At 43.0% G+C, this 288358-nt stretch overlaps 4 protein-coding genes across 6 annotated transcripts; 2 read left to right on the top strand and 2 right to left on the bottom strand.

Annotated features, from left to right (window-relative positions):
* The first annotated feature begins 60408 nt into the window (after nt 1-60408).
* SYN3 (synapsin III) lies at nt 60409-239686 on the top strand. 2 transcript variants are annotated; one of them, XM_086468580.1, is made up of 14 exons: nt 60409-60725; nt 73969-74026; nt 85981-86072; nt 91112-91114; nt 99059-99215; nt 105603-105692; nt 206546-206608; nt 215779-215921; nt 221415-221489; nt 224872-224974; nt 230611-230745; nt 236157-236241; nt 237717-238014; nt 239532-239686. In XM_086468580.1, exons 1-14 carry the CDS (start codon nt 60409-60411, stop codon nt 239662-239664), a joined length of 1752 nt encoding a protein of 583 aa, XP_086324706.1. In that variant the 3' UTR covers nt 239665-239686. The 2 variants fall into 2 exon arrangements, with proteins under 2 accessions (XP_086324706.1, XP_086324699.1); XM_086468573.1 differs by lacking the exon at nt 91112-91114.
* On the bottom strand, nt 111435-148186 carry TIMP3 (TIMP metallopeptidase inhibitor 3). Its single transcript, XM_086479608.1, has 5 exons — nt 147924-148186; nt 121082-121164; nt 114708-114819; nt 113899-114020; nt 111435-113259 (listed from the first exon to the last, which is right to left on the bottom strand). Exons 1-5 carry the CDS (start codon nt 148045-148047, stop codon nt 113062-113064), a joined length of 639 nt encoding a protein of 212 aa, XP_086335734.1. The 5' UTR covers nt 148048-148186; the 3' UTR covers nt 111435-113061.
* A 5236-nt stretch (nt 239687-244922) lies between the features above and the next one.
* On the bottom strand, nt 244923-258023 carry FBXO7 (F-box protein 7). Of its 2 annotated transcripts, none has more exons than XM_086468564.1 (9): nt 257902-258023; nt 255867-256161; nt 253168-253395; nt 251657-251798; nt 250360-250448; nt 249170-249260; nt 248029-248205; nt 247344-247381; nt 244923-246967 (listed from the first exon to the last, which is right to left on the bottom strand). In XM_086468564.1, the coding sequence occupies exons 1-9, from the start codon at nt 258021-258023 to the stop codon at nt 246563-246565; spliced, it is 1587 nt and encodes a 528-aa protein (XP_086324690.1). In that variant the 3' UTR covers nt 244923-246562. The 2 variants fall into 2 exon arrangements, with proteins under 2 accessions (XP_086324690.1, XP_086324685.1); XM_086468559.1 differs by having other exon boundaries at nt 249170-249262; nt 250365-250448.
* An 8537-nt stretch (nt 258024-266560) lies between these two features.
* LOC104343803 (BPI fold-containing family C protein) lies at nt 266561-285751 on the top strand. Its single transcript, XM_086468549.1, has 15 exons — nt 266561-266663; nt 268909-269020; nt 271161-271289; nt 274204-274359; nt 275067-275130; nt 275218-275278; nt 276767-276858; nt 278459-278632; nt 279593-279646; nt 280591-280761; nt 281379-281446; nt 282857-282899; nt 283953-284019; nt 285051-285127; nt 285674-285751. The coding sequence occupies exons 1-15, from the start codon at nt 266561-266563 to the stop codon at nt 285749-285751; spliced, it is 1449 nt and encodes a 482-aa protein (XP_086324675.1).
* Nucleotides 285752-288358: the final 2607 nt, after the last annotated feature.

The raw sequence follows: 288358 nt of genomic DNA, 5'->3' as shown, positions 1-288358 counted from the left end.
AGTTGGAAATGTTCCCAAGAAAGGGCTGACAACAGTCTCAGCACTAAAAGCTGGTAATTAACAATATTTCACATCCTTCACTCAAACTAATCCTGGAAAAGAGAAACTAGTATAATAAAGAAATGCCGAGAGAAAGCACAATTGCAAATACATTAAGGATTTTATGTAAGGAGAAGAAGAAACTTTTATTAACAAGTACAGAAAGTTCATTAAAATGAGACAGCAGGAAATAACAGGCCAATATTTCAGGCCTCTCTAACTCTGTCATTCCCCAATCAACTAAAACCTGTAGTAGTCCATAAAAGAAGTTCTTTTTTTCTTTCAAATGATTATGCATTTCTGTATTTTTCTATTCTATGATACTTCATGAGCACCTGCATTAAGTTCCACACTTATTTTAGCTTTGTCCAGTAGTTAAAGAAATTGAAGTTACCTACATGGTCACACTCGGTAATTCGCTAGATGTATGTGGCTGGTAGGAAAATATTGGTAGTTAACAGAAGGTTTTGGTTTAGCATCTCTAGAAACTTAAGTCATTTAGAGAAATTACACAATTTTTGCTAGGCAGGCTAATAGCAAGATGAAAAGATAGCTCAAGGCTTTGCCTCTTGACTGTTATCTCTTAAGTGTACCTGGAGCTGACTAACTCATCTTTTGTCAGTCTTGAATGACAGATTAAATCCACCCCTGATTTGTTTCACAGTGTAGACCCATACTTAGCCATACAGAAGCAAAGTCAAAGAGGGTGGCTTAGTGCCCTGTCACGAGGTGTAGCAGGAGGTACGTGCTTGCACTGCAATTCAAGTGTTCTTGGTCGTGGTAACAAAATCCAATTTAACGTTGGAGCTGGGCAAAAGTTTTCATCTCTGAATGGCGCCATGACCCTGTGCCTCAGACTGCATTAAATAACTCCTAGCAGTGGACCTGGCCGAGCTGGCTTGGACATACAGCAAAGACTGCAATGTGCCCAAGTCTACCTGGCCACCACAGCTCCCCCTCTGCTTTCTCGTGCAGTGGTCTGTGAGGCTTGGTGTCGTTTTACTCTCACTAGCTTAGTAAAATGTCACTAATGTGGGGTGTGCACAGGAGCCACCTTTGCCAACACACACCTTCTGAGTCTCCCTATTGAGAATTTAAAGACCAGGGCTGAAAATGTGCCCTAAAATACTGTGTATGTTTCTTGACTTCCAAAAAAGTCCATGATCAACACTCAGATGTAAGAGTCTGAGGAGCACTTTGCTAGGGTCATGGTACCCAAAACTGGCTGCCTAAAGTCAAGCTTCTCAAAGTGTGCTTAGGCATCTAAAAAAGGGTATTAAAAAAAAAAAAAAAGTAGAATATCTAACTTGATGTTTTCACAAACCAGGCATCAGAATGAAAAATAAGTGTTGAAATGACACGATGGATGTAAAGCTCTCTTACAGGCTGAGGTGAAAAAATAAATTGAGGTTAACAAGAGAAGTCAGGAAAGTGGAGAGGCAGGAAATTAAACCTTACTGTTCTCAGCACTTATTCAGAGAAAAAAATTAATTGCATTTTGTTTTGTAGCAAACATTTTTCATAATGGTTCCTAGCAAATACCAGCCACAGATGTATTGCTTTAACAGAAAGCTGGCAAGTGATAACAGAAAGAACACAGATGGGAATGCAGAGATGGAAAAAATAAGCAAAAAGTATTCTGGTTTGTATCTTAAGTGTGTATAAGGTACTACTCTGGTATCTAATTATAGGCTGTGCAGGAACTTACAGCTGTAGTTAAGGTTTCTTGATATTCTTATCTGCATGTCTTCTGTTGTTTTCAACGTCAACAGATTGTTTAAGCTGCTGTTTTCCATGAAAATACTGCAGACAGAATCAGCCCAACTATTTCAATTGTTTTGCAGGAAAAGAGGTGGGGAGGCAATCCTGGAAGTGTGCTTTACCCATCCTAAAGAAACATTTGCAGCTCTTTTTTTGTTTGGTTTTTTTTTGTTTTTTTTTCAATCTGTGTTTAAAGATATACCCCTGTAAAGCTTTATATTATTCTTGACACTCACCATTACTGAAACGGTCCTGCTTCTGCCCATAGTTTAATACTAAAAGAGAGCTCCCACATAACCATGGTCCAGCCACATGATCCCTGTTAGCACCAAGGTAAGACCCATATTAGGGCCTGCCAAGAAGCCAAGGACAGAGCCATAGGCTCCCACCCCATACTCTAGTTTCCTTCTGTCTGCAGTTTGGACCCAGTCACTGGGCTCAGCTCTCACATTGACACCACCTGGGATCCTTCCGCTCTTACTGCCCTGTGATCCTGCACTTGCTGGCCAAAATGGCTTTCCCTGCAATACTCCATACAGGCTTTAGTATGAGGGCCAGTCTGACCCGAAACATGCCGAAGTGTGGCTGTAGTACTAGTCTGATAGTTCATTGATTTTGGAAGGTTTCTTGGCAAAAACCTGATTAACCTGACAGAGTGCTTCTAGTGCAGTATCTGCAGAGGACACTGAAAAGAAAAGTTATATTCATAGTTACAGGTGAGGAAATTCCAATTATTTTTTTATTCCTTAAATAAATGTGTCTACAGGATGAAAACTGTCTTTGGAGAGACAGTATAAACAGTAAGGGGGCTGCTCTCTTTTTTGTATGGAGAGTAAGGGCCAGAGTAACTGTGCTGGTAGCTAACTATACAAAATATCAGTAGCACAAAAAGGGTAAAACATTGGTAAGTGAAAAGTGACAGAACACTCAGAGACATATGCAAAACCAGCTCAGCCATGTGCTGGGAGGCAGAATGAGGCAAACACCTACAAGAATGCTCTTAACCCTTTTTCAGGCTCAACCATTACTGAAATAAGCTGGACATTATTGTCCATGGATGATATGAAAACACCTCAAGTAAACAAATAGTGTGGAAACTTTATTGGTTCTAGTATAGTGCAGGACTACAAAATTATAGAGCAATAGGTTTTCTTCTGCTTAATAAGGTTTATATGTAAAATACATACAGCTGTAAAGGCAAATGCAATGGGAACTAACCAGACTGTTGTGTGGAGTGCTCTGGCTGGCAGAAAAAAAACTTAGTGAAGAAAGAGAGGGGATTAACTGCAATTTTTAAAGCGCTTTTTTTTTTTTCCTGGTAAAATTTAGGATGAGGTCCACTTTATCTTGGATGGACGACAGCCTGATGTTCTTGGGTTTTGGCTTGTAATAACCAGAGCCTCCCCCAAAGTGACTGAGCCACATCTCGGCTCCCGACAACTCGCAGCCTCCCTCTCTCCACAGGGCTCTCAGATGGCATTGAAAAAACCCATCAACAGGCACCTCTCAGTATCCCCCTGGGTTTAGATCAGCTTACCCTTTGGAAATGACCTGAGGAGATGCCAAGAGATACTTAGCCCATGATCTTTGTCTAACTGAGTGCAAAGGGATCACTCCTGAGCAGCTATTCAGTCCTCACAAAAAACTGGATTTGGTGACATGGTAATGAGCAACTTCTGACCAAAGCACCTTAGACTTCAGCCAGCACCACCTGATACCCAGCAAGTCCTGCAAGGTGAGAGGGTGGCATCATCCTGGCTTGTCCATGGGGAAGCATGGCACAGGCAATTTCTGATGAAAAAATCTGTTTGTTTGAGTGCTGCGTTTTCATCTCTGAAGATGCAATGTTTGTTTAGGGTAGGGTTTTTTTCTGACTACGGAACTTAAGGCTGCATTGCGGAGGTTCAAAGCACAGATATCACTGTCTGGCACATGTAGAAAAAAGGTGAACTGTTTTTGCCCAGTTTTGCCACAAATGCAGATTTTTGACAGGATAAAATTTCACATAGGCTCCCCTGTAATCCAGAAGGACTTCGTAATCCCTCATTAGCTTTGATTCTTCTTTTTGCAGAGGGCCCATTCTTCCTGGACAGGGATGAATTATCTTTATATATATAGTTTTGCAAGCAATTTTTGATTACCCATCCCCCAGTACTGGGCACAGAGACAGGCTTCCACCTGTCGTGGTTCATCTGGGGGTACCCAGAATTAAGTCAGCTGTAGCCATCGATTTGCAGGGCTGGTGCTCCTGTCTTTCTAGTTTTACAGCGATGGCTAACAACACAAGTTTGCTTCAGATTTCCAGCATGAGGAGGGAGCCACAGCCAGGTTTGAGAGCCCCAACCCACCTAATAGTGGTGTGACACAGGGTGAGTTTTCTGGCTTTCTCCTGCTGTCCCAGAAGGCAGGAACAAGTCCCTTTAGTAACCTCTCTGCAGATGCCATGGCTTGTTCCCACTGCTCTTCCACTCTGCAGGACCTCCACAGCCACAAAGGTGGCTGAGTGGCTTTTTTCTCATCAGTGCTTCTTATCAAGCTGACTACCACAATCCCACTTTTCCCAGGACCCACCAACTTTCTCTATCCAACAAACTAGTTTGCCAGCTCTCTATTGGCTGATTACGTCCAAACATATTGTCCCAAAAGATCTTTGTTTCTCTCCACTGCTTGCCCTGCCTCCTAAGGATGATAACACGGTTTAGCTGATAAAGGCTACAATAAAAGGCTTGCTGGAATTCCTGTATTTGTGTTCGAGGCCAAATACAGCCCTGGCAAACTTGTATTGAAATTAATGTGATTGTACATTTGTTCTGTTTCCTTCATTGGTCTGCCAGCAACCGTTGTATGATTAGCTTTGGTACGTGGAACATGAAACAAAAAGGTATCAAGGAAAAACAAAGTGATTTCATCATCTGAGGAACAGGCTATTGTTTGGCAATGTAAAGACCTGTGTACATCCAAACATTTTATTTCAATGCATGGTCCTCTTTGACATGTGAGCTTTCTTCATTTTTCAGGAGAAGAAAAAAAAAAAAGAAAACAAACAGAAGTAAATACAAGAAAAACAGTTGAAACCTTGTTCCATCACTTTGCACTAAGGTCCTTCGTGTTGTTTGCCTTTTAGTAGTTCTAAGACATACGTAATCTGTGTTATAACCAGACCATGGAGAAAGCACCAGTTAATAATGCTACTACTACTGCTATCATAGCTCTTCTATAGCCTTTTTCATTTATAGATCTTATGAATCAGTGAAAGTCCATAAGAGATAAGAGTGAAGTTAAAAAAACTTCATGCTCCTTTGGCTGACATGTTGGCAGCTGCAGCCCAGCAGCAGGTCTGTTTTCAGTTAGGGTTTGATAATGCACCTTGAAATACTCTATTTCTAAAAGCTGAGGGTTTCCTACTCCTTTAAAAAGCCTAGTGAGTCCATGGGCAAGTGTTACCTCCTATGTCATGAGTTCTCACTTGGTTAGTCACCTTGCATAGAGTGGGTAAGAAATAATTTGGACTGCAAAGTGCTTGAAGGATATAAAACTGAGACCTGCAGTAGTTTTTATGCAATAGGGTGAGTGATTACAGGCCTGTGACAAAGGAATTAACCTCATCCATGTCTAAATTCTGGAGTACTGATTCCTTTGCTCTTGAAATATCCTTCAAAAGAACCAGCCCTCAATGTTGTTCCCGCAATGGGATTTTCTCCACTTAAAAACCGATTGCTGCCCAGCATCACTGATGAGTATTGAGCCCAGCCTTGCCTGTGTTGTATCACCTGGGCGATCCACCAGCTGACTCATGCTGGTGGGTATGGTGGATGCCTCTAAAAGTCCAAGAGGGATCTCCTGCTCCTGTTTGGTTAGAGGTTATATCGGTTTAGCAAAAGCATTGGAGGAATTCGTGGTGTTGTGAGAAGTTACGAGGCTCTTAGGGGAGGGCTGACTTGATGCTTGGAGAGATGGATGTGTGGCAAAAACTGAACAAATGCTTACTGAAGGGCTTTGACCTAAAGGAAGTTTCCAGGGAAGCTGCCTTCCTGGGTGTCCTCTTGGAGATGAGCAAGCCAAAATGACCATAAAAGATGGATATGCTGATATGCTTCTGGGAGCTAAGAAAGGTTGAAAATTTACATTATGCCATATAATTGTAATAAATGCTGTGCATGGACTGCTAGTCCAAAGCTTGTGAAGGTAGCTCATTACTTTTTTCCTGAACATCAAAAAATCTTATGTTTATCATGGGACAAGAATTTATGGAATAACTGAAGCTCCTGAAGTTCACAGCATACTTATCTCCAAATAATTTGTCTGAGTACGGGTAAGTAAAAACAGACCGCAAATGCCAAGTCCTAGGCAAGATCTGTTTCTTAGTTTGTATCAATGTCTGCTTATATTTGCTTTCCTGAAGAATGATAGAGAGAAGAATACAAGTAGCTGTCAAAGAGGAAAGCTGACGGAAGGGTAGGCTTTAAAAAAAGTGTACAAGTTCTCTTGTCCTTCTACTGAATTTTGCATTAGGTGGGCACATTGTCAAAAAGGAGTTACTCCTTTGACAAAGGTACCTAGTTTTCAGGGTCAGACTTCTGTATAAAGACTCCATATTTTTTTTTCCAGGCCCTTGTGATTAGGGAGATCTTGGGTCTAGGAGCCTAAATGTCTCAGGGCAAGGTCCAGGGGTAACACTGCTGCAGTCTGCTCCCCACAATGGGTGTTGTGCACTAACATCCAGTTCAGTCTTTTTGCGCAACTTAATTTAGTCAGGAGCCTGTCCGGGACTCCGGTGACCAGTTGCTTGTCATACTTGTCTCTGCAGGGCTGTCCTGCCTTCCCTGTGTTGGGTGTCCTTCCCTGTCTGGAAGGGGTTAGGGACTGCACGCTTGGACTGTAGCACAAACCGTTTCTGCCAGTCTCAGGGGCTGTACCTAAAAGAAAAGAGCGGCTTTTCCAGGCACCGCTAGATGGTGCCTCCTGATCGCTGCTGCTGCTGCTGGGAAAGCAGCGCCGCTCACCCAGGCAAACGAAGGGCAGGGAAGGCGCGGGGGGCTGGATGGAGCAGCCGGGTGCGGGAGCGGAACGGCTCAGCCCCGCCGGGAGGTGCGGGGCAGGGCAGAGCTGCCTCTCGGAAAGGCGAGTGGAAGTTGGTTTGTTTTCTTCTTTAAAAGGCACTGAACTATGGAAGCAATACCCTCTGTGTTATGTGAGCTCCTCCAATAAGAAAAGACGCGTTAGAGGGAAGAGATAACTTTTGATTCTGCATAAACTGTGGCTTCCTTCCTTTCAGCGCAGGAGGAAATTCAGTAGCTTATACTTGCAAGAAGTCCATGCAATTAGATGAATCACAGATGCAGAAGTGGGCCCTGGATCCTGCAGCCTGTTAGTGACCTAAAGGACTTACGTTATTCACTTAATAGGCCAAGTGTGCAGGAAAAATATCCGAAGGGGCTGGAGTTTGGATATGTTTGAAATAGCAGTATTCGCTACAACAAAGCAAGCAAAAAATTAAATTAGCAGTATCCCCTCCATCACAAAAAAAAAAACATTCATTTACTTCTGATCATCTTATACATCATATATATTTTTAAATTTTAAAATAATATCTTTAATTCCTGCACCAGTACTCTTAATTCTTGTCACATTTCCAATTTTTTCTTAAAAAAAAAATCAAGACCTAGAATCTTCCTTTGTTAAATAATAAATAATAAAAATCAGGTTAGAGGAGCCCAGAATTGTGGCTTAGATACCCATTACAAGTCTGGCCTTCTGGCTGCATTTGGGTACACAGAATGGATATTACTGAAGGCAACAACATCAAATGATACAGACTCAAGAGACTGACTCGCATGTAGATTTACCAGAAGGGCCATGATGGGTTCGCTTTTCTACTATCACCATCCCCTGGTCCTCTGTTGCAGCGTTGCCAGCTCACGTTTTCTTTAGTACTGGAAGAACCAGGGGGTGGATGGGGGGACAGGAGGAGAAGAGCTGCATTGCCCTCTGCTTTGTCATCCACATCAGGTCTGTGTCTGCCTGAGCACTTGTGCTTTGTCAGAAATCCCTCTCTGAGAGGGTTCTTCTGAAATGCTCAGGGCCAGTTTACGGCTTGTGTAAGTCTGGGGTTACCTACATCAATGAGTTTATTCAAGGACCATGAATAAAGTCAGACTGATGTCTGTCACTTGTCTGAATGACCAGTACATCTGCAAAACAGATAAATATTTCACCATGTTCTCACTGCACCAGGGTTTAGATCTATTCCTGATCTTAATTTTCCTTCCCCTTCTCCTTTTATTTCAGTGCTTACTTTTCTGCTATTGTAATCATACTGCTAAAATAAGCGTGCTTTCTGCTAGGGGATGAAAGCCTCCGTTCCAAGACCTGTCATTCTCTGCCACTGTGTTTCAGTACTGTGCTTTGTGCCAAGGCTTGGGGGCGGAGGGGAGAAGCCAGGTCTAGAAGCTCTCAAGAGTGTGCGCTTCACTGCAATACACATGTAAAGACATGATGTTTCTATGTTTAGCTTGGGTTCCTTTCAGAAATAAAAAATTTTCCATAAAATATCTTCCATAAACCCCTGGTGGATCTTTGAAATCCCATCCAGAATACTATGATTTCAACAAAAAGCATAGTGAAGAATCAAGATACTGTGTAGCATGTTGGGAACATACAATATGAACATATGCAAAGCTCTGAAAATCAGTTGGTTTTGGTAGCAAGAGGCAACCCTGCAATTAACAAGTCAGTGAAATCATAACCTGTAAAATAATAATGTTGTCACTCCTTATTAAGTCACTTAGTACTTCTATTTTATCAGTTTATGGTGCTTACATTTCAAAAAGTATAATTGGTGGTGGGAGAGGTCTGGAAAGGTTTAGAAAATGTTTATGAGACTAGTTGAGGAAAACGCATGTAGCAAAATTCGTGCTTCATTCACTTATGTGAAAGATGTTTAGTGTGCTATAGGAGTTTACAAAGGATTGAGTCTACTGCTAGATGGCTCTCTAACCTAAGAGAAAATTCTGATAAACAGTGGTTGGCACCTGAAGTGAGACAAAGTCTGACTAAAAACTGCGTTCCAGCTCCCAACAGTGAGGATAATTGGTTAATGGGATGACTAATTGCAGGGAGGGTGTGAGGACTCTGTGACTTGAATCTTGATTAAAAATCTGGCTCTCATTCCCGAAATGCTTCGTATCCCAAAGAAGGGTTCTGGGCTTGATGCAGAAATTTCAATAGAAGTTTTAGATCTGCTCTGCAGAGAGCAAACTTCAGTCTCTGAAATAAAGCAATTACAGAAGAACAACTTCTGAGTTGGTAGGAAGCATAGTTGTGTCGAACACTTAGTAGGAATAAGGGGTTTTATCATGTAACACAGTGAGGCTGAGATCAGATAAATGAGCTTTGCACAGTGACACCAGTCACTAGAAAGCATGTGCACGTGGAGGTGAGTAACGCAGAGGAGGCAGTGCAAGACTTCTGCTGTGCCTCGTGGGTTTTACGCTAGTATACACTTGCTGTGCAGGGTCAGCCGAAGATCCCTGAAGTGGGTTACAGGGCTGTGCTATCTCTGGCTCTGGTCCTTCATGAATCAAGTAATATTAAAAGGAGCTGCTGTGATCTGTGGTCCTAACGTGCAACTTGGTATTTTTCTCTCTCTGTTGTAGTGGCAAATATTCTCTTGTGAGCTCACTTTGAGGGACATCTTCTGAGGTTCCCTGAAAAAATGACTTCTCAGCTGTGCTGATAGCACTTCAGAACATCTCTGCCTGCAGAACAGGGCTCAGTCTGGCTTGCTCAAAGAGACTTACTGTGTTTCTCCAGCCCATTCTCTGTTACACTCTCTGTGGCTAAAATAGGCAACTTTTGTAGGGAAATTTGGGGTCTATGAGTGCATCTATGTAGGATGTTACTCTGAAGAACACCAGGTTCAGAAAAGAATGGAAGGGGTAACTTTGAAAGGTGCAGGTCCTACTTTCAGTTAACTTGTGATTGCATGGTGCTTCCATCGATTAGGGCCTTGTAATTCTTGCAGGAGTGTTTCTCTCTGTGGTCATAAGCAAGAGGCATGATGCCAAAGCATACTTGCAGACTTTAAAATTCGTACTCATAAAATAGTCTCTGAGATATTCCATTTGCAGGTATACTACCTAGATTGCCCTCCGTGTGATTTTTAGAGACCTGAGCAGCTCCTCCAGCTGTTGATGGCCAGAGGAGCACAGCTGCTGGTTTTCCTTGAGACACATAGCAAAAAGATGCAGCTGTCTGCTGAAGTTTTTCTGAAGACTAGCTGTGGTCTTTGGAGAAACTGAGATTCCCTGGCCCTTCAGTTGAGCAGAAGTGAGCACAAAAGGCCTGTTGTGATGCTGTAACCACTATGTTAAATGGATTTTCTTGGTACTGCTGTGTCCTGGAGGATAACAGATACAATGGCCGAGCACCTGAGATGGAAATTTCACTGCTTCCTCCTGCTGATAGTTGAAATTCACCTTAGTGATATTTCTAAGCCTCTGTAGCTTCCAGATGATGTAAGCATTATCCATTGGCTTACAGGAACACTCAATGGATTTTCATATTTAAATCACACACATCCTTTTCATTAAGTTTATGAACAAGCCCAGCTTCTGAACCATTTGTAGGCTTCATCCATCCGCAAAAACATCTCATTTCGGAGACTCTGCTCACTCCATGGTATGAATAATGCAGAAGGATTGCTCTGTTGAAGCTGGCTTCATTGTCAGTTTAAGCTGAACATGAATAATTGAACGTATTTTCTTTTCAGGGACAAGAACAGCTGCCATCTAAGCTATTTAACCCCATTTGCCTTCTCACGTTTCTCCTTAAACTTGCTAAAGCCCCTGTGCTTAGCCATGCCATGTAGGAATGCACCAAATTCATTTGGGGTTTTTCGCTTGCTTGAGGTTGTGTCACAAATAATCTACTATGCTTATTAAGCAGGTTTAAACAAGGGCTAGTTACAATTATTGTGTGTACACCATTGTCTCCAGCTTTAACTCTTTGGTTGCTGGCTCCCTGCAGGACCCTGCTGGGACTTCAACAACAGGGTTCTGGGCAGCTAGTAAGTGCCTTCACAAAGCTAAACCTTCAGCACTGGGCAATATCATTAAGATGTGTCAAGAGATTAAGTATTTAAGCAGTTGGTGTGGAAACTATGGAATTAATAGCCTGTCAGTTAAGCCTTCAAAGCTACAACTGACTTCCCCATGGAGCTTGGGCACTGCTAGTCCCGTTAGGTGAGGGAAGGAAACTTATGATGTCTATTTCCTGTGTATTTTTTTAAAATGGAACATGTTGCTTTGAAATCGTGGGAGCTGGCCTGCCAAACTGAACTTGTCTGTTCATTGAGAAATTCAGTGTTTATAATTATCTATTCTTAAACAGAATTTTTTATGCAGGGAGAGCCTGTGTAGCAGATATTCTAATTAGATGTGAGGTCCGTGATGGGGAAACCTGAAGGGATGAGGGATTTTTTTTTTTTTTTTTTTTTCTGAAGACTGATACTAGAATTTTGGGAAACCTTGAAAAGGACCTGTAAAATGTTCATTCTAAGAACAGTGCAAGAGCATTTAGAGTAATTGTATCATAAAACTTTACTCCTTCAAAATACTTCTACTTGTAATTGCCTGATTGCATTTGTTTTGACATGGTCATTTCATCTACATGCTTGCAAACGTTTATTACAAGTGTCTGTAACCTTGGGAGTGTACTATGCGTTATAATTAGCATATCTTAAGATATCTTAGTATTTCCTATCTTTTTCCTTACAAATCTTGTTCCTTCTTGGTTAGTAAGTCCCTCTTTACATTCTGTTTCTGAAGCATGTGAGTTCAAATTTCACCTTTTTTAACAAGCCAGCACTGATGTTTTGTACTTCTAACACATTTCCCTCCATGGTAGAGGCTTTGTCCAGCAAGAAATGCACTACGTTCTTAGTGAGTGGGTAAGTAAATGCATAAAACAAATATGATTTGAGTAATAAACGTTGTACTTAGTGATGGAGCTGTTCTGAGTGTTATATGTGTTAACTGAATTATGCTCTATTTTTCACATACTTAAAGCAATGGAGTTTAAGCAAGTAACTATTAAAAATATTTAAGCTGTCTCTGAAAATAGGTTTCTTGAAGGGAGCAAGGGAAGCTGGATATGGAAGGGTCTTCATCCTTCCAGAAATATACTTCTAGAAAGAAAATGTTTCGTATTTTAGATACCATAACGAAATTGTATGGATTCTGTGGAACTGCTGGCTTATATCATGGCAGGGTTCTGTGGTGTTATGGGAAGCTGAAAAACAGAGTTCTGTGGAGGAAAGCTGTAATGACTCACAACCTGCATGATCCTTGTTTCTTATGGTACACTTCAGAATCACAGAGTCTTTTGCCAAAACTGCTTTTCCCTGCAGCTCTAAAGTTGGCTTTCGCCTTCTAACTTCCAGATCAGATATGCTTTAGTGGTGTCATGGCTTTGACCCTGTGCAATTAGTAGTACAGCATGAGATTTCCACTTGAAAAAAATCTGAACTGGTGAACAAATGTGCTTTAGGATAAGAACTAGGAGACAGGAACAGGGGACCTGGGATGATCTGAGATGCATTCACTGTTACTGCACCAAAATAGGTGGGGATTGAACCTTGTGCATTTGCTGGTGGCCTGGCCATGATGCAGGGGGGTACTGCTGATATACTTGGTCTTTACTGAGGTTGGCTACAACCATGCAGGGAAGGCCCTGAGTGTTATGTTCACTTTGTGTTCTGGTGAGGGCTCTGGTAAAAAGGGACAAGCTCACAGCTTCCTTCCCAGGATGTTCCAAAGCTCTGTGGCTCCTACCAGTAACATTTTTGAGAGGAATCTGGAAAACGCTCGCCGTCCAAGCCCTCTTGCCACAGAAAGATTTTGTTTTCCAATGAGGAAGCATTGCAAAAACCTTGAAGTCGAATTGAGCCATTAATTAAACATACTGGTTTAAATATTTTAAGACACCTGCCCAAAGTCTTTTCTGTGCAGATCACAGAATCACAGAATGGTAGGAGTTGGAAGGGACCTCTGGAGAGCATCTAGTCCAACTCCCCCGACAAAGCAGATTAGCCTAGAACAGGTCACACAGGAATGCGTCCAGACGAGTTTTGACTATCTCCAGGGAAGGAGATACCACAATCTCTCTGGGCAGCCTGTTCCAGTGCTCTGCCACCCTCAGAGTAAAGAAATTTTTCCCCATGTTCAGCTGGAATTTTCTGTGTTCCAGCTTGTGCCCATTGGCCCTTGTCCTGTCACTGGGCACCACTGAGAAGAGCCTGACCCCATCCTCTTGACACCTGCCCTTTAGATATTTCTAAGTGTTGATAGATGCCCTAGCCTCATCCTGAATCAGAAATTTCAGCTAGTTTAAAGCAGCCCATTTACCTAAAGCAGTAAACTAGCTGAGCAAAAGGCACTTAAGAAGTTAGTGAGAGAAACAAAACTTAAACAGAAGCATTTCAGTCCTAACCTCTGAAGAGTAAACAACCCCAAAGAGACCAGGGCAATCTGCCTCTTCAGCAGCTGTGCCCATGAGGCAGAGAGATAAGTGTAATTCAGCTGGGCATGTTGCAAGTCCAAAAGTGATTTGCAGCCTACACAGGCTGAGCTGTCTCTCCAACTCCTACTGAAATGTCCCTTTTTATTTATTTCTTTTTTAAAGTGGTAGTAAGTAGGCAATGCAGAAATGCATTTTTGCTGGCCTTCAGAAAATGCTTCAATTGTTACTTTCTAGTCAGTAAGTTGGTGGGAAGTGAATGAAGCAGCAGAAGTCATCTCACATGATATAAAAAGATGAACTCCCAAAGCAGAAGTGATGGGGTAATTGGTATGAGGCAGGATATGAGCAAAGTTCTTCCCATGACTGTTTCTTTGCACTCTCTTTAGTATGAGGTTATGCTTTTTTTGTTGTATCATGTCTGTTTCTACTCTTCAGCTTTGGTTTGTGTTTAACAAACCAAATTCAATTCAGCTGGGGGAAGCCACCTGAAGGCATTGCTGTTGCTGCAGGTTGGATAACACTGGGTACCCTTCACAGTTCATTGCTCTTTTCCAGTAGATGGTAAAATCTCGAAGGTCTGATCCAATAAGAGGATCAGAGGTAACAGTTGGTTTATTCAGCAAGAGAAATTATTGAGTTTTGCATGTGGTCTTTCAGAAAAAGCAGTAGTAAAAATGGCACATTCGTTTTGCACAGCCTGCATGTGGCTTTGTGTTTGGTTGCCTGTCCTTGGCCCTACAGCAGATCTGAAGATGTGACCAGTGCTAAAGTGTGGTAGCTACAATTGCTAGAAGGAGATGTCATAACTTGAAAGGATAAATCTCCCGTGATATTCTGAAGGTGTTCAAGTCCTCTCTAATCTTTCTGATTGGATAAGAACAACGTTTAACCTCAAGAAAACTTTAGTATTTCTTGAAGCAAGCCTTTGTTCTTTTCTTTTGCATCCTTCTGGGTTGAGTTGTGCTCTAGCAGGGAGGCGGCAGTGTGCAGTGAAACATGCTAATGCTATATTTGTTAGCCAAATGAAATAATCTGTTTGCAGCCGAGTTTATTCCTTCAAAAGAAAGTCCTATCAAGACTCATGAATGCAGTAACAGAGTATATCACTTCACAAACCGCTGATACCTAGGGTGGGCTCTGAGAGGCAGTGTAGAAAGCAAACTGAGCACTAACATGGGATATGGTGTGAACAGGCTTTCTACCTTCAGAACTGCCTTTTAAAGCTCCCCATGATATACTTGGAAGGGGATACAAAGTGAAGAGTAGGGCTTCCAGATCTGCTGCACTGAGAGCTGCTTGGTATCACCTGCAGAGCTCCCACATACTGATCTGACACGGCTTATGACACATGGCAGGCTCAGTTTCAGGAATGGAAAATGATGCTAATCAGCCCCTCCACCCTGATACTGCCTGGACCATCACCTGAAGTGTGGACACTTGTCCAGGAAGAGATTGATAAGAGCTCAGCTTAAACTCCTAAGGCCAGACAGAATCCTTGCATCACTTAGTCTGAAATCCTGTTCCTTACAGACTGCCCAGCTTCAACACGCTTCACTACCCATTGAATGATCACGGTAACTACCAAAATCAGTTTTTATCAGCTACTTTGAGCTACTCAACTCCATAAACAATAGGTTTTACACTGGCATTTTGGGACATCTTTGCAAATTGGTGGAACAAAGTCTGCAGATCTGTTTTAATACATGCCTTAATGCAAAGCGCATAAGCGCTCTGTGGCAAGAGAGAGGCTTTACTAATGAGTCTTTCACACTGACCCAAGTCTGAGTCAAAGAGTCTGCCATGTTCCCAATATTTCTCAAAGTTGATGGAAGTCATCTAGAAACATCAGAAACAAACCAGGCTGCTGAAACCAAAAATACAACATGTTATCTGTTTCTTATTCATAAGAGGTGGGGGAGGCAGAGAAATTTGGTACTGAAATTATTAACCTGACTGTGTGGCCCCTAATTATAGCCACCTCTAGCTGCAGCAAATGTCTGTGTTTCCATGACATGCAGCAGCTCCTTCTTTATGGCAGCAGCAAGCTGCTCTGACATCATGGTGTTAATAGGAAGGAAGCAGCTCTGTGAAGTCTGCTCAGTGCTAATTTAATGAGGTGCAGCTCAGTAGTGTGGTACAGGCCTTCAATCATAGTGAAAGGTGAGGAACTCCCTGCAGGCAAGCTGGAAGAGTTTGTCTGACAACAGCTTACTTCCAGCTAGGAAATTAGTTTTCTCTGGGTTCCATGGAGACAAATGAACCAAAATGAGTAGACATATATTGCCTATTTGGCAACACATCTATCAATAGTTGTGATTTCCATTGCAAACCCAATGAGAAAAAGACTAGAATCTGTCTTACACCTTGCTCCCATTTTCCTATCTGACACTACTCAGTGGTGCCAAAGTATCTTGTCTGGGGTGGGGAGAGAGGAGTTATCCGTTTCCTTCCTGTCATTCTTTTCAAAAGTCAGGCACAGAAAGATCAGAATTTCTCCTGATAGCGATAGTGAAACAGCTGCTTTGGTTAAAGTATGTAGGTTCTGTATTTGTAGCTCCTCTGTCTGGGTGCATATGTAGAACACCAGTCTCTTCCACTCTCTCTGGTCTAGTAGCATCCCTGGATGTAGGTATACTCTTTTCTTCCCCTTCCCAGCAAGACTTAGTGCTCCATACCCTGCGCTCCTCCCTGGCTAACTTGACTCTTGTATACATGAAGCAGGCAGTAGCTCTGCGTCCATTCTGCTATTCTGGCATATTTGCTGGCCCGTCCCATCCTGTCAGTGGTAGGCAAAATGCACTCAACCTGCAGATCATTTCTAAAAATGTGGTATTGTGTAACATGTGATGTTCAACCTCATCATCAACAGTTTGTATTCAGTTAGTACTAAATTACCACCCAGAACTGTAAACGCGTCACATTGACTACAGGACAGCATAAGCTGAGGAGAGGAGCTGATGCACCTCTGGCCTCCAAGGATGAAGCTTAGATGGCTCCAGAAGCCAACCGCCCAAAGCCACAGTTGTATCCTTGTCACAGGTTGAGGCTGGGCCGGCAACTAACAAATGACAGATGCTCTATTAACCCCTCTCCCCTCCCAAAAGGGAAAAGGAGACAGAACAAGGGAGAGAGAGAGACTTTCCAGTTTGGAAAAGAAAACTAAAAGAGCTTTAATGAAACAATAACAATAAAAGAAAAGATAATAATAAGAATAAGGAAATAATGAAATATATACAATATGTACAAATATATACAAAACCAATACCGAACCCAAGTCCCGCCCCCACCCTGATGACAATATGTCACCACCACACTGCAGGGCTGGCACTAGGGCAGTCCCAGGCTGGATTCGGCAGCAGATGGGGTGGGATGCAGGAGCTGGACTCAGGCACTGGTTTCAGGGACACACGGATCGGGATCAGCGACAAAAGAACAAACAGAGTCCTCCTCAGATGTTGGCCATCGAAGAAGAAAGACCCTCGTGATGTCTCAGCTTTGTACTGAATATGAAGTATAAGGGATGGAACACTCTGTGGTCAGGTTTGGATCACCTGTCCGGTTCACTCCTCCCTGCAGGTGCGACCTTTTTCATGCTTGTGACCCTTTTCACTTCCGGCATCCCAACACGGAGTGCAAGATTTAGCAGTGACCTTGGTCGCTACAAGAACAAGTATAAGCAAGGGCCTCTCTGCATCCCATTCCTTGGTACTAACTATAAACATCAGGCCTTATCACTGCCAGAAGCAGTCACTGTCTGGAAAAACATGCTGCTGCTTCAGAAAGTGCAGTTATTTAGAGGAGACTTAACTGAAAAATTAAAGCACTAAAACAGAATTAGTTCTGGTTTAGCCCAAACCAGGACAATCCTGAAGTCTGTTACTCTACAGAGTGCTGCAGCAAACTAAAAGTCACTCCTTGTCTGTGCAGCTGTGTCCCCTTGCTGTCTTACTGTGCTGAGAGGGGTTCTCACTGCTTGAAGATGTTTGTTCAGGTGATCAGGCTGGTGTTTGATTTCTCCTAAAGGAACTCAGTGTGGGAACTGATGAAGGGGAAAGGGAGAGGACATTGAGAATCTGACCCTGCATTTGCAGGGCACAGAAGCATATAGTGACTTAGAAGCATCAGTAGAAAATGAGTCTGTCTAAAGTCAAGCTCAATTTAAGCATTTTAGTTTCTGTGTCTAATCTGTTTGAGATCCATGGAAATGTAACTTAATGTCTGACACTTGGAGAGTGATTGAGGTTAAGAAATTTTTGAAAATTTGAAAAATACATTCTCTTTTTTTCACCTGTTCTTTTATCTGCTGTTCACACCTCTTTCAAGGAACTTGATCAGCAGCTTTATAGTAAGTATTTAAAGCTCAAAGCAGAGGAGGTGCCTGGCACTGATATGGTCTGTAGCTCCCTCTGAAAAGGGAGTTTTTAAACAACATCTTCTGGAGGAGCTTCAGTTTCGGGAAAAGATATAGCACATTATTCTGAGTTGTAAAAATGGCAGTAGAGAAAAAAGTTAACCATAGTCTTAAAACATTCTACTGCCATCAAAAACTTTCTACTTTGTTTCATTACAGCAAATTTTGCACTCCCATTAAATAGTCTGCTGTATCTTAACCCAAGTTAAACTGATCTAGGTGATTTGACTGATCTAGAGCTTCAGTCACTCATTTGAATATCCCTTTGGCTCAATATTTCTTAGTCCATACTCTAGATTTTTAAATTTTGGTTAATATAGCATTTCAGAGAGAGCTTGCTTTAGGTGATATTTCCTCACTTAGCTACAGGAGTCTTTTGCACACCACCTCTAACAACAGAAAGTAATTAAATTCCTCATAATAATTGAATTAGGCCACGATTCTATCTTTTGGTCAAACTGGTACCCTATCCATGTCCACAGAGTCCTTCAGAATGCACTAATGCACTATTTTCTTCAGTTTCTTCTGCATTAATAACAATATAAAATGTATGCTGAAAGATTTCCACCCTGTGTCATATTTCAGACTCGTAACAGAAGTTTAGAAAATATTGAGTGAAAATACAGAAAACATTCCAGCCTTCACCCTGTCAGAATAAATTGTCTAGTCTGTGGAACTGTTTTTTCTACTTAAAATTGAAACATAGCCAACTTCCTTCAGGCTCTTTGCAATTTAAATTTTTTATATATATATATATGTGTGTGTGTGCTCCCACATGAGCTCTATTTTTCTGTCTTCTAGGCACCTTACTATTGACGTTTCTGCAAAGATAATATTAGTCTCTCTACATATAGCTCTGAAATGGAACACTAACACATTCTGCTGTGATAGCAGCTTTGTTTCCCCTCTCAGGGAAGGTAAAAATGAATTTGCCTGAATTCAAATTTCAATGTGTTTTTTATTAGATCTCCCTCTGACCCAAAATTCCTCAAGGTTTTGTATGCAACTGTTGCTAATCTTCTGTCAAAGTCTTGCAAGTAAACAGATAAGGAATGTTTTTCAAACTCCCCCTGATTGTGGTGTAACACTGTTGGCAAGTGCTGCTTGAAGACGAGACAGGAAAAAAAAAACCTAGTCTTAGACTTCTTAAAGCCGTGCGCATCAGCAGCATGAACTCATTTCCTGAACAACCTAAATGTCTTTGCTGATGGCTGTCCCTGCAGTAAATATAGCTCTTCTTAAGTGTGGTGAAGTCCTATTGGAGAATGCCCTGAGTAGCTGTGCTGATGAAACTCGAACCTACGCTCTAGTTATTAGCTAAGCTGTCAGTATTTCTTTCCGAATAAGTTATAAACTGCCATGGGACTGAAGGCATTTGTCAGATTTCTGATCCCATTTGTTTAATTGCACTACTTAACCGTATTGCTTTACAGGTTAGTAGAAAGGTATGTAGTCTGAAAGCAGTTTTTCAGAAAAGTCACATCTTTTCGAACTGATTTCAACTGAAGTTCTCTGCTTCAGTGGATGCCAGCTTCTTGTGACGTGTTGCAATACATAATGAGGAGGCTATTCTTGTGGCTAGACTGGTGTGATCAGTTCAGCAGGCACCCTCATTAAATGTCTGTCTTAATAGTTATCTTCATTAGTCTGTTCAAGACCTTAAAACGTTTGTGTGATTTAATTTCAGACTGCTCATCACTCATTCTATGCCCTTTCTTAAGTGTATGAATTGGTACTTGTGCTGGAAGGTTAATTGTTCCTCTCTAGCGAATAAGATGAGGTTTAGAAATAAGGGCCAGACTGATAGAACAACTGTGACTTTGGGTTTCTTGAAGCATGCTGTCAAGAAAAGAGATAGGAAATTCTAGAGCATTTCAGTATACTCTTTAACTGTCCTCCATTGAGAATTCATTGAGGCTTAAGCCTTGTTATGATTTAGATATGTCCTGTCCGCTGAGTTTACCGTATTATTTGCTTTCCTTTCTTTTGTTTAAAAGCTCGCGTGTTATTACTATGTACTATTATGCTGTGCTGTCATGAGTTGCAGAAGTAGTAAATCTATGACTACACATCCTTTAATTTTCTTTTTTTTTTTTTTTTTTTTTCCTACTTCTATTTTCTTCATATTGCTTATCCTTGGGTGGACTTGAAATGTTTGGAACAGTATACAGCTGTGGTGGTTAAGAAGTAGTCCTCACCTCACTATGTCTACACTGCAGCTACTGCAGGGTCTCACTAAACCTGTCACTAACGCAGGTAATTTGGAGATCGTGTCCTATTTCATCTACTTTTTCTCTTCATACTTATTCCCTAACATCCTTATTGCTACGGTCAAAACTCTAGGACTTCTTGGAGTCTTCCTGACCAAGAAAGCCTTGTTGGGTTTCTCTCTTGGGAAGAAGCACCGCTCGGTTCGAGTGTGAGCTCACACGTGGGAAGGCTGCCGCTCTCCGAGGACCATCGATTCACCTTTGTTCCCCTGTCCAAGGTGCTGAGCCAGGAGCTGCTTATGGGTCGTTACCTGACACGGAGCCAAATCCTCGTTCCGTTTCCCTCGGCCTTGGGAGTCCTCTGCCCTACCCTGTCTTAACATTATCCATGGATATTTAAAACGTTGAAAGAATGATATCAAAGATCTCAAAAACACAGCAGTTTTCCATAGCATGAGCTTTCCTCAGAGCTAAACCAGCTGAATTCGAGGTTCAGTGCTGCAGATAACTGTAGCTAATGGGTTTCTAAACCTGTTTCTGAAGAGTTTGCTCATTGTTACCATAAGCACGAATAAGGTGTATGGTCCCTTTAAGATAACTGCATTTTTGTGGTCTTCAGCATGGATGAAGCCCTGCCATGTGAAATAGTCAGTATGTAAATTTCAAAGCTTAAAAAAATTATAAGTGGAGTAGAGGATTTCAGAGAGAACTTTCATAGAAATAACAAACCCTTTAATGCTTGTTGGGAGGCATTTCATCATATCCAACCCCCTTGTCCATTGAAAACTTGAACAGGATTAACTGTTATTTAATATCAAATTGATCCAAAAGAAAATTTTGGCTATTTTAATGGAAATATTTTTCTTCAGGGCACCTGAATTTATTTGAAATCCAGAGGTCCCTTATGGGAGTAGCAAAAGAGGTGTTCACGACAATATATCTCTTCAGTGGATTGAGTGTCTTGGCCGAATTTGTCCAGTGAGACATACTTGAGGTCCTAACCTGAAGGAGTGTTGAAGTTCTTCGTTTTGACAGAGAATGCATTGGGGCTAGATTCTGAATCAATTATCTTGTATTTCTTTATTGGCCATCCAGTCTATACAGTTGGCAGAACTCTTTGCAGAGATTGAGCAAAACTCTTTAAAGTAACATCTGCAAGTTGATTCTGATCCAAGAGAAGAAAGTACAATGTATGTCATATTAAAACTGACTTAATGAAAATTTTGTAGATTTCTCACTTCCTCTGATCTCAGCCTACAGAATTAGTCAGGCATTTAGCATCAGTCAAAAGGAATTTGCTGTAGAATATATCTATATGTTTCAATGGCAAATTAGGGAACATAACCAAACTGTGCTTTTCCTTTTCCCTGAATATAATGGATAGAGGGGGAGGAGGCCAATATCCTTTATTCTTCCAGCCAAACAGTTTTGATTTTACAGTTGAGGCTGCATCACAAATCTTGTGCCAACTTCATGCTGTGCTAATATAATTTACCAAGCACACAATGCTAAGAAAGAACAATACGATTTAGAAGAAAATCAGCTCCCTTCTAGTTTCTGCAAAACGAGCTGCAAAGCACAGTTTTTCAAAATGAAATTAAAAGTAAGTAAGTTTTGTTCCTTCAAGTGACCAAGTGACAATTTAATTACTGGAAAAGGAGGTAGTTGCACAACAGGATTACCCTCTGCTTCTGTAGGCAGCAGAGCAGCAAATCAGGCTGACAGAAATGCTATGAGAAAAATGGTAGTGGAGGCAGCAGATGACAGTTTTTCTTACCGATGCATTTGCATCAGAGTAATCTCGTAATTGTCTGTTGTTGGCTGGAATTACATCACACAGAATATTGGCCTGGGGTATGTTCACTGCTTCCCTCTGTGAGAGAGATGTGGAACTGCCTCAGGTACATAATAGTGTAAGAGCTAACTTCTTGCAGTAACTGTATGGCCCTTCTTACTTGGTTGCTAGACCTGAATATCTCAAAGACAGACATGCAATTTGCATACTGTGATTCACACACTATACTTCAAGTGAAGATTTTTTTTAGCCTAATTCTAGGTGGTGGCTTGTTTTCTTAAGTAAAGAATGAAAAATGATAGCTGCTGCAATTTTATCCTTCCTAGTGTTGTTAGAATATCTTGGCAGTGGTAGGGCTTTAACCATGGCCATTTGAGTCCTGCAGAGCCTAGTTGTTTCTCTGGGGCACTGCTAGACCTTTAAGGTCACAGAGTGACTTATTTGACCTAATATTTTTCTCACAGTAGGGAGCTATATGGGTTAATCAGGATTTATATTGATTATTATTTTTTTGAAATTAACTCTAAAACAATTGGGACCATCTGGTCAATGAGGTCTTGTTTCAAGTGAGAGCAATATCTGTTGAATACCCACACATCCTACATACACAGTACAAATGGCACATGACAACTGTTGGGGAACACTTAATCTACCTCATCTCTGGTGCTCAGTTAATACAGCATGTTGTCTTCTAGTACATTATGGACTGCTTTTCTATTACAGTACTTTAGAATTGATGTATCCAGATGGCCCAGAACAGTAGGAGTCAGCCTTATGGAGACTTTCTGAGGATAGGAAGAGGAGAATTAAGTTATGTGTACACATGCCCGAACGACAAACAGCCAAGACATTGTTTCCTGGGGGATGTTTTCTCTCCACAGGAGAGTGGATCCAGTGACCTATTAAGGACAAAGCTGCCTTCATGAGAGAACAGGATGGTCAGGGAATGGGTGGTTGCTGTTTAGGCAGGTTGTATCCTCTTCTAGCCATAACCTGCTAACCAAGTGTTGGCACTGTACCAGAGTTCTTCACTGACAGGTCTGAAATATGCCTTCACTTCAGACATGATGCTGTGGCTTTAACTTAACATTCAGTAGTCCCTAGCCAGACCTATAGGCTTCTCATTCTCTCCCTGCCTGGGTCTACCCTCTAATGAGAAACTTTCTTCACTGTTTTCCAACCTGTAAAGGGGAAAAAGGGCAGAAAATTACTGTCCTCCTTTTTTATATTGCCTGTGCTCATTTCAATCTCCAAACCTAAATGTGTTAAATGTTTAGACCAATTGAAGGATCTGTACAACTTGTTGTTCAATCTATGTACCTGAATGCTTACCTCCCATCAGTGGGTATATGAGACTAAATCTTGGTGAAATTTCAGCATTTTCAACAAACTGTTATGTGTATTTTATAATCTTTAAAGGACTGTTAGAAAAATCACCATGCTGCAGAAAAACCAGCTTATTACATGTACATCAGCTGGTAGTCCACCTTGCAATTCTTTCTTGAGCTGTGGATTAGACATTTGGTACGTGGCAACAGGGACTCTCTGAATGGCATGTCAGAACTGATGGCTGCCTGGCAGCCTGCCGTAATCTCTGCTCTGGAAAAATCACCAACTGTTCTGCTCTGCTGACATGAAAAATACATCCTTTCAGCTTTAACAGTTATAAACTGGAACTGTTCTGGTGTCAGGCAGGTTCAGACTCAAGAGCTGGTGGCAGGACAGAGTTGATAGCAGTGGCAACCATATTAGCATGTGTCATTTCTGATGTAAACCCTCTCAGTTTGGTGTCAGCCCTATGTGATATTAAACTCCACAACCAAAAAGGAGAATTGGGCTGGCTTTATTCTGTGTGTCTGAAAAGTGGTTTCAAAGCTCTTTCCCAGCAGAAAGACCAAGTGGTACACAATATATTCAGTAGACCTGGTCCAGAAATGGAGCTTTCGTCCCTGGAAAGCTTAAACATTTCAAAATTAGCTTCTCTGTTGGTCCACAGAGACAGAAATGTACTGAAAGAAGACAGTTTCTGAAAGTCTTCAAATCAGAGATGCCAAATTCTTTTGATGAGAATTGACATCTTTCATTCTGACAAAGGAAAATGAAAGGGTTGACACTTCAAATCTTCACAAATACAAGACTGAAAAACTGTGCTTTCAAACTCTTCTGAGATTTTGCTGTAGTTTTAGTGTAAGACTGTTGCTTCTATCCAAGCTTCCCCCTATGTTTCAGTTCTTAAAAATCTCCAAGTTCTTAATGTTTTGTCATATCGCATGTGAAAATTCAGAAACAATTTAGGATCAAGGTTAACACTGTTGCCAGAGAGAAGTAGAAATACTTTGCTGTTGGTATTTTTTCTGGTTTATACTCTGTAAAGTGGATAGGGGTGACATGGGGATTTCTTTTGGTATGGGCTGTAATAATGATTCTAGTGAGCCAACCAGAGGCTCACTGTGGATGAAGTTGTGAGTTAACTGTGTGTTTTCACAATATTGTTTCTACCTTTATTTCTCCAGAATTGCCACCTGTTTAGTGTAGCTGATAATGTCAGGTCAGGAAAAGTTGTTAGATAATTCCAGGGGTTAGCCTCCTCCTCCTCAGGGCTGAAGTGAGATTTTAAAAGTTCATAGGAGCCCCAGAGCTAGAATACCAATAACTAACTGATGATTATCTGACATTCAAGAAAATGCAATTTACAAATAAGAACAGAGCTTTTTTCCTGGAATGAGATGAAAAACTGCCAGACCCTGTGGTGTATGTCTGAGTAAGCTGTGGAAGATCCCAGGAAAGGAAAAGGATATAAATGTGATAAAGCTGACCCTTGCTTCCTTGAGGGCCTGAGCTGATCAGTGTGCTGCAGCTCAGTATCATGAGAAAAAACCTCACCACTGCCTTTAGTCCCCACACCAGAAAAGCTGCAGGCAAGAATGGCAATGACTGATTGTTTTAAGTCACCTGATCTTATTTGTTAGCTTTGCTACAATATTATACATTCATAATCCAAACTAATACAGAAAAACCTCATTAACACAGTTTAATAATGTTATATAGAAAATCGTGTGTGTGAGAGGGGAAGGGTCTGATGAGCTGCCAGAGTCCTGAGGTTTTCCCCAGGAGGGCTGTGCTGTTGATAGTGAGTATTTATTTCTCTCTTTTTGCTGGCAGGCGCATGGTGTTGATAGCTATTTCTTCCTCAGTCTTACACTCGTCTTGGGTTTATTTTTTACACTTAATCCATTTACTTGCATGCTCTCTTTTAATTTGTTCTCAGTCGTTCAGTGTTTTTATTCTGCTGTATTCTATTTCTAAAACTGCTCTTACCTGAAAAATGGGAGCTCACACTTCTATAGCAGCCATACAGTGTTCATTGCAATTTGTGTTTGCACATACCCCTCCCCATGTTGTCTACCCCAATGTGTTTCCTTCCACATGAGTTCCCCCCTGATGCTAGGTTTTTTCCATGTGTTTTTTAATGCAAGTTTTCATCCAATGTCTGTCCCCCCCATGCTAAGTCATAATAAGAAAAATCAAATTTACTGGGTGACAAGGGGCGGGGGGGGGGGAAACCTTTGTGATGTATGCTGATCAGTTTCAACATTGCTCTCTAACAAGACCATCTCTGTAATCCAGTCAAACGTGCTTAGTATGTTTCTTTCACATCAACTCAGTCAGGCCTTATTATTTCTGCTTACAAAAACCTCCCAAAAAAAGAACATAAGAGTGTCTTTGATGTTCGTGCACCCCATTTCCAATTGCCTTATTACACCCACTCATTTTTCACTTTTTTCTAATATTGGCTACAATGCAGCTTGCATGGCCAGAGAATGAATACATCTCAAAAGCTTAGGTGCACATCAAAATTGCTTTCTGAACCACAGCAAACCTTCAATTCTATCAAATCCCTCTTCGCATGTGCTGAGAGCACTCCGAATAAAAGGACTAATCCATTTTCACAAACAATTCTCATGCTGAATGGCAAAATGACATTGCATCGCAGGAACTGTTAATGAAAGAGCTTTGCGCAATACAAAGAGAAGCGAGTACTTTGTGCATTCTGCTCAGCCCAACTTTGACTGCATCCACACAACAAAGCCAATCCAAAGATTTGAGGAATATTGAGGTTTGAAGTGCTGGCACCTTTGTACCTGGAAGCTTAGCTAGGGAAACCTCAGAGCTTGAAATTGAACAAGAAGCTGGTTGGATGAATGGTATGTGCTGGTTCATGACAAACACAATACCTGTTTCATTAACGAGTAATGAGACTTCTAAAGCATCACTGATCATTGCTGTGACCCAGGATAAACATTTGTTAACCTTGAAAATGTTAACATTTGAGGAAACAGTGGGTGAGAACCGATGTGGCTATGCTCAGGTCTGTGTGGCTCCCAGCAGGTTCTGCTGCCTGAAGTGGGGATATACTCACCTAAGGAACAGCAAATGCTCCATTCATTGTGAGTAGTGGGTGGAACAGCAGTTCAATTCCTGAGGAAGACAACTACAGTACTTTCAAAACAACATGGAAAAAGAGACTAAGCAGCAGCTTGGGCTGCAAGAGCTAGGTACAGTAACTCACAGGATCAAACATCTGTGTCACTAGGTTCAGTAACTCACAGGATCAAACATCATGTAGATAACATGCTGCCTGTTCTTCTGTTAGGTTTTGCTTTACTCTTTATTTTTTCTGTCTGTCTTAGGGCCTGGAAGAGGCAGGAACTACCACAACTTCATGCTGCTGTTTAAAATTCTTCTGCTAGGCTATGTAAAGAGTGGTGGTATGGCTGGCACAGGAAAGATAATGTTCAGTAAAAAAAAGAATTGAGATTTGGCCCAGCACCTCTGCCCATTTGACTTCCCCATACTCACTTGCCAGAAGACAGAGACTTGTGGCCTCAGAGTTGTCAAGAAATTCCCCTGCTCACATATCCTTGATGGATCAATAGAGCCTCAGCATAAAGCAATTACAGAAAATTGAAAGAAGAAAAACCCTGCCAGTGACTCAGCAACAGTTGGGAGTGGAGGAGGAGGAAATCCAAGTTATAAAGTATAGCAAGGGGGTGGCATGGTGTTGCCCAGAAGGTTATTTCTGCATGCTGGTGTCACAAATAGCAAATGCTAATAGGGCTTGAGAGTGCTGCTTTGGGTACTAATGTGATGGGCCTTGAATGCTTGGAATAACCCTACAGCAAGGGTCTCGGAACGGTTTCCCAAGGCCCTGCTCTCTAAACACGACTTAAACTACTCAGAGAAGCCTCCTAGTTGACTTTGGAAGCTGTTGATATTTTAGCATGTCTTTATTGCAGTAAATAGCAGTACATGTTTCCAGGTTTTGTGTTAACAATAGTACTGCACAAAAAAACTTCTTTTCATGAGCCCATGGCTCAATTCCCAATTCAACAAAACACTCTTACATTATGAAGTGTTTGGCCAAGTCTCAGCTTCAACTGGGCTGGAAGGGCATGAGTCCAAAGCAGTTAAGAATCCCATCATGCAACTTTGGGTTCAGGAGATTGAACTCCTCATTAATTGATTGGTCATTGTATGACTGATAGACCAAAACATGACTGAGCTGGGTTCATGCTTCCCTGTTGACTCTTGAAGGATTACTGTTTCCCTTTCTTACAGCTACCTTCTTTGAATGCGCTTTTTCTGCTGTAGTGTGAAAAGAAGAGTTAATGACTGGCTTCATGGCAAAAGCTCCACCTCGATTACCCATGGCAGGGACCCAATTAAAGAGAAATTGATTAGTAGGTGCATTATGGCCACAGTAGTCTAAGTTTTGTGGTGATGAAGAAACCAACCTAGAAGGGAGGTACGTGCATTGCATGTTACATTTGATGGGCCCAGGGAATGTGGTAATTCTTCCTTTTTCTCCTCAGACTGCTGAAGCTTTTATCTGAGACATGTAATGAAAACATATTTCTTAAGTTTCCTTTGTCTGTGTTACCTTGACAGTCTAGCATCACTGGTGACAAATGGAAGCAAAGTGGCATTTGCATTAGTAAGAGATTTAATTAAATGGGTTCTGATGTCTGAAGACAGTACCTTAAATTAATTTGTCATGTTTTTTTCTTTTCCCTCATTCCTCTTTGCTGTCTTTTTCTCTGCAAGACTTGTCTTGATAAACTGGTAAATTGCTGCTTCGAAGCTTATTGGCTCCTTCTGCTCATTCTCCTGACATAAAAGTGAAACAGAGCTTTTTCCTTAGTGTGCTAAACATCAGACAGATTCTCTCTCACTGGCTTTCTCCTATTGCAACTCCTTGGATTTACGACTTTGTTACCTTAATTTACAGCATGACAGAAGCTTTTGAAACCACAGGTTAAAATCTGGACTTGGTTGACTTATCCATTCTTTCTGAATAGCTGTTTTCAGTTGCATATAGTTTTCTGCAAGGTCATTTTGGTTCAGGCTTTCTGAAAAACAGCAAAAACTCTGAAAGCCTGGCAGTACTTGTGTAGCGGTCAAAGACATTATTGTTGCTTCAATTAAAACAGCACAGACCCCAGTGGCCTTTACCAATGACTTATTTCTCCGTGCTGTTCTTGGGGTACCCACTGAATGTTACTGTAAATGAAAAGGTGGCTGCACTTTGTTATTGCTACAGAACCTACCAGGCTAAATTTAGATTGAAAGACTTCATGTAAAACATTGCTGTTCTTTACTAGTGAGGCTACAACAGTAGCTTTGCTGATAATGTCCCTGATAGTGGTTTGTCAGCTAGAGCTGGTCAGACTGCAAGGACTGAGTAAGTGTGTGTGTGTTCTCATCTGCATTTAATTTTGATGATGGTGGTAAGTCCAACGGAAGCTTTATCAATGATAGTTGCAGCTGCATTCCTGTGGTGACATTTTGGAACACTAATGAAAAGGTCACTTGGGCCAGCAAAGCTGAAATGCTGATGCAGGTACTTGTGGCACTGTGTTGCAGTTTAACCCCAGCCTGCAACTAAGCACCGCTCAAACTATACAAAACAAGTGATGCACAATGCAATTACCCACCACTTGCTGGCCTATGCCTAGTGAGTTCCCAAGCAATGGCTCCCAGCCAGCCTTCCCTCCAGTTTATATACTAGGCATGACATCATATGGTATGGAATATTCCTTTGGCCAGCTTAGGTTAGCTGTCCTGGCTGTGTCTCCTCCCAACTTCTTGTGCCCCTCCAGCTTGCTTGCTGGCAGAGCATGGGAAACTGAAAAATCCTTGACTTAGGATAAGCACTGCTTAGCAACAATTAAAACATTGGTGTGTTATCAACATTATTCTCATACTCAATGCAAAGCACAGCACTATACCAGCTACTAGGAAGAAAAGTAACTCTATCCTGGCCAAAACCAAGATGGTTACAAAACAGCATGGCTTGCACAGGCTGCCTGTAGGGAACAGTCTCAGCAATGTTCTCATTGCTGACCCAGGCGTAGGGATGGTCGGTGAGTGTCATAAATGCAGTTTGCAAGCAGGGTGTACATTGAAATGTCCTTCAGTCAAAGATCCTGCCCATGTCCCTCTTACCTGATCACAACTAACCTCCGCTCTCTGAATATGGAAGGCTTGCAGAGGACTACTGATACTTCCACTGCAGACTTGAAAATAGTGCTACCAAATGTTTGTGTCTACGGAACTGCAGCTATTTCTTGAGATGAAAAAGCTGCATTCATTTTGATAAATGATATGCTGTGAATTCTTTTCTCAGCTTAATTAAAAATTTAAAACAAGAGAAGGAAAAAGCTCAATGTGATGTAACCTACACAAATGCACGCTGAGAACTGAACAGTGTTGCCCAGAATATATTATGCTTGAACAGAAGAACAGAGAATAGGGGATGCTAGCAACCAGGCTTTGAAATATCTTGCTTTCTTCTGCAGTTGGCGTTATTCCCCCTTTGTGTGAAAAAACCTAGCGTCTGTATAAGCTAGCATACTCCCAGCAAGTGAGAAATCCACTCCCCCTGCCATCTGCTCTCCTGCATGAATAATTAGGAGGAGGAAACAGCTCAGGAAGAGAGAGAAGCTGAAAGCAGGGTAATGCGGGGAGAAAAATATCCCATCAAAACTAGCGGCAGGCTGGGAGGAGGGAGAAGGGGGGAGATGGATTTCCAGCCTTAGGCAAATGCAGCATGCAGTGAATGAGGCTGTTCACAAAACAACCAGCAGTACTTGGAGTGGGAGAGCTGTGAGGGGGGGGAGCAGCACTCCTATTCCAGGAAACACTGTCCTCGCAAACGCACTTGGGCAAGCGCTGCCAAGTATGCTGGAGTTCTTTAGGCAGCTCATGACTCGTGTGTGATCTTTGAGGTGTTCTGCATCAGCCAAGCAGCAGGACAGAAGATGTGGTCCACTTGAGAGCAAACCTCCTCTCAAAGTGCACTGTTTATGTTCTCTGAGTATCTCAGTCTTGCATTCAGCTGATCCATTTCCTTTTGCAGTTAACAGGCTCATGTCATCCTTTATTTCTTAAAGCAAGAGATTTGCACTCCATGTGGCCTTGTGGGATATGCAGAAACATGTACCAAAGACATCCCCCACAACATGATTCTCTTTCTATCTAACATTGACTGTTTGCATAGAGGGAAATGTTAGCAGCACTGCAGGAAATCTGAGCTTCCACCTGTAGCTCTGGGTTATGTTCTGTGAGTTCATGGCTGAATGAAGAATCTTTATCACCCACATCTCTTACTGATTGTAAAGCCATATTTCTTCTGAGGAAACCTGGAAACACAGAAATACAAGCAAGACCACAAATGTTCAGCTCGTGCTTCCCATGAAAAATTCGCAGACCACCTTATAGGTAACTAAAGAAGGCAATGGCTATCCCAACATTTGACTCAGCAAAATTCTTCAAGCTAGCTAATCCAGGAAGTTTATAGTGATTCATTTCGTACCCCATACTCAGTATTGTGGCTTTTTCCTGGTAAACCTTCAAATGAAAATGTGTAAGGTGTCACTGACTCACTTCTTTCTGGTCATCAGCAAGGGCAGGGCATCAGTATAGCTACCAAGGCTCGTCAGTGCCATTGTGCATAGTACCTCATATGCATGGTACGTACCACGCAATACTGTATTCTGTTCTTGGAGCTGTGGCAACAGGCAGTAAATGCAAGATGGGAATTGCTAGGCTCTGTGTAAGATTGTTGCTCTCCATTCTTTGAGCGGACACATTTTATTGGAGATAACAAAGTGGTGAAGACCAAAGACAGGGACACTTGGATGTGCAGGATGCAGTTCCCTGCTGCTTTGGCTCTAGAAGTATTCCGGTACACAACACAAAAGAAGAACCTCAACTCCATTTGTGCATGTGTGGGCATACAAATGGCTGTATACACATTTCATCCTGTACTAATGACATTTTGAGCACTTCCTTCGGTTGTGTAATTTCTGTAAGTACTTAAACACACACACCCCCAGCTGTGAATGCACACACATTTTTACAACCTGCAGTTTGAAAGCCCTGTTTCAGGGGAAGAAACTTCATAGTTTTTTGTGTATTCTTTTAATCTACCCTTGTGGCAAAACTTTCCACCAAGTCTCCAGCTGCCTTTTCAATGTGTGAAATACCTGTCTCAGGACAAGATATGCAATTCTGTACACTGTCCACTCACTCTTGTTAGCCATGATTGATTTGTCTTTATTTTCATTTTGCTCCTCTGTGTAAGATTGGAGCAGCTGTTTATCAAAAGGGAAGACTTCCAGAAGTTCCCTTAATATAATTCCTTTCTTCTGCAATAACAAACTCTAGCCGTATTTCTTATATTTTTCTTTGGTAGTAGTGGGGCCTTTTTTGCCCATTACCAAAGCAGAATGTGCATATTTATCTGCTCTCACCTTTAGCTCACTCTTACGGTTCCTGCCAATTATTTGAACTTTTATTTCATGCAGTAATTAATGTGTTGTAATAAATTAGTTCTTGGCTTTCTTTCCTCCTTCATTAATGCAGGAAATTCTTTGTTGTTCAAAGAGGTTATGTGTCTGCCGGTTTTCACACAGCTCATTAAAAAGGAGCTTTAGATACTGTAAACAAATCAACCTTCAACCCAAACAAAACAGAAGGGAATATGGGAAAGCATGGGGGTTCTACCAGAGACACGTGTCTCTCTCTTTTGCACAGGTAGGCTTTTTTTTGCTAACTGACCTTCCCAAGGTCTGGCTTTTTATTTATTTCTTACTTATCATGTACGTATTGAAACCAGAGAGCTTTAACGCAGGGTAAGGGCTGCTCTGCCCTCATCCTCTGCACCCTGAGTATTGTACATTTTTATAAAATAAAGTGTTTTGACTTTCTCTCTTTCCTGAAGCAGAAGGTGTTTTTTGGTTTTTTCCTTCTTAACAACTGACAGTACATAATCTGGGACAGTATCTGTCTGTGTAGTGACCACAGTGAACTTCCTTGTATCATAGTGGTTTGAAAGCCTGGAGGACTTAACATGTCAGAAGTCATTAAAATGTAGAAGATTCATCCACCCACAGTGGTTTCTGTTGATCCTAAAGAATCCTTGGGTGTTTTCCTTCTCTCTTTAATTAAACCAGACAGAAGACTTCTCTGTGAGGTTCGGTGTCTGTTGAATTTCACACATTTCTTTATTTGAGTAAACAGACCCCATAAATACTTATGGAGAAGAAGTCTCAGCACAAATAAATTGTTGCAGCTCTTTTCAGAAAATATAAACCTCTCTGTTTTACTGGTAGTTGCACTGGGGCTGTATTGCAAGGTGGTTTTGAACTTCTGCTCTAAGTCCAATGTTGAATAATGGAATGGGCAGAGATTACCCAGCAATGCTCAGAAGGAAAGGGCAGGTGCTATTGCTACAATATTTGGGACTCTCGGTGTTGTCTTTGCTTCTCTGTGAGGTCTCTTAGAACCTACTGAACCAGTGGAAAGAAAAGCAGCTTATGTGGAAAACAGCATTTGTCTGAGATGTCTAAGGGCATCTGGGAAAGAGTCCTTGTCCTGGAAGGTATAAAAATCTCGAATCTGTCCAGATACACTCAATCCAAAAAACGTAAGAGAGAAATATACCAAAGATATAACTTTAAAACCCATGAAAATGGAAAAGACATACATCTCTTTGTCATTGTGTCATTCAAGCAGGAGGTCATTCAGGCAGTAGCAGAAGTAAAAACAATTAAGATATAGGGAAGACCCCATGGTAAACACTTGTGCAAAGTCTGTCTGAGCTGTAGATATGAAAGTGTTCTCTTGCTCAGGAGACAGGATTACCATGTGGTTTTGCTTAAGTGCGTTTGTAGGAGAAAACCGGTGAAAATTGATGGGTTATCATTGGCCTGTCACTTACGTGCTTTATAGGCATGAAGTAGTGCATTTTTTACCACTAAAGCTGTAAACAGTCTCAACCTGTACCACAGTCCCTAAGGCCAGAGCTGCTGCCTTATGAGAATGTGGAAGTGTACTTGCATGGCACAGGGCACCACGCTGAGGACACTAGATCTGGAGCTACAGCAGTAGCACCAGGACCAGGAAGACTTGAGCTGCACCAGTGTGCTCCTCTACCTATGTGGGCTGACCCTGACCCTCACACAATAACGCAGCTGGGATGGGATACAGACCTGAACTACCGTAGGCACTGTCACATGGTGCTGGGTGCTGCATAGACATACACTAAGAAGTGTTAAGGGTGACTGACTTATTCAATCCCAGAAAATCCTCAGAGAAGAACAGACTATTTCCAAAGTTACCCTGAAGTCACTTTATTTATGATACCCCAGAGGAGGACATACCAGAGATAATGAATGGGAATAATGGTCAATACCTATGCTGTCCTGCTGCGTCATTTGGTCCTTGCAATTCTGTCTGGTGCTGCAGCATATGCCCAGCTTTTCTTCAATTTCATTCCATCCTTCTTCTGCTGTCTCCTTCTCCTCTAACGTGCTTTGAGAAAGGCATTTAGTTATCAACGTTAAGGAACATGTTTGTATTTCGGCTCTCTTATCAGTCAGTGAGTAATTCTAAATTAAACCATGACTTTTCTGTTAACGTTTTATGCGGTTTCATTTACAGCCTTACAAGTAGCTTCTCATTTGATTCCTATACCCCTGGGAATTTAGCTGTATTTAAATACAGTGGTTTCTTGCCCACTGACGACTGCTATTTGAAATACTCCCCTAGGATGTGTGCACTTGTAAAAGAATACATTCTCTCACCTTTCTTCTACACAGAGCAAGGCTTCAATCGCCTCAAAAAAGAGGAGCCTGCGTGACTATACCAGAGTCCTTCTGCATCACTTGCCCCCACCTTGCTGGTTCACTGCTCCCCACCCTGTGCCATTTCCCCCTCCGCTCCCCACCTTGTTCTGCCCCCTCCTCATTCCTCTTGCCTCAGCCTGTGTGTTGCAATGTCCTGGGTTTTGTGAGAATGTCAAATAAGCCTCTGTCCAGAGCCCAGCTGAGTGGCTGTGGCTGATGCTGCTGCACAAGCATATGTAGCTGAGATCTTTGCACCATGCAGAAAAATGTGTCCATCCATCAGGCCTATCCGTTTCTTTCAAGGAAATCCTTTCACAGTCTATTTCCTTATTCTAAGGACTTTTCCCTCTAGAACCGGTAAAGGGATAGACCATTTTAAAAAACAGGGAGGTTTAGTTGCCAGAATTCATAATCCTGTCCATAACCTTGCCATAATAGCAGAGGCACCTTGACATTAAAAAGATGAAATGAGCACTTAATTAGAACTTCTGTTTTGTTTTCTACCTTTAGGTGCTAAATTTTAGTGGTGTTTAAAAAGATAGAAAGGGACAACTGGGCAAAAATTTATTCCTAAATCCTAGTTTCCTTTTCTTAATCACTCTAACCTTCAATTTTCTACTCCAAGAACTGCAAAGGTACTATTGAGATTTTGTAATAGAGCATTGCTTTTGCCTTCAAACCTCAGCAGAAAAAGCAAGCCAAACTGACCTTAGCGGATAATGGAACCTTGAATGTGCCAGGAAAAAAAAAAATCAGAGACAAAAATTAACTACCTGTATTACACTGGTAGAGAACTGAAGGAGAAATCTTCTTCTTATGGCTGATGTAAGCTGTAAACTTGAAGGCTGGATGCAGTTATTTAAGAAAGGCTCAAACAAGAACAGTAGGACCCAGAGTAGGACCTTTGCAGTCATGAAATTACTTCATTGCTAGTAAAACTCAACCTTGGTTGAGGTGTATGGGGGGGGGAAGCAAAAGCATTTTTGCTTTCAACTGAGAGCAACATGTGGGTCTGGTTATGACCGGGTCACTTAGATCAGAAGTAATTAATCGTCTGTGGACTATAGTGAAATAGCAAGTGGCTACCCAGAAGGGCAGGGAGGAAAGGAGAGTTTTTAGGGAAACTGTGATAATTCCCAAGACAAGTGAGAAACGCGGTTAAGAGGATATGGTCCTAAACTATGACTTCAGAGTCTGTAGTGAACACTACTAGGTTGAATGGCCTCAGGGTGCAGCCTTTATCATTTTAGGCAGAATACTAGATAATAAAAATGGAGAACTTTGCTTCGAAAAAATGGTCTTTCTGGCATGATATATGGAGGTAGGTGTGAAAACCAGATTTTGTTATGCAGTAATACATCTCGAAAATACACCTGAAATACTGAAAAGCATCGAGAATTCAGTGTTTATTACATGAAACAAGAAGTAATATTAAAGTTGCTGAAATAGAATGTTTCTTTTCTTCTCCTCTCTTTCTTGTTAGATTCAGTCCCACACAGGATAAGACTTTGCAAATTAAGCTCGTTTTGAAAGTAAAGTCACAAGTGTGTGTCTAATCTTCCAAGTATTTTTTTACTAGGCTTTGTATCTGTGTTTAGTTGATGTCACCATTTTTTAAACTAAGTTGTATTTTGAAATACTGATAATGTCACTTCAGGGTGCAGGTATTCTTTTCTGCAGCTCCAAACATCAGATCTCAGGGGGTTTTATTCATATACTTGAGGCTTATCCCTCAATTATAAACCCTGAGGGAAGCAAGCTGGATAGACCTGGGAGAATGAGACAGCTTCTCCCCTACAAATTTGGCCAAGCGACTTCATGGAGTCCAATACAGGACTTTCCATTTCACTTTCCCAGTGGCCGATCTCATTTACTTCTCATCCAAAAGCTCCTGAGCTTTTATAAGCAAACAGATTTCTGGTCAAAAATGGTGTGTTTCTCTTGGATTTGCCCTGTAGGACACACTATTAAGTCAGTGCTGTAATATATGGCTATGGCCAGCTACAGCAGTGATGACAACTATACGGGATATCTGGTATTGTGAAGTCTCCTGCTGTACAGGCTGGTGATGCCTATGTTTGAGCTTCTTAAATTATTGATCTGTGGCATTGATGGAGAACAGCTGAACCCCACAAAAAGCTCAGAAGCAAGCTTGTAGTCTGAGAAGGCATTTATTTTGTTTATTGTGTGTATACATGACTTGCCCCACAGTGTTCATGCAAAGCAATGTCTCACAGCAAGACATTGCTTCTGAAGCCAAGGCCACTCTGCCCTTGAGTATTTTCCAGGAAAGAAAACCTGAACCCACGCAGTGCCTTACCGGGTGGTTTCCTCCAGCATGCTCTCCAGTCCTTTTTACAGTTGCCTGGCAACTAGGGAAGGGAGGAGGAGGAGGAGGAGGAGGATGTGAGAGTATGGAGGCACCTGAAGAAGCAGATTATCTGTAGCAAACTGATTGGCCAAATCAGCTCTTGGTTCTCCTGAGCTACTCCATTGCAATAGGTCGTCTGCACTGGCCCTTTTTAGATGATTGTCTGCTGAAGTTGAGGATGATGATCCTGCTTTAATTTTACATGAGTTTCACCCTAATACAAATCCTTTGGCATTGCCGGAACTATTATTCTTGAGTGGGAATAAGTGAAGTAAGAAATGAGATTTGGTCAGTGCACAAATTTTGCCTGTGGTGTCTTAGCTACACTGTGTGATTGAGCAGTGCCCTTTGGCTTAAAGAAAACCAAAGAAGAATTCAGATCAGTTGTCCTTTCTGAACATGATATTTAGCCTCAGATTTTGTACCAGATGTTCTCCTTGGTTGTCAAAAGGACTAAAACCTCTGGAAGATGAAGTAGGTTTTTCTAATTCAAGAAAGCAAACAAACAAAAAAGCAGAAGTTTCCATCTCCAGTTAAATATGTCCAGTGTAGGATTTGTAGTTTGGATGAAAATAATCTTAGAGGCAACAGGCATGTGAGAGAAGTCAAAGCTGTGCTCTGTGAGTTACAAGGTACTGACATGAATCTTGCTTTCTTATGAAGGTCTTGGCCATTGGTCATTCATTCAGTATTTAGCCGAATGTTACAGGAGTCTCTATACAGTAGAATAATTTATGCAGGAGGTATAATGGTAATCTCTTTTCTGAATAGCTGATAAAGTCTTGGTGCAGTTACTTTATGCCCTGTGGAGGACCACGAGGTGAGTCTCCAGTTTTCTTTGTTCAGGTTTGGGCCCTCTGTTTCCTGCACCCTAAATAAGTGCCATAACCTTTGGGATATTGCTTATGCTGATATGGAATTAGGGCACGTCTCTCTCTCTTCTAACCTTTGGGAGGGGAAAAACATGCCCATCAGTAAACAAGAATATTCTTTTTGCCTTGGAAACTTCCACAGCCTAGGAACAGTGTTTTGCAAAATATAGCAAGTGATCTGGCGAAGAGGTGGTGTACTTGTATTTTTAAAGTTGGTTGCTATTAAATAGATTCTCACTCAAAAAGCCTCATGGAAAAATACTATATTTGTGTTTTCTTGTGTTAGAATAGCATAGTGGGATAAAATATGGCTTTTTAAGACCTCATATTGCTATGGTGTTTGAGAAGGCAAGAAGTCACTGCAACCAATACACTAATTTTAGAAAAATGTTACTGAAGTAAGTAAAGAATTCCAGTAGAAAAATTATTTTGTTGGTTTTTTTTTTCCCTAGATTAAGACATGGTTCCTAGAAATTTTTGAAAAGTTTATTAAAATAACAATTCACTATTGCTGAAGAATGAAAAAATCTTTTAATTAGGAGCATGTTTGGGACACTGAAACATGTTTTCAGCGGGGTGGTAATATGCTTCTTGCAGAGGCCACCATAAACATATGCAGTAGCATGGAAGCCCCAGGGTAATGCCTCAGTCTGACTAGGTAAAATGTAGCTTGTCTCAAAGGTCTCTCACTTTAGAAAACAGCATCCCAGACACTTCTAAGGAGCCCATTCCTGTTCTGCTATGCATTGCCCTTTCCTTCTTCTGTCTCTCACCCTGTCCTCTATTCCTCAGATTTATTTCTGTGGGACCTGCCACTTGAATTTCTTTACTGCTGTTACGCCGTCCCAAGAGCATCTTTGCCAAACTGACAGCTATTAAAGAGGGTGTCGCAGTATATTCACCATGAAAAAATGCTCACTACAACCTCTCTGCTGCGTATTGTGGGTCCAAAACAAGCCTACATGGCTTGTGTGCAGCCTGACCTACTCCTGCTGCTACAACATCATTAGCTAAAAATGCTTTTTGCAAAGCTTTGGCAAAATAGCAGGGAAGGGTAGGAGGGGCCATGAAAAGTAGTAGTCAGTCTCATCTGCAAGTAGATAACCAATTAAAGACTCATTTTATACTCCATTCCAACGAATCAGAGGTTGGACCTTATTGGCAACCTATAAAAGTTGTACCCAGGCACAAGGAAGAAGACCCCGTCCAAAGTTCAACATCTCCAACTCAAGGTGCTGAAATATTGCCACAACATCCTATGTAAGGCAGACTGAAAACTAGTCTTGGGAGTCAAAGAGTGAGCAGGACATCAGATAAGGGGGTACTTAGATCTTGAAAAAGCGTACTTGTTATTAGTATTTTTTCCATAATATCTTGAGCTTTTGCCTTGGCAAGTATCCTACTTGGAGTATAACACTCACAACAATATAATCTTATACCTCTCCCTGAATTTCTCAATTGTTTCTTGTTTTCATCACTAGACACAGTTCCTCTCACCTGAGGATTAAGAGGGAGGGGGAGAAACTTCCAGTGTACTCCATTTGCCAATTTGTGTTAAATTTTCTCTAACATTGAATGTGTCCCCACTTATTGTTCCTACCCTCCAAAGGAGCTTATGCCCAGTGAGGCATCCTTTCAAAGAAGAGCACCAAAACTTTCAGTAGCAAAAAATTGTCTGATCAAAAAAACTACAAAGCCTTCTGAAATTTTTCCAAATAAACATTCTTTGTTTTCATCCAAAAATACCTCAGCTATTGCAACTGAGAACCAAAAGGCTTCGCTGAAAGATTTCTACTAAAATAGTGGTTTTCTTAGCAGGCTTGCAAGTTCAGCTGGGAAAAAAAATTACACAGAGAATGAGTTTCAGTGGAAATTATTCAACAATCCTACCAAGGATTTAATTGCTGCAAAAGCACTCTAGTAGTCTGTCTTCCATTTGCTCAGCCTGTCAGCTGCTTCTGACACCATTGATCCTGCTTTTTATCTTGCCATTTTATTCTCTTATTTGCTTTAATTCATTTCTTGGGGTTGGTGGAAGACTTTGCTTAGCTTATTCCAACTTCCAGAGAGTTTCCATGAGCAGCAGCTGGTACCCTGCTTCCTTCTCTCCCTCCCTATCTACTCTGAAAGTTGTCATTCACCTTTACTATACCATGGAGTCACGGTCTGCCTTTCTATCCAGTGCTTGTCTGCAATGAAGCCTCCTGCCACTTCTCCCACCCAGCCTCATGTGTGTTTATATACTAATGCTGCCACTTCTGTGATTGATCTGTGGACCTCTCAGATGAGCACCTCTCATCAGAAATAAATTCCTGTTAGTGCTGAGAGAGTTGGTTTGTGTCCTCTTTAGCCAAAGCTTTGCTCCCAATCATTAAACACTTTGTCAGGGAGGCTTTGATGCTAGGAATTAACTTGAAAGGGATAACCAAGAGCCATATTCATGATGCAGAGGTCTCCATTGAAGAACTCTCCCCTCTCCCCAGCATCTCCTGAATTTTGAGCAGATTCTCTAGTTGTCATGGCAACAGCCTAATTTGCTCTCTTTTTGTGATTTAAGTAAGCATCATGTAAAAACTCTCCAATAAATGATTCTAAAACATCCTGAGTGTTGGTAATGACATTGGGCAACTTGCCACGTGGCTTAATTTAATTGCTCTGAAGTTATCACCAAGTGCATAATTCAACGTTTCCTTTAGCACGAAAGATCTTAAAAGTCTGGATGGCTGAAAGGGAAAGAAAAGGAGGAAAAGAGCAGCTGCCATTCTTCAAAAGTGAAGCACCTTCAGGAGCAGGAGGGCAGTTTTGTCCCTTTTTGTGGCAGAGAAATCCATAACAGGCAAAGATAAAAACTTGGTTGACACTGACTTTTTCTCTCCTTAGGTCACCTTGAACTTGGTGGGAAAGGTGAAAGCATCTACCATTTCTGTGCCCTGTTCTCCTGGGGAAGGCAGCACGACTCCACTCTGCACTGGGGCTGTGGCAGAGGTAGACAGCCCAGCAATTTCGAAGGTGGCCGTAGCCACGTGTTGTCCCAGCTTCCTGACAGTCCTTCACCGTGAAGGCAGCACCTAAAGACAGGCATTGCCTTTAGGAAAACTGCTGGACTCTCAGCTGGGGTCTGCCTTCGTAGCTACACTGGTACTTGGGCTTGACCTCAGCCTGGTGTCCCTACTGCCTGTAGAGGCAGAGCTAAGGGCTACCCAGCCAGCCAGCCCTGGGAGGTGAGCCAAACTGAGAGCTGGTGTAGGAGTTGCTGGAAGGAGTTTGGGCTCTATTGCAAATTTGAACCTCACATTATTATGATAGTAGGCATATAGACTCTGCTGAGTAAATATTAGCACAGGGGAAGCAGAGTGCAAAGGGTGTTCTTGGACTCTAAGGGACACAGGCCTTTATAAGGGAAGAAGAATTGCTTCTTCATCCTAACTATTTATTTTTCAGTTACAGTGGAATGATATGGCTCTTTGTAAATACTGTGCATGAGAACATGTATTGACAATAGCTTTCAATATTGCTGTGAATGGCCATTAAAAAGCCCTGCTGGCTGCTTGGTCTGTTCTGGGGGTGGGGAGGGGTTGTCCCATCGAGCTCCTCTGCTTCCAGCATTGATCCCATGACTAAAACCTGCAGGCAAATAAGGTGGCCTGAGGCTTGACTTAGAGAGTGGTGACCCTGTTAAGGGAAGATCCAGTGCCCTGTAACTCTTCAAATAAAGCATTCACCTGAGGAAAAAGAGCAGTGTTCATTTTGGGAAAACTACTTCTTAGGAAATATAGGTGTAGTTAGTTGTCCCTACAAATTTCTGGTCAAAAAAAAAAAAAAAAAAAAAAGAAAGAAAAAGCAAAACAGAACAGCTTAGTCATTTGGTCTGGGGGAAAACTGCCACTTTGGTGTGGGTTTTTTTTTGATGTGGGGATTCAAACTCCCACAGCAGGCATGTGAAATCACAGTCCCCAAGCAATGTGTATACGAGCCTTTCTCTTTCAAGAACCACGTACTTGCATCCCTTGGGTGTCTGAACTGACGGGATGACAGTGCAGTTGCAGAACAGAAGATACCATGATACAAGGAAGACTCTCCCATTTCCTTGTGATGTGCTTGTCTTGTCACTCCATTCTGCAGAACAGTTTTGTTCTTTTCTCACATCTTGCATTCAGGAAAGAGGTAAAGTGTTTGATGTGCTGTGGTATCACTTTGCTTGGACAGAAATCTCTATGTCCACTGAGATGATAACGACCATTCACCAGGGAAATACTGTGTTGTGGGCTGGGGATGGATGTACAACAGTAAAAAGGGAATACCATGGCTTCAGGCGGAGGAAACAGGAGATATGGAATGGGAAATACAAGTGGGTAATCTAAGGTCTCCTTTTCAGAAGAGTGACAGATTCTGGTTTCATTACCTGTCTCTCTTTGATAAAAGCCTGCCAGTGGGGGTGAAGTCTGTGACCAGAGCCTGCACACCCTTGTTGTTTAACTAAATTATTCATCCTGTTCCTGTGATAATATAGTTATAAGGAGGAGCCTAATTGAATTTACTGTCTGGCTTTGGCCAATAGGGCGATAAGGATCCAGCAGAATGGGATGACGGTGAGTCCTGCTAGTGTGCTGTGAATGTGAAGCAGGAGGGACTGGCAGTTTGTGTGCAGGAGGGAAAGCAAATCGGTCCAGGGCCCCTGGATTAGCAGACTAAGGAAAGGTAAGGGAGCGAGTGGGAACGGGATTTGCCAGAATCATATACTCACCCTGTGCTGCAACGGTGTTTTTGTTTATAGGAAAGCGCTCTGCAGGCAACGTTTTCCTGCAGGGTTTGGAGGGAACAGGAATGCGTGTGGTAGCACTTGCTCGGTGCATGTAGCGTGTGCCTTTGTCTTTGTATATGTGCTGCAGGGGTTTATAACATTGCATGTTCATTGTGCATGTCTGTAGAGAGATGCCTGTGGTTTATGTGGGTAGAGCAGAAATGTATGAAGCCCGTGCGTTAATAATGTAATGAGAGGAGTCAAAAGGGAGAAATTACCTCATGGGTAGTGTGAGGAAGATGGTAGTGCTTTCTGGTTTAATTGAAAATGGAAATGCCGAGGCTCTTAGTGAGCTGTTTGCAAACAAAAAAGAGCAAGTGTGCATGCATCTGTCTGTGTATGTATTGGATCTGCAGTGAGATGTGAAAACGGGAAAGAGGAGGTCAGACTGGAGCATTAGTCATGGCAGGTGGAGATAAATTGCAAGCAATCTGTGTAATAAGATTCTCTAACATGGAGAGTGCAAGTGAGTAGGAAAGTGGATTAATCCTATCGGCTGAGCCAGCTACACCTGGAAAGTAAGGCAGGGGGAGGGGGGGAATCAGGACAGGTTATCCTACTGGTTAGAAGAACTGATGATCAAACCATCCTGTTTGCCTGCTGCTGAAGAGATAACCTATTGAGTTGCTTCCACGGATTTGCTATCTCCCTTTTAATGATGCAAAGAAAGGGTGAGCATCTCTGAGGATCAAGTTAGAGCCCACAAATTAATGTTATCTGGAAGAACAGGAGCACATCAAGCAAATTACCCTCTGCCCTTCCTTTGGTTTCGCTGCCTTTGCTCTGATAACAAGTGACTGCTAAACAGACAGGGCAGGTGGGGGAGGCTGGATTACAAATGTGACAAGTGGCATTAAGCCATGTAGACAGGGAATGTTGTTTGCAGTGAAAATACTATAATCATGCTTCTACAGCTTACATCTTTGCAAGCCTTTAAGACAAGGCTGTCCCAAACTGGGTAACCTTAGCCCAGTTGCTATCCAGAGTGGGTGTCACAGCTTGCTGTAAGGCATTAACAGGTTTATCTACTTCTTATGTGTTTTCACCACCTCATTCTTTTTACGCCAAGATCCATAGGAAAGAGTTGTTGAGACAAAGATGTTGCTCACCTGTGGATATTTCATCTCAGTTGGAAACTAACTCTTATGATGAGTGCTGAGGGAGGTATGTTTTTTCTGCTTGCTCAGAAAGCAATAGCCAGAGCCTCCCTCCGAGAAGAACAGTAAGGCAGAAAACCCCACAGGGAGAAGCAATAAAATGGCTTGTCTTAGATTAACAAAACCTGTTTGCCCAAATAAATTCTCCTTCCCCCCTGACACCAAGTTTCTTACATCAGATGTCAACTTCCCCCTACCCAAACTCTTTTTTTTCCTGTGGTTTTCTCACTTGTCCTGAAGATGGAAAAACACAAACATGACTGATATTCCCATCAAAGACCTCTGCCATGCTCACATCCACCCTCTGCCCATGAGCTTTCATGAAGACTCTGGGATGTGCTGCTGGGGGTGGTGGGCTGAGTCTGACCCCCTCTGTTTCACAGCTTGTGTATGTGCCCCAAATGAGACTGAAGGGGCACAGGTACAAAAAGGCTCCTACTTACAGAGGATATTTTATTTGGTGATGGAAAACCCAAACGGAATGTGCTGCAGATGCCTGTAGGATAGAGCCAGGCTCTCCTTATCTCACCAGGACTAGCTGACTGAAAAAACAGGTCTTAGACAGGGCATGTATTGTAAGTCAGTGGGTTTTTGTCTCTTGATTTCTCATGCCTTTTCTGTCCTTCAGCTCCTCTAAGTTAGAAAAAACATGGTCATAGTTGAGTTTGACTCCAACTTTCAAAGCATTCACAACAACACAGTGAGCTAAGAAATGAATCAAAACAAGCCTGGCCATGTGAAAACAAACTCCCTAGTGTAATAAACTTCTCTCTCCTTACCTCTGCCCCAGCAACAGAGGAATTATTTAATAAGTTGCTTATTCACATGCTTGCAAAAGGCTGCATAGCTTCCAGGTACAGAGCAGAATGTTCTCCTTACTGCAAAGGGAGCAGATACTCAGCACACCTGGAGAGTTCATCTCTGCGCATCAGAGGAAGCCATTCTCACTTGCCTGTTTCAGGATACGCATCTTCCTTGGGAGAGGCACACAAGGGGTTTGGCAGGAGAAGCATCCCTCTGACGCTGCAGCGGCATTAGCCTGGCATTCACTCGCAGCGTTTATCACCGGTTGGGTGACTACATTGTTTGCTTCTGCCCTCAGAGTCAACAGTGAGGCTCAGGAATGGGAAAAACGCCAGTGTATTCCCAGGGAAGCTTACGTCATTGCCAATTCACTGGTGCCAGAGACGGTGCTGGAAACCCGAGGTTGCTTTTGCCATTAATTGCCCAGATGATTAATTCATGCAATGATATCATTTTCCTGGGTGGAAGTTAGGAGGTTATGTACTCTAGTAATGAGCAGCATAATAGGATGCAAAACTTGTGCTCATTATTGATGTTAACGTTAATTACAACAAACTAGCCACAGTGTCCGCCACATCATCCTTCCTCCTGCAGGAGGGGCAGAAAGGGTATCATTTTTTTCTCTGGCTCTCCACTCTTCCCCTTCTTTCTTTTTTTATGGGAGGAGAGGGGCATGTGATGTGTGAGCAAGTGCTCTCATGGGATTTGTAGTACTGCAAATTCTGCCCTAGAGGACTGAAACATAGTGCTCTTAACTTTCACAACTCCTCTGTAAAAAGGATTGTTGCTTTAATTTTAACATTAAATTCAGGCTTTTTCCAGCTTGCAAATCTCATTCCACCTTCCAAAAATTCCTCATGTTTATGTCATTTATGTTGCACTTCCCAGCAAGCAAAAAACCCAATTATCCTCCATTAAAAAAAAAAAAAAAAAAAAAAGAAAGAAAAAGGGAAAAAAGCAGATTTCGTTCTTATTGCACAGTGACTGGTGTGTTGTACTGTGGCTTTCTGCCCTCAGAGGATGCTGCTCTGTCTATAGGGGTGTAGAGCAGTTTTTAGTCAGTCTGGAAATTCTCCAGAGTGTTGGGGTTTGCAGTAAACACTCTAGGGTGTTATATTATTTTTTTGAAGTTTTTAGTCTAAAAATCCCCTTTCTGCTGCTTTAATAGCTAAGAAAATAAGCCCGGAATTCCCAGATGGGCGTAACAAAGAGATGCCCTGGCCCAGATACGATTAATAGCTGATAAAGTTGCAGCAACTTTATCTGCTAATCTATTGCTAAGTGAAACTACTAACTCAAAATGTCAAACAAAACAGGGCATTTTCAGAGCTGTTGTAAAAGCAGTTTCTTTTAATCAACATCACTGCTCTCTGCCTCATGTATCCCTCCCCCTTGCTCACTCCAATGTTTCTCTTCTCCCCTCAGGCCTCCGTGTTTTCTGCTGGCTTGCATCCCCAGAGGTGCACAAATCTCTGGATCATAAGTTTTCAAACAGACTTGGTAAGACCAAGCGGAAACCTTCCAGTTTCTAGATATGCCTGTCATTTGTGGGATAAAATTATTTCCTTTCTGTTTAAGCAGTGGGGAAGCCATCCTATCATTCCATTCTGGATAATTTTTCACTTCTTCCCATCCTTCATGGTTTGTCATGGTACTCTCCTACTTCATCTAGAGATTAGAAAATGTGAAGGAATTTTTCTTGAATGCTGACAAACAGGAGAGATCTGATTAGCAATTATAGCAGATCTGTTACTGGTTCAGTGCTATAGGCTTGTATATATTTATAATATGGTTATCAAGGAAAATTAAGTGATTATGCCCAACTAACAATGTCTGTATTAACAGCTGTCAGGTTCCAGACACTCATCTGTTGTCTGTTTAATGAGAAATAATCCTACTGTGTCTGGGCAGATCAAATCCTAAAGCAAGGGTGCAGTATGACTTTGCTGCCATTAGCAGAGCGCACTGGCCACAGGAAAAGTGGCCCAGGCCAGGTGTTTGTAATTTAGACCTGGTTCATGAAGGAGAAAAAATAGTGAGATGGCCTTGGAACAGTAGGAGAAAGAGTCTGTGATGTGGGCTTTGGGGTGGAAATGATCTTTTGTCCTGGTGACAGCATTCTTGCAAAGGGCTGAATTCTGCATTGCCACCAGTGACAGAAAGGGGAAGAAAAGATCATCTGCTTCCCAGGGTGGCCTGTCATGGGGAGGAAAACGAAGTAGATTGATGGGTAGGAAAGACCCCTTTTCCAGGCTTCCTGAAACTGGGAGTATTGCCTTCAAATAATTTCTGAGAGAGTAACTGCAGTCGTTTTTAAAGGCACATTAAATTTTGCTGTGAACTATAGGCTGGGATATGAACAAGACAGCTGCTGTGTTGTACAATACAAGCCTGGAGAACATCAGCAGCATTATCTTCCTATGGGTGGGAAAACCAAGTTGGAGTTCATGTTAAAGGGAGGAAAACGAAAGGACTGGAGAGACAGATGAGTAGCTCTACAAAGTGGGGGAGAGGGGTGTGCCTTTTTTTTGAAGGAGAAGAAGGAAATTTAATTTTTGCCAAACACTGTGGATTTTGGCTGGTTTATTTCCTGCTCTCAGCACAAACCAGAGCCAGGACTTCTTCCCTGTATACTTCAGCTGGGAAGCATAGAAAAGCATTGGCTTCCTTATTTCTTCTCATACGCAGGATCAAAGACACACATACCAAATCCTTTTAAAATATGGCAATCAGTGTCTTCAGATAGGTCTTCATGGCTTGAAATAGCTGTTTGTTCAGCTCCCTCAAGTGTGAAAACTGTGTTACCTCAAGCCCTACATTTTAATTTACAATTTAATTTTACATTTAGTTGACAATGGCACGAATATAGAAGGCAATATTTTTTTAACTTTCTGGTTCTAGCCCTTTAAAACTACAAAGACGTTTAAGAAAGGTACTAATAAGCCACTTTTTGGTAAAAGTGATAGCTAAAACCTTTTACATTATTTGGAGCAGAATAAGAGGTTAACTGATGCATCACTCCCATCCAAGTGAATGGAGAAAGTCTCACTCAACTGGGACACAGGACTTCCAAGCCTGGGGCAGAAAAACAGCCAGAAATGCTTACGCTATACCTTTTATGCAGCCAATGAAAAATCTTTTTAATCTGGAAGGACCAGTAGGCTTTCACCAGCACTAAATTAACTTCATAAGCAAACACAAGCATATTTACATAGGACTATTAGAAAAGCAAAACCAATAACAGAAGAACATTCAGCTCTGAGATGATTCAGACCTTTAAAACCCGTAGTTTAAAATACAGTAACGTTTCTTTTTTAGATAAAATGTATTACTTTTGATAGTATATCTTGGCCCTGTGTGGTTGTCGTCTTTTGTATAATACAATGGACATATCGGTTATGCTGTCATCTTCCTCCCCCACTTTTATCTATAACTTGCTGGGCTTAGAGTAAGTAGTACGTTGCAGCCCAGGAACAAGTCAAAGACCTTCTTGACTATAGAAAAACTTTTGCTTCGCTCTGCAGAACAAGCTGGTAAAGTCCAAAGGAAGTTGCTATAAAATATAGATCCTCCTCAGAGAAAGAAGTTAAGAAAATCAGGAGTTTTCTCATTCCACTTATCACGACAGCACAGTTGTTTATAGACACTGGTGTAGTGCAGTGAACAAAACAATTGAAATTTGGGATAAAGCATGATCACATGGTCCCAGAGATGACGGATTGGGTGTTTCTGTCCCTGAGTCACTTCATGCACCTCTGATGCACTGGGCCCATCACAGGCAGCTGCCAGTGACTGTGGACACAACATGTGAGCAGGGAAACACACTCAGCACCCTCATATTTTCTGAAGGGGGTTTGACAAAACCAAATAATGTGACAAGTTAGGAAGCATTTATTCTTTTTTTAGCCTCGAAGTTTCTGGGTTTGCTGCTTAAAGATGAGACTAAGTGCCTGTATTTCCCTCCTGGTTGCTAATGCGCTTTGGTGAGAGGGGTTGGATGAAACGCCGCGGTCCCTTCAGCAGCGGAAGGCTGCTGTACTTAGCTTGATATGTCTATCTAAAATAGGCCTGTATGTATTTAGTTAATCTTGCAGGCAGGCTTTCTTACTTCAGCAGCCTTGTCAAGTTTCTTTTAACAGGAGAGAGGGGAGTAGGCGAGGTAGGGGGGTTGCTGTTTTATAATAAAACTGAAAGAGGCTGACAGGAATTAACACGAAGGTTACCTTGGTTTACTCTGGGCAGCCTTAATAATTCAACAGAACCTTTCAGTCAGGACTTCCCCTGCTGTTCCCCACAGGAGCGGTTTCATGTATGAGAGTTTCTTGAGGCCATTCAACGCACCAGCTCCTACGAAACACGAGGCATAGCAGAGGACAGCGCCTGTCAAGAGCTAGTGCTGACAATCCATAATAATGTGCAGGGTGGCTTTTCACAGGAAGATTCTTTGATGTCTCTGACTTGGTCACAAGTCATGGGCCTCTGGCTTTACGTGTCATGCCTCTGTCTTGAAAGAAAGTGCCATATCTTTTGCTGAGCCCCGCGGTCAGACTGCATAGCTATTGTTCCCCTCCCTAGGAACGACCTACAGAAAGAGCAGGACAGTGCCTTTAGTTACCTGGGGCAGTCACAGATCTTCTGAAGTCACTACCTGACATCTCCTGCAAAAGTCATGCCAGCCATGCAAGATCATTTGCCTTCCACTGCAGTCAGAAAGAGAGGGATCAGATCCGAACCCCAATTTATTTATTTTTTTTCAGTCAGAATACCATTGAAGTTGGTGACAATTTTGCCTGAGATGGAAGGGAAGGAATTTACTCTCTGCTTTATGAGATAGTTACCAGTTAAATAAGTAACATTGTAAATTTTTCTGTACACTCTGTTCTGCTAACTTGCACACAATATTGGAGTTTGAATGTTGCAGTAAAAGTAATGCAGTAATCAGAGGAAGATGTAAGACATGAACATCAACATTGCTGTGGCATTTCATCTTTTGGACAGAAAGTTTTATGACCAGTTTTGGTTGCCTGAGATAAATAATAACAGTAACGTGCTGTTATCTTTTGATATCCAAACCTCATAATGCTCCTTCAACCCTCCTGTTAGTAGTAGTCAGCCAGCAACATTTCAGTGCAGCATTTCTCCACTGAAATACCACAGCTCATCAAGTGTGAGACAGGCTCTGGAAATGCCATCTTTAAAAATTTGTTTGGAAAAGAAAGCCTACATATGTATAGGATATTTGATACAACATTTAGATGTTACAAGATATTTTGGAGTATTTGTTGTGCTGTTTTGCAGCAGAAAATATTTTGAAATCAAAACATTTCTTTGAAATGAGCAGTCTGGTTTTCAACCTACTCTTACAAACATAAAAATTTTCAACCGGACCGTTTTTAGCCTGCTTGTGTAAGTCTCTCTGTGCTGTAATTCTTCCCATACCCCATGGCTGAAAAGACCTTAGTGCTTCTGTTTGAAGAACCTACACCTTCAGCTCTGTCTCTGTTGGTCTGCCTTTTCTCTCCATCTGGTTGTTAAACGACTGTGACCTGCTGAGGACCTTGGGGCAGTTCTGAGATAGTTGTCCTCTGGCTTGAAAACAGAGAGGACACCAATAGGGTTTAATTCTTAATGAAGCATCTACAACTGCAACTTTCCCCAGGGCCTCCCACACCTTGGACTAACAGAAGCAATAGCTGGTTACCTTCACACAATGCTGTAAGACCACTATATTTTCCCAGAGCAGTGTAGGTGGTGACAAATGAATAGACTCTTTAGCTGTCTCACCTCCTACGTGCATGCTTTTGTGTTCAGTGGTAGAGCATCAACGGCTATGGGCAGGTAAGAAAAACTCTGGTTTTTTTAAAGAGAGCATAGTACGTGCCTGTTTCATCGTATGGTCAGGGCTAACATCTTGGGGGGATAAGTGGAATAACCATTAGCAATAAATCTTTGTGAGCCTCTAAAGAACACTTCTGAAAACCAAATACAGCCAGGGTTTCCATTTTAACTAACAGCAGGTTCTGCACTTCCTCCTGGCAAAACTCATGTTTCTTTGCTAACACAGAGCAGTTGTTATATTTACTAGGTGGGAATACTCAGTTACTAACTATGTTTTCCACCAGTTTCTCTAGCCAGAAGGTTGCTGCTACTGCTGCTTCATTAGTATTAAGAAACATCAGGCATGTGCTGTGATTGCACAGACATGCAAGCAAAGACCAACAGTTTGATTGAAGCCTGCAGCCTTGCTGCTGCTTGCTAGCAAAGAAATCTTGGTGGGCCATGGCTGGCAGCAACCCCAGGGGATGGGCTCTGCCATGAGGCTCAGTGATGAACAGGCAGAGGGAAGGCAGGGCCAAGGCCGACAAACCAGCTGCCATCTCCTGCATCTCTTGGCAGTGTTTCTTGTTCAACGTTCAGGGTAGCGCAAACTGAAAAATCAGCTCAGGTAGGGATTGCTGCCAGGCGCTGACTAGCCCTGCAGATGATGCACTGGCAGCAGCTGCTGCTCAAGATCTGACTGCCCAGGACACAGCTGCTGCTTTACAGCGTGAACATCTGAGCTCTTCTGGGGTGCTTAAGCAAGTGTCTTTGCGTTGGGGTGTCATATGGTCACGCCGTCCCTGCTGAAGTTGGGAGATCATCACAGCTGGATGAAATGCTGTTTTCTTCACTTAGGCTTTCAGGGAGCTGCTGCTTTGCTCTTGCGGCAGTGGTGATGGCTTAGATACAGGGCTGGTTTGGACCACGCTGGTGAATATTTACAAACCAGCCTTGGAACTGGTTTTTCAATCAGAAATTATAAACTCATGGCAGGAGTTGTTGGGAGAAACTACACAAGCTGCACTACGTGGGAGGCCAAGCTCAATGATCCTAGTCTTCAAATCTATTTCATTCTTTACAAGTGCTCTGCGGTGCTTTGGTAGTAATTGAAGAGATCCAAAGCAATTATCATCTTTCAGGAATGAGATACTAATGATGGGGAGCTGGAGCAAGAAGAGAGCAAGTGATTAAGCTGATAATAGTGAAGGACTTTTATGTATTTGTTATCATGCAGTGTACATTATTATTAGCACTCACAGTATGATGCTCTCTTGCCCTGGTTTTACATGTGGATTTCCATATGAAGTGATTTAACCAGGGCTCTTCCTGAAGCTCTTAGGAAAATAAGTGTGGATGTGCAGGGTCTATCACGAACATGTGAAGGTGATCCACTACTTCTATGGAGTTGAAGGATGATACGAGATTTTCATAACTCAGTCACTGACTGGGTCATGTTTGAATATTGTGTTTGCATTGGAGTAGACAGGAAAGAGGACAGAGATCCTTGCATCTTACCTGTCTTATTTATAAAAGATCACTCATGCACTGCTTTCTCACACAATTAACATCTTCTGGGTATCCACAACAGTTTTTTCAGTGACCAGCTCTGAAACTGAACTCTGGTGACCTCAGCAGCTCTCATTTGAGCTGAGAACTCTGTATATTCTTCCATGTTAAAAAGTAATAAACTCAGGCAGATTTAATTTTAAACAGCTGCCATACTTACTTTGTATATTATAAAACACCTCTGCAATCTGTATTTATATCACTGCACATCTCGGTCTCTCTCAAATGTGACCCAATTTAGCCTTTCCATGCTTTATTTAACAGAAATATCATTATACAATCAGGCACACTAAGGCGCAAAGCAGTTAAGTGTCCTGCTCAAAGTAAAAAGTCTGTAAGAAAAAAAAATCAAGAAAAAACCCCACTGTTTCCATGTACTGAAACCGTAAAATTGGTTTCCTTTTGTGTGCAATATTGAAATAGAGAATAATGTTTTGGATGTTTTAATGCACTGACTGCCGTACTACAACATGCAGGAAGATCAGCTCTGCACTTTAGCTTAAGCCTATGGAAAACACTGAATATGTAAGTGCAAGCGGAGGCAGAATTTGGCTGGTCGCTTTAACAGGGGGTGGCCAGGCTTCATGAGTGAGTAGTTTTGTGCAAAGCTGCAGGGAATAAACATGCTTCCTCAGCCTGCTGCAGTTAACACCCTGCCATCCATGCCAGCCTCTGAAATCTTGAAGCTAAGGCGTTGTGCCCCAAATTTCTGTTTTGTTTTGTTTTTTTTTTTAACAATTTCTGTCACTGCATAGGGATGACAAAGCCATGCAGGTATTACAAGTTTCAACACGCAAACTTTTATAGTCACTGGCCTTCATGAAGCTGGGGGCTCGGGCACTGAGCTGGGGTGCTCAGTCTAGACTCGGAGGGGGATTCTTATGCTTGCTGGGGTGAGAAATGTGTGGGTAGGTGGTGCAAGAAAAAGGGATATATTGCGCAAATGCATACAGCTTTTTATGCGTCCCCATGTGATCAATAGTAATCATGCAAAAAAAAAGTGAAGAAAAACATCTCTTGGAAATGCTCAGCACAATTTGGGTTGGTCATCACAGAGCCTGAGATGCAAATTCAGTTAAGTTTTTTCCCTCTATAGAAACAAAATATTCTGTTTACCTGCATTTTGAATAACCAGTCTATTGTGGCAGAACTGAAATACAGTAGAAAGAAAATGGCATAAGAATGAGGAAGAGCATGTGATCATAATCAAGACAGGAGCCCCATTAGCACTGGGCAGGCTGCTGCAGTTTCCTCTGAGAACCTGTGAGTTGTCAGTCCCCTAGGCATCTTTTATCTGGATGAGCCCTAATGCATATTGGCAGGCCCTACATATTAAACACATCCAGCTTCTTGATTTTATTCAGATCAGCACTCTTCAAAGCAATGCGTCTTTCAGCTGAAGGAAATCCCTGCTCTATTAATGGTGTGTCTGGTACTGCTTTTACTCTTATCACCATGAAATCAGGACTTGTACGGTTACTGCAGGAAACTTAGAGCATGCCTCACAAACACACAACACGAACTTCTTCACATCCAAACTAAGAAGGAAAAAGAAGGTGACTTCAGAGCCCTGCTTGTTTCCTTCTTACAATTTCATCTGGTTAACGTGCAGAGCATTTATCTCTACAAATTACCTGATTCATACTACTGTCTTCTGCTTCTCTGTAATATAATTGTGAGGAGCCACTTTGGCATGTGTGTAAGCATTAGCCATAATGGAAGCATTAGTGTCGCTATTGCTCAGGGTGGGAATGACCACAATACTCTGGGGAAATAAAAAATGGAGACCACATTCCAACTCAACTGACTTTCAGATGGAGATGGCTCTATAGTATTCAAGGATTAGCACAGGATTTCTTTGCCCCCCTACTGCCTGCTCCAGTTGAGCTGGGTCTGTCATTGCTGATAAGCAAGTATTGATATTAAACAGAGACAGGCCACAAAAGACCTCCCTAAGCTCATTGACATGGGGATATTGCCACTGAGACAATACTGTAGCCATTAGGTGCCAACAGGATTTCCACAGTGAGAATAAAGTAAGGAAATAATGTATTATTTCCAAGAAATAGCACATCATAACATGTTCTTGGCAGTATTAAAGCCATAGAGTATTATCATAATATTCAGATTTATTTTTCACTAGAAAATTTTTCACTGTTGTTCATGGCTTTAATCATCTTCCTTTGCAATCTACTTGAAAGCCTGATGATCTTACAATGACATTTTGTCATTTTAACCTCTTTTTTTCCTTCTTCTTTCCTTGCCTGCCATTATGAAATAACAGGCAAAAGAGGAAACAGACTAACTCATTTTCTGTAATGGGTATAGCTCTTGGGAAATGATCCCATTTGCACTCAGTTCCGTATGTGCACACCCACCATCTCCAGGATCAGATAAAGCAAACCCCCTATGGTGAAACTGCTAGATAGAAAGCACTGACAGCTTTGCAAACAGAAAAAATAAATAAGATTTGTGAAGCCTAGACTTTTCCAGTTAAATAGTCATGCGAGAAAGTAGAGAGGATTTTTAAGGTCTACGAGAATGCAGAAATAAGACAAGACAATTGTTGTACCTTTATATGTGTCAGTGGCTTAATGAAGCATGTTGAACATTGTAAAATGATTCATTCTTGACAAAGAGACCCCCTGGCATCTCTAAGGATCTCTCTAAACAGAGAAATTGGGTGCACAAGACACAACTTCTTGCGAAAATCCTTAAAGAGCACATTTCCAAAGGAAATCACTGCTGTTGTGAAAGGTAAAAAAGAATTTAGAAGCAAGTGGAATTCTGGCGAGCAACTGTCTGACACACAACAGGGAACTTGGGCTCTGAGTAGCATTATTGTCCTGATGGCATGCCGTCTCTGCTCCCCTACCTGCCACCCCCTCTAGCTGCAGGGTCCTGAACTTCTTCCAACTGCCTCAAAGAGACAGCAAGGCTCTGCCAGTGTCAGTCATAGCAGATAGACAATTTCCAGAAGTGTCTCTGGCACCCACATGCACAAACCCCTCTGATTTTAGGTGGAATTTGTGCTGTAGTTTTACATGGTTTGGAAAATTTCCACCAGTTTCTATGTTAGAGCTGTATTGCATTGCTGATGCGTGGGCAAGCTCTCTGCAAACTGAACACAGGCATGGAATCTCTCCTCTTTCCTCTTTTCTTCAGGACAGCGTACAGTCTTTCCAACCCTTACAGGTTTTGTATATGCTTCACGTATAAAAAACTTGGCAGTTTTTCTAGGGTATCCTTTTCCTTTTCTTCTTCTAACCCCTGTTGTTCTAATTTCCTGATTTAAGGAATTTCTACCAAGAAAAAACCCACTACCAAGAAACATTCGAACACATGAGCCTCTTGAGTCCAAAACATTGGCAAGTGAGGTAAAAACTCAACAAAAGTTCCAAGTAATTTCAGAACTAATTGTTTTACTCTGTTTTCAATTCTTATGCTATGCCAAGCTTGGGAATGTTGAAGCCATTCAGGGTGAAACCCTGAAAGCTTGACAATAATTAAAAAATCTCTTGCTTTCTTCTTTTTGAAAATATATGTGGAAAGCCATCTAGCTGGATTTGGAGCTTCCTAACATGGCTGTCTCTCCACAGAAGTTCAATCCCACAGTGTATCAATATGCCTGAAGGCAGAAAAGGACATATGGGAATAACTTAAAATGGTGATGCATGCTAATAGCTATCTGCAAAATGGATGTGAGGGTTATTAATATCAGGTGAGGACCAATCCCTCATTTTTCCATCCATCATGGGGCAGAAGTGTGCAGCTCCTTTATGGCAAGGTGGGAGGATAAACTCTACTATTGACATCCATGCTGGCTTTCCATCTTGCCACCCCTGCATTGCTCTGTTGAGGCTCTTAAGATGCAGGCTGGCATGGTCATATCAGTTCATTACCTGGCAGCATAGATAGCATGCTCGGGGGAAATCTGAGCACAATTAACAGATACCAGCCAACTGAGTTTGGTTCCCTCTGGGTGCTACCACACATTAGAAAGTAATCCAGTAAGAGGTTTAAGTGAACATTTTGTTCTTGTTTTCTAACACATGTCAACAGGTTTTCTGAGATAACTTGCGTCTCTGTGGAGCGGATCTTTGAGAAAAAGCAGATAGGTGCCTGGCTTCTTTCAAAGTGCTGAGGGAGCAGATTGCTTACCCTCCCTTGCCCTTCTGAAAATATCAGCCAGGAAGTTTAACTGCATGCTAGTAAGGGGCTGACAGTGCCAGCCTCTTTGCTGTTGTTTTCAAGGTCAGCTCTAATTGACCTTGCTTTTGCTTCATTTAGTTGCTCACATCGTTTCCTTTTGATTCCCTGACTGTGCTCTCATTGTTGGGATTTCCGTGTGTTCCAGCGTTGTCTTTTGGTTAAACTGATTCCTGCTTACTTCCTCCCTTTCTCTTTGTGCCTTCTCCTCCTCCTCCTCTCCCCCTCTCTCCTGCATGCCGTGTTTCTTCGGGACTCACTCATCCTCCTATGCCTTGTTTATTATTTTCCCATCCTGAAATATAGCCCAAATCCCCTCAATAGGAGCTGCTGTCTTGCCTGGAAGCAGCCCATGGACTTTATTTCAGCTGTGCAGGGGGCTACAGGCCTTCCTATGGGCAGGTTCATGCCTGGCATAGCACTAAGTAGGTGACTTATCTCAGTGTGAGCCAGAGGAAGACGCTGGTGTGCACAGAGGCAAGGTACAACTTGACGGTGTAGAACCAGCAGCTCTTCTACCTGTGGCTCTGGAGTGACAAAATACTACTTCACAGATTTGTCTTGCTTCTGAAAGAGGTGTTGGCTCCTGGCTTTGAAGAAGTTATAGCCACGCTTGCCTGATAAGGTAGGATCTGTACACACATCAGGTGGATGTTGTGCTGCATGAAAGCTGAATGCAGTGAGAGCTGCATAGAGCCAGATTTGGCCTGACCTGCTGGGCCCTCAATATGTCCATGGGGAGTTTCAAGCAGTAGGAAAATGAGGTCCTAAGCTACTCAGCCTGTGCCTGTATGAAAACATCTATCGCTGAAGGTTAAATAACAGCAAGTGTGCATGATGCGGAAGCAGACCATGAAGTTTTCCATTAAACAAAGGAATCTGCTGGCAGTTTACACTGTTACCATTGCAAAGAAGATCTCCTCTGTGGTGGTACTAATGACAATTGATAAATCAATACACTGAAGCCACCAGTAACTTCCTTTTTCAAAAAAGAGAAAGTCTATTTTATTTACATCAGCTAGCTCATTAGAGAAATGTAGGTAATGAGAGGAGGACAGCCTGTGCCATTACTTTGACATGCTCAAAGTCAAAGTTCCTGGTGGGTTTGCCATTCCGCATCCCAGACTGGAGCCAGGCATCGCTCTCTGCTGCAGCAGTGTCATCCTGTTTGAATTTAGTCTCCACGTGCTTTGCTGGAGGGAGATTTCCCCGTGACACCAATTGCTTAGGTTTTCTCTCCTTCCTTCCCAAGCCAACGGCATGCGGCCCAGTCTTCACAGCAAGTGGATGCAGTGCCAGCCGGCAGAGGGAAAGGCCAGCCTCAGTACACTGTCCCTAACTCTCTAGACAAGAGAGTTTTTGCCAGCTCCCAGTGTCTCCTGGGCAACATCTTCTACTACCAAACCCATGGTGGAAAAAATGATGGGTCACTGTAAATATTGCTGTTTAAAAGGGTCCAGGAAGGCAAGTGGATATGGCCTTGCTATAAGTATGATAAAATGTTTATTGTAAACAGTACCCTGAAGGGCACAATTTGGGAAGCCCTCTTGTGGAGGAAACCTGTGTGCTCTCCAGGTGCATCATGGGGTACTCTGGCCCTTCCCAGGCCTGGGACATCCTACGCCATGTGCCTCTGTGCCCTTCTTCCCAGCGCAGGGCAGAGCAGAGACATTTGCCTGTTGCTTTTCTGGCTGATGCTTCGCAAGTAGCCCATGTTCTTTTGGAGAGTGAAAAGCTTGCAGAGGGGGAAGTAGCTATGCAAGCACGTGGCAGTGGGGGAGAAACACTTTCAAGAGCGTGCAAGTCCTGCTGGACCCTGTCCCAAGGGTTCTGGCTTGTGAAAAGAGACTTGACCAGCCTGTACAGCTGGGGCTAGGTTCCCTCCCGTGGCTGAGAGCTGCCACAGCAGGAACGAGCAGCTGTGCAAAGCATGCAAGGGGCAGGTGTCTCATGCTAAAACTGCTTCTCCTAAGACTGGTATCGAAATTACATCCCACCTCTTGCCAGTTAACACCAAGATCCTCCAAGAGAGCATGCCTAATTGCTGTACACTGTAGCAGCATACTCAATTGGACCCCTTCTGACAGTAGATAGATCTCTGGGATGCTCCTCTTAACCAGGATTAGACCTTCTCTTGAGTGGACTGTCATTAACGTGAGGAGATTTTTCTTATTTGTGTTGTGCAAGGTAGAAAACACAGGTTCTTGAGCAGAGGACAGTGCAATGCGTTTTTACCCAGCCTGTTGTGTAAATCCCCCAAAGTCTTTGTAGGGTCTACCACTCTGGTCATCCTGGACGGGTAACAGTGGATGGCTCTGTGCTGGCACTCACAGTTACGGCAGTAGGTCAGGAGCAGACCAAATGCTGTGTGGGTGTATGTATGAGGAGTAGCCAGCTCATAATTAACGGATACTGTATGTTACCTGCTTTTTGGAACAATTGCTGCATAAACAGTTGGTGCTACCGAAGCACTTACCGGTGCACGCGTTTGCTGATGTTGTGCAGTCACTGGGTGTGCCAGGATGAGGCGGGAAGTCAGCACAATGCCTCTAGATATGTTATCGACTGTAAATGTGGCAGGAAGTCATTAAAGATTTCCTGAGCTATTCCCTGGGAAAAGACTAGCTCCAGGCTCCAGCAAAGTCAGAGGACTTGTACTGCCAGGGCTGGGAAATCAAAAGAAAAATTGACTCTAATAAGCCAATGTCAGTAGCTTCATCAGGGAGCCCTCTGCTCCAGATGGGTCTTGTGCCCACGGGGTCAGGGTGGTGATAGATGACAAGACTTGGGGCACATGTGCCAAAGAGGTCTTTGTGGCTCGTTTATTCCAGGCAGGCTCATCTGAGACTCCCTAAGGTTCTGGGCACTAAGAGAGGTACATACATAGACAGGTCTGAATCCTTTGTCTCTAAAGCTTTGTAAATCCATACAGATGAAAATAAATGACACCTTATTTTAAGAAAGTTGTTTAATTGCTCCATGACCTCCCAGCTACAGCTCTAGGAGGGAGATTTGCAGACACTGAGCTCTCTTGGACCAACTGGGAAAAAACAGTTTCCTGCCATCAGGAGGCAATCAGAGACTGGGATGAGAACGTGAGCAGTGACGGAGGTCAAACCAGGCAGGCCAAGGCAAGGAGCTCCAGCATTTATAGAATCATAGAACAGTTTTGGTTGGAAGAGACCTTCAAGATCATCGAGTCCAACCTTTGTCCTAGCTCTATCAACACCACTAAACCATGTCCCTAAGTACAGCATCTACCCATCTCTTTAAACACCTCTGGGGATGGTGACTCCACCACCTCCCTGGGCAGCCTGTTCCAATGCCTGACAACCCTTTCAGTAAAGAAATTCTTCCCAACATCCAGCCTGATCCTCCCCTGTTGCAGCTTAAGGCCATTTCCCCTTGTTCTATGGCTTGTTACTAGGGAGAACAGACCGCAGACCGACCCCCCACCTCGCTCATGCCTCAGCCACTCATTTGTAGGGGGCTCATTCAAAAAGACTTGAAGGGGGTTGGGGCATGATTCAACAGTGATACCAGGAGTTCATGTGACTCATCTCACTTGATGTATGGGATAACTCTCACTTTTGTTACTGCAGATGTGTCTGTCTTGAAAACATTTATGTTTTACCAGAAATATGTTTCTTTTTTTTTCCCCTAAATCTCACCAACCAGCCTCTGGTCAAGACTCAAAGGCTGTCTCAGCAGATAAAAGGTCTTGTGGAATTACTGTGGAAGTCTCATTTCTGGGCTGTGCCTACAGGTAAAAAGTTTTAAGAAAAGTAACTACTAACACTGTGGGATTATTTAGCTACTGAAAACCTTAGTGTTCTGGGTAAAAACAAAGTCATCATACTATGGTCAAGGGAGAAGAGCCAGATAATTATATTTCACAGTGCCCATTTTCTCATTGGAAAAGATGAGCAGAGTAAGAGACCTCTCTTCTTAAAACAGAACAAAACACAAAACCCAACAGCAGAAAAAAAAAAAAAAAAGTATGTGAAGATCACACATCCAAACTTCTAGTTTTGAGTACCTGAAAAAATCCTACAAGCGAACTTGTAAAATCAGTAGTCTGCTATGTCTAGCAACCACCAGCATGCACCTGGCTCAAAGTCTAATTTTGAGTGCCGAGAACAGCAGGGACAGAGACATGTACTTTGAAGCTGCCACTGAACTTGATCACGATGTGTATAGGGGTTTTTCCACTATTTATTTTCTACAAGCTATTTCAATTTAGGATATTTTTTTCCTTTAAATTCAGAGTCTTGCTTACAAGCCTGCCAAAGATGATACAATTTTTTACCCTGTTGGATCATTTGCTGGTTATTCTGTAACAAGCATGTGTTATTTCTGACATGCAAAGTAACAGATATAATCTGTCTCTCTTTTGAAAATTGACATTTACGGTCAGAATAATTTTTCTTTCCCCACAGGGAACAGTTATAGAATTGATACCCCCTAAGCTAGTGCAAGCTGGTCTGCCCTGACCAGAAAATGTTTTGGGGTGAGAGAGAACCATGAAACATACTTTGTCCTATCTGTTTGGCTGTACTAGTGTAGCATACTGCATAGAAACGTATTTTTTTTCCTCCCATTGTTGATTACGTACCGAATTAAAAGGCCAAAAGATGACTTCTTATGTCGGACTCACAGTATTTGTCTCATATATGTCTTTGATTCTCTTCCCACAGGAGAGAAAGAAAATACAGCTGAAAAACTAAGGCATATTTCTCCAGCAGGATTTCAAGGAGGAAAGCCTGCCTGTCTGGGCTGCAAGGAGGTACCCTACACGCACACAGAAACATTCCCCGGGACCAGTGACACTGTCATTCAGTCTCGCTCTTGCTGAGAAGGTTCCCACAGAACGCTGCAACAATGAATTTCCTCCGGCGGCGTCTCTCAGACAGTAGTTTTGTGGCAAATTTGCCCAATGGCTACATGATGGACTTGCAGCGCCCCGACAACTCCACGAGCTCCCCGGTTTCTCCTGCCATGGAGAGAAAGCATCCACAGCCACCGCAGCCCGTGCACTCTTCCTCTACTGGCACCAGCATCTTCAGCTCCATCTCCAGTGCCATGAAGCAAACGACGCAAGCGGCTGCAGGACTAATCGATCACTCGGCCAGCCCTACACCACCTGTGGCCCAGAAACCCAAGATCCTGCTGGTGATTGATGATGCACACACAGAATGGTAAGTCATTGTGGGCCTCCTTGCTGAATTTAGCTCCACAAAGTTTGAGGGGTGAGAGCGATCTGGGAAGCATGGGGCATCTGCAGGGGGTACACAGATACTTTCATGTGTATGTCACCAACTCTGGCTCCAGGGCGGTGTCTGTCTAGTGACTTGTATAAATGGCAGAGTAGGCTTTTCTCACATATTTCTTGAAAAAAAATGTTCATTTGGTACTCATTGGCAAACTTTTTCATAGCCTCAATATATGAGCACACATAAGGCATTTTAGGCTTAGCAGGCTTAGCTGAGCTGTCACATCTAGCAATGGTCCCAAGAGGTCACAACTGAAGATGTGTCAGTGGTGTCATTCAGGACCTTAGCCTACTGTTTGTTTTGGCTCTAAAAATGAAAAGGGACTTAATATCTCTAGCTCTCAATCTCTCTTGAGCTTTTCTCTGTATACAAATTTGTATATAAACTAAAAAAAGATAACCCAAGCTTACTACTACCAATAGTAATGACTGGAGTTCAGTCGCTGGTCCAGAGCCCTTCATCTGCTAAGCATAGCAGCTATTGGCAAAAGGCTCTCAGGCTCAACTAAGCCTCAATTTGTCTTGTTCATGAAGGTCTCTATTTACAAACAAAAGTTTGGAAGTTTGCTTCCTGTGACACTAGGCAGCAAAGGACACTTTCAAAAGGGTAGGACAACTGAAGTCTTCTGAAATGTTAGAGAAATTACTTACTGCTTGCTGTGTGCTTCCTCTCAAAGTCAACTGGTTTAGAAAGCTTTAGGCAAGATAGTCGAGAGACTTACCTGGGGGAAAATCCAGAGCATGTGTTGAGGAGATGTTCGTTTCATCTGCCAGCTTGTCACAATACAGAAAAAAAGGGTAGCACAGACAAGAGGACTGTATAAAAGACATCAAAATTAAAGAAGTTGTGTTACTAGGTGTTGGCCAAGGGAGTTTATTTTATTGTTCTTTTCATCCCACGCCTCTCTTCAGTAAAGTTGTCACCTTTGGTCTTCTTCGCTTTCCCAGGAGAGTGGGGACAAGGTGAGACCTGCCTCCCTGGGTGTATCTTCACAAAGCAAGAGCTTAGCTCTCAGCTGAAAAGGGGCAATGACTGAGTACGACTAGGTCAAACTTCTTCAGCCAACTTGAAGTAAGAGAGGGAAAGCAGTGGGATTTTTCTAAAAGGAAAAACAACTTTTCAAGTGAGTGGGAAAGTCCGTGATAAGGTGGTCACCATATCAAATTTTTCACTGGCCTAGTGTCTTTTATCACAGTAGCAGGCTCTTAACACCAGGAAGTTCAGTCGACAACACCAGTCTGGCTCAACCCTGATCTCTCTTTCCTGGGTGCACACACAAGTCTCCCAGCAGGCTGATGCTCACCAATCTCCATCTCTGCTTAGCGTTTTTGCAGTTCCTTGAAGATGCTGACAGGTGGCAGTCCCTTAACATAGCATCCTCCAGCTGGGGATGGGAGCGCCTCTAATGCACAGCTTTAGTATCTGGGGCTTAGCCGACACTTCTTAGTCCAAACACTGTAATCAGAGAGGAAAGCCCTAGCTCAAAGGCCAATCTAGTTTTTCCTTGAGATTAATGGTGCTGAAGGTAGTCTGGGCAGGGAAAAGGACAAGGAGGGGTTGGACTCTGTTGCAGTGTTTTTAAATCCAGGCTGCATTCAAATCCTTGCCTTTATATCTCCCAGCTGCTGTTCTGTCATGCAGACTTTGTGGTCTGTGAGCTGAGCTTGCCCAAGGAGCAGCAGCTGGGAAGTATAAAGAGGAGGTATGGCTACCCGTGCTGTTTTCACTGTTCCACTTGTGTGTAAGCACTCCATGCATCCTGCTGTCTTGGCTATCCCTCTGCTGTCTATACCTTAGCAGTTTCTACACGTGATGAAGTACCACTTTCAGTTCTCCCAGCTCTTTGCCTCTTTCCACAGGTTTGCAGATATCACATAATGCTGCTTGCAAAGGCTCCCTGCCTTCAGCCTCTCCAATACTGTGAAGGCACTGCACAAAATTAGTGTATGCATTCAGGATCATATCCTGGCATATGTATGACATGAAAACCGAGGAAACAACATTACTAACCCTTGCCTGCCACATATTTCCATGGCTCTTTGTAGCATGGACAGAAACACATGCCTAGAAACTTCCCCAGCCTAAAGGTAGCATGTAGTCATTTCTGAGAGAGTGCACCAATGCAACCATTCCAGTAGGCCAGGACTGTTGTTTGGGAGTCGATTTTTATGTCTCCAGGAAACTCAGTGAGTCCTTGAGACCAGCACTGCAGAGCAGTTGCTCCATGGCCTCATGGATGTTTATTTTTGGTAAGGTGCTTTTGAGCAACGCCAGTCATCTTCTTGGTCTCAGCCAGGGTGTTAACTGAGCTCAAGCTGATCAGCCCAAGGCAGCAGTGTTTGCCTTGTGAGAGCACAGCTGAAGAAGCTAGTTATCTAGGGATTCTGGATGTCCACTCTGCATCGCATATGGAAACAGTCTCAGGCTTTGAAGCGTGAACAACAACATATTGTCACTTCTGTGCTGGTGATTTTGGGTTTGGAAGAAGCATCATCCATTTCACCTCTGTCTGCTCTGGATCTTGCTACTGGTGAAACCTTTGTATTTGGTTTCCAAGAAACGCTTTCCTTCTCCTTTTGAAATAGTTAAGTCTACTAGAAAAGTTCCCCAAGAAATAATTATTGGAGTGCTACCTTTATTTTAAGGGTGGGGGACTTCCACAATGCCTCCTTTCCTACAGCAAGTTACATGAGGTTTACAACAAGGACTAGCTTGTTCACACATAGGAAGGGTGAGAGACAGTGGAATCTGCCATTTGATTTCTCTTATCTAAACAAAAACACTTTCTCATAATTAGAGACTGTAGCAATATTGTCAAGCCAGACATTAATTTATCATCACTGTGTGTATTATAGCAGAGGCAAAGAGCTACAATGGTGGATTAGGACGAGGTGTTACACAAGTGCATGACGAAATGCTCTAACGATCCAAACAAGCACGTACGTGTTGAATGCTTTTTAAAGTGACAAATGCCAATCCTTTCAATTTTTAAGGAGCTACTGTGTCTCTGATGGTACAGTATAGCACTTAACTTCTTTCAGACATCTGGAAGAAGCAAAGAGCATCCATGGGAATCCATGGCCTGTCTTCCTCCATAAAATCCTTACCACTCTTGACATGCAGTATGCTCTTGTTTATTCCAAAGAAAAAGTACTATATAAAAATAATGTGAGCCCCACAGATTATGATTAACTGCTTTCTGCATTAGCAGCAGTAAAAGAAAGTTACATTCTATTAAAAGCAAGGGAACTCTCCCAGCTTTCTGTTAAAGTGGCAACATTTTGACAAATTTTCCATCCTTCTCCAAGACCCAGATCTAGTGTGTTGCAAGGAAGCACACAGTGAATCTATCGCATGCAGGATGTGCACAAGAGGAAAACATCACCTGTATGTCTCACTTGTGCTCTTGGCTTTGACAGGTATCCCTCAGAGGCACCCACAGCATGGGGTGAATGTATCCGTGCATTGGCATGCTAGGGAAAAACTCTGCTTCTCTTCAGTCATCAATGGCACATATCTCAGCTGAGTAGCCTCCACATGGAGAACAAGGCACCTTCTTGTGGGCTGGGCAAGCAGTATCAGTGCCTGAGACTTCCAAAAATGCATCCACAACTCACCTACAGCAGCTGCCAGAAAAAAAAAAGGAGCTCAGACATGAATACACATACACATCAACACATGCAAGCACGCAGCAAAAGGGAGTGGGACCATGAGGAAGGGGGATGGCAGGACTCCATGTAATGGCAGATGAGCCAGCTCCGGCAGCCCGATCTCAGCCAAGAGGAAAACATCCCACCTCTGGCAACTCCCTCACCCTATGCACTGTTAAGTAAAATCATGCTCTTGCTGGATTGAATTTCTCAGCAGATCAAACAGGATTTAGTACTGTGAATTGTTAACCCCCATCCTCTGCGAAAGTGCTCAGCTTTCTAGCTTAATACTTCGTATTTAAACAGCTTATTGGGGAAGTGATCAAGCCCAGCTAAGGCTCCTATTAACAACATGTGTTAAAACCATTCCTTTCTGGACCAGACAGCATAACAAAGTTTTTCTTGTTGCATTTGTTAGATATCTTGGTTGCATTTGTGAAGTGCCTCATGTCACTTTTCAAAGCCGTTGGTGTGTTTTGTCCAAATTTCAAGCCATTTCAAATGCTGACAGTGTTACATGATGTCTTGCACAAAATACATGTGCCCTGCATGTGACAGTTCTACACACAAGGACGGTGCCATGTTTCACAGAAAAAAAAACAGCAGAGGATATTTTAGGAGACACAAAATTGCATTATTTTTTTCCCATTTACTTTACAGCCAAATCTGCCTGAACATACTGTCTCTAAAAATTTAAAGAAGAAAGAAGAGAAAAATTGTGATTCATACTGAATGAAATCCTCTTAATAAATCTGAAATGGTTCTTTGTATAACAATAATGTAATGATTCAGGTCTAATTATGGACTGACCTGACAGGACTACTGTTTTACACTGTTCAGAGGAAATTGTCAACACTTTTTTATTGAAATAAAACTATTTTTACTTTTGATAGTATGTAACAATATTCAGATTTAAATATGTCATCTGTCTGACACTATAACTGGTCAAATAATAACAGTCTAATACTGAATTTTATCAACATGGGACTTCCTAAATTCTAACTGTTTTTCAATTAATTCCTTTTCAAAAATATTCAATGAGTGTCATGAGTTATTTCATGCTTTCAGTAGGCTGAAGATGGTATACTAAGGCTCCCATTCAGAGGAATACTTCTGTACTATCTCAGTTAAATATAATTGGAAGTTCTGGACTGGCTTTTGAAGTTGGACTTCATTCTCATTTATCTTTATTATTATTATTCAGAATCGATACTTCAAGCTTGACCTCAGGAATTTGCAGGTTAAATTGCAAAGTTTTTCTATATTTCCTGATAAGAAACCAAAAATCATCTAACTTGGTGTTAACTGACAGTAAGTGATAATGAATTAGCTTTTATTATATCAGGGTAACCTTTTAAATTTTCACAAGTTCTGTGCAGCTACGCAGCTATAATTCAAAAAAAACTACAAGTAAAATTTTTGTTTTCATGAATCTGGCTAAAAAAATTACATTTTTGTCATTTATCCATGTTTATACAGGGCTGAATATTCTGTTCCTACAATTCATGCCAAGTCTGACTTCAGGGCAAACCAGAATTTTAGGGAAAGAGAAGGCAAGTTTGTGTTACATGTATGTGTGTGCATGCATGTACTTACTTGGAAGCAGCATGAAGAGTTTCTGTATTCCCTAGCATACAGGCATAGGGGTAAAAAGGAGGTAAGATTGTCAAAGATATTAAATAAATTGCATTTATCACATTGCTTTCCAATCTGTTTTAGGTATATCACCATCATGTGTGCCTGTATTTTTGTCCTGCATATGTAAAGCAACTTGGGATCTAGTCCTGCTAAATGAAAGGTGATACAGAAATGTAAAGGATTAGTATCATTACAAAAATAGGCGCAGGGAATATGGAAAACATTCCCCACCAGGTTATAAATATGCTAATACAAGTCAAATCTGGGACCTTAATTGCTTTACCAGAGTTCCTATAAATGCATAGAATTTAACCTCAGAATGTCCTGCCTAGTCCTGTACATATTAAAAAAAAAAATCCTTCAGATGTATTTCTCAAGGTTTGTGAGTCAGATTTCTTCTGCTTAAAAGCCAGCAGCCTGCCTCGGTGTTGGTCTGAGTTAGCTTGGCTCCCCTGTTCCTCAAGTTCAGGAAGAGCAGAAGTGGGCTGGAATAAAATATTACACAATCCTCAACAAAATGATACCCCTTGCAAACAGCTCCAGGCCATACCATCTAGATTTAGCAACGTGGAAAAGTTCCAGCAATGTACTATTTTGATAATATGCAAAATAAAATTGCTACCTCATGTTTTACTTAAACCAGCCCCCCACCTCCACAGACCCCACACACCGCCCCCCTTAGCTTTTTGTCACCAGGAGGAATGTGACCGCGATGTACTCTGGGTGGGGGACCAGACCTACAGCAAAGTGTCCTTCCTATCCTGACAGCTTGGAGAAGCACAAAAAGCTGTGCTCAAAAGCAATAGCACTGCACTAACTAGTGCTTCTTCTCTTGGGGGGGGCGATGTCTTTGATTACCCCCATTTCACAAGCAGGAGGTGGCACAGGAAGATGCTGGGAGGCCGGTATTGTGTGGGACTCCATAGCTCCTTGAATAGAAAGAGCGGCCTGAATGGTTGTGTCTGCAGTCGTTAAAGTGCTGGTGGATTGCCAACCCAGGTCTCCCCCGAAAACAGGCCTTCAGTTCTGTGAGAGAAAGGGAGGACTCACAAATGAAGATTTAAAAAACCCTTCTCCCTTCCTGCCCCAAAGCTTCCCTTTCTGTATGCATTCAAGCCAAGAAAATCCTTCCAGCCCTGTAGGGTGGGATCTCAGACCTCATCAAGGACCTCACCACGAGGACTTCCTTTATACGAAAAAAAAACCCAACACACCACCATCACAGCCCAATACAAACCTCTTCAGGAGAGGCGTTTCTTTCCTTGATGTGATCCCATAACTAATAATGCCTTGGGGGTTGTTTTACGGTAATGAGAGTGGGCTGGGTCTTGTGGTTCTTCCCAGAAGGCAACAAAGTCAGTCTGTTCCCACGGCCCGACCTCAGACACCAAGGACCTACCTGCAATGCAGCTGAGCTAGCTCTTGATTTGGTGGCTCCAGCAAGCTAGGTGGTGACAGCACCGAGAGCAACATGATCTTGCCCCGGGGAGGTACGGGCACCCCAGGCCTGGAGCTGAAACTTTTGTGGAGCTCCTGACAAAGTATCAGTGTATTTAGGGTTAACTTTTTACCCAACACAAAACTTAGATTTACCTCTTGGATACTCTCTGTACAGTGAAGGTATCCTTTCCTTCTTTCTGCACTTGCCTCTGCTCCATTTAACCTGTAACTCAGACCTTGTTTTCTGAAGTGTCGAAGCACACATCCATCATGCTTGTCCGCCACCTTTAGCATCCTGACACCCCCCTACCCCTGGTCCAAGGTACTCTTACAGAATGTTAACTACCAACCAGTCCATCCCACAGCTGAACAGTGCATAAAGGTCTCTGGGCCAAAGCAGATGTGAACAAAAGCTCCAGTAGGTTGCAACCTCGGCATTTGTGGAGTGATTTTTCTCTTCCCTATGCCCTGGGCAGTCAGAGCTTGACTGTCTCAAAAGTCCTTACTATTTGCAGCTGGGAATTACTAAACTGGGGAGAAGTGGTGAAGGGGTTGAGGGCTGGCCCCTGAAAGGAAAACCTTCCTTGTTTTCACCCCTGAAGAAAAAAGGGCACAAATGCATCTCTCCTCCCCGCTCCCCTCCTCACTGCCTTTATAGTGTGTAGGGGCTGGGGGGGTCAGGGCATTCCAGCGGCTGCTGGCCAGTATCCTGGAAACTGCCTCCTTTTTCCCAGTCCCAGCCCCTTTTATGAAGGAGACAATACAGACATACAGTGAGTGCCTTGTGCATCACTTGGGCCCCCAGGCCCTTTGACACGGGGATTTTGTACAGTGGCTAACCCCCTCCCTTCCCTCCCTGAGGTCCCCCACACCCAATCCTGGGGGCTTCAGCCTCGCCTCTTCCAGCCTGATCCAGAAAGAAATTACGTGCCTTATTTTCCCAAGGGGCTTGAGAGAAACAGTGTAATGTGATTCCAGGGAAATAATTCAGATAATTCCAGAATTTACCCATGGATCCCTTTTGGTTTATTTACTCAGGTTTCTTCTTCACCATTTCTCTCCCTCTTTCCTCCACCCACTCCCTTGCCCACCTCTCCCCAAGAATCCGGCACCTTTCCCCTTTCCTCAGCATATTTTGCTCTGGCCCCTCTGCAAGGTGGGAAAGGCTGCTTCCTGCTCTGGATGAGAAGTGGTCTTCATCCGAAGTGTGGCTTGGCTTTCTTTGCTTGTTGTGTCTTGCTCCAGAGGCCCAAGCTTAGTCAGAGGATTTGGAGGAATTTGCCATTACAATATCCCAGTACTCCTCTTTGGCACACTCTGAGTGATACTGAGGACATTCCTGGGGTGAAGGTACAAGCCTGCTCCTGAGTTTATAGCTCAAGGCCTCTGCTGAACAGTGATGCCCCAAAAAGTGCCTGGGTTCATTCACATTACAGAGGATTTGGGCTTAGGCTTATTTGTTCATCTGAAGGATGGCTTCCCAGTTACTCCAAGATATACTACCGGCAATTGCAATGACATTTGCTACGTTAGCTTGACTGAGGTCTCTTACAGGAAGATTTGAGCTATATTGCTTTGATCCCTTCCTATCCTAGAAAATTGCTTCATACGGGAGACATTTTGCAAGATACCCTGAAGAAGTCCCATGCATTTAATACAAAAAACCCAGCCTGTCTTCAAAGCTGCATAAAGTGTCATAACCTCTGCTTCACCCAGGTAATCCACCTGCAAAACCAGCTTTAAGCTTTGAATCCCTGAATTCCTCCAGGCCATCAAGACCTCTTCAAATCTCTTGTCCCCCCTGGTTACTCCCTTTCTGATGCTGAGGCCAGTGTTCTGCACCTTTTCTTACGTGGGCTACTGTCTAGTGGCATTGTACCTGGGAAGAGCTCCTTGGGCACTTTCTCTGTCTGATGCGTGACAAGTGGACATCTTTTCCTATTCTTTCCTGTTCAGAGCATTTTCCAGCCTGGCAGAAGTTGTGCAGTCCCCTGTTGCATCCCTGATGTCTTTGCTTCCCACAGATCCAGAGGAAAACACTGAAGCAGTCCTCTGAAGAAACTCGGATATGCTTCTTTGCACTGAGAGAATAAAAGTGGAGGGAAGAGACAAGAAATAACTCCAGGAGATGCAGTACGAGCTCTGCACAAATAGCTTCTGCTGGGTTCCTGTGCTGAGCACATGGGTTGGGTTGAGCACTCATTGCACCTACTTTTGCTTTAAAGCAGAAAGAGAGCAAGGCAGATGTAACTGGTTGTTTATCATACAAAGAGAAATTACAAGATGGTCTGTGCTCTCCTAACAGAAGTAGTGTGTGAATTTTGGCCCTTTGCTGCTGATCCTGGAAGACCCTACTCCACATGTGGGAGTTGCTTCTCTTGTGCCATGTTTCCCCATGACGCAGGAGCAGCACAGTGGTTCAGGCCAGCCCCAACTCCAGTACCTGTAGCCCACTGGCCCAGCCCTAGATCCCCTGGGCCTGGTGACACATGAAGCTTTTACAGGGAACGTCATGCCCCATGAGGACTGAATCCCTGTGTTTGCAGATGATGGGCATTAGTAAAAAGGTGCAGGGGAGCATGCCGATTCAGGGATAGGTGCAGTAGAAGCCGTCCCAGCTGTCGGTGGTACCAGAGGGATAAACTCTGTTTTTTGAGTGTCTCACGGGTGTGTTTGCAGTCTTGGATCACTTTTGGCAACCTTTGCTCAGATAGATGTTTTGCAGACACCTAAGGGCGCTAATATTATGCACGGACTTCCTGTGAATTATCTCTTATGTAGGTAATTGGAGGTGAATTGATTTTTTTTCTCTGCTGCTATTAAGGATACACTCCATATTTGACAGAAAATTGTGTATATGCTTCCTCCAACGGCGGTCACTGACACACACTGGGAATGTTTCATGGCAGCTCTGGAAAATAAGCCTTTAGTTTTTCCAAATTGCTTTATAAGAAGAGGCATCATGTTTCTTGTGGCCCTGTAATCATGTCAGGGCTGAGGCAGAAAGCAGAAGTTATGTTTGTCTGATGCCCTTGAACCCAGAAAATATGTCCTTTTCTAGAGCATGCGGCTTCTTCATCACAAAGAGAGAGGGGTTCAAGGCAAGCTTTCTCCCTGGAAGCCAGGGCAGACCTTTGCTTGTTTATTATGGTACTTCCTCCCTCCCAGCCTGTGCGGTCACATTTAAATGCATTGCCTTGCGCTGTAAATCCCACCCAGGGACTGCTCTTGAGCCTGGCCTTGCAGTTTTCTTCAGTCAAAACATGTTTTCATGCTAATTTACTGAGATCACAGCAACCACACCACCCCATCTGCACCCTGCCTAACCAAATTATAACACTGTGTTCGAGTGGGTTGAACATCTGACATGCTTTAAAATAAAAGGATGGCCAGCCAAGTGGTGGTCAGTGCTGCAGGCTGCCTGGGAGAGGGAATAAGTTTGCTTGGCCAGGGCCTTGCCTGGTGTCCCTAGCTGGGGGATGGCAGACAGCACCCCTCCCACTGCAATGAGCCACTCCTCTGATTGCTGGCAGTTGGCTGTGCTGGAGGTGAATGGGGACATTTCTAAGGCTCCCCAGAAAGGCTTTTTTCTGGTCTTCTGTGTGAGCTCCTGCTCCCCTGCAGAGCTACAAGCTGACTAGATAACCCTGCAGCATGTCATTTCCTAGGCAGAGGTCTTGAAGAGCCTTGCTCAGGTGGTTTTGGTGTAGAGAGCATCCACAAATGTTTTGCACAGTCTTACCTGCCAGAAACATCCATCTGTCTTTCTCCTGCATCACCGCCCGAGCAGTGTGTTCTTCCTTTCCTCCATCTCATGTCCACTGTAGGGACCAGAAGCGATTTCATATGTTGCACAATACTGACCAAAAGACTCTCCCGCTTGCAGCAAAGGCATCATGACACTTCCGCAGTATCAGCACTGATTCCAGTTTGCTTGAAATTTCAGGAGCTTCAGGGTGAGGCTAAAGCCAGTTTTCATTTCAACATGATAGCCTCTACTGCCCAAGGGCTCCAAAACCCCAGGTGCGAATTGAAAACATCACTCCACCCATTTCAGAGATGTTTCAGTAAGAAGTGTTTCGTTCTTACCCTGAGCCGTATCAAAGTGATGAGCTGATCAAATTATTTGGCTACAAATTGCTTAGCACCCGTAGTCTTCAGAGACATTCAGAGCAGGTTAACCCTCCGGGGGGGCTGTCTTTGAAAGAAAGTGGTATATTGTGCTGTTAAAAGAAAGTTATCTGAGACATGGAATGAGACAACCTGTGTGGAAAGAGGGATAAGAATGAGAGGTTACGCAGTGTCTAAGTTGAGGTCCCTTGCTCTACTCCAATGACCCTTCACGCTGGATGTTCCTTCTGTGTGACTACCCATGATCAGAGCCAGTACTGCAGAGATGGGAGAGGGGATTCTTTAATTGTGTGAAGGCTAATTTCCTGGACTAGACAGTGGAAGCCTCTTTGCTCCATCTGCACTGAGCTGAAGACTGTGGTTAATCACACTTCATTACAAGTTGAAGCAAAGGAGCACCAAGGAGTTTGCAACCAGCCGGTCAGCAAAGAGAAGAGCCCATAGAGGGAGGAAGTGTGTTTCATAAATGTGGGTAAGGAGTATACATTATGAGCATGCTGGGAATAAAACCAAACTTGTACCAGTGAATAGCGTGCCTCAAATTTCAGACCAGTTCCTGTGGGCCCACTTAAAGCTCATTCCAGTTTTTGAGAAGTCACTGGTTCCAGCAATATTCCCAATGTTTAGGAGCAAGGAATGTTGCCAGAGCCTCTAGAGCTATGCCTCCAGATGGAATTATCAAGTGCGTTTACTGTTCCTGTTTATTGTTAGAGGCATGATGTCTCAGCTTGTCTGCTGAGTTGCTGGTTTTTTTCATGCAACACTCATAAATTCAAAAAAAGGAGGAAAAATGGCCAGAGCTCTGCTTTTTATACTGGATAGGGGTTGCTAGGGCCACTGGGTCTTGGTCACATGTGGATGCTACACTGTCCCTCCCTGACATCTATGCAGAGGTCTTACTAGCACCATGCTGATGGATGGGCCATCTGGGAAGGGAAGCGTGATACAGCCTTCAGATAACCTTGTTAGAATGAAGTGGAAAACTTTTGATATTTCTTGTGTCTTTTTCTAATAAAATGAAAAATTTTGACTTAGTTCTGAGACAGAATGACAAAATGAAACAACTTTGTTTATTTACACTGCATATTTCTGGGGGAGAGGAGCATTTAGCTGAAAACTGGTATATTTTAGCCATGGGGAAAATTGCCTTCCTACTGTCTCTCTGTTTTTTTTATTGGAACAAACAGACACATAGTAAAAATGTGAGCCAGCTTCTTTTTTTTTGCTAATACTGTAAAATAGGGAGCAAAGCCGGCTTCCCCTCGTTTTCCTTTACTTCTTTATTCTGTCCTCTGCCAACTGGAAGCAGAATGCAGAGAGTTACTTTGTCTCTAGAAACAGGTCTTGCAGGGCTTAGCTGTGTTTTCAATGCTTTCCAAATAGAAGAGATTTTTTGGAACATACATGGTCTTCCTAAACTTTTAGGGGAGGTCTTAGAAAATAAATTAATATTTTCTTCTGTTTTCTTTGGCAAGGGGAAGAATTAGGGAGAAATATTCTCAAGGGAAATTATAGTGGTGATTTCTCTGCTGACTAATCAATATAAGGGGCGTTATACACAAATATGAATAAAAAACTTAAAACTGCCTGCCGTTTTCCTATGTTTTCTTCTCCAACACCACTGTCATCCTTCCCCTCTCATGAACAACCGATCCTTCTGAAAGTGCTTTGTTGTCTGCATAGAGTAGGCAGCTAGGAGCAGAAGTGGTAGAAGGTATATGTCCTTCTCATTACACTGTTCAACTTGAAAGAAAACTCAGTTTCTCCTGAACTGAGAAGAGATCCTTCATTAGTGACATTGTAGATGCAGATACTGTTTTGTTAAATCAGTAGCAGAAAGACAAACAGAATCAAAAAGCAGCTCTGCAGTGAGAAACCAGGAGAATAGGCTTCACAAGCACTTCACCTGTCATGATAAAGATCCTTGCTCAACATCAGAAGAAGTTTCTGGTGCCATGCCATATGTTGCTCTTCTTTTACAGAATGAAGATTGAGTATTAAATAAGATAGAGCAAGGAATCCTTGATTAGAGTTGGTGCTCTGGAAAAGATTAGGAGAGCATTTGCTTTCCAGTTTGAAAATAAAACTAAAAAGTCACAAGCATTGAAGGAACTTTCCAATGTGGTTTTCATCTGGCTTGGCAGGTTTCTCGTGGAGAACAGAAAGCTGAAAGAAGATAGGAATTGGAAAACATGCTGTGACCTGGACAAAAATTCTTCAGCAAAAAGGGAAATGCAGAAGCAAAACAGTATGTAATGAAAGCAAAAAATATTCTTTAACCATGTTTGTCTCTCTTGTTTCTTCTGCAGGGCCAAATATTTCCAGGGGAAGAAGGTGAACGGAGAATTTGATATCCGAGTGGAACAGGTCAGTGACAACTAAATTTGGCTCTAAGAAACGTATGTGGACAAGGCTAAGGTCTTTATGACAGATGATCTGTGAGTATTTCTTCTCTCGAAGAAAGAAACTAGTGAGGAGTTTTAAGATATGTCCATTTTCTAGAATTGTGGAAATATATTATTGGGCTATCCCTTCATCCTCCCTACCTTTGCAGAATCAGTTGCTATTTTGCCTTAAACTGGAATTTTCTGTTCTCGTAATGGGATTGTAATTTCTGCCCTTGGAAGACCACCTCACAGCTCTATATATATGCCTGAAAACATGTAAAGCCAGTACGCCCCAGTACATGCTGGTCATTGTTTTGTTCCACATGTGAGCTATACCAGTCTTCTGACTTTCCTTGATTTAAGCCTAAAACCTTTGGTTTAAGTATGCAAAATAATCACGTGGCAAAATCTTTTCATGTGCTGAAAGTCCATAGGAACAGTAACGAGATTTATGGCTTGTTTTCTGACAACCTCTGCAGGGTATTGCACAAATTCTCTGTTTCTCTGTTAGCCTTGACACCAGCCATTCATTTCATTTGAGAACTCTTCATGTTGGGGTCTGTCCCCTCCTCTCTGTGTTGGTGAAGTGTCAGTCAAAATGAAGTCCCAGTATTGACTAAGACTTTTGACGCTTATGGCAAAGTAGAAATGATTATTAATAATCATCTGCAGGTGCCTAACTTGAAAGGAAGCATAAGAAGAGAGAGATGTAGAGATTAGCTGGCGATCCTGAAAGAATCATATGCTTGTTTTGTAATCATTAGAGCTATAAACCTGCTTGGATAGATAAAGAAAGATGGTGAATGTTGTTTGAATGACCCAATATTTTCTGATTTCATAAAGCTGTTGATTCTTCATTGCATGCACATGTGTGTTTGTGTGTATAGAATTATTGATGTAGTGATTTTGAAAACTTTCTCAGGACCTATTGCCCCTGATAGTTGTTCCTTCTCTTTTCAAATGTGTGCTGTCCAGTTGCCTAGGACTATATATTAGTATAGATGTTCTGATCAAAGGCTGTGTCATGGGCAGAAAAGTTTGCAAGTAAATTATTTTGCAAATATGATACTATGAACACTTCATTCTCCTCTTTTTATTGGTATCACACTTGTCAGTACTGGATGGTATTAGCAAGAACAATTCACACTTGCACTTCCTTATCAAAGTCTTTATTTTGCTGGCTGCCTCAGTAAATGTCCTAGAAGAGAACAGGAAAAAAAATCACACTTCTCACATAGAAGCATGGAATCAAATAATAATTCAGATTTGCCCTTCAAACCTCTGATCTAACCTGCTCTGTAGCTCAAAGCAGAGCCAACATCAAAGCTAGACCTGGTACTCTTCAAAATGACTTGTTAATTCTTTCCTAAACCTCCAGTCTTTGCCTTTCCCTTCATAGTCCTTCTCTTCAAATGTTATTGCACTTGAAGTCCTTATAAAGGAAGTATCTTTAAATAGCTCATGAGTGGAGAAGGGCAGAAGTGGACTTTCGATCCCTGATGAGTTAAACCCGGTAATGAACCTCATCATCATCACTAGATATCTTGTCGAATTTCCCCAAGGACTCTTTCAGGGAGTCTTTCTCAGTCTGTCTCTTGAAATCCTTCACATAGGCTGAATGTCCAGGTTTGAGACAAGGCACCAAATTTCTCCAAGCAAAGACCGTCAGGCTGGTGTGACTCTGCTGATGAAAACTATTGCCAGGCCCCTTGCAGACTTCTTTAAATACTCAGCACAGTGACTGCAGCATTGCCCAAGGGAAGGAAGCACAAAGTGGATAGGACAGCTGAAGAACAATGAACAAGGGTCCCACCTGCTTCCCCTTGCCTGCTCCCTGCCCCTCAGATCAAGCAGCCAAGCCTCCATGTTGTGGGCAGGGAACTGCTCTTGACTCTCCCCGACCTCAAAAGTAGAAGGGATGATAATTTTCCCCAGCTGGATGACTGTCTGTCAAGGGCAACACAGAAGCTGCATTGTCAGGGGCAGTCTTCGAATCTGACCTCAGGTCCTCTGCATATTGTTGAGGCCAAGAGAGGGGCACTTCTTTCTTCAAACTCTGGCTTTTTGTCCCCTTCTTTTTTTGCCCATCTGTCCTTGCTCAGTATTTTTTGATATTTAATTTTCATTCATTGCTCCCACCCTGATTATCTAGAGCCTTCCTTGCTTCTTCATCCTCTTCCTCAAGCATAATCCAGGAGCCTAAACTGTTGTAGAACAGGTCCACTGAGGCTGAACACAGACCCTCTTGATCTGAAAAACAAAAGTTCTGCCACAGCCTCCTTACGGGAAAAAAAATCAGCGAATAACTGTGTTTACCAGCCTGGTTCACACCTTTCTCTTTGATGTTCCAGCTCAGCAGTCTTCACTACTATAACATACACTGTGCCGTGATGCACAAGTCCTAACTTGACTGTTCAGTTCTGAATAAACCCTGCATCAGATCAAGGTTTGACTCCTGAGCACCTCTTGAGCCACTTGGTCTGCTCAGTAAGTTCATTTAGTTTTTCAGTTTTCCATTTGATCCTGCTTCAGATAACCACACATTATTGACTCAGCCAGAAATACAGTTTGCCTTAGGACATTTTTTTATATTTTATAGGAAAAACCACTTTTGATCTGAAAAGCTAAATAACAAAAATATTCAAATGGCAGAAAGCAGTGAAAGGAAATATCCAAATGTTAAATAGTCTTGAAAAACCACACTAGGAAAAAGCAACTGCCCTATTTTTTCCAACTGCTAATTTTTTTGCCGTTCTTCCAGGATGCTCTGTAGTTGATTTAAACTGAAGGATGAGTTTGCTTTGTTGCTTTTTCTCATCCTCTTTCATCTCCATGTCTGTTACATCTTAATTCTTTCTTAGCAAGCCATTTCAGGAATCTTTGGCAGTAGTGAGTAGAGATAGTAGGTGAGATTCTTTTTTTTAAAGTCATGACATCACTTATTTGTAATGGAGCAGGAGTGCTGAAAGCAGCGCTGTCTCTCCCTCTCTCAGCAGTAGGAAGTTGGTTATCTAATCTGGTTATACGCCCCTACCAGCTCTCTGAGCTGCCTCTCCCCCTTGGCTGTCATCCGAGGAATGCAAGACTTATGTGATCATGCTGTCTCGCTCCGTCTATCCCCCACACCCAACACTGTGGAAGGCATTGGCTGATTTTAGCTGAATTGGAGAAACAGGCAGAAGTTTCAAGATAGTAATTTGCTACAAGGGGTGAATTCAGTTCGTATTGGACACTGGCTAATCGGCAGGGAAGAGACTGTTAAATGCCATTTTGCTGCTCAGGGAGCTGCTTCTGTAAGTCTCAACTTGTATGAAAATAGGTATTATGGACTCTTGAAGAAGGTTATCTCCTTCTTCACCACAGAAATTAATTGCATGACCTCGATACCACCCCCAGGCCCTTGTTCTTCAGCTAGGTCCATTACCACTAGCAAGAGACAAGAGACGCTGTGGGCACTGCCTGATGCCAGTGAATAGGAGAGAGAGTTGTCAGGGACACTGTGGTGGCTACACTCTCTTTAGCCTCTGCTGTCTCCTGTCATTTATTAAAATGAGCATGAGGCCTGATTTTGTTTCCACCTTTGTTTCTTCTCTTCCAATCTTCAGCGTAACACCCAAACCAAATTTATTAATGTGCTTTAGAGGCTGAGGGATTTGTTATTGCCCACCCTTGACTGAAACATGCATGCAATGCCACTGCCTTCTCCCTGCTCGCTGCAGGGAGAGAGGCGCAGGGCTGAGAGAGGGCTGGGGCAGTGGGAAGCAAGTGCAAGCACTGTCCTGAATCAGGGGGCCCTTTTCTTTGGAGGCAGTTTGAGTTACATTTTGATTATTTGGATATTTTTCCACTACAAGTCCTTTCATAGCAGGGATAGTCATTCATAAGACTGAATGAAACACTGATCAAAATACGAAAATCTATTTGACCTATTCCCATTAAACCACTGATGGTTTAAGTTTTACTCAGTGTATGTAAACCTCTGAGCTTTAAGGAGCAGCTGAGTCTAAAGAATAAATGCTCAAGCTTACCAACTTTGAGCAGTTTTAGCGTTGCCTGCCAGTCTCCTGTTTGACACTGCCCCTCACAGCCTGCCTGCCTTGGTGCTGATGCTATTGCATATGCCCTTCAGTTAGCTCCCATGAACTGGAAAAACTTCTACATAATTACAAAATAAACATTATCCTATACACTATCCCTATTTTATGCTAAAAATAAGGTTCCTAGATTTTGATCCATGTTGTGGGTTTTGCTTGCCTTGTGATTTCCAGCTTTGAGAACTGCAGCTTATACACCTCCAGTTCTTTTCTCCAGAAATATAAATGCTAGACAAATTATTTTAGAAATTAAAAGTATGTTTGATTAAATGTCTCTAAGGATAGGTTGAGCTTGAAGAAGAATCTTAAAGTGCCACAGGAACCACATTGCTTTTAGTGCCTCCCAAAATTAATTTTGCTTTTATCTTCTCAGTCCTTCACCAGCCAGAGGGTGGGAGGCATTAGGAAACACAGCATATTCAGGAAGAGGAGGAATTACACCACATGCCTTACGCTCTGTGAAATGTTTTCCGTCACTAAAGGCAACAGGTAGTAATTCAGCACATATGACACTGGGGTTTCCCATATGGATTATAACATGCCCCAGGTGAGGGTCTCCTTGGGCGTTAGGCATGCCCCGTGCACAAGGGGGATTCCGCATGGCCATGCATTCCCATCACACACAGGTACAAACAGAAGAGGGCAGGAGAGTCAGGTCTGGGATGTGGACAGCCACAGACCCATCAGACAGACCATGACTCTGTGGGAAGTGATCAGATGAGTGGGACACTTGCCATCTGCCTGGGAGAGGGATACCCACAAAGCAGATGTGCAGAGTGGGATCACTGGCATGACCATGGAGACCTGACTTATGAGATGAGGCTGAAAGAGTCGGGTTTATTTATCCTGAGAAAACAGAGGCTAAAGGTGACACAGCTGCTACTAATAAATACACTGGTTTAAGAAAGGGTTTGCAGTAGCAAGGGGTTAGACCCTATGGCTCTGGTGGGCTTTTCCAGTCCTATGCCCTGCGTTGACCAATGAGAGCTGAGGAGAGAGAGAGAAGAGCAGAGACCTAGCGGGCAAGAGCAAGCAGCACTTCTTAGAGAGAGTCTGCCACCCTTGGGGTACCTTTCCTTCAGATATTTCCCAAGGGCATTTTAGTATATTCAGAGACATCTTTCCTGGCATTGTCTAATTGACAGTTGAGGAGGGTGAAGGGGAAGTCATGAGGCCAAAAGGTTCGTCTAAATTTTTATTCCTGTTGTTTGTCCACCCGTCTCCTTCCCACCATTTCCTGCTGTGATGAGGTGGGTCCGTCTGTCCGTCTGACACGCATTCTTCTTGCACAGCTCATTCACTTGTTCCCGCTGCCTGGTTTATTTTCAGGGAATGATTATTCAGTGAACTCCTATGTACATGCTTCTGGAAAAGTCTTGTGGTATAGATTATGACACCATTGGCAGCATTGTCAGGAAAAAAGTTGTACTTGGCACTCACAGAATATAACTGTAATACAAATCATGAATTCCAGCTCCATTGTGCTTCCCGTCCTAAAGAGGTATTTTCGTGTGCGGCATAAAGTGGTCCTTTCAAAAGGTAGAGTCTGATAGGCCCATGTGTGATGAGAGGAAAATTAGCCTCTCATCAAATAACTATAATTTTTATTCATTATGTGTTTAGGGATGGGGTTTTTTCTAACTGAAAGCCAGAAAGCAGTTCAAGAACAGCAACAGCAGTTCTCATAGCTTTGCCACATATGAACATTCATAAACCATGAATAAAGAGACCTGGAGAAATAGCAAGAATGACTCAAAAATCATAAATTTCTTAAATAAATAGTATCTTATTTTTTATTATTATTTCCATTGGCTTTTGGAAGCTTACAGAGTTCATGTTTTTGAGCTATTTTCTGGGATCAAGAGGTTTAGAAATGCGCTTTTGTTAGATCTCCAATTCTCGAGCAGTCTCAAAACTTCTGAAAAGAAAATTTAAGAGACAATTTTAAATGCCATCAGAGCTGATGCACCAAAAGGTACCCACAGAGGTCAAGGCATGTGGACCTTCAGCATCAGCACCGTCTGTAGCCTGGGAGCACGCATCCTAACTTCAGCACTTGTGAAGTGCAGTTGTGGAAGCTCCCCTTGGAGTGACACAGCAGCATCCCCCCTCCCAGCTGGACCCTCACAGTTCTTTTCTCCTGGAGAGCAATCCCAATACTGGGGGCAGGTGGGGAGCAGGGTGCCTCCTCAAAGGAAAATGTCTCAGGAAATCAACATTGGGAATCAGGGTGTGTAATACCTAATTCCGCATGCACGTGCACACCAAGCACGCACATCCCCAGCCCTCCCCCTGTTCACACCCATACAATCTGTTCACCCTTCTGCCTGTGCAGGATTTAGGGATTGCTTACTTCCCCTCTGAAATGCTTGTAATGGTTGTAGTGAAATGTGCTGTTACAGGAATGTAGGCTTGTGTCTGCCAAAGTCTTCCTTCCTTGTACGTATTGGAAGATCCACCAAAACCTAAAGCGCAAAATCCACTGAGGAATGTATGTGATTTGATTAGACAGCAGTAATTCCTCATTCCAAGTGCCTAAGCCATGACACAGACCAGCTTGTTATTCTGACTGCATTTTATGTCACGTGGCAGGGGGAGAAAAACAGAAGCATAGTGATAATTGGTGAGGAGTTTCAGGAGCAGGACTGGGAGAGTGGAGAGCCTTGGTCAGAGCACAATCAGTGGACGGGGGAGGGCCAAAGGAGAGGTGGAGACCGGGGAGCTCCAGCCACCCGAGAGAACCAGTGCTCTGCAAGCTACCTGTGGCTCCAGTGCCATGAGTCATCCCACCATTTCCATACCCATGTGGGTGAGAGGGGCTGGTCAGAGTAACTACTGAACTCACACTTAGGATCCTGATGTGTCTTATGGAAATCTGCGTGCTGTAGTGGTACCTCAGTGCTGTGATTTATGTGATGGAAGAACCCTGCAAAGAGCCAGTGTATGTGTTATAGCATATGGCACGTTGCACTGAGGAAAGTGCAAAGGTTCCCTGGCAGTACTAAAACCCCCTCTGCTACTTTTGTATATGTGCCGTATATATGCGAATGGGGGTGTATATGCAAATATTCATACAGCTTCATGTCTGCCTTTTAAGCAGTAACCGACCTGAGTAGCTTTTAGTTAGGTTATGAGGGCTTAGAAAGTTCAGTAGCTCAAAAAACCCCAATGTGTTTGTCACTGTATGGACACACTAAGCCTGCTTGCATAAAAAAAAATAAAAATCAGCCACCACGCCCCCAAAACACAAATCCAAAAACCTGTCTTGCATCCCTATTCCTGTGCCACAATGAAGATGAACTGACCGTCAGCATCTGCTCAAGGACCAAACTGGGATGCTTTCCTGGGGTTCCTCTTTGACATGCAGAGAGAAATTTAATAAGGACATCTGCTGTCTTGCCACAGGATAGTTGAGATTGGAAGGCACATCTGGATATCTTGTAGTACAATATCCTGCTCTGAGCAAGGTCACCTAAACCAGGCTGCCCAAGACCACGGCCCATAAAGGTTTTAGTGTCTCCAGGGATGGAGACTTCACTGCCTCTCTGGCAACCTGTTCCAGTGTTTGACCATCACCGTAATAAAAAGGGAGTTCTCTTGTGTTTGTATGGAATTCACTGTATTTAATTTTGTGCCCATTGCCCTTTGTCCTTTCCCTGGGTACCACTGAGAAGAGTACGGCTCCATCTTCTTTACTACCTCCCATCAGGTTTTTATAGACACCAACAAATCTCCCCCTTATGCATCAGTCATCAATGGTAGATGCACAAGATGGGGAACTGAAGACAAATCAGTAGCCTAGACAAAGCAATACAAGGATTACAGCAGAATGCGAGTTAAAAGTCACATTGCTGCACAATGCAAGTAGCCTTACATCTTACTTCACAAAGGTCAGGTCTCTGCTGAAGGATCATGGTGAGTCTGGGCAATTACAACTCAAGCAAGTTGCGGACCTGTCCAAGAGGATCCCAGTGACAGCAACAACACTGATCACTGCTGAAAATCATAACCTACAAGAAAATCTTACAAGAATGGTGTTAGTTTTGTCTAGGGAAAAAAGGAAGAAGAAGAGGAAGTCTTCAAGCGGTAAGACATCAGGTTCTGCAGGAGGAAGTAATGGACAAAAAATTTCAATCTTAAAAAGTAAGGGGAGAGATTTAGGTTGGACACTGGGGAAATTTTCCAAGGCTGTTAAGGTACAGATTGCCTAAGGAGTTTCCTCACCTGTGAAAGATACAAGAAGGTTATGTATAATCTACACACAACAGCAGAGGTAGAGTTGATCCTGCCTTAGGAAAGACAGACAAACTGTGATGTCTTGAAGTCCTTCCAACACAACTTTTTGTTATTCCATGAAAAATGCTTAACATCCACCTTGAACATATACTTCCCATGAATCATTAACAGGTATGGCTACCAAGTCAGGCATTTCTACTATCGCATGATTTAAAATGACAAAATCCTCCTTGTTTTATTATCAGCAAACAGAAACAGAAACTCTAAAATAGCTCACCAAAAAGATGTCCAGCACTTAGAGTACACTGATGGGAGAAACTGAGAGCAGCCTAAGCTTTAGTCCGAATGATCTGGAGAGATTTCTGTATCTAAGTATCTGAAATAGGCGTTTTTACCCGAACTGTCCTTGAAACATCTGTGGGCATTCTCCCAGATCTAGGCCTCACAAAGGTACAAAATATTTCTACTCCCACAGTCTGTGTTATGTTATTCTTCAAGACAGATTGTGTCACGTTTGTCACACATGGCTCACTCTTGCCCTGAACGTTTTTGCAGTCACTGGCACCATTGCAAAGCAAGTATAAAGCACCATCAGGCTAATGTGATGCTTTCTTCTATTCGATGAGTCCTAATGCAAATGACTCTGCAATGCCATGGGGAGCTGGGCTCTCCTGTTTTATGCACAGTTACCTGTCACTCTATCTGCATGGGCTGCTTTCAAAGACCTCTTTGTCTGCAAGGTAAACTCAGGCTGGAGATGATCTCAGACTCGAAATCCCAGCCAAGGGAAGTCATCAGGCTACAAAACCCACAAAGTTAAAAATACAGGGAGCACTGGAAAATCAACAGGAAACAATTTCTGCTGACTGAAGTTTTCAGCCTTCTTCCAAACGCCAGCTAGCAGCGGCATGTCGGAGGGGACAAAGCAGCTACATGAAAGCAGCAATGGTCCTTAACAGTCCGTTAAAGCAGGAGCAAATGCCTGGAAAAGAAGAGGGTTGTCCCTTAGCTGTGATTGTATATCTAGATGTTTTGGGGGCGAGGTAGCTGAATCCCCCAGACCCACTCTCCACTCTTCACTCCTTGCCAGGGTGCCCTGGACAACGGTTTCCAAAGGGGATTTCTCCCTTTCTTCTGGCTCTTGACATTAGTAGGCTTGAAATTGGTTCTGGCAGTTTGGTATGAAGTACTTACCAGCTCAGGGGATTCCCAGGCCTATTTGGACGTCAGGTGTCTGAACACAGCTTTGTTTGGTCTGACTGCTTTGGGGCAACGCCTGTCAGACTGACTTAGTTAGATTGTAAGTGCCAGCCATCAAATGAAGATTGCCCATTTTCTCCCCCAGCAAAGCAAAGTGTTAAGCTTTTTAGTGCAAAACCATTATGGAAAAAAATATGGAAGAAAGGCATAAAAACCATGAGAACACAGATCTAAAGCTTCCCTTTCTTGCTCTTGTGTTCACATCACATGATGCATCCCTCAGCTGCAGAAGCTGAAGGTCCAGCTTAGTAACTCTGCTTTCAGAGTGGGACATCTCCGAGGCATACACAGACACAGAGGTGGGAAAACCAACCTTTCTTCTCCCCAGTCCATAGAGTCTCTTGAGCCCACATGTAAGCTAGTAAGCTTGCCTTGACCCACTGGGGAGCTCACTGATGGTACATAGAGCATCTGCCCTTGCTGAATTTGTTCAAGGTGTACTCCCTCTCCCTACATCTTTTGGGGTTTTTTAAATGTATAAAATGCAGGTGCCTTTTAGAGGTACATATTTTCTTATCTCTGATCCAATATGATGACTGAAGAAGCGTGGCTGTAACCAAGGCAACAGTATGCAATCTCATAAGAAAAGCTCAGCCAAGCACCTGAACCACTGCCATTCCCTGTGTGTGTGTGTGTGTGTATGTGTTTGAAGTTGGCTTTCTTTCTTGGCAACAGCAATTTCCCCCCTCCTTTCATTGTAGTTGGGAGTTACAATGATGTAAGATCATATAAGGGTGTTGCTTTGAAAAGTTTACACAGGGCCGTAGACATGAAATCTCATTACATCATCAGGTCACCAGTCCACGGTCATTGCTTTAAAATTATGTGGATTTTTAAAAAAGAAAGTTGGAAGTGATTTTTTCATTTGTCGTCTGGCCTCTGAGCCTTTACAGGTGTACTAGTTCTCCATTAGCAAGTTTTTTCCACCCGTTCATGAGGACAAAACATGGGTTTTTTCTTTTTTTTTTTTTTCCATATAACAGTTGTTCCTGGCACTATCTTCCAGCTAGTAGAAGTATCAGAAGAACAGTAAGAAGTACAAGGATCCCAATAAAAATCACAGGGATTAGCAACACCATTCGAATGCTCTGATATTATGTAGCCACTCTTTAGAAGATGATTTTATTTCTGCCCAGTCTCCATTATACTGTCTGAAACATCCTAACAGGAAGGGGAAAATACAGCTGTTCAAAGGGAGAAGATCGAATTTTCTGTCTCAAAAAATGAAACCCGATTATTTATATTTATATTTATATTTATTTATATTTATATTTATATTTATATTTACAATGTATTTATATAAACAGACACTACTTTAATATAGGATTCTGAATCTGTACAGGTATGTTTACATCATGCCGGAAAGGGAGAACTTGCGTGGCACAATAGTAGGCTATTCTAGTTTAAGGTCTACTCATTTGTTCGTAAAGAACAGAGTTAGGATTTGGAGGCCAAGACAAGCGCTAATCAGGTGATCCTGCCATCCTCCTCCTTACTGAGAGTGGCCTGAGACCATCGAGTTTCACTGGCACTCCTGTCTGAGGGGCAGCAGAGCCAGTGGTCATGCAGGAGGATTATCACACCTCTTACCCAGATAATCGCTCTGATTTGTGTCTTAACCTTCACTGACACCCACTGCAGTCATAATCACCCCTGTGCACATTGCCTTTTACTCCCCATAGCTTAAATATTCCTTGCCAGTATTTCCAGCCTTGTAAGTCGCACACACCTCTTTTAAAATACAAAATGTTTCAGTAATTAAGTAGTACTGTTAATAGCCTACCCAGCTTTGCTAACCCTTTAATAGTTAAAATCTTAATAAGTAGACCACATCAGGTGGGTTTCTCTGCTTATCACCTTCCTGCAGCATAATGAGGCTTTTTAGCTATTTAGCTATTTAGGTTTAAATCTTTTCTATTAGGTTTATAGCTGGCCAGTGCACGACAGCCAACTCAGACATAATTCTAAATGGATGTTTCCAAGTGGAAACTTGGAATTTGAATTCAAATGACCTTACCTCTTTGTATTATTATTATTCTTTCCTGTATGTGTTTTTCAGCTTTCTCATTCTTAATTCCTTCAGTACTTATTGCTGCAATAAGCCTAATCCTGTATATTTGTACACCCCAAGTGTGGGACCCATAAATACTTCTGCAGTCTCTCCAGGGCAAATCAGCTGTAATTCTGTAATTGGATGGCTCATTGCCTCACAGGAAAAAAAAAAAAAAAAGGAAAAAAAAAGAAAAAGAAGGCAAGGCACATTCCAACTGAAGACAATTCTGTGTCTGTGTGTTTGTGTCTCTGCTGCCCTCAAGTAACGCTCTGTCTTTCTGCTCCATTCCAGGCTGAGTTCTCCGAGCTGAACCTGGCTGCTTATGTCACGGGCGGCTGCATGGTGGACATGCAGGTCATGAGGAATGGCACCAAGGTGGTAAGGTGAGGAGCACCAGCTTGTCTTGAAAACAGGGCTTTCTGCAGAAATGTTGGGCCAAGCAGGATGACCTCAGGGTCTGACCAGTATCTGAAGTAGGGCAGCACAGTTCTAATGACTTCAAATTTTCCTGGAAGTGGCGGAAAGACTGACCTGGCTCTGGTGGTTTTGTACCAGGTCTCAGTTGCACATTATGCCACACAGTCATTGTTTCCAGTCTAGACCTTTCATACAACCACAAATGCATCCTTTTCAGGTTCTTTTCAGCCTCGGGCCTCCAAATAAAAGGGACAATGCATCTTCCTTTCCCTTGATTTTTCTCTCCTCCTGTGTGAAATAACTGTCATTGTAAACAATGGCTTGCATTCATTAGCCTACCTGTGTTAGTTCCTGATCCCAGTGGACTACTCTTGCAATGGCCACAAAGCCTTTCCATGATCCTGATCCTCACAGACTGATTTGCTCCTGAAATATTACCTTTTTTTTGCCAGAGATTCCCAATGCTCCAGCCTTGCCCTGTGGTATATATCAAAAGAAATACCATATCTCTGTTTGATGGTGCTTTCTGTCCCTACTAGCATTACTTCATAATTGCAGGCACTGCAAGCAGACTCATGTCCTGAGCAATGCTTCCCCAATCATGCACCAATTCACTTTCCAAAAGCATTGCTCCCCTTCTTTCCAACACCAGAGTGCCTGCAATTTGGAGTTAATGTTAGATGCATTCTTACTGGTGCTACATAAAAAGCAGCATAAGTTGTCACATCTGTGTATTGGTAAAATGCCTCTGTTTACATAACACAAATACTACCTTTCACCCTTTTATTCTCACTGCGTCTTTATGAGTTTCTGTCATTACAACTTTTAACTCTACATTTTGTCTTTGATACAACTGCTTTTCTCTGTGTTGAAATCTCATTGCTAATCCAAATCCATTTTTCTAGCCTTCCTACTTCTTTTTGTACAATTCTTTTGCATAGAGGCACATAAAATAGCAGGGATATTTTTGAAAGGGATTATTAGAACAGCTGAAAACCAGTGATTCTGAGCGTGTGGGCCTCAGTTTAATTTCTCAAGATGTCATTTCCAGTCCAAACAGTGCAAAACAACACTTGTCACTGTCAGTTAGCCATGATGGTGGTCCATCAATTAATTTCAGGTCTTGACAACTCTTAGTATGTCCACAAGTCTCCATTCATTCTTTGGTACAATTTCACAAGACTCTGCTAAAAACTTCTAGGGTTGAGACTGTTACATTCATTTGCTTTCTCTCGTCCCACAAATGTCTGTTTCTCAGTGAAACAAAGCATATGTCCTGTGAACCAGCCGCTGGAGCATCCATCAGACAGTGCACGGTGCTAATGCACTCTTGTGTTCGCTTGCCCATGATGCTGGAAGGTTTCCCAAGAACCATTTCCTAGGTTGATCACTTCTTCATTTTGCTTCCCGTGCCTTTCCTCTTGAAGCCATTCATACATCTGGCAGAAAGATCTTGAGCTATTAAACTGAAACTGAAGACAAAATTTATTTCACAAGAGTGTCTGGGGCATGGTGTTCATGTTTCTGCTCACAGAAAATACACAACTATCACAGCTAGCCTTTTTGCATGGATATTTGTACATTAAAATGTTTTTATGAGTGGCATTGCTTCAGTTTTTTTGTTTTCGTCTATGCATGTTTAAGGACACACGCATTTGTGTGGTGGGAAGTGGATTTGGCAAATACATACTTGTCTGCATATTCAATTCATATGGCATGTTTTGTCCATGATTTGTTATAGCCCTTACAAGCACTAGCCATTTGTTTATAGCCTGTGCTGATGTGCCCCTGTCCTGCCCATGCCAGCAAGTTTAAAGAGCTCAGGCCAGCCAACTTCCACAGCCACTCCTACCAATACTTTAGAAGTTACAAAAATAAAAACTCTTCTTCACTTTAGAAGGTGAATTACGGAGCATGCAGCTACTGAGCTGTGTGGAGGCCCCTCAGCCCATCCACATGGGTGCTACCTGCTTCCCACTCCCTCCAAGTCCCCCCCCATCCCACCTGCAGCCATGTCCTGCCTGGCCACAGACACCCCTCGGGGTGCCCAGCCACAGGGAGATGCCACGCAGGACACCTTCGACTCACACACTGCTGCTGCTGACATCTTTTTTTCTGTCACTTATTAGGCCTCTGTTAATTATTAAGCAAAATATTCAGTCACAAGTCAGAATGTTTCTAGATGGTGAGATATAATACTCATCATGGCTTTTGAAATCCTGAAGTCCTTGAAAATCCCACTGACAAGTTATAGGAAGGAGATCAGACAGTATCTTGCTGACAGGTGCAGTTGGGATTCCCTCTCTGCAGGAGAACAGCCTTCTTCACACTCCTCTTCAAATCAATGGCAACAGAGTGTAGCAGTTTAGTTGAAAGACAGTGAATAGACTACAGACCAGTGGATCTTAAATCAACGAAATAATAAACATTTATAATAACAACAATAATAATAATACTGAAGCAACCACTGGGCTATTCTCCCCAGTTTGGAATTATGTTAACCGATAAACTAGATAACAATCTATTAGCCTATTAAATTCTGTCATTTTGCATTAGGTCTCCTAATTCTCTCTTTAAACTGGGGACATCCTATTGCACGTTTAAATCTAAGCTCTTTCTTTGCTGATCCCTTGATCCTTTCTGACACCTTGGAGTTAAGGCAATCTTTTATACCCTGTGCAAACTGGTTTGAACTGCACCAAGAAAGAATTTTGGTTCTTTTACCTGGAAGATCAATCCCCTAATAAGAAGGTAGAACAGTCCTTGAAGCCTTTGCTTCAGGCAAATTTAAAAAAAAAAAAGGGGGGGGGGGGGAGCTTTAGAAGCATTATAGCCCATTAAAGAGAGCACAGAACTGGAAGTATACAGACCTCCATGACTACTAGCCTGTGTATCTTGAAACAAGTAGCTACAAGTTAACAAACAACATAACTGAAGCCAGGCATTACTTTGCTTGCCTGATTTTTAAAGCAAATGTGGCTCCTAGAAATTAATTTTACAGTAACAAAATTCTGTGTCCCCATCTCCTCTTTTTTAGCTACTAAGTTCTGCACATCTGTAGGATGGGGTGTGGGACGGGGTGAGAGAGAGTATAGTCTATCGAATCTAAAAAACTGATGCGTTTTTTCTGTGCCAGTTCCACCATGATATGTGATGGCTCCATCAACCTATTCAGCACATTTTCTTCAGAGTTAGAAGAAAAAAGCTGGCCGTGGAGTATCTCGTGCAGTTTCTAGCAAGCACTTTCCTATTTCAGTGCCCTGGAACGCGTGCCCTGACTGAGGATGGTGCACGGGAATGAGCTGGGCACCGGGAGCAACACAGGGCTCAGCCAGGGCTGGTGGGTTGGACCAACACGTTGGTCCTTGTTACCCCAGCACTTCTTTGGGTAAAATTGGCACCAGCTTCTCCAGTGAAAAGTTAAACACGGGAAGCACGAGGTGGCACTTACTCGTCTCAAAGGATCCCTCACCAACTTAGACAAAGCAACCCCTTCAACAGAGAAACAGACTCATTTCTGGGTGCGATGGCTGGACTACTACGCAGTGTGAAAAAAAACCAAGTGTGGGCTGATGTCTGCTTTTAAAACATTTGGGTCGATTCTTCATCCTCCTTCTAGTGCATGCACAACTTCCTTTTGCACAGGTCTGCGCACACTCACATAGACAGAGTGAACTGTCTGGAGTCTAATTTACCTTAGAAAGCTCTTGGGCTGTGTCACCTCTGCCTGAGTTAGATGTGAGGAATGGATTTTCATTTTCACTTGTCTTCCTTTGTCTGAAGGGCCCTTCATACCAGTGTTTCCATGGTGCAAAGAGGCCGTCAGCGCTGGCGCTGCACCCACTCCGAGGTGCATTTATGCTTTCAGGATATTATAAAATGTCTTAGTATAAATGAGAATTTGGGCTGTCTCTGCTTCTGACAACACTTAGACTCCCAAACTATGATCTCAGCCACTGCATTAGATTAAATGCAGTCCTGTGTTTGCCTTTTGGGCTTTACAAGCCTTCAGCCATTAATTCCAGTAGATGTGGGAATAAGGCAGGGATATGTTGAAAATCTGGACAGCTTTCTTACACGGGGAATACTAATGACTTTGGGACCATTTCAGACTTTTAAGGATATAAATTAATCATGCACCAGACTGCTCTCATCTCCTGTCTCCCTGTGGAGCTGACTTTTTTGCCATTGGGGCTGATGATCCAGGGGAGAAAGCACATTTTTGTGTGTCTGCATGGGACCTACCACAGTGGTGGCCATACCACTTAGAACGTGGTACACAGACTCAGTGTAATGCCACAGTACAGACAACAGCTGACGGACCAGGAGATGCCCAGGGTCCAAAATGGGGAGGACCTGGCACGGAGCAATGGCCCTGGCAAGTGGAGAGGGGTGACAAAACTGACAGCAAAGCAAAGAGGAGCTGAGAGCTGTGAACAAAGCCTTGCTGTGGAGAAGGGTCTCTGCTGTGGAGTGGTGCTTAGTCCTACAGGTGTTGCCTGAATTTGCCTGGTCTGTATAAGAAGGTGTGTGTCTCACCCTGCTCACCTTGGGTGATATGCCCTTGTCACTCACAGCTGCGGTGGAGTCAGTGAATGCTCTCATTCCTCTATACAAGCCCATTCATTCCTTTAATAAATACCAACTTTCCTGTTGGTTCCAGCTGATTCAGTGCTTCTACTATGCTCTGTGCTCTGATAACAGAACAGCAGCCTGTTGAATCACCATCCCAAACAGAGCAGGACCTGAAAGTGCTTTTCTCCCAAAGCATGTTTTTGCACTGCAAGCTGCAATAAAATCACAGCATGAGGAAGCAAATCCTTTTACAGGGGCGGAATGGGGAAGAAACTGGCCAGCCCAGTAGCAGTTTCCCGCTATTCAGAACTTGAAGACCACAGGAGATGTGTACTCCGGCTAAAAAAGATCTGCTCGCTACAGGATGCAAGATTCTTTAAAGTCCAGTGAGGACACTGTCTTCTGCTCACTGCACCTTTTCCCATCCCAGTAGGTTCTCTCACCCCACAGGGCCACTGACAAGCTGCTCCCTAAAGAGGCATGTGGGTTTTCTAATCTACAGCAGCCATGCTTTCTCACCACAAAGTAGCTGCACATTGCTAGGAGATGGGTATTTTCTTGTCTCTTGAGGACTATTCATCCAGAAGAGTTAGTGGTTTCTTGCAGTTCTACAGGGATAATATCCAGGGAGGTCATGGGAGTAGCTACTGTCCCTGACACTGATGTAGGACGTATTGGTAGGTAGTAGGTCACTTTCCAGCTTCTCATCTTCCAGGAAGCTTGTGTCAAAGAGGAACCCTAGACTCTGTCTAGTCCCTGCCTTTTTTAATTTAACTCTTGATCTAATTTGGGTGGGTTTTAGAATATGTTTTTCAGAATGTCTTTTTCTTTTTTTTTTCTTTTTTTTTTTGGTGCTTCCAAACCAACATTCTAAGAACTTCTGCGAAGATGCAGAGGGGAGAAAAAAATGGGAGAATTTGATTGGGAGAGTTTAGGTTTCTAGAAGCCAGATGGAAAAGTCTGTTGAGTGCATGTTTCTCTCAAGATTCACAGAAGGTACCACATGGTATAGTACAATATGTGCTATATATTTTTAACACTGAGCAACATTTGGGCAATATTTTTGTATTGGTGGCATGGTGATCTATAAACATAATGGAGAAGTGTGTGCAACCATGTAAGCTTTTGAAAGTACTACTTTAGGCAAAACACTAACATGCCAAATGACCACTTATCAAAATGCCCTGCAGAGACAATGGGCTGGGACAAGATGTCAAATAGGGTAGGTCCTGGGAGGCTGCAGTTACACATGAAGCAATTTAACACCTCCAGAAAACATTTATAAACTGAGAAATTATTCCCACACAGGGGATGATTTACTACTATCACCCTTCTCTCCACCTGCCTGCCCCCATTCTCTTTTTTTTGAGCAGGAGCTAAAAAAAGAGAAGAGAAGTTGGGGTGTACTTATTTATGTATTTATTCTCAGTTGCTTCCACCTCAGCTCCTGCTGCTAAACAGCTGCTTGGAGCCTTGCTTCTCCCTTTGGGGTTTACTGATCTCCCAGATGAATAATGTCCCCCTTCACCTCCCCAGCAGCTGGCGCCCAGCCGACGTGCAGGCAGGATGCTGACAGTTATTGGGAAAACATTTGGCGTGCAGGCAGCTGCCAGAAAGCAAAAGTCACTGTGAGCAGACCAGGGTGGGGAACATCCCAGAGACTAAACTACTCCCTGGCCCTTTTCGCATTTACAGTAATTCTTTCCAGTAAGAAATGTGCTGCCAGGGCCTAGAGCACTCTTTAATTAGTTAATCCTGGACTGAATGCAAGAATGATTAAAGACTGTTGTAGATTGTTCCAGTCTCGATCGGCTTTATTTTTTTCTTCCCAATCCTACCTTAATTTGTCTCCTTTATACATGGGTTTTTACTGAGGCTTCTTCCAGGGAACGGCAGAGAGCAAAGTGAAGGGCCAAGTCCTGCTGCACCTGCACTATACTGGTCAAGGCGGATCTTCATTAATTACTTGATATAGGGATAGACTACAGCCTCAACAAGCTCGTGGGTGACAACTAGAGGGTGGGGAGCGATAGATATGCCAGAGAGCAGAGCTGCCATTCAGAGGGACCTCAACAGCTGGGGAAATGAGCCAATGGGAACTTCATGGAATTCAATAAGGAGAATCACAAAGTCTTGCAGTGCGGGAGGAATAACCCCAGTACGGCTGGGGGGCAGCTGGAGAGAAAACAGCTCTGTGCAAAAGGACCTGGAGGTCCTGTGTACCGTTGCAGGGAAGGAGCCCTATGGCTCACAGGATGGTATTAGCAAGGTATCTAACGAGTCACTATTCGCATCTGGAGTACTGCGTCCAGCTGTGAGCTCCCCAGTACAAAAAAGGCATTGACAAATTGGAACGAGTTGAGTGAATGGCCACTAAACTCACTGAACTGGACTAAAGACATCCAAGGAGAGACTGAGATGGTTTTGTTCAGTCTGTAAGAGGAGGCTGAGAGGGATCCACCTACAGCTCTCAGGCAACTAAGAGGAGAGTCTAGAGAAAATGAAGCCACACTCTTCTTGAAGATGTGCAGTGAAAGGAAAAGAAAAATCGGACACAAGTAGCAGCAGGTGAAATTATAATTAGATACAATTTTTTAAAAAATTTCCACAGTGAAGTGGTCAAACACTGGAACAAGTGCCCAGAGATGCTAGGAGATCTTCCTTGGAAATATTCAAACTTTGGCAGGACAAGACCCTGATCAATCTAATATCACTTTAATGTTAGCCCTGCAATAAGCAGAGTGTTGGGCCAGATTATTTCCAAAGATCCTCTCTGACCTAAATCACTCCATGACTTTATTCTGTGATGTTGGAAAGTACTTGGGTCACTTTCTGTAAAAGCTTCAGGTCACAAACATTCTGAAGGCAAGCTGCTGTTGACAGGTGTGGTTGTTACTACTTTGAAGCATCATCCAGGTCCATATGCTTTTCCTTGTCAAGGTTGATCAGATACAAGTAAAATATATGGCAGACTTAGGAGACTGCCACATTACAGTTTGGACAGTGTGTGACATGCAATTTTATGGCTCATTGACCATTGGCCTGTGGCTGAGAAGCAAATCAGAGCATCTTCCAAGGTGTCCTTGTCTGCATATAGTGGTACTGGTCCTACTGCAACCATAATTCCTGGTTCCTGCTGCTTTTGCTACACTGGTATCCCCCACACCCTGTGGGTTTTCCTCAGCCATTCTCTATTACAGTGTCCCAAAAGACCCCTGCTCCTCTTCTCCAGCCTGGTAAAGAGAGGTCATTCTATTCTGCATTGCTTTCTTGTTTCTCTAAACCCAGCTTTGTGTTACCTTATTCGTATAAGTAACCACATTCATTCTTTCTTTGAACAACTTCAGCAGAGTTTAATTCATTCTGTGGAAAATATGACATGAGGTTTTGACTGAAATGAGATTTTTTTTCTCAGCAAATTTCCCATTTTTCTATGAGATCAAACATAACGTTAAATCTAACATCATGATAGGTGAAAATGTCAAGATTTCATACTACTTTTTATACTATTAGCACCCAAGTAAAACACAAGAAGAACTTGTTCCTATTTGTAAATGCCATTTTCTATTACCTCTCAGACACCTAAGGCACTGCATAGTTGGAGGGATTATTGCACTTCTCAGGTAGTTGCAGTCTCTTATGGCTTGGATTTGTGCCTCAGAAGCTTGCCTGAAGGATCCATTAATTGCTAGTAATGCAAAGCTTGTTGTATCATATTGCTTAATTATGCACTTTTCTTCCTCCGTGTGTCATGCCAAGTAGATAGGAAAGGCTTTGGAAGAGAACTTAGTCAAAATATATTGATCACTGGGAAGTGTCAGAAAACTCAATGAAGCCTTCTTGAATAATGGAGGGTAGAGAGGACCTGAAGTGAGGATGTGCATCTTCAGTGTCCAGGAAAGATCTTTTTCTATTGATATGAAGGCCAAAGAGTACTGTAAGACTGGCACTCTTCAAGAAAGTGAGCAGAAGAGCCCATCCTTCTCCCACAGCCCAGACAAAAATCTCTCTAAACCCATCATAATGCTAATGTATAAAGCCAGTCTACCCTTTGGCTGCAGCTGATTGTTCACAGTGGAAGGGATCATTAAAAGGTATTTTGACAACATAATCTATTCTTGTGTGTTCTTTCTTCATGCCCATGAAGCTCTTGGCGCTTCAGTGAGAAAAGCTGAAGGACCAAGAAGCAAGCCAGAGTTATGGCTATATGCAGAAATAAGAAACAGGAAATCTCTTTAAGGCATGAAACCTCCCAGCAGGATTTGCTGTCATCATCTCTACCCCAAAGCAGCCTGGGGACCAGCGTTCTGCAGAGCAATGTTATTGATGATCTTTTCAGAGCTGATTCTCTTCTCATAATTAGAGAAGTTAGACACATGATCACCAGAATAGCTACTGCTGCTCCTGAGATGTTTAACTTCCATATTTAACATCAGGAATCTCTTAAATTGTTTGTATTCCCTCATCTCTGACAAAACTATTTCCAAGACAGCTAACGCTGTCACAGATTTAAAGGCAGACAGGTCCAACCTAAGAAATTATATTCTGCAGTCACATCTCTTCCTAGTAGGTATTTTGGATCTAGGCTTTATATTTAGGTTCGTCTCTAAAGTACAGTTTTACCACTAAGAAAGAAAGAGACTGCTAAAATGCATTGGAACAGGTTGAAAAAGAGTTAGTTAAATGCAAATAAGCATCCTGCATCACAATATCAGAGTCCAGGCTCAGGACTGGCAGCACTAGCCAGACACTATCATATAGGGGTGATTGGTGGTCGCTGGCCAATCTCGATTGCCAGGAGGAGAGGTAGGCTGAGCAGTTGCCATGTGCCCTGGCTAGCGTCTGGGACAAGGAGGCAACTACTGCAAAGGGAGAAAAGCCACAGGGATGTGAGGGGGTCTGCTTCACTCTGGGGGTGGCTGGTTCAGTTGTGCACCACTCAGAGCACTGGAAGGCTCATGCCATGTGTGGCAGAGGCCATTGCCTGTGGCGACACGAGCTGAAAGGAAAGCACTTTTCCATTCCAGAGGAAAATGAAATCTCACCAGCTATTTCAATCTGCAGATGAACTTTTTCCAGTCTCCTGAACTATTATTTTTTTAAACAAAGGATTCTTGTATCTCTATGCCTCTCTGGGAATGTGTTACATGCATTTTAGTGGGCTTTATTTTGCCAGGCAGTGCTAGGAGCCAAACTCTACATGAGAGCTCTTGGGGTCTGAGAAAGGGCTTCTGTAAAAGACTCGTGGCCAAAGATGAGCTCCAGCTTTCTCCTGGAAGCTTCATCCATCTGGCTATCATGCTACTGAAGATCCATGACTTCAGGTATGTGTCTGCCATGCTGCCCAGAAAGGGCACAGCACCAACATGCAGAGCACAGCTTATTAGCCATATGTTTTAAATCTGTGGTTTATTTCTAGTTCCATTTACCTATCCCATCTCCCTGTCCGTTAGATGTTTGAATGGGCTCTCCTGTATTCTTTTTGTGACCAAACCCATTCCCATGACCTGTCTTTAGCAGGGATCTAGGCACAGTTTTATTCAAGACCGCTTGTGGTCATCTAAATGCTGGCTGGACAGATCTAGTGGAGAGGCAAGATATGTGCTTCTGTAATTGTTCTCCTGCTCCTGCCAGACTCCTCGAGTGCTTGAGACCTCAGCACAGTAGGTGCTACTGAGTTTGGATCACCCAAAGGTTTTGGCAACGGTGTTTCAAATATGGGACTTCTGCCTAACCTGTCTGTCTGCCAAGGATTTCAACTTTCTGACATGGGAGATGTTATTGGGTTGGGTTGAACAAGCAAAGAAAACAGTTGTTACTAGCTATTCCAAATCCAAGGCTCACTACATTAGCTTAAGCTTTACACTCTCATAATTAGTACTAGCTTGCAAAAGTAGTCTTCCACCAAAAAAGTAAGAATCCTTGTGTAAAGCAATTAAGCTCTTTTTTCCCCAGATCAGTGGTACCCCCAGTTATTCAATTTTCACACCGACATTCCTACCATAAGCATTCACTTCCCTCTTACTGCCTGCTACCCTTCCCAGCCCCTTGCTTCACATTTTGCTGCTGATCTCTGTTTCTCCATTACAGACGTCTCGCAGACTCTGGGTCTCTCCAGCTGATGTTTATTCGCAGCTAGTCCCAGGCCCTGCACTCCTCTGCCTTGTTCTCAGTATCCATGGGAACATCCTCATTGTCCCATGGCTCAAAACAGGGATTCAGTGTCCACCTTCGCTTTAGAGATTCACTCCTCATCTGCTGCATGATAGAGTGCCCTGCCTTCCTACATGATGCAGAGTTTGAGAATAGGCTTGTCTACATTAATTCTGTATTCTTGTGTCCATCTTCTAAGTTGAGAAACTCTTCTTTTGCCAGGACCTGAAAACATAAGAGCTTTTTTCCTAAACTTTTCGCTGGCAGAAGTAAAGCCACTGAAGGCAGTTTCCCAGCCACTGTGTGTCCTCCCTCTAGCTGGCCAAGCTCATTTGCATGCTTCCTCCCCACCACAGCACCACGTCCCACCCTGTTGATCACTGGTTTTCAAGGGCAAATACTTCTGCTTCCTCTGGGCAGATTGGAGCAGTGGTCTGAACCATTACCACGCAGCCCCAGTAAGTGCTGTTCCCTAAGTCAAGTTTGGGGAAAGACTTGAGCCGTAATAGGGACCATTTTCTTCTTCATATGCTCAGAAAGCTGAATGAAGGAGGAACATGCCTGAAGCTCCTGCCCCTCCAGGCCGCACAACTTAGCGCAGAGTTGGTCCTAGGAAGCTGGTTAATCCTTCCTGAGGACCTGTGCCTGCCTCTGGGGTATCTTCTACATGGCAAGTCCAGCAGAATGGAGCAAGCTTTCCAAGATTTGTATTTACTTGCTGTTTCTCAGCAGGGGGTCACCACTTGCCTCACCCCCATTGACATGAGAGAGGTCCATAAATCAGCTGCACAGTGATAGCACAGCCCTCCTGGTGCTCATTATGCGTCTCGCTGCTGGAGATGCATGCCACCTTTGATGCCAAGTACATTAGGGAACATGCCTGGGTTTAAAAGTACTCCATAGGAGGGAATCACAACATTTCCAAAGCTTGGCCTCTTGCATCACAAAAGCAGGGCATGCTCCTCACCATGTCTCAGGCGATAACAAAAGCCCAAGACCAACAAACAAAATGAACAGCTTTAAAACAACAAAGCTGAGCTGAATTTTGTATACAGTGTTTGTTGCCACAATCTGGCCCAGAGTCACCATCTCGGATTTCGCTACCAGAATGATGGAAATATAAATAGGGGCTATAAACCCAAAGCGTTTCCAGCTCATACATCCGAAGGATAGAAATTATAGTCTCTTAGCAAAGAAAAAGTTCAAGGGTAATGAGGTAATGGGACCTGGTTACATAGCTCATTTCTCTTTAATACAGCATGGAAATTTTTCCTATGTCCTTGATGCAACCTCTGTTAAAGTATAAAATAATCCCCTGTTTCAGTGGAAAAGCCCCTTCCATGCCTTCAAGAATGAACTGCTGAGCTCCATTTTGGGAACAGTTTCTTCCAGCTGCTGTTTCCAGAGATTCCTGAATGGCTCTGAAGACACGGTGTCAGCAAAGAATGAAATCTGGCTGTTTGAAAGATAATCCATCGCCTGTTGGCTTACCTAGAAATGGCCTCACTTTTCTATGCATTTGCTGAGAGCTGCTGCTGTTGAACCACAGGAGTCCCAGCTCGAGTCTTGCTAAATAATACTCTGGGAGTCCACGCCATGAGTCACAGCACTGGATGGGGGACTGTGTTCATTTGATTAATTACATTACCATGCCTGCCCTTTAGTTGTTGACTCATAGCCATAAGAGCCTGGGATGTGCTGTGTATGTAGTAAACTGATTAAAGAGGGAATGTATGTCAATGTATGGATGTGTATGATAGCTTTTTGAAATCCCTCATGATCTTCCCACCCACTGGGCATTGCTTCAATATCGACTTCAATAGTCAGGAAACAAACTTGCTCCCTCATCTGCATCACACATTGCAACGAGCCTGCCAAATATGGCCAAGCTTTTAAAAAGAAAAGAGAATCCCCCACCAGTGAATTTATGACCTTTGGCTCTGTTTGTGGCTTGTTCCTGTGCATGCCTGAGTGACATGGAAACTGCAGCAAATCTCTTTGGCCCATTTCTACACTCTCACACATGCAGCTGTGTTGGATTTTTCCTTCTTTTAATGAGTTTTTTGTTTGGTTTGTTACCTTCTAACATAAGCAACCCATGATGAGAGGCACAAGAAGAGCAATATGCATTAACGAAAAGGAAGGATGGAAAAGAAACAGGAGGAGGCTGGAAGTGTTGCTGAGTGTCTGAAAGTAAAACGTCACATCTTCTCATCTCTCCCAGGTCCTTCAAGCCCGACTTTGTCCTCATCCGGCAGCATGCCTACAGCATGGCACTGGGAGAGGACTTCCGCAGCCTCATCATAGGCCTCCAGTATGGTGGCATCCACACAGTCAACTCCCTCTACTCTATCTACAACTTCTGCAGCAAGCCCTGGGTGGTAAGTGACAATCCAGTTCTACTGCATGCCAACACTGCAAAGTACGTATCTGATCCTGATAAAGCACCAAACTCAGCTTCCAGTCTGTTTCATAGGAATCCATCTCTTTAGGTTAAAACCACCATTTAAAACAACCTTAGGAATCCAGCTGGGAATTCTTGGAAGAAAAAACCTACCAGCACTCTCTTTTACTAGCCTCTAGTAATATCAAGGTATTATTTCCTCACTCTGAGTAGGACATTTCACCTGTCTCAGACTCTAATGTGTCACAAACAGCTAATAATACAGTAACACTTAGATTTCTTGTAAGGCAGAGTAGATGAATTGTGATAGATTAATAATATCAGTAGCACATCTCTGCCCTGACGAAAACATGATAAAACTACCTTAAAAGAAACAATAACATTTGCTGCTTTAGAAAGTATCTGAACTATGCTACTTCTAGCATCTTTCATTAGTTGTACACTTGTGGTATCCAGGTGCCCCAGCCTAAGACTAAGATAATCTGTTCCTTGCAGAAGTGCAACCTGCACTTTTGTCTTCTCTTCCTACTTGTTCTAGGCAGTGCTTCGTTGTGAGGAAATCAGCTGAAAAGAAAGACAAGAAAGGTAGAGAGATGATTTATTTCTTTAACAGCAAGGTCTAGGAAAGAAGAGAACATAGAATGACAAAGACCTGGGAAAGAGATAGAGGGCGAAGGGAAAGCATGTTGATTTTCAGCAATTTCAGAAGGAAATACAAGATTATCATAAAGTGTTGGTTCATTGAACCTGAAAGACTGCAACTCCAAACCACTTTGGGCTGAGTCAGCTCCTGGGGAGAACAGGACAGTGTTTTGATATTTTACACTGGGAGCTGCCTTCACCTGTTCTTCAAATTTTGTCAAATTCACCTAAAAATCCCAGAAAACCTTAAAAAATATTATCATTGGCTTCTCTCAGCCCCAAATCAAAGTTTGTAATAGTTCCTCAGACCAGTTTTACAACCAGCTTTAAGTCAGCAGGAACTGCAGGAGTAGGAGAGCCAGAGGAGTAAGGCTGGCCACCATGAGCCACAGGAGCAAGGCTGGCCATCGTAGCACCTGCAGGAAGAAGTCAGATGTTGATACTGTTTTGGAGTCCACATCTGGGTCTTCCAAGCAGTTTCATTCCAAAGTGCTCTCTCTGATCACTGATGGTCCCAGAATGGAAATTTCCCTGCATTGTTCTAAGTCCAAAGCAGGGACCAACAAGCTATACGAATGTGACAAGGAGATGGGACTTCCCAATATGCCCCCCATGGAAAATTTTTAGACACGCTTTTAGGAATTCCCCTTACTATTGAACATATTTAGCCTGGGGTGAGACGGAACATTTATAGCAAGTGGTAACTATCTTCCTCATTACCTAATTAAGTCTTTTGTTGGTGGTGTTTTTTTCCTTGGAATAAGTACCCTATTAGTCTTCAGTGTGTTGATTGGTAGTTCAAATCCAACTGAGGGCTGTAATGACTCAGACTTCTATTTCCATGACTGTGCAGTGTTGGATTTAATTCATTTGTTACCACAAACGTACCGGTATAATAGACATAGTCCTCTCAGATTTCACCCCTTTTATGACATTTAGGGGTTCTGTTGAGACCAAAAGCAAGGTCCTGTCTTTTCCAAAAAAGTTGCTGTGCAATAATGAGAGTAATGAGAAAAATCTCACTTTTCCATCACTGCAGAGGTGGATGATGCACATTTGGCCTCTTGCTGGGAACGGAATGGGAGGGAGACATAAAGTGCCAGGCTCAGTACAACACCTTTGCATTGTTTACTACAGTTGGTCCTACACATACAAGCATGTTGACCCCAGTGACCAGACAAAAAGGCTCCACATTCACACTGGCTTTTGCTGAGCAAGACAGTTATGTGGTCTATTCCATCTGATTTTGGGGTTGAGTCAGTCAGGGTTTAGTTGACATTTTTCGACTCAGGTCTTGTAATTATGTTTCTGATGGTGTGCAGGGGCCTCAAGATGTGACAGGCCTATTTTGGGGAATCTAAAATAAAAGAAAACAAACAAACTCAGCACATTGGGAAAAAAAAATAAATAAAAAGAAAAAGCAGGGCTGGCAAGGCCATGTGGGAGAACTTGGCTCTGCCAGTAACTCGGCTCTAGCTATTCTGGGTCCAGGGTCCGATTGTGCCGTGCTTTCCTCATGGAGCATACAGCCGGCTCAGATAACCTTCCCAGTGGAGTCAAGGAAACCACTTGTAAACACTTAAAGCAGATTTGCAGAATGCCTCCTTTCCCTACTGCCCCCACAACCATATCACCCCCACCCCCCCCAACCAATGATTGTAACGCACTAAGTAATCTAAGAGCTCAGATGGGATCTGAGCTGGTATTTGGCAGCACTGAAATTTTATCAGGTTGAAGCTCAGGTAGAGATTGCACTGGGGCATTTGAGGGCAGAAAGCTTCACTGGCAGCAGAATCAGAAAATTTTGATTTTGTGATAGCTGGGAAATGAGAGATGGGAACAGACCACTTTGGTACATGTTCCACTCTGATTGCAAAACAGGCATCTTGAAATAAGGGATCTGCTTCACAAAGATTACTGGAAACTTTTTGGAACTAGAAAACAGTTGAGATAGATGAAGAAATGAAATTAAACACCCCTGGGAAATTGTGCTTTTCACTCTCCCTTTTTATTTTTTCCAAAAATTGTTCCATTTCATAGAAATGTTTATGATTTTGTGGAGGGGGGTGGAAGGGAGACTGTTTTTCCTTGGCAATTTGCAACAACGTTTTTTCTCAGCAACTTTAATTACAATCAGCTGAGTTTGGGCTTGAGTTTACTCAAACATGCAGCCGCATTTTTTAATGATGTTTGCCAGGTTTCCAGTACTGCAATACACAAATTTCTTCAAAGGTTAAAATCTGCATTAAACACAGGCACAGTTTGAAATAAGTGTTTTTGAAAGAGAAAGAGACATATTCAGGGAGATCTCACACACAGAGAAACATCTAAGAAACCTATGTTTTAAGATGATCCCAGAATTATTGAGAAATAAGGACTCTAAACACAATGCTTCAACCGCTAATAATAATTTTCGTGTTAAAAAATTTACAATACAAAATACAGTGGGAACAATGCTCAGAGTAGTATTCATATTACACGCAGTAACTTCTGTAACTGTAAGGCAACTTGTGCATCTGTAAGACTGCAGGAAATATGAAGTCTTGAAGACAGTCATCTACAGAGTCCAAGAGAACCCCAGCCAAACTGTTAGTGGGATATAGGCTCCCTGACGACCTATACACTTTAAAAATATGCAAAAGGCCTTGAGATCCTCTGAATGGATCTTTTTATTTCTCTGAAAAGACTCCCTGCAAGTAACTCTGATGTGCAACTAGCCAGGCAAGGCGTCTCACTTAAAACCCAGACTGTGCCACGTTGCCTTGCCCCGTGTCTTGCTTTGTGGTCTGGATGCAATCTCAGTAAAACCAGCGGAACCACAGAAAATAAGAACTGATACCAAAATGTGGAAGGGGCAGCTGTATCTAGCTGAGCCACTGATGGTAACATTCCTACCCATCTAAAATGCACTGAGAGGTGCTACTTGTGCTCTGCTATCAGGTATCTAAGAGGCTGCTGCACCATGTAATACGAGTGTCCCTTGGCAATATCCTTTCCCTAACAATTGCCAAAAAAAAGGAAAAAAGGAGGAAATTGTCCCATGAGGGTCAATACCAAAGTCAGACCTTTTTGCAGGCTTGGCCCATTGACAAGGCTCCCAGATGGCCAAGTATCTCATCTGTCCATCTGAAACACTTGCTATTTCAGCAACAGCCAAGAGCTGTATGCTTCAAAATGAAGCCGAAGGTACAAGTCAGGACACTGTCTGTCAGCGGCACAGTTGTTCTGGCTATTTTGTTTGAGTTGTTTTCCTAGGATAAACGTATGTTGCCTCAACGTCACGGCACCCATGTTTTGCCAGGGCTGCGTGCACGCACAGCGAGGGGCATGTGCTTCTCTCAGCCAGAGAGGTATTCCTCCCCTCACTGTCTCTGTCTCGTTCTATTTAGCTTTTAAGCCCTGTTTGCTCACATTGCTAGTCAAAACAGGGCTTTATTTTTCTTCTCTAGGATGTGCAGGGCTAGTGAAAGCAGTCAGAAGCAAGCTCTCCTCCTTCCCCAACATCAATACCCTCCTTGCCAACAATAATTATTCCACACAGGGAATTTTTCTCTTATCTGCTGGTGCATGTTGGGGGGAGTGGTGTTAGTGATGGAATATGCCACCTCTTGATGTTTTCTGGGTTTTCTTAAATGCCACATTTTGAGCTAAGAGATTAGGAGAAGGATTCTTTGCATTTGTCTGCAAGTCTACTGGCACCTGCCCTTTCAAGCATGTGGCCTGGGTCTGGCAGAGACCTTGCAGCCTAATTTTTTTGCATATTGGCTGCCTTTTTTTTACACGCATACCACCCTTTAACTCCCAAAGGGGTATTTCTTCTTAATCACCGAGTGAAGTTTCAACTTCTGATACAGAAATGCTTTTGTTTACACTAGCCCAGTAACCAGGACAGGAGCCCTAACAGAACTACTCAGCAGAAAACATTCTCAGTAGCTCTGTCTTTACCTGCAATGTAACCTTGGAGTTGTGATTTGGTACATTTACTGGCTTCAACCGTTGCTCAGAAGTGCTCAGAAGACATAAGATTAGGCAGCTGATGCTATTGGGAAGAAAGAGGGCTTTCTTTCCCTTCCCTTGTTCCCCAGATGTCTGTCTCCTCCCCTTAATCTGTGTGTTACCTCCCTTGGGTGACAAAAGATCTCCTTCAAGATGAATGCATCCCTAGCTTTCATGGGGAACTTGAAGGAACTTTTATAAAGGACTTACAGGGAGACTTGGCCCAGACTAGAAGCCTTTATTAATTTAAATTGATTTTACCAAATTCTAGGGGTTTTGGAAACTAAATTAAGTTTCTAAATTCCTTTGCAAATACAGTATCAATGGGCAATTCAGTCACACCTACCAGCTCATCAGGAACCAAAATTCTTACCTGTGGAGCAATCTCCATAAAGCTTATTCAGCTTTACTGCCCCTTCTGCAAGGTTGCCAGTCTAACCACTTCATCAACAGCACTGCCAGTTCAGCATCGTCCATGTTAATGGGGCTGTCTCTCTTCAGAGATAAAGCAGGATGGCTAGGTGTGTGGTTGTAAAGAATACAAGTTTCTCCTGAGATCCAGAAGGTTTCTGAGTTATATGTAACCTCTTATTCTCTTCGGTATATCAACCCTGCTTCAGCTTTCTGTCATGGTTATTTTCTTTCTTATAGTTCTGGGTTTTTCTCCAGCTGATCAATTATAGATTGAACAGGGAGGCTGCAGACAATGTACAGAATAGTCTGCTCACTTCACTGACGGCTGAAGCAGAGCAGGAATTTGCTGTGCTATGCTTCTGCTGGGGTTTTGGAACCTGAGCAGAAATTAAAACTCAGTCCTACCGTGGGGAGCTTTGTGTCTGGCTGGGCACAACCCTGAGAGATAAACAGTTTATAACAGTGAGGATAGTGGCGATAATGAAGTTCATGCTGACCGGTGGGGACAATGGCAAACGTTCATCCTTGTGCGAGAACTACCAGCACTGTTGCTTTCCCCATTGATGTTACATACCCCAGTGTAGATGCACACCACCCTCACAGACTAGTGCCTCCCTCAGACCTCAGTGGTAGATGGGACAAGGGTAGCAGATGATCTCCCCTTTCTCCTGCCATGCATGGGGGGCTGTTGGGAGATCCTTGGTTCATAACAAATGTCAGTTATGATTGATGGTGGGCTCATGCTTCCTTGGTGTAACATTCAAATTAGGTAGCACTGGCAATTCCCTCTAGTCATCTCTGCCCCTTAGCAATGCTCCTTCCCTTCAGCACAATGGGTAAATGTGCCTTGCTTTGATTTGGCTGTGGGGCAGAGATCCAAGGGAGAGCTTTGCCTTATTTTGCCTCTGCTCAGGAGTGGTGGCACTAATTTCCTGCCTGGTCGCTCCTCTGAGCCCTTTCCTCTACCAAGAAGGGTCCCCCACCCTCTCCCCAGCTACATTCGGAAAGCAAAGCTTGTTCATAGCAGATTTGTAACTAAATCCAAACTGATGCCCTTCTGGCTCTTGAACCCCTTCTCCACTCTCTTAGTCCAAGGTTTGTGTACATAGGCTGGCTTGGCCCTGGGTAAATACAGCAACTTCGTATTTTCTTGCTGCTCTCAGGTCAAGAAAGCAAGGCAGGAAAGGCATAATAACATGTTTCTCTCATCTCCTTCACCAGTATCAGAACATTTTGCAAGCACTTACCTGTTACACAATAAGCCACTGACATCCACTGTGTCTGTTTTTTGTTCCCCCTCCCTCACCCCAAGTTCTCTCAGCTCATTAAAATCTTCAACTCGCTGGGTCCTGAGAAGTTCCCCCTCGTGGAGCAAACATTCTTCCCAAGCCATAAGCAGATGGTGAGTGCCTTTGCTTTAATTTGGTGCTAGCATGGATGGTGGGGAAGAAACAAATGTGAGTTGGGTACAAGAGATGGTGGTGGGAATGCTGGGAAGAGTCTCAATTTTATTTACAGAGAATTACTAGTTAAAAAGCAACATGCAAAAAGCACTGCTGGGAATCTCTTTCCTTTCTTGCCCAGCCCTCCCCCAGGTCACGTATGGACCCTGAAAAAGTAAACAATGAAAAGAGACTCAAAACCAAAGCAAAAATCCATTGTAAAATCTAGTCAACAAAAGCTCATCCCTTAGAGCAAGGAATCACTTTATTCAGATAAAATGGATTCTTTTCCCCTCCTGGAATTACTTAAAATACACTGACAATCTGGGACATGGGCCATAAGAGATGTTTGTTTCACAATATCAGCTTGCTTGGTCTGTCACGTGGTTGCCATCCACGAAACGTTTATCAGCCTTACTAGGTATTCAAAGTAAATTTGAGTTCTTGAAAAAGAGTTTGTTTCAGCTTGTAATGTTTCCTTTGCACAATGGCTCTGGGGTCTAGTCTTCCTGTCAACAACTAAACCCTCAGTGCCCTGTGTGGCTTCTGGGCACTGCACCAAACTCTTAGGGCACCTTCCAAAGAGACCTTTATAGGTGCCTTTAGTCCTGGAGAATATGGCAAATGAGTGCCTTTGTTTAAAACTGTTCATGTCTTTCGTTTTCCCTGAGCTAAAAGGATGATTAGTCCTTCATGAATTTTTGCTCCCAACTTCTATCTATGAATTAGCATCTTATCTGGCTGAGGCTTTGATGAGACCCTGTGTGAACCATGACCCCTTGTGTGAGCCACCGGGGCATTGGCAGCCAGAAGATTAGGGTTGTTGAGATGTCAAACTAGGGCTCAAAAACATTCAAACCCCTCTTTTCTCAGACACTTGTTGCAACACTGTGGGCCAACCACAATGCATAATAGGGTGTAGGTACCTGATGATGGATATAGTCACCTAATGGGAGCCTCAAAATTCAAAAGGAAATCTCATTTAGATTCTTGCGAAAAATCCCACGAGTGCTCACTAGGTACCAGAATACCTTGAAATGCTGGTCCTTCATCCCTCTGTTCCAATATTATGTTCTCTGCCTGTGCTGTATGGACAACAGCACTTCCACAATTCACTGGCACGTCATGAAGGTAAGTACAGCCACGAGTGCTGTGAAGCACTTAGGTAACGCAGTGTAAGAGTTGTATCATCATTTAAGACATAAAGAAATGGATAGTCCTTAAACACTATGTGAGTTTGTTGCACACTTTTAAGACAAACCAGTTGAACACTCTGTTGCATTTAATTCGCACTGGTTTATAAAGAGGGTTTTGTGACACACGTAACGCTTCAGGACAGTTGTGACTTTGTCTGACCATCACTTCAGGAACGGTACTTTTGCAAGACCTGATTAAGGTTTTCATTGCAAATACATTAACTAGCACTTTTAGTGTTATTTTCTTGTCTGCAAATCTGATTCTTGATTCCTCAGCAGGTAAATGCATTTGTTACCAGTATAGTAGTTTGGTTTAGCAGAGAACTGTTCTTAATTTCACATATTTATCATCTTTATAACTGATCACCTACTTGGAGATGCAATTACTTACTTCCAAAACAATACAGGAACCTTTTTAAACTGTAGATAATCTCATCTGAACACAAACACTACTGTTGATGTGCAAGCTTGAGTAATCTGGTTTAAATCAGTCACTTTCCAAACACTTACACAAGCAACAATGCACTTGGGCAAATTCAGGCCAGCCCTTTCCAGGTGGGGGGTCTGCCTCACAGAATGAATCTCCATACCTTCTCAAGATCTTTTTTGGGTGCATTTTCCCAGTATCCTAGTGGGCTGTGAGAGGCTGAGGGGGCAAGTGCTTACACCAAGCAAGCTCCATTGCAGCCATTACTCCACCAAGTACTTTTGAAAGTTGCTTGCCCACTGTGCATCACCTTCTCCAGGTGTCAGACAGGAATACAATGATCCCCCTTTTCCACTCTTTTTTCTTCCCTTTCCTGGAGGCATTTTCAAGCTGTACCAGTTAGCACTCGTAAAATACACTGTGGTCCTTTGATGGCTGACCCCCTGGAAGTGTTTATAACTAGTGTTATGGTTTTACCTCTTTGCAATGTGATATACTTTAAGCAATGAAGTCCTCACATATGAGATCCTCATAGTTCTACATCCAAAACATTCCAAAGCTTACTTTCTAAACCTTCAGATTAAACACAGAACAGACTTTGAAATCTGTTTCATTCTTTCATCTTTGTAAACAGAGATTTTCCAAAAGTAAAAGTGAGATAAAGGAGATTTCTAAGAGTAGGCCCCACTTTTGTGAGCACTTTAATTAGTTGCAAATGCTTTTCCCGATGCTTCCTTCTCATGACAACAGGGCATTTTTAACCAGCCTTAAACAGTAAGCCTGAAGAGAGGACATAAGGCTCTGACATTTCACAGCAGAAATGATCTGAAAGACGAATCTCTCTTCCCTTTGCCACGGGTATGTACCTTCCAGCCCTCCCCCCACTGATCAGTTTACTGGAAACAAGAGCAATCTGGCAACTGTTCTTCTAAGGCCCTACTGGTGCTACATGACAGCCATAATGACTGCCTTGCTCTGTAGTGACCCCCTATGGCCAGTTAACAAGTGCGATACATTAACTTCAAAAGGGATTTTTCCCCTCTCCTGGGCTTATGACTCCAAAAGCAATTCTTAGAGAGACCAACGTCTTGAAAAGAGGGAGGGACTGCTGGAGGGATCTTTGCCAAAGCACAAGAATTGCCAGAGGTGGAATATCTGCTCTGGGCCCAATAAAACAGTATCAAGAAAGGGAAGGAAATTAATAAATCCACTTGAAAATCCATTTGTGGACATTTTAAGTGGACAGAAACTAATACAAGTGAAGCAGAGACAGAATGTCTGTGATAGAAATAAAACCACTTTACTGTTTAGAATAAAAGGACACTATAAAAAGTGAACATTATGCAACATTACCTTAAAAGACAATATACATTCACTTGAATATAAAATTTATAAATAACATGGAGGAAAACTGTAAACAGTGCTAGAAAATTTAGCAACAAATACATTCCTTCTGGACAAGATTTTTCACACGGGTTTGGTTCCCTCCCCAAGTTTCCATGACTATCAGGAACAGCAGAGTGGCTCTAGGAAAGGAGGACAGTGTCAGAAAGAAATAGAAGCCAATATAGGCAAAGCAGAAGCAAATGCTTAGTGGTATTTTAAGATTTTTCTCAAGACTGGTAGCCCCAAAAGCCATTTATTCAAAAAAAAAAAAAAAAAAGACAAAAAAAACCCTTGCAGTTCCCTAAATTTTGTTCTGCCCTTCTAAGCTATAAAATACATTATAAGTAAGATATATTTTCAGAGACGTCTGAAAGAATGGAAAGTTGTTCCCATGGAGGCCTTTACTTCAAACAGCCTTTACTGTAAAAAAAGCAGAACAGTGTGTTTCCCATCACCATGAGGTAGCATTTCACTCCAGCCAAGTATGAATGGGATACGGTGATATATTTAGGTCTTAGAATAATCCTACCTAAAGGGCCACGTAACTTTTCAAAATAGGGAAATTTAGACCTAAAATGACATTTTTGTCCCATACAGAGGAGGCAGAAGCCTACCACGAGGATTTTATTCAAGGTACTCCATGCACACATCTCCTCCTGCTCTCTACCCCCTCCATTTTGGAAAAGAAAAACTAATCAAATCTTTCTCAAACTTTCAATATATTTTTCATATTGAAAAGTGGAAAATACTCTCGAATAAATAAGGAAAAATATCTATAAATAAGAAAGCAAACAGCAACAGTCTAGAAAAGAGTTACACATTTTTAGAAGTACTTTTAATAATGTTGGTATATCTAAAGCATAGGGGAAGCGGGGGAGAAGCCCCATCCTGTACATGTCCAAAGGTCGTGCTCACATGAGCTGTGCCACCGACAGTTCCTCTGACTGTAGGTTATGGGGTGAAGCGAGGACCATGTCAGAGGTGACAGGAAGATATTTGTGCTGCTGCAAGCCATTGTATGCTCCATAGCTCAACATTTTGGGGAGAACTTCACACCTGCCTCCTCACATCTCCATGCCTGGTGTTCCCACATATTGCATGGGCTGCTGTAACAAGGGAGCGAGTTTTGTCCATTGGCAGGCAGAAGCAACTTAGCAAGACAGCAGAAAGGAGAGCAGATAGAAAGGAAGAAGTCTGAGTCTGATTTAGAGCCTGTTCAATCCATTTAATGGCTCCCCCTCCCACTTCCAGGGAGCCTTCAGTCAGGTCCTTAACGCAAGCAGAAGCTAAAGCTTAGCCCAAGAAACACATGTCCCTGATAGCACGCACAGAAACAAAATTAAAAGCCTCCCAAAAGAAATGTATTTTTACTGGATTCTTCCCCCTCCTTTCGGCTCCTCATTTTTAAAAGCCTTAACAACTGTTTCTTTACACAGCAAGGGGAAAGATTTGCTACCAAACCCCCACCCCTGCCGGTCTAGCTGTCTGCATCTCAAATATTTTACCGTCTGCAACATAAAATGGGAATACACTTCATTTTCTGGTAATGCATCTGCTGTTTTGTTGTTTACAAAGCACATAGCTACATTATATCCTACTTAGGGACACAAGTCCTCATAGTATTAGAATGCAAATATTTTCACAATAATTTGAGTGCAATACTGTGATGTCTCAGCTAGCTAAATGAATCAGTGACAGGTAAAATATGCAGAGCTGCAGTTTAATGAAATTTTTAAATCAACACTTCACTGCATCGAGGGGCATTTTCATTTAGCCTTCCCAAGCCGTGAAAAGTGGCTGCAGCTCAAAGACATCAGCTTTGCGAAGTCGCCTTGAGCTTGAGGAGGGCCATCTCCAGCGATGCCGACTCCACACGATGCCAACAGCGAGGGTGGCGAGGCCGGCTCCACTCTGCCCACAGTGACCCTCAGAGATTTTGTCAGCTGTACACAGTCAAACAGAAGTTGCTCCACTGTGCCCAAAGCCCAACTCCAGACTCTGCCAAAAGGGGCAACATTGTGACCCACCATCTGATCCTACAATGGGTGCTGTGAAGCACCCTACTCTCCCTCATCTCCAACCCATAATTTAGGAGCAGTCACAGGGAAGAGAACTTCTGAAGAGTGTTCCAAGCCTGAATCACAAGAAAATCCAATAGACTTTCAATGTGTTTTGTGCTGTGTTGCCACTCAGAGCAGCTGAAAAAAAAAACCCCACCAAACCAGCAGACCTAGGCACCTCTTACATCAACTCTTTGAAAATACCCTTTAAAGTTCATGTTAAAAATGAAGCTACACACTTTTTGCTGCAACTATTCATCTCGTAAATGGGGCATTTCAGGGGATGTATGTCTGGCAGAGCTCTGGTAGCACACAAGGAACATAAAAACAGATCAGGGCCCATCTCAGACACCCTTTTCTTTCCATTTGGCAAAGAGGTCCCAAACAACTCCCCAGTAATTGAGGTCACTGACTGTAAAAAGCTGTATAGCCCCAAGCTGGAATCACTGCAACACTTTTTTGTGCTGGTGGCAGCTCTGCTTTCTAAGTGGAATGAACTGAAGATACATGGAAACTTAAGATAAATAATCATAATAATACAAAAATGAAGTTAAGCATAATCTTCTCCCTGCCCAAGCCCTCCCCATCCAAAACTCAGTCACCCATTTTGTCAGCACCCCTTCTTCACCATCATTAAAACTTAAAATACTTTTATTTGATAAGAAAAATTATATTATAGTTTTCTTAATAAAAAACAAAATAGAACGAAAAAACTTCTCCAGTCAACAGCAAAGCACAAGACAGTAAGGCTCCTCCTCCCACATCACTGCAGGACATGGTATGAGCACATGCACAGAGCTATGCTTAACAGTGCCTAGGGGGAAACAGAGCACTTGACACAGAAGGAATCCTCTGGGCAGCTGAAATTTTATGATCCCAGCCAGCACTTATTAGGAAACCACTTTTCCTTGCCCAGCCCCCCCACACACATCCTTTCATTATATGAACACACGCAGCTTAGCGTAGCTGCAGGGGAAGAACCGTGGTGCAAGGAGGTACAGAGGAAACAATGACTGTAGCCACTACTGCAGATACACTGGAGCTTCAATATCTTAAAAACAACTCACTGACTCGGAATGTCAATATTTCTGTCTTTAAAACACAATCAAACCGTTCTTTTGTTTATAACACCAAAGAAATTCTACGTCCTGTCAAAAATAGCTTATGTCATTATGTGTATATACATCTTAGTTCAGCAAAACACTATTTTGGCAATAGATTTCTTTTTTTATAGTAAGAGCTCTAGCACGTCTCCCCTTTCCCTCTTCCATGTGATTGATTTACAGTTGGTATTTTTGCATCTGTTTGGTTTAAGGTGTTCACAAGCTGGTTTTGCTGTTGAAGCCAAGCTGCAAAAATTTCAGGGGCCAATGCTGCTCAAAACAGGATGGCACAGCACTTCATCTGGTCTGCTGTAGGTCGATTTACCTCCCTGAACATAGGGGATGGGGCTTTTGTTTTTTAAACAACAACAAAAAATACAAAATACTTTCTTTTTTGTTCTGGGAAAAGCCAGAACTTCAAATATGCTGTTGCATTCACCCTGTGACTGAATTAGCTAGGACAATCAGTCAACGATGTTTTTACCAGATGATGTGGTCAGACACACCAGGTGAATTCTCCCACTGCTGGAGTCAATCACATTGCCAGTCACTCCCATAGAGGAGGATTTCTTTCGGACATCATTTTTTCCAGAGTTTAGGCTGGGTTTCTTTTCAGTTTGTTTCATTTGCCAATCTGATTAATGAAACCTGTTTTCCTTCAAATAGATTTGTCTACATGTTTTCAGCACTTAGTGCATAAGGAGGGGTGACAGGAAGCCAGCGCATAGAAGAATACAGTGCCTAATTGGCATAGTTTTTAGATTTTTGTTTTCCTAAAAAAATAGAGATTATATTGCTACAGCTAATGATACATGTAAGAGAGCAAGAGCTCCATCTTTTTTTTTTTTTTCCTCTTTTTTTTTTCCCTCCCATTTTTCCCTCTGGTGTGCAAAAGTAAGCTCCCAAATGTCGTCCGATCGAAATGAGTGGTATCAAAAAATGGAAAAGATGATTATAAATTCAGTAAGGTAGCACAGACTTTTTTTTTCTTTTCTTTCTTTTTTTTTCCTTTTCTTTTTTAAGTGTTCGAAGTGCTAAAATTTGCATGAAAACAGGCACTAATTTCATTGTCATCATCATGATCTGGTAATAGTTAGTGTCCAAAGGAAGATCAGCCACAAGTAAGGGAGAGGGGAGATAAGGAAGGGAAAGCGTGCTCAGGGATCTGTGGCATTGATTATCGTTTTATCTGGAGGCGCCCATCCTCTATACCAGCTGCAGTATCCTTCCACTCTCTGGATGCAGGCATAGTGCTTCGCTTGGTATCCTGAGTGGCCGAAGTTGGAGAGCATGTCTGTCCAAATGCACTCATTCTTGGAGGTGGCAAAGCAGGGCAAGTAGTAGCAGGGCCTAATCTGCAATTGTAAAGAGCAACCAGGTAAGGCTACATGGAAAAACAACATTATATAAAATGTCTTTTTACCAGAGACAAGGGATTAAAAGTTCGACTCCCTCAAACCTCGCTTACTAACCCAAAATTCAGCCTCAGTTCAGTAGGCACGTAAGGATGTGATTAGCTTCACATACACAGGTAATTCCAGAGCCAAAAGGACTTTTCAGGTGCAGAAAAGTCGAACCTGCGTCTATGTTTTTGCAGGCCTGGGGCCGCGAGCAAAAAATCTTAGTGCCAGTGCCAGGCTGTGAGGTTTTAAGCACTCAAAATGTTTACACAGGAAAAAAAGCGGGACACATCTTGCCAAGCCTCTGGTACCTGATTTCATTCACCTGCAAAAGATTCTGCATAGATTCTGAAAGCCTTCCCCAACACTACTATCTCCAACAGGGCATTAAAAAGACATAGACTCTGCACTTTTATTTGACTGTCTCTTCTCTGGTCTCAACACTAAAGCTGACCTTTACTACTTCTCTGTAAAAATTGTTGTCCTCCATTTCTCTTCCTGGCTGTTAATTAGCATCATTGATATTACCACCCAGAGGAAACAGAATTCTAGTGTTTGAATGTCTTAATGCCACCTAATTAGAGACGCACATACCTTGCATCCACAGCCCAAATGATAACGATGATTCAGTCCTTTACGCTGGGACAGAGTCAGCCGGTCCCATTTCTCATACCAGTTGCACAGGCCAGTGTAAACCTTTCCTTCATACACACGGCCTTGAAAACAGAGACATGGTCACAAGTTAGCACTTCTCAGCTCAAGCACTTTTCTCGTTTCCTGAGATTGCTAATGCTCTCAATATGTTTGGCTTCAGTCACTGCTCAGCAACTGCTTTCTTTTTATTAACTGGTTCAGGAATCTCTGGCCAGCAAGATTACTGCACTTCTGTAAGTTAGGAGTGTTGTGCCAGCTAAGCACCAGCAATAACGTGCAGGTGAGTAATGCTGTCAAGCTCCTCTCAACAGAACAAAGTGAATTGACACCTTCACTAGAAACAAGACTTGGCAACTGCCACATCTCTATCTCCTTGCATCCCCCCATCTCAGCAGCCTGCATTTCTCTAGCTCATTCCAAAAGGGTTCTTCCATTTCTGGCACAGCCGAGTAGCAACCAGGTCCCTGTGACAGACATGCCAGCTCAGGTATGAATTGACAGCTGTGGACTGTCATACAGTGTATTTGTCACACAACATCACTGGGTATAACAGGTACTTGAGGAGAGAAAGGGAAATCTAGAGAGTGAAATGACTCTTAGCATTAAAGAGTACTGGACACCAAAATACTGTCGGCTATCTTAATGCTTAGGAAGCTGCATATAGAGCTGTCTACAGAGCTGTCCATGTCCTTAGCAGATGTATGTACAGAACAGAAGAGGTTTTGATTATGAAGTATATTGTCCTTTACCTGTAATCAGATATTGGTACTTGTTGACCTCCAGCTTGACTCCACAAAGACTCTCAGAGGCTTCTGTGTAGATGTACTGAACGTGTGGCATTATCTGGAAGCCCCTGTACATCTAGGGAAAGAATAAAAATGCTTCAAGTCATCTTAAGATGACAACTTTTCACTTAGATTCTTTACAATCTACGTTCCTAGACTGTAGGGGCAAGCAGTGAGCTTTTAGTGTTTGTAAGGGTGAAGGACTAACGGCGCTAGCTGGACTCTGATGGAAGTCTCCCCACCAGATCTGCTGGTAAAGCAGAATATCCACCTGCTAACAAGCCATTGCAATTCAGCACAGGGACCACTTTTCCCCACTCGCATTAGTTCCAGTGGCACTGAACAAGCAAAGCGCCAACACTGCAACTCTGCCAACATCCTGAACAATTTTTTCCCTTATATAGCTCATAATTGGGGAGAAATTAAATTAGTTCAAGTTTGGAATCTTTCTCCTTCATGTGATTTAAACAATTTTTTTCGAACTAAGGGATTTTTCTTTTAAACAATGACCCCATTTTCCAGTGTTGCTGCTGTAAGAGTTTCAGACCTTTGGCGCTTAATCTAAGTCATCAAGCCAGCCACCTCCTGATTCTCAAACGCCTAGCATACGCAACTTCTGCTGACCTCAGCAAGGACTTAATGTTTCTCTAACTAAATGAATGCAGAAATACCACCTTCTACCCCATCTCCGAAAGTTAGCCCAGTACTGATGTGCACCATAAAGAAAATATCATGTACACAACTCCTCTACACATTCTCTCCTTTTTCATAGTATTTCTTACAGTTCAGTTTAATTGAAATATGAACTCACAGATATACTGGCAGTCGGATTCAGTCAGAAATTAGCATGTGTCCCTATCTGACCTGACGGCTGCAATTTAGGGAAGAAACTCATGCCCACCTGCTAGTAGCATAATGAAGTCCGTGCATAGCAATGAAACAATCACTGCATGTGTACACTGCACCAAATAAAACATATCCTACTTTTGAAACATTGAGGATGATTTTCCTAAAAATTTCACCTTTAGAATTTGGTTATCTTTCTTAAAGTATTCAGTCTCCCTTTTTTCCACACCAACTGTATAAATGGCCAATGTTTAAAAGTTAAAGGAAAACAATAAGAGTCAGAAAGAATCACAGTTTCATAGCATTTCTCAGCCTATCCTTTTCTCCGTCAGCTTTATTGATAGAGAGCACATTCACATTAACTGTAAATATTAAAGTGAGGCAAAAGAAGAAAAAAAAATCCCAAACAATCCCAGAGCTATAGACACTTGCTGCCATATCACCTAAGCTGTGGTATTCTCCTCCAGGCTGAATTCTATTTCTTGAAGTCCCCTATTATCCCAGGGTATTTCACTATTCCCCTACCTCCTTTAAAAACAACAAACCTTTTTCTTTCTGAAAGAATGTCTGTCGATTTAACAGATTTTATGATAGGCCCAGATACTGCACACAAAAATACAAAAACACTACCCCTAATTCTGCTATGCTGAGCAGTCGAACTATCTTCTGGGCATCCATAGAATGTCTGCGAGGGTTTTTTTTTTTCTCCTTAGTTATATTACCCCATAATCTTATATCAGTATCACAACTTGGTAACAGCACTGCTGCATGCAGTAAAAGACATGCTAAAGGGTTTGCATTTTCCAGCCCTCCTTCTACACCCAGCAAATATGCAAGGAAAGCATTTTTTTTAAATTAATCATACTGTATCAACAAAAGCTCACAGATCATGTTTGGAATACACTATTGTGTCGGTAAGTGAGCAAAGTCTTTCAATGAATATGGAAGCACTGAACCTTGTCTAATCTCTATTTTATCCCTGCAATTTTCTTGGTATGGGATGACCTACTCAGACTTTCCAATTCTGCTCAAGATAGCTGGAGAGCTAGGTTCTGGCACGAGCATCCTGTCTGTCCTTGCATTTAGCCCTCAGTACACTTTTCTTCCTCATCTGTAGAACTGCTCCGCCTTGCTTCCCAAGGGTACTGTGAGGAAAGGCACACAGAATAAAGATCATGTGTTCAGACCCCATTCTAGTGGGTGTCACACCAAGAAGCTATGATAACAGTATCTAAGCAGATAAGACTAGCTAAGATAAGAGCTGGGGCTGCCCAGTCTCTCCAAGCAGTGCATTATCTACACTGCAGAGAGCTGTGTATGTGCATGTGCAGTACAACTGATCTGTCACTTAGAGTGAATGAAGTAATGAAGTATCTGTGCTATAAAGTCTACATGTGCAGACACACTTTGAGCCCATTCTCCCCCTTGCAGAAAGGGCTTCAAGCTAGACTAACCACTCCTCTGAGAAGATGCTGAGGCCCTTCCTACAGGACCCTTTACTGTCATCACTCCTTACATCTTCTGCACCATGAAGCACAACACAACTGCCTATGAAGTAACTAGCGATGCTGAGCTGGGGTTTGGTTTTCAACTCCTGGTCCTAATTTCCTGTTCACATTACCATCAGGGACACCACTGTCAGGGTCGCTGAAGGATGCATCTCAGCCTCTCAAAAAGCACTTCAGCTCACCCCTCAGTGACCCTCATCGATGCTAGCAACTGTCATGCTAATTGACCCAGTGCTGGGGGCAGACAGGGCCCGCTTCATCCTCTGATGACTAAAGAAAATTCACCATGACCCTGGTTCTCAGGGGAGGAAGAAGAAAATTTGGCAAGGGAGAAACTTCCTTTGAAAGATGCTCTCTTTCAAAACAAATAAAGCAATACCTTAAGCATTATTTTTGGATACACAAAATATCCTGGAAGTGCTATTAGACCAGTCAGAAGAAAACCAACCATAAAACTAGCCTCTCTCCAACCGCTACCCTTGGAGTCCTCCTGTCACCACAAATGTGTATTTTCAGAAGTGTAATGACAGGGAACAAAGTATTAGCAAGCATCACATGGTGGTGTCTGCTAGTGCCGCTCTATTTCCAGCTGTGTCAGCAATCCCCTTAGCAGTCCCCATACTCCCTAAGAAATACACATGCAAGTTCCTGCTGCATGATTAACTTCACCTTGTGATATGATGTTCCTCCCTCTGTCCCTCCCATGTGAGGTCATACTAGATACCAAGGCTTGGAGTCATCTTGCCTAACCTTCAGCTACCTAAAATTTAGGCACTTTATATCAATTAGGCATGCTCTCTAGTCAAACACCAAGAATAGACTCCCCCAGAACAACTCAGCCCATCCTAAAATAGCCATCTACAACTGGTGGGCTGAATTACACTTTGGTGGTTCTTGTCTCTCTCCATTGACAATCAAGAGAGCAGGAAAGACTCAACACCTCATTTTAGTCTGTCTAAAATTAAAGTAAATTAATCCCACTACACTTCTTTCCTCTTGGGACTATCACATTTCAACCCTTAGACTCATTTTACAGATTAAGAACAAGCCAAGGAAAGCCTCCTTGCTTCAGAGCGCTGCCATGGTCAACCAGGACTGTTTGTGCACATGGAGTAGAAATATCTTATCTCCTTGTTTCCTTTGCAGTTTCCTGAAATAGGTTTGGACCATTCTCAGAATGCAGTGCAGCACCACAGAACATGCTGGGGTTAGATGAGTCCTGTGCAGATTTCTGACACGTGATCTTGAAATATTCTTACATTATTTGAGAAAGCAGTGGGGGGAGACAGAGGTTGCTTGAAAAAGCACAAGGCCTTTTCAGACAACAAACCTGAATGCTAGAAAGCCTGGCAGTGTTCTGCGCCTGCGGACTGATCTTGTGCTCCAGTCCAGGCCCCAAGCTGGTTTAGTTATGAAATTCAGCAATGAGTTCAGGAGTGTTAGTGAGAGCAAGAATCTGCCACAGCAAACTCCAAGGAATCCATGAAAGAAATACAAAGATTGATTGTTGCCTTTTAAGGCTCTCAAGGCTTTTCACAGGCAATTCACTACACACTGATAGACTAAATGGCTTGTTTATTTTTCATCTGCAGGTGCAGATGGGTTTATAGGTGGCCAAAAAACACTGACATGTTAGTTTTATCTTCAGAGTTGTTCCCATGCAGCTGTGCAGAGCCATAGGCCTCCTCAGTTTTCTTTTCAGCAGGAGGACACTCAGCTTTCATTGGGGCAAGCAAGGGAGAGATTTGCTGCGTCACACTGAGCTGCCCCACTGTATGGAGCTGAATCCCTTTTTATACTGAAGTCTCTAATCTCAGCAGAAAGACAGTAGGGTTTCAAAGAAGACACTTGGTTTGTTTGTTTATCAAGAACTATGTCCTCCGGACATTCCAATTCTACTGAGCACTTGACTGCTTCAGGTTCCTTCCTGCCAAAGGTCACAGTTAAATGTACAATGCAACATCTCAGCAGCCCGCCATCTACGTAGCGGGCATAGATGCATGCAATTTCCCCTTTAAAATCACTCTTGCTTTTGTTGGACACGTAACTTCCTAACAAAACACTGTGCAACTTCTCCTGCAAAAAAGCAATTGTTCTCTTGCAGTCTTGGCACAAGCACGTTGCAGATTACTGCAGTAAATACCCTGGCTCTGTGCTGCAGAATAACCCAATGAAAACTGCCAGGACAGGCTCAGGCATCTTATTTGAAGATTGATACAATGCTGTCTATTGGCAGTATACTGGCTGCTGCTCCACTCAACATGCTCTCCTTGCTTGGGCTGATGCTCCTCCCCATGCTAGCAGACACACAGAAGCCTTTTCTGTTCGTAACATTGACACTGCTGGAGGCTGCTAGGTCAGAAGAAGAATGCTTAATGCTGTTCCAGAGATCTCTGACACTGCAGCTCACTGGCTGACAGTGGGGCAGGCTGCATCATTAGTTAGGAGAGAGACTAGTGTTATGGTTGGTAAAGGGTAGCAATTCATTTTGGGGACTACTGTTATTCCAGATCACCACTGGACCCTGTTCATGGTCATATATTAGACAGGAAGTACCAAACTCTTGGAACGGAGTAGGAGGGGAAGTAGTTGTCCTGGACAGACCAGGATGAAATCAGAAAAATAAAAGTTGATGAAGCCACTGCAGCATGTGGGTGTTGAGTAGTTTTGTCAAGTGGGGTACACTTGCTGAGCTGAAGAGCGATACAACTGGACAAGAACAGCACAGAGTGCTGCAAGCCTGATGAGGCCAGGGACAGCCATGAGAAAAATAAACAAATAAAAATTAAAAAAAAAAAAAAAGAGTGGCAGCATTGTCTCACTGTTGCCAACATAACCAGTTGCCTTTTTTTACAAATACAAGTTAATCAACAAATAGGTATTTCCTTTTGAAACTTAAGAAGAAATTTTTACGATTAAGGAAATTAGTAAGCCCAGCACCTCATGCCCTCTTATTCAAAGTGCAGTGCCAGGACCAGATTTGGCTACGTGTGCGGTTTTGCGACAGCTTATGAAACAGGCTTTGCATCTCCTCCTCCCAGCTTTCGTGCTTAGCTATAAACTGCCTTATAAAGAGAGTTACTGTTACGAGGCGGGCAAGTGACTGCTTTTTTTCTGAACTTTTACTTTGTCTAATATGTTTCAGATTTCTGCAGTCTCTGCCAAGCTTTTCCATTCCCCCCCCTTTTTTTTTTTTTAAAGACATAAACCAGTCTTATGACTGGAATGGCACAGCCAAGAAAAACAATCTGGGGCTGATTTTTAGCATTACATAACAAGGGGTCAGTTTAAGAAAAAAAAAAAAACTAAGTCCAAAGCAGCAGGTTGACTGCAGTTTGTGCAGCATAGAGCTCTGAAGAGGGGAACTAGAGAAACCAAGCAACTGGTGTAGGAGATCTACCTCTTTCCATCTCCAAATCAATACTTTACAGCTCTTTTGAGCTGATGATATTTGAAAGCTACAGTGTTTGGTTTAGCCTTATATAGAGACTTCACTATACCAGTTTCGTTTGCTCTGTACGTGGAAAAAAAATGCCATCATTCTTACTGGTGGTCACAAAGAATGCAAGGAAAGAAGATACGAAACTCTACTCTCCCAAGGCTGGAAGACCCCTACCACCACCACATCTTGAATTTAATAAGAGTGCTACATGGAAGAGCTTGCATTTCCACTGTCTAACACTATGTTGAACACAAACAGGACTCTAGCATGTGCAGAAGCCCATCTGGCATCTTTTACTACCAGAAATTTTAAAAATAAAGGAAGAATTCAGATATTCAGCACTATGTCAGGAATGACCTCTTCCTGCTCCTTTCGCCTCTCCAGGAAAGTTTCTACCAATTGCTGATTACCCTCCATTCTGGTTAACCAATACAAAAAGTCAAGGTGCTGTTACTCAAAGTATGCAAACTTTGTTTGTTATTACATGTTAATCATATTCATTATCATACCTACAAGCCTATGTGAAATGTCTGCAAACATACCTTCATCTGCTTGACTGTGTATCGCATCGTTCCAAATGGTCCATCTTTCATGAGCTTCTTCCCCACAACTTTAGCTCGTATCACTGTCATAAGAGAGGAAAAATACAAGTTATAAACAACTTTACACAACATTTAGGCTAGACCCTCCACTTCAAAAAAGCCACTTCGATAAACTATTCCATAAAAAACCCAAAACTCCAGACCAACCTTCCTCCCAATTTATTCTAAATCTCACACACAACAAAGGCATGTAAAATGGGATGCCAAAGCAAGTATTTATTTAGAGGAAAACCAGTTCTATGTGAAGAATAAGAACAAGCATATGTTGAAATCTCACTGAAATCTGCAAAGCAGAGTATAGCTGGGACCAAGACAGGTTAAACTCTTTGCACCAAGCTACTAGGAAAAAGTTCATACTTAATAGCTTAACTCCCAGCTTACGGAATGATCTTCAACAAGATACTACTTTTAAATTGTTCTTTGAGTGCCCAATGCAGCTTCTATTTCCCAATAACCACAACAATACAGTACAGCGCACTGGAATATCCCATATCTGGGGATTTCACTACAGCTGCCACCTTTCAGATACCACAAAACTCCCAAAAAAATGTCTCCCTTGAACAAATGGCTGGTGTGTAAAAACAGATTGTTCAGCAACCATCAAGCCCACAGCGAAAGCTGCCAGGCCAACCAGAAGACACGTGGAAGGCAAACTAAAGCTGACCCATCAGATCTTAGCTACACTGCACTTTGTTTCTTCATGGATACTAAGGGGCAACACGTGTGCACGTGTGCATGCAACATCCAGCCTGACATAGATACCTCCATTGAACTACAGATGCATCACAGCAATGTAACTGAGCCCACGCCATCATAGATAAGAATTCTGAGGTCCCTCAGATGGGTCTAGTGGGTAGTTTACAGTCAGTACTTAGGAGTTCTCCTACTCATCTTTTTGGGGCATTGACAAAAAAACCCTACTGTTCCATAGATTGTCTTTGAAAAAGTTCTGCAATCACCTACTCATCTCAATAGAACAGCAAAGCTTAGTGACAGGTGAGTCATTATTCAACAAAAGTTCACTCCCCTAGAACAACCATATCACATTATACAAGCACCAGAACTAGCTTAATTTTTACAAGGGCTGCAGAAAACGAAATTGAAGACGACCAATCCTGGGAAGAAGAAAATTCTGTACCACAAACACCACTCATACAAACTACAGGACAAAAAAAAAAAAAATAAATAAGGAACTCAAAATTCCATCAATCAAAAGAAACATCAAAACTACAATATAACAGTGCAAATCTTACCTAAAATCTTATTCATCAAGCTTCTCATTACAAGGGCTATGAAAATTATTCCAGTAGAATAATTCAAAGAATGCAACATACTCATAACACGATTGACAATATATAGTTACACATAAATCATCCAGAAACCCCTTTTTTGTTGAAGAGGAGATATCAGCTACTTCTGCATAAAGCTTGTATTGGTACACCATTGCAAACAACATACTTCTGCTGAATATACGGCCCAATGGTTCGGTTCCAGACTACTGAAATCCAGCAACTAAAACAGACCACATACATCATTTCCTCTAGCCTATGAAGGTCCTGATCATAACTCCCTGCACAGGACAGAGGTGCTGCTTTCACAGCAACCTTCCGCAGCATTTCACCTGTGTTTTGCTGAACGTATCATATTAACGCTTCACAGAAAACAATTCATTAAAAAGCAGGAAGGCATAGAAGGGAGACAAAGAGGTGGAGGTACTCCTTTACAAGCAGGAAAACCCAACGAGTTATTATTTGCATTACAGCACCATCTAAAAGCAGCAAGAAACTTCAGGGATCCATTTTGCCAGGTATACAGGATGTTAAACAAGCACCTTGTTGCTTCTTCACCTATTTAGGTTTCAAACTGCTGTAGAAGCCCACTAGAAGAAATGGCAAAAAGAGGAGGCTAAGTTTTTGTTCACTACCTAGATCAAATTAATTAGGCAAAAAGCTTGTCCCAGCTTTCTGAATAATCTGAAGAACAGATTTAAAGAAAGAGATAGGTCTGGTTATACACATCAGTTCCTGGAACTTGTTCCACAAGGATGGCGTGAAATGAAGACAAACTCACTCTGCTCTGATTTATATCCTATGCTTCAGCCAGACTTGTCAAATAAATTTTAAACTAGGTAAGACAGTCCTGCTGGCTTTGATTCAAAGGACCAACAAAACCTTCATTCATTGAGTGTAAAACTTCTTTTTTTTTTTTCCCCCAAAAAATTCTATTATCCAATGGCAGTAAAAGCCAGTACAATTTTATTAATTCTTCCATTTAAGTAGTTGTTCAGACTTGGATTTACTCTTCTTCAAAATTTAGTAGCTATATTGAAACATGTCCTTGAAAACTGCAAAATATCTTTAAAGAACTAGGTTCTTCCATTTGATGCCCCCAACCACCAGCGAAGCTACAAACCCCAGACTGCCTAAGGGTCAATGAGAAAGAACACAATTTCTTTAAGGCTTTGTGAATTCCAGGGCACTTCACTAATGCTGAAGTCTATAGCAAAGGGTGTCAAAAGTCTTATCTTCATCTATTGCATATCTGATACACTGAAATTGAAAAACCTGGTGTTTGCCCAACACATCTGAAATCAATAATGAAATCTTGTATCTTATTGACAATGATAAGAAAGATACTAAAAGGCAATATTGCAGAACGCTAGGGTTTCTAAAGCAGAACACAATTAGCATAAAACGTGACAGGCACATTCCCAACTGCTGACAAAATATCTAAAAACCTATTTTCCTCATGTGCTTCACTGCTAGCTTGGCAGCCCTTTAACTTCTAGTTAGAGTAGCACAGCCACTTCAGAAAGAAAACAGCTTTGATTTATGGACTTTCACCATAGGACCAAAGATTCAAAATGTGCATCTAGCACGCAACAGCATCCCATTTTCAACTAATGCTACCCTTGCAAGCAGGTAGAAGGATCTGTATTTTCATATTATTGTTCCCCAGTAAAGTTAGAGAAGAACAACCGTCCTAGCAAATTCACCTAGTAAAAGCAATGAAAATATGTAGTGTAGGCCATCACTTCAAGCCCTTTGTAATTGGGTCAAGCCCTCTGTATCTCAGAGAAGTTGCCTTTATCAAGCAGTAACTTTTCTAGGTAAGTTTCTTCCTTTACCAAAAAGCTAGAAATGAACAAAGAACCCACCCTGCCTCACTTTTCCCTTATTAAAGGAAAACTCAAGCTGTTAGCCAAGGGGCAGAGGATATTCCAACTTAAGTCTACCCTCTGTATTTTGTGAGGCTAAATTCCCACCCCTTGAGGATTAGATGCATCTGGGTAACTGGAGAGAAATGCTGGATGGACAGGACTGCTAAGAGGTTGCTCTTGCGTGTCCAGCTTCATCACCCTAAGCCTCCACACATGACAGACACTTGTAAATCTGCCCAGAACAGAGCTCCAAGCTGCAGATCTGCAGCCACGTGTTTCCCAGTTCCTGTCTTTGCTCCTTCAAACCACCGCTCGCCAGTTATACTGCTAGACCACACTTCACACCTGGTCAGAAGATAAAGAACATTGTTCCTAACTGAGTGGGGGCCATGTACACTTGCCAGAGAAATTTTTCATCCTCTGCAAATTATCAGAAATTTACAGTATTTCTGCTGCAAATTCACTCCATGTTATGTTAACAAAGTCAACTGTTTACTTCTGGAGACTCCTACCCATTGAGCAGAATGAGGTGAAAGGTGCTGTGACTGCTCCCCTGAACTCCTTCCTTCTCCCTGAAGCTCTATTACAGTCCTGCTATTACTGATGGGAAACTTTATCCCACACAAGTGGTCACCAAAATAGCTGCATATTTTTAAACCACAATTCCTTTGAAGTACTGCCTATGCAAATATTCTGAGATGAATGTTTCTCAGTACTTTGGGGTTTCAGGTCAGGTCACTTTGTGGGACTGGAGCAGTTGGCAAGGTCTCATGAGTGATTTGTAATTATTTATGAAAAGTTAAATTAGATGAGGATATAAATCTTGATAAGATAAGCATGGCAGCCATACCATGATTCAAAGAGGAAAAAACATATGCCCTGCCTCTCAACATAGGACATGATTTAAAAAAAAAAATGAGGGAGAGAACAGAGAGAAAGAAAACCAGATATTTAGTTGCTATTCTAAAAAAAAAAAAAAAAGAAAAAAAAAGAAAAGAACAACCTGCTTTTTTTGACGATGCAAGATATACATCTAACAATGTATCGCAAATGATTAATGTATTCATCTCTTTTCTCTTGCTTTTTTTTTTAATGTAAACTATCTTAGTACTTAGGAAGACAGATGGCTCAGATTTGCTACAGGACTCGTATAGTGCAAGCAGCTAATGGTTTGTATTTCACTGGCATCTCATGCATAGTGCAAACTGTTTGCGTGTGTATGTAGACACATAAATACACACAAAACCCACATCTTTTCAAAATGACACTGGATGAGGGCTTAAAGGCAAACAAATAAGAACGGGCATGGGAGAAAAATGCCCTATAAGCACTTTTATTTGCCCAAATGCACACATATCAAACTAAAGGACTGTTTATACCTTACTCTGTGGCAATTTTCTCAAGGATTCATAGGAAAAATTGGCCTAAGGGTAAGATATGAAGCAGAAGAGGACACTGGCTTTACAGCTGAGAGAGCAGAAGGCATCCTTTTCATGAGGCAAGGAGCAGACAAACAAGCCATGACCAATGTGAGGGAAGTGGACATGTGAGATTAAGACAAGCACTTGCCAAGCTGAGGAAACAACATGGTGAAAAGACTTGTAATTACAAAGTCGTTTCATCCAGGCACACATTAGCTACTACATGTGTAGCGGCTCTTTTTCCCAACTGAAAAGCAAAGGCATCAACTGTCTTGGTTCAATCCAGCCTGTGTCCTTTATGGGGGCCAGCCACTAGATGGTGGCACTATCACAAATCTCGCCTTCCGTTAACGAGAGGGCAGTGGTACATGCACAAGCTAACATCCCGAATCCCACCTGCATGCCCAGTTGCACCATGAGAACCAGATGCCTTCATGCAAGTGGGCTCGTTGTCATACTAGAGACCAGGATTTGCTCCAAACCCATTTCCCTTGTGACCAATTATCATGAAAGGCTCGGAAGAGTAACAAATGCTACATTTCTCATTATTGTTTCAAGGATTTATTTTATTGATGTGCAATATGAGTATTTTTAAGTGAGTGGTTTGGCTGAGATGCATGCTTACTGCATTTAAGTAAGTGAAGGACATGGAAGATTCATGTTGTTTACTAACGGAGACACAGGGGACAAGTTATTCTCCCAGCCCATTATTTGACATCCAAATAGCAGCAAAATAAAATATATAGGGAGCAGCAATGTGACCAGAAGGCTGAAGAAAGGCTCCTTCTATCCTGAGGCCACTGACTACACCAGCAAAAAAAATCCCCAGAACAGTGCTCTTGGAAATGCTGCCTTAATACTAGAGATGGATATGCCAAGGAGGATGGTTGCCATTTTTTTTTTTTTATTCATCCAAAGACTATACAAGGGCTCACTTCCAAGAGCAATTTAATGAGAACTTTTTACCAACTTCACTAGCAGCTCTCTCTTTCAGCCTGTCTCACAAAAACTCCTTACTGTGCTGGTACATGCTGGAGGGCTCACATCAACCGGGCTAAGGCAGCTGGTATGTTTAAGGCTCCTCAGCATACCTAGCACACTACTGAGGTATTAGTTTATTCTGGCATTTATGGGGGTGTCTCCTAGCCTGGTCAAGGCAGGATGGTTTCACACATAGATTTTCTAGCATTGGTGCTAATGGTGTTGTTAAAGACAGAACTGCTGTGTCTGTCTTGCTTACTCTCTCTCACGAGCTGCATTCCTTTTCCCACTTTCCTGGTTGATCTGTTAGCAATTATTACCCACACTCCTGGCCTCCCTAAAAACAGGGGACCGTAACTACAAGTGGACTGTGTCCTTTGGACTGGAAGTCTGGCACAGCTATATGCAGCCTCTTGGGAAGCTCTATTAAATCACCTGGTGGCTGGTAGGCTTGTTTAAGCAGCGAGTGGGTGGGGCCTGCTTTGTAAAAGGACAAGAAAGCAGCCTCTCACCCATCCCTCCACTTCCACAGCAAAGCAGAAAGGAGAGGGAAATGCTGATGACAGCAGGCGATTCATGAAGAGGGGGGAAAAAAAAAAAAAAAAACCCAAACAGATATAAGTCTCCAGTATCTTTGATGATTTGTCTGTACTGAAAGTCACCTCCTCCTACATAACCAAATAGAATTCTTTTATAAATTAGAGTATTGAATCTGAAGGCTTTTTGCAAAGCACAAGAAGGATGAAAAAATACAATAGAGAAGCTTCCTCTTGCCTCATTCCGTCATGACTGCCAGCCAAAGCCACAAGGGCAAAGCAAGCCTCCTTTGCTGTGTCTTGGAAGAAGCCAAATCCAGCTGTGGTGGTACACAGCATCACCAGAGAACCTCATCAAGAAAGCAAAAAAAGACACTGAAGTAAGAGGTTCAATGCTAGCTGCCTTCCTTTCGCACCTCTCACCAACAAACTAGCTGCCACTACTGACAGTCCAAATCTTGACCTCTTGCCTTTTCAAGGCACTCTGAGGAACACTGACTGAGAAAGAGCACCTTCTTGACATCAATTGCCTCCACCAGTCAGACAGTTGCCACAAATATCACGTTGGAAAGGACTTTAGTTTACTTCAGCAAGCGTGTAGGAACATTTTGACTATCAATAAAAGCCTAAATAAAAACAGGAAGGCAAGGTGCCCAGATACCTTTCCTTCCCATTTTCTAATCAGAACTATGACATTTACTCTTGGCCTGTTTTACAGATCCAAAAAATGTCCATGTCTGTAGCATAGTAAAGCTGCTTAAGGCCACCCAAAACAGTAGCAGGCAATTCAATGGCTTCACCCAGGCACAAGTTCTGTCTAAAACAACTGATCACAATTGCACTTGCTAAATATTACCCAGGTTCCCAGCCCTGCAGATTTCCTTGCCCCTGAAAGTTTGTTTGCACAACATGCTGTACTGCTTGATTTCCAACATCGCAAAATAAGGAGCGATACAACTCTTTCATACAAGACTATGATTGCACCAGACCTCCCATCACTTCAAAAAGTATAAACTGCTCTAGAAGGGCTTTATTTGGAAGAAAGTTAATCCTCCCAACAAGACCACAAATTAAAGATGCAAGGTTGCATAAAACAAGCAGAACTTGGTTTGCGCTTGACATTTCACCTGTAGCTTATTAACTGGATTCAATTTTTTTGATGGCAGAAGTAGTAAGCATTTTTCTCCCTCCCCATATGGTGCATCTCACCCTATGGAAGCCCACGGTCCCTTCAAAATACATCAGAATCAGACAGAAAGGAGAGCTCTCTGTTAGACAAGAAACTGCAAATTCTCTTCTAGACATTTCATTCAGGTTCCTATATGCAATTTGGTTGAAGAAGCTTCAGCTGCCCAGCACTGCCCCTGGAGCTAACTCCTGATGTTAGCTCCCATGCTTTCCCATCATATACGGATAGTCTGTTGGGTGGATGGAGGTAGACTGAAAAGAGGAGGAAGAAAGGAGGGATCTAAAATGCATTTATATCCATCTACAAGTAGAATCTTTCAGATCCATGTGTAGATGGTATGTTTCACACCAAGGGAAACTAGCTCCAGGAAATACCTTGTGATAAACACAGGGAAGCTAAAAGAAGGGGGAAAAAGGAAAAAAACAACGTCTGTTGGTATTAGCTATTACACCTACTAAACTCAGGGAAACCACGTAGGCCCAAGAGATTAGCTAGAACAGGCACAGAGTTGAGTCACAGGAGTTACACACATGGCTAAGTTAGTCTCACAGCTTGCATCAACAAAACATTCTAGGTTTGCTATGGATGTAAGCAGAGACACTGAAGATTAAATAATGAGCATGCCTACAGCTTTGAGAAACATCTGGTAAATTAAAAAGATAAACCAATGTCTTTCCTGCCAACTTGCCATTTCTCTGTCTCCTTTTTAGCAGGCTTTTTTTAGCTTTCTACCTAAATATTTTTTAACTAGTTACGAAAGCTGAATTCAGGCTAGAGGCAAAAGGCAGTAGGCAAGCATCAGAGCAAAGGAAGGAAAAGTGATGCAAGTAGAGGGAGGGGAAGGGAGTGCCTCATGAACAGAGCACAGTAGAGGGGCACCTTGCATCTCTCTCCAAGGGCTGTTTTCAGCAGAGTGCACTTTGCCTCATTTTGTGCCACTGACAACTGCCAAAGAAAGAACTGCTTTCAGCCAAGGCTAGCAGTGTTGGAAAGATGGTTGTCAAAACCAACACACAAAAGCACTTCCAAAGCCAGCTTACAACAGTGGATAAAATAACAAGCATATGACTCAAAGCCAGTCAGGCAATGCTCAGCTCAAACACCTTTTCCATTTTATTTTGGTCTGCGTAAGATTTGTGTAATAAGATTTAACTCAGTCCTCACTTCCAGATCAAGTACTTCTAGACACAGTACATACAGGACGAGGGGAAGCCAGGCTGAGACAGACAAGGCTCTGATTTCTCATAGCTCTTTGGAATAGTTCGAAGGAGCCACAGGTCTAAGCGTTCCACTCAGAGAATATGGCAGAGCTGAAGTGAGACCAATTAGGGGCAAATGGAAACCATATGCGATTTTAATGAAACAAGAAGCTGGTGCACATGACTTACTGCTGCAGGAGCATTTACTGCCTGAAAGGAATGTGCATCTGGCATTGATCGTTTCCCAACCCATCAAGTGAGCAGTAACATGGAAAGCAAATTGGAGCATATGGAGAGATGAATTGCCTAAAGAAGTACAGTTAGGGGAGCAGCCTCTTCAAGAAAACATGTCTTTTGCCTGTGATTTAGTGATTCAGTTGCAAGTGAGACTAATCTTCCATTTCCACAGATCATGATAATAAACTACGAGTGCTAGCGTGATTGAAATGGATCAAGTGGTATTTTAAAAGAACCTCCTACAATCACAGAAATCCCATTCTGACTCACGTAGGGCAAACTTTTACTTCCTTGAGGTCATGGGCACCACTTAAAGAATAAAGTACTGTTGATCCTCAGCAAGGGTAATATACAGTCCTCCCATGCGATGTCTGTTGCTGCAAGTATTCAAATGATGTTGCTTTTACATGTACACCAAAATGGGTGAGGAGATTTGAGGCTGAAAAGGCAGTGTAGACACACCCTTCTGTTCCTTTTTTTTTTTTTTTTGACTGCAAATTTCCCAGAAAGTTTCAGTTCTGCTGAGAAAGAAAAATCCTTAGCCTGAAAAGCTGTAGTTAAGTTGTTCTGTTGGGATATGGTCACTCCTTCTGCAAGCTATTGTGTTGCAGCTTGGTATCCGGTTCTCAGAACAAAACCAGTATCTTCACCAAGCAGCCAAGAGACTGCTCACATACATCACAAGAGGAAAGGGGGAAAGATGCTCGATCCAGCACTCAACCTACTTACAGTGAATGTCCAGGGCTTGAACCTGGTAGATGCTACTTGGCATTTCATCTAATAGTGAGACATCTGCAAAGCCAGATACATAAAACTGGCACGTCTTTGCTCCTTAGTGCCAGATTTCCTCTGCGGGATATCCAGAGTTAACAAGTATAATAAATTCACAACTGTATTTTTCAAGGAGGCAACAGAAAATTCTTGAGTCGAACCTGCCTATTAACCTGTCTTCCTTAACCCACTGTGCAATCCATGAACACACTGGGAGCTCACATCCAAATGGTCCAACAGGAGGAGGAGGAGGAGGAGGAAGGAGAGTCCTGCTAAAGAGAACATCTGAAAACAGTTTTCTTCTGCACATTAGAAACAGGGCAGCTCTGTCAGCCCATGTAAACCTTTCAAAACAGGGAGTATCAAAAGCCACAGGCCTGGACACTCCCTGCTTCAGCGACTTACTTCAGAGGACTCTCCTTGCTTCAGCACCTCGCCCAGCTGGGATGGGTGCCAGCATTCTGCAAGGAGGCTGCACTCCACTGATCACATGGTTTACACTAGATTTTGCACGTAGGAGCTAGAGAGGAAGAACTGTTTGGGAACATGTATAGATTTCAAGGGTACTGGGTGGCCCTGCAAATTCCTTCCTGCATTAGAAAACTTGCATTAAACTGATCGGCTAAGCAGCTGTCCACACCAAAGACATACACATATTTAACCAGGTCAGGCTTATATGTGCTGCTCTGCTGCTCCTATTTGCACTGGACCTGACAGGCCCTAGTATTAGGCCTGCCGTACCCTGGAATTAAACCTGCATTCAAACAATTTCTCCCGTGAGAAGCCAGTGCCTTTGCCCACCATTCTTGAGCCATTATAAATTGTTGAGAAGCTGACAGCCTCTGCAGACTGTTCACATACACTGGACGTATCCGTGACGCAGTTCTGAACCATAATGAACCATTAAGGAATTTACTAATTGCCCATTTTATTAATGTCTATAATGTAACCAGTCATTAACACTATGTAGCTGAGCTTAGCTACATGAAGAATTTTACCCTGGAGTCTGAGCAGCAGGTAAAGACTAAGGTGTAGCACACTGATCCTGATTCAGTGTTCATTAAAGCAAGTGGGAAAACATCCCTGAGTCCTGAATCAGCCTCACGTACCACAACTCCCAGTCAGACCACAGGTCAAGGTCAGGACAACATCAAGGCAAATCTCACACTAACCAATTTGCCCACCTACCCAGAACTTTCCAGGATCCTGTGTAGTGCCCTGTCATAACTGTGTTTCAAACTATTATCCTTCATTTTGGACTTTCAAAGGGATAAGGGCCAGAAAAACTCAGTGTTCATTTATTATGGGGTTAAAGTTAAAAAAAAAAAAAAAAAAAAAAAAAAGGACAGTGATTTGAGACATCTCAAGAAAGAGGTAATGAGATATTGTGGTTTAACCTGGCAGGCAGCTAAACACCACACAGCCACTCGCTCACTTCCCTCCCAGAGTGGAATGCGGGAAAGAATTTGGGGAGGGGGGGGGAAGTAAAGTTTGTGGGTTGAGATAAAGACAGTTTAATAGGACAGAAAAGGGAGGGAAAATAATACTAATAATTATGATAAAAGAATTAGAATATATAAAACAAGTGATGCACAATACAATTGCTCGCCACCCACCGGCCGACACCCAGACAGTTCCAAAGCAGCAGACCCCGGCCAGCTTTCCCCCTGATTTATATGCTGAGCATGATGTCATATGGCATGGAATATCCCTTTGGCCAGTTTGGGTGAGCTGTCCTGACTGTGTCTCCTCCCAATTTCTTGTACCCCCCCAGCCTGCTCGCCGGTGGGGTGCTGTGAGAAGCATAAAAGTCCTTGACTTTATATAAACACTGCTTAGCAACAACTAAAACGTCAGTGTGTTATCAGCATTATTCTCATCCTAAATCCAAAACACAGCATTATATCAGCTACTAGGAAGAAAATTAACTCTATCTCAGCTGAAACCAGGACATGAGAAGACAGGGAAGCCTAAGAACATCTATAAGCAAAAGCTCTTTACATGAGTAAGACAAATACTGCACATCGTACATCCTCCGGCTCTGAAGACACGGGATTTTCCCTGTGCAATGACACAGAGCGCTGACAGCAGGAAGGGCAGGCGGACACTAGGGTAGGCCAGTTACCCTTGTTCTTCAAACAATTTTCTCAGAAACTCCCTGACTGTCCTACTGACAGACTGGCCAAAGTTGTTTCATAGAAACTGCAGTGGACGAGAGAAACTATAACCATCTCATTCTTTTATTACCCAAACTGCCTTCATATAAACTTTTCATCAAAATTTCATGTTCATGAATAGCCCAACAGGCCACAACCAGAACAGATTTCCAGAAGTTGTGTGCCATTACACGGATGCTCATACTCATCCTGGTGCTCCCAATGAAATATTAATGGCATATGACTCTTAGCTAGACTTCTGTAAGCACAGAGAACACACTGCATGGTTAACAGTGCCTGTTTACCACCAATTGTTGACTTTTTTGCACAACACATATTTATACAAACCCAAGACTAACCCATACTGTTTTATTCCTAGTCATTATTGCTAGTTAGTGGGTTTTATATGGCAATTCTCAAGTCTGACCATGTGAACCTGAGGGTGATTTACTTAAAGTGAACCTACCAATCAGCTCATCTGTGCTACTGGAGTTTGAGAGCTTTGTAAAGTATTCTAACCAAAAACTTTTATAAAATTCCAATTTGGGGAAGGGAAGCCTGCATTCTGGTATCACTTCTTAAGTGTCCTTGTAACTTTTTACAAAATACACAAAAGGTCACAAGATACGGTTGGATAGTCATTTCACAGCTGCCCTGGCACAGTGATTGCTATTTCTGAATGCTCTAAGGCCCATTAACTGTTGGGAGGCAGAAGTTCTCTGGACACTGCACTGCTGAATGGTTACAGACAAGAGTAATCATTCCCAGGGTATACACCAAGCCTGACTGCTTCCTGCCTGTCTAGGTCTCCCGAGGCATTGCTGTAACAGAACTATTTTGGCAAAGTAATGAACCACCCTCCCGAGAGCCAGCTTTTCAGGGCTCCAGTTCAGCTCACACCTGGAACACAGGTGTAAGCACGTTTAAAGATTGACAGGGAGGGAACTGACAGAAACACAAGGGGAAATACCTCGTCTCAGTCCACTGGCAGCAGCACAACCACAAACTTGTTTGTTCATTAATGCAGCAAGCCCAAGGAGAACTGCCCATTGCCAAGGACTGGAGCAAGTGAATGGTATGTAGAATTGTGTTTTAAAGGGAATTCTTAGCATTCAGAAAAAGCTAACTATAAATCCCAGAGGAGTAATGAACTGGAATCTCTCCCAGCTTGAGAGGTAGCATGTAACCTGATCAAAATCAGCACTTCCAGAAGGAGAGGCTGTTACTGTTAAACCATCAGGGACAGGACTGGTACAAATGTTTCTGGAAATGCTTTTTCCTGTCAGGAAATGTGGTTTTACTTAAGTCACAAATTTCTGAGGAAAGCATCAACTTCAGCAAAATTGTTTTTCATTTTTCTTCTCAGAAAAACTGAGACCTATTTGCATCCTGAATCAGCATTTCTCTTCAACTGCACTTGAAGTCTGAATGTTGATGTGAAACGACACCTTCGTTCAAAACATTAGGTTAAGATGCATCAGAATCACTTTTCCCAGAAAATTCCATGCTGAAGACACTGATATTTTCATTTCCCCCTCACATTTCAGATTGAATAAGTTTCCACCATTTCAAAATTCTCTATGGAACAGAAATTCTGACCCTCTCCAGCAAGTTGCTGGACTCCCTTTTCACTGTATAAATCAGAGGTGACAACAAAGAGCTGTAATGACAGAAGCAAGAGTAAATTCCATTTCCCCCCTCATTTTTCAGAGGCAGCAAGTAAATTCATACCAATGAGAGCCGCAGGTGCTGCGAAACGGCTTAATTTCAAAAAGTAATCCATTATCCCCTATGATCTCAAAAAGCATCTAAACTAAAATAAGCATTCAACAGCAGAGATCAGTCCCTTAATTCACTGTGCCAATAAAAGCCCGTCAACACTGCAGACTGTGAATGAATGTAGACATACTAGAGCTATCTTTAAAAAATGACTTAGGATACAACACACACACTAATTTAACCAGTTCCTCAAGTAAAACATTGGCCTGCTGAGTGCTTGTACTTTGAGACTGCAGGCAAGTCAGCAAGTCAACTCTGACTCTCTTTTTGCTTTCTAGCCGTTTCCAACATTTTGAAGCAGTATTGTTTGATTGCAGGCTGCTTCCTGAAGCTGCTTCCTTCAACTGCCCGTTGAACCCAGCAGGAATATTTCCACAGATTTTAACTGGAGCGGGATCAGGCCCTAAACAAGTAGTGGTGGAATCCCCAGACTTAGGAACAACAGCTGTCTCTGCCTTTCCAAAAGAAAAGAGGGAAAGTTATTCCTGCAGCTGTTTTCCCCCAAGTGCCTTCACTCCAAACTGTAACAGGACTGGAGGGAAGGGGAGAAGGTGGAATTTTAATAACCCATTAAAAAGGAGTATGGGCCATTGCGCAGCAGCTCTTTCAGTTCCACTGAAGCAGGGTCACTGCTGCCAGGCTGAGACAGCCCTAAGGGCACGGGAAAAGTCGTCGTCTTGTTTTCACATCTCATTCACAGAATGGATAACGAGGGGGAGGGAGGGATCAGCTTTTGGGTTAATTAGCACCATGAACAGACAGCTGCATTGTCATTAAAAGTTCAAGAAGTCATCAGGGTCATCACTGAACTGCAAGATGTACACACACGCACACGAGGCACACGTCTAAGCCTGGATTTTTAGCAGCCTTGCTCGGCTCTGATTTTCCACTACCCCAAAGGAAACACTTTGAGTCAAGAACACTGAACTGTTGTAGCTCTGAGAAGACAGAAGCACAAAGGCACTCCCTCTGAATAGCAGTTGTTCATCCCCTTGGAACTGCTTAATTTCAAACTTAATATACCAACTAAGAATAGTTACATGGTTCTCCCTGAGAAAAAACAGAGGTGTGGCTTACTAACGTACAGTTTCATGTCCGCTTCTAATATTCTGTGGGATAAGCAGAACCACAGTTAACAAAACCAGGCTATCGGTGCATACCATTTCCTTCCACTGCTTCTTTTCACTAGCAAGGAAGCTGAGGAAGCGTAAGTGCATATTAGCAAATCCAGAAATGAGCATTTATGAATAATAACGAAAAGATAAAATGACAAGGACTGCTATTAATAAGGTTTGGAGCAGTGCTAGCCTCAGAGAGTCACAAGTTGGCTCAAAAACAAAACCAACAAATTATCCAACTATGCAAAGCAGCCAGAGAGTAAATTCTCATTGCCACAGTCTGCAGTAACATTTTCTAGTAAGGGATTTAGTGAAAACGCACCAAGACAAGTAAGGATTCCCCTGCCACCCTCCAAACAGGGCAGGGAAGAAATACAACCTTAAACAGTTGAAGCATTAGTGCTTCCACAGAAAGCAGACTGACATTGTCTGGTCCTGTCAGCTGTAGCTTTGCTGCCAATACATTCTAAAACCAAAATGGGGCTGAAACCACTATCATTATAGTCAAATCTCACCAAAACTTAGTTTTCCTTTTCTGGCTGAAAGGAGCACAGATCCTGCTTGCTCTTGCTATTAAATCGGCAGTCAAACATACAGCTAGCTTATGAGTGTATAGTTCCACTCAGTGCTTGGTCTTTGCCAAGGGAAATTACTCTGGGAACACAGAAACAAGATTTATTTATTTATTTTAACCATTATAGCTCTGTTGATTCCACTGTACACTGGTTGTCCACATTACTTAATTTCAGTATGTTTATGACAATACAGCTGCTGCAGAAACTCTAGCAAAGATGTTCTCATGAGGAAAAATAGAATAAAGAGGTATAGTCCAAAATTCAGTGGGGAAACAACATGCATCAGCTTTTTGGTTCTAATTGCCCAAGTTAAGATGTCTGCTGGGAGCTCTGATGGATTTCATTAGAGAAGGAAGTCCAAGTGGGCTAAGCAGCTCCTCTTAGAAAACTCCTCTGAATTCTTTCCCTCCCATTCAGGACTCTGGATGTTGGTTTTTGGTTTTGTTTTTTTTTAACAAAAACTGCCTTTTCCTTATTTTTCTGTGGTGTAACCTGGTGGTGCTGCCTCAAAGCACCACCAGAATATTTCAGTAACAACTTTGGTCAATCTTTCCTTCTTGGTCCACATATGTATTGAGGAACACAGGTTGGAAGGAACCCTGCCATGTGATGACCTTTTCATGGCTTGATGAACAAACATAGAGATTGCACAAAAACGTGAACCCCCAGGTCTGCAAAGACAACTATCGCCCTAGGATCCTGTTCTGTTTGCTCTCCTGTCCTTCTGTCAAAAAGGCAGCCTAGTCAGGATATGTGTAGGCAATGTTGTCAAATTCAGAAGAGAGGAGCTTTGAACAGCACAAAGGACAAAGTTTACGTCAATGGCGCAAGCTGCCACACTGCATAAAAGACAAACAGGAAAACAGTTTGTGAGACAGGAGGGAAAGAAAGACCCAGTGCTTTCCTCTACCCTACCTATTCCAACAGCCACTAATACTGGAGGAAATCGGTATGAGAGAAGGGCATTCAGAAACAAACATGAGATCTTGCACTGACAGGAAGGAACCTATTGGCTTGAAAACTTTCCGGTACTAGTGAAAGCTTTGTTTCCCATCCAGCCAAATATACAGGTGCTGTCTGCTTCTTCAATCTACACTATTTCTTCAACTAATTTAAACAAGGCATTGGAATAAAGGGCAGTATTCCCATTTTGCTTGCTGTTTTTACAAAAGCATCAGTCTGTTGGAAAGGACAAGCCTCCTTGGGATCAAGATGGCAGTACTACTCCAGCAGGCTCCTCCTAAATCACACGACACAGAGGGATGTAGGGTCTGTAACACAAGGATTTATTAGTGCTAGCCTGATAGTCCCATAATTATTTGGTGTCAGGAAAATCTTCAGAACAAAATACGAGTAAAGGCATTATTCCCATCCTGTTGGCCTTCCAGTCAAAAAGAAAAAGGGAGAAAAAAAAAAAAAAAAAGAGCAACCTAGAAGAACACACTGGAAAACTCCAGAGACAGCTGCAATTTAGAATGCATGTAGAAGGTAGATTAGACATTCATATTGATAACTGATAACAAAAATAGACTCCAGAGTTAAAGTAACAAATGCCTTTAAAGAGTTTTGGAAGGAACTTAAAACTGCAGGGTTTGAATCAATTTCTAACTACAAAGAATTAGGATGAGAGCCACAGAAGGGGGCTATGGGAAAATCAGACTATCCCACCATCAGACTTCTAGGAGGTATATTTTACCAGCATCGGAACTCCAGCCTAGCTGGATTATGCATACGACTATCACAGGTTCTGCGGCAGGGTGCTCATTCCAACATAAAGGTGTTAAAGGCAACATACTGATAAAGGTCATCTGCTATTTGCCACCATGTCGTCAAGCTTCTCTCCAAATTGATAATATTCCATTAAAACCTTCCTCTGACAATTTGAGGTCTCTTAAAGTGCCACCTAGGAGTTCTGTCTGATATTGGAGAATCCTCTATTTCTGGGCTCCTCTGTAAAGCTGTGAACTGTTACACAGTGGGGGAAAAGCAGGACAGCTGCTTAATTCTATTGAAAATATACTGCCTGTAGAGAAGATGGAAACAGACTTATTGAAGTCTCCTTTTTATCTTGATCCTCTAAGGAAATAACCAACTAAATCCTTAATCCCCCAACCCCTTGGGGAAGAAAAAAAAAAAAAAAAAGAAAAGAAAGAGGGGACAGGTGCTGCTCTTCATATTTAGAGAAGTGAAACAAAGGACTTAAGAACTCATCCTGCCCTTACCCCCAGCACAATCCTTTGCAGTACTGAGGCTCTTGCACAGGAACTGCTGCTTTTGTCTTCCCACGCTTCTCTAGGTTTGTGATTTTTGCCCTGCAGGATGCTAAGGGAGGGCCTTGTATTCTGTGGCTATTGAAGTACTGTACACGACAGCTACTTAAGTGCCCCAAGGGTCACTTTGCTGTTTTATTTCCTCTTGGGCTGATCCTCTTCCCCAATGCATTTAAGTATTCATTATTGCAAGCGCTATACTACTCCACGCAGTGTGGTCCCTCAACTAGTGTCTCCTGTTCTTTCTTAAACCCCTTTTTCCCACCCTCCCTTCTCCCACATACCAGAAATTTTTCAGCTTTTAGCTCTGTGACACATGTAGTATATTATTTATTGGAGGAAATTGTTTACTTAGAAACAGGCCCATGTATCCTAGTCCAGAGGTGAGCAGAATAAACAGGAAGACTGTTTCACTCTTAAAGGACTCCCTCCATTTTCCCAGCGAAATTTAGAACAGTGGACCCAGCAACCTCTCATTTCACAAGTTAAAGCAGAGGACCCAGCAATCAAGCACTTCACAAGAGCTGCTCTAAAGGCTGTATCATACTGTCACCTCAATCCCCTTTAATCTGCAACATGCATTTCTCTAGACCTATGAAAGGAAGGTGGGATATTTATAGCAGTGTAAGAACAGGCAGGAAGTAGGAAACTGGGGCGGGTGTTTGGAAAGGGTATAAAGGGCTCGGAACAGTGGGGCCAGCCTGGAACTCCTTCCCCCGAAAGAACGCGAAGCTGAAGAAGTGTCTGGGGAATAGCTGGTTTTCTACAGATATCCTCTGGCTCTCTCCCCCTCTACCTGTTGCCTTTCTAACACTAGCCGTTTCCTGTCTTTCAAAGTCAAGTGGAAGTTTTCCATTCTGTGGTTTTCCTATCTTGGTACAAGCAAGTACGTTTTTTCCCTTATATTTTAACTGTTTGGAGACCAACACCAAAACCTGCTCACTAGTGGGAGAGCTTCCCATTTACAGCTGATCCAATAAATATAAGAGGGCTGATTAAACATCAGAAGAGCGAGACCTTTGCTTGTTCATGTATTCACTGAGCATGAGAGATTGAACTTCTTGTCTGAACAAATGCTCCAGTGCTCTTCTATAGAAAATTAACAGACTACCATAATGCCAGCAGGCCACCCTGCAGGCTGCACTGCAGTTAACGCCCAACACTGAGGGAAACATGGAGAAGAGGAAACAGATGTTGAAGTCCCCATACTGTAATTACAATACAGCATGAGGGAGTTAAAAGTCATATCTTTCACTCTAGGCCAGCAGGAGCTTGGGTCATTTTGAACATGGCTTTGTGGAATAGAAGTACTCCTGTTTCCTATGTGCTGTTGTGGGATTTATTTTTTTTAATGAACCACCAGGGAGCAACAAGTAATAATGTGTTACCTTCATGCTGTTGCACCTGGTGTAGCCATTACTATCTGTACAAGCATTGTCCAAATTTGGTACAATTTGTATCTGCTTTGCTGAAGTTCCAGTGATCATGCAGGCCAGCAGAAACCTAGGCCTTTTCATGTCAAAGTCAAGGAATTAAGAAGGGAAAAATCTACAGGGTCTCTTTTTCATCCTTGGGCCCTTTCTCATACCTTTCTTTACCTCCACAATAAACTAGACCTAAGCTCTTAAGAACCAGCAGGATTACAATGCTGTGACACTTCAACAACAAATGGGTAACGACGGAAGATTGTTGATTTTTTTTATTAGAGTGTGTATTTTTGTCCAAAATCAATAACAAATGGGTGTTGAACAACGATGGCTCTCCTGTTTGTACACTCTCCTTTTATCTCCTGGCTGCAGTGGGTCAGGTTACTACACCATGTATATCAAAAATACCTTTAGACAACATTTTAAATCTGGCTTAATTTCATTTGCTTCTCCTGCTGCTCAACCTACATCACTTTCCAGCTAAGCTGCATTGTCCTTATAACTCATCTGGTAAAAATAAAAGGAGCCCAAGCCCTGCATACACACCCATGCAACTTGCCCTTCTCGAAGGGCTATTCGAAGGAACTTCTCATTTACCTGAATGGAGGAAGGCAACAGCTTGGCTGGGGTCCAGACAGAGTAAAGTGCATGTGCTCTGTCCACAGCCAGTCCACCCAGACAGGTTTTTTCAAAGTCTAAGCCTTGATCGACAATCAGAAACAAACATGCTACAGGCTGTTAGAGATCAATCAGTAGAGCATTGGATTGGTTTATGTGGGTTCTTCTGCTTATGTGAAGCCACAGCACCCATTCACTCTCCTGGATGGATTAGATCCACCTTGGGCACGTGCCACAGTTTCAGATGGAGTGGTCTATCATGTGCCACAGCTAATGATTCTTCTTAGCTTGCCCAGCCTATATCTAGTTCTTCATTAATATTTCCATAAGAATCTCTCCCTTCTCCAGTAATCCTTCTCTCCTTCTTATACTCTGAGACTAGTCTTTGAAGAAGGGCCTTTGCCACTCCTACAGCTCCTAAATACCTTCTCCTGTTACAAGTTTCCCATTAAGCCTATTGCTGTGATCATCCTCTTCCCCCACCTGTAATAAAGACAGAAGTTTTCAGAGCTGAGCCCACTGACACAGACCACTAGTTCCCCACTAGCACAACCCAAGACCTTATCCCTGAGTTAACAATGGCCTCCCTGACATTCTCTCCAAGCACTGCTCTCTGCTGATTCCTGGCACATTTCAGTCCCAGGAGGAACACCCCAAATCACCTCCTTTCTTCCTAAAATAAAAATGAGATTCTACATCTCAGGCAAACCATAGCTGATATTTGATGAGGTCTGATGTTATTTTTTGCATATGCGTGTGTCTGCTATTTAACTTGAGTTTTATTGTCTGTATACTGTTTCTAAGGGCTGAAATTGCCCTTTGGAAAAGGTCCTATATAAACACTAGCAGGAATCTGGACTATTCTTAGTCAACATTTATTTTACCAGCACGCAACTCAAGAGACTTCTAGCTTGTTTCCAAAAGACTCACAGAATCTTTTCTAGCTGACAGCAACTTTGAATAAATAAAATAATCAGGGTTGTGTAAAACTGCTTGCATTTTTATGTTATTAGACACTGTCAGTTAATGCACAAAGTCTTCACTCTGGTCACTCAAGGGAACTACTTCCCGTTACAGTAGAAGGTTTTTAAAACTTTTTTTCTTTTTAACAATAGCTTTAAGCTCTCTAGTGTTTGTAACGTTCCTCTTAGAAACCTGAAACCATCAGGTCAAATACAACTCTGATACAAGATGGTGAAATACTGCTAAGACCAGTGGCATTGCACCTGCTTTACACAAGTTATGAGGCTGGTCCAGTATTTGCTTTCCATATTGATAACTGGGACAGATTTTAGATCTAGGGTAAGAGGCTGTAAATCCATTTAACCTACCTTGGTCTCATTTACCTCAGGCCCAGCACCAGCCCAATACTTTCAAATAGCAGAAATTTGAAATTCACTGGTTAACAGTTCTTTTCTCAAGTTATTCCAAAGCAAATCCAGTTTAATCCTAGTTTTAAATAAGGACCTAGCCCACCATGGGCAAATATCACTGGTAGCAGAGTCACCGATGGGCAGAGCACTGATAGTTTTTGCATGCTGTTTCAGGTATCTGCTCTAGAGGTAGAGCTCTGGGCTTTATTAAAGCCCCAGCAGTGTGTCTCCCTCCTCTGTGCCTCAAGTACTTGTACACAGAGGGTTGACCCTCAGCTCTGCTATTTGCAACAAGTGCCACAAAGCTGAGGAAAAGTTAAGACAGTCTTGCAGCAGTTCCAAATGTAGTCAGCTGCTCTGATCAACCTTGTCTCTGAGAAGTCTATGCAAGTCGAATTTAGCTTAAAGAGCAGTAACAGTCCAATGAAGTTACACCAGTAAAATGTGAAGTGTCACATGTGGAGGTTCTTCAGAGTTTTAGATGAGCTACAGTAGGCCTTTAAGAGCACCACATGGTATTGAGATCATATGTCTTTTTCCTCACAGCTCCAGACAACATTGTTACATCAAAAAACTGAGTTTTCATCCTAATAGGTTTATCATCCAGTTAAGGCCAATGTGACTCACTGAGTGCTTCTACTAAAGATTCTTGGTCCCACCCACCATGACTGTACTCATGCATAATCCCACTGACAGAGATCCATTTCATCAGATGCCAATCCAGTTGCTATAACTAAGAGACTCTGAAAGAGCAGGACTAAGTGTATCTATTGGCTTAGAAAACGTGAAGTCCACTGCTGAAGCTGAGAATGAACGTGTCACCTTGTGCCACTTCTCCTATGGTCAAACAACCAAAGCTGCTCATCCTGAAAAAGACATGAAAAAAGCAGGCCCTTCCCAACCCCAGATGGAAACGTCTGCTAAGCTAAAAAATGCTAGTACTGCATAAGGCTGTACATAACTATGCTCCTACCAGCCCACTTCTTCCCAGAAATATTAGAGGAGCAATTGGCAGGTGAAGAGTTCTCAAGAAAAGGTGGGAAACAAGAATGAAAGAAATGTCTTTCTTTCTAAAGCAAGGAGCTCTAGGGTTCAAGGTTGGAACATCTGGCTCTCTGCTGGCTCAGAGGTCTTGCAGGAGTTACTTCCTGCAGGAAATCTGGAGTAAGCATATGCAATAGTACCAAGATACCAAAGGAGCCTTATGTAACATTCTGCACTACATCTTCCAAACAGTTAATTTCCACTATATTTTTTTTTTTTCCAATACATACATTTGAAGAGGTGACAAACTCCAGATCCCACAAGGTGATCTCTCTACTCTGCTATGGACTTTAATTGCAAACAACCAACAAAAACAACAAATAAGCAACTTCTATTTCCACTTCTATGAAATATGACAACTCAGTTTAGAATGGCCATCCTTCTGTCAGAAGACATAACCAAGGCACAAGGAACACCCTCTTTCACCACAGTTTTTACCACGGACATGGCAATTCCATAAAAGTTAAACAAACCTCCTCAATTTCTTCCTATGTAAAATGGAATTCGCAATACCTTTTCTTGTTTGTTTAAAGCTTTATAGGACACTTCTCAGATTTCCTGCTTCTAAAATGCCTCAAAGGGAAGTCCAGTCTAAAAATGAAACCACATCGTTACTTCCTCAGCAGAAGTCTTGATCCCAAAGCGGATACAACACTTTTGCAACAATTATCATGGCATGTAACCCAAAAATTTGTTTTAAATTCATCTCAACTCAAAGATTGGTATAATAATTAATTGGAGCTGGTTTATTTTAACTTTAAATTAATTTAGCAGACCTTACTTGTCTGCCTTGAAGGATAAGACAGCACATGTGACCTCAATACAGAGTCTATGTCAAGGCAAAGAATGCATGTTCAAAATCTCATGTATGATCAACTTGTTCTGCATATCTCTCAGTTTATTAATGAGAAGGTGGAATGATAATTCAAGAAAACCAGTGAAAGAAAAAGGGCACATTTTCAATTAGGTGCTTAGACTTTGGGCCAGATAAATTTATTAAGCTTCCTCCTTCTCTGCTGTTTCTTGCTCTTCTCATACCACATTCTCAGCTCAAAGGAGGCTAGCCACTGCAGGTAGTATGAACTCAGTGCTGGAATATGGCAGGATGGAGGAATGAATGGCTTCCTTAGCACCGAGGGGCTCTTAAGAGCTTACCTTCACCTCCCCAAAGCCTGCCAACTCCAACTCACCAAGAATGAGGTTATTTAGAACAAAGAGGAGCACTACCCACCAGCATCCTTGCTGAAACAGACATTTCTTTCCCCTACCCAAACTACAGAAAGGAATGTTATTTTGAGCTCCTTTGAACTTCAGTGAGAGACAGCTAGAAGTGCCATAGCTCTTTTCTGAAGTATACACGAGATGAAAGTGAGATAGGTGCAGAGTGGACAAAGTACTTTATTGCTTACAGATCATTTTGTCAAAATCCACTCTGCAATTTCACATTTTTAATTTTATTTTTAAGGGGAGATGGGGTGGAGGGGGCCACGCAGGAGGTGTTTTTCCAAACCTGTGAATGCAACATTCAGCAGCCAAGCTCAAAAGTTCCTGCTACTCCTGCAAAAAAAGGACAAACAAGCCCTTTTCATGTCAGCTATGTCCAGCTGGAAATGTCACAGCTTTGTCACAATGGAACAAAGCATGCCTGGTGCCTGTTCTTTCAAAAAGTCTCTTAATTCAAACAAAAGAAAAATATTCACATCTGGAAGGGGTCGTAGGCAGGGGGCGGGAGTGGAGGAAGCAAAGTTCAGATGGCAAGTCATAACAGTTGCTGTTTGTCTTGGTATTTGTCTAGTTATTGTACTGCCTGTTCTGGCACTTATCCACCCAGTTAAAGAAAGTAAGCCAAGAGTTAAAACAGCAATTTTATTATTGATTGACCTCACAGGGCCAGGTGAGACACACCTCTTCACTTTTGCTCCATTCATCATGCTGGAACACTCAAGCTGAGTGAAAAGACCCGTTGTGACCAGCCTGGCAGTAGTTCCTCTTGACCCCCCTCCTTTTTTTAATAAATAAATTTAAAAAAATTATTGTTGTGTATGGAGTCCAAGCTTCCCTTAGAAGACTACAACCTTCACTTTCAAAGGATGTACATATTGAAATTCTGCCCTTTCCAACGGGTTTATTTGACCATCTGTTTCTGTAAAGATTAAAACCTTCTAATGACTGCAGAGTTGGGAGGCTGTACCAGAACTGAGCCACAGGAAGATCAAAAATTAAATGTCTAGTGAGATCAGATTAAAGGAGAAGAGAATAAACTTGAGAGTAGGACTTCACTGGCCAGGCATGAAAGACCAACAGTAAGTTTGCATTACATTAAACTAAAAGTTTTCTCCTTCTCCAAAATTCCATGCTTCTGACGATTAGAAGCCTCTCCTAGGCTGCCACCTAGCTAGTTAATTTCTTGTATTGTTTTAGGAGCTATTTTAGAAAGCTCTTTTGCTCCAGCCCTTACTGCATTGACTCCTCCCTTTTGAGCTGGTATTTTGTCAGGAGTTTCAAGAACGATAAAAACTTGCTGCCAAGTCCCTTTCTTCCCCACAATGTGTTTTATAACCCAGCGTGTAGTTTAGTCTGTCTAAACACTGCACTAGTACACTGCCATCAGTTTCCATGGAGATCATTAACTCCTCCAGAGCCAGAAAGCTTTAGCACGCTTTTTGCCCTTTCAGCACATGAAGAACACGACAGCATTTACTAAAGTCAGCCTGCAGAAACATCACATTTTCCAGACAGTTCTAGCAAAAGTAAGGATCCACTTTTGCTTCAACCCATCACATAGAGCTGCGGTCTTAACCAAACTTGCATTTAAGTCATCTACTAGAATGAATTGCTCTTTCCCCTTGTGCTTCTCCTCCTTTGCATTGCCATGATGTCTGAAGGCATGACAGCCCCACTGATATCAACTTTTCTAACTACTATGTCTCAGCACAAAACCAAGGGATTAAACATAATGAAGAGTCCAGAAGAGAGAAAGGAGAGATGAAGGAGATGACTTTGAACTCAACAAGAAATCAAAGTAGAAAACAGAAAAACTTGGTGCCCTAATGTTTAAGAGTGCTATTATATGAAACTTCATAGTTTACCATACTCCTAGTCACTCACACATGTAGCAAAAATACACTGTCAGTGTGTATTCATTAAAAAAATTATTTAACACCATTTTAAGAAGTTGAATTAAGCTGCAAACTACCCTTAATCTAGTATAACATAACCTAATCAGAGTAAGAAAGTAAACCTTCTCCCAAAATGCAGCTAATGAAGGCCACATACTGTCATCAGTTTTAGCTGTGGAAAAATGGTTTCCCAGTCTCACTTTCACAGAAAGGACAATCTCCCTGGCAGCTGCCACCTAGGTGGCACGCTTGTTGATCCAACTATGAAAATGGCAACAGAAGTTTGAATACTGCAGTTTCCTGGAAGAATTCCCCAGTACAAAATTATTTTATCAGTATTTTCCAGGCTATCATCACTGAAGCAAACTGTAACCTTCTCAGCACTTTCAACATGTAATGGGGTTTTTTGGCATTCGAGAGCAGACACGTTATATAAACTAGACATGAATAACCAGGCATAACTGCAATTTCTGTAGAAGAGTTAAAGGCAAGAGAAAGATATTTTTGTTGCCAGTAAGCTTGGCTAACTTGAAAGAGCCACTGGCAGGGTTCATAGCAATGGGTGTCGTGCTGCAGTGAGAATTATTTTCTATTTGACTTCCACAGCAGTTGCCAGCTGGATGTCTTTGCAGACTCTGCTTGGAGTCAGTGCTGTGTAGGTACCAGCAATGCAAAGCCCCCCAACCCCTTTTACACTGTACTAATAAGACAATCCACAGAGGTGCAAGACGACTTCACTCATGCCGTCCACTCACAACTGCTGGAGTGACAGCTTGTATTTACTGCTATACGGACATATGTCCAGTATTAACCCAAAGGACACCACTAACTGATTTCATATCCTTTGCCATAGACCAGTTACCAAGCACCAACTGTATTTGGTTAATCATCCTTGGCTACAAAGAAACCAAAGAACTTGAGAACAGAGTCTCCATTACCTCCTTCTCAGATATTCTGGGTGTTCCCCTTGTCCCCTATCTAAAAGCATAGCAAAGACCCCTAGGGATGCTAAAACCCATAGTGGAGAACATTGGCCAGGATCCAACAAAAGTGTTTTAACTTTCCAAAAAGCACGCATGTTCACACACCTCCCACAGCTTCAAAGATCGCAAAGCGGCATGCAGAAAGCCTAGAGACACTTGTTACCTGCTGCTCCAGCCCCTCCTGAAATTACCGGCACAGCACCACAAGCCTAGGTGAGCCGTACCTTCCAACACCAACCACCACAGGTGGTTTCCTAGTTTGAGAGAACTCATCCTAATCCTGCCTCCTACTGTTTGTCACCAGGTTGTGGAGGAAGTTTTAGCTGCCCACACCTCCGATCGTGTTTTTGGCTCGCTGTAGGAAACAAGCCACTCTTACAACTACTGAGTTCTTTAAAGTATTTCTTGGAGAGGCTGCTGCCACAGCACGCCTCACTCCCCACACCCCTCAGGAGGGCTGGGCAGGAGTCCACCACCACGCACCTCTCCTCTTACTAACCCATGCACATGCGGCAACTACAGAGCCATAACCTATCTTGAAAGGTCTGGTCACCCCTCATCGGTTTAACCCACCCCACCTCTGTTTCCACTGGGTGACTCGTAGGGCGAAGGCTTCCTTGTGGTGACAGCCCGACCACTGCCCTCCCACCCCTCAGGGTCCCGCAGAACTTTCTGGACACTCAGGCTTCGCGGCAGCGGGGCAGGTGCCACCTCCCCACGCACGGAGCCTCGGCTCCCCTTCGGGGCGCCCTTCCAGTCCCGGCGGGGCCGCTTCACCCCGGGGCAGCCGAGGGGCGAGGAGGCACCGCCTGCCCGCGGCACTCACCGATGTCGGAGTTGCAGAAAGCGTCCTGCGGGTGGATGGGGACGCAAGTGCAAGCCTCCACCACCAAGTCCCGCAGGCTCCAGCTGCAGAGGAACACGACGAGGAAGCTCAGCCACGCCGTCATGTTGCCCCCGAGGTGCCTCCTCGCTTCTGCGGAGCAGGAGGGCAGCCGCTCTTCTGGTCGCCTGACTTTACTCTCGCCCGCCTCTCTCCTCGCACTGCCCCTCTCTCTCGCTGGCCTCGGCAGCGCAGCCTTCGCTCGGCGGGACGGTGCAAGCCTGAGGGCACGGCGGGTCCGCGGCTCGCAGCAGCTGAGGGGAGAGGTTCGGTGCGGCGGAGCTGCGCTGCGCTGTGGCGGGCCGGTGCGCGGAGTTATAGCCTCGATCGCGCCCTCTCGGGCTCCGGGGGCGCCGCCGCCCTCGACCAATGGGAGCCGCGCATTACCTCATCGGCGGGAGAGGCCAGCGGGCCGGGGCGGGGCCGCGGCTTCAGCGCCTTATACGGAATAGTGCGGGGAGCGCCGCGCGCGGGCGGCGGTTGGGCGCCCGGCGGCCGGTGGCGCAGGTAACCGGCCGCTCTGAGGGGACGCCCACGGCCCCGGTCTCCGTCCTCTCCCGCCGCTGGTGCCTCCGAGGGGCTCAAACTCAGTTGTACCTCCGAGGTGTGTCGGCGAGTGCCCCCCCCCCCCCCCCCCCCCCCCCCCCCCCCGGACGGGTCTGGCCCCGAGGAGTCCCCCGCCACCTCAGTCAGGACCTGCCTCCCCTCAGTCACTCCGCTCCCCACCTCAGGGGGCGAAGAGGCGCCTGGAAAACACACGCGGAGTCTGTCTTTGGCTTGGGAAGCTCGGGCTGTTTCCTTCGAAGCTGTCTCGGCTGCCCTCAAGCTGATTGTAAACTGGAGGAGGTGAAACGGTCTTCTAAAGGGCTTTCAGACAGCGAACGGAAAACGCAAGGGGAGTGCAGTGTGTTGCTGCTTTTCCTCCTTCAATAGGTAGTGAAAAGACTATGGAGGAAAAGAAGGACAAGACCTAGCTGAACTGTAAGCCGGGATTTCACCCTGTGGTTTTTAATCCTGCTCAAATGCTCCTTCTTCTCCTGTCATCCCACCACTGCCACCCATCACTTCCCCTTCTCAGGGCTTTCGGTCAGAGAGGGGTCATAAACTGCTAAGACTGAGCTGGAAAAAGTAGTGTCGTATCTACCCAGGCACTCCCAGCATTTAATCTCAAAGTGTATTTTAGCAGAGCAGCTTTAGTGGAATTTGTAGAAAAGTCCAGTTTGTTTTGTTTTCCTTTATCCCCTTTTGGAACTGTAAATTTCTATCAGCTGTAGAAATGTAACTCTTATAGAAGAGCTGGGACTGTAAGGAAGGAGATTGCCAGCTGCAAGATGCAGCCAGCCTTATTATCCTGCAAAGGGGACTGAGGGGTGATTAATCACAGTATCAAACCAGTGTATATAATGTCAGAGTACTTTCCATGGGGTTTACAAGACTTAAGCATTTCTAGTTATAAATTATGCTGGTATTAAAGGCCAGGGACCAGCTGTCCTAAATTTTTAAATAGTCAGCTAAGTCTTTAGATTTACAGTTCTGCTCCATCTGGGTGAAGCACAGCCTGCCTACACCTTTTCTTTAATCGTACCGTCCCTATAAAATTAAAACCTCTAGTCTTGTGGAAACATGGGCTTTTATTTTGAGCATCGGTACACAAAAGCTTCACGATGGGTGTTGCTAGTAGAGATCAAGGTTACAATGCTAACAGGGGAAACGCAGGTTCCTCCTACCCTTGCTGTGACACAGACAACCTGTGTGACAGCTTCGCCTCACTGCTTCAAATCTCAATCTGTGTAAAGGGGATGACAGTGATGGGAGCTTCTCAGGAATGTGTATCAGTTGACACACTGAAAAAATTAGATGCTGTTGAGGTCCTAACGGGTCATATAATTACGTATGAGGCAGGGTATTAAACAGGACATTCAATTTAGATACGTCAGTGTCTGAATCGTTGGGCTTCAAATTGGAGTATGAGAAACGCTATGCAAAAAACTCTTTAGGTACTTGGACTGCCTGCTCAAGGTACTCAGCTGAAGTTGAATCTGTCATATTGGACAGTCATATCGGTCTCACTGGGTGTAAACAAGGAACAACTCCACCAACCTCAGCAGAGTAACATGGAAAAAAATGAGGTGTGTCTGGCACTTTCATTTTTTCTTTGTTGTTGTAAAAAGTTTGATATCACCAACATCATGATGCACCTGGTCTATCAACATCTCGGATCAGTATCTGAGAGAAGTGGAGTTATTCCATAACCTGACACTGGTGTAAATAAGAGAGAGTTTGGCCCATGCACAACTAGATTATAATCACAGCTCCAGCACCACCTCCCTTCGCTCTCTGGCCAAGTAACTCCTCTGACTATGTTTCTTAATTTCTATAATAACACCTTTCCTACGTGTTCTGAGGACTAACAAGCTGAATGCTTTGTAATAAGCTTTAAAGATGTTGGGTGCTGTGTGGATGCAAGGAGTGACTGTAATACACAGATGCAGGACACATTCAGAGGAGACTGAAAAACAAACCCTTCTGTCATCTTCCCAATTTCTGAAAAGGGAGAGGAAGGGAGCTAGAAGTTACTGAAGTTGCGCAGGGCACTCCAAGGCATGGATGTAGCTTGTTTACCGTGAGACTGACCAAGCTTGTTAGAGTTACACCAAGTTTGTGCTGATTACAGGAACTAGTTCACTTTTCAGACACAATCCAGAGAAGTAATCTGCCATTACTTGGCAGGATGAAACGGAGTGCCACAGCTTGATCCAGTGGCAGGGCACATCTGTTCAGAAGGGATGGTGTGCAGGCTGTCTGTGTGGCAAGGCTTACCACTATCTTCTATACCACTATTCCAGAGGTGATCCAGAAATTTGTTAATGCATGTATTAGCACCGCCTGGAGTGGTAATACCTGTGTTTGGTCAGTTAGGGCTTAGCCGATTCACCGGCATTTTTGACACCTAGGTTTTCTTTTTCAGAGATTAATTTCTCTATAGTAGTAGGGATGCTGTTTTTTCCACCAGGACTGGGTACTGCACAATAATAACAATGTTTATTTGGCACTTAAAGGGTACATTTCATACACAGAAACCAGAGTGCTTTATTTTTGTAAGTCACAGGTAAATAATACTCAGGAAATCTCAGCCTGGGCAATGGCCTGCTGGGAGGCCTTGGTTAAATCATTTAACCTGCTTGTACATTCATTTGATCATCTGTAAACAGAGATATTGTATATTATCCTCTGATTATATTATATATTCAATATTAGCCTCTCTCCTTTGAGACCTACCAGTAAAGTTCACTCTGGAAGAGCCAGGCAGAGGTTATTTATATGAGAAAATTTTGATAACTGTGTCAAAGTAATACAGAAAGTTATTGAAGGAACTGAAAGGAGAACTCTATCTCAATTCCTGCTCTATGCCCTGTCTGCATGGGAGAAACTGTAAAGGGAAAAAATAAAATAAAAACTGGCATTCAGCTCCTTTGCCTAGATAAAACTTTAAGACTTATATGGCCATAAAAAATGTAGCAGAGAAAGAAGGGGAAAATAAAGACCTTGATCTTCATATGAGAAAATTAGTGTTCACATTTGGCTGTCACCAAATAAAGAAGTCTATGTTATTCCAGCCCTCCACCAAGGACACACTGTTGAACACAATTAAGGATCTCTCTGCTTTACCGGGCAGCCACACCACTTCATGCTGTGATCTTGTCGGATCCCACAAGCTAAGCATGACTGGGCTGGGTCAATAGTTGGTGTGAAAATTCCCAGGGAAAGCCGTGTCCTGCAGGTGTTGTTGACTGAGCAAAGTGGCCTTCTTCCCTCCGTCCTGCAGGAATGTGTAGAGACAGTGCTAGGGGGCACTGCGCTGCAAGAGATGGTTGCATTTTTTTGCGGATGAAGCTAGGTTCCTTGCAATAACTACAGAACCGACACTGGAAAAGGAAAGATGCTAAGCTGGGCGTCTTAGTTAAATTCCAGGAGAGAGAACTACCTTCTGGTTCCATAGATACTTACTGCAGTTTACATCAGGAGCATATTAACAATATCATTTTCCTTCCACAAGTCCTGCTTGTGGCTGGAAAGGACCATCCCAGAGCTACCTGCCAAGACCGAGATAAAAGCACTTTGGAATATTCCTTCAAGAGGCGTAAGGTGTTGCTGTAAATGAACTAAAGGCGTGTTCACTTCCCTTCTGATCACATTTCATGGTGAGGGATGCCGGCTGCTTCAGAACTGACAAAAACATCCGAATGTAAGTAGTACAGAAGGACTTCATCAAACTTCAGGAACTCCTGGCCAAAAATAACAGAGAGAGAGAGGAAAGAAAGGCAGGAAGAAAGGAAGAAGGGGCGGGGGGGCGGGGGGGGGGAGGGAAGAGAAAGAAAGAAGGAACCAACCCCCACTACCAAAAAGACCCTGAGACGTGTATTGGCTGAAAACACTCCAGCTCATCACCAGACCTCAGCTGGCTTAAACTGAGCATGGCATGAATGAAGTCAGGAGTCCAAACAGTCCTGCCACCTCCTTAACAATATGTTAATATTAAAAGCTTCTGAAGTATGGGCATTTTTCCACTTTAACTTTTCCACAGTAACTTGACTTGATTCATGAGCGTGGAGTCCTGCCATTAGCATTCTACATTGCCCAGCTGCCAAGTTGCTCAAAAGCCTCTTCTTGTCCTAAATATGTTTCTTGAATCTGATGATCCTCATATCTTTTACACCAGCTCAGTATCACACCCTCTAGAAGATATCATTGGTTTTCTGCTTTTAAGCAGCAGGTAGGAAAGGATAGGTGTTTTCAGAGCCATCTGATGCCCTTTTTTACAGTACAGTCACACCACCTCATAGGGCAGTAGAATGGTCATGCGTTGCATTAGGAAAAGATTCTCATATTTCCTGATTATCTGTTTCTTTTTCAGAATGTCTGGGTTTTTTCTGACACTGTCCCTTGAGAAGACTGTTTAAAATGTTTGTGTTTGTAAGTGTGAAAAGCATTGAAAAAACTCCTCCCCTATTAATTCCTCCATTGTATCAGTGAACATCATATGCTATTTAAAATAAGAAGACTCTGTCTTCAAAAAATGTCTTTGATTCTATAAATACATACAAAAAATGCATTTGATCTCTTTCTCTGAGGTTGCAAAGGAATTATGTCACCTTCCTGTCTGCAAGCCAAACATAGGTAATGCTCTGTCCCATTCCCAAGCTTTTAATTAGAGGTACACCATTAAACCTTCATCAGCTCTTACAGTTCTATGATGTGTTCAGTCTTCAAGGATCCTTTAGAGGTTGTGCCTTCCGAGAGCGCCCAGCCTGGGACCAGACCATAGGCACCATGTGTCACCAGGACTGTTACATTATAAAGGACTGTAGAATATGAAATCATCCTCTCAGTAGTGTGGGGATCTTCCAATCAAGCTGTGATGTGGCATCAGCTGCAGAAGGGCAACCAGGAAATATCTTTTAACAGCCTTATCAAGTTGAAAATGTTTCCTGCACATGACTGCACTCTGGCCCCCGTCCAGCAAAACACTAATGCACATGTTCAACTTTAAGCACACAAAATGCTCTACTGAAGTCAACAGGGCCATTTACATGCGCAAAGTTAAATATAAGCTTAAGTGCATTTCTGGATCAGGGCCAAAGGGCTCAGTACCGTGCAGGGTTCAGGCCAGAAGGCTGTGATTAGATGGTCTGACAGGGTCCAGGGGGGAGGACGCGACATGATTTGCTTGGATCTACCTGCCTCTGCCTCATTCCAAGCAATTAATTTTCTCTCATTTTTGTTTATAATAAGTTTTTCCCATTTCTTTTGCTTTGCTTTCATGCTGCTATAGCCATTTCCAAATTGAAGTTTTGTTTTTCTTTTTTAAACCCTTCTAAACTGCATCAATAGCTTTAAGTGATTGAACAAAGAGATTTCAAATAGATGAAGTGCTTCAAATGGTAATAAGAGCTGGTGTTCCCAGAGCTTTGGAGGCTCTCACTAAGGAGAGAAGAGAGTGAGAGCGATTGAAAATCACTTTTCTGTTGTTCCTTTGTATGAACTGGTTTTTGGCTTATGCAATGCACAGTAATTAAAATGACTGGAATGCCTCACATTTTTAAGAGAGCTTTAAGGCAGCTCTGTGGCATTGTGGCCAGCAGAGTTCATGAGCAGATTCATGGCTGCAATCGAGGTTTGACGTTTCTATCAGCATAACTTGAAGAAGACAGTATCTCTGTGGAGGCCTTGGAGGGGAGTTTGAGAAAGAAAGGGTAAACACAGAAAAGCAGTAACATCTGCTGCCTGCCATCAGCTCCATGAGCAGCTGTGGGGCAAGCCTTCCTGTTGGTGAGATAAAAACCTGAAGGTTGGCATGGTCATCACAGATCTCATCACTTTCTTTCACTGTAGCCTTAATGTCCTGCCCAAATTCAAGTGTGGGACAGCACTTAAACGTTCTCTGTCTTGCACTGTAATATCAGGTATTTATAGTGCCTTCTCCTAGGTACTCTACAGGAAATGTCCCTTTCTGTGAGGGAGAGTTTCCACTGCAGTACTGGTCACTGCAGTTGCTGGGTGTATTTGTGGGGGTCCAAACATCTCCCCAGTGTTTAGCAGACAGAAGGCCTGGTAGACTGGCAAGTCATCTGCTCACAGTAGGTTACTCTCCCTTGATGAAGTTTACTCTGCTTGGCAGTGGTAAGGGAGTATCTTGCTGCATTTCAGTACTACTGGCATTTCATTTCCCTACTTTCCATTTTTGTCCTTGAAGATGGCTGGCCACTGCATCTGTGGTCTTCTTTCAAGAGCTGGCCTGGCTTCTTACAGTGATGAACAGCCACAGAGGAACAGGAGAGTTGAACACAGCCTCTCTTGGGAGGGGAGCTGACCGGCCTGAGGATATGACCTTTCTGGCATGTTGAGGAACCAGATCCTTCTCCCCTCACCTCTCTGCCTCTCACCAACCTTCCAAGGACACTGACTGAGCCCGCTCCCTCATCTCCCAGCATAATCTTTCTCCCCTTCTCCTACACATCAGAGAGCACTGTCAGGATACAGTGGTCTCCACAATCCTGTGTGAGTGTAGGGAGGCAGAGAAAGATCCCAAGCAGGAGACAATAATTGTGTATCTCTTAGACCATCCTGAGGCTAGCAGAGCTGCAGTCCATCCATACACAGTAGGCCAGCCAGTCCTTAGGATGTGCCGCTGGTTTTAAAGCATGTTGGAATCCGCTGAAATCACTATACTTGTGAAAAGCAGAAAAAGCAGCACCAGGGGATGGGCATTCCTCATTTTGTTACAATAATGAGCCTGGAGACAGTGTCAGGCTGTCAGGTCTGAAGTAAGGGTCTTCTGTTTACCTGCAGAACAGGTGCAGCTGCAGGAAAAGTTGCTGTCTCTTGCCTCTCCCTGCACAACCTGCAAAAACGTCCTGCAACAATAAACTGGTCATTCATCCCCATAATCCAGCTGTCACTTAGTTTCTCACCTGAACTTGCAAATAAAGGTGTTAGTTACAAGAACAGTCTCTAATGATGAGGAGAGTGTTCCAGCAGAGAATGAACTCACCGGTTCCTGTCTTGCATGTCAGCACATGGGTGTCAAAAGTGAGAAGCAGTTCCTCTACATGGAGATCCCAACAGAGATCAGCGATCATTGCCCTGGCACAGGATTTTTTTTAAATCCAAATCGACTTTTTCAATGCTTTTGTTCCTGTGTCCCCAAACCAATGCTGTATTCTAAGCAGCACCTGACTGCTTACTTATAGCAGGGCCTTCCCACACAGACTCAAGGTCCCAGCCAGCAGAAGCTGGGGGATTTCTGACGTGAGATTTCAGGGACAGATCTCTTTCTTCTCTGGAGCAAAAGGCAGCACTTCTGTTTCCTCACTCTTTTGGAATTTTTCACCATAAATCTTGGAGTACAGTGTGAGACAAAAGATGAGGAGATGGTAAATCTGCAGCCTGGAGTGAGGACTCAGTCATTTGTTTATTGTCTTGCTCTTCCTGAGTGAAGGGCAATACATTCATCAAAGGACCTTTTCAGGTCAGCAGTGTGAGTTCCACACTTAATGTATTAACATCAGGAGTGAAAAGATCAGTGTTTGATTTAGCACAGATGTGTGAAAATAGTATTCTTTCTCCACTGAAGACAGAGAGAACAATCTACGGCCCTTGTTCCCCTTTCCTTTAATTCTAAGGCCCTGAGCTATCCCTTAGTTGTGACTTTCTATGTGCTTCTAAGGGATGTTTCAGTGGGGGACACAGAAGTATGGAAAGACATCACGGAGTAACTACAGAATATTTCTGTTCATTTAGCTAAGCAGCCTGAGATTCCATTCCATTGCGAGTGTTAACGGGTACCATGCAGCAAGAGTTAATCTGTAACCAGATACAGCGTGGCTGGAGGTGAAGCCAAGAGGAACAGAGCAAACTTCCTCTGTTTTTCCTTTGCATCAAATGAAAGTATCTTTACCAGGGCCCATAGGGCTAGGATTGTGATCAGATGTTTTATTAGCAGAAGCATAAAAAACCAGTGTCCTATACTGACAGAGTTCAACTCCTTTTGATTTGAACTCCATTTGTAGCAAGAGCAACATGGTAGCTCACAGTAGGAGTGCTCTTCTGAAGAGGAGGCACACTGTGTGGGTAAATGTACTTGCACCCCACTGGTACTACCCAGAGAGAAGGGCTTCCAATGCATAGCAGAGGCAGCAATGAGAACTACCCAGAGCCTGCAAGAACCACAGGGGCGTCAAATGTATGTACAGATTATGTACCAGGAATTGAGCCATGAAGGTACCAAATCTTGAACGTGTGCTCTGAGCAAGAAAACTCCTCTCTGTAGCTCTGCTCTTAGACAGTGCCTCCAAATCTCACACAGAGTGTTGGCCAGGGGTTCGGGGTTCACTCAAGTGCCCTGCTGTGGGAGCCTGGACTGCTCCAGCGCAGTGGTTCACCACAAGTGCTAAGAGGCTGGAGAGGTACTTAACGTTTTTAGTGGCAGCAGGTGTCCAACACTAGCTTAGTACTGACTTAGTACTGACACAACACTGACTGTTGTGCCTATGGCTGACAGTTGGCTGAGGGGCTGCTCCACAGCATAGCTCCTGTTCTTGACATCTCCCAGTATCTGCAGCAGTGATTTTAAGCTGTGCTTAAAACTAACTGCAAGAAGAGACTGAGCTCTCACCACACAAGCCGGGAGGCAGAAGGGCTCTCCCTAGACACCTAGCTGAGGTCGGTGAGGAAAGTGCTCTCAGAGTAAAAGCTCAGCAATGCACAGGAGGGATCTACAGCTTTACTCACAGGATAATTCATGTAAAACAACTAACGAAGAGTCTGAGCAATAGCTGTTTCTACCAACAGAGAAGTGACTTTCCAGCGGACTTTCCCCAGCACCTGACAGTATAGAAGACAGTAGATAGACACGCATTTTATGTATTTTCATTTAAGCCATGTCTTCATGTTCTGTAGATGACAACCACGCATTTTTTAACCAAAATCTTGCTTTCTCTTCCCTCAGTTAAAGTTCAGCAGAACCAGCACAAACCCAGTGAATGAAAAGGGAAGGGAGGGGTGGAGGTCTGCTCAATGCAGGCAAATCCTTAGTGCAGCTAGAACACAAGGCACTTATTTGATCTCCCTTATCTCACAGGACAGCTGTGGGTACACCTTCTGAAGGCATTGCAATTCTCTCTCCTACTGTTCAGATTAAATGATCTACAGCTGGAGAAAACCTTCTCCCATTGATACTTACATAAAGTCACTTCCGTTTCAAGGAATTTATTGTGGTGAAGAAGCAGGATCATCAAAAAGAGCACAGCCTGCCTCATGGAAGGAGAAGGAGCAGGCTAGGAAGGGAATTTTTTACTTCATTTGAAATTGGTTTCCCCATCTGGAATAAAACTTCACCCCTGAACATCATATATAATGGCAACTTAGTCTAGAGGGGCTAGCATAGCATTAGCTGTGCATGGCTGTAAGCAAATAGCACCACAGAGAGCTGGTAGAAAGAAGCAAAGACCTATTCCCAGTGAATGAGAGAGCATTTCCTTCTCCTCCTTGCAGAGACACAATCTAGCTCCTTAGGCAACGCCTCCAACTCCCTACGGTGTTTCCACAAGTGTCAATGTGATTACTTCAAATGATCTTTTTGATTTTTCCCCCTCTGAAACTATAACCTGAAGGACAGGCAGACATAGCCATTCAGTTTTATTCTGAGAAAAGACTTTTAAAAATAGGATTGAGAAACAAGGAAGCTGGTGCTGCAAAAAAAAAAAAAAACCTTATTCTGTCAGGCATTTCTCAGAAGGAGGAGGGAGGGCAGCTTTTAAAGCCATGCCTATGGCTGCACATAAGAGATAGTTCTCAAAGGATTGATTCCCTTAATCAGATTCTGCAGAAGATAGGCTGTCTCTCTGTAATTCACTCCATGTCTTATTCTACGGCCATATGCTCTGGTCACGTGAAGATTTACCGTCTCAAATTTACTGGCCTCAGAGAATCTAAAAGAATTATGCAAGAAATCGTGTTCTGTGCTAACTGAGGCCTCACACAGCCGTGCTTTCTAAAGACTGCTTCCAGCTCTATATATGGCCCCTCTAGGGCTTTGTAAGACCTTCTGGGGAAGAGGGAAGGGAAGAAAAAGGGGGAGCTGCTGATCATTGCCATATGTGAGAAGCATCCCTGTCTGCACGTGGGTGTGACGTCCATGTTGTCACAGAGGCTGAGCTCTGCATAGCCCCCCTGTTTCCTGTTTCCAGTCAGCAACTTGCTGCTGGAGCAGGAATCCCATATCACTCCGTACTGCAGTTACAAAAGAGGAAAATGATGGCTAGTGGAGGGGGAAGGGGTGAGGGAAATCCTCTTAAATAGACACGTAGGATGTCGGGCAGGGATGTGAGCCAGGAGTCCTCAGAGGCAGTAGAATAAGTGGGAGTTTAGCAAACAACCATTTTCTTTCTTTGACTTGTGTTCCTCAGAGACCTCAGCACTCCGGTTCTCAGAGCTAATTTTAGCTATTTGTGGTTGGCCGGTTCCTAATGTCCCTTTCCTATCTCTCACACACACTGAACCTTGGGATACTCTCTGTGGGCTGACAGATGACATGAAAACATCTAATCTACGGGTCAAATGAAGCGGGATCAGGAAACTGGAAGCACGATTGCTTTTTTCCAAATAAGGGAGATCTATTCATATTAGAAGTTCTTAGCATACCAAGTTTGTGGGTTTTTTTTTTAAGTATATGAAGGGAATGACTTATTCTTGAAAATTTTATGGTAGCCACCAAAGATGTTATCATCCCATGGACACTGCCTTTCCTATGCAGACTATGACTGACATGCTTTCATTATTTATTGGCACTGCTCTTCTGTAGGAAAACCAAAACCACACTGTCCCAAACACTGTACTGATATATAACAGGCAAAGTGAGTCCCTGCCAAAGGGCATAGAGTACATGTTGAGAGAGGGTTCAAAATGAACACACTGGCAGTAGATCTGTGACACCAGGAGTGAAAGAGCTTGCAGCATGTGGCATTCATACTGTAGATGCCATGTTCTTGGAAATCTGAGTCTTACCTGCTTTACGCTTCTGTGATGACTTGACGTCAATGCTTTGTCTTCCACAAAATTTGCTATACAGTCTGTGATGAATCTGATGTCCAGAGGCACCACAGGGTACAAAAGGAAGGTAAAAGGTTTAGAATGGCTCCTTCTATTTCAACGAAATTTTCCCAGAAACATGAGCGACAGGTGGCACTTTTTCTTCCCCTAAATTTCTTGTGGATCCCCTCTCCTGAGCTCCCCTCCTCTCCACATACAAATCTGTAGAGGATGCTCTGCAGGTCCAAAGTGTATGCTCAGAGTGATGTATGTGTGGGACTGGGGACAGTAAAAGGGCATACAGACCCTTAAGGGATCTGGAAGAGATGCTGTCTCTGCTCTGTAAGAAAGCTAAGTCCAGGGCCTGGGAATCAGATCAGTAACCTTATTTTCAGTTGATAGATTTAAGAAGGCTTTGAGTCAGGTGAGGAATCCTGGGAGGCTGTTTAGGAGGAGAAAAAGGGAATTATTATGTCCCTCGAGGACAGGAGAGCACTATTTCTTGAGCTGACAAAGGCCAGATTTATGTTATTAATTGGATAGACAGCCCTGGTTTTGTGTTGGACCGGAAATAAAAGGCTGAATAAGATATCTTGAACAAGACTGCCTGTAGCACTCTGCTGTGGCTGGCAGGAAGTAGTCAGTCTGCATATGGAACAGAACTAATGAGCTGCCCATTGCTCTTCTTCATGCCCTGCAGGTATTTCCCAGGTGAGGTTGTGCTGCACAAGAAGCTATTTTCCACTCTACGGAGACCTAGCCAGGACACTTTAGTCAGCATCACTGTTGGCAGAGGCATAGACAGGCTGCTTGCAGTAGGAAGAAGCCCAGCAGTGAGCAGAACACATGTGAGGTGAGGGCACAGGGGCCATGTCACATTGTCTCTGGCTTCCCACAGATTCCTGGGAGCTCTGCTGATTGCTGGAGATCCCCTTCCTTTTTAAAAGCAGTGTTGGCAGCTTATTTCACTTTCAGACAGAGATAAGTCCTGTCCAAACTGAAGCAATGGGTGGTGGGAACCTCCCCCATCTACAGGTTTTCCTAATAATCCCTGGGCAGATGGACACAGTCATATGAGTCTCTGAAACTCCATCCGCTTTGGAGGAGTAGTGGGTGTGGTGCCATGGACGTGGCCAGATGTATGTGTTGCCCTTCACAGAGAAGCTCACTGTCCTCCAAAGACTGAATATCAACAAAATCCTTCCTGTGGTGACTTCCAGCTCTGTGCGAGCCAGCTGTAAATTCCTTTGAGGCTGAGACTAAGAAAACTGGAATCCTAGGAGGACCTTGGTACAGTCCCAAAACCATTTCCACTGAACCTTCCCAAAAATATGGTTTCTCTAACCCAGGAATGTGAGCTTTGTAACAATGGCAAAGCTAAAGTCCTAGACCATTGGCATTAACTAGTATTAGCTCATTACTTCTTTGTGCTCTGTCTGTCTCATCTCATATGAAAATCATTGACCCTCTGGGAGACAGACTGTCTTTTTGTTCCATTTTTGCGTAGCACCTGGCACAATGGGAACACTAGTGTTTGAGTGGGGTGCTATCTCCATATAAACATGCTTTCTTCTTGAGTTGATTATTTTGGAGTGAATAATCATAAAGCATCTGAGTTAGCACAGCAAAGCTGACTGCTTCAGCTGAGAAGCACAGTGAAGCAGAAACCATGAACTGGTACAGGGCAGCTCAAGCAAGAGATAGCGGAAAGGTAGCCACATACACAGAGAGCTCCTCAGCCAGTCCCAACAAAGCTGGAAGAAAACTGCATTTGCTCTAAGGCAGGTGAAGGTACAGTTCCTCAAACCCAGGACAGCTGGCTGCCCTGCCCACAGGACCTACCAGCTGCCTCCTCGCCTGCTGGCCTCGTGGTTTTGCACTCTGTCCCTCATCATCTGTTTGTCCTTTTTATGGGAGTGGTGCCTACCAGTTGTCACCCTCTGCATGAACCAGTTGAAAAATTTGGCTCCCATACTGTGACAAGTTTCCTGCACACTTTTTCTGCTTCCTTGCACAATACAATTTCTATTTTGAACATTTGCAGACTTTCTCTTTTGGACACAGAGGTTCTGGAGGGATGTAACACCTTTTGGAGTGAATGCATTCCCCAAGAGCCTTCCCCACGATGTTGTGGCCCCACTTGTCAACACTATTCCCTCACAAGGATACAGAATGCAATCCAGGCCTCTCTCCCGTGCTTGTGGTGTCTCCGAAGCAATAAAGTCTCCAGCAAGCAGCCAGCCAGAATAGCCACCAGCATGCCGGGAAGGGCATGTCAAGGGTGGGAAGGAAGAGTGGCTGCACCACATTGTGTTCCAGGCATGTTTAGTTGGCAGATGGTCCCTAAGGGACTATCGGATGCTGATACATGTTTAGGGCAGCTTCTGGGCTACTTGCACTCACATTGATAGCAGTATGGCAAAATGACGCAGCTGCAGCCAGCTCCTAGGGGCTCTCCTTGTGAGCAGAGTCTGAGCAGAGCAGAGAACGTAGCCCCACATCACGTCTTTTATACACACCAACTTCTCTGCCTCTTCCTACCTGCCAAAGTAGGAAGGTGGGTGTTTCAGTGAAATCTTCCCTCCACTGTGAGGAAAAAGGCAGATAAAGAACAGTCAAGGGTGCGCTGTGCTCACACTCTTCTTTGCATCCTAAACTAGACCCACAGACTGACATGAATGATCTCGTTCACTTGTGCTCACATGAAATACATACAAGCACTGAAGGGGGGGAAGACTGTCAGGGCTGTTCCCAGCTCTAAAGCAGCCCTTTGACAGGACTGGACTTTTTTTTCTTTTTTTCTTTTTTTCCCAGATGAGAGGCTGGTCAACACCACCCTAAACTCACCTCCACCCCCAAACAGCTGTTTTGCCAAAGGGTGGGGAAGCAGACCTCCTGATTGAGGGTGGAGCAGTTTGAAGGGGAGGAAAGCAGTGACTTCACTTTTTATTAAGTAATAGCAGAGCAGGGTGTGCGTCACTCTGAAAAACAAGACTTTGGGTGGGGGCAAAGGCTCTTTGCAGCATCTTACGCATGGAGCCTTCCCCTTTGTGGGAAATATGCAGAACACACCATTCTGAAGAGGGAATTCAGAAAGTCGAAGATGCAGTAGGTCAGACACCTTATAATCTCATTTAAGGGGATCCAAGAAGAGCACCAAGGTGAAAGGCCACGTAATGGCAAAGGTGGTTTGGGCTAGACTTTAGCAAACACTTTCCTCCAGCAGGGATGGAAGAGCATAGGAATCGATCAAGTCCGTGTGAATAAAATGGGAGTGAAAGAGTGGACTGGACACAGTGCTGCATCCAGCCCTCTGCCAGGGCAAGGCAGGGCAGGGCAGGGCAGGGCAGCGCAGCATCAGGGAAAGGACTGCTGTCTTCTTACTCTGGAACCTGGTCAGCCTTAGCTGGAGCACCAGTACCACTGCAGCTTAAAATGCCCTGCAGCCTTCTCTCACTCATGTTGTTGGCCCAGTCTCTGTAAGGAACGTGAAACTCTTGGAGTGTGTCTGGTTTGTCCCTTTCATAGTGTCAACACAGTATTTACTATGTAAATGGGGCAGCTTTGGCAATTTTTTATACCAGGGAGGATTCTTGCCCTGGCAAGAGAATTCTTTGTAGACAGAATGGAGCTCCTCAAGCATCACACAGGGGTCAGCTTCCACGGCAGAAGATGGCAGTGGGGTGCATGTACGAATACCCTGTGGGATGATGTCAGAATAGACAAAGGTGTCTTTCAGAGAGAGTTAGCCAGAAGGGGACTGCTGTACTTAGGTTGGCAACAGCCTCTTCTCAGTCCTGTGCTAGTGAATGAGTATCATAAGATCTGGATCTATTTCCCCAAATAATCCTTTCCCTGCAACTGACTACTGCAGGGCTGTATGGGCAGCCTCAGGCCAGTCTGTAGCTGCATTCCCTTCTCCCTGATTCGGTTGGCTTCTGCCAGTCCTGACTACTACTGAAAGAGTCTGTCAGGCTCAAGAGCAATCTGGTACGTCAGAGATCATTCCAGGCCATTCTCACCATCATGAGAGTTGAAAACAGTCTTAAACTCCAAAGGCTGCAAATGTAACAAATAGTTTCATACTGCTTATACTGCTCTGAAAACGAAGCCTCCAGAGTGGCCATCAGAATGGAAGCTGTTTCACAGATGGCTGTAAAAAGCCTTCCTGATGGCTCTGGGCAATGCTGATGGCATGATCACAGTGTGCCTTTGGCCGCACTGTAAGTGGGGCCATAACCAAAGCCACTTCTTTCGTCTCCTAGTCCTCCCAGGTGAAACTCAGAACACCTTAACACCACCCTTCAGAGATATGACAGTGTTGGGGCACACCTACCTAGCATTCCTCTAGCTAGCACAGGTACCAACCGAAGAGTAGTGCATCGGTGCTGACATGTGCTTCACTTGTTGAATATTTACCCAGGATCTTGCCTGGGCATGTCTGACCTGTCTTGAAGTCCAAGCTGTTGCGTTTAGACTTGTGCTACCACTCAAATGAGTTATTTTATATCTGATTCCTACACACTTTCGCATACTGCAACCACACATGCTGAGCATGTCTTAGACACAGTCAAGAATTCATGCTCAGCTTATCAGAGGTGTAAAAAACTGCTAGGCTGTCAAGTGTTCAGGCCCTTTATCTATATTTTTCCTGTATATAAACTGAAACCCCAGTTTTGTGGTACCAAGCTCCCAATGGCTCCTCATGCAGACCTTCCCTAGAGACTTGCCACGTCTGCAAAAAACCCAAACACAAGCAAATAGCCGCTTTCCTCAGTCCTTCCTCAAGTGTATGGGAGGGGAAAGATAAAAAATGAAGGAAGCAATAAATGTACCATTTCTGACAGACTGATTGACAGCTGTAAGGGCAGTTCAATTTCTAAGGGTCACTAATAAACAGAATTTTGTGTTCCCACTCCCAACCTGAGAAAATTAAATTAACTGAGTGTTGGGAGAGATCTACTTGCTTACACACAAATCATAAATGGCTTAGCAGAACAGCACTGTTTTGGAGATAAAGAAGAAAAGGACAAAGGAACATAAACAAAATAGCAGGCATCCCCCAGCAATACCTGCCAAAGTCCTCTCTCATTGCTTGCTGACTCAACTGCTACAGCAGACCGTTGCTTCCCCCTGCTCTAGAAATACTCCACTCTCAGCTGACACTTTAGGGCTACCGCCACTCACCTGCTGGGTAGCAAAGGCTTCTTCAGAAATGGACCTGAGCCTGGATGGGAAACCTTGACCAGTCCCTCTGGCTTGCTGCTTCTTGTAGCCATTCTAACTCTGTCAGCAGCTCCTCTTAGTGTCTCCAGCTAAGCATCTCCCATCACCTGCAGCTCCTGCTAGCTATTTCTACTCCTCAGCGGGTCCTGGCTTTTTGTTGCTCAGAGACAACTTCTTAAAAAAACTTCCCTGGCCCTCTAGTTTGCTGTATTTTTACGTCCCAAGACTGCAAATGATTACATGAAGCTAAGGGTGGTTGTCTACTATACAGACAGCTAGTCCTAGCTTTTCACTCTTACTGAAACTCATAGTACCCTAATCTTTATGATAAGGTTATTGTTGTTTTCTTACACAAGCCCTCCCACACATGCTAGCATATAAAAATCAGAATGTATAGGTATTAGGCCTGCCTCAAGGCTTTTTCAGCTCCTTTTCTCTCCAACTGAGGCCAGCAGAGCAGTCCTGCCCTTCTAGCCTCTGAGCCTCCTTGCTCGCAGGCCAACAAAACATAACAGAAAACATGGTGTCCAAGTTACTTCTTTATGTCTTGCAGTCAGCCTGAGCACCTCATCAGGATTCACCAAAAAAAAAAAAAAAGTTGTCCTATATAAGCCTAAAGACAATAATCTGTTTATAACAATTTAAGATCCCACTGTTACACTGTTACAGGCAAATGAACTCAGAAAGGCTAAGAGATGCTAATGAGTTTGTGACCAGCTCCAACGTTTTTCCACCCCTTCCCTGTTTTCTTAGAGTAGGCAATATTCCCCTTTCAAACCAGGGAATTAGTAACGCTAATGACTGGATGTATCACCCCTGCATGCTGAGCATGACTCACAAAGTCAATATGGTCCTAGCAGCTGAAAGGAACAATGCGTTATGTTCTCAGTTACTCTTTTTGGCTACGCCATCTCTGGAGCCCAGAACAAGGGCAATGATGTCATGGCCACAGGCTTAATATATAAGTAATGTATACAACACTACAAGCTCTCTGTGATCTATTACTTCCACATTAATGTAACTTAGGGCATATATACACAATTAGCTGCCAGAGCCAAGAATAAGTCATTTGGAACAAATTATTTTATTTCAGGCTTTTAACAAGAATACTTCTCAGTCCCAACAGGCAAGTTTTGGAGAGGTAGTACCTAGCTCAACATTGAGCTATATGATTTAGTCAAGACATCAGCTATAAAGACAAAAGTTTGGAATGTAGGAATGGGCAGACAAGAATCCCACTAAGAAATAGCTTACATTTTTCTGACAATTAGCCATTGTTGCAACTATTTACATAAAAAAAAAAGAAATGTAAGAAAAAGCTCTGAGGCCAAGAAAGAAATTATTCCCAGCCATTTTCAAGAAAAAGACTTTGAAGCCTTTCGTGCACTTGTATTTGAACAAGGCTTTTCTCCATTAGCCTCTGGGGAGGTGAGGTTTGTTCATTCCTTTCAAAAATGTGTTACGTGTATTTAGTGGTCTGTCAAAGGAGGCAGCGCGGGGCGGGGCATAGAGGCTAAGCATACAGTGACATTGTAATCAGAGGCCAGTCAGTGGGTCACACAGACAAGCTCGTACTAGCCTTAAATTATCTCGTGTGTGTGCTGATAACTGTAGCCATGGAGTTCATGGTAGAGCTATTAGCAATCGTCCTCCCCCAGGGAACCGGGCAGGTTCTGCAGCCTGCGCTGAGCTCTGAGCTGCTACAGCCATGCTGCTGTTAGCACCCAGGCTCAGGTAGCCTGAACTTAGCATGGATGGGACTACACGAGCTACTGTCTGCTTTTCTGCATGGATAGCTGTGCCAAGGGTGACAGTTCCCCGCTTTATAAAACTCTTCCCTAATGTACTGCCAGGTGGCCTGCAGGTACCTCACGTGACAAGGCCTGCCTGTGTCCCATGTTATGGGCCCCTTTCATCATTTGCTGGGTTAAGCCAGGATTCCTCTGCCCAGCAAAACAGGGGAAACCCTGAGAATTCATAACACGAAATCTTATCTCAAGGGAAAAAAACAGAGGCTTGTGTGTAGAGGCTTGTTGAACTACGCATTCCTGTAATAGTTTCCCAACTGTTGAGTACCAATGGGACAGTCACACACTTTGCTGCATGTTCCCAACAGGCTGGAACCTTTATCTGCTGCGCAGGCTCGCTGGAGCGCTGCCAGCCTCCCTGGAGACCAGCTGTGGCCCACTAGGTTCCTGTGCCTTTGCACTGGGCAGTAGATTGGCGGAAGCTGGTGCAAAGCTGCCTGTCCGATTAAATTTGTTATTTTGCAAAAGGATTTAGCTTTGTTTACTGGTTATTACTAAAGAAAAACCCTAAGCTGCTGCTTTAACCTGGGTTAAACCTTTCACGGGGTGAAAGAATCTGGTTCCTTGGCTTCCAAGTTGTAAACAAGGAGCAGAAACTAACAGAAGGCAGAGAAAACAAAAAAGGTTTAAATATTAATTTTATAACATTATCGTTATTTTCCAATGAAAAAATATTTTTAAATTTCCTGTGCTAAAAGGCTGTCATGTCAGAAGGGTTGCTGAACTTGGCTTCTGAAAAAAAGTCTGACAACAGGTCACCAGCCACAATTTCAGACATACTCCAGCTCCCACACATACCTGCTGTCTCTTCAGGGATGTACTAGTAAACCCATCCAGAAGGGTCTGTAGAATATAAAGTTGATGAGAGATATTCACATATTTCATAATTTTTCCCTGTACAAACAAATCAAAGGAAGCCAAATCAAATAAACTACTTATTCCAAAGCAGGCTTTCTATATACAAGATTTGCTCTGGTTTAATTGAGCTTGTGGCTGACTATTAGTTAAAACAATAAAATGTTACCTTGCAAGAAAGTTTTAGGTCAGCAGTGAGTAGGCTACAAAAGAAAATGGCTGTAAATAGTTTGAGCACAAAAACTATACTCAAATAATATTATAGTTGAAAAGCCAGGAAGTGCCTCCAGGAAGTGCCCTTACAAGGGTTGCCACTGAAGTTTTCATTTCCCTTCTCTGAACCCTGCAATGGAGATAACTTCTTTCACGGGATTCCTACCAGAGAATTTCTGCAATTAAAATTTAATATTTCATTCTTAGCTATATCTTTCTGCTCAGTGGATGGACCTAGATCTTCGCTAGTACACAGGATGTAAACCATGCTCTGAGAGCAGAATGACTAAAACCCCTTTTGAGTTCATGGCATTCAGTAAGATATCATATCTAACTGCTTCAGAAACATCAACAAACTTGTTTTCACAGCACCACAGTGGATATTATGTATTTTGTAGATGAGAGGCTGTGTGCTGAAAGCGCAGAGTCAAAAGATTTTGTGTACCTGATACAGAATGGCAAGGACTTAGATTTTCACAGTTCCTAGCATGCTGCAGCAGTTTTTCAAAGCACAAAGCCCAGATGTAGTTGCAAGTGTTCAGTCCTATTTGCAAGTCGGCTGTGGTTCAACCATTCAGGGTCTCTGGCTGCCATGCCAGCTTCAATAGCTTGCACCCCTGTCACCGGAGCCCACACATTCCCACCCTTGCCCTATAGCGAATCAACCCCCCACAACACACAACACACAGAGAGCTGTTTGCGGGCCTGTTCTGCAAATAGGATCAGGGAATCCATTCATATTAAAAATAACTCTTCTGGGCCTCAGAGAACAGTCTGGGACTGGAGGGTATGTCAGGCACCCAGAAAGCAAGGGATAGCCATGTCATGATCACCTGCGGGAAATCTGGCACGAAGTAACTTGCACAGCATCACACTGGAGCTGTGGGGCGGTGTCAGGGACACCAGCCAGCTCTGCAGGGCAGCAGTCTGCTGCTTCAGTCCCATGATGACTCTTGCTCGTTCTGTAGTCACCTGCCTCCTCAAGTGACCGCTGCCATCTACTTTCCACAACGCATGAGGCAGGGGGTACTGCAGAGAACTGTTGCAAGGCTTTCACAGCCATGAGTAGCTGAGGGCTCAGAGCAGTTCCCTTTTGCCCATGGAGCAAGGGAGTGTCTGGAGAAATGATACTCTGTGCACTTTGAAACTAAGACAGCATCATAACCCATCTGCACAAATGTTGCCCCCTGTAACTTTAATTCCAGATTTCCTAACGCTTTAAGCGCTTGACGTCATAATAATTACAAACTTTTTATGCAGGCTTTTTGTGTATGATATGTGTCTTCATTTAAACTAAACTGGAGTACAAGAAGAATGAATAAGGGAGGAGATAGCTATCTGGGCAATGCTAAGGATTGGAACAAATGCTTTCTCCTTGCTCTTTATGCTAGAATATTTGGAGATAGAGGAATTTGAAATGATTGCCAGCATAGGCTTCACACTCTCAGAAGCTCATTGCTGTTGTAAGATGCAGAGTTGAACTAGCTGTTGGTAACTCACAGAAAAGCCTCCCCGCACTATTTTCTGTTGGGAGTGAGATGGTTGCTGTGATGTTCAGCACAGGCTCCTTCCTAACCCATGACCACTGCAATTATGGGAATCGGTGACTCTGTTGGACATGCCGAGTATGCATGGCAGGCTTTGCTTTGTATCACTGCCTAGCAAAATCCTTTTTTTTTTTTTTCTTGTAAGCTGAAATACTTAAAAGAGGTGACAGTACCTCTACAAGTATTGCCGTCACTAGGATTGTCTGGGACGTGCCATTACTGACCTCTACACAGGTCTGTCTATCTCCCTCCAGTGGGAGTCCCAGACATATGCTCAAGAAGTCTCAACGCCTTTCTGACAGATGCATGATACGTTGGGTATCCTCACGTCCTATTTCCTTACCTAAGACCATTTCAGCAGAGGATGGGACAGCAGTGTCATCCACTTTGCTTATATTCCTGTGAACTGAGATAACTCCATCAACTCATTATATCAGCTTCAGTGGAGATATATGTAATTAAAGTGGCACAGAGCCAGCTATCGGAGGGGCCAAAACCTGGCACAGAAAGACTAGCTGTTGTGAATTTCACTAAAATAACAGGCTCAAACTCCAGCTGGGTCATCCTTAAAATCTTCTTTGCTGGCTTCCTTCTTTCAATGCATGAGGCCCAAACTTCTCATTCTCAATTTTGAGGCTCAGAATATTTGTGCCCTCCCACTCTCAGTGCTACCCCAGTCTACCTTTTTTTCTTAGAAGTATGTTCTGAGGCTTACACTTTTCTCTTTGTGCTGTGCTGCTTCCCCCTCTTCCACTCCTGAATCCATGGGACAGAATCCACCATGGCCAACTAGCTATCCTAAGGGTCTCTGGCAGTGGAAAGTCATTGTGAGGCACGCTGTATTGAGGCAAAGTGACAGCAACCTGCTTTTTGGAAGATTATCTGCAGTTAACAGAGAGGGTGCACATCCAGGCTAATCCAGCAATATACCAATCCCACTTATTCTGAGCCATGCCACTTCTTGTAAATAAAAATTCCTATTGGGTGGCCACTAAATCATCAAAGATGCATTATCATACATGGGAGATTTTTCATACTTTTTCTACCTGAAAACAGGCAGCTCTTATTTCCGATACAATATGCAGCCTCTACATTCTCTTTCTAGAAGCTCCTTAAAATCCCTGACCGACAGTTTTCCACAGTTTGATACGCCATGACCTTAGCCTCGGTTTTCTTATTATTATATCTGTTGTTATAGTCTGCAAGACACTGAAAGGCAAGCTTGATACTTGGGTTTTCTGTAATGACTTCTCCATAGATATTTCTGTGCTAGTGATAATAATAACCATAAAGATAATAATGCAAATAGCAGGAATAATGATAACTATTAGGTGAGTGGTAGAATTACTCTTGAAATCAGCCTGAAATTTGAACAAAATGTAGTAATATCCCTTCTGGAGAAGCCAAAAGCACTCTTGCAGGATGAAAGGAGTTGAGGAATGTGCTGGCTGGCACTGCATCCCTGTCCTCTTGAGCCTTTAATGGGTTTCCTGCTCCTGTAGGTTCAAAGAGCAATTACAGTCTCCAGCAAAAGTACAGCAAATGGAAAACAGACTCTTTGGCTCTCACTAAAATGCCAAGAGAATAAGTAACCAAAAGATGGAGAACTCAAAGTCACTGCATTGCAGCAGTTCACTGAGCTGAAGGGAAATTTCCCTCCCTTCACTCCCGAGGCGAGGAAGTCCCTACCATGAAAGGTGGATGGTGGGAACCCAATGACAAAGCTGTTTTCACACCCATCTCCCTGGAGGAACTTGTATTAGAGGAGAGACATGATACCAGACTGCTGGAAACCGCCTCTGGGGTTCAGCTCCTTCACTTCTTTGTTGGGGGGTTATTTTGTGCCTTTGAATTGGCCACCAGAGAGGAACAAAAGCAAGGTCTGGGGAGACAGGAGGGCAGCCAGGGCAGGGCAGCTGCCTCCACTTCACCAAGTCATCATAACGGTATATGGAGGAGGTATATAACCAGTCAAGGCAGCTGGATAAACAAAGATAAGGGCTAACTGAGGAACCAACCTTGGCTATCACCAGCCTGACAATGGCAACACTTGCTAGCTCATCCAGGGAAAACAGCCGCATGCCCTGTGCAGAGGAGGAAAGTTGTGAAGATGAATGATGGAATACGGAGGAGAAAAGCCCTTTGACCTGGTATAATCCTTCCAGAGAGCTGCTAGATATACATAGCACAGGAGGCTAATACACCAAGAGAGACTAGTGGGCATGAGTGCTCTGAGCTGCATACTAATCTCTTGTGAAGATCTGCATAGAGCACACAAGATGGCATCCAACAGGGCATCACCACCCAAGCGTTTCCCCAGGGCTCTGCGCAGTCAAGCACTTAAGATTAAAAATGAAACCCACAGGTAAAGCAGGACTAGGTTTAGGACCATAAGAGCACATGATTTTTTCAGATCAAGGCTTTGATACAATAAAAAACATGTGTAGTCCAGGGTTCATTAACCGGGAAGGTAGTACAAGTACATTGTCTGTATAAAAGGCAGCCTTGCGTAGTTCGTCTCTCTTATGCCTGGCTCTAGGAAGTGCATTCCCGTGATCAGTAACACCAGCAATATTAACACTCCACAGCACTGGCGTGTTGTGAGAGAGGCTTCTCCTCCTTCTCTCAGAAGAGCTGTTGCTTTACCACTAGGTTTCTGATTTGGTATTCAGTAAACTGTGCCATGCAGGGGAAACTAAATAAGCCTGTCTGAAGTTAAAAGCCCTTCAAGTTGCTTTGCATCATGTTTCATTTCCACCTCAGATTAAATCCTATCATGGATGGCAGAGAGAAATAACTAATAAGACTGAGCATCAGCAATAATACCAACTTTGTGCTCAAACAAGGATGCTCAGTATCCAGTGACAGTACAAATAGGTTGCCCAGCTGGCTTAGCAACCAGAGGAACTTCTCTGTTAGAAATTACTTCTGGCACTGTTCAGTCATAGTGCACACATATGGGATGTAGCTCAACCCTGCAGTTTCTCAGGTGTAGAGAGGAAACTGTATCCTCATAATTACACAGTGTGATGTCATAATTGCTAAGGATTTCCTTGGTCATCTTATATTACAAATTGATGCTTCCTCTAGTTTTCCGTACTCTCTACAGAGGAAGAAGGAATCCATTCTCTCCTTACCATATGGATGTGTAATTCGCCTTAACCCGACAGGAACTGAAAAGAAATTGAACCCTGAAGAGGAGTGGTGAGGAAGAGATGAATGAATAAAAGGCCCTCTTATAAAAGCTCAGACCTTGCTGTGTGAGGTGGCTTTTGTCTCTGACCTCCTGCTAACAGACATGGACTACAAGCATAGAGTCTGGATATGAACTATTTGAATCCAGAGCCACGCACATTTGGACAGGGAATGTTTTTGGTTTGGCCCCATCTTTTCACACCAGGAAGAAGAACTTGCAGCCAAAGCGAAACTAAAGATGAATCAATTTAATTTGTTCACCTTTTGAAACTCTTCCAATCTATCCGGGGTAGGGGAAGAAGGCTGTTGTGATTAAATATTACGGCAGAATACCAAGAAATTTTTTTCCTAGAAGAGGATGTTTTGAGTTATGTTTGGACAACATAAGGTGAAAGTGGCCTTTTCCCACCACAGTATGTTTGGATCTGTAGAAACTAGCTACCAGTATCAGCTTCACTGTTTCTCTACTCCAGGCCTCATCCCTTCTCCTTAAACTGCACAATCAACCTAAATTTCAGTTTCTGTAGGTAAGGAAAGAAGCAAAGTCAGAATGGGAAGGGAAAAATAAGAGTTTTGGAGCTTCCAGTACAACAGAGCCACCCAGTCTTCCACGAATGCCTAATTCCTATTTGAACATGGTCTTTCTTTTATCAACCCCATACTGTCACATACAGTCTTTTTGATGAATCAATATGAATGAATTCCCCCAGTACTACTTTAGAAATGTCTAGTAGTGGTAAAGCTCTGCTACCTTCTGGGGTCTTTAGTGCCAAGATTGGAACAAAGGACTTCTAGGTGGGTTGAAAATCAGCTGGACCCCGAGACTGAAATGGTAACAATGATCAAAGGCTTAGTGTCTGCTCACAGTCAGTAACAAATGGTGTAGTCCAGAGATTGATTCTGTGGTCCATATAATTCAGTATTCACAACAACCTGTATAACGCAGAAGTGCACCCTCAGCCTATCTGTGGAAGATGAAAAATGAAAATTATGACAGCTGACTGACACAATGAAGGACATCTTCAACTGAGAGGGACCTCAAACACCTAAGGACTGTGCCAACAGAAACCTTATGAAGTCCAGTAGAGAAATGCAGTTATGCACCTGAGGTGGAGAAACTCCTTGCATCCCTAGATGCGAGGAGTGAATTGGCTGAGTAACAGCACTGCTGAAAAGTATCAGGAGGTTACAGTGGATGTCAGACTGAATGAGCTGATAGTGCGTTGTCACTGTAAGGCAGCTGTGTTCTGCACTACATTACGAGGAGCATGGCTGGCAGATCTAGGAAAGTCATTTTCCCTGCTGCCTGACACTGGTGAGGCTGCATATGACATACTATCCAGTCTGGAGCCTTTCCATTGCAGAGGGATGTGAAGAAACCAAAGAGTGTCCAGCAGAAGACTACCACAATAGTCAGAGGCATGGAGCACATGATCAGCAAGGGTACTTTGAGGCACCTTGGCTTGTTTAGGCAGGTGAAGGGAAGGCTAATCTAATAGCCTACAATTACCTGAAGGGTGATTACAAACAGAATAGATCCACATTCTCCTCAGTAGCATCAGGTGATACAGCACGGAACAATAGACACAAATTCTTGGCCAGGACATTGAGCTGGACATTAAGAAAAAATTTCCTATAACAGTAGTGCAACACGAGAATAGATAACCCACAGTGGTCACAGAATATCCAATTTAGGCAGTTTTCAAGACTCAGCTATTCAAAGTTAAGGCTGACCTAATGATGTGCTGGCAATAGTACTTCTGTGAGTAAACGGGTGGACTAGATGACTTCTGCAGCTGTTTCAATCACGGTATCTATTGTTCTGTGATTCTTTACAGTCACTAGTCAGTGGATTTGACAACGGGATTTCCCAAAGTTCACTGCCCAGACAGATTCGTGTCCTAGCACAGACTTGCATCATTGCATGCCTGACAGTCATTTCTCCTCTAAAATACAGTGAGCAGCATTACAGTTAGATTTCCTTATGCCCAGCAACATGATTCTCATTTATTTTGCTGGCTATAGGTTGGACATTGATCATGCTTAAGCAGAACTTGTGTTTGAGATGCGTGCTCATTGGGAGTAATATTGAGATCAGCTGCACAATCAACCTGTTTTCTTTAACTGGTCCTTAGTCAGAGCGCCTCACCAGGCAGTAACATCAGATTTTAAAAGCTTGCACTTAAGCCAGGTCTTGAGAGCAAGCTCAAACCCATTCTTGATGGTCAGAGACATCTTTTGAATTTTCTCCTTGGTCATGAGTAGCTATAAAGACATTTTCAGAGGTATCCACCCACAACAACAAGATCTTGCCCCAAAAATCCTGAAGCAAAGGCCAATTGGCTTCAAATAATATTTTGTCATCCAAGACATCTCTGGAAGCCCATGCCTATATCCCAGATGTATATACCATACCTATGAGACAAAATGCACTTATTCAGGTGACAGGAATACAAGAATAATTCCTTTGCTCTGACAGCTAAAATGCTAATGCTATGTCCTCTCTTTACTGGTCTAGTCTCTTTATCACAGAGTAGTACCCTGTGAGAATACTGGCTATGTACACAGAACAATGACAAAAAGCCAACCATCTCTAAATCTGGTAACAGCCAGATCACAGCCCACATTTCAGTCAATGACTGTTTAGCTGAAAAGGCCAAGTGGTACCAAGGAAAAACCCCAAACCCAACATATTGCATATTTACAAAGAATGCAATGGTTTTACTCCACTGTTTATGACTAATGAATCACAAGGACTCAGAGAACCACTAGTTAGTTTATAATAATATTTGTGAATCAGAAGAGGGACAGTCTTGTGGTTAAGGCTGGCCTGACATTCAGGATGTCTGGGTCCAATTCCTAGCCTAGCATAGATTTTCCTTTGTAAGCATTGGCAGGCTTCTTAATCTCTCATCCTCGGTTCCTTGCCTGTAAATTTTTTCCTTTCTTTGACTTTTTGGCTGTCTGATCTGTTTCAGTTCTGAAGTATTTCTGTAGTTTCTGACATCCAGGAAAGTACAGAATAACACATATGATGTAACAAATTGTTCTTTGAGCTGCAAATATTGCTAAAACAGTCCACAGGCTGGATGTGTTCACTTCAGCCAGCTAACAAACTTGTATTTGAAGAAACCAGCCTGGACAAGTAAATGGTTAGCAAACACAGAGACTGCATTCAAAAGCAATTGTTTATAATTAATTCTGTTAAATGCCTATTGCTACCATTACCATTGAAACCAGCACCAGCACAGAGGTCTTAACTACTGTTTCATGCAAACACATTTTAAGTAATGGTACAGGTTTCCATTGGTAGTTTACATCGCCCGCACTGTAGCAAAAAGACCCAAGTATTTGGGTTTTTTTCTGACAAATGGGAAACAGGAATTTTATGTTTGACATTTTAAAATACTCTTTACAAATCACAGCCTTCAAATGCTTGTCTGTGATGTTTCCCAGGGCTGATACTTCCAACTTTGAATATAGAAAATAGTTTTAAAACTGAGCCTACTGCTGATTAGGTTGCTTTCTAGCATGAAATTTTCAGAGGTTGATTGAAATGTCAAGAAGATACAGAAACAAATGTGGACATAATCATCTCTATCTTATTGCCTAATTTCAGAAGAACTATCTTGGCACCAGTAGGTATAGATTGAAAGAAATAACATAAAATATAAGTAGGTAACATCTTAATCACTTGGCTTTTTGGACCTTAGACTGGAAACACATGGATCCCAGATTATTAAAACTAAAAAAATTTTTTGTCTTGTACCAGCAGAGTTTACATCCTTACAGACATGTTAAAAGCTGTCACAAAAAAGTAAAACAGAAATATAAATACACAAAGGAGATTTAATTCATAAATAATGCCAGACCCATAAATGTACCAGGAATCAAAGAGAGAAGGTGGATATCTACAGAAGTACGTACGAAGATACTGAGAGAAAAAGACTGACAAAAAAAGCTTCTGTTTTCTATCAGAAATGCAATAGAGTCACAGAATAGAATCATAGACTGGTCTGGGTTGGAAAGGACCTTAAAGACCATCTAGTTCCAACCCTCCTGCCATGGGCACGGACACCTTCCACTAGACCAGGTTGCTCAAAGCCCTGTCCAACTTGGCCTTCAACACTTTCAGGGAGGGGACAGCCACAGCTTCTCTGGGCAACTCATGCCCATGTCTCACCACCCTCACAGTAAAGAATTTCTTTCTTACATCTAATCCAAATCTCCCCTCTTTCCATTTGAAACCTTTACCCCTCATCCTCTCACTACACTCCCTGATCAAGAGTCCCTCCCCACTTTCCCTGCAGGCCCCCTTTAAGCACTGTAAGGCCGCTATAAGGTCTCCCCAGAGCCTTCTCTTCTCCAGGCTGAATCACCCCAGCTCTCTCGGCCTGTCCTCATAGGGGAGGTGCTCCAGCCCCTGATCATCTTTGTGACCCTCCTCTGGTCACACTCAATCAGGTCCATGCCTTTTTTACACCAGGGACCCCAGAGGGTACTGCAGGTGGGTGTCACCAGATAGGAGCAGAGGGGGAGAATCACCTCCCTTAACCTGCTGGCCACACTTCTTTTGATGCAGCCCAGGATGCGATCAGCTTTCTGGGATGTGAGTGCACATTGCGGGGTCATACTCAGTTTTTCACCCACCAGCCCCCCCCCAAGTCCTTCTCTGCAGGACTGCTCCTGATCCACTCACTGCCCAGCCTGTATCTGTGCTTGGGATTGCCCCGACCCAGGTGCAGGATGTTGCACTTGGCCTTGTTGAACTTCATGAGGTTTGCACAGGCCCACCCCTCCAGCCTGCCAAGGTCCCTCTGGATGGCCTTCCTTCCCTCCAGCGTGTCAACCACACCACACAGCTTGATGTCATCAGCAAACTTGATGAGGGTACACTCGATCCCGCTGTCCATATTGCTGACAAAGATGTTGAATCCATGGGGTAAAACTATAATACAGGGCATATGAGTTTTCACATTAAGCAGGAAAAGACAGTGTCCACTAAATCCAGCAATGCAGTCAGGTGAACCTGCTTTTTCACCTCATTGAAAACAAACTTCATGAAAGACAGGCACCTTTTATTCTTAACTGTGTGAAGCCATAGGTTGGAGTTAGCGAGACAGTGTCTGTTCTGGGAAACAGCATGAGCTGGAAACATCTTGAACAGTACAAAAAGACAGCAGGACCAGAGAACCCAGTGGACCTTTGCCCTCTACAGAAGATAATAATGACTGAGTGGAAAATAGCTGCATATGCGTTAGCTCTGCCTGCAACACTGAGAACAATACTGTACTGCGCGCTTGTCCTAACTCTGGTCATTGTGCCCAGCGAATTGTGGCACTTCATTATATTCAACACTGAATGCAGTACTGCCACCAATTTCAGGAAACTGCTTTTCACGTAGCTCTGCCTGTGTAGTTACAAACCACGAATTCTGAGGGACAAAGGGACAAGCCCTTAAGGAAGTTTTTCAAAATTAGTGGTAGGAGGTCACGAGTTCAATGAGTTTCCTAAGACTTGTTGTAGGGGGGTGAGGAAGGCTTATGGAGCCTTTGACTGGGCACACTGAACTCTGAAAAAGCCTAGGGATAACAAGGCCTCTGCAATTTTTTCCAAAATTTACCAAAATCTGTGAGGTTGTATCAGTTGGCCGCTTTTCTACATCTTATGAGCTGATGAGGACTTTTTCCCCTGAAGTCTCTGGAAGTCATTAAGAAGGCAAATATTCCTTGAAAGTACCATTCTCCTCCTTGTTTAGTTATATTCAGAAATGAAGCAGATTCTCGGAGCAAAGAATCAGTTTGAAGAGAAGCTAAAATTGTATAACCATCCTGCATGATTCTGGGCTGGCAGCAAAATGGTACAGCTCATTTTTTAAGGCTCTAACAAACACCAGCTGAATATCCCACCTGAAAACATGGGAAGGCAAGAACTGATGGGCTCATCTGAGAGCTCAGCCTCCCTGCTGCCATATGGTGAATCTAATGACTTATCAAAACAGCACATTGTTGAAGAAAGGGAAGACAATAAAAATAAACAGAATAATGTACTGTAAGGGCTAGATTAATCAATTAGCCCTTTCCTATAACACAGACATCATTTCAAGCCCTCTCAGTTTTTGGTGAAGCCACTGCTAGTCTGCTTTAGAGACACCTGCTTGCAGCTTCTGCTGGCTTGTGCCTGAGATTGTCACAGCTGAGTAGCAAGGCCTGATCCCAGCTTCAGTAGACCACACAGCACGTCCAAGCCACTTCTACCAGTCACTCTTAGCCCATTAGCCATCCCTACAGGTTACTGCAGCTGGCCACCTGCGTTGACTTTTGCAGCCACTTCTATTCTTCAGTAACAACTGTATTTTAACAAGAGCACACACAGCTTAGAGGCGCATACATACTCCATTCTGTCCAAAGAAAGGTTTTTCAGACAACGTATTCTAATCCATCTTTTAGACTGGATTTTCACTGCCCAAGAGTACCAGCTATTGCCTAAGATGAGGGTGTTCCAGCTCTTCCAGTGCACGTTTAGGTACCACTGGTTTGCCCAGCTTATCACACATAGTTAAAAGCTATAATATCCCTAAAAAAAATAAACAAACAACTTAACTACTCTCATGACAAAACCCAATGTGCCAACTGAACAGACTCAAGCCTACCAATTAGTCCCTTTCAGTCGCTTCCCAAGATGGTGACAGGGGACACTGACCACACCAGACCCCCCTCTCTTCAGCAGATGAGTCACCAACCCCTTCAAACTTCAGCTATTCAGCTTACAAAGGAAAGACTGCTTCAGTAGTTAAGAGCTGGCTATTGTTGATATTACTTATAATGTCTATAAAACGAAGGAAACTCCTTCCTATTAACCTCCATCATGGAAGATGGTGACAGCCGTTACATTACATGACACTTACTTGCTTGGAACAGGCAGAGGACATGCAGTGCTTTTCACAAAGCTTATATACAGCTTCGGTGCTTGTACCGGCTTTCAGAAATCACTCACCAAGGCTGGTTTCAAGCATGAGACCTTAATCCTGTCATTTCTAGGCTGACAATTTTTGTTTCCCCCCTCGATTTTGAGTCTGATTCCTCAGATATCAGAATGTCATTAAGATAAACAGATACAGTAGAGGGCCAAGACAGGGAACCGCCTCACACAGCTAATGAGCAGCCATCAGAAATTAGCCTCTGTCAAAGCAGCATTGTTTTGACTCAGACTCTGAAGTACACTGTGGCAGTCTGGTCAACGGGAGGCCCTCATCCTGCCTTGAATATAAACATGCATGAGGCTTCTTTTACCATGTGTTTTGGGAAGCGTCAACAGCTCTTGGCAAGCGAGAGGAAAGAGATGACTGAGAGGCTGCTGGCATGCTCCTTGAGCTGATGTCATCTTACAGCCCAACTAGAGCTCTGAGTGCACGCACTTAGTCACACATACACACAGCTACCAGTCACCAAACTTTTGTTATGGCTAAAAAGCTAAATTAGATATTTTTGGCTGGAGAGTTCTCCTTCCCACTTAGACTTGCTGTATTGCTGTCTGGCTCCAGCTGGCAGGGCAGCTGCTCCCTTTGGAGCACCTGACATCCAAACACCAGGATAAATCTGTCGGTGAGCAGCAAAAGCAGGGCTGCTTCTTAAAGGGAGGTGATCCAAAGCAGAGCCTTACTGGTCAGGTCTCAGTCCCACAGTGCCAGAGAGAGGTGAGCAGGACAGACCCAGAGGTGATGGCCAGGTCCAACCAAAAGTTCAGGTCAAAATGCAGTATAATGATGTTGAGACAGGTCTGAGGTCAAGCCAGGAAGTCAGTCAGTAGGTCAGGAATAGGATCAGGTCCAGTGAGCATCAGTCAGGTCCATAGTGACAAAAATCAAGCCAGGAAGCCAATCCATAGGTTAAGGTCCAGCTCAATGGGCTTCATAGCCAGGCCGGGGCATGGCTGTAGCTGTACAGAAAACCAGCACTCCTCCAGTAGAGCTCAAGCAAGGAGCAAATGCCTAGGGCTGAGCTTAAATAGAGCTCCTGGGCCCATGGGTGTGGACCTCAGGTGAGGCATCAGGGTTATTAGGGCCATTAATGAGCTCAGGGCACTGACAAAACCAGAGGCTCCATGTAGTCTGGGATCATTTTTATTTACATACTGCCTTCCAGGTGTTGACTTCTTACTTACATGGCAACTGACATCTCTCCTTCAACACGATCCACCCTTCTTCTAATCATACCTCCCTCCCATCCCTCACTGGGATGATTTTTCCTCTCCAAATCCTGTCGTAGAGATCCCATCGGCTTCACTCTCCACCGTTTTCCAGTCTTTCTTTGTGGCTCACGTTAGACTTGCAAATGCTTGGGAATAAGTTGCTGGTTTGTGTAACTGAGACAGGTTTCTCCCTAGTGTAGTCTCAAAGGAGATACACCTGAATTTATGTCATGCTGCAGTTGTATGTTTTACTATATTACATTTTGTTTTGTGTGTCCTATGGAGGATGTACCAGTTAATAAAACGAGGAACACGATCAGGCTGAAAACTAGATTTCTTTGGAAATGTCAGAATTAGGGTTGATTGTGCAACTATATTTGCTTCCCTTATGCTTATGGATCTATATGGCAGTCCTTGACTACTGGATCACATACTGTTTGGGTTTTTTTTTTCACAAATTTTCTGCATCATTTAATACCCAGTTCAGACTGAATTATGAGTTACCTTCTCTTTTTTTTTGCCTACTATTCTTACACTATTCAAATGCTGTCCTGAGATGATAATTATTCTTTTAGCAATGGGCATTTCAGTGGTTCTCACCACTGAAGTTTCACAAACGATAATCAGTGCACATTCAAAACATCTCTTCCAGCTAAGGGGAGATTATCAGCCCCATTTTATAGATGTAAAATTGAACTAGTGAGAGATTCAGTTCAAAAGTATGTACTATATTTGAGTGCCTTAAGTGAGATACCTTAGACCTTGGTTTTTCTGACTGTGGAGCACTACTTAGCATTTTATATAATCATAGAGAAGTTTCCATTGACTTCAGCTGCAACCACGACTTCTTGGCACTTGGATTAGTAAAGATAAGGGCTGTTAGGTCACAGAGTCTGACTTCCTGTGTTTTACAGACCTCTATATTTCACTTAGTTATACCTGCAATTAGTCCAATAATCCAGGATTATCTAAAGTATAAAGCAAGTAATCTAGGAAGGCAGCTACTCTTGATTTGAAGACCTCAAGAAATAAAGAGCCAACGATTTGCTTGGGTTGATTTTTGAGGGGTGATTAATTACTCTCACTGTTAAAGCTTTATGCCAAATTCCTCATCTGAATCTGCTTAGCTTCAGCTCACAGACATAGGTTCTTACTTTACTTTTCTCCACTACATTAAAGATTCTTTTTACAGCTGGTGTTAACTCCTCGAGAACATACTTGTAACCTATATTCAAGTCACATGTCAAAAAGTTTGGTAGCCAACTCACTGATAGACATGGTCTTCAGATCTTAAATAATCTCAATCGCTCTTTTCCACACCAATTTTTAAGTCTTTCTTCTTTTTTTTTGTATGTAAAAATCAGTCCAATTTGTCATTCTCAGGAGTTAAATGCAGCAGGATCGAAAAAAATTCAAGTCAGTTTCCAGTGTTTCAAACTAAGAAGGCTGAAAATTGAGTGACACAACACTAATTCCTACAGAGAAGTGTGATTTTAAAGGCTTTTCTCAGAATTTCATTCAGACTTTTTGGCACAGTTAGGACCAGAATCCAGTTCACTAAGGTGCCTTTCAGCTGCCTTAATCATCAAAGTGCTCTTTCTTTTTCTGCTACTTCTTGACTCATAATTTATGCATTTTCCATCTTTTGGAAGAAATGAAGCAGGGGTCCTGCAAACAACCTCCTTTATAAGTCCTGATTTGGCCTCAGAGCAGGTCTACCTTGTGGACCCTTCTGAAAGGGACCTGTGGAAAAAGTAACTCACAGTCATGTAATTAAAGACTGATTCATAATTGTTGTGTACAAAGAAGGAAAATGAAAGTTGTTTCCTAAAGTTTGGGTGCTTAACTTTTTGACCTTAATAAGGTTCTTTTCACATGATATATGGACATGGCAATTCCTAGGGTTACCTCAAAGCAAACTGGAAAAAAGAATTCCCTCTGGCAGCTGTATACTGGCACATGCATGACTCACCAAGGTTGGCACTTTGACCTGCACTTCATGAAGAGCAGGCATGTGTTTGCATTCATCACCTGTGGCATCCGGATGTCTTTGCAAATATTTGCTATTAGGAGAGAACCGGTAACACTCAGGACATTTAAAAGCCACTGTGGGCTCTGAAGGGAAAATGTCACAGTGCAGACAGGATTTCCTTCCCTGTTCCCTCTGGTTCATCTGTATCTTCATGCTGGGTCTGTCCTATCCTGGTTCCTTAGGCAAGTCCCATTCTCCTAATGTAGTTGGCTTTAACACCTGTCCTATTCTTCCCTGTCCTAAACATCTTGCCTGCTGAGTCCCAGTGTTCGCCACCGGTGCCACTGGCCTTGGCTGACCTGCCCGGTGCCTTTATCCCTGGCTCACTATCTGTCCTCTCTCCTCTCCCTGCCAATACTCTGCCTTCCTGCTTGTTTCTTCTCTCACACTCCCTCCACAGACACCTGCTTCATTCGCAGTTTACCCCTTTATTTCAGACTCTCTCTCCAGCCCAGCCCAGTTCTCTGTTTCACCTTGATTCCTGTGAGGTATCTGCCTTCTGTAAGATACTTGTCCACACCCTGCTCTTCCTTGGGCCATAGCTACTTTCACAGCCACTCTTTGCCTTCCTCATTGCTGCATGTCAGATCATATCTGTGCTGTCTTCCACACAGACTTTTTTGTCCCACTGTCCCCATAGATTCTGCTCTTGGCTCCCATCCTTATTCTTACCCAGACAGACCTCTACTTCTAGTTTCTCTCTTCCATAGCAGTCTTCAGTCCCAGTGAAATCACCTGACTTTCCATTGCTCCCTGTCCAAATCCAGTCCTTCTTCCCAGGGCTGGCTCTTGGTTTTTCTACATTTGAACCATGGCTTTCACATTCAGTGCTTTAGCCCCAACACTGGCCCAGAACAGGGAGTGTCGTACACACAAAGAAAGGGACAGATTTGCAAAAACGTCCCCATGCAGTAGCACATCCTGTCAGCTTTTAATGACCATAAACAGGTATTCGTCTGCGTGACAACTCTTACCATGATGTAAATGTGAGGCAGTTTATTTGCCTTTTATTGAAGGTTAGATTGCTGCGAATTACCCCCTCAATTTATGCAGACTAAGAATGAACAGGAATAATTGCTACATATCAGTTCACACAAAGTAATTTGCTTCCCTGTATTTGTTTGTTCGTGTTTCCACACCCACAGACTCCCTTGTTTCAGTTCAGCACCTATAGCACCTGAGCCTTGCAATTGTAGGGGAAGAACCTTGGCACTTCAGCAACCTGCTCAGGGCAGACATACACTTTGATAGGCTTGGGGTAGATCTTCGGCAATACTGCACTTACAAGGTGCTTACTGCGGGTACCAGACATTTGAAACTTGACCAAATTTGGCCAAATTTTCATAAGGATGAAGAAATCCAAGGACTGCAACATTTCATTGTCTTTTTTTCATAGCTGGAGTTGTCAAGTTTCCCAAAGAAGCAGTTACAAGTATTCTTCACTATGGGCAAACGAACAACTCTTCCTTTGCTTGTGTGTGTGAATGATATGTGTAAGAGTATTTAGACTCCTGGTTTACTTGAAATTCTCCATATATTCTTCTTAAGGGAGGCACTCAGGGTGGAATATTCCAGCCTGAATGATCACTAGAAGGCAAATTTTTCAAAAGGTAAACCAGTTTCTTATAATAAGATATAGGCAACCTGAATATCACCACTCCTCTGACAATGCTGCAGTGTTACAGACCACTGTGATCAGCCACAGAGACCTGATGGCATGTCTGCATGGAACCTACTCACAGAAGATATTATTAAACATATGTACCATTCAAAGTATATTTATTCACGTAGTGCAGTCTGATGGAAACAAAGGATGAATTGTAATTGCATCCATACAATCTCCAACAGAAATACTTGTGATTGAAATAATAATAACAATATCAATAATAATAACAATAATAATAATAACAAGAAGAAGAAGAAGAAGAAGAAGAAGAAGAAGAAGAAGAAGAAGAAGAAGAAGAAGGAGAAGAAGAAGAAGAAGAAGAAGAAGAAGAAGAAGAAGAAGTCTGAGCATGAAACATTCTACATATATGCAAGCCCAGGACTGTTTTCAAGCATGCATTTAGACAGACTAATATATATCAGCCTATCATAAAGCTGGGCTGAGTGATAGGAAACACATGTTTCTTGGTACTTGTGGCTGCACAATGGTATAAAAGGTTCTGACATTCTATAGGTCTCTGGATAATTCTGCTATTGATGCGTTGTGAGTCACTGCAAACAGACCATCGTATGTTTCTGAATCACTTCCTGCTCAAGGGGTTCCTCCACTTCTCCCAGAGATTGTATGCTGGAGAGGAATTCAGTGGGCTAAAGCCCTGGAGACCCATTCGAAATGCTTTCCCTTTCCCTTCCTTTCTATGCAGCTGAATGACTCAGAGAGGAGATGACACCTTGAACCGATGTCACTATTCCCTCGGGATGGGAGAACCCTATGAGGAGTCTAGAAGGAAATTTAATTTTATGTTTTATTTTAAGGAGATCCCTTTTACTTTGCTTTCATTCATTTTTTGCTGTTGGCATGTTGAGGTTTATAGCGTTTCAGGGGGAAGAGGTTTGGAAGTTAGAAGCTATGCTGTAATAAAATAAAGGATGTTTCAGATATTTTCAATACAATTGCAATGCTTTGTCTCTCTGCCCCAAAAGTATTAAGGCCCAAACCACATAAATGGTCATTAAATACAGAAGTACCTCTGAGGCCTAATTAACATTACAATTATTAATGCTTATACCTAGCTGCATTGAGATTCCTGTAACATTCATGGTTACTTCTCTCAGATCTGCACTCTCGATTTGTTGTATTCTGATAACACAACAGACTGCAATCCTAGCAGGAGATAGCAGGAAGACCATTACAAAATTAAAAGTCTTGTGTGGTTTGGAATGTCCCGATAGTACTGCTTTGCATAAAAATTAATGTCAGTAGACTGTTTTAATGTATTTTCATGGAGAAAAAAATTTGCATTTAAGGGAAATGAAATCTTCTCCTACTATTTAAAATGCTCCTGCTTTCATTTGACATTTCCACTAGGAAATGCTGTCTTGATGACATTTTTTCACAAAAACATAAGCCATTGTCAATTGCAGAAACCTTGCATTTCAAGTACTTTTTGGTTTGTTTTTCCCAAGTTATACTGGACTGATATGTGATCTTCTGGCAAATCAGTATTGTGATGAAAGCACAACCACTTTCTGAGTAATTGCAAAATTATTTTGACTTCAAGAGATGCTTATCCTAAATGCCAGCTGATGCAGTAATTTCTCACTAAATGGCAGTAAACATATTCCTGAATGAGCTGCACCTGTTGTTCAGCAATCATTTAGAGCAATCATATCTGAAGGAGGTGCACTTCACTGTGGCCTGATCTACTACCCATCAATGCGTAACATGGGCCTGGGATCAAGGCAGTGGCTGCTGCCACTTGGTTTCGGAAAGCCTCTTAAAAGTACAATTCTCCATATGCATCTTTGCCAGCAAAAACATAATATAGAATGCCAGGTACATGTATTCAGTGTAGTAACTAATATTGTCTGTTTCTGAGGTACCCTGTAGAGTTGCACGGACCTTCCCAAATACCCATCAGTGCAAACCCACCAGCACAGTTACTGATGAGCACCTCTGAGTTTGTTCTTATTGTGCCATAATCTAAGATGCAGCTGCCTCAGCCCCTGCTTGAGACCTTCCTAAGCAAAATAACTGACCTTGTGATATTCATCTCTCTGTCACTTCCAAAAACTAGAGAAGTCACCAATGTTTTTAGAGACCAAATGTCCATTTTTTGTGACAACCTCATGAATTCAAGGCTATCATTCCATATCTCACTACTGCTTGCAACTGTTCTTGCTGCTCTTTTTTTTTTTTTTTTCTGGCATAGATCATTGCTTTGGTTTCATGTAGGAGTGGATGGTTCCAGGACCTCAGTTCTTAAAGGTTTGTTTTACCTCCTCTATTTCTTTGTAGATGCGCCAGGCTTTGGTGTCATCAGTTTCTAGCACTGTAAGCGTTCTTACTTCTTCAAATTTTTGCTGAAGAAAATCTTTGTAGCTGACAAAGCACTCATCTTCTGTACAATCCTGTAATTTAACAATGCTAAATGCAGGTCACGGTTAACCTCCTTACTCTTTTCCAGTGGGTGTTTTCTTATTCTGATACTGCTTTCTACCAATCTGTTGTACTGAATATAAATTTGGACTAGTAAGAAAATATCTCATACTCTGTTCACCACAGACTGCTTAAACTTAGTTCCACTAAACTGCAGTGCTGTGTTAGCCCTTAGCTATGCCAGGTGACTAGATCTAGCAAAAATGGATATGATCACCTTTATGACTGTCTAGTAAGGCTGCCTCTGAAATAAATACCTCATTTCTCCCACATAAAGGAATTTATGCCAGCCTGCACCAGCTGACCAACTGTTCCCATGCCATGGGAGTTTTCACTTCACTGGCCTGTGCTTTCAGTATATGTGACAAGCCTTAACAGGTTCCCTTTCCCTTGGAAGATATCCTCAAACTCTTTTTCAATTGTTTTGATCTTCTGCCTCTTTGGTGAGTTACCTCTTTAACGAGATGAAGGGAGTGGCATGTTTTTATTCATGGACAATTTTTTTCCCTTGGTGTGATTATAAATTGTACTTCTTCCAATTTACTAATTGCCCGTGAGTTTAGTCACCACTGTAATAGGAATTAGCTCGCTACAGTAAGTCCTGAGCTTCACCTATTTATGGTCAATTGCTTGTGGTCTTGCTTTCCATGCTAACATGCCCATTCCTGGCAACACTTCAGCTTGTACCAACATCCACGTGCAAGGCCCATGCATTTCGTTTGCTTTCAAGATGATAGTGCTTTAATCCTCTGCAGCACTGCTCACCGGTCCCATGAAGAGTCATCTGAGGACATGGTGCTATTGTCCTCTTTGTCCATGCTGGGGAAGCTCTTGGAAAGTGATAGAAATTACTGTGGTTCTTGAAGGTTTTTCCAAATACCAGCCATTGTCCTGCCTTGTCTTGTTTGTAGATCTGTGTGCTGCTTTATGAGGATGGAAGCTCCATGCTCCGTGTACCAGTCTGCTGCCAGTCTCTTGTCTTATAACAGCCTACATCCTCTGTGGCATCATAGCACTGTCTGCCTCATGTAGGATTTAGTCCGAATTAGGTAACTTCCTTTGGCTGGCAAATTTTAATGGCATTTCCAAAAAAATAACTCTGGCTCCTCCAGTACATTTTGACTGCTTTTTCTCAGGGTCCAGCCGTGTTTACTCCCTTCCTAGAGACTCAGCTCCTCAAAATCAAGGAGCTTGGCTCTTCAACCCCCTGACAACCACAAACTCTGCTGCATTTTTGCCTGGTTATTGTACTGTTTAATGACATATGGTTCACATGTTTCATTTTTATGTGGAAGACAGTATTCTTCAAATTTCTGTGATATAGCATCCTGGTGAGCCTCAGATGTCAGGCTTAATTCAAAACTATTAGAAGCATCCAGTACTTCAGCAGCAGCTATTGTCAAAAATAAAGTCATCTCCAACTGTCATAGAAGCATTCAGCTGAAGAGTCAGTTAGCATCATTTCCCACAATCACTGAGGGCCACATAATAGCAGTGGAGGCCAGAAGGACACATGGTGTCCACACATCCATGGACAATCACTGCAGACCACTGCCCAGCACCTTAGAGCAAACCAGGCTCTCGTTTTTCCTTTGCCCCCAGTATCTACTGATAGACAACAAAGCCCTGCTTAAACTTTCTCCAACTGCCCTCCACACTCCCAGAGAGCATCAGCTGCTGTAAGGTGAGGGTTTCCGTGGCTCCACCTTTCCAGCCAGAGCATTTTCTTAGCTTTTTTTTACCTTTGGGCACCAGAGTGTTGCTCAAAATTAATTTAATTCAAAGGCTAGGATTCACCTAACCAAATGCAGACAGGTGTCCTGTAGATGTGTATTATGCAGGTATGTATATTTGAGCTGGTACCAGCACTGTCTTTGTCATCAATGGGGAGAAATACAGACATTACTGGGGAGCAGCTGTTCTCAGCCTGAGGTATGTGTTTCAAACAGTTTAGACAAATCAGGCTCTGAAACCTCCAATTTTTCTCCACTGATGGTAAAGTTTGTCCAGAGTGGCTGCTGCAGATGTAAAAATGAGATTTGTAGGTGACTAATGTTAGGTAAGAAGCATCTCACTGAAGGAGTGTGACAGAGGCCTGGTTCAATTTCTTGTTCCCAGATCTTCAGCAGCGAGTAACAGAAACCTGGGCACAGGAGTGGGATCTAACTAGGCCTTATAAAGGTCTTCAAGCTCATGGAAGAAAAGCAGAGTGCAACAGGAGCAGTTTCTCCTGGAAAGGATGCAGTGGCTTGAAGTATGCGGCCACCAGGTTCCAGTTTGCCAAGTTTCTGCCTCAAAGTGCAATCTTAGACATAATGCTGGGTGCATCAAGTATTACTGACATTTTCCTGACATTTCTCACAGACAAAAAGTGCATAAAATCACCCCAGTGAAAATCAAAGCAGGGTTTGTGTCATACTGGTAGCAATGTCAAAGGAAGAGAGTGTTGTCCCTTTTCAGCTCTGTAGACAAAAGCCAGAGGTCTGCCAAATTTTCTAGTTTTGCTTTAACTGTGGGAAAAAGAGTTGCAGAAGAGACCCCAAGACAGTAAAGGCTGATCTACATGCAAAACGTGCAACATGCACTGAGCAGACTTGCAGTTGTTCAGCCTCTGTTCTAGGCTGACCAGGAGATGCAAAAGCCTTCTAGCACAGCACCGAGATCCAGCTGGTAGATTGTCATCCAGGGGTAGTTGCCTCAGGCTCAGTACTCTGTTGTCAGAGGTGGTGATGTTACTGTGAGCTAGGAGGGGTGTAGTGTGCAGACATGCGGTTGTGCTTGCATCATGGATTGCAAGAGTGATTACCACAAGACCTATTGCCTTTTGACCTTCCCCGTGAATCTGTGCTGACCAGGCCTACACGGCCTTCGGCTGGTATGCAGCCCCTGCAAAATAATCTCGTTTGCCTCTGAACTCCATCCCCATTGATCAGTTTCCAGCTGGCTTATATTGATTTAGCTTAATTCAATGCAAGTGTTTTGCATGTAGAAAAGGCTCCATGAATGTTCCCATGAGATCTAAATCAGTTCCTCTGTTTCTCTTGCTCTTTAAATCCTATTGTCACTCATGTGTAGCTTTCCTACTCTCAGTACATGCCTATTCCTGGGGGGAGCAATCGCCAGGGGCTTAATTTTAGAGAGGAATGCTCACCCTGCTGTCTGAGAATGAAGCCTGGCGTAGCCAGCTTCAAAGACTAGACAGATTTGTTGTTGAGCTTAAAAGACATCTTCCCCTTGACTGGGATTTGCTATTGTATCTCTTTTGCTCTCATCTTCCCTTTCAGTGCATGGGAGGGCTCAGGTGCTTTCCAGACTCCTTCCATCTTTGGACCCTTCCAAATGCACATATTAGGTGCTAATAAATTCTCAGCTCTGCCTCTTCCCTGCTGAACATCACTGAGCTGACTGAGGATGTGGCGGATTTGACAGGATCTGTGCTTAAAGAATATGTCATTTGGCTCTTCTGTTTGCACAGAGCCCTGGCACTCAGACAGCACAGGCCTAAAAGAAGGGTTATTTTTAATTCTAATAAACTAGCACAGAAGGAGAGAGTTCTTTGCCTTCTTCCCTCACTCCACATCACAGTTTTAGTCCTAACGAAGGACTTCACACCAAATATAATAAAGGGATGAATTATTTTTCCTGTGTGCCTGTTGTTTTTCTGACAGACATATGCATTTGTTTATTTTTAGATTATAAAATGCAATTATCATGTTCTCTGAAGTACACAAGTAAAATTAAAAACATGTTCAGTCAACTTGCTGCTTAATTTATGTTAATTAAAATATTCAATGGGAAGGATGTTCTTGGTTAGGTTGCTTCAGTGGGATCTGGATTTTATTCTTGGCTCTGCCACAGACCGCCTGTTTGATTCACGGCAAGTCACTTAATCGCCCAGTTTTTCAGTTCTTCTTTCCCAAAATGAAGATAATTCTCCTTCATCTTGTCTGTTTTGACTATAAATGCTTGAAGCAGGGTATATTTTTCTCAGCATTCAGTGTAGTATACTCTATGTTTAATTTATAATCGTATATATTGGCAATAGGTCATCTTGTCTCCAAGAAAAACCATCTCTGCAAGTCCTTTCCAATGCATGGATTTCCAAACAAATATACTTTTCACCACACCCAGACAGGCAGTAAGTCAGAGCTCTGTCAGATCATGCTTAAAACCGAGTTTTCTGTTCTCAAGTTTCAAAACCCTGGGCTTTTATTCTGGAAGTCAAGAACTCATCTTCAAGAAAAGCTTAGTTCTTTCATTGCATCCTTAAACTTCATCTACGCTACAGAGTGTGTGAAATCTCATCACGAGTTTTACTGCAGATCAGGTCCAGGCCTGTGGGTTAGGTAAGACAGAAACTCTGGCTTAAGCACACTTGGCCAGCATGCCTGGGAAAACTCAGCATCGTGTGAATGGCTGAAGGACCTGCTTTGCTGTGACGGTTTCTCACATCTCTGTCTGTCAAATAATCAGTCTCAGATAGGCTATGCCAGGCTAGAGGGATCTACCCCTGGTTATCCTGGTAACTACTTAGGAGCAGTGATGATTTTCCATCACAGCTTGATGTATACTCTTCTGTGCTGACCACCCTCCCACTACACAGGTGCACGTCTGCTTTCGTGTTTATTCACCAGTTGTGTTTCGCCTGGATCCTTGCCTTATGGTTTTGTACAGTGCCTAGTACACTGAAAACCTCAGCCCTAAGCTGACAGCACTGGAGTAGCAGTTACCAGAGGAGGTGCCCTCTGTTTTCAGTCGGTGCTGGCTTTAGCTGAACCGTTTTCTCAAACCAATCAGTTCTATTGAACCCTAGATCTAAGTCCTCATTTCTCCAAATCTGGGAACTCAGGTTATATTTGCAGTAAAGAGGGTGATCGGGAGCTAATGCATGATGGGATTATGCTGTTACTTTATTACCTGACAGCGCTCAGACAGAGTGCTTTTCAATGTTATGTAAGGTCAATATAAGCCCCTCATTATAAAAGACCACAGGATCTGTGGGGCTTCCTCCATTCCTGCTGGCTGGGTCTGGCCCAGGCCAGGTCAGCCCTACAATTTTTCTACATGCCCAAAGTCCCAATGTAGGCACACTTCTATCAACCTAAAACTCCTTTCTTCACTTGACGTACATTGTACCATCCTTTGCAAATGTAATTGAGATGCATCTAACATGAGGCTCACTATGTGAGCTCAGGGTGCCAATCCTTTGACTGCCTGGCCAGCTGGGCTTGGGCTGTCATGTCACAGGAGGAGACCCAGCTTTGCACTGCTTCCAACACTCATGCCAGTTTTGGGCCCCATACTCCAAATGGACTTCCACTAAATGACACACTTCCCATAGCTAACCTGCCAGCAAGGCCTATGCCCCAAGCATGACCCAAAAGGCTGAAGTACCCGTTCCCCACTGGCTTGTCTGATCATGTTCACAGAGACGAATTGGTGAGGACGGCAGTAGCACTAAGCTTCCTTAATGCCATCTGGAGTCAGTATAAACCCTACTCATTATAAAAATTTTGTGCACATTTTAAATCTACCCTGCTCATTGCTGGATACATGTGCCCAACAGCATTGTAAGCTGCATGATGCAACTCACCCTGCTTATGAACAACATGGTCATGCAATAGACCTCTCTTGCTGTCTATCTCTTGGGAGAAAAGTTCTGGCCACCAGCTGACACTCCCAAGACAAATCACACTAATGAGACTGAAATAGAGGTCACTGAAGTTCAGAGCTGGTTCAGTTTGCACCTGAGTATTTAATTCTTCACATCTCTGGTTCCCTGTAAGAAAAGGAGAATGGTAGGAACCAAGGATCAGGGCACCTGCCTCCTGTAACACACAGAGTTAAAGAAATTAGCCTCTGCTTCACCCTATTTAGCCCGCTCACTTGCAATTCACACCTATCCCATACAGCCATTTCCATTTTCATTTCTTCCTCCCAATTCACTGAAAAATTCTCCCTCACTCTTTCCGTAAACTCAGCAGCCTGTCTTCTGTTGAAGTTACAAGTCAGATGTTAGCTTAGCCAGTGATTAATACAGCTCTTGAAAAGGTCAGCTTTGAATTTCACTGCCAAGTTCACCCACCTCTCTGGGCGGCTCCTTATATCTCTTCCCTTCCGTTTGTAATGTATTTGCAGTTGAAAATAATTAAAACTGATATGCTACTTTATATCTGGAAAGCACATTAATTGTAATCTTGCTCTTGGGTGTTGGGAAATGTTTTGAGGCCATGTCTGGAGAATAACGACCTGTTTAATTCACCTCCTGCACAGATTGCTTGCAGCTCTGAATATCTGATCTCTGGCTGTCTATCTAGTCCTGTGTACCACCTAACCGCCTCTTGAAACAACCAGGTGGATCTGAGGAGGTGAATTCAATATAATTATTATCTATTCGTGGGGACCCAAAAGGATCACATCAAATTTTATGAACAAATTAAAGGGTCCTTGTTCTCCCTGACTCCCAAGCCAGGGCAGTCTTTGTAAGCTTGGACAAGTAGTCTCACCACATTAAAGATTAAAGCTGGGTTTGTCACATAACTACACAGCTTAGCTTGTTCCGGTTCTGTCTGGGCTTCTACGTTTGCAGTATCACCAAGGAAGAAGCTCTGTTCTGCATCGGCAAATGCAAAGTAACCCTTTTGATAGGTAATATTTTAGGGAATTTGATCTTGGAGCTTCTCACATGGAGAAATACAGTTAGGAGCAAGCAGATTTTGTCTGTGAGTATTTTTGTTTTCTTGTTCCTTTTGAAGTAAAAGAGGAAATGTGGGAACCATTTCTAAATTACCCATGCACCAGAATGACAGAAGAAACCCAGAAGCAGATAACAACCAACAGCTGGAACATATTGTGGTACAAGGAAGCAATTAGCTTATGGCATAAAAGAATGAAATCACATATAGAAATTATTCGTGTCTCCTAGCATTACCTTGGCAACCCAGAAACTTTGGGGCAAAAGAGGCCCATGGTCCCAGGCCAGTGCTGATGTGGTATGGAGATGTGCCACTCTAGAGGGAAGAATCCCAGCCTTCCCTTAATGGTCTCATCTGAGACCTCGCAGATGTGTGGTAAGAGATGAGAGGGAAGAAGGGGTAAGATGCTTCCCCTCTCTCCAAGCTTTCCCAGCACTGCTCCAAGTTCCTGGAAGAGCTTGCTTCTCCCTGCCACAGGGACACCTCAAGGCAGCTTTGGTCCGTGTCCCCTGGGACCTTGCATCATAAGCTGAGTGACCGACTGCAGCCTCTCAGCTGCCCTCCTACTCTCAGTTGGCCTCAGCTTCAGGCACAAAAGGCCATCTTCATGGGATTGCTTAAAAGTTGCATCATCGAGCAATAAAACAGTGAAAATACCTCAGAGTGGGAGAGGAATTTGAGATAAATATTTTTTACCAGACATTGCAAAAGAAACCATAGCCTCATTGAAAAGAATGAGCTAACTCCCATTGCCTTCAGTGCTGCCAGGGCTTCAATCTTTGCGTGTGAGATGCCATACTGCTACAGTGATGAGTTCAGGATAGCATTAGCCGCATGAAGTCAGATGGCTGGATTGATGGATGTAATCAAATTTCCTGCCCCGGTTACAGTTTTACCATCCAAAGCCTCAATTTAATCAGAAGTTGTACTCATAGTGGGATTTGTTTCAGGAGGGACTCCATTTACCACTCCCACTTTCTGAAAGATGATTAATCCTTTCATGGGGCATATCATGCCTCATAAATTTCCTACATGAAGGCTTAGGAAGAAAGGATAGGATTTGTCATAAGTGCTCCATAAGCATATCTTCACAGCAGGCAAAGAGATACCCAACCAGATGGCTTCACCCCATTAAATTCTCACAATTTGGACCAAGGTGCAAAAACACACAGCGGCCGGATCCATGCATGCTAACCCCCTCTCTCCCTCCCTAGAAAGGTCTGGGAACAGAAATACACAAGCTATCCCCACATAAGCCATCTACATGTAGCTTTTTCGCCACAGTCATCCAGCTCTACATTTCCCAGCTCCAAACCTTCCCAGCCTGCATCATGAAGGGCTTCATGAGCCCATTAGCCCAGAGGATCTCCACGCAATGTCCCACTGTGTGGAGCGGACGTGCCAGCTCCAGTCCCATTGAGGTTACAGAAAAATTCACTGTGTACAAAGGGTCACAGCAGCATTCATGCTTTTGGGAACCCCCTCCCACTAAGGACCATCGCTAGCCCTGTGTGGTGCAGGATCAGTTTAAAATAACTTCACTCAGAGTGCTCCATGGAAATCCCCTGCCAGTCACCCTCCTCACGTGCTTTTTGTTCTGAGAATCAACAGGCCTCAAAGAGCGGCCTCAGAAGAGGCCACATCTGTACAGAGTTTGCTTTCATCCCCACAAGGGTTCCCAAACAATGCCAGTACCAGCCGGAGGTTTGCTGAATGGTATGAGAACCAAAGGCTTTCTTTGCTTTCTGTTCATCCATTAAAACCTTGTGAGTCAAAATTAAGAGGACAGGAGTGGGAGCTTTTGGAGGCTGTGGTTTCTCACAAATGCCTAAAGCTAAGTACTAATGAGAAAGTTAAAAAAAAAAAAAAGGTCTGCAACACATCACCACAGCAATGCCACAATTAGAGACAAATCCAGTGTGCGCTGCTTTACATTTATGATGCAGACAAACTAATTTAGCTAATTAGGGCTGTCTACAAAATGTGTATGAAAAAGTACTGCATCCTCAAGGTCCAGTATCAGAGATTCTTGCTACTGAAGTCCATAAGTGCACAGACACACAGCCTGGACACCTGCTACTCTCTGTTCATGGAATTAGCTGAGCCACTTCTGCACAGGGAGTTTTGAACATGTTCTTCATTGTCCTACCCACAAATGATGGGTAAAAACTCATCAGTTGAGAAGCCTACAAGGATAAGTGTATACAAAACTCTCTTTGATTTCAGAATTTAAGAAACAAAACCAAGAAAAACTGAAAAGGCCAGTTGGCTTCTCCCACTTGAGAGTAAGTTCTGTCTTACAGGTTTTGTGTAGTCCTAAACAGGTCAAGGAATGTTTTTCCTTCTTTGAGAGAGCAAACATTTTTTCTTTGTCAGTGCAAAGATTTTTTGTTGTTGTTTTTAAAAGGAGCTCCAACTTCCCTGAAGTTTGGTCTGTATATTTTGATAGCAACTGTTTGTGCAGCACAGAAGCTCAGCAGAGAAGTTCAGCAGCTGCATTTCTGAGCTGCTGGCACTACCTCCATGAGAAATAAGACCAGGACCACTTTAAAAGTCTTCAGCAACCAGTTTTGGAAAATAATTTAATGGCATGAAGTCTGCTGAGAAGAAAAGAGGTAGAATTGTAATAACGAAACAAGAACCCATCTTTCCAAATCTTTCCTGTTTGTGAGCACAATGCTCATGCAGCAATGGAAGGATGGCACATTCAGTCACCACAGGTAGTGTACACGAGTGGTGCCTCTGCTGCTTTTGCCTCACTCCCCATGCATGATACTGCCTCCAGCCAGAATGCCAGGCATGAACTCCCCTGGTGAGCCCAATGTCCTTCTTTTGGGCACATGCCCATTTACATCCATGAGGGTTTCTGCCCACATTCCAAAATCTTGCCTGGATCCCATGACAGCCTCAGTAACATGCCTGGGAAAGATACAAATACCTTCCTGTACTGGGCGTGGACCAGCTCTCTCACATTCATCTCATTTATCCCAGAGAAGTGGAGTTATTGCCTCACAGATGAAATCAGCTCAGGTCTCCACCTCTTTTTCCAGTAAAGGGTGAACCCTTTCTCTATAGACAAAACAGAAAGAGTGGGATCACGGAGACCACAGCATCCTTTGCCACTCCAGGCTTGCCCAAGCTAAAAAAGAGGGTCTATGTGTTACTCCAAAAGGAATTTCTCTGCTTCCTGCTGCTTGCCATTCCTGGCTGCTGCAGCCTGCGGTACATCAATGTGTGTGCTCAGCAGGGGAAAAATGCCGCTGACCGAGGTGGTGGTTGCAAGATGAAAAAGACTGATCCACACAGTGGTTTCTTCTGTCTTCTTCTGAATGTGTTCACTTCAGGGCCCCCTTTTTCGTTACAGCTGGAAAAGATGTAAACAGAAGCCAGTCCCAACTGAAAGTAACTATGCCTATGTCCTGTGTGGAGCCTGCTCGACTTGCCTACTGGTTTTGAGTCCTAATGGCAAACTAGGTTGTCACTCAGCACTAAGGTCGCAAAGTTTGCATATAGGATTGTCGCACAGGACACCTATGGAACACATTTCTTCCATTTCATCGGAAGCTCTAATGGCTCTAGCAAACAGGTGGAGGATCCTATCTTATCTCATGGAATAAGCCACAAGAGGGAGACAAATGCCCATGTGGTGCCATTGTGGCTCATGCCTTTAAAGCTTAGGTAGGAAAAGATTTTCTCAGCTCTTGGGAGGTTTCAAGGTTTCAGAATATTTCCCTAACCCAAAGTCAAAATCCCAAAAAGCCTCAAGAATGAAACATGGAGAAATAAAATGCATGTCAGAAAAACTTCCCTTTAACATTTTGAAAGCACTTTATTTCCCCTTTGGATTGAAAAAAAAAAGTTAATTAGTGGTCATCTACAGAACCATTGAAACATGACACTTTCAGCTTTGAGAATTTGAAGTTTGCACTTTGGGGCCTCATTTTCTTCCTAAGCAACTGCTGGATTTGGAGAGATGGTGAAATAGAACCCTTCCTACAGTTTTTGGTCTCCTACCAAAAACATGTGATTTTAAAGTTCGTAAGAAATCTCAAGAGACACAGGGCTAATTCGATCATAGGATACAATGGCTGCTTTTCATGTGCTCACTGTCTCTGACAAGAGTAAAAAATTAGTCTAGATAAACATAGAAGACTTTTATCTGGAGAAAGAAACCTGAAACTGAAGCACAAGAATGAGTGAGTAGGAAGAACAAGCCTCATACTTGGCCCTCACCTGCTCTAGGTGCCTACAAAAGATGCCACAAGTATAGGGTTCAGAAGAGCTGCTGCCAGTGTTCAACTCCATGTGCAGCCCATGGAGGAGGTAGGAGGCACTTACTCCACATATTTATGTCCTAGAGCACAAAAAGCAGAGGATGTGTATCTCACTGCCAGGCCACATTAGTGAAGTATTTGAATTCCTGCATGAGCCTAAGGGCTCAAAATGCTGAAAATAAGATCTGGCTGTAAAATAGGACAAACAGAGCCCATAGCATAAATATTTATCATGTGAGGTAATACCTGACTTTCCAGGTCAGTGGACAAAAGAATTGTGGTGTAAATATCTGTGGCTGTAGGTGAAAAATGCATCCACTATGATTTTGGTCTGAAAAAGGTAGTCAGTGGAAATTATCATGTGGGAACGGTATGACATAGGGCCACATGTGATAGACCATTCATCTGTATAATTGAAATAAACACTCATGTGAAAGCATGCAACGATAGGGTATAACATGAGACAAAAACTACTCTCCTGCTCAATCCTGTGAGACAGACTGAGGCTACACCAACAGTAGCAAACCATACAGTGCCAGGCCCGTTCTCTGGCAACTCTGGCATGGTCCAGCCACCAGCATGCTAGCAAACTCTCTTAGCCTCCAGAGTATCCTATGGGATATGGCTGCAGACTTATGCTGGTTTCCATGTTGTGCTTGGGAATTGTTTGGCAGAAGGCTGTTTGGCATGAGCCAGAATATGCCAGAGATCAGTCTAACAATTAACAGTATAGGCAACTCAGAGCCGTTGTCCTTGTTATGTCATTGCTCTATTTTCTGGTATAGACATAGCCTGAGATTCCAGCTGCAGGGTGACACTTCCCATGTTCCTCGTTCTTCTTTATGTCCAAAGTCCCTTATGCTCTGGAGCATTAATCAAGATTACTAGCTGTGCTTTTAAAAAATAAAAATAAAACAGGGATCTTTCAGAAAAGTTCAGTTGTGGCTGCCTGGTTCTCTGTGCTGCCATTTCTGTATCTCTCAGTGAGGAAGAATGGCAAGAAGGAAGCAGGTGGTGATCCATTGCCCAACAGTTTTCAGGAGCCCAGAGGGTATTTCAGATGTTCCATTTGACCATAGTATTCCGTTCCCTGTACCAAGCAGCTTCCATGGCTCATTGCTTGTGGCCCTCTTCCTGCCAGCATCTGACATGGCAATGTCAGCCAAGGCTGCACAGGGCCCTTGGCGCAGTTACAACAGCATGAGACTTACAATAAAAGATCAGAGCCATTTCTGCAGGAGGCAGAGTATTTCTTGATGAATGTACTAATAAGTCCAGGGCCCGCTTCTCATTTTACACTGACATAACTGCACCACTCTCAAATGTGCTACAGAAGGTTGTGAAATCACGACCAAGCCCTTGGAGTCGTGTGTGATTCTCCCGAGCTTTTCAGTCAGGGACCTTTACTTTGTGTAAAAGCTGGGGTGAGAACTGTATTCTCTTTGCCCTTTGGAGACAGGAAAGCACCTACAGCAGACTGCATGTTGAGGTTAGAGACCAGCAGTAACAAGGGAATGATCAGCTTCAGTGAGACCTAATTACTCCTGCAGTGCCTGTTGCTGAAGTTTGTTTTCCACTGTGAAGTTCAGGGAGGTTTTGTTCTCTCCAAAGAAACCCCATGCTGCTCATTTTTAAATGAGTGAGAATTCAGAGTTTGCCCCAAAAAGAGACAATCAAGCCTTCTGAGTGAAGAGAGAGCTCTGTCAGTGTCTTGTGAACCTTAGGAATTCTTGGAAGTGTTATCTTTGAAGACTACAGCGTAACTTCATAAAGCATTTTTTTTCCCCTCTGTCACCTTCCTGTATCTTCTACCACAGCTTAGGCACTACAGTTTTTCCAAAGATAACCCATCAAAGGAAAAATCCTAGAGAGTTCCCCACTCTGTCAACAACTAGTGTTCACCATTTCTCCCTCTGCAATGTGTTTACGTGGGGAATGGAATTTTCTGTTTAGAGAAAAACACAGCAAAATGTACCCACTTCAGGTCAGGGGGTTGTGGAGTCTCGTTCTCTGAAGACATTCAAAACCCGCCTGGATGTATTCCTGTGTGACCTACTCCAGGTGGTCCTGCTCTGGCAGGGGAGTTGGACTAGATGATCTTTTGAGGTCCCTTCCAACACCTAACATTCTGTGATGCTGTGATTATGTAACGAAGAAACTCGAGAATTTCTTCTTCTCTTCCACTGCATCCCACAAAAAATATTTAAACAGCTTTTAAATATAAGGAGTTTGGGGGATGTATTCACTCTCCCAGCAAAGAAAGAAAGACAAGAGGATTCCCTAAAGCCAACACTGCAAAGTACTGGCTAAGCGAACACCATGCATTAAAGAAACTAAATTTTTCTATGTACTCATAACAACCTTTAAAAAACTTGCCTGTATTTTAAGATGTGGTAATGGGCTTTACTGAGCAGGACTACTAGATGTGTGTGAATACAAGCATGCACATGCCCATAAACACACACACTGTATTATTTTTTTGTTGAGCATCTGCTTGTCTGGATATGCTCATATAATTCTCACACTTGAAGCTCCAAGGGAATGAGATCAATATCAAATGCTCACACTCTTATCCTCCAAATGCTGAGGGGGACTACTGGGAACCCAAAAGCATCCTGTCTCAAATAAAGAAGTTAGGTAACATTAGAGGTGGAATTAATGACAAAAAGTTCCATTTCATTCTTAACCTTTCCCACTCACTTCCGTGACCTGTTCTAACCACACCAAGTGTTAGGATCCCTGAAACACTGGTTTGTGGTTTGTTTATTCGAGGATGTGGGGATTAAGTCGTGGTGATTAAGTCATGTTGCTCTTAGGTTCTCTTTTTCTTTTTTTTTTTTTTTGTGTGTTGTGCTTTATAAAGGCAATGATAGAATCAAAGGATATTTTTTTACCACCCTGAAGGATCTTCGTGCCCTAAGGCACTGCCGACTTCAATTGGTAGCACAAATTGATTTATGCATTATCTTCATCTAGTTACTCCCTATGTTCATTCCTATCTGAAGTTGGAGGTCTCGGCTCCAGTGCTAAATGAAATGAAGAGTCCATCCGTCTAAAGCATCTTGTTAGACATTGGAATAGTATCCCAGGGGAAGTGGTGGATTCCCCTACATTGGACAGTTTTAAGACTCAGCTTGACAGGGTGCTGGGCCATATAATTTAAACTATATTTTTACCTTGACAGGTTGGACTAGATGATCCTCAAGGTCTCTTCCAACCTGGTATTCTATGATTCTATGGTACCCCCATGGCTCTCACAGATATCCAGGTCTGCGGCAGTGAGGTCCCCTTCAAATTATTGAATGTTTTCTCCAAAACCTTGTAATCAGCAGCCTCATTCTTCTACATGCTGCCTCCAAGACTTCCTTGCTTGCTAAAACTTTGGCCTCTGCTCTCACAGTGCTTTGCATCAAGTGCATCAGTTTTTTCCCATTTGGTTTTACAAGCCTCTCTTACAGACTACTAAAACTACCATGGACTAAATCACCCACCTCATCCACAGCACTGATTTCATTGCCCCAGCTCAGTAAAGCTCTGTAGAACTTAACCCATCCTAAAATGATAGATGGGCTCCTTTTGCTAGAAGGTGCACTGTTGTATTCCAGCTGCCATCCCATCTATCAATCACCATACTGTTTCAGGTCCTACCTTGTACAATGCTGTCTTGATCCAGCTGTTATTGAACAACTCCTGTCACAAGTATCTCATCACTTTTCTCATCATAACTCCTATCCCCTCCTTCCTCCAGAGACCATTGAGGATACCTACACCCCCTCAGGATTTACTTCAGCTGGCTTGGAAGCATGGGCCCTCTTTTCACAGCTGATGATTTTTTCTTTATTGTGCTATAATTATAATATAGTAATGAATACACGTGTGTGTGTGTGTTTTAAAGGAATCCATATCACGTGTCTTTAACAGAGCACAGATGTTAATGCTGGCAACTCTTATTGTTCAACAAATTCTCCCATTGTTGCTTGTTGTTTCTTACACTATTTCTGATCTGGTAAACAGCAGAGGGGAAGGACTTGCTTGTCATAGCCATTGGCCACCACAGACCTCCATGGGGCCACAGTATTAATCCACTGAGTGAGCCATGCTGCGTGTAGTTGATGATTACGTCAACTTGTGAGTGAGTAAGTTAGTAACAGGGAGCACTACAGCTTCTCCTCCATATATCACTACACTGAATTTGCCATGCCTGGCAAGGCTGGCATGCAACCAGTGCTGATTTTCAGCTCAGATTTTCAGTAAGATAGGTCTATAAACACAATGACATCGTGTCATGACATCATTACTTTCCTTTAGGTTTGAATCAGCTTGCTTGCTTTTACAGGAAATTATATATATTACTGCTCCTCCACCTTAATTGACACCAGGGAAGTACCACACAGTACTTACAGCATTTAGCTCTCAAGTGTATGAACAACATTCCCATAATCCATCAGGTACCCACCCAGAACAGACTTTGTCATCATGCAAGTAAAGGCAGCTAAATAAACAGAAAGGTCAGTTTTAGAGTATAAAAGCCTGAAAAAAATCCCTGGGGGGAGGGTGAAGCAACAATTACAGTACCTTGAGCTATGGGGGCTTTTGGCCTGATTGAAAACTCTAGACACTATGGTAATACAATATTGATGCCAAGAGACCAAAGTTTTAATGTCTCCATCTCCCATCTCCCCAAATCCTTCCTAATATTGCCATGATGTCATTGCACCCTGGACTATTCATTTTAGCATTGACTGGAAAGGCTATGCAGAAGAAAGAATAATACTGGAAACTGAATGTGCATCATATGAGATGACATGGATAATGTGAACTAATGCACAAAACTTAACATGGCAGAAGGAAATCAAAAGAGACATTCTACATTGTTTATGGACTGCAGGACTGTACACAAAATGACCAAAATCAAAGATCAGCATCTCTCTTGAGGGCCTCAGTGAAACAAAAGAGTGGGAAGCATTGTATTTATGGGATAGATCAGGTTTTATTTAAGATTCCTCCTTTCAGATATGTTTAGATCCAACTCTGTTCTACTGCTCCACCAGCAATAAACACAGAAATTAATCATTTATTTACAAGAAGTATTGAAAACTTCATTATTTGTTGGAAAGGAGGGGCAGAGGGTAAAAGGAAAAGTGTCATAGTTTACAGCCATGTGTTTTCAAATAGAGGTTAATGTATGCATACCGGCACTCACTCTCGCACACCAGTGACAAAATACTGATTAACTGCAAAGTGATCTTTGCCGTAACAGCACACACAGAGCAGAGCCCTTAAAATCAGGGACTAAAATTATATACTTTGGGCCACCAGTGTTGTAGGTTGGAAATAACTTCTTCACTCTCCCTTCGGTCCTACCAAAGATGGCTTTGCTGAGTTCCTAGTCCAGTATTCAAACTTCTGTTTGACTCTAAACAGTCATCTTCATACACCAAGTTCTAGACACATATGTAAACCTTGCCGTCTCAAGGCTTTTGCGTGACAACATCTGGGAATACATTTATAGGACTTTAATTCAAAGGGCTGAATTATGCATATGAACTAGCATCCTGCGTCTGATCACTGAGCTAGCTGCAATGCTATGGTCCCATCCCAAAACCTGCAGACATCATCTTTACCAGCCCTGTCAACAGTTCATGCACATTTTAAAAGCATCAAAGTGGTTTTCCCCATTTTTCCAAGAAAAAAGAGCCCTTACAACACGTGAACAAACACGTAGAAAGACACGGACATATTTCTTTGCATGATTTCAGTAAAAACATGCTTTTCTTATTAAACTGTGGTTCTATCCTTTGATTATAAGCATCTTCTTTCACAGGAAACCTGTGACTAAGTATGTGTAAATACTCATCTCAGGGGTCTGCGTTTTGTGGCGGCTGTGGCCACCCCCAGAACTTCTCACCATGTACGTGTATGAATTGCCTCATAGTCGCATGTATAATACATTCTCCCTTCCTTCAGCTTCCCTGTCCATCTGAGTGCTTGCCAAGTATGATGGCTGGCCACCTTACTAGCAACAGAAATGGGACTAAAATCCCAACAAGACCCTGGTGGAAGATGGAAGTATCCCCCATGACTGCAGTGGATTTCAGCCTGCTTCCACCACTTCAGCAAGGGCTTCCTAGCTCCATTATCAGATGGCTGTGGACTCTGGTTGCTTTAGTCCTGAGGACTATTGAGAGCTTTTGATTCCACTTAACTTCATCGCAGACTAAAGGCACTCCATTGTCACCAGATAAACTCATTACAAAATGCAGCTGAGTGTATGTGCCGCTCGCTCTCATTGTTTCCTCCATAAGGCAGGTTGACGTACATGGAAATTTGGGGGTTCAGTGGCAGCAGATTCCTGGCAAACCATGTGCTAGCATTTCCCTGGAGCTGCAGCTTTCCCAGTGAGGCTGCCACATGTTCAGTCTGGATCTGTGTTTCACCCCAAGCCCCACGCACTATGGCCACGCCAAGCAGCTTGTGACTCCAGCATGCTCTGGCACCAGCTGGTCACCCCTACAGGCGATGAGGCCAAGCCTTACTGAGAAAGCTGAGCTCATGTTTCCAAGAAGCAAAGAGAAAGGGAGAGGTTTGAGCAGAGCGTTGTCATTACCGGTGGTTTCTTCCAGGCTAGCAGTAAACTTGGGTTGTTTATTGGATGCCAAACTTTCTTTGCATATACACAGGAAAACAGATGCTTCCCGCTCCCGAGCCCCGTTCTCAAGCTCCCTCAGCAAAACCCACAGGTAGGGTACACGAATGGGGCAGCAGAGTTCATCACTTCCTGCCTCTGGCTGCTTTGAGCTGGTGATAGAACATTATCTATCCCGCACACTTCTTTGGCCTCCTTGCCAGAGTATCAGGCCAGCTCGCAGCCTGCAGCTTGCTTTTCCTGTGCAGTAGGAACAGCTGCTGCCTCTGCTTACAAACAGGGAACAGAGGCTGGGGCTTGCAAGCGCTTTGGCTCAAACGGTGTGTGTGGGGCATGGGTGACAGAGCTGGGAAGTGAGCCAGGTCTCCCAGACCCTGAGCAGGTGGGTGCCCTAACTGCTAGGTTATCTTTCATCTCCCAGCATGAAAGGCCTGGCACAGTCCATCCATAGCCCTATTTTCAGTAAGCCTCAGGTGCAATCCTCCATTTGATTAATTTATGCCAGCAAGCAAATTAAGTTTCAGGCTCTTACAATGAATTAGAGAAGCAAAGGGGAAATAGGGCACAAACTCATGTGCCTGGACATATGTTTAACTGTGGGGTTTCAGGATGGCCACCTATCACAGTTCCTTACTTCTTCTTCTGAAACAGTGGGTGCTGGTCACTGCCTGTGCCAGGACTGTGATTTATTACAGCTGTGTGCCCTTCTGTGGTCCGAAGAGGATTCTTCAGCTTTCTGACTGAAGAAGGTCCTCACAAGTGACACAGGTTGTTTGAGAACATGATGCACTCACTGTTTCCCTCTGCTGTGACATTTCTTTACATAAGCAGCTGAATAGCAAAACATATCAGTGTTCATTACTAATTTTGTTATTTATAGTTAGCTGCCACAGATGGAGACTGCAGCACCATTCTATCTTTAGGGCGTAGCGCCCGCCTGTCCATACAGACAATCGGTAATTAGCACAAGAACAATTTGTTTATCTATTCTCAAGCTTAAATAAATAAGAGAGCCATTTATCTGTCAAAATTCAACTCCTTCTCATTGCCAGATCTCCAGGTTAACTGCTTAATGAACAGAGCTCATCACTTCAGGCATTTAGGTAAAGACAAAAGTCTTTTAAAATAATTCCAATTAAAGAAAATGAAACATGCAATGAAAAATTAACAGGTTATGTGCTGAAGGGATAGCATTTAGATCACAAGAATCAGGAGCACAGGACAAGATGAAGATCACAGGGATGTCAAACAGATGCATAGAAAGGGACCAACCAGTACATAGGGGAGGTGTGGTGTATATATCCTGGTTACTCCTGGCATGTGCACTTCCTACCAGCCCAGCCATCCAGCTCTCAGTCGATCACTCCAGGTGACTTCTTGCATGAGCATGCAACTGAGGAACAGAAGGCAGAGAGGATACTTGCAGTTCTCCAAGTAAAATCCAACATGTGCACTAAGATTCATCTGTATGGCTTGGATGGCAGGACCCTGCCCAATGTAAACACCACACAAGCCAGCGAGAAGACATGACTTTTCTTCTATTTTTCTTGCTGATTTCAACCCTTCTTTGTTTTCTTTTATTCCCTATACCCACTCCTGAAGTTAGAGAGGAGAGGAAGAGGCTTTATGAATAGGTGGAGTTTGTGAGTTGCACCTCAGTGTTGGCCCTTGTTCCCTCTCTCCTTGCCCCCACCACTGCTGACAAGAGGGCAATGGGAGCTGCTGAAGGACTGCGCACACTCACTTTAAAGGCCAAAGTAGTCTGTGTGGAAAAAAACAAACAAACCTTGTCTTTCTCACAATTCACATGTTTTGAGCATCTGAAACTGTTCACTGACTCAAGCTTGCAGGTACAGCTTTTTTACATGCAGATGAGCGTACACACATCCATACGTACAGGGTGGGGAACGCAATGGGAAAAAGTAAGAAGGTTTTAGACGTTACTGCTATCAGGCAGCAAAAGTGTGTCAGATCTAGGGAATTCTGCCTGGCCTCCATTTCCGATCATATGGGTCCCAGTGAAAAGCTATTTGCTTATTGTCCTACCACCTGGACAGTATTTATTTGACCTTTCTATCCTCCCATCAGCATCCAGGAAGGGGATAAAAGCTACTAAATAAAAGTAAATGATTTCAAATACAATGGCTGGAAAGAAATAACTAATGAGGAGCTGCTTCTTCTGTCTTTCAGCTCACAACTCCAAATTTCCCCGTAGTGGTCAAGCTGGGACATGCTCATGCTGGAATGGGGAAGGTAAGTAATAGAAAAAATACGTATAGCTCAGGAAACAGATACATATGTGGCACAGCATTCCTGTCATTGTACATGGCATGTGGCCAGCCAGTGAAGGGGTTAAACCTCCCCGCAGCCTATCTGGGTTGCACTGGCTGTTCCTGTGGGAGAAAAGGCCTTTTTCCGCTGTCACGAACTCGGAGACAGGCAGTGAAACTCGGAGACAGGCAGTGGTATTGGGTTGGAGGCTGTCTGGGATGCGGGAAGGGGGGTTGTGAAGAGTGGGGGAAAAGCTGGCTGAGCTGAAGTCATTAGGCTCGTCTTTTATATATTTTCTCCTCTCCTGAAAGTGGTAATGTTGTTTATTCAAGCACCTGTAATGTGCAGCTACACCCCATAGCTCTCACAATGAGAAGCAGTGGCACTGGTCTTTTTGAGTGCATTATGATGACCTTATTCAACAAAACAGGAGCCCTTCAGTTATTTTTTTCTTCCTTGCAAGGAAGAACAAGACCTTACAAAGCAGAGTGGCTGGTTGCCTGCCAAGGAATCCTGAAAAACAGTTCACTCCCCAGAAGGACCTGTTTGTTTTTCCCAGGCTCTCTGGGAATTTATTCCCTCAGTGAATTAGCAGCCCCTGTTTCTTGGGGTGACTGGGCTCCCCTTTCAGTGAGATATGGCCAGCACATTCCTGCTGCACTTTAGCCTCCTCTTTCTTACATGTACCTTTTAAAAAAGCATCCCTTATCTGACCAGAACTTGATTTGTTCAGAAGTAGGAAATTCTGATGTATCATCTCTGAATCCAAATGGGTGGTACATGAACTTTCTAACTGATACCCCTGTCACAGTGCTTCCCTAGAGCAGACAGACCTTCTCCCAGCCTCATACTTTTGTCTGAAAATTATATATAGGTACACCAAACTTAAACTCGGTACAGGCTGCTTGCTTGCGCTCTGGAAACAGAAACCCTTTCTGGCTTCCTGGATTGCACATGGAAGCTCTCACAAACTTTCTTGCTTTGACTGCAATGTTCCCCCATCTGGATGGTAGCTGCCAGAGAGGAAGTGGGCCAGTGCTGGAGTTGGCTCTCAACATCAAAGAACAAACATTTAAATAAGCAGGAAATGTTTGTTGAAATATCGGTGTTGCGTATGTTAAACAGGCAGAGGTGTCACTGAATTAGAGTACATGTGGACAGCCTACAGCTGATTCTAGAGTGAGCCACTGAACATGTCCCTAGGAAGGATTTAATCAGCAAAACTCAAGCAAGATAAACTAGGAGGAAGAAACTTCTCCCTGAGGAAAGTTTTCAAGTTCCTTGAGACCCTTCAATCGTGGATCTCTCGGACTGCTCTGCAATTTCACCTATAATGTAGGAAAGGTTTCATGTGTCTCTCCTGTGCACAAAGGACCATCAGTGGCTACAGAAATGAGGGCAGAATCAAAGAAAAGTAGCCCAATCTTAACAGTGTTTCCAGACAAAAGTCTCAGCAAAATATTTAGCTATTGTCTTCCGTACCAGATACCAGATCTTCTTCCACCTCTCAATTTCCCTCCCACTTTATTCTTTAATGATGTTGATTTTTTTTGGTGACAAGTTATAGGGAAGAGAGTTTCTATTCAAACTCCAGGCACAATTGTATGCAGTGGTATGAGGAGGGTACATAGGAAGTCGTTCCAGATGAAGATAGGCTGACAGCCAGTGTCTTAAAAGAAAGAATAGGTCTGAGGCCCAGTTTACATTAGTCCAATATGAAATTATGGACTACTAGCAAAGTCTGGATGTGGATTTGGGCACGTTTCAACACTGCTCTGTTCAGTAGATGGGGAAGGTACAGGAAGGAAGGGTTGCTGACCTTATGGTTTTAGTCTGGGCCCTTCTCCAGCCACAAGCAGCCTGAAGGAAAGTTGAGACTGATTCAATTAGTCTTCTTGAAGTCCCACTGCATTTCATTGAATAGAGCAAAAAGAGAAGAGTAAAAGTGAAAATAAAATAAACAACAAGTCAGTTAGTTTAAAAGACGAGTGACAGGAATTTGTTTCATGTTGTTTTTAAGACAAGAGGGTTCAAGTCCAAGTGAGACTGACAGAAAGAAACCACAGAAAACATCAGGAGAAATACAGATAACAGAACTATGGGTATACTAGAAAAGTAACACCTATAGGTAAAAAAAATCAAACCTCCAATTAAGTAATTCAGAATATGAAAGTTTCCAGGAGACATAATGGTGGTTTTAACAATTACAATGTCAAACCATTAACAGTGATGATATGGAGATTAGAGAGAGCTAAAGGATTTCTTTGCATTGGTTCTTCAGAAGTAGAGATGATAGCAGGAAATAGCAGGCCTTTAGGTGTAACATGTACATAATATGAAAAGAGAGAGGTTTGCTTTTGGTTTAGATGAGCGTAAGAAAGTAAATGTTAATAAAGCATCTGCATCAGGTCATGTTTTGTATAAAAGCAGTGACTGAAATACAAAGGATAAAATAACCAACTTCTTAGCTAAAGTACACATGTGAGTGTTAAAAATAGTACTTACTGCAACAAACAATGCCAAGAGAGAAAACTGTGTATTTGTACCTGTAATGGGTTCTTCAAAGGATGCGAGCATTCAGATTACAATCTCATTACCAGCAGAAATTTTCAAGGAAGTACTTACATTTTTCTTGTTATTAATGATAACATCACATGTAATGGGAGGCACCGAGACGTAGAAGAATGAGCAAAGTTGGGAAGTCCAGACACTGTTATTCTTTATTTGTACTGAAGCAGTGGCCATGAGCCAGAAGTCTCTGGACTCAGAAAAGGCTTCTTCTCCAAAGAGCTCCACCATTTATTTAGAGGGAGATTTGTGCCATTTCACAGTTCTTCTTCAGTTTTTCTGTTGCAGACCAGACGGACTATAATGATTACCTGATACTTACTGCTAATTCATGTTCATAAGGCTCTTGGCACTATAAGAAGTGCTGAGTGTTTATTATTTTGCAATAACAGCTAGAAAGAGCATAATTATAATAGTCAGACTTTCATTTTCACATATTGTTTGTTTTCACAACATTTTCACAAATTCACTCACCACATTTTTTAATCAGAGGGTTGAACAGAGAATCCTCAAAGCTAAAATGAAAAATAACTGTGTTAGGACTTGTAAGAAACAGGCTCCATTGATTGTCTTTAGCTTGGAAGAAGAACAGTCAGTACTCAAGGTCAGAACCAAAAACGGTGGCAGTATACCATTAGTGATAGAAATGCTCTTGCCAAGTAATGCATGCATGTAAGGTGCAGGTGGAGATGAAGAAAACAAATTTGCAACAAAAGGCGTCTTTTGAAATTTCCATTGAGAAATCCAGAAACAACAGCGACTTGTTTGAAGACCTGAACAGAGACAGCACGAATGGCCTTCACCCAGGGAAACAAAGGGGCTCCAGATAATTTTCTCATCTGAAAATAGGACATATGCCCCTCAGCTTCTCCCACGACCGTCATTATCCCCCTTTCAAAATTTGGAGTCACTTCATATTTCACTGGCACTGGAAGATCATAACAAGTGCTCTGTGTGCTGCTGGTCCAATATGGTATCAATACAAATAAAATATCTGTAGAAATACTGCTTAGACAATGGTTTACGACGGAGTCATCAGAGAATGACCCTCCTCGTGTCGTGTTTAAGTTGCCCAGGCTCATGGGGTCACCAGTACTCAAGGAGTCTTCCAGAGAAACCATGCATGGACACTGAGAGCTGTCCTTCCCTGTGCAGAACTGAGCTATTGTTCACCTAGCAGTTCCTAAGAGGTCAAAGCATTTTTAAGCATTGTGCAGTTTAAGCCTACCTACCCCAGAAGTGATTGGGGTTCTCTGTTGGATAGGGTGAGCACTACAGTGAGAAAGGAATAACAGTTCTTCCTGACTCCAAATTTCATAATGCCAGAGTCCATGGAAAAGAATAAAGCTCTGAGTGTGTTAGTATCTGCCATTTGTGTGCTAGCATGACCCTAACGTTCCCTAGGAACAGAGTCCAGCACTGCAAATTCACTCAAAGAGTCTCTTCATGTCTTCCTGATCAGATCATGAGAAGGAAACAGATCTGTAAAGAGAGGAAAAACAGTATCTGTTCATGTGGCTTTATATATATTTACATTAATTTAATAAATATATATATATATTGCTACTCTTACTTTATTTTTAGACCTCTCTAATTAGGGAAGTTTAAGAGTCACCTCTGTCCCCTCCTGCCCCATAATTATGAAAACACCTCCCCAGTACAAATCCTGGCTCAGATGAATTTACTATATTGTAGAAGAAAAACTTGTTGTTCATAATGATGTGGTCAGAGTTATTTTCTCTCTTACTGGATGGGAAAAACTTCTCTACTTTTTTTTTTTTTTCCCTTGGTATAAATATAGCACAAACTGAACAGAGCCACTCTGTAATGTAAAAATACTGCAAGCTTTTTATCAGGAAGGAGAGCTCGTCACCTTGTCTCTCTTGGGACTGGAAATAGAATGTTCCAAAAGTGAGAGCTTTGAAAATCCAGTGTGCTGAGGAGGAAAGGAAGGGGAAAGGGCTGCTTCGGTTTGTCAAGGAACAAATATTTTCTTTTACAGAGGACAAATAATGACTTGACATGTAACATTCACAACAGAGCAGCCCAATCAGCGCATTCCCACTGACTCATGAGCAAGGAGGTACCACCCATCTTGAAAATAGCAAAAGCATCCCCATTTCTTGCAGTCTGGAAGCTTTTGCTGGACACAGAAAACAGTGACTGATCCAGGGCTCTGAGGACCAAAGCTGCCAAGACCTGGGGCTGAGAGAAGCTCTTTGTTAGGAAGTTAGTAGAGATTGTAAGGTTTAGTGCATCAAAGGCACCGTAACATCTGGAGAACTTCAGTGTGAGGATAATAAGGAAATGCAGATTGTTGTGTCTTTACTGTTTCGAGGTGGGTCAAAGTTAGGCCTAAACTGAACGTGTGTTACTTGAATCAGGTATTTTCTGAGCAGCGGAATGCAATTTGGTAGAGGGAAGGATAGACTCAGGAAACCCTCTGTGCAGAGCCATTCCTGAAGACACACTGTCCCAAAATGGTAGTCGCTACAGAAAGGCTAAGCACAAGTCAAGATGAACGAAAAATGACAAGCTTTGTGTGGCCATGCCAGTTCCTCTAGAGGAAAATGCTCAGACCATGCATTTTCACAGGTCTACCAGGGCTCAGATAAACACCACGTTGCCAAGCCTGGCCCTGGCTCATCACTTACCTTCCAGCTGAACGTGCCTCCAAGCCCAGTTTGGACACAAAAACTGCTCCTGCAAGCCATCTCGAAAGTGTGTGGGCCTTACCTATAAGGCAGAGTTAACTCTGGATGACACTCAGAGAGGCAAGGCTAGGGCAGGCCTAGCAGACTACTAATTATGCCACTTTGGCTGATTGTCTATTTTTTCATGTGGCCATGTAACTAGCAAAAGCAAAAGGGGACTGTGAGGCAGTACTTTGTAGTGGTTAAGCTAAAGATGAGAGAGGAGTGCTGTAGTCCTGGGACCCTGGTGTCCAGGAACATCTGGGATATACAAGAGGCGGTAGATTCAGGAACTATGAGACAGAGGAAGCAGAAATTTCTACCCATGTCCCTCACTGCAGGAACCCGTGCTCACACAGATCTCAAGGGTGGCACAGACTGCCCAAGAAATATCCATGGTGGGTTTTTAACCCACCCTCCAAAATTCTGTCTAGCAGGAAGACTTCAAAAGAAGGTCTATAGCAGGGATAGGGCAGAAGTGTTTCTTCCTAATCTGTCCCTCAGACTGCTCTCCAGCCACGGGCAGGAAGACCGGTGCCTCTTGGGCAGGCTGAGGATGGGAACGGGCACCAGTAGTGTCAGCCTCTGAGATGCCACCACAGGGCAAAGGCATGGTCACATCTGTGTGAGCATGTCCTCAGGGATCCAGCCAGACTCCCCTCCCTAATGCAGCAACAGGGAGCACGCTAGGGCACGGCCAGTGCCTGGATTTAAGAGTAGAGCCAGAAGGGAAGCAGAGACTATCCCAGGGAGCTTTCTTACTCATAAAAGGCATTTGTCAATACACTGTCCCAAACTCTTCACAACAGGTCACTAAAACACTACAGCAAACAGCAGCTGATGGCTCCAGAATGAGTCTATTGCTGCTCAAACAGTCAGCACAGCTAAGCAAACAGGCCACCAGGGCAGGGGCCATGTTTGCATTCGCTGTTTGCACTCCTCTACGCAGCTAATGGGATATTGCATTCATCCTAAGAAGTCTGCAAAAAAAGAGAGAGAAAGAAAGAGAAATGGCTTCCTGTTGATCTCTTTCCAACAATTTTTTTCAGTTTCATGCGTTGACCAACCTGCCATTTTAGAAGATAGATTTATCCCTTATTAGGTAAATTGGTAAATGTTTGCTTTAGAATGATTTTTAATAGTCCCATCTTAAATAATGCCCTCTGGTGTCATGCTACACCCACCCTGGCTTTGGTTATCTCTAGGGTTTTTTCTCTTGTTAGGAGAATGGATATTTTATTGAAATGTAAAAGGGTTACAAGTCAGGAGGAAATGAATTATACAAAATCTGAAAGTAGAAAGCTAATAAAATGGTGGACTTGATAGATAAGGCAGGAAAATAAATCTAATTTGACTGTAACTCGAGTGCTTCCTGTTCATGAAGTAATAACCGTACCCTGGGCTAAACCAGCATTAACCCAGGACATGGCTGTTACTCTGTCAAATTTGGCTGGCTCTAACAATTTACAAATGGTGGCTCAGATTTTAGCTTTAGTGTGATGATTAGTTTGGAGCCTGGTGGGAAATAAGGCTGTGATCTCCTAAAAGGGGACTTCAGTGAGGTGCTTTCTCTGAAAAGTCCATGGGAAGGGCTCTGGCACAGGCCAGGGAAGATGACAGAGCTGTTTCCTGATGTGAAGTGATGTAGCACTGTGGGAATCATCTTCTTTGTTTTTCTTTTTTTACTCTGTGTCCTCAGTGACTCCCCCCACTCTTTATTTACCCAGCCAAAAATCCTCAGGCCTGTTGGAAAAAACACCTTCAAGTACTTTCCCTCTCTACCCATAGGGAGGGGTGATGGAGAGGGGAAAGAAATGGACCCTTCTTTTCCATAACATGCCATATTTTTGAGGAAAAATCCCATTTTACGAGATGAACATACAGCTCCTTTCTAGCAATAATACAGACTAATTCAAATCGGGGGTGGGGGGGAAGCAGCATCCCTTCCTCTGCCTCTGGGACAAATGTTCCTGGGCTGGGGATGCAAAAGTTTCAGCCGGGGCCCAAAGACGTCTGTTGCACAAGCACAGCACTTTGTTTCAGATCCCACAAGTGTCCTTGTTCCAAGTAGGTCATTATATAATGGCTTTTGTCTTTTCCCATTGCCAAAAGTGTCCAATAGAAAATGTCACAACACTATGCATCGCCTGCCCATGCAGTCCTTCCTGCAATCATCTCGTCTGGGTGGGACTCTCTCACTTGATGTCATTCAGCCCAGTGCAGCTCTTACCTGTGCAACAAAAATACCTGGCCAGGACACAGACTGCATTGTTCCCCCTGGTATTTTGCAAGCCATGCCCAGGCTGGGGGCTGCCACCATGTGAGGTGCTCCCCTCTCCCACTCCCCCCGCTGCCTCCAGGGCATTCCCACCACCTAACCCTGCCCTGCCTCACCAGGAGCAGCCAGCACTGCACTCAGGCCCACTCAGACACAGAAGGGAACAACACAGCCCAGTGCAGGGCTGCTCCTCCTGGATGATGTGCAGTGGTCGCCTTTACATTTCCCCTTTGTGTTTGTTATTTCCTTTTTTTTTTCCTACCCTCCCACCCCACAGACGACTGCCACCTTCCTCTGCTCCTTTTCTCAGTGGTCCCTGAATAGCAAGAGCATAGCCCTCACTACAGCAAAAGGGAGGATGACATGGGGTATTTGGCACTCAGCAAAAGGAGAAGCAAACACCAGGTCTTTTTTCTTATTATTCAGGCATTTAGAATTGGTCACAGGTCAAACTAGTTGCACTTTTTACCTTCCCCACAACCTGTCCAGTTCTCAAGAGCTTTTCTGCACCAGGATGTGGCTGCATCTTTGGCTTATGTTACGGCTGGCACTTGCACAAAACCATCTAAACAGAGTAAAACAGGTTAGCAACAAGCTTGTCCTCTGTTCTCTAGTGAAGATGGCTCCTGCCCTCTCATGGTTGAAGGCAGATATGTAAAAGCACTTGTTTGTTCTTTGCGAAGAAACACCAAATACCATCGCACGCATTTCCTTCAGATGGCTCCACAAAGTCTGGCGTCACCCTCCTTTAGCACACACACACTGACGCAGCTGGGAAACTCTTCTGGGGTAGAGACTGACCAGTTGTCACGAGCGAGCAGACACTTAGCAAAGTAGGGTTGCAATTCCCAACTGTGGTGTCGAAGTGTTACCAAAATACAAAGTGTAGGTAATACATAAAGAAAGTCACTCACTTACTCACTCTTTTCACACAGTGTTGATCTTTTTTCCACCAATTAACCCACCCTTTCTGCATCCGTCCATCTCAAAGGAAAACGACATGCACGGGTTTCTTTGATGCACCATACAAGTTTTTGACAATAGACTAAAGGCCAGGGTTGATACTATGAGTGAGGTGAAATTGTCCACTATGTTCTCATTTCCTACTTGTTCAGTCTGGAGGGGGTAATGTGAAATGCCAGGGAACTGAAGCCTAGAGGTGGCAGACAACCAGCTCTCTTGTTGATTTCCTGGCACTGGTTTCTGTTTCCCAACCATCCAAAATACTTTGTTTTCATTCATCCCAACATGGGAAATAACAGTTCCAATGTTTGAATGAAGTAATGTCACTTAGGAGATCAAACATTTTCTGAAGTATCATAAAAGCAATGAGCATTAGCAAGAGCTATCTGGACAAAGGTCTACCCGCCTCCCTCCTGACAGGTTTACTAGGGCTTGTGCATGAGGAAGGAGAAAGGGGTTGGTTTGCTCTGGGTTGGGTTGTTCTGGGGAACTTGTGTCTTTAAATCACACAATCCCTGCTCTCTCCTCAGCTCCATCTGTGTGGGTTTTAACTGGCATTGTGCTATTCAGGTACAGAGATGACTTCTGCTCACAAAGTATTCCTGTTCTTTTTGCTCTTGTCGCTTTTCCACTGGATTTTGGCAATCAAGGTCAAAGTTGAGAACCAGCATGACTTCCGGGACATGGCCAGCATAGTAGCCATGGCAAAAACGTATGCCACCAGCGAGCCGTTCATTGACTCCAAGTACGACATCCGAATCCAGAAAATTGGCAGCAACTACAAGGCTTACATGTGAGTGCATGGCTATGCTGGAGTGAGATGGGGGGGGGGACAGACAGTGCAGTGGATGTGATTCAGTTGGTGTCTCCTCTGGGCAGGAGTAGGAAGCTGATTTAATTTCCTTGAAGAATAGCCCTGCTGTTCTCCTCCTACCTCTGAACCCAGATCCCTCATCCACTGATCATCTTCTCCATTACTCACCATCAGCTCACTGTTTCTGGAACATAAATCTCTCTCTACCTGTTTCTGAGACTCAGTTAGTTTTCACTAAAGCAACTGTGCTCTGCCATCACCTATCACCTGTCCCTCATGAAGGGCTCATCTTTCCCATTAAAATCCTCCAGCTCCCACTACCCTCTAGTGGGAACTGAACCCACCTCCTTCCCACCTGGGGGAAACAATATAAAAGTCTTGCAGTATCCAAACCATAGCAACACCCCCTCATCTTCCCAGCTGGAGCTCACGGCACCGCAATCACATGAAGACACGAGGAGCACACAGCACTGCGTACCGACGGCCTCAGCCTGGCCAGCATGCAGGGTTTCTGTGGGCACTTTGCATGTGTGCTCCTTGAAGCGTACAAAGGAGGGAAAGAAGAAGAAGAGACATAGAATCATGGAACAGAATCACAGAATCATTCAGGTTGGAAAAGACCTTTGACATCATCAAGTCCAACCATCAACCCTACCCTACCAAGTACACCCCTAAACCATATCTCCCAGCACCACATCTAAACCACCTTTAAACACATTAAGGGATGGTAACTCAACCACCTCCCTGGGCAGCCTATTACACTGTCTGACAGCCCTTTCAGTAAAATGATTTTTCTTAATGTCTAGCCTAAACCTACCCTGGCACAGCTTGAGTCCATTCCCTCTTGTTCTGTCGTTAATTACCTGTAAGAAACCAGCATCTACCTCTCTACAATCTCCTCTCAGGTAGTTGTAGAGAGTGATAAGGTCTCCCCTCAGCCTCCTTTTCTTAAGACTAAATAGCCACAGTCCCTTCAGCTGCTCTTCAAAAGACTTATTCTCTAGACCTTTCACCATCTTCGTTGCCCTTCTCCAGACACGCTCCAGCACCTCAATGCCTTTCTTGTATTGAGGTGCCCAAAACTGAACACAGTACTCGAGAGGTGCCCCAAAGCTCCTCCCTGCCCTGTGGGGTAGTGAGGGAGGGGGCATGAAGGCAAGACTCAACACTGGTATGTTTAAAAATAGCAAAAACCATTCAGCTGAACTTAGTAGTCATCAAGCTTAATTTAAGATGTAACCACATGAGTCAGTAAGACACTTGTTTCTTCCTACTGCAAACCAGTAGATGAGAAAAGCCAAATAGCACAGCTTCTCCAGAAGCTCCTTATCCAGCCACAAAATTCTGGGCAAGTAGACAGCTCCAGCAGTACATTCTTCAGGTTGCCAGATAAACTTCATGTTATGTAACACCCACAAAACTGTGGGTTTTAGATCCATGTTTACAAACCCCGAGGCCATAGTTCTGGCGAAACACAGTTAAATAAGATAACCAAATGTACATGATCATATTTTTCAGCTATAGCTGCCTAAAATTCCTGGTTGGATTCCTAGCACAGAGGTATTTAAGTAACTAGATAATAACTGAGTGACATTCTTCATGGGAAGGACTTGTGGGACACTTCGCTACTTTATGTGAACTCAATGACAAAAATTTGTTTTAAATCTGATCAGGTCAACAATAGCTCAGTTGCCTGATATTACATTAATATCTCAGGGAGCCTGGCTCAAATTGGCCAAAGGAAGGAAGGTTTAAAATATCAATTAAAATTCCCTATTCCTGCCAACCTACCCAGCCTTGGCTCCAAAGTCTGCTCCCAGCCTGTCTCTAAGTGAAACAAAGGCCCAGTTAGCCTGACCATATCCTCTCCTCATTTATTATTTGCACTTACCACACACTCATCCAGACCGGGATCAGAAATAATACCAGACGACTGAGGAAAGAAAGCAGTCACACTAAGAGCTAATCCCACTTGGGAACATAGCTGCGCAAACAATTGTTTGCTAAGTGAAAAATGTTTTCACATGAAAACAGCCATGAATGGGAAACACCTTAACGAGAAATGAAACTTATTAGCAAAGAAAGCAAACAGCAAAATTCACCCAGCAACTTGCTAACCCAGAAGGCTGACTTATATTGAGACCACCATTTAGGGATGTGAGCTTGGGAAAGCAGTATAGTCAGTCCCATCAGGGTCTGTTCCTTCTGTTCCAGCATCAGACAGAATAGAAGGCTATTTCTATGGTATAAATAAGTCCTTACTATATAGGACAGAGGTAAAAGAACCCAAAAATCAGAGCTCTCACTGGTGTCTCAGATAGCAGACTCAAAATCATTAGTCATGCTAGCAAATCTCAGCCTTAAAGGCAATTACAGCATCTGCAGTAGCATCATACTAAGCAAATTGCTTTGATCTGTGAGCCATGGAAACTCCCCAGTATTTTTATACCTTCACCCACACATATAGGCTTTAAAAGACCCCTTCCTTCTGAGAAAAGGCCATGTACTGAAATTCTCCAGAATATGTTTACTCTGCACCAAGCATCTGCCAGAGGGAGGATGCTGCAGGGTGACTCATGCATTCCTCCCCGCCCCAGATGTTCAATGCACTTCCTTCCAGCCCATGACCCAAGGCTTGAGTTCAGTTTCCCATTGACTTCAGTGCAGTGACTCCAGATTTACACTACTAACAAACACCTACTTAGCCCATGCTTTGGGCCAGTCTCAAAACAGCAGATAAGCAGCATGTGATACATGCCTAAAATTCCACCAAATGTGTTTGACTCTCATTGTAATGCTGGTGAAGAGAAAACACAAATGCTGCTCATGTGATGGAGAAATTGGGGCAGAAATTATGCTTCCCCCCTCACCGCAACTAGGGGCAAACAGAGGGATCATTTCCAGTTAAGACTCATGAAATATTGTTCACTTTGAATGAAGCCAGCAGCTGCTAGCTTTCAGGGGTGGGATATTCCTTGCAACCAGCTCTCAGTAAGAGGGTAATATGCTTTCCTTTCTAGTTTCATGAGTGTGACTTCTGATCTTGTCATTCAAATGCAGTTCAATGTGCTCTGCAGGGGATACAACATCAACTGTGTCTAAACTAGAGCTACTTTTAGACTGAAATGGTCCAGGTTGGAGATGGTGAGTACAGGACACCAACAGCCCATGATCTGCTAGTATATCCATTTATCTTAAGCAACGCTGAAGGTATCCTGGTCGCAGATCTGCTTGGTCAACTGATCCCTAAAAGCCTAGGGTCCTCACCTTTAAGATACTGACTGTAACTGTTGTGGCCCCCTGATGTTTGGCATGATTGGAAGCACTTTGACTTTCAGTCCCTGAGAGAAATGGGGTTTGAGGCAGGGCATCCTTAGGGAAAGATTTTTGTCTTCAGTCTCCTTTTCCACTTCAGGTTGAATACAATAAGGGAAAGAAAGAAAGAAAGAAGAAGAAGAAGAAGAAGAAGAAGAAGAAGAAGAAGAAGAACAAGAACAAGAACAAGAACAAGAACAAGAACAAGAACAAGAACAAGAACAAGAACAAGAACAAGAACAAGAACAAGAACAAGAACAAGAACAAGAATAATTTGGTGGCACGCTTGACACCTAAACTGCTCAGTCATGCTTGCCAAGGGAGTGATCTTGACAGAGGCTGTGGTGTAGGGACTTGGTGTCTGGTCCAGAGGGCTTCAAATGAAGATCTTCCATTTAAAAAACAGGAAATTTTCCCAACAGGAAAGATAGGGATACAGCTGAGAGAAATATTTTATATCTTATGCCCAATATTGGCTGGAGATGGATAGGCATAAACAAGTCAAACCAATCAGCCCAACAGCTAGAGCAGAGTTCTTATTTTGGAAGTCTTCCCACATCAAATTTCCTTTAAAACCATATAGCTGTGGTTTGGTTTACTCAGGGAAGACACAGCTGCTTACATTTGGTATGCCAGGTACATTTTCTAAACATGGTTATCCAATCATGTTGTTACTAATCAAACTCCAGGAGTTCTCATCAGTACTAATGGGATTCTGGATACCATCTGCCACAGCAGGGTAATTTTCTGAACCTAAATGTTAATAAAGAGTGGTTCTTCCTATTGCAGAACTGAAAAATGTAATCGTAAGAATCCCATGTCAAAAGAAGAAGAGAGGATGAGGGTTGAACACTGACCTTACAGTCCATCAAAGGGCTCATAACAGCCACAGTTTGAGAAGGAATCCATTCTTTTGCTTCGAGAATAGGGCAGGAAGATGGATGTTAGGTGAAGGGAACAAGGGACAAGAGTCACCTATATGGAAACAACAGTTATTCAACACAGTAATCATGCTCCTTTGACCCCTGCCCCGCCCTTTAAATATGGTTACAAAGACCATTTAATTTCACAGCAACTGTACATACCACTTTAGAAGATAATTTAAAAAATGGACTCCAGGCTGTCCCTCATCAGTGTAAAGCAGAACCTTAGGTAGTCGGCTATAATGATCCAAGTTTATACTCTAGCAGGACATCCATATTACTGCTGCTTCACATAGTTCTGCAAGTTCAGAATCTCTTTTCCACATCATGTTGAAAAGGTGAGAGAACTGGCAGTGAGGATTCCCACAACCTCATATTGAAGTGTTGGATCACACCCCATACTCCCCTCATAAATCTCTACTTCAATCTTCTTCAGCATGGAGATGCTCCCTGGATGTATCCTGCCAGCTTGTTGACTTGTCCCAGTTTGTACACTATGCCAGGGTTATCTGCACAGTGTTGTCACAGCAGGCTCTCCAAGGGCTGCCTTGTGCCTAAGGTCAAGAAAAGGAAAGTTTTCACCTCTTGGTGGATGATGGTGAAACCCAGGATCTGCCAGCCACAGCACCTTTTTCGGAAATTAACCATCAGTTGCAGCTAATGAGACTCCAACAATTTTGCAATTATAAATTCTCCAAGTCCAGACACAGTGAGCCATGGAAAGGTCAATGAAAAGTCAGTGAAAAGAGGGTATAATCATATAGTCTATGACACCAGTACAATTGAAATCAAAGTTGGGGAGATCCAGGATGTCAGACCTGACATTTGTGAATCTGTTTAGGTAGATGTTTGCCTGGAGGGTTGCTCTTCCATGGGTGGGGGATGCTACCCATTGCAGAACACAAGAGTGATTACCTAGAGATCTTCTACAGACATTTCAGCTCCCCTAGGCCTGATGTATAAAGAAAGAAAGTACTCACAGAGCCTGATGTGTGCTCAAGGTTCCTTGGAGTTTTCCCTGTCTGACTCCTCATTCAGTTTTACACGAGTCTGAACAACATAACCTGTATGGAGTGTTGTTGAAACAGGATTTGGAAAGGCTTCTGTGAGGAAGAACCTCACCTCATCCCCTCCTGTACAAGCACTGAGTCAAGAAAAAGGACTACAGTACGAGGGAGGATGGGACAGGAGCGTATTTTCACATTTGGGTTATGTTTTTGGTTTGTTTTCCTAGGAGGACGTCCATCTCTGGAAACTGGAAGGCAAACACAGGTTCTGCAATGCTAGAACAGATTGCCATGACAGAGAGGTAAGGAAGAGGGTTTCAAGACAGTATTAGCTGTTCTTGGGTTAGAAGGGAGGAATTGTATTTCAGACTCTGGTTAATTGAGAGAACTGGTAAGTGACGTCTCCCAGGAGGCTGGATAAATGAGTTTAAAAGGCCAAGTGTTTCCTTAAAAAAATACTCAGGGCACAAAGGCAAACTGTCCTATTTTGGAGAACAGACTGGAAGTATAGCTAGAGACAAACATTGCTAAATCATTAGATCTTTAGTGAATGTAGCCACAGGAAACAAGACCAGAATGCTCAGGTCAAGCACACAAGCACAAACATGTAGGATAAAATCAGAAAGGTCACAGCAGAAAACAAGAAGTAACAAGAAGTTATTTTAAGCACACTACTAGTGAGAAGCAGTCACAGAAAAGTATTTTTCTTCTGCTCAACAGAGAGAAAAATCTTTCAGCTGAAGTGTTGAAAGTGCTTTTTCGCATTAGTCTCCCAAAAGTGGACATTGGTTTAGATAAGGTCTTCTCACTGCTGAACAGAACAGAAGGAATTGCCTCACGCATCTTATAGACTAAAATTCTCAGGTCATATTTCCATGTATTCAAACCACTGTGATATTTGCTAATATTGCAACTGCATGACATTGTTTACTCACGGTAACTTATGCTTTCCTGTAACTCCCAAACCGTATTCTGCAAAACTGCTATCAAGTCACTTGTTCTGCACCTTATGTAAGTAGATTATTCGGAGTTTTATAGAATCCATAGATTATGGGTAGGCACTCATCCCTAGTGAATCTATGATTTTTTCAGATTGGACCTCCAACTTGTCAGGGTCATGATTAATTCTGACTCTGTCCAGGTTTGGGCACCACATTTGAAGAGAGATAGTAAGGATTTGCAGAGAGCCCAAAGGACAATAAAGGAAACACTCAGAGAAAACATAATCAACCTATGAGAAAAGCATGCAACAATTGCTTATGTAGTTTTCCACCTTTTTCAGTCAGCAGACCACTGATATTTTTCCAGTAGAGGTGTAGTTTCATCCATAATGAATCTATGCCTGCAGTGCAAAGGTTCACTTTCCTTCATTAGCTGTCACAGAGCTAGAAGAGGTTGTCCACAAGGTGGACACCTCTTCATCCTAAAGATGAAAAAACTTAAAGGGCACAAGCTCTTCAAATATGTAAAAGCCCGCTGATAGGGCATCATTTGCTCTTTATATTACCAGTACAATACTGTAAGAAATAACGGGCTTAAATTATAGCAGAAAAGTTCATTTGAACATTTCCTATATTTCCTAACAGTAAGGATAGCATAGCACAGAAATTAATTGCCTGGAGAAGGTGGGGAATCTCTGTACTCTTTCAGATTAGATTAAAAAAATGCTTCCTCTTTGGGGTACAAGAGTCGTGAAAGTGATCATGTAAGGTCCCTTCTGTACCTTTATTTCTGTGAAACAGGGAAGCCAAGCCCCAAATCAGGTGCTAAAGGTGACCCTGCCAGACCCTAACAGGGACTGTGTGAACTGGACATTATTATGCATCCTGGTTGTTTATGGCACAGCTGAAGCTAGAGAGACAAAGGGTAGACATTCTGCACGGCAGTGTTGTAGGACTAAAACCCAGATTCCTGCCAGCCTGCCACGTTGCATTTTGAATGTTCATTTTGTAGATGTAGTACCATAATTCACCACTCTAGCCTTATCCAGCCATAAATGCAACAAATTCCATTGAAATCTGTGAGCCATCAGTGCATACAACAAGGCAGGAGTGTGCTGATATGCTTGGATGAGTAGGAGCAACCTGAAGTACCTACTGTACTGTACAGTAGCCCAAAGGATTGCATGTTCAGGTAATACGAGGCAAAACGGTAGTAAATGCTCTGCAAATACTACCCCTGATGCATATGCATAAATACTGCATAAATATGCTTCTGTCCCATAGCACTAGCATTCCACCCCAGCAGCCCTGATGCCTCCCAGTGCTCACCTAGGGCCAGCAACATTGAAGACATGTAGCTATCAGGGTCTCTGGCATGGGCAACAATTCCCTGAGGCTGGCTGCTGAATCCAGACACCTAGAGACTTACCTCAGGAAGAGAAGTGGTTCCACAACGGTGCCCCTGGGTGTGGGGCCACAGCAGTGCACAAGGCGGGCTTGCCGTGCCTCCTGCCTGGCTCATGGTGTCCATAGTTCTCCTCCTCATTATGCTACTGACTCCTTCTCAGGCACTGTCTTCCTCAGGGGCACTGGAGTGAACGTGCCTGGTCTCCTCATTAGGGATAAGAGAGCACCAGTAGTCGTATAAGCCATATTTTTGCTTCTTACTGCAGACCTTGTGTTCACACAAGTTGATCATTATATTGTCAAGCTATGGGGACTCTGGCTGGCTTCAAGGATGTAAACTTGTTCTTTGGCCAGAACAGTTCTTTTCTCAGTCCCTGTAGGGTCTGCAAAATCCCAGTGTTTTCCCAAGACTGTGGCCTTCCCTCCCCTCTATGCATCTTGTCATAGTCCTGCTTACAGATCTGCTCTTCTGAGATAATTATTTTTATTGAAATGGTCAGGCCTGCGGCGCAGCTGCACAGGAAATAAAACCAGGCCGCCTCATTCCCTTCTCATTTCCACAGCCGGGGGATGCAGTCCCCCCATAATAAGCCTCCTGTCATTCTCTCTCCTCCTCCAACACTAGGATAGCTAAGGGGCCACCAGCTCATGTTCCCAACCTGGGACAGCTAGAGAAAAGGGCTGCAGCTCTCCCTTTAACAAAACAGTACTTGGTCCATGTGATGGGACCGCCTGGCTAGGAACAATGCCCTGGGGACAGAACGGAGGCAGGAGATTATAAAAGGATGAAATTGAAAGACTAAATTGTAAAAAGCAGGAGCCAATGGGTTACAGATCAGGGAGGGGAGGGCTACTCCTTGCTAAATTCTGCACTCACTTTCCCATCCTATTCCAGCCCCAATGTGCAGGACATCTTATCAGGTGAAAGCTGCCTGCATAATGGAGGGCTTTCAGCCAAAGCCAATACAAACGCTAAGGGGCCAACACTACTGGGAGATTAAATGAGCTAAATATTTATAGCTTGGCTAAATGACAACCGACTGGAGATCTGATGTAAATACCAAGGAGAGAAAGAAACATCTTACGGTGACATTGAGGGTGGAATTGAAACAAACTGAAATGAGGAGAAACTTTAGGCAAGAATCTTATTTTTTTTTGCTCCATGTCCTGTGCAAGAAAGGGAGACAATGACCCAGCAAAGCATATGAAGTATGCCTTGTGGTAAAAAGGGCTCTGGAATTTCTTTGTGCTCCTATGGGTAGCAGGACAGGTGGCCTTATTTGCTGGACTACTCAATGACTGCTAATCCTAGGCCATGCTTCTCTGGTTTCTGCAGGTACAGACTCTGGGCAGATGCCTGCGCAGAAATGTTTGGAGGTCTTGACATCTGTGCTGTCAAAGCTGTCCATAGCAAAGATGGAAAAGACTATATCATTGAGGTGAGAGCATGGGGAACCCGAATGCAAGTCTCCTTTGGGAAGTGTATCTGAAACATGCTCCCTCGGAGTTCATAGGCACCAATGTGCACACTTACCCCCGTGTGCATGGTCCAGCAGTCGCCACTCCTCCATGTCCACCTGTATCCTCCAAGCTGTGGCCCACTGATATGCAAGAAACTGATTTAGAGTCTCAGCTAAACTGGCAGATATACAGGAAGGTGTCAGGGTTGAAGTGCCTTCATTTCTCAGTGTGGTCTGTGAAAGGAAATGGAGAGCCACAGACTGCTTGGCCACCCCAGCTTTCCAGCTGACAAATCCCCACAGTACAGAACCTTACCAGTGCGGGACAGATGTCAAGTTGCCTCCTTATCGAGCATCTACCTGCCTGCAAGTGTTTCTAGCAGCACCCAAAGTTTGGTGTGTCTCAGTGTACCAGTGCCCCCATTCCATCCTTCCTAGGCTAAGCACTGGCAAAGCGAGCGCATCTCTCATAGCGGCTAGTAGGGATCAGCAACATCATGAAGAAAAATGCTCATATTCCGCCCAGCCTGAATTCAGGTGCTAGATGATGCTAGCATATTAGTCATGTTAACCTCCCCCCACTACTCACACAGGGATACAGAGGTCCAGCAGGTGATTCCATCCATTAAAAACCTCAGTTTCTCTCTGAAAAAAACTTGTCTTTCTCCAATCACTTTAAAAGGAATCTCAACAACAAAAATCCTAGCTGCCTCTAATTTAAAAGAGTAAAATAAATTGTGAGAGTGTAGCAAAAAGGTCCATAAATAGCAGGAATAATTTAATTAAAAAAAAAAAAAAAAAAAGAAGAAGACCAGATATATTTTCTAAAATCTTTTGCCCAGGTAGCATTCATCATAATAACAGGCTAGCAAGGCAAAGCACCACAGAGTTACTGTGGGCAATGTGAACTACAAACTTCTGTATTCAGAGCTGGACAGACTGTGGCTCTGAGAGCTAAAGTTCAACGTGCTCCTTGCCAGGCCAGGAGGCAGATGTGGGAGTGGGGTAAATAGCACACTCAGGTCATCCTAACAGGGCAGAGAAGGAAAAGCTGGCCAGAAAATCAAAGTGGAAACTGAAGAGACACTCTAGGGGAGAGAAAATCTGGCAAGTAAGCAAGTGCCTCTGTCACTATGTGACTCAAGAAGGCACAGCAGCTGACCTGCTGTAAACTCCACCAACACAGGCCAGCCGAGGAAGATGAGCAGAGCCAGCCTATGGCTTCATGCAGGGGTGCTGACACACTGGAAAACTATGTGTGGGAGAGCAGTCCCACCCGCTGAGGGTTGGGATGCTGATGAGAACCACATGAGCCCTCCAGCGACTGCGAATTCCTGCATTATGTATCTCCTCTCCGGGGAGCAGTGACCTGTCAAAGGCCATGTGATATAAGCACGCTGCCAGCAACCAAGTGCTGTCGATCCCCCCATCTTTCCTGATGTGGTGTGGCCATGGCTGATGGGTCTGCTCCTGTCTGCAATTCATCAGCACCTAGAGGAGCATCCCCCAGAGAAGAGTGTCTCCCTGCCATGCGCTTTTATGTCTCTATGCACATGTAGCTGAGAAAGGAAGAGCAAGAAAGCATTCTTGCTAGAAACTACTGTAAGGACATTTGGACTGTGTCCATACATGGTCAGAAGCAAGATGTGGTTTTCATATCCCTGCATCTATTCTTGCACATAAGCCTACGTACGTGCACACATGGCTAATTCTGTGCTTAAGGATTATATGCCTCTATCTGGATATACCTCTGGGTTTTCACATCTGCCCCCGTGTTTGACTGACTGGATGAAAAGCACATCCATATGCTAACAGCCATCACTAGCTTACACACAGAGAGAAATGCACACTCATGCTCCTCTCTCTGAGGACAAGGTAAAAAGCAATGGATCTAATATGACACAAATCAGAAGAAACACAACAGCTTCAGGTGGGTCACGATGAATTATCACAGCGGAGAACCTGATCGGGCAGGCCTGATGTACCAACTTCTAGCAGGCATTCAGATGCCAGGCTGATGGACATTGTCAGGAAAGGAGTAGAGCAGTGCAATATAAAGAGCAGAACAAAGCCAAACAGGCACCTTTTCTACTTTATGCAGATCTGAGGGGGATGCTGACAAGTAATTAATTGCCTCCAGACTACTTCCTGGGGTACTTTTCTTGGTCTGAAACTGATCCTTTATTTGGCTTTTTTCTTTTGATAGTGGGAAAAAGAAGTTATTTGACAGTGTGACAGTTGTATTTTTCTTGGTGAGAAGGAACAGTGTGCTGTGACATTTTACAAGAAAGCACGCCTAAATGGGCTGAACAAATAAGGAATTTGCACAATGCTATTGCAGGCAGTAATTAATTTTCACAGTGCAAGCAGTTCTCTAGGAAAGATTCACAGAGGTAGTGATGGGCAGTTCTGTGAACTGAGATTTATCACAGTGGTTTGTTGCAAACAGAATCAGATTAAGATAGATGACTTATCAACGCAGCACAAGAGTAATCTTGCACCCATGGTATTTGCTGTTACTTGAACTTTGCCGCCTTTTCTTTTCCCATGGCAAAGAGCAGAAGCGAGTACGTTTCTGCCCTTTAAAGCACTAGTACACTTACATGCCATTTTCATGGTTCATATTGAAAACTTTGAAGAAATCAACAGATTTCTTTAAAGTTTCATTCTATTAAAACAGCTGTGAATTAAATGGTAAATGCTGGTACTTCCTTTTCCTCTGCTTCAAAGAACTTTGTCACTTTAAGGAAATATTCAGCATGAATAGTTAGCACTTGATTCTCAAACTAGTGCAAGTTCAGTACCACTGTTAGCAGCCAGATTCTCAAAAGAGCTCAGTAGCCTGTATGGTTTAATAACCTCCCCCCCTCCCTTTTTTTTTTTTTGGTAATCTAACCCTTTTCCACATCTCTGCTATGCTGACAAACATGGAGCAAATAGAGGGCAAGTGAAATGATCCATGTGATTTATTCTTCCTCCTGGATCAACTAAGCCCTACTTGCCATACAGCTAAGCTGAGTTGCTAGACGTTCTCCTTGCTGCCCTGCAAGAAGCCCTGCCCATGCCTTCAGCGCTGCCATATCTTTTGATAAGTCTAATCACCTATTTCCTTCCTTCCTTCCCTAAAAATCACCTAACACTCTGCGATTGCACATCAGAGCAACAAGTCCAGCCTTCAGGCCTTAGCGTCAGATAGGCACAGGGAGGACCGGGATGGGGTTTTCCTGAGTGTTTTCTCTGCCTGGCCACTTTCCGCTCCCCCCGCCCCCACCCATACACCTTATCAGGCAACAGCAGCTGCATCAGGAGGAACCACTGACCTTGGGCAGCTACAAAGGCCGGGTCCATACGTGCCGACATCTTCTTGTCTTGTCCAGCTGTTCTCTGATCTCCCCGGGAGGAGATGAGTGCAATCTGCCTGTGATTCATATATTCCTCTCAGCCATTTGATTTATTTCAGCATTAGCATTCAGATTTGCCCAGTTCCAGAGCAATTCCCCTTTCCCGGAGGACAGACAAGGTGACATCTCATGCTCCTTTTCAGTTCAGTGGCAACCAGCTGTGTCATTTTGCCCACAGAAATCACTGCCATTTTCAAAGACGTCCCCTTATGCGTGGGATTGGAAATATGGGAATGGACAGTCTCCCACAGCTCACATTCCCCTGCCACGCAGTACGCTGCAGGACAGCAGATACCCCCATCCCTGGTGCACCTTCACTGGCTCAGGTGGGACCTGCTCCAAGTTCATTCCCCAGGTGCCTTTGTTTTATAAAACAGCATCTTCGCCTTCCTCTCCAGCCACTGCTGCCACAGAAATAGGGGAAAGCAATCCTTAAGATGGGGAAAGAAATCCTTAAGATGGGGAAACGAGGGGTTTGGGGTGTTTTGACCCGAGCTGTACCTCAGTGACTCACAGGGAGGGTCAGGGAGCCGGGAGCTGCGCCTGGCTGGCTGGCCTGTCAGTAATGGCGGGTAGAGTAATGGCATCATCTGGTGGTCAGACAGCTCCCTTGCACGGTGCGTGGCAGGGAGCTGGGAGACCTCTTTTCTCGAGTGAGCTGGAATTGCCAAATGAAATGGGAATGCTTTTAAGGTGGGAGCGGAGGGGAGGGAAACCTGTGCAGGAACCTGCCGGAGGGCCCCCAGCAGCCCCTGGCTAGCGACACAGACGGGAACTGGCCGTTCCCCTACACTGCTAGGAAACATCTCCTTTCCCCACCCCATTTTTTAACAGAGAGTGAAGTGGGCAGTGGAATGAAAAGCCGCTTTGTGTATTTAGCTGAGCGCTGCCATCTAATTTGCTAACCTCCTTCTTTAGCCCCCTGGGTCAAGCAGGCCATGGATATAAACACCAACTCACTCTTCATGCGAACCCCAGTTAAAACTTCCTAGGCAGCTTCTGTAGTGTTCCTAAAAGACACCTATAGAAATTAATCCAATTAATATTCTGCAAGAAAAGACTGGAATACAAACACAACGAACTCACCTCACTGATTTCCCCTACTTTAAATCTAAAACAAAAGCGTGCAAAACTTTCCATTTCACTCCAAGAGTGGACTCTTGCAGCCTTGCCAGGGTGGAGTGCACTTCTGATTGTTATCGGAGTGTGAGTCAGTGCCTTTCTTGAGCAATGCAACCTTTAACTCTGCATTTCCAGGGTTTCTCATGTTTGGTTTAAAAATAAAAGGAAAATAAAATAAACTCTTCCAACCCTGATATTTTGGTACAATTATATTTACTCCAGCTGAATCTTAACTTCATCATAGGGCAGTTCTTCCTGTGGGATTTAGCTAATGTTTGCGAAGCACTTGATTTATGATCAACTATTGAAAAAGATGTTTAAGGCTGCTACACAGCTGAGGGTCTTCTGTGCTTTCATTATTATTGTTGTTGTCAGACTATTTCTTACCTCAAAGACCCTTTGACAGTTCTCCTTTCCCCATCACCACAGTCTTGCTTCCCAGCTTTCCCCAGCACAGTTGTAGTACTCACTTGGGAAGCAGTCATATTACAACAGTATCAAGAAGACAAGCAGAGAATAAATTTACTTTCCTGCATTGGGTGCTGCTGTTTTGGTGACATCCTATTATTACACATCTGTGGTGTTTATTTCCCCTCTCAGGGTGCAGTGCTTTGCTTTGATTAATCCCAAATGTGTCCTAGTTTCCTCCAGACCCTGTTGCTCTCATCTCCTCAGGCCTCGGTACATGTTGTTTCCCTTCTCCTTTGGCCCTTTCTGCTGCAATGTCACCCCTAAATGCTGTGGGACAATGCCTCACCCATCAGAGGCATCTGCTCAGGACATGTGAAGAAGCAAGTTTGTGTTTAGTCGATTTAGAAAGCCTCCAGCCACCAGAAGTCTTGGCTTGGCTTCCAAGTTGTGAAAGGAAGGAAGATGTGGAGTGGGTGGAAGTACATGCCATTTGCAAAGAAACCTAAGCGAAATCCCACACCTAGAAAAGTCAAGCATGTTTCAGCATGGAGGGGAGTGGTGACTAGAGGTGTTGGCAAGGATGTGAAGACACAAAGCAGGTTAGTGTGAGAGGTGAGTTGAAACAGGCATCTGCCACCAGGAAACCTCATTACTAACTGCTGTTTTTCCCTCCTGTGGCAGGTGATGGACAGCTCGATGCCCCTGATCGGGGAGCATGTGGAAGAGGACAGACAGCTTATAGCCGATTTGGTTGTTTCCAGAATGACTCAGCTTGTCATCACTGGTGGATCTACACCATCACCGCTGAGGCCTTGGGTATGAGCAAATAGAGACCTTATGGCCAAGTTATTTCCCTGAATTTCTTTTTTTTCTCTCTCCTCCCTGTAGGTGTCAGGCAGTCAGACATCCCAGGGAGTTCAACAGTCCCATATGGGAGTGTATTGGATAGATTGACTCCTGTTCTTCCAAAGAAGTCTCATAGACTCTTTGAAGTGTGTGCCCCTAAGAAACACCTCTCTCTCCCTTTCTCTCCTTCCATATAACTGTGGCATCACATTAGTAGTGTGGGCCATGCATCTAGATATTCTGGCTTGCTAAATTCATAGATTCATGTTGAAGACAGCCATTTTTAGAGATGCTTGTAATGCCCAACTTCATCTCCATCTAACACTATCCCTCAGGATAGGCTTCATTCCAGTTTTTGCAACCCTGATGAAAATCTATGCTTCCCAGAATGGAAAGTGGGAATCTCCACCAAGAGATGTTCCATTCCTTAATGCAGCCTTTCTTCTTTGGAGATGCCCTTCACCCCCTTCATCAGGAGGAGGCTTGACTAATGCTGAATTCATGCATGAATCTGTCATTTTTGCATTTAAACTGACCCCTTGGTGCTTCTCGTGTATATTCATTTTTAGTATCAAATGCATCTAATCTTAGTGCCACATTTCCCAGTGGCAGTTCTGTATAAATGAAACACACCAGGACATAATCTGTGTCTCTGGGTGTATGTGCTACACCTCTTTCAGTATTCAGAAGGGAGCCAAGCATGAAGGTTTGAGGACAACAAATCTGTACAAAAGAAAGGACAAGAGAGCAAACAGGCTGAGGGATAATGCTGACTGCAACGCACTGGAACAGTTCCCATTTCCACTTGATACAGAAAATACAAGAAAGCACTTTAGGACTCTCTGTCTTTGTCAGCCCACTCCTCCTAAACCAGGTCCCCAGCATGAAGGGTATTCGGGGTAACTCCAAATCAAGTTTTAGCTAAAGTGAGGGGGTAAACATTTAATAGACACTAAAAATGCTTTGAGGAAGGGAAAAGAATACAGAAGGGATAGGATTTACTCTGGCCAAAGAGGAATCAACAACTGCCATCTGAAATAACCAAGATATAGAGTGTATAAACTAAGAGCAAAGGGGAAGCCAAAAGAAACTGAGAACATGGACAGATGCATCTGTTTTCTATGTCTGTAATATACTGGTATAAGATTGGACTGGATTATAACAGACCTAAAATAGGGCCAAAATAAGAATAAAAACCCCCCACATTCTTTGAGAAATAGAATGTCAAATAAAAGAGTTAAACAAGAAAAGGGTCTTCATCAAGAATACAACCTACAAATATCTGTATACAAAATCAAGAAAATTAAAACCACAAACATGTTAACTATAGTGTTTTGCTATAGAGAAAGACCTTGGTACAGCAAACATTGCAGAAACTGCACAAGCTACAATTACTGGCATAATGCTGTAACATGTAGTTACAAATGTACAAAGAGAAGCAGGAACGGCTGGGGGCTTTGGGGCTGTTTAGCCTGGAGAGGAGGAGGCTGAGGGGAGACCTTATCGCTCTCTACAACTACCTGAAAGGAGGTTGTAGTGAGGCAGGGGATCGGTTTGTTCTTCCCGGTAACAAGCAATAGAACAAGGGGAAATGGCCTTAAGCTGCAACAGGAGAGGTTCAGGCTGGATATCAGGAAGAATTTCTTTACTGCAAGGGTTGTCAGGTATTGGAGCAGCCGGCCCAGGGAGGTGGTGGAGTCACCATCCCTGGAGGTGCTAAAGAGACGGGTAGATGTTGTACTTAGGGACATGGTTTAGCAGTGTTGATAGAGCTAGGACAAAGGTTGGACTCGATGATCTTGAAGGTCTCTTCCAACCAAAACTGTTCTATGATTGTATGTGAGGCTGGTGAGATGCAGAACTAAAGCTACAGGTGAAGACTTCCACAGAACAAAGAAAAATAACAATTCTGAATACAAGGACAGCAGTACTGAATACATAGAAATATGAACCCTTGGATATCCTAGGGGTATGCATAGACTATCTACACGTGTTACTGGAGCTGCCTAAACTAGTCTCTGGATCAAGCAAAACCGAGAAATTATGAAACTGAGTGCACAGCATTGACAGAGGTGGAAGAAGAAACAAGTCATAATAATGTGAGACTGCAGCTATCAAGAAGCAAGTCAAAGAGCACAGTGGGACAGCAATTCAGTTCCCCATCTTTGTAGGTGTCTGCTTCCTGGAACTGCAAAACCAAAGCACAATAGAAAACAACACCTTGACCTTGCCTTAAGAAACACCCAGGTACAAATTCAGAAACTGAATATGTACCATTAGGTTTGATGTCCAAGAGACAGATATGGTATCAAAAAGTAACAGTATGACACAAGCAGTTAGAAAAGATGATTTTAATAAAATGAGAAAATCAGAAGTAGCATTAAAAGCAAAACTGTATGGACGTTTTCCAGAATGCATGTATACATTTCTGATCTGCAAGGAATGCAAGAAATAAACTTCTAGACTTAAGTGGCAAAGTGATAGAGGACATTCAAAACCCACAGAAAAAAAAAATCTTCCAAATTTGTAAATCCAACATTTAAGAGGACATTTATGCTCCATCATGCAAGTAATAAAAGGAAACATAAAAAGGATAGAAATTTATTTTGAAGATCAGATAGAGGGAAGAATTAAACAAATTCTTTATGTTCCTCAGAAGATGGAATCCTACCAAAGAATTGGTGAGCTCTATGGATCACCCAAGAGAGAAAAGGAAGACAACAGGGACAGTGTTGTAACTCTAGCAAATTTAATTGCTGAAAGTAGGGAACTTCTTAAACTAGATAGAGTTTTTCCTGATCAGAAAGACAGGTTAGCAAACAAAACCAGTGATTAAATCAGTGATGACTCCTATTTAAAAAAATTAAGCCCCCAGACCCAGATGGTTGCATCCAATGAACTGAATTTAGGAACTGACTAAGTTGCCAGGAAAAAATGTGCAATTTCATTAGAAACAGTTATTGCTCCAGAGGATTGGTGTAAAACAAATACAAAATATGTGTTTAAAAAGTTGTAAGAGTACCTTAGAAAAATGTAGACAAGTCATGGACCTTATGAATTATCTCAGGCAACAATTTAAAGAATAATACAGAAGACTAATAAACCAATAGAACCATGGCTTAAGAGCATCTACCACATTGGTTTTTTGGAAGAAAATCATTCCATTAATTTTGTTTTGATTCTTCTTCCTTCATTTCTTTGAGAATTCTTTCATAAAGTGGTACATAACAGGCAATCAGTCAAAATAATGTAACTAGACTGTCAAAATGTCTTAGGCAAGGTAACAGAAAAGAGCTATTAAAGAAACCAAGCAGGGAGAGGCTAAAAGGCAAAGTTTCATTGTGGAGCAGAAGTTGGCCTCAGATAAAGACATAGATAGGAGATATTTTACTTCTTGCAAACAGTTAGCAGAGAGGATACTTAAAGGATACTAAGCCTGATCATGTTGATAACTGGGTTGGTTGAGTCCAGGACAGGGTAAGATGTTAATGACGAACTTGTTTTCATGCCTGCAACATGAAACCTGGTTTTATGGCTACAGCTGTGGTTCTCCCCTTGCCTCTCTGCCCCACCTCCATCCTTTCCCTTCACTGTTTCTCTTCCAAAGGCAGAATACCTTGGGCTGGCCCTCACTCTTCATCTCTGAGCCACAAAATCCTGTTTTGCCTTCATCTCTGAGAAGCATTGGTTGGCTGTAGGCAAAGGCCATAGAGGTCAATATGAAATCTGATTCCCTTTCTTCGGCTGGTCTAATCAGGATGTCTCATGGCACTAGGACAGTAAATTCCCACCAATACCAAGGCAAGGTTTAGTGTACCAGGTACATAGTGTACTATGTAGGACTAGAAGCCATGAATGGAAAATTCACAGATTTTCCTCCCTGTCCATTTGCAAGTCGCAGATAGTGTAAAATACGGGCTGGCAACATCATGGCATGGCATTTACATTAGTCAGTTGAAATGTATTTCAGTGCTTCCAACTATGAAACATTTCTTCCCATTTCCAGAATCACTTAGCTCATTCTCCTGACCTTCCAGAAGCCTTGAAGACCCTTTTATCATCGTGTTCTCCATGTAAATAACCCGGCATGTACCAGCCTATCTGTCTCCATCCTCCCCTGCTTTCATAAACAATTTTGTGCAATAGCCTTACTTAGACTTTTGTTAACTTTGGACCAGCCCTTTGTGCAACAGTTCTGTGTTGCTTAATCTGTTTATTAAAATATCTGTCAAAAAGAGTAAACAGTGAGAAAGAAGAAAGTGCAGATGGCACCAACATATTTGCATTAGTGAGGACCAAGGATGGCAGTGAAGAACATCTGACAGAGCTATGTATGTTAAATCACCACACCAGCAAATGAAACTCCATGTAGAAGATTGAAAGGTAAGCTAAGCTAGGGGTAGAGAGAGGGAGAACATAAACAATCCATACACCTTGCAACTGGCACTAGCCATTCCCCTTGAGAGAAACTTTGTCACATACAGGCTAATGAAAACCATTGCTCAGCCTCAGGTTGTGTTGATAAGGGAGAAGCAGGAAATTAGGATGCGGAAATGAGCTGGTGACGTATAAAGAGAACTCAAATACTGCTTCATCTGGAATAATGCAAGCAGACCTACCTCTGGCATCTGCAGAAGGAATCACAAAGCTGGAAAGAGAAGTGGGCGATGAAAACATTTAGGGGCCTGGAAACATACCCATGGAGGGACTGAAGGGATTCAGTCTCTTGGCTTTAGAAAGGAGGTGAACGAGAGAGAAGGCAGTAAATGACGTGAAATAATGAATGGCCTAGAAAGTGCAGGTTGTGAGAACTAGTCTCAAAACCCAGAACAAAGCAATGGAGTTAAGAAATGAGAAAGGCAGTGGGCTGCGCTGAGCAAGACTCAAAGGTGTAACAACAATGTAAACAAAATATGTGGAACTGCTGCAAAGATTTTGTGGAACAGATAATAAGCTTCATGTTTCAGGGTTGAAGCTGGCCCTTGCTTATTATCAATCAAGAGAAGACCCCTTAGGGTAAACAGATGATTACTCCATAGATGTTTCCCTGGTTCATTCCTCCTTCCTTCGGAACATCTGGTGCTGGCAACTGTCCAAAATGGGAGATGGGACTAAGAGACCCCCCCTGGCCCAATACATTTGGTAACTCCTGATTGCCTAAAAAACATTCTAAACTGTAACTTGTTATTCCCTGTGAGCAAACAACTTCTGTGCTCTTTATTGCTTAGGTCTCCATTTCAGTCCCATGACATTTTACCAGCCAGATGGTGCATGCGCACACATGTGTGTAAGGAACACTTCATGACTCTGCAGTTCCTGTATTACCTCAGGGCTTCTCTTTGGGGACTCTGTATTAACTGCAATGGCTTTTTTTCCTCTAGCCTCCACAAGCTCAGCCTGCATCAATGAAAACTCAGACTGGACCTCAGCTGGGACAACTGTCCCAACCACGGCCTCCTCCCCAAGGTACAGTTCTTTGGGTCCCATGATAGTGTGGACTGTGAGACCTATCAGTTTGCCTTCTAAGTAAAAACAATCAGGATAAAGATCTCACTCATTGCTCCAATTCAGTGACAAGCTGGCGGAAAATTCAGTGTGCTGTTAAAGCAGCTGCCATCGTATTCCACAGCAGCTCAGAAAGTCCGATGAAAGTTTGATACAGATACACTTTATACTGCTGGTAGGACTTGGCTCAGCAAAATAAGGCCACTTGAACTGGCATTGCCACAGGATTATGGGCACAGAGTGTATTTGTGTTTGCACAAAGCTGTAGCAGCTACAAGTGTTATGAAGTGATGGTAAGATGCTAGTGCTGTCAGGCCTGGAACAGACACCAACATGGTGATGCCAGGATCCTTGATTGATCTGTTCAGGTGTTCCACTGTCAGCAAGAGTACACTCCCAGCTCGCTCTGACAGCAGAAGCAGGTTTGACTCACGTGGCTTGGTCACAACAACAGATATGGTTTATTGTCCTGATTTACGCTGAGGTGATGAAGCACAGGGCTGCCCCTGAGCACTGAGACCACACCAACCACTCAATTGACATAATCAATTAGACTCTCCTTTTTGCCACCTTTGTCCTTTCTTCATTCCAATCTCCTACCAAATTAACACTCACCTCTAATTATCTTTTCCTCATCGGTCACAGTTTCGCTGTATCCAAAGTTTAGGATTTCTGATACCAAATGCATCTATGTAATCTTGGCGCTACATGGTATCACTGATATGAATTGTTGGCCTCGCAGGATACTACTCCCCATCTGTCTCCAGTACTCCCCTTCAATTCTCTGTGAAGTTTTTTTCTCACATACCTCCCCCTTGACCACCTGTGAAACACAACCAGCCCTCACAACACTAACTTTTGTCAGCTTCTCACACTTATCTGACATGTCCAGCAATTTCTCATGCCACATTCAATTGTTTTCCATATCGTCTCCAGTTTTGAGAGTCTGCTACCAATACAGCTGAAGCTACCTGCTGATAAGCCGGAACAGATGTATGGATAGTAATAGGGTGCACAGTCTTACATCAAACTGCAGGGCCTATGAAGGAACTGCTGACCCAAGTCAGCAGATTAATCTTTTATTTTCTGCAGAGAGTTGGTTCTCCAGTGGTTCCTCCTTCCCAATGCAGGAATTGCTTGCCAAGGCTAAGAAATATTAGTTACATGGAAAAGTACAGAATGTTGAAGTGACTCCCCACTGGGGAGAGTGGCAGAGCTTCTTCAGTGCTGAAGGAGGTAGAGAAATGGACAATAACTCTAGAGACATGGGCATGACACCAGTTTTAGGCCTGTAAGAGAGGTTTTCCCTTATCCTTCTGCATGAAGCTCCTCTGAAGTCTCTCCCCTTGGCAAAACCCATTCTTTCATACAGATGCACCTTGCTTGTTGTCTACCACATGCACATCCTCATGTTTATGTCTATGTGTCCCTTTCAGGTGGACCACGCCAGCCTCAGGGATCTCAGCCTCCACGGACAAATGCACCTCCACAGCAGCGGCTCTCTCCTCAAGGACAGCAGCCCCAGAGTCCCCAGTCAACTTCACCTCAGCAGCAAAGGTCACCTGGATCTCCACAGCAAGTCCGATCAGCAACTGGGTCCTCTCCAGTCCAGGCTCCCAAGGCAGGCATGTTCCCTCCACAGCAGCCTAGACCTCCAGCTCAAGGCCGGGCTCCTAGCCAGCCAAGCCCCACTGAAACGTCCAAGCAGCAAGCTACCCCACACCCACATCTGAAGTAGGTGCTCTGTTAAACTGCTAATACCTGTAGATACTAGAATAAGGCTGTCAAAAAAGCACCCCAAGCTGGCATGAACATCTTACCTGTTGTCAGGCATTAGTCCCCAGGGACAAAGGCCTGGACAACTGTGAATAACTTCAGAGGCATATAGGCCTGTGCATAACAGGCCACCATTGACCTGTTGGAAGAACAAGTTGTACTTGACATCTCTAAGGTTTCACATTCTTCCTCTTGTTCATGTGCTCATTGTTAATTGTGTGCTCCACCCCAGCCATATCAACATAGCTACTACCTTCCCAGCAGGGTGTACAGTCCTTACAGGCTGTAATCAGCACATTATTGGCCAGAAAACTCAACAAAAGTAACTCCTTCACTATCCCCTGAATGCAAGAGCCACACAAGGTTCTCTACCGGCAATTTTTTGCAATTGGTAGCAAAAAGGGGAGGGAGGATGGGGAATAGAAGTGGCACTACTCATATATATAAAACTCCAGATGGTGACTATATGTTGAAGTGCTCTTCTGGAGCACAGCACACCACGAATTATTGTGGATCTTTGGTAACAGTCTTTACTGCCACCATTCACAGGGCCTATCTGGCTGGCACCACAGCAGGAAAGACTGACACAAAAGTTTCAGTGTTGACAAAAAGTTGACATGAGAGCAAATTGGTATGAACAGGCCAGAACAAAACTAGGCTAGGAATGGGAAGACAGTTTCTAGGCAGCAGAGGAGTGATGTTCTGGAACCTGCTTTCATTGATGATGTCTACATTAGCAAGGCAAACCAAGGGCAGTGTACTTAAGGATCAAAACATTGGTGCTAAGGATGCAGTCACCACACTATACATATTTCAGGTACTTTAATTCAGAGCACGGTCTTGTGCTGAACGCCTACCACTGACAGGAAGAAACTACTCGGTGACAAAGCATGGTAGCAGGGAAAATTGGGAGATTCACTTCAAAAGCGCAGTCCTGATCTGAACTTAAACACTGGCAGATGCACACCCAGCAGGAGCAGTGTGTCCAACCAGAAAACCCGCATAACACAGCTAACAGTAGAGCAGACATACCAGGAAGGACAGGCAACAAGCACACATTGCAGGGGACACGGCTACCAACTCGCCAAACCTCTCATGCTCTCACATCTGAAAGGACAGGTACAGCTGACGAGAGACAGGTGAGCCTCGGTATGAATCCATTCTTCTGTATTAGCAGTGAAATGACTTACCTGTTCCTCACAACAGTCGCACCAAATGGCAATGCATACTTTTAGTCAGATGTTTTCATAAACACTTACTGGTCCGGACTGTGATATTGGAGCCACCTGCCTGTGTCCCATCTTCTTCTACCTTCCCCCACCTCCCCTATGCCTGGATGTCATAGCATGTGGAGATTCTCCTTGCTACCCTCTCCTTTCATCCTTGAATTTGTCTGTGACTGAACACAAAGCATCAGTAACCAGCTTTGAACTACCACCTTCTCCTGCTAACTCTAAACTCCTTTTCCATTTCAGCAAATCGCAGTCCCTGACAAACACCTTCAGCATATCTGAATCATCTCAGCGGGGAAATGCCAATGAAGACGAAGCAAAAGCTGAGACCATCCGCAACCTGAGGAAATCATTTGCTAGCCTGTTTTCTGATTAACAGCCCTGCAGCTGGATCTGTGCTTTTGTCAGCCCCCACTCTTCATACCAGCCTACCTGATGTCATCCTGGAATACACTCAATGGTACCCAGCAATTTACAACTAACACCTGGGTAAAGGGAGTTTAGAAAACTATAGTTGGTTTAATACAAAGAAAATATTCTAATAACGGTCTGAAAAGTGACTGTATAAAAGTGGCACTTTTTCATTCGTTTTTTTGTGCATAATCAGAATCACATCTGTTCAAATGACTGAGTTGTAAAGCAAATTTTACTCTTGCTAGCCCCTGTGGAGTCAACAGAGTTATAACAGTGCAAACTAGACTTTATTTTTATTTGTATATAGTCAATACAATTGCTAACTTCCAATTACCGAATCCTTGTTGTGGTCGAGCTAAAGAAAATATGCTTATTTCAAAAACAGATGTGCAAAGATGGGAGTCAAGAATAAGCATTCATTAACTGGTAAAGTGAGCATGCTTGAGCATGGAAACACAGTGAACCATGGAACTTCATGATACCAACTTTATAAGAAGTCACTTTTCAGAGCAAAACTACATTCAAGTTAAGTACGGTACCAGGCATCAGTAAGCGCCAAAGATCACATAAGCAGGTCATCCAGATGGACTGCTGGTTTGCTCCAGATCACTCTGCTCATAGCAGATAAAAGGTCTCTGTTTCATGCCTTGCATTTATGTCCCCTGCACGTGACTCATGAGTTCTGAGAGAAAAATGTCATGTTCTAACCCTGTAGCCTTAGCTCAAAAATAACCTGAGAAATGGGCCTTCCACACAAAAAACAACTTCTTCCCCTGCCCCTGGAAACACCAGAGTTCACATTCACAGTTCACACAAATTCCAGACAAAACCCAGCTAAACTCCAAGCACTTTGGTGACTTGGTCACATCTGGCCAAGTATGTCCCCTAGGAACATGCTTAATTAATAGCAGAGCTGATGAAGTGCACACACTTGTGTGCTGAGTGTTCCATAATACCGAATGGACAGAGAGATGGAGTGAAATCCTGTCTCCCTACTTGAACTCCCACTGACTTCACTGGGATGAGTGCAAAATGAATGCAAGGTGACAAACCTGCTATAGAACAGGAAAACTATCCTTCATAAGTAAGATGAGCTGGGGCCCATCCAGAGACACCAAACCATGGGAGGACATGTACGGGATTGCCTCAAGCAGGTAATGATCAGGATCAGTCCTCCCCAACCACCCCCCAAGACTTATTCTTCCAGAGAAGACGGAGATGGATCTTTGCCAGGTGTGCTTTTCCTCTAAGCCTGCAACACAGAATGAAGCTGTGTATGAGCACATGTACTAGAACTGGGACATGACAAAACCCAGGAATGACACAAGCTACATTCACAATTGAAAACAACACCCTGGGTAAATCAACATTATCATCTGTGACTATCTTGGAGGCCTGTGACTAGTGGTGTTCCATAGGGATCTGTACTGGGTCTGGTCTTATTTAACATATTCATCAATGACCTGGATGAAGGGACAGAGTGCACCTTCGGCAAGTTTGCTGAGGACACAAAACTAGGAGGAGCAGCTGACACACCAGAAGGCTGTGCTGCCATTCAGCGAGACCTGAACAGGCTTGAGAGTTGGGCAGAGAGGAACCTAATGAGGCTCAATAAGGGCAAGTGTAGGGTCCCACACCTGGGCAGGAATAACCCCAAGGACCAGTACAGGCCGGGGGTCGACCTGCTGGAGAGCAGCTCTGTGGAGAAGGACCTGGGAGTTGTGGTAGAGAACAAGTTGACCATGAGCCAGCAATGTGCCCTTGTGGCCAAGAAGGCCGATGGTATCCTGGGATCCATTAAGAAGAATGTGGCCAGCAGGTTGAGGGAGGTTATTCTTCCCCTCTGCCCTGGTGAGGCCACATCTGGAGTGCTGTGTCCAGTTCTGGGCCCCCCACAAGACAGACACGGAACTACCGGAGAGAGTCCAGCAGAGGGCTACTAAGATGATTAGAGGACAGGAGCATCTCTCTTATGAGGAAAGGCTGAGAGACCTGGGGCTCTTTAGCCTGGAGAAGAGAAGGCTGAGAGGGGACCTTGTCAACGCTTATAAATATCCAAAGGGCGGGTGTCAAAAGGATGGTGCCAGGCTCTTTCCAGTGGTGCCCAGTGACAGGACAAGGGGCAACAGGCACAAACTGGAGCACAGGAAGTTCCGCCTCAACATGAGGAACAACTTCTTTACTCTGAGGGTGACAGAGCACCAGAACAGGCTGCTCAGGGAGGTCGTTGAGTCTCCTGCTCTGGAAATATTCAAAACCTGCCTGAATGTGATCCTGTGTGACCTGCTCTGGGTGAACCTGCTTTGGCAGAGGAGTTAGACTAGATGATCTCCAGGGGTCCCTTCCAACCCTGACCATTCTGTGATTTCTACTAGCTGAGAACCTACCCCTTGCACCATGCTAGTTCTGTTCATGACACACCTAATGCAGATGCCAGTCCCCATCCCACCTCCTCACTTTTCTTTGAGTTTTGTCAAGTACTCAAGTCACAAACTGTGCATACAGCTTCAAGGCTAGACATTTGTCTTTGTGCTTCCCTTAGCAACTTCACCCTGATGACACTTAGGAATGCTCGGGGAGGCAGGGAGCTCAGTAAGCTAAAAACATTTGAGCCAATGGCACTGATCTTTGCTGCCCCTTAAACAGGGAGATCCCCAGAGCAGCAAAGGCAACACCAGCATTTGCCATCTTGGATCTTACGATTCACTGGTGGGAATAAAGCCAAACAAGCAATTCCTTCCTGCATAGCACCTGTAATGAACATCTAAATCCAGTGCAGTCATCTGGACCTTGTACGACATACCCCTGAGCAGGCCTTCACACATATAATGGCTTTTGTGACCTGTACACTTTCAGGCAAGTAACAGCATAGCTTTTCCAGGTTGGAAAGCTCTCGAGAGACTCATCTGGATCAATGATTTATACCTCAAGTTCAATATTATAGAACCACCCTATTCCCTGATGATTTACTTTTTTTTTTTTTTTCAGTTATGTGTTGTCCTTCCAGGTTTGCTAAACAGTTTACAATGTAGCATCATAAATACCTGCCATTGTCTGAGAAGAAAAAAAAAAAAAAACAACAAAACCAGACCCTGCTCTTTTGCAGTCTCCAGGAGCAACAAGAGAGTGACAAATGGCCTTGAGCAAGCACTGTCCCACTGGCAAGAACAATAGCAGATTAACAGGCTCCACTATATGGAGAGGAGGTAATACAGCCCTGGTGGGAGAGGATTTCCTCCTATAACACTTCCCTCAGCATGGTTTATGCCTTTCCCTACTAAATGGTCACCAGAGATACAAAGACAGAAATAAAAGTTTACTGCCAGAATCCTCAATTGCTCTATCCCCTGAACCTTTTTTATGTCTCTCTAACCAACACAGCCTACACAAAAAATAAGTAACTAGTGACTAACATGGCACGGCCCCATAAATCAACTCCAGTTCATCAATGAAACCACAACGGTTGGATCGTTTCCTGACACTGCATTTGAACAGAGCAGGGCTGTCCTCCAACTGGACCCCAGTAACAGGATAGCATTGTTGACTTGATAGCCAGCAGCGACTCAGATCTCTTCATCTGCCTACATCTCATAGCTGCCATCTTTCAAGGGACAAGCAAACACAATGGCATGCCCCCCCCCTCCTAGCTTCAGCTGGCAAAACCAAGTAAAAGCAACGGCTGCTCTCAGCTTAACTTGGTTACTCCTATAGTTCCTGAAAAGTATCTTCAGTTCTATTCACACAAGTACTTTAATGAAAACACTGAGTTGATTTCCAAAGTTAAAATTATGTTTAAGTGTCTCCTATAAACTTCCCAACAGTGCACTACAATCTACAACTATAATGCTCACATACTAAATGTTGTGGCTAGCAGGAGATTAACAAATGCATCACCCCATACTCAGGTTATCACCTTTGATGCAGGGTTTCTATTCCAAAATCCCTACAATCTAACAAAGCAAGAGAGAGACAGCAAATACAAGGGGTATATTCTCGATTTATATAGAATGGGGAACTAAGGTATACCCAAGAGGTATTTAGGTACCTAAAGAGAGCAGCTGGAGTTAGGGGCAGCAAGAGGCAACAGAAAAGTTGGTGAATAAAAGTTACACTTAAATCACAGGACAGACATGCCTTGGGATCTTTCTCACACAGCTGTGAAAACTGAGCACCTGGTCAGAGCTTCCCTCTTGCCCTGAGTGCTTTAATCTTCATCACATAGAAGCCATGAAACATGAATAGATTTGTGTATTTGGATCAAGCCCAAGAAGAAGCTGGGATACAGCTATGACACCCATTCATATCCACCACCTGCAAAATTAGCTTACATTTTGCTGTTTAGATAAAGACTGAGAAACATTTTGACTTTCTTGTAACACCTAGGTGTGGTTATTTCAAGATGAGTGTAACTTACGTTCCCATGCAACTAAGTCTTGTATAAAGCTAAGGTTCAGAAGAATAGCAGTCCTGATCATAACTGCAGCAGTATTTTGTCTTCCATTAATCAGAGGCAGGTACGCAAGACCTTACACCCTGAGTATGACCCAGCAGCTATGTTTCAAATATTTCCTGTCTTGTCTCCTAATTTTATACTGTTGGTCCTGAGATATTCACTTCATATTTCACATCCTGTTTTATGAATAAAGGGAACCCCTCTTTAGGGAACTAGACAGTTCAGGGTAAGTCAGGTTCCTTTACCTTTGGCCGGCTACACCTTTAATACAACGTGAAGGAACAATGAAGAAAGAGAAGGAATATCTTCAGATCACTGAGCGGTGGATCTGTAAAATGGCTGAGTTCATTCCTTTAAAAACAAACAAATTTCAAGTGACAAAACCCAGGACAAACAGAATCCGTGGCATCAGCCTGGCATAAGTACCATAAGGTTGAACTCACAGGAGGGAGGGCCCAACTCCAGAGCAGCATGTGGCATGCCAGCAGAGCAAGCAACGTGACTGTCATCAAGGTGCTGGTAACGTGAGTACCACTGGCACCGCAAAATTAACATGTATCACACACAGAGATCACTACCCCGAGAAAGAGCTTCAAGAAAGTGAAAAAAGTAAGTTAATTATTTTATCAGCTAAAGCTGTATAACCTTATCTGAATACTACGTATGCATTTCTGAAGCACTCATCACAAGGACAAAGTGGTGCAAGACAAACACCTTTTCCTTTTTATACTCAGTGGAACATAAAGAATCCTGTGAGCTCCAAGAGGTCTGATTATACATTTTACTTAAGTGAAAATTCTGTTGGAACAAGGCAATTCAACCACTGCAGGCAAGTGTTACAAATTAAGGCTAATCTTGATATTGAAGGGAAATGACTGTCCCCGGACTCTATAAATATATACTCTTAGGTGTTTAATTACGTCAGGATTTGCACTGGTATGCCATTGCTGTGAAGTAGAAAAGGGAAGAAAGAAGCAATACAACTTTTGACAGCAAAATAATTATATTTTACTTCCACTGGAGTTAATGGCAAAACTTCCTGACCCTACTTAAGTCAGCTGATTTTATACAAAACAATAAGATGAATTACTGAAATATCAACTGAAAAAGCACATAGTTTTACTGATTAAACAGCCTGTACTTAACAGTAAATATCATTCCATTTCCACCGCTGGAATTTCAAAAAGATATTATAAAACAGTATCAGCTGTCACAACAGTCATCAGTACCATTTACATTTATAGAAATACTGAGATCAATCAATCTTAAAAATATGTAAGAAATGAAAAGTTCGAGCAAAGTTTCATCATTCCAGTCTTCCTTTAACTGAGCTCCAGCATCAGCCTGCAGATCTCATCAGGAAACTTTACCAGTGGTCTTGTTAGTTGCTCATTAGTAAGATAACACTTGAAAGGTGCTCATAACATGCTACAACACATTTCCTCTTGGCAAGATGTATTTTGAAACTTAAGTAATGGAATTAAAATGGAATTTGCTGCAGTAAAGTGAGAATTCACTCTGCTTCTCCTGCTGTGATCTCATTTCCACTGCAACCAGATCAACCTATTTAATTCCTTCGGTAAGTTAGTCAGGAGGAAAGATTCATTTTTGCATCAGTTTTAGTTCACACACAGTAAACACAGCCATGTGCTACAGCTCCTTATTTGTCAAGTCAAGGAGAAAGACAAAGTTTTGCTGCTGGTTCTTTGTAAATTTGCTCTGCTTCTGTTCAGACTTCTGAGTTGCACTGTAGCATGACTTTACTCAGTTGTTTGTAAAATGAATTGATTTGTGTTCTAATATCTCCATTGTAAAGAAAATCCCTTCCCTGTATTCTTTGTGTATTAAGTAACAATACAAAAATGCTTTTTACCTAATAAAACATTAAAGGAAAAAGGAAATGTCATCTTTGAAAATTTCTACAAACTCACATCTACCATAACAGTGGGAGCATCCTATTCTATGTAGAACACAGTAGATTTTTTGTTAATAAAGATTATGTTGAAACAACATTTTTCCTGGCAATTTAATAAAACTCTTCAAATAAGACAGACAAGTATAGGGTTTGTATTTAAAGTGCTCTTTATCTGATGCAGCAAATATTTGGCCTGTATCCTTCTGGTCTCTACACAGCACTTCACAGATGATTGGGGGGAGGCGGGGGTTAAGGGAGCAGAACAAAATGTTTTAAGTTGTAGCTCTTCGTGAAATAGACCTCAGTGCCAGGTGGTACGGTACTACCAGAGTGTAAAGCAAACCCAGCTTTCGAGGCTGAAACATTACCATGCACACATGTTCTTGCCACAATCTGAACAGAAGGCAGATGTTAGTGCCTGGGATTTGCAATCTCCTGCAGTTAGAAAGCAAGCTCAGGGACTAGAAAACTCACTGAAGGTAAAAGCAGCAATCAAATGAACGCACGGCGAACGTCCATGGGGCGGCCCCGGCTGGGTCGAGGTGGAAACCTGTCATTGGGACCAGCTCGTCCTGGAAGCGTAGGGTTTGCTCCAGGCAAGGAACCAATTGGGTCAAAATGTGGTCTGAAGGGAGGAAACTGGCCTGGTGCTTCTCCTGGGCCAGGAATGAGTGAGTTGATTGGGTCTCCAACATATGGAAGTGTTGGTCTCTCATCGTATTCTCCACCTATGATCACTGGGGGATAGATTGGGTTTGCTGGAAACGGGTTGGGAGGAAAAGGACTAGGATAGAATGGGTTGGGATGAAAGGGGATTGGATGAGGTGTAGGGGGCAGAAACATCATGTGCCTCCATCTCAGGGCCTCCTTCTTCTGTTTCAACTTTTTCTTGTATAGCTGCAGACAGAAACAAAGGCATTTTAAAGCTCTCTAAGTGCTTTGTGTTCCAGCTGCAGCAGTTGCATTCATTCTGCAGCACTTCTCAGAAAAGCACTCCTCCTCAGACTGAAAACCCAGAACAGCAACTCCCCTGCCTGCCAAAGACCAAACACAGCATCTCTGGAAGACCTCTAACCCGCGATCTGCGCACACACCATGTAGCTTGTTGATGCTGTTTTCTCCTACTCTGACCAAACTCAACACGTGTACACAGAACACCGCACTTCTACACTAAATTTAACTCCAAGTTACTGCCTCCCAAAATCTATGTTCTATCCTCAAATTAGCCCACAGAGACTAACCTCAGAGAGATTATATTAGAAAAGCCACCTACTTCTTTCCAGTCTGTGTCACGAGGCCTTGCAATGGGATCTACAAAGAGAAGCAAGAAATTAGAGAGCAATCTCTCTTTATTTTTAAGTAGCATTCATGCCACTGATGCTCAGTTTTGTCAGAACTTGCAGAAGAATTAGGAGATGAAAACATACTTTTGGTCAATATATTTTTCATAAAGATAATGCATCTTAAAAAATACAAAGCTCCAGGACCACTCAATAGGTCATCTACTTCCACACCCACTCTACGTAAAGCAAAATTTACTGAACAAGTAGAGAAATCCCAGAAACACTGTCCCCATCTTGGACTTCTGACAGAACTTCCCTTGATCATCTTATTTCTTCACTCTCGAGAGCAGGAACATCTCGCTCCACTTCCTAATATCTGCAATAGCCAGTACACCAAGGTAGCCAGGGAAATAGATGAAAAAAGGGAAGTCTGCACCACACGATGGTAAGAACTATGAGGTCCATCAGTAATGGCTCAGCAGATAGTCATTAGTTTTCATGGCAGAAGACTGCCTTACACCTGACCAACTGTACTGGTTAGCATCATAAATGACTGTATTTACTCATAGTGTTTAAAAATCAGAAGTGGTTGCCTGAGGAGCCTCTCATCAAAATCCAGACTTAATCCCTCTGTTCACTTGAGAATGTAATTAGAAAAACATGTATCAACATTACCTCTGAAATCTCGCAGATACATAAACCTCCATAGAAGCTGGTCGTTTGAGGCTGTGTAGAGATCACGGCAAACAGCAGAGAGAGATATGAGTGAACGGACATCCAGAAGTCTGAAAATCCGAAGCTTGAGCTCAAGAGGAAGGACCACTAACCCAAACACATCTGGCAAGTTCAGAGCTATAAAGTGGAGAAAATAGAAGCATTACCTAAGTGTTGCAGAGTTTAGTCTATCTCTAAAGACCCTAAAACAAAGAAAGGACATTGTAATCTTTCCCTTAAATCATTTCCCTTTGATGCCCGAGTTACATCACTTTTCTCGGAAAGGACTGCGACATGATTTCTTATAAAACAGATCTCTGGCAACTCTTAAGTACATTTACCGAGTGCACAAAATAGGGCAAATGGCACTTTATACTGACCACTGCTGGCCACTGTAAGCCTAAGAAACATTCCATGTCCCTAAACATGTTTACAGGCTACAGAACAAAGGAATAGGTAAAGAAAAATAGACCCGTCCGATTTCATTAGCCCACAAAAACCACATTAAAAACAGAGCACATGCTTCACATAAAAACCTTCCTGCACTCAAGTCTAGAGGGAATTCCATTGAATAGTCTTCAGAACACAAAGCTAAGACCTTTTATGGCAATACCTATGAAAAGAAAGCTTGGCTTCCTCCTGCTCCACAAACACCAGCTTGGGTTACTGCCCACCATCCTTTCCAAGCCCTGAATGACCAGTTACTGAGAAGAACATTCCTGGCATCAGACTTCCAAATATGATACTACATTAATTTTTCTGCTTCAACAAAGAAACGGATCAGAACTACACAACTACTGCCACAGAATTATTGTGGTACGATTTTCTCACCACTAAATGTGAAAAACAGCCACTCTGGTCTCTTAAGTGAGACTAGAGCAATCAAAAATTAAACCCAGGAAATTATCATTATATTAACATTTTCTGAGCTACAAAGATTAACACAGTTTCTTTAGAATGTATAAATTACTTTATACTTAGTCTTTATATACCCATTACTGAACAGCTGTTTCTAACACTTTTCCTACAAGGCTTTAGATAACCCCCACTTCCTTCCACCCTCAAAAAGAAGTACCATCTAACTGGAAATATTTTGTCTCACCTTGTCGGGCAGCAGCCAGAAGAGAGTAAACCAGCTGGTCTTTAAAGAGACGGGATAATTTCTGAAGGTCTTTGTAAACACCTGCAACTTTCTCTATCAAAGAAGAGAGGTAAAAAACTTCAGGGGGTTATAATGCAAAAATTATATAAGAGCAGAAGAATTATGGTTTTCTTATAAGCAGAACTGTAATCTGTTTGTAATCCTCATGGGAGCAGCTCTGCAGCTGGAGTGTAAGGATCATACAGTAAGTAATTCATAGACAAACTACAGACCAGTTCCATGGTCAGCCCAGGCTTTCCTTTGGCCTTAAAAAGGCACAATTAAGAGAAATACTTGAGTTCTTCAGAAACAGACTCTCAAGCTGTCAGAGCTTCCTTTGTCAGATTCAAAGCTCATGTGTAACATGCACCTATGTCATAAATGCCGGCAAAAGTAATTTCTCTGACAGAAATGTTTTTCCATTCTGTTCTCTGAAGAAGAGGAGCCAGAGGACTCTTATCGTTTCATCAGACACATTTCAGTGCCCAGCTAATTCTTCTAAAGCCTTTCGACTAGACTTGTACATCAGCGACAGGGCTACCCAGGACACAGCGTAGGACACTGCGTCAGCCTCAGCTACCAACAAAGCAGTTCATATACTTCAGAGAACAAAAGGCTAGTGAAGTCCGTGCTCACAAGGATCCACATCTATCTGCTCTTCTCTCCTCCCCCACCTTAGTTTTCCCTATAATTTTTGCACTCTGGAGAGAGATACATGGTCAGCATGTTTTCTGACAAAAAGAACATAACAATTACAGTGCCAGAAGAGTGTAGGTACCATCAGCCTCTAAGTCCTGAGCTGCCAGGCAGAAAGCAGGTATAATCCAGCATTGCTGCCCCAGAGACTGACACACAGGCTTAGGACCTCATAAATAACAGGTATGTGGGCCAAAGGATGACTCAGGCTTTGCAAGGTTCTTTCCTTACACAGCTGATCCAATAAATTCCAATTGTTTCAACAGCAAAATGTGAGGCAATGGCTACACTCTGAATTCCTTTCACCACAAAGCTCTGACTCACCTAAATGGTAACCACATTTTTATTCTCTTTTTGCTATTCTTTACTGATTTGGTCCCCTACTGAAGTACATCCTTACTGACTGTGTGACTTCCTTACTTTTCAGTTTACTGCTATGAATAACACAGCTCAACCATACCTGGCTCCTGAAAGCAAACGAAGGATGCTGGCAATAGCTGTATTCTCTTAACACCTTTAATCTCTTTGTTGATTTTTAATGTTGCTGCAAATATAAGAGGGGGAAGGGGAGGAAAAAAAAAAAAAAAAAAAAAAGACATTTCAAGATCTAAAACACACTGAAAGATAACAAAGATCACTTCATTACTGCCTTACCTGGAGGTGTTTTACCCTCCCCCCCTTACCAGCTTCCTTCAAGGAAAATACCCAACTATAGCAAGCAGGTAGAAAAATAAACATTTCCAAAAAATAAAATGGAACTTAAAATAGCAGGGAATAAACAAAGACCTTGGTGACAGAAACCAAGCATTGCCTTCAACAAATCTATCATGTGGAAAGAGATGTAACACAGCTAAGAGAGGTACACAGAAAGCCATTATTATAACCCAGTCACTAAAGAAATATTGAGTAGAGAAACACTCGACAAGCTTACTACATGAACACTACATGCATACTAGTTATAACACTGTCCTAAATCTAACCTTAACCTGACTTGGCTAAAACATTTGATCAAAATGTGTACACATCCTGAGAAAAACATATGTGCTTATACAAACTGCCATAATCAGTTATAAGTTTTACAAATAAACATAATTTTAATCAAAGGGATCTTGAAATTAGATTCAAGTCCCAATTTAATATTGGTTCTGCAAAAATGTGGAATTACTTAAATGCTAAATAAAAAATGAAAAGAAAAAAAAAAAAACAAACCAACAAGCAAAAAGACAAACAAAAAACTCCAAAAAACCCCCAAGTGATATGGAAGCGGCTTCCAAAAATTTTCTGGATTGAATAGCTTAAACTAAATACAATTTTTGAGACCACAGTTAAACTGTTGGAGTGCTACAAGAAAGATTATACATTCAGGCTAAAGAATACACAGTCTGGAAGTTGTTTATAAGTCTTGCAAAGAAGAGGAGACAAGTCAAAATATTGTAGCTGGAGCAAGTCTACCTATTTTAATGTTTGGCAATGTATACCAAAGTTCCTATGAAATGAGACAAGAAACAGATTTCTACAACATTGCAATGAAAAGGCCAGCTGAATCCCCTACGGATTGATCTGTTATGATTAGAGGGAGAGAAACAGTTAACAAGGAGACAGGAAATGCCAAGAATATTCAGCATCAGGAAGCGGTATCTCTTGCACCTCAGCAACCTGGATAATCAAGGTGCAGTGCACAAAAGTTTTCTCTTGCTGAACAATGGTGATAGTTAGCAATGTGCATCCAGGATAAAAACCTGGCTAACTTACCATTAATAGCAACAAGATCTCCCAGAGGCACACAAGTCAAACCAGCAGAACCTTCTTCACAAAGGGGATGTGTGTATTGCAGCTTATAAACACCATTCCCTCTCCATTTCTCTGGCATAGACACTGCCTTAGCTTCTGTCCCCTAAAAATACACAGAGATAACACTGCCATACTTTCACAATGTACCAAGACTGAGGGGTGAAAAACTGGGAATTAAAAGTTAGGAAGTGCCAGGAAGCTGCCTGCAATTCAAATCTTAGTTTAGTCCCAATGCACATTATGATACAGACTATAATAGCATGATTACATACTATTTTTCCAAAGACTAACAACAAAACTAGTAAGAAGTTTAGTAATTTTTTGTCCTGTCCCAGTTTCTGACAGGGAAGGTTGTTTAGTGAGCAGTCACACCTATTTCTTTGAGGCATGTACTTCATTGTCATCCACTCCAGCATTCTGACAACTCCTGCATGTACGTTAATCTACTGCATGAAAAACACGTTACTGCACCTTTTCTGTGAACTTGTGAGGTCTGACAGGGCTTGAAATCCATTAAAAAAAAAAATCTGAGTGGTCTCACAGCTTTTCCTTTCAATTTCAGTATGAAAAGGCTCAAGACAGAATCCCAGAGTGGGACACAACATAATTGCGACTACAAGTAGACTCTCTCTTCCCCCCCCAAATCTGCACAGAAATCATGATCTTCCCTACTTTCAAGCCTACTGATTGACATAAACTCCTTCCCAGTGGCAAATGTATTTCAGGCTACAGCAATGCAACTAACTTTGCAGATTTATTAAACTGGTATTGGTCAACCAGACACCTGAACTGACCCCCTACGTGTGCTTAGTCAGCCTCATGGCAAGAAGAAACATGAGAATCTAAACACCTTTCCCAAGAGCAATTCTTTTTTCACATGTTTAACCTCATATGAGTAAACACACAATGCAAATCTGAAAATCTAAAGGGAAATGGTGAATTCATACATTGTACAGAGGTACTGCCATAGGTGCTCGACTACGAGTTAGATACCTCTGTAGGTTAGTGGAACCAAAGCCTAACTGAACTCAGCTGAAGTTAATACAGAATTGGAGGCAACACTTTGGCAGACCTAGGCCTTGTTAACCACCATTTAAACAGGATACCATTGAGATGACACTGATGCTCAAGGCAGTGCTTCAAAGAAGTGCTACCATCTAACCACACCTACACAAGCTCAACAGTATAAAGCAGAAACAGGAGGTTATCAGTTGGGTCCCAGTGAGCCTGAGGACTGAAAGAAACATGGGGACAGGCCTCTTCTCACACTTAAAAGCTGTTCCAGTCTTTAGCCTTAAGGGTTACTGGTCAGGCAAATTAAGAGAAGCTGATAATTAAGCAGCCTCTGCTGCTGCATGACACATACAAAGTCAGAAGTGGATCTTCAGATGCCTCTTGCATCACACATTCCCATGATATTCCACAGCTTTCTCATACCGACCAAGATATTTCCTCATTGGTTGTGCACCTACCTGAGGTACATAGCCTGCCTCCATCATGAGAAGATGTACTAGAACAATCAAGGCATCAGTGGCACTGGTACACTCAGCAGAAAGGTAGAGCATCTCTAAGGAATGTGGTATTTCACCATCAGCAGCTTCACTGCACAGCATCGGTTCAGAGGGATAGGAACCCGTATTTTCTTCCAGGTCAACATCTTCTGGGACTAATCCAGAAGGAAATTCTAGGCTGGATCCTGCCTTCAACGAAAAGCAAAACATACCTTCATTCAGAAAAGTACATCTCTATATGCATCAATATTATTTGTCTGCTTATTCCAGTCCTCACAGGCACCAAGTCTACTGACTTCTCATGCAAGTTGTACAGATTCATTACATCTCCATTTTCTGGCACCCCAGCTGGAGACTGGATCATATACACAGCCTCTGTAATTTCTGACATTTATAATGCAAGCCCTTCATAAAAGGGTCTGTCATTTGATTGCATATACTACTTGAAGTGATAATATATTAAACCTTCATCAGAATGTTTGCAACATAAACAGGAATAATTTACTCACTGTAGTACCACCGTTTATTTAAATACAGCCAGCATGCATGGCAAGTAAAATGATAACTTGGACTGCTTAGAAACACAATAGGACTAAATAGCCGGGGGGAAAAGGGGGGAACCAAACCAAAAAAAAACCCCCCACAAATCACCAATGGAGTATATGTGCTGACACTTGAGGAGCACTGTGGTTTTGTGGGTTCCTTTCTTCTACCAAAATCACACCAAATTATTATGTTAACTGATAAAATGACACACAGATACATTAAAAAAAAAAAGTACCGAATGAAAACCATACACAGACTTACCTAATGGAAGGGTCAGGAAAGGGAAAAAAGAAAAAGCCTAAAGGAGCTGAGCTGCTTCTCCCCAACAGCACAAGACAGACACGGACCTGCTGGAGCGAGTCCAGAGGATGGCCACAAAGATAACCAGGAGGCTGGAAAAACTCCCCTATGAGGCCAGGCTGAGAAAGTTGGGATTGTTCAGCCTGGAGAAGAGAAGGCTCCAGGGAGACCTTATTGCAGCCTTTCCATACTTAAAGGGTGCCTCAAAAGAAAAGGGGCAATCTTTTTAGCAGGGCCTGTTACAACAGGACAAGGAGGAACGGATTTAAACTAGAAGAGGGCAGATTTAGACTAGATACAAGGAAGAAATTTTTTTAAATGAGGGTGGTGAAACACTGGAACAGGCTGCCCAGAGAGCTGGTAGATGCCCCGTCCCTAGAAACATACAAGGTCAGGTTGGATGAGGCTCTGAGTAGCCTGATCCAGGTAAAGCTGTCCCTGCTCACTGCAGAGAGGTTGGACTAGGCGGCCTTTAAAGGTCCCTTCCAACCCAAACTGTTCTATGATTCTGTGATCCATGCCAATAGCACGAGACACCCTTACGTTTGTGCTAGGCTGGCAGAGCCATCCACCTGTGGAACCTTCCTTCTCTCATTATCAGCAACAGACACAGCCCGAGTTAAACACACATCTTCAGACTTCTAAAGCTCTTCGACAACGACATCTATTTGCTTAGAAATTTTCCTGCCATCATTCATCACCACAATTTTGGAGGAAGATGTGAGAACCTTTCACCTTGCCTTTGAATATTAACTAAATATGAAATAGATACTTCTGCACAGCTTAATATGGTCTGACTGACATAAAGAGCCTGGATGCCCACAGCACCACATAAAGATTATGGCTCCTGACAAGAATCAATGGGACAACAGTTGAACTACATTTTCTTTCATTACTTACAATTTTTTTAATCCTATATCTTAATTTTCATACATTAAAATAATATGTTTAAACAACCACTTATCTATATTCCTCATACAAAGGCTGCATTAAGGAACACTTTGTATTTGAAATTAGTTCTGAAACAAAAAACTACTTGCTTCGAAAGAATGTTGGAAGACAGTTTCTACCAGCTTCTCAGGCTCCTACCTAAAAAACCCCCACAGGATTGTATAATGAGACAGACCATGTCACTAGGCTGTACCCTCAGTCTCCTCTAGGGAGACTCCATTCACCACAGGACCCAGCAGTTGGTGGGAGCTTTTATCTGCTTAACTGTGCACTGTCACGCAGAAAACAAACCACTGAGTAATATGGAAAGCGTGCCCATTAGCTGCATGAAGCACAGTGGGTCATACAGATGCACACCTGCAAAGCATGAGGCAAGAGCTATCGCAGCACACAACCTCCACACACAAGACAGACAGGTCTCATGCTATGGCAGGCTGCCTGAATCACAGGGAACTGTTATAACCATTAGAAAGGAATCGTGCACTCATCTTGTGAGTGGTGCTTCCAACAGGCAGCGCCTGTTGCATTTGTTCAGTACCTAGAATCAGTTTCCTCAGGAAGGCAGCACTGAGGCAGGTAAGAAACATAATCCTAACTTCCTCAGGGAAGGTGCACGTTCAAGCAAAAAACATTCAATCCTGAAAAGTGTCAGACCTGAAACATCTCAGGGTCTCTGATCTAGCTTCTGTGTCACAGGCAATATACAATGAATAGACAAATCTGGCTATATACCAGACAAGTGTAAGGAGCCAGATACTCTGAACAGATTCTCTGCTCTATAGTACAGCAACTGACACAACAAGATACTTTTTTTTGTTCTCCTTTTTGCCTTGTGTTGTACAGGGCAATTGTTATGTACTTACCCTCTCATCACCCTTTGGAACTTCTGCCTGAACTTTCTGGTTGTCAGATTGCTCATTCTGCCCTTCTTTTGGACTGCTGGCCTGACTTTTGTCGGGGATCAAGGTGGACGGCTCATGACCATTCTGAAGAGCAGGAGGAGCAGAAGAAGGAGGAGGTAGGTTGGGTTGTCCATTTGCTTCTTCTAGTAATAAGCATATCAAATCACCAGAAACGATCCCATATGAAGCTAAGGTCTTCTGATCTTCTGTGAGAGCATCTTTTCTGTTCAGTGTTATTGAAAACTTGGTATCAGAACTGCAAAACAGAAAAAAAGTAAAGAGACATGGTTGGCTGCATCTGGGTAACTGCACACAGAGGTATAGTTAGAAATGTACACTACAAACTACAGTAGTTACTATGCCGTGAGTTTTAATCCATCATTACCTACACATTAAAGGAAGAGTGAAGAAAAAAATATGGTATGAAATTATTTCCCCGAGGTTTCTCTCCAAGTACATTTTAAGCAGCCATAGCTGTTTGGTAAGTTAAACTTCATTTACAGTAACTGCTCACAAAACTGTTATGAAGGAAAGCAAACAAGGGCCCTCCAAATTAGAAAACATCACACGTAGCAAAACAAGCTTTAAATAAGCTACTGGCTGAGATTATTTGAAAACAAGGTAATGTTGAAGACTCAAACATCTTGCTCTCTGATTAAGGAAAACATTCATTTCAAAACATTAGCAGCCGCCCTACAGCATGCTAGTTGCAAATGAGGGTAAAATAAGGAAAGATGCTTCAGGGCAAGCACTTACAAAAAAAAAAAAAAAAACGAAAACAACAAATAGAAATGCAACTGGTTAGCATGAGAGCAGCTATCCAGTACCAGCTATAAAACACACCCACCGTGGCAAGACAGATTCCCAAAATGGCAGGAGATGGAAGGGACCTCTGGAGATCATCTAGCCCAACCCCCATCTGCTAAAGCAGGTTCACCCAAAGCAGGTCCCACAGGACTGCGTAGAGGCAGATTTTTAATATCTCCAGAGAAGGAGACTCCACAGCCTCCCTGGGAAGCCTGTTCCACCACTCTGCCACCCTTAATGTAAAGAAGTTTTTCCTCGTGTTCAGGTGGAACTCCAGAAAAGCTGTAACTTTCAGATTTCTCCACACTGCTATGCAATACAGTGCAGTGCTATCAAGTGCACATATCACCAGGGAAACACGGGCACACCGTACCTAATTAAAGGTTTGTGAATACAAACCCTTTAGCCACTGTCAGAAAATAAGCTCCTTTGTGTAGGCGGTTCTTAACTTGCTTTTGCAGACTTTCCTATAGAGGCTGCCGTGAGCTCTTCATAGATAAAACGTTACGAAATTTAAACACAGAAATTCTCCAAGAAGTCCGCAAAATTATAAAAATGCTATCCTACCGCCGTTTTCGGAACGTAAAGGCCACACGGAAATTTAAGTCGGCTCTGAGTGAGCTGCAATCCGCATTTCAGAGCTGGGCATGTCCCAAAGCCCGTTTTCCTTCCCCGCTCCGCAGTGACCCGCCGCTCCGGCCGCGGCCCTACCAAGCGTGACACGAACTTCAGCGACGTGTCCCCGTGAACCGGGTAAAACCTGCAGGCCGGCAACCTTTTAACCCCCCCCCGTGATGTGCCACCCAGCGCCCGGGCGGAGCCCCGGCGCCCCCCTGCCCCGCCGCCGCACACGGGCCTACCAGCCGCGGTGCAAAGCCTCGCCCCGCAGCCGGCAGCGCAGCGCCGCCGCGACCCGCCCCCGGCCGCTCTGGCCCCTTGTCTCGGCGCCCGGCCTCAGGAGGAGCTCTGCCGCCCCGGAGGGTCGCCGGTACCCGCCGCCCCTTCCCCCGCCGGCGGCAGCACCGGCACCGCCCGCCCTGCAGGGGGCAGCAGCAGCACCGCCGCGGGGGGGGGGAAGATGGGCCAGGCCTCCCCGCCCCTCTCCCCGCACCGCGTGGTACAGCCCCGCCAGCCCAAGCCCACGCAACTCCCCCCACCCCACCCCACGATGGTTCGTTCCGCACGCTACCTGTATCCCCAGGCGGGCAGCAGGGCCCGGCGCAGCTGCGCGCGCAGCTCCCCCAGCGTTGGCTCCGCCCCCTGCACCTCCAGCGGCGCCGTTCGCTTCTGCACCCGTACGCGAAGCTTCATGGCGGCGCGGGGTCTCCGCGCCCGCCTCGCACCCGGAGCGGGCCCCGCCGGGTGGCGGCGGTGCCGATGGTGGCGGCGGAGAGCGAGCGCAAGGGCTGCCGGGGCGTGTCGTTGTTTTGGTTGGCGCGGCCCCGCCCCCGCCCCCTCGGCCCCGCCCCCAGGGGCCTGAGGCGTTCCCCCCACCGCGAGCCGCCCGGCCGCGCGCCCGATCAGCGCCTCGGCGTGCCACGACGCGGCCTGCGCGGCGGCCCTGCCCGGCTGCGATCGATGATTGGGCGTTCGGGCTGAACCCGCGCATGCGCCGGCAGGAGTCAGCCTCCCCGCCGTCACCAGGCATGTCGGTGCTGGGGAGGCGGCGGCCGCTGCACCCGTTCGCCTCCGTTCGGGTTGCTGTTGAGCAGAGGCTTGTCCCCCTCCATGGTTTATCCCTGCCCCGCCTAGAAGGAGATGAGCCGCGGGCGGGGCTGGTTTCCGCACGCTAGCCGCCTGCCGTCGTGCGGAGGGGGTTCGGTTGGGCCGCTTCGCTCTCATCCCTCCGCTTCAGCGGGACGCCGGCCTAGATGTTCTAACAAACGCCGAGGAGAGGCTGTTGCTGGCTGGGCGTTAGGCGGTTGGCGAAGTTCATGGAAAGGCGCTAGGGGAACGGCTGGAGGACGACGCTGCCCCCAAGAGTGTTTAGGTTTAGAAAGGAACGTGTTTTTTTCAAAGCAGACGCTGAGTTGTCAGCTCGGACGTCATGTTTTAACACCTGCGGTCAGATAATCTCGCCAAAAGTGTAAAGTGGCATGCGCTTAAGTTTACTTGCTTTAGTTACCTTTTATCTGTCATACTTGGAAGGAAGGTCCCTCCCCACATTTTGGACCTTTTCGGAAAGTATACTCGGCTTCACCTAGAAGTAGTGAATTTGAAGTGTAATGTCGATTAGAAAAATGTAGAAGGCACAATTGAAGTGTTTTCTTTGTTTAATGAATTACATTAGATTTTAGAGAACAGTGAATTCAGAGGTATTTTGTGAACGATGCTTGTTCTCAGATCATCTTGTTTTTCTTTCTAACAATACAATTTACTTCCATTACATTTCTCCATACAAGGAATAATATGAGAAGTATGAGTTGCAGGAGAATGGGTACCTTCTAGGAATACAATACTAAAATAATAAGTGAACTTTGAAAGACACAGCTTGCACTGCTACCACCAAATATAGCTGCTTATTATGGCACTCTTCACAGTGCTTAACCCTGCATCTATAGGAGCAGCCCTGTCTGTCCTTTCAGCACTTACGGGGCCAGTCAGAAAAAGGAGACTGAAACTTCAAAAATTCTGTTCTGGGCTACAGGTGAAATCCCCTTTCTGCCATCTGAACATGGTCATCCAACCCAGATAAGCGTGGTCGCTAAATTTCACTTCACTTTAGAGTTTGCTGTAAAATACATCTCAAATCGAAGGGCAATCGTCATCTGACTTCAACATATCAATAAATTCCTCAGTGGAAAGGAGAGGCTTGTATTGAGGAAGGTGGTAAACAGAAAGGCAAAGGCACGACGGAAATGCAATACCAGTCATTGAACAGTGGAGGAGCTGATGCTCATGACAGTCACCTCGGTGGTACATGCCAGGGCCTCAACTGCGAGTATTGAAACAAGGGATTTCCTGAGAAGCTTGCTGGGCCCTTTGCCACTGCCCCTTTTGGAGAAGTGCTTATGCAGTCGTCATCAAATGGGGCCACCTCCTGGGCAAATCCAGAAGAGGAGGTTGCTGGGGCCGAGGGGTGAGAGTGGAAGAAAATGGCAAAGGGCAGGACCAAGAGAATGGGAGGGAGGAGAACGAGTGAGGAGGGATCAAGAGCACCATTCCTGTCAGAAACTGCTTTCATCTTGAAGAGGGTTGAATCCAAAGTGAGTCATGCTGCTGCCTGAACATCACGACCATTTTCCGTTGGCCATGGACGTCCTGCTCTGTGTTGTCCCTCAGTGTTGTCCCTGTCCCGGCCACCTCCTGTGTTCCCACAGGCTCCAGAGCAGCTTAGTCTGTGCTCTTTAGGAAGGGTAGAGGAGGCTTCCCTAGCATGAGAGATGTTCATGGCTGCAGTTGTGATGTTTCCAGCAGAAGCACCATTTCAGTAGCTTGCACAAGCTAAAGTAATTGTGTGAAATAAAATGGTTCGGTTTCTCAGCAGCTGTCTATAGTGGTCATTATCAGGTAACCAGCTACACCAGTTACAAGTGAGCATTTCTGCTGCTATTCTGCTGGCTTTTCCTTTCAGTTTTGTGAGTCATGCCACGGTGTAAGGTTTAGACACGTTCTCTGCACAGCAGTAAATATGAAATGGGGAAATCTCCTAAGAAACAATCGTGATGAAAGGCTAAAACATTTTCCACAGCTTTCAAGTTTGTCTGTACAAATTTCAATGACCCAAACCCACCATTTTTTTCTCTTACACATCTTTCTAAAAGGGCTGTTGTTTGATGAGTAATGTTTTTTCTCCACCATTTTCATTTTGTCTTGGTCTGCAGGGAGGAGACTTACAGTGGCCACGTATGAAGTTGACCTCAGGCTGATAAGGGCAGTGTGTCAAAATAGTACAGGAAACCTGTGTGCTTACAAGCTAGGAAAAATCGTTGTATACAGAAGAATTTTGACTTTCAGCATATTTCACCCTTATCAGAAATGGTGATTTTTTTAAAAATTCATTAAAATAACATACAGTATGGTGACAAAAGAAAGCTCTTTATCAGTAGCTCACAACGGTTGTTAAAGACAATGTGGTTTCTCAAAGTACTTTATTGAGGGTTTTCCTTCCCCAAATGGTCAGCGTAAAACACAAGAACAAAACCTGTGCCACCAAAGAAGTAAAACTATTGATAGCTCTAGTAGTTTCTCTTGAGAAATTTGAAACTTAACACAGCTGTAGTCCTGTTGCCCTGCAGTCAACTTCCCATGGCAGAGGAGGACTGTTCAAGGAGATAAATCATTTGACACAGATGTGGGTATCTCTAGGTTTGCTTTATTAACAACTCAGAGTTGGGCCAACACCTCAAATATGGCAACTGAATTCCAAGTCCTTGCAGGTTTTATACCTTTTCTTTATCAATATACAGAGTCCAAAGTCTTTGTAAATCTTCACTCAACCTTTCAGGTTTTCATATTCATCACTTATTAAGTCCCCTCACAGTCCCCTTATTCAGCTGGGTTTGTCTTTTCTGGTTCCAATTCTTGTTTTCGGTTTTGGGTCATCTCTGGGTCATCATCTACAAAATTATCTTTTCTACCAGTCCTATATGATTACAACTCTGGGAACTTCTTACATCAAGTACTTATAAGGCACAGACTTATTTAAGACTGAAGCAATAAGTAAAATTCAAACAATCCTAATTCTAATCTTATTTCCCTATGATCAGCACACCTGTTTTTAATTAATAACTGTTATGTTCTTTTGTTTTCCTATGTGATCTGCACAACTGGTTTTTGAGCCAATCCTGGGAGGGTCTACACAAAGGACAAGGCTAAGAACATTTTCTCGGCCTTTAGAGCAGCTTATTCAACTGTAAATTTTTGCTACAGAACTATAAAAAGTAAAAGTCTCTTTGTTTCAGTTACATACCTCATGGAATTATCTTTTTTTTCCTGGAAGACAAGTTTAGTAATAAAGTTCTGAGCCTGTGCACCTTTTCCATTATTTTTCGTTCTCTATTTGCCACTACAAAGAGTGTATTTTATAATACGTATAAATAAATATATATGTGTATATATTAACCCTTATGATACTGATATTTTGAATGACTAGGGTGACACTGAAAGATGTGAGAGGTGGTGGAATGAGACAGAGAAGGGTATGAAGGCTGGAGTATCATCGGGAGGTCTGTGAAAGTCTGAAGTACCATTTTAAGTATGCTAGTGGGGGAGGAGGTTCAAATCAAAGCCAGTGGGAAGAACTTCCTAACTTCTTGCACCTTGATGGTGGTCAACTTTACTCCTAAAAGGTATTTTAAAGCCCTTTATGCTAGTGCTTTGTAGCTAATACATTTTACAGAGTTGTGCTTTACACCTTCTCAGGTTGGCTGTCTACAGATGACCCTTAAGCAGTGTCTGAAGTTTGGTCATGTGGCTCTTAACTTCTCCGTTTCTGATTAAAATCTTGGTCATATGGAGCAAAGGAGCTTTCAGTGGGCTTTCTGGGGTTTGCCACATTGGTTCAGACCTTTTTAGCTACCACCGTGTTTTCTTGGATTTATGTATTTCTTTACAGTATTGAATTGCTGAGAGTTATATGTAGAGCAAATGAAGTGGCACGTCAACGGCAGTTTGATATCTTTGCATTAGCAGACCAAAATCACATTTCTGTGGGTAGTAAAAAGGGGCTCCACCCATGGAGAAAGATTCTCAAAGGAAGATTTCCTATGTCCTGTGACAAACCAAAGGGGTCAGATTTTTCTGACTGAGATTACTGCATCCACCTTCTAGGAACCTACAGTGACTTCTTACAGGACTGCAATTTATACAAAACCAGGGTAGGGGCTGCATAGGTTGAGAGAGTGCCTCATGCTGCGGTCAGCTCCATGAAAGTAACGGAATGGTTGGACAAGTGATCCAAACAACAGGAAGAAAAGCAGAGAAGAAAGCTTAGAACAGACCTACACAAATGATGGACTCAGGTCTGAATCTGAGCAGATCCCAGACAAATAATGCCTGCTGCATTCCTGTTCAAGTTTCAATATTTCTTACCCTTCCCCTGTCTCTTGAGGACCAGCTTAAGAGCACCCTTACAGTTCTTAGCTGTGAGAGCAGTGTGCAGTGCAGAGCTAGAACAAGAACACTGATTTTTCTTTTTTGCTAAATGGACTTTGGCAAAAATGTACCTAGTAGTCCTGGCTCAGGTGCTAGGATAGGGCAGTTACAGAGGTCAGCAACATGAACTCGAGGGATCCAAACAGTGGGAAGTGTTCATTTTCCATCACCTCGTCAGACAGCTGCCTCCCAACATGGTTATCCGTTGTTAATTGCAGCTATGTTGTTTGTTTTGCAGCCTGGCACAGAGCAATAGTCCTCCGGCAACTCTTCTCCAAGGCTTTGTAAGCCTTTATGAAGAGATTCAGCAGGCAAGCTATGCTTAGGCAAAGCTGTGGTAACACAGTGCCTTTGCAAAGCCTCCAAAACATTGAGGGGGGTCCCAGACCTACTCACAAATATAACCTGTGGGGGCAGGGGTGGCTGTTGCCTCCTATGGATTCTGTTTGAAAATTTCATTGGGCTAGATCGCCTGCTGTCTCATGAGTTGGGAAGCAGATAGCGTTGCTTTCCACACTGAATGGAGGACACCATGAATAGGAGCTTACTGGAGGTTTTTTTTTCCACAGGTATTTCCAGTGGTTTTGGAGAGGTGGAGACCACCTTGCTTTTATGTCATTGAGCAGAGTCCTGTCTGTATCATTTGCTGTTTTCTTTAAGCATTCCTGCCAATATATCTCTCCTATCAACCACATAAACTTTGTATTCCTTTTCCCTCAAAGGTGATTTTCCATATGGAATATCAGTGTGTACTAAGGGTTAAAACCTTGAAGCTATTGAGTCCTTTTTGATTTGACATTGTTGAGTGCACTGCAGAAAACCTACCTGTTCTTGAGCATGCTGCAGAGTAACTAGGAACAATGGAGCAAGGGATAAACTGAAAAATCCAGTCCCCGTTCTGTGATAACAACAGAGATATTTGTGAAACTAAAGTGCTCTTTCTGGACTTCAGGTTGGGTAGACACCGTATTTGCTATCATGTCTGAGAACTGTTTGTCTTGTGTTTGTTAACTATTGAGATTTCTTTTCTGAATTTTTGGAAGGGGAAGAAATTTTTCTGCGGGCTGAAAGTGGAGAGTTTTGTGGAGGACCAAGGCAAGACAAGGATAAAATTCTTCTTCAGAGATATTCTGTTCTATTTCAGAGGTTGGTCAGCTTAAGATAGTGTGTTTTTATGGCTGTGTTAAACCTGTACAAGACAAAGATAGTGACTTTTTTTTTTTTTTTTGCATCAGAAGCTTTCTTAGTTCTTAGGCAGATTTCAGCTGTAAACTTTATTGCAAGTTTTATTTAAAGTTTTTGCAGACTGTTCACAAAGGAGAAACCAAATGTGGTATCTACAGACTGGTAAGTAGAGTACTTCATTAGGGTGAGAAAGGTACACAGACTGAAACAAAGGAGTTTTTAATCTTTTTCTTCTACTTAAAGTGCTTGAATACACTATCTCTGAGAAGACAAAGGAATTAAGAGAATGATTTACGTAAAGGAATTGGTCGATGCATGCTCAGTTACTGAAGATAACAATCAGAGCAATTTGTCTGCCATCTATTGTCATCGACAATGCAATTGGCAGCTCTGATTTAGACTATCAGGCAGCTGACAGGTTCCTTCTCCTTAGCTCGCTCTGTCTCAGTCATCTGACTAACATTGTACAATCAATCCTAGCATCTGACAGAGGCTCGGGGCTTTGATGAAACCAAGAATATCAGCCTTGGAGTGCAAAAGTAAAGCTTGTTGGTTTGAGAAGGCAATATGAAATGATATCATCTCACTGCCATGGCAGTTCAGTTGTTTGTTCTTTCAGCGTCTCACCTGGCATTCGTTTAAGATCCAAACAAGAACATGTTAACGACAAAGCACGGTAGTGACTGAGATTGCTGTTTTCTGCTTCTCAATGGAAGTGAAATTCAATGAGAATGAGGTACCTCACCCACATCAATGCTTCTAGCAATCCTGCTAGATAAATACCTAGTAAATATCTGTATTCTTTAATGATTGAAAAAAATCTGTCGTTCTGGTTTTATATTGGTTTTAAATTGACCCTTAATAATCAGGATAGAAAGTGGCATGTTTGCAGGAAAAGCTAGGATGCTTTTTGGAAAAAGTTTTTGGAAAAGATTTGTGACTCCAGCTGTGTGTAACATAACATTGCTACCTTAATGTAATTATTTATTTTGAGTTACTTAAAATAGAGAAAACCAAAAAGGCATAAGAACTAGAGATGGAACAACCAATTAAAAGGGGATTTCCAAAATTTGTCACAATGTGGATTATGTTTTCAGAATGTTTTTTTTCCCTGAAACCACTTTTTCTTGCATGGTATCTTGGGGTTACTTTGTAAGGATTCCTCAGAGAACTGGTATCAGGGTGATACCAATAACGCATTTTGTCTGTCTTATAGTTCAGAAATCCACTGAAGAGCAGTATTTTATGAGGTACAGGGTAGATCTTGGATTTGCAACCATTTAAAGTCTGACCTGGAAATACTAATTTCAACACAGAAGTAAGACTACCAAAGGGTGGTGGGTTTGGGTTTTTTTTTTTGGTGGAGGGAAGGGTTTGTGGGTTTTTTTAAGTGAGTTTTTATGTTTTCTGTTGGATTATGGAATAAATTGTCCAACACAATATGGTACTTATTAGAAATTCAGGAATGACTTTATAGGCTGGGATACATGGGAAACTAGCAAGACCTTTTTTCTACTTATTAATTTGCATGGTTTTATACATAGGCAGGTACCATGATCACAGTCAGACATGTTAGAAAAGGACATGCCGCTCCCCTTAGTGGTAAGGCCAGAGTAAAGTTACTATAGGTCCCTAATAAACACTTTCCTAATGCAGCACTGAGAAGACTTGAAGTTGTCTTGAGAAACAGTATTGTTATTTCTAAGAATTTGAGCAGTGGCTGTCATTGGTAGTGAAAATCAGGATGAATGCAAGAATTTTGAACAAAGAAACCTTACTTTTGTACTAGGAAAGTGTAACAGAAAGAAATAATCTTTTGCAGCTTCTGTGAATCTCATATGATTATGTCCCACCACGCAGTGGCTCACAGTCTTGCTTTGCACTCGAAGACATTGTGCTGCAGGCTCATGCCAGGCCGCCCTTCACTACTCCCCTGTGATCACCATGTAATTCTCATGTGCGCTTTGAGTTTACCACCCTTGCATTCCCTTCTCGTGTGACCTGACTTAGTTGATCTCATGTATCAGTGTTTGGATTAAGTCAGAGGTTTGCGTGTAACAGGGACGCAAGTTTTGTAGGGAGGCCTACTGTATTTTATTAGACCAGCTGATTTAGCTAAAGAATTTTTCAGCTCACAAATCCAGCGTATCCGAGGGGGTGTGTATATAGAAAGGGTCTTGTTCTGTAGGAGGACAGACCTGCTCCTCCTTGTCTGGGATTGCTCTGTCATGTTCGCTCTGCAGGAGATAGGACAGATGGTAAAATAAACCAGCCAAAGCATGAGTGTGGGGAAAGCAGAGAGCAGTGGAGCAGAACCATTCAGTCTCACCAACAGCTAATGTGTGCTGAAGTGCTATGCAAGTAATCAGAAATCTGTGTCTGCTCCCACTTTGACTGCTTAATGCAGTAAAACTGTTTTCTAAACCTATCTTGACTGTCCACTCTTGTCCCAGTTTCATTGAGGGAAGTGATGGATACAGACTTTTTGCAACTCATAGTATGCATCATTTATGATCACATTTGCATCATAAATGTTGCTAACAGGTCCCTGTGACAAAGGTGAGAAGATGCTGAAGACATGGTATTCGTTCCTGCTGTGTTGGCTGTCCATGCAGCTTGAGGCTAATCCTGGTCTTAAAGTGAGGATTACTCAGAAGGGGCTGGACTACGGTATGTCTAACATTGCCAGAAGTTAATTTATGATAAATACTCTATGTACAGAATATAGTTCCTTAATAGAGGTGTAATGTAGAAACAAACTCCTTAAATAGTGAAATAGAAAAAATTCCTTTTGTCACCTCACACTAGGAACACCCTTTGTCTCTTCTCTCACTTACTCCTTTTTGTGCACCCCAGGCTTGCATTGGTGATTGTGTTCTCCTACAGTCCAACAGTGTTTCTACTACATCCCTCATATCAATCTACTTTCTTAGAAACAGAATGAGATGGTCATATAATTGCTCCTTTTCTAAAAGTGTCAAAAACCTGATTGCAAGTGTGATATTTAATTGAAGATGAGAAGACATAATTGGGAAAAAAGCTTACCATTTTGGAACAGCTGCACATCTTTGCTCTCATTCCTCCATTTGGCATGAAGGAATACGGATAGCATCTGTATGTGCCATTCTTTCAAAAAAATCTAGTAACTGCCTGCCATGATTCTGCCCTTTTAACAGAATATCAGCTAGTTCCACGATATGTTGTCCTTACTCTTTCTATTCATGCTAACTTTCACTGTCTCTTACCTAAGACTTATTCCATGGGTGTGGAGGGCAAGCAGTATAATTTCAATTGTTTGCAGAATTAATATTAATACTAAAGGTTAACAAGGCACAAATTCAACAAAGGCTGGGTCATGCTAAGGATTAATTGTCATTTATGTACTGAACGTGCTGACAGGTAAACAATGGACTTGTGAGATGAATAGAAGCTCAGGGTTTGTGCCTTCAAGATGAAAGCAAGGATCAGGTCCACTTATTTCTCTGTATGAGCATTGTTTTAAAGGCTTTTGAGGAGTTGAGAAGTGCAGGGCAAACATCAGTCACCCAAAACAGGACTGATCTCCATATCTTTTTATGACATACCAGGAGAAATCACTCCCTAGGATCTCTCATGGCTTTAGAAATGAGAATTCAGCCTGGCATTAGTGTGAGCCCGGCAGTTTTTGTGACATTCAGCACGGCCTTGAAGTGCTGAACAAACAGACTAAGTTTGTACACCCCTGCATTAGTAGTAAGAACAGACGTTAACAGTGCACCTCCCAAAGGTATTTCTTGTATTTGAAGAGCATGGTGCCTGTCGTGTCTTTTCCCATAATATGAGATTTGAAGGCTGAGGCAACAGATCCTGCCTGCACCCTCCTTGCCTGCTGCAAGAACCATGAGGTCTTTAAGTTATTTCAGTCAGAGCCCATATTTTGCTTTGGAGGCAGGAATTCCCAGGCAATGATAACTTACCTCTCCTTCATAGAAGATGCATTTTATAAAAAGATATTCCAGTGTTGAGCTATCATTGATTTCAATTCTTTGCTGTTTTAATACACTGAAGTCTGGAGAAGAAAAAAATAGATATTTTTGTATTTGTATTCAGCAACTGTGAGGCCAAGAGCTAAAAAACTTGTGCTAAAAATATTTGAAAGCAGGACATCATTCACTATTAAAGTTTTAGCAGTGTCTTCATCAAAGATGAGCAAAAAGAAGGAAGACACAAGGAATTTGGAATTTAAAGATGGATTGGGTCTGTATTATCAATGCACAAGTAGCATTGAAGCATTCAAGAAAGTAGGGATTCCTTAAAGCAAGGCGAGAAGGTAAGCAAATAAGTCAGAGATCTGCAGCATGCTGTAATGGATGAGGTGCAGTGGCAAAACATACATACTCTGAAAAAAATGGGAAGAAAACATTTAAAAGGATTGTATTTAAACCTCAAACAACTTCCTGTACACAAGCAACAATCCAGATAGATAGTTCCGCATTTGACATACCAGCACTCCAGATGCATATATCACAGTTTTTCCATAAATAAACACTGTATGTAGAAGTCATCTTGCTACTTCTTAACTGGCTTTTTCATTGAACAGGTGTGAGACAGTCTGAGGTAAAGGTGATGACCAAGCATTTCCCAGCACTATCCACATTGTGAATGAAGAGAAGGAAGTATAACAGTTTCAGAAACCTGACAAGAGTTCTAGAATATAAAATACAATTTGGAGACAAGATGATCTTGGTTAAATGATTCGTATGTGAAGCTAATAGAAGTTATAAATGAGTGTATAAGTAGTTGGAAGGAGTCTAGGTAAGGGTTTAAGAATCTGAGGTTTTTATAACTATTTTAGAAGTGATTAAATTATTTGGCTGTATATTTGGTTGCCTGAATCCAATCTGCAAGGCATGTGCTTTCCTCTGTCCCCTTGTAGGCAGGAGGATTGGGATGGAGCTCCTGAAGCAGGCAGTTTTGAAAGAGACCTTCCCAAGTTGGAGTGGGCAGGAGAGTTTCTCAGTTGTTAAGGTCAACTATGTAATTTCAAGGTGAGTAAAGGCAATACATTTCAAAGTTTTAGGATGAAACATCTTTTTGTGTTGTTACTGCATAGTAATAATTATGCAGCCATTTTTTTTTTGTTCAGTGTAAAATGTTAACGGTGCATCTAACTCTGCTCTTACTGCCCAAACACTGATTTTTTTTTTTATAAGTACTTCCTTCTACCACACTCAGAGATGAGCTTTAGAAAGCTTCTGAAGGAGCGCTTTGGCTGCTTTTTTTAATTGATTTGTCTGGAGTTTGAGGCGAGGCAGGTGTAAGCATGGCTATGACACAGCAGGGGAAGTGAGTGGGAAAGAGGGAAGAATGAGTGTTATTAAAAATCTGCTATTATGAAGGACCTGTAGCAGTGAAAGTAATTTGTGTGTGTTTGATGAGAAAAAGCCCGACAAAGGGATAAGATGAAAATGTGGGCGGGGAAAGGTTGTATCTAGGCTGTCGTGGCAAGAAGATGGCTTTTACAGAATCTTTTTGTATGGATTTACAACGGTAAATCAGCATTTTGATTGGACAGGGCTCAATACCTCTTTCCAGCTGAGGAAAATCACTGTACCCAGGAGCAGCCAATAGAAAAACAGGTTTATATAGTTTCCTGTTATTTCTCCAAATAAGGAGACTAATACAAGAGGGTTTTCTACAGCCTTCAATCCCATCTTCCAGTTAAAGCTTTTCCAATAGTCTATAAACAGAAAACCAGAAACTTCTGGTCTTTTAATATTACTATTGAGCTAAGCTCTGGTACTCAGTAGCACTTTACTTCCTTTTCCTTACAAATTACCCAGAGCAAGGAATACCAATCTGGGAGATTTCGTGTACTTTCTTCTGGATAGGGCCTACGTCCTTTGTCTGTACCTAATATTTTCCTGAGCGCCTGCTTTCCAGCAGCCTGCATTGTATTATACCATCCTTAAAACCTTATTTCCTGCGCATCTGAGAGCTGTGTTTGGGCAGTCTGGAGAAGAGTCTCTGGGGGTGGAGGTGCGTATGTCTTACTGCATGTCTTCCACTGTCTGCTGGGTGGTGATTATAGAGAATATGGAGCCAGATTCTTCCTGGAGGTATACAGTGAAAGCACCATGAGCAACAGACGTAAGTTATGTCAAGAAAAGTTCTGATTAGAAGTTAGGAAATAATGTTAGGGAGCACCAGAACAAAGGCCCAAAGAAGATGGGAAATCTCCATCCTTGGAGGTGTTCAACATTCGAGTGGTTAGGGCCCCTGAGTTGGCCGAGCTTTGAATAGGAGGTTAAACCAGAAAATCTCCTGAAGTCCCATTTCAACCTAAATTATATGATCTTCAAAACCCCAATTCATTCTCCCAACCATAGTTCTTGAAATTGGCCATCTTCCCAGTGGATAATCTGATTTTAGCTCACTGCAAACAAGATTACTAAAGACAGCCATACTGCTGCCCAAGATGTTATTGGAAAATTATAGTCATTTTAACTAAAAGTAGCTGGTGCCTTCTGCCCCGGAGAAAGTAGATTAAAGGCAGTTGTTTCAGAGATCTCTGCCAGATACCAGGAAACAATGAGGAATGTATACTACATGATAAGATTACAGCTGATATCTTTACAATGTTCAGCTCAATTCAACGCACCCATTTGCAAGACAATACCCTTGAGTATCAGAAACATTTGTTTTGGCAGGGAAATCTTGAAGTAAGATTTTGTTTAAAAAAAAAGGATCCTCTCCATGGCCTTTTGAGAGGCAAGGGAGCAGAATGTGGAAAGAGAAACTTCGATGTTCTTCAGCAAATACTAACATTCAGGCAACCTGGATTTATTTATAGATGTAGCATCTGGATTTAACACACAGACTTATTTTCCCCTAGCAACCACATTTCACTTCAAGGAGTTTGTTTTTCTCCCAAAGGGAAGTTTTTGTTCTGGCCAGGCATCCTTTTTTGCCAGGTCAGGTATCAAGGATTCTTTTTCCAAGGATGCTACTAAGTGTAATTCTACAAGTGGTTTTCTTTCCTGCAATATATAAGGGCCAGTGATTTCTGAGAAATTCTTTTACGAAAGCATAGACTTTGCCTTTTATAGCAGAAGGGTTTTCAGTGATCAGAAGTCCTTCTTGCTCTTTTGACATGCAGTCCAATATTCCCCTTTCTGTATTCTGTAGGCTCAGAATTAATGCTGTAGATTTCCCAGAAACTTCTGCTTCCTTTATTCCTGGCACTGGCATTAGTCTGTCAGTGGCACATGCTTCTGCTACGATCAGTGCAGACTGGAGAATGAACACATGGCTGCTGTAAGTATTGCACAGAGAGATGCAGGTGGGAGGGGGGTGGTTCTGGGAGAAGGATTGCAAATGGAATTAAGAAATGTTCTTGGTAATTATGAATTTTGAGGTCAGATATGCTTTATCAATTAACAATCTATTTGAATAAAATTCTTAAGAAGGAAACATCCCCTGCCAACTAATGCTTTTTTTTTTTTTTTTTAATTATGCTGCCACACAGGCTGTCTCTGGGAAGTATCAGGTCAGATCGTCTGCTAGCATGCTCAATTTGTCCAGACTGTATATTACATGATATTACATGACTATTCAGGATCACAGAGTTTGCAATGGCCTCATTTATTGCTTTCTTTGTACAGTATAACTGGAAGATTGATTCTGTGGCTAATTATCTATTTGCTGGTACAATGTATGTTGTCTTCCAAAGTGCTCCTATTAAAGGAAGGGCACTGTCATAATGCCAAACATTCAGAACTTCAGAAACTCCAGAATTCAGGTTGCTATGGAAAACTGACTTAGCATCATGAGCTTGTGCTGTATGAGATTGTCTTTAATAACATGATTGCATACTGATTTTTCCACTTTTTTATCTCAGCATTTTTGCTGTAGAATTTTAATATAATATTCTAGTTTTTCTTGGGGGCAGGAGGAGGGCTAAAACTTCTGGGATATCAGAAAAGTTTCCGAGGTGCTAATCTCTACAATTTGGGTTAATGGAGTAACTGGTGACAGCGATAGGCATTGCTCTATTTGCAAGTCAGATAGTACAGCAAGATGGATCACCAGGCTGCCAGTTTCACAGCATGTCCAGATTTCAAAGGAGCACGGACATACAGTTCTGCGTTCATTCTCAGTACTGGTGGCTGGAAGCTGCTGTCACTGTGCCCCCAACAGTGGGCAAAGGATACTGTGTTCAGCAGGGCAAATCAGCTGTTCCCAAACACGAAGCCATCCTCCCTCTTGCTGAAGGATAAGGATCTAGCCATAATCTGGAGAGACCCCGGATGCATGAAACTCCAAAGGCTTCACGGACAGCAAGGGAAGCAGGGAGCTGGTATGCAGGATTTGGCAGGGCAGATCATGGTGGAGGTGTTCAAAACCAACTTTGACAGAGTTCAGGGGGTGAAGTGTTTTTCTTGCCTTTTTGACGGGCAGAAGGAACAATCTGTGCTGCTCTGTTCAATATGATGTTTTGTGAATGGCTGTAGGTTTAGACAGATCCCGAATATGCCCTACTCTTCTTCCTCTCCATTCCCTAGTCCTACATGTTGCTTTCAGCGTAGCAGACTAAGACGAGGCAGCTGAAAATGAGCTTTCCAAGGGAGATCATTGACAACCCACCCCTCCTGGGCTTTTTCCAGGATCAGTAAGATAGGTCTTATCACAGTTTTTTAGTTGTGATAGTGTCATCCATGCATTTTCATCTCTGTAGCCCTCCTCTCCACCCTGTCCCAGAGCATTCTGCCAGTCACAAAATCCCCTGGCATGCTCTTTGCTCCTGGAGCCCTGGACCTGAGACACTACCCCAGTGAATCAGGATTCCTCCTGAAGGAGAGCAGATATAAGGGTGCAGGAACAGAGAACCTAAGCAGCTGGGCTTCTCCGCATCTCCCAAGCAGCCCTGAAAAGGAGGAGGAGGGCTGAGAACCTTTTGCGATGGTCCCTGTCACTGAAGGACGGGTAAACCTAAGTTGAAAGGATCTCTGGAAGTCGTTTTGTCCAACCTTCTGCTCAAAACTGTCACCAGACTAGATCAGGTCATCTGTCTAGTGGTGGTGTTTAGCCAAGGGTGGTGATACCCAACCTCTCCATGTAACCTGTCCCAATGCTGCACAACCCTCCTTGAAAAATGTTTTTCCTATAATGGCTTGTGGAATGGGGGTTTGGTTAGGGACTGTAAAATGAGGGTCTCACCTCAGTGGTGCTTCCTCCAGATAGCCACTTAGTGCACATATACAGACTGAAAGGTGGTGTTGAGAAGGGTAGTGGTGGTAGGAGGGACCTTGTGACTGGCAATACTACTCACTGGTTTAGTCAGGGGTAGTCTATGGTTTGGGTCTGGGTTAAGATTAATCTTTCAGGATTGCAACATCTTTCCCAGGATTTTTGCTTAGCCTGAAAAATAAAGAGGAAAGCTGAGAGACTCATGGTTTGAGCTTCATATTGGGCTGGGCTTTCTCCATAGTGTGGTGCAGCCACTGCAGTAATGCCCAGGAAAAGAATCCTGAGTAATCGGGATGAGAGTGTGAAAAGTGATGCCTTCGGTGTCAGTTCTGTTATGGTAAATGAGGTTTTTATAAGGCTATTCTAACATCCATTCAGTTCTCTGTATCCTGCTTGTTGGTCTACAGCTTATAGAACTCCTAACCATAGTCCTAATACCTAAATTTGCTGGAAGTTAGGTATAAGGATAGTTTTGGTGGGGTCTTAGAGGGGATATTTACTGAAAGGAGACAGAATGAATAGGTTTGGGGCAGGACAAAGAATGGAGGAATGTATACATTTTAAAGGATTATTGAAAATTGCTACAGAAAAGAGGGAAATGGAATAAATGCAAAGTGGAGAACCACTGGGTTGTATATTTATTAGCTAACTGGCTTCTGCTGCTGCAGTCCCGGAGGCCTTCAGGGTGATCTGTCATGAAGGACTAGAATGTCTTGTGTTGCTGTGAAATTGTCACGTTTTTGCAGACTTGTCAAATCCTGCACAACACTGGAAAATTCATGTCCTGGAACCTCATGCGTATAATCTGGTTTTGAATACTATGCATGTTCCTAATCTACTTTAATCCCCAGAAAACCCATTCTTCATTCTAAATTATAAAAGCAAAAAGTCCTTTCAAACTTGATTTACAGGTAATTCCTTAAGTTTTTCCCTTAAAGCAGATGTTTCCTTGACTGAGTTTGTTTTTTTTTTCTCTGAGCAGCAAAGACCAAGGAGGAATTACTGTGTCCATCTCAGGACTGTTTATTGCAGTTATCTTCAAAGTGTCAAGGGACAGCACAGGCCGCTTGTCCATGTTGCTGCACAATTGCCAGCTGAGCATTGGTAGTGTAAAAGTCAAGTTGAATGGAGGATCTAGGTATGTACAGTAGATTTTCTAATTATTCCATGGGAGATAGCAGGGTTTATAACATAAAGGCCACTTTTCAAATGGCCAGTTACAGGCTATGACTAACTATTGAAGGCCATGAAAACAGATTTTTAGAAGTCTGTTTTCAAAAACTAGGCTCCTGTGCTGAGTGTGTGAAGTGCAGTTAATCTACGCTTATTTGTGCATGTGCCGACCAATGAGCTGACAAAACATACTGCATATGAAAAAAATGCCATTTAGGCATATTAAAGAATACAAGATTGTAAATGGAGGTTTGCAGATATGGAGGTGGTCTAGACTGATTATGCCTTTTGACAAGCTGACCTACAATTTCAGAATAAAACTTTCAAAAGAGGGTATGAAACAATGCTTGTCGTTCTCTTCATTTTGATTTTCTAGAAATTTTTTTTGTCTCACTCAAAGACAAGATGCGGCTAATTGATTAGCAACATGTTAACATGAACATTTACTACTTTGCAGATTGCCTTCTAAATAGCTCTTGTGAGACTGAGAACCCCTAGCATTTACCTGAGACTCACAAATTAATAAAAACAGTCAACTGCACAGTCTGCCAATACTGCTGTAATCGTGTCTCGCTAATATAAATGACATCAACATCCTCGTCTGCCAGATTTTATGTTTCAAAGATTTCAATCCATGGTAAAAAGTCATTGTATTCATTTCCTTTTCTCCAGCTGGATCTACAGCTTTCTGTCTGGTTTCCTTGAGAAGCCCATTCACACCAAATTGGATGAAAATGTGAGTTTGCAAAGATGGTTTCAGCTAGTGAAGGGAGGAGTTGAAATACAGCCCTTACATTACTGACTTGTCTCTCTTTTCATATAGCTGTGCTTAAATATCAAATACAAAATCCAAATGATGGATGCACAGCTAAGAAAGCATAAGGGTGAGTTGTCAGTAACAGCTTTTTGTTAAATAATTTTCATAGTGCTCAAATTGTAGCATTTTTTATTAGATTCCAAACCATTCCTGTGTTCACAGTACAAAAAAATGTGAAGGAGTCCACCCTAGAAATCTCTTGCACACACCTTATACACAATACTCAGATTTCTTCCGTGTTCATAGCAGGTCACCTGTGATCTTTCAGTGAGTAGTATCTGACCTATGTTATTTCCTTAGATTTTTGAGATGAACCTGTTCATGCTGATTGTTTGTGCTCTTGGTACTATGGACATAAGAAAACCTGAGTTAGCAGTAATCAGCTAAAGAGCTAGCAAACATCCCTGAAAGATCTTGTAAACTTAGCACATCTTGTTTTGCACTTGAGCTCAGTGAGATAACAAGATGCTGCAACAGTGTCATATGAAGCATGCTTCTCTTCACACCAGTAACAATTCCTGTGTCACTCTTGCAGAGACATGAAGACAATAGATATCTGTTTCCAAAAACCATATATATAAGATTTTCACTTCTATAATCAATTCCACTTTGCTTTTTTGTTGTTGGTGGTGTTTTCCAAGACTAAAAATATTTGTAGTTTTTGCCAATTCAAATTCATCTAATGCACTTAAGTCATATAATTCAGAGTTGGTTTCCACTCTTCACTTTGCATTGTGAATATTTCCATTATATGCTCTGCTATTCAGAAGCAGAGTAAGTAGAGTTTTATTTTTCCTAAAATGGCCTATACCTGCCATGTGCCAAGCAGTGGCAAATATTACTAAAAATCATGGTCATCAAGAACATTTTCTTATGCAGCACATACCTAAACACTTGAGGCTCAAGGGAACTCCAAGCTGTGCTGTCATGTTGAGGAGTTCATAATCTCTGTGTGAATTCACCATTTTTCTTTAAACCCATCTGATTTTTATACGGTATGAACAGACCTTACAGTCCAATCAAAAATAGCAATCAGACTGAAGTTGCATGGGAGCGCCTTTCAGAAAAAGTCTTCCATCTTATTGTCTGGTAAAGTGCCCTTTATTGTTGTGAACCAACGTCCCTTGTCTTCAACACTGATATGCGCAACAATGCACAAATGTCATCTTACGAGGTATTTAGTAGTATTTACCAGTATTTCACTAATCAAATAGGAGTGTTTAGTTCTCCTGTGCTAACACGTAACAGAAAAGGGGACTCTGCCCTGGATGCTCTTCCTTTCACTGCATGGGAGAGATTTGAGGTGTGTATTCAGTTGTGAACAACAGGAGAACAAGCCCTAAAGCAGGAGGAATCGGTGACTTTTCCAGAAGGAATACTCTCACTTTTTCCCTTATAACAAGTTGTTTTTCTTCTTCTTCTTCTTCCTTCTCCCACCATTCTTCTTCTTCAGATTCATCATTTCTATAATGTCTTTGCCTTTAACTGAATAATAGCTGTTTGTCATATGTTTTTGTAATAACGGCTGTTTTGTTTTTGTCCATCATTCTTCTAGTCTTAAGCCAGATTGATGCCTTTGCACAAATAGACTATTCCCTAGTTAGTTCTCCAGCAGTCTTCAAATCACACATTAACTTGGATTTGAAGGTAATTTGTCTTTAATATCAGTGTGCTTTCTAAGATTTCCTGGTTCTCTTTTGTGTTGATTCATTTTCTTTCACTACAGTCTTACTCAGCCTTTCCGATATTTGATTGGAAAAGCAATAAGACATTTGGACGTTTTGGTCAAGAGCTATTTTGGAAACCAGATATGATTGTTTATTTAATAAATTAACTGCATTTGTTAATTAACCAAAGCTATTATTTAGAATTAAATTGTTTCAGAGTTGAAACCCTTCAGAGGTGCTTTATAAACGGCATAAAATGTGTTCCTTAGATACACAGCTCTTCCACTACTGCTTGGTCTTCGCCTGTTACCGGTGATACATAATCCATGATGGCTACCCATGTGATTGCAATCCAAAGCATTTGTTTTGAGAAGACTCAGCATCTTGTATATGTACAGGTCACACCAAAAAGAAAGACTTCTCCCAGACAGTCCTTGAGCAGCTCACAGCAGTTCCTTTCTTATCTATTTTTCACCTTTGTGGACAAGAGAATTCTCAGCAATGCCCAGCCTTTCCAGCAGCTTCAACAGTCCTTGTAATTTGGAGCATCCACATGGCTCTCAGAACTGACTTCAGTCGAGAAAGATGTGCTAGAGCTGTGGTTGAAACTCTCCCTTGTGGTTATTTTGTTCAAGCAACTTCTACCACCCACAAAAAACACTCTGCAGCATAACTTAAAAGTAGTAAGCAATTATTTATCAGCTACTATAGCTAACTAGAACTTGGAGGCTAAGCTTTCACATGCTGACACCCTGATACTGGATGGGATACTGGATGAGTCCTTGTAAGTCACATGTTAATCAGTTAAGGAAATTACTGGCCTTCAGTGCTCCTTGGAACAGGCTGATTCTTGATGGTTATGAGTTGCTATCTTCCAACTCTCAACTTTTTTCTTAGGGTTTTATACCTTTCCATGTCAGTATTTTTCCTGTGAATCTTTCAGCTACTAACCATTGCAGTGTTAGTAATTACACTACTTACTGTCTGTTCTTACTTTTCTTGTCCTGCATGGCCTGAGCTCACATACCTTCTCACATTTTAAGAATTATTTTCTTAGTATAACTAAACCAAGGTCCCACACCTGTGCAGCACCCAAACTAGGTCTTGGAGGACTGGCAGCTGGACCAGGGCTGAGTTAGGTGGTATAAAAGGCTCCTTTGTGTCCCTGTCCTGAGCAACTTCCAGTGCTTTTGGGGTGTGCCTGTAGATTTTCTTGAAATGTCACCCTTATAATTAAATTAACAGATGTGTCTTTGCCACAAGAGAAAGAAAACTGTGGTCCAAAGGATTTGTGTGTGTGTGTCTCATAGCCGCAGTTCAGAATACTCACTAGAATGCTCAAATTCAAACTTTGAAAGGATGGAGGCCAGATTTTCTCTGCGAGTCCTGTATTTTTTCAGAAGAGCCTAGATTTGATGATTTTCAGGACATAGCACAAACTTATTAGCTTACTTCAGGTTTTCTTTAATGTCAAGCTTTTCTTCAGGCTAGGAAGAATTCATTCTGTTCAACCACTGCTAATGCATTCTGACAGATACAAATATTTACAACTAGAAATACTCGATAATGACTCTTTGCAGGGCACAGTCTATCCAGTAGGAAATCACACCGACCCTCCCTTTGTGCCAGCTCCGTTTGCTCTCCCAAACCAGGGTGATTCCATGCTAAACCTGGGAGTCTCCAGTTATTTTCTTAAGTCTGCTTCACTGGCTTACTACAGAGCAGGGGCCTTTAACATCACCATCTCCAAAGAGGTAAGTGTAATTTGCATGTAATAGAATTACAAATATCAGCAGTATGGATAGTCAGCAAAGGAGATTAACGCATTACATTTGCATTTCACACGGATTTGGGTCACACTTCTACCGCTTGTAGGAGGGATTCGTTCTGTATGTCATCATTTAAAATAGTGAAAAGTCTCCCTCGGACCTAATTCTGAACTTCTAGGCAGGTCTAGGCAAGAAATGACAGATAGGAACATCACAGAGTTGGTGTGCGAGGAGTGGCAGAAAGAATAATAAAAAAAAGCTCTTCTCTGCATGGATTCTACATAGGAAATGAAAGGGCAAGACAGCAAAAAGTGTACCGAAGCCACAGCTTTCTGCATAGAGGCCCACAACCAATGTATTGGCTATGTTGAGAGCTAGAATAAACAACAGAGCAGCAAAATGAGGCAAGAAGCAGGTACAAGGATACTAAGCTTTCAACTGTGGGAAAAGAACATACAAGACTTGTCTCAGAAATGCTGTTTCCACACTGGCCATTAGTAGTCAGAGTTTCCAAGAAGTTTTGCTAACTGAAACACTGCTAAGAGGGTCTTTATAAAAATTGGTGACACAAATGGCACGGACAGACATCATCACAGTGATCAGCAGCAAAAGGGCAAATGAGATTTTTGAGTCCTGCATCTGACAAATTCAGTATATTTCATCTAAGAAAGTCCCAAAGTCAGGAAGTGATCAGGATGACATGTCTGTTCTTTCAAAGAATAGTGCTTGTTCACTAGTACATGCTACTGAAACATGTCCATGAGAAATCTCTCTTCTGTCCCACAGAGCACTGTGCGTTCCCTAGGAACCATTCTAGGGCAAGGAAATACTAAATCAAAACATGGATTATCTAAAACTAAAGTAAACAGTACTTTCCCCCCCCGCCCAAGGAAAACCTAATTTTGAAGCTGATATAATGATCTAATTTATTTCGTTTGTTTACAGCTTGCTACAACTTTTAACCTAAACACCACCTTATTCAAAGATTTTGTTCCTGAGGTGGGTACTTTTAGTTGTACAGACCTTTTAAGAAAGACCAGTAGCTAATGATTCTTTATCTGTGTACTAGCTTATTGGCAAAAGTTTGGAGGAGACAAGAAAACTGAGCTGGTTTATGATTAGTGCAAGATTCAAACATACCTGTCTAGCCCATCCTAACTCTATGTTCTTCCTAACTGTATCACACTGCTCTTCAGTTGTTCTCTATCCCTCTAAGAGCTGGATTTGCTCTCAGTCTCTGAAAACTTTATAAAGACTAAGTGGTAGACATCTGTGAGATCAGTCCCCTTTTATTCCTGTTCAAGGTAATGATATCTCTGCTATTGGTGGCCTTACTTCTCTCTGCAAAGATACCTGGATTATGACTACTGGAGGTTATATACAATGGAAAGTAATAGTCATAAGTAGTTAAGTTTAAAAAATGTGATGCAAGAAATTAAGATATTATGAGATGCTTTAAAAATCCCTAATATGGCATTTACTATAAAATTATGACATTTGGAATCTGTGGCATTGCAAACTAAAGCTTTGTCCTCTAAGAGTTTCTCTATTTTTCAAAAGATTGGATCTTTTGGAAGGCTGCCTCTTTTCCAAATTCTTTATATTGTCAGGGTCATTAATTTTTTTCATACTGGAATTACTTATTTCCCCCATTTCTTTAACACACAGTGCTAATCCCCTCCTCTTGAAATACATTTTTCAGGAGCAACCTTTAAATCATTTCTCTTTATAAGTTCGATATCAGGGTGTAAAACGTCATTTGTTTTATGGTCTCTGAAACTCAGAGTATATGCTATGTAGTTAAAATGAAGTATTTTTAATATAGGTTATTTAACAAAACTGTTGGTATATAGTACCTCATTATAATGCAGCCACAGAAACTATAGCTTAGGAAAAGCTTAACTCTGCATTTAACACTTTTTTTCCTCTTTGAAATTCCACAGATTGCTCTGAGTTACATGACGGCGTGCCCAGTGCTGCTGAAGCTGATGGCTACATCACCGCCGGCGGTCAGTTTGAATGCAGACAAATGCATGCTACAGATCACTGGCTGTGTAGAAGTGTTTGCTGTTCTGCCAAATTCAACCACCCAGTACATCTTTACAGGGAATCTAGTAAGTAACATGAGCTAGAAGTGCCGGGGCTGAATAAATCACACAGTAATCTCCCAGGTCCTTTGTAAATCATAGAGATCAGCTTAAAATAGCATATACTGGTCTGCTGCAAATATGCATACTGTTCTGTTGCATTCTACAGGGAGGAAACATGTACCAGATATTGCAGAATTTAATAGGGAGGTGCAGAGAGCTACTTGTGATAGCGCTTTTTTCCATGTGGGAGGTTGAGTGATTATTCAAGAATAAATTTTAGTATAAAAAATATGATTATCTGAAGCCCAGTCATCCTAACTTGTTATAAAACAGTTCAGTGTGTCCCCAGACATCTTTTCATTAGGTTGAGAGTGAACCAATTGCGTCAGCCATGCAAGGACTTAAATGATCCTAATGATAAGAAGTCATCAGGGCAGTATTATCATCTCACTCATGCAATCTCAGTTGCTGGCAGAAAGCGGCAAATCTGTAAATGGTTTCACTATCTACATGTATTGACAAATAAAAAGTTTAGACATTGTGTTTCCAATCACAGAAGCAATTGCATTTGTGCTTGTATCTGAGACAGTATCTATCTGTGTATACAGTCACAGAAGACTGTTTTGTTTTTTCCCCTGCAGACAGCCAGTACCAGAGTCAATTTGGCAGTAACCGGACAGAAGTTGATTATCTCATTACTTCTGAAGAGGTAACCAAGGAAAATTCAGAAAGCAACATTAATGATCCTAACATTAGGACAGAACAGAACTTCTTTGTGTCAGCCTGACAGTGCTTGTTTCACCATGAGAAAAAGAAAATTATCTCGCGGGGGCTCTAAGATGACTGATTCATCTAAATCTTGCAGATGAAATACAATAATATTGTGGAACAACCATCTCTCCTGTGCAACATGATATTGGCTCTTTCTGTAGGTTAAATACCTTTCCAGATGAAAACGTTCAATTTATTGGTTATGTTAAAGGCATCTGTTTCAGTCTGTGCTGATGTTGGGGAATGAAGTTTAGTAGTTTATTTGAAAGCCTCTAAATGTTGCTGCCATGCCATGCCTGAGCGTCATAAACAGAACTGCCAGAGTGCAAACACTGCACTGGACCACTGTAACTAGCTCTTTGTATGCCTTCACAGGAGGGGAAGGGAAAAGTGAGACTGCATAGCACATACTGCAGCAGCAGACACCATGCCATCAAACAAATGAGACTAGAAGAGTGTCTGTAGTTTGAAACAAAGCTCAGAGCTTTTTAGAATTTGTTTAGATATTGCTGGTTTTGTGGTTACCTGCAGTTATGGGTGTTCTCAGCTGTCTTACAACAAATTTTATTCACATTTCAAGCTGGTGGGTTTACAGCCTGTTTCTCCCTACATGTACCAGGTGGATAGAAGCACAGACTTTCAGCAAGTAGCCTACATCGGTGTTTCTTCTTGATAGCTCTATACTCCAAGTTGGGGCAGAATTCCAGAATATATGATATTTTTTAATCTATTACATTTTCACTGAAGAAAAATGTAAGCAGCCTTTTCTTACTTTTGGTCACTGGACCTTTTTAACAGGAAAAGAGGACTTAGAGTGATCAGAGCCTGTCAGTATAAGTTTAAGACGTAATGGTGCCACTCACTTAGAGCTTTTGACACAAAAATGTGTTGCTCTGTTCTTCAAAACATTAATTTTCCCCAGGATTATATTTACAGTGATCTGAGGATGCATTACAGGCATCAGTGGAAAAAAGGAAATCATAATGGTTAGGAATGGGTATGAGTTTATTTAAATCATAATGAACATTTGAGGAATGTGTAGTTCAGCCATAGCAGGAAATGGCAATTCCAGAAAAAATTTATTCCCAAAGTCTTATAGTCTCAGCCCAGGACTACACATGACTGTAGGAAGAGATTAGTATCAGAAAAATTCTAGAGACTCTAGAACTCATTTGTAATTGTGCCAGTTTTGATTAGAAGCTGTTGGGAATCAAAGACTCTTTGGCAAAGTTAAATGTGTGAATCAGCATGACATCAGTATGAAATTCCACAAATGAATCTTCAAGCAATATGTGTAACTTATGCCTTCATCCTTCCTAGTGAATCCTCTTTCACTTCTTTTGCTCAGGCTCCAGCTCTTCCTGCTGCACTCCACTCTTGGCTTCTGTGAGGTAAGTTGATGGTTTCAGTGCCTAGGAAAGGCAGCTGAGCCCTTCAGAGATAAAAGAAATTAATCTGAACTTGTAGCTGGGCGGTTCTTGGGATGTCTTAGGGATATCATCTGCCAGTGCTCTTTTGGCTTTGAAATAGTATATTCTCTGCTTTTCTTTTTCTTTCCAGTAGGAGGAAATACCTCTTGGAGTGTTGGGGTTTTTTTTCTCATTAGAGGCTCCATATATTATGGAGATATTACCGTGTAACTTTAATTGAAACAGAGAGAAATGTCTGCTTGGGTCTGCATGACCTAGCAAGCCGTCCTAGTTGATTCTGCTCACTTCTGTATCCAGCAGCACAAAGGCGGACATGGGGCTAGCGCCTCTTCTAGCTGTTTCTGACAGCCAGCCTGAATTCACAGCTGCATTGAGTAGGCATAGCAGTTGGAGGGAATACGAAGTCAGGCTGAAGCTCAGTTTCAGAAATTATCTTGAATCACTTCAACCAAATATCATAAAAAGGGAAGTCAAAAATAGGGAATAGAAGAAACACCATGCCACTGCTTAGATCATTCACTGTAGACTGAGAAATGGGCAGTGCGAGTCTGCAGCGGCTCAGCCCACCCTACGTCTTTAAGTGCAGGGAGGAGGACACTAATCACATAACAATAATCACATGGCATAAGGCAGAGCACCAGGATAGGGCAGTTCTTGACACCCAAAGAACAGTTCACTTCTGAGGACTGAGTTCTAGCAGCTGAAATGGGGTTGAACAGGTTTCATCCCTAAAGTTAAGGTTCAACCCTGATACTTAACATAAAGAAAAAAAACCCCAACAACTTCAGTTTAACTTATTGTAAGAAAAATGGACACCTCTTTGCCACGTGTATTTTACATTGTTCAGCTGCAACTTAAACCAAAAAAGGTCTTTTTTTACCTGATATTTTCTCTGCCAAGCTCTGTTCTGGTCTTTTTGCAAGTCACTCCAGTTCTAACCCTCCATCTCCCCTGTCTAGCTGCGATCCCATAGGCATCAGGAAATAATCACCAAATGTGTTTTCCCTCTCACAGGAGATATCAGTGGTGGAGAATTTTCTATCTAACGCTTTACAGAGTGCAGTGATTCCAGTAATCAATGGTAAGGATTGCGGCCAGTTCCTGAGCACAGTTAGTGGGAAAGCAAGACTGAGACCATAAAAGGGAGTGCCCAGCTTTAAAGACTGTGTTTTGGGAAGTTTTCTGTCCATTTAGCTACACCTGGACAGGTCCACCCTGTGCTGGACTTCAGTCCTGGTCCCTTAGTCACCTGCATCAGGGGCTGGGACAGAGCAAGTCTTGGCTCCCTTCCAAACACTGGGCTTGGGTTTCCTTTTTGCTGATGCTACGTGACAGCAGATTTGACACATGCTTGAGTCTTGTCCTGACACAAACTCAAGCTATGACCAGAGAACGGCCCAGACTGGGCAAGTGCAGAAGCATCTTGGAGCTTCAGGGTAGCATCTCTAACTTTATGACCTCCCTCTGCCTTTGTGCTTCACCTGCTGCCACAGGCAGGACAAAGTAGAAAATCAGCTCAGTGGGATGCAGAGAGTGAGGGATGATGAAGAAAGAGGTGAAGGTGGAAAGAAGCGGGTGGAAGAGTACAGAAGGTGCCTATGGGGTAAACAGAGGTGAGGAGACTGCTGAGGAAGGAAGTGAGCTACTGATGAGGAGAAAGGAGAGAGAATGAAAGGGAGCAATGCAAAAGTCAGATGTTTGGAAAAGCAAATAGGAACAGAGCTGGGGCTTGGTGCAGGAAAGTAGGGATAGGTGAGAATAAGAGGGACAGACAGGATTAGAGGGTCAGGTAGACAAGAAAATAAAAGGAAGATGGAGAATAAGTCAGAGTGGGAAACAGCAGAAACCAGATTTTGTGGGGCAAGTATCTGGAGAGGAGCAAAGGCAGTCAGCTCCCAGTGTCAGACAGCTGAGCAGTTGGAAGAGGTTTGTATGCAACTTTTTCACAGGGTTTTTTGCTCGTATGAATAATAGCTCCCTTGAGAGGCACAAGGACAGCTGATTAAAGGGAAATCATAGAATTGCATAACAAATTGAGTTCCTTGAGAAAGATGCTTCTGAACAGCATTTTATTATTACGTTCAAATGTATTTATATTTGTCCTTTATGAAGATAAACTAGGAAAAGGATTTCCTCTTCTTAACTTGGCCCACACTACCCTGACTGGACCTGTAATAAAAATGAATAAGGTGAGAAGCCTGATTTCTTGTTAAAGAATATTGCTTCTTTTTTCAGACCTGTGCATTTGTGTGTGTTCCTGTGTCGGGTAGTTCTAAATGTTGCTAATACTAAAGCTTTAACTATACGCTGAATATAAAATCCAAACCCTGGATCAAAAACAAGCCCTCCACCCCCCCACCCCTAGCAGTTGTAGGTTATAAAGCATCCACAAGCCCTTTGGGCTGTGCCAGCACGGGGACACAAGGACAGCTCTGCTATCCCCAGCAGGGCTTAGGAGCACTGAGTGTGTGAGTCCTCACTACTCTGACTGTTCTCTAAGAAGCTCATATGCAACCTGAGTTCTCTGTGGTAAGTTACTCGGCCTTTTGGAGGGTTGTATTAACTCACGTCAGAGCCCATTCCTACCCTCAAGTTAACTAAAGGTCAGGAGGCATAAAGCCACTCTTGTCTCCTGCCCTGCTGAGGGGCTTACCATGGGATCTAGTCCCAGAGTACTGACCCTGAATATGTCTGTCCGAAATTTAAGTTAATTTTACATATTCTTCTTTCCTCAGGGTCATCTGGTGATTTCCACTGATGTTCACTACAAACGTGAGGAAGAAGGAGATGAGGACCTTCACAGTCACTCCTAATGTCCCTTTAATTTTATACAAGAGAAAAATGTAGTCTTCCTTCTGTTGGCTTATAGGGAGTAGATGCTATAACATTAGAAGCATGGCTTTTTGTCTCTATTTTTAATGTTTTAGTAAAACTTATTAATTACTTTTCACAAACTGAATCTGTTGGTTTTTAGTACAGTGAGTGTAGCTGAACTTTTTATTGATGCTTTAGAAAACTTGTTGCAGCCTGATGAGAAGGAGTGACTGGTTCTTTCCACCACACTTTATTAATTTCAGATACCAGTTCTGGCATTGTTCAATTTATCTCCATTAGCATTAGCAAAACTTTTGTATGGAGCGAGACCTTATTCTTTCTAAGAATTTAACAATTTATCCCTTTGTAACTGGATACCAAGAGTGGGAACAGATTTATAAAATCCAATGCATTACCATAGAATTATAGGATCATGCCATCTAGTCCAGACCCTGGCTCAAAACAGGACTAATTAGATCAGGTTGCTGAGGGCTGTGTCCAGTCAAGTCTTGAACCCCTCCAAGAATGGAGGTTCCACAATGCCTCCAGGCAACCTGTTCCCCTTTTTAACTACCTCCAGAGTAAATTTTTTTTCTTAATATCTAATAAGTATTTCCTGTGTTCCAGCTTCTTCTGTTGCCTTTTGTCCTGTCACAACACACTTCCAAGAAGAGTCTGGCTTCATTTTCTCTGTATTCTCTGATAAAAAAGTTGTAGACAACAGAAAGGTCTTTCAAGCCCTCTCTTCTCCAAGTGGAACCGGCCTGATCTCTCAGACTCTCCTTGCAGGTGATATTCTCCAGCCCCCTTGGTGGTACCTGCTGGACCTGATCCAGAATTCAATATTCTTCCTATACTGGGGAGCCCAAACTGGACACAGTAATCTAAATGCAAGTGTCAAATAGAGGGGAAGGATCACTTACCTGGACATGCAGACTTATGTTCAACTTGTTGACCACTATGACTCCCAGATCCTTTTCTGCAGAGCTCCTTTCTAATCAACCAGCAGCTTGTACTGCTGCAGGGAGTTATTCCCTCTCAGATGCAAGACTTCACACTTGCTCTTGTTAATTTTATCAGCTCACTTCTCCAGCTTGTCCAGGTTTCTCTGAATAGAAGCCCTGCCCTCCAGCATGTTGACTGCTCCCCCCCCAATTTGGTGTTGTTCACAAACTTGCCAAGAGTGCACTCTGTCCCACCATCCAGGTGGCATTAAATAGTATTGGTCACTGTGAGACCTCCACTAGTTACTGGTCAACTGCTGGACTTTGCTGATCACAACTCCTTGATTCTGGCAGTCCAGCCAATTTTCCACCTACCTCCTCCAGCCCATATGTGCCCAAGTTGATAATGAGACTGAGGGAGACTGTGTCAAAGGCCTTGCTGAAATCAAGGTATAAAAATATCCACTGCCCTCCCCTTGTCCGCAGTACCAGTCAAGCTCATTACAGAAAACAATAAGGGTGGACAAGAATGGTCTGCCCTTGGAAAACCCATGCTGGCTGCTTCCGGTCACCTTATCCTTCATGTGCTTTAGAAATGTCTTCTAAGACATTTTGCTCCATAACCTTCCCAGGGACTGAGGTGAGCTTGACTTCTCTGGATCATCCTCCGTGACCTTCTTGAAGACAGGTGTGATTCCAATCACAAGGAACCTCTCTCAGGTGCCATGACTTTTTGAAGGTGATAGACAGAAACTTCACCATGAAATCAGCCAGGCAGAACCTTCAGAACCTCCAGATGCTTCCTGTCTGGTCCCATGGTTTTGAGTATTTCCAAGTGGATTAAGTGATCCTGAACTCTGTCTTCCTCTGCTGTGGGTGCTGCCTCACTCCCACAGACTCTGCTACGAGCTCAGTGACCTGGAAGGCCAAAGGACAAGTCTTGCTAATAAAAACAGCCTTTGCTATGTCTGTTGTCACTAGTCCCCCAGCCCACTAAGCAACAAGCCCACATTCTCCTTAGCCTTCCTTTTGCTATCGTCATACTTACAGAAATGTTTCCTGTTGCCCTTCACCTCCCAAACTAATTTCAGCTCCAGCTGAACTTTGGCTTTCCTGACTCATTCCTACATGTGCAAGCAACATCTTTGTGTTCCTTCCAAGTCACTGGTCTCAGTTTCCATCTTCTGTATGCTTCCTTTCTGTGTTTGAGTTCACTCAGGAGCTCCATGTTCATCCATGCTGGCCTTCTGCCACAGCTGCTCAACTGTCTGAATATTGTAACGTACCGTTCTTATGGTCTGAGGCGGCTGCCCTTGAAGATTAGCCAGCTCTTCTGAGCCTCTGCTCTCCAGGGCAATTTCCCACAGATTCTGCCAAGCAGGTCCCTGAAATCTGCTCATCTGAAGTCTATGGCTGTAATTCTTTTCTTTGTCTTGCTCGCTCCTCCCAGGATCTGAAACTCCACAGTCTCACGCTCACTGCAGCCAAGGCTGCCCTTGGCCTTTACATCATCCAGCAGTTCTTCCTTGTTTGGGAGTAGCTGCAGCTCTTCGAGGGTAGCAATCTCCAAATAATTCTGTAGCTCTCATATTTGTAAAATGGAGCTGGAAGCTTTCTTTTGTCTTATGTCAGTGTCACCAGAGACATTCAAGCAGGAGATAC

The sequence above is a fragment of the Leptosomus discolor genome, chromosome 1 (genome assembly GCF_034619465.1).
Source record: "Leptosomus discolor isolate bLepDis1 chromosome 1, bLepDis1.hap2, whole genome shotgun sequence".
Classification (NCBI taxonomy): domain Eukaryota; kingdom Metazoa; phylum Chordata; class Aves; order Leptosomiformes; family Leptosomidae; genus Leptosomus; species Leptosomus discolor.
Note: the sequence above shows the minus strand (reverse complement) of the source record. Positions and strands in the feature narration are given on the sequence as shown.

Coding starts and splice junctions, on each gene's coding strand:
- LOC104343803 (XM_086468549.1), top strand. CDS start 266,561: ATGCTGAAGACATGGTATTCGTTCCTGCTGTGTTGGCTGTCCATGCAG. Junction 275,131..275,217: donor ACACCAAATTGGATGAAAAT/GTGAGTTTGCAA, acceptor CTTTTCATATAG/CTGTGCTTAAATATCAAATA. Junction 281,447..282,856: donor ATCTCATTACTTCTGAAGAG/GTAACCAAGGAA, acceptor TCTTTTGCTCAG/GCTCCAGCTCTTCCTGCTGC.
- SYN3 (XM_086468580.1), top strand. CDS start 60,409: ATGAATTTCCTCCGGCGGCGTCTCTCAGACAGTAGTTTTGTGGCAAAT. Junction 99,216..105,602: donor TCTGCAGCAAGCCCTGGGTG/GTAAGTGACAAT, acceptor CCTCACCCCAAG/TTCTCTCAGCTCATTAAAAT. Junction 221,490..224,871: donor CAGATTGCCATGACAGAGAG/GTAAGGAAGAGG, acceptor TGGTTTCTGCAG/GTACAGACTCTGGGCAGATG.
- FBXO7 (XM_086468564.1), bottom strand. CDS start 258,023: ATGAAGCTTCGCGTACGGGTGCAGAAGCGAACGGCGCCGCTGGAGGTG. Junction 256,162..257,901: donor CTGCCCGCCTGGGGATACAG/GTAGCGTGCGGA, acceptor TCTGTTTTGCAG/TTCTGATACCAAGTTTTCAA. Junction 250,449..251,656: donor AGATCTTGTTGCTATTAATG/GTAAGTTAGCCA, acceptor TTATATTTGCAG/CAACATTAAAAATCAACAAA.
- TIMP3 (XM_086479608.1), bottom strand. CDS start 148,047: ATGACGGCGTGGCTGAGCTTCCTCGTCGTGTTCCTCTGCAGCTGGAGC. Junction 114,820..121,081: donor ACACAGTCAAGCAGATGAAG/GTATGTTTGCAG, acceptor TTCTTTCCCTAG/ATGTACAGGGGCTTCCAGAT. Junction 113,260..113,898: donor ATTTGGGCTGTGGATGCAAG/GTATGTGCGTCT, acceptor TTACAATTGCAG/ATTAGGCCCTGCTACTACTT.